This window comes from Meriones unguiculatus, chromosome 2, assembly GCF_030254825.1.
Source record: "Meriones unguiculatus strain TT.TT164.6M chromosome 2, Bangor_MerUng_6.1, whole genome shotgun sequence".
Taxonomy (NCBI): Eukaryota; Metazoa; Chordata; class Mammalia; order Rodentia; family Muridae; genus Meriones; species Meriones unguiculatus.
This window is the reverse complement of record NC_083350.1, coordinates 27,729,761-27,954,571: the sequence shown is the minus strand read 5'-3', so window position 1 is coordinate 27,954,571 and position 224,811 is coordinate 27,729,761. Positions and strand designations below refer to the sequence as shown.

At 46.4% G+C, this 224,811-nt stretch overlaps 3 protein-coding genes and 2 long non-coding RNA genes across 7 annotated transcripts; 2 read left to right on the top strand and 3 right to left on the bottom strand.

Annotated features, from left to right (window-relative positions):
* Positions 1-5,174: 5,174 nt before the first annotated feature.
* On the bottom strand, positions 5,175-16,313 carry Slc26a2 (solute carrier family 26 member 2). Its single transcript, XM_021633713.2, has 3 exons — positions 16,185-16,313; positions 14,107-14,829; positions 5,175-11,701 (listed from the first exon to the last, which is right to left on the bottom strand). Exons 2-3 carry the CDS (start codon positions 14,803-14,805, stop codon positions 10,181-10,183), a joined length of 2,220 nt encoding a protein of 739 aa, XP_021489388.1. The 5' UTR covers positions 14,806-14,829; positions 16,185-16,313; the 3' UTR covers positions 5,175-10,180.
* LOC132652294 (uncharacterized) lies at positions 14,636-22,575 on the top strand. The gene is made up of 3 exons (XR_009589784.1): positions 14,636-14,756; positions 16,249-16,318; positions 22,348-22,575. It is a non-coding gene; the product is annotated as an uncharacterized LOC132652294 (long non-coding RNA).
* An 8,360-nt stretch (positions 22,576-30,935) lies between these two features.
* Pde6a (phosphodiesterase 6A) lies at positions 30,936-93,858 on the top strand. 2 transcript variants are annotated; one of them, XM_021633706.2, is made up of 22 exons: positions 30,936-31,409; positions 39,438-39,590; positions 40,206-40,295; positions 41,361-41,501; positions 44,762-44,836; positions 49,571-49,635; positions 53,761-53,827; positions 56,615-56,662; positions 57,161-57,310; positions 57,743-57,886; positions 60,731-60,796; positions 61,258-61,404; positions 62,278-62,385; positions 66,003-66,112; positions 68,055-68,142; positions 68,303-68,403; positions 68,918-69,025; positions 84,098-84,161; positions 84,402-84,476; positions 86,187-86,270; positions 88,210-88,357; positions 90,282-93,858. In XM_021633706.2, exons 1-22 carry the CDS (start codon positions 30,936-30,938, stop codon positions 90,356-90,358), a joined length of 2,583 nt encoding a protein of 860 aa, XP_021489381.1. In that variant the 3' UTR covers positions 90,359-93,858. The 2 variants fall into 2 exon arrangements, with proteins under 2 accessions (XP_021489381.1, XP_060233194.1); XM_060377211.1 differs by lacking the exons at positions 39,438-39,590; positions 40,206-40,295.
* LOC132652295 (uncharacterized) lies at positions 68,632-84,946 on the bottom strand. Its single transcript, XR_009589785.1, has 3 exons — positions 84,814-84,946; positions 71,291-71,494; positions 68,632-69,148 (listed from the first exon to the last, which is right to left on the bottom strand). It is a non-coding gene; the product is annotated as an uncharacterized LOC132652295 (long non-coding RNA).
* A 153-nt stretch (positions 93,859-94,011) lies between the features above and the next one.
* Ppargc1b (PPARG coactivator 1 beta) lies at positions 94,012-200,221 on the bottom strand. Of its 2 annotated transcripts, none has more exons than XM_060377210.1 (12): positions 199,860-200,221; positions 124,830-125,003; positions 118,631-118,843; positions 115,143-115,259; positions 113,343-114,438; positions 112,529-112,565; positions 111,773-111,834; positions 109,960-110,758; positions 107,151-107,226; positions 105,024-105,145; positions 102,089-102,243; positions 94,012-101,286 (listed from the first exon to the last, which is right to left on the bottom strand). In XM_060377210.1, the coding sequence occupies exons 1-12, from the start codon at positions 199,935-199,937 to the stop codon at positions 101,186-101,188; spliced, it is 3,030 nt and encodes a 1,009-aa protein (XP_060233193.1). In that variant the 5' UTR covers positions 199,938-200,221; the 3' UTR covers positions 94,012-101,185. The 2 variants fall into 2 exon arrangements, with proteins under 2 accessions (XP_060233193.1, XP_021489368.1); XM_021633693.2 differs by having other exon boundaries at positions 105,024-105,148; positions 199,860-200,220.
* Positions 200,222-224,811: the final 24,590 nt, after the last annotated feature.

The following is a 224,811-nucleotide window of genomic DNA, read 5'->3' as shown; positions in this document are numbered from 1 at the left end:
TAAATTTATTTAACTTATTCATTGGTGTGTGTGCCTAGAAGTCAGGGGACAATTTCTGGGACTCAGTTCCCCCCTCCCACCTGTGGGTTGCAGGGGGTGAAACTCAGGTTCCATCAGGCATAAGCAGCAAGTGCTTTATCCTTGAGTTACCTCACTGGCTCTGCTTGTTTTCATTTTTTAATTTTATACATTTATTTATTGTGTGTATCTGAGTACATACATACCATGGCACAGGTGTGGAGGTCAGAGTCAGTTATCTCCTTTCACCATTCCTGTTTCAACAATCCAACTCACGTCATCAGGTTTGATGGCAAATACCTTTACCCACCATCTTGATGGAACAGCTTGATGTAGTGGTTTTTGTTGTTATTTTTTGCCAGTCTGCCGTCTGGGTAATTTTGTGGATTTTTTTTTTGAGACATACAGCAATTATTCTTCTTTCTGCAGTTTGTTAATTGAAACAGATGCACAAAGCAGATTTATTATAAAATTGCTTCCACATTTAATAAAACAAGTTAACAAAAATACAGTAGATGTTTAGTGTTTTTTTTTTTTTTTAACAAGCCAGTATGAAATTTTGGAGTAATAGTACTGAATATTTTGATTTTTGAGACAGGTTCTCGTTCTGTAGTTCATACTAGCCTTGACTATGCCATTTCCCTGCCTCAGCTTTCTGAGATTAGAGATGTGTATGCTAAAGACTGTCTCATATTTTAGGTTCTGAACACTTTGTGGGCAGAAATGTCTCCCAGCTAGCTCCTGTGTCCGGATCTGGCCAGTCAAATGCTTTCCTCGTCCTGCGCCTGGATTATTCCAGAGTCGTTCCTCCACCCACCCTTCTCCAGCAGTCGTTACTGCTTACTCTGCTGGTTCTTTGGGATCTTGCCATTTCCCCTGACCAAGTTTCTATGTTGCTCTCAAATGTCTATAAGAATACAAAATCAGAGCTGAGTCAGGGTGGCACAATCCTAGCACTTGGGAGGCAGAGGCAGGTGGACCTCTGTGAATTTGAGGCCAGAGACAAGCCTGGTCTACATAGCAAGTTCCAGGATGTTACACAAGAAACCCTGTGTCAAAACAAACAAACAAACAAAAATAAGGTCATTCCTTTGAGCTTTTGTACCCTGTAAAGCTGCCTTGAATCTCCATTGCCAACTTGGTTGCTCACCATCACAGCAGTGGTGATGTTTCTTGAACTGGCCCGTGTCATCTCCACCCATAAACACTTCCACTCACCTGTCTTTGCCTCCATGTTTGCTACCAAGCTAGACTCTTCCCACTCTTTAAGACAGCGGTTCTCAACCTTCCTAATGCTTCAACCCTTTAATACAGTTCCTCATGTTGTGCTCACACCCAACCATAACATTTTCATTGCTTCTTTATAACTCTAATTTTGCTATTATTATGAACCATAATGTAAATCTCTGATATGTAAGATATCTGATATGCGACTCCTGTGGACAGTCTTTCAACCCCCGAAGGGGTCATGACCCACAGATTGAGAACTGCTGCTTTCAGAAATAGGTGGAGTCCTTTTACTTCCAGGCTTTCTTGAAGTTTCTGTCACCAGACGGCCCCGTCATCCTGGCCCTTTGTTTTCCCGGTGCTCTGTAACCCTTTTAAAAAATGATTTATTCTTATTTTATGTCCATTGGTGTTTTGCCTGCATTGCATGTGTGCCTGTGTGAGGATGTCAGATCCCCTGGAACTGAAGTTACAGACAGATGTGAGCTGCCATTGGATGCTGGGAATTGAACCTAGGTCCTCTAGAGGAGCAGCCAGTGCTCCTAACTGCTGAGCCATCTCCAGCCCCCACTCCATAACACCTTAGAGTTGCAGCTCCATGAGAACAACCAGCCAGTTTTTAATGATGCCTTGCCTAGGAGGGAGGGGACATAGTTAGAGCTGTGCTCAATTGAAACGAGTTGGCCAAGTATTCTGTATCATGGCTTCCAATCCAAATCAAACCCTATTGTTTGATAATGTGTTCTAATGTAGAGCATTAAACTTGTGTCTTTTCACTAAAATCACCACAGGACACCTATTTATTCAGACAGGACTTTAGTAAGAAAAGCTTCATCTAAGAGCCCTGAACACTAAGGTGGCTCAGTGGGTAATGACATTTGCTATGCAATCCTGAAAGCCTGAGCTCAACCAATCCCAGAACCCACAGGGGAAGGAGAACCATGCCCAAGTGTTGCCTTCTGATCTCCACACATGCATGCATGCACACAGTGGGGTTCAGTGTTCTAGGAATTTTCTTCGCTGAGCTCTTTCATCCAAAGGGAAGAACATTAAGATTTATTAATTGCCTATTGATGTCTAGTACTGTTTGTTACCGTTTAATCTTTCTAGAAAGTCAATGCTAAAGTACAATTTCCAGTTACAGGGCTGTTATGCTATTGTTATACTTAATAGTGTCATTGCATATTACTGCCACCAGAGGACGAAGGTGGGCTTCATAAAGGAGAAAGCTTGATGTACCCATCCAGTTGCTCTGACACAAGAGAGATGTCAGGAAAAGGTAAGCAAATAGACACAGAATAGACTCCGTTCAAATGACTAAATGAAATTAACTGTGCCTGAGACTATCTAACCTACATCATTACATATCTCTTCATTAAATACTTTTTCATTAATACATATCATTAAATACTTTTTCAATCTATGGCTATTACTGGCACAGTAATTGCCTCAAGGTATGTTCCAGAAAAGAATTGAAGGAATTACCACCAAACTTATTCATGCTTGCAATAATAATTTATTTTATCATATGATATCAATACTGTTTACTTTCTGTACTGCCACCCTCAAGAAGCTCAGATATTAGGAGGAATATATGAGAAGCATCATTTTGCTCACTATGCACAGACTATATAGGAGCACAGGAGTTGGAGCCTAAAGGACCCACTGATTAAGAGAAAAGGACATTTATGGAAAATATTGCTAAGATCAAAGGACAGTTGAGACAGGCAGGGGAGGAGGACAGGAAGTCTGTAGAAGAGGTTGAGAGGCCCTTACTCAAGGTAGAACTGGGAAAGGGCCTAGGGAGTATGCTGTTTCATCTGGGCACATGTAAGGCGAGTAGTTGGTGTGTTAGGCAAAGAATGTATGATAGAACAAAGGATAGAGGTGTAAGCAAGGGCAGAGCTAGTTTTCTTTTTTTTCCCTCTCCCTTACGGGGAGATTATTTTTGGGTTTTGCTTTTGAGACAGGATCTTGCTGTGTAACCCAGGCTAACTTCAAGCTAGCACTCCTACTTCACCATGCCAAATGCTGGGGTGACAGGCATGTGCCACCACACCCAGTTAAAGACATAGTTTTTGAGGTCCTGTCAGAACTCTAATTTTGAGCTTATCCTGAAAACACCAAGGAACTACAGAGAAGTTGTAATTTTTTAAGTTAATTAATTCCTAACTAGAGTTGAGCATTGTTGGCTCAACTCTAATCCAAACACTTAGGAATCTGGGAATTTACTGTTATAATGAGGCTACAATCCTTTATAAAAGTGTATAAGATTTCTTTTCAGCTGTGTGTGTGTGTGTGTGTGTGTGTGTGTGTGTGTCTGTGTGTACATGAGTGCACATGTCCAAGTCTAGAAGAGGACATTGGATTTCTTGGTGCTGGAGTCACAGACAGTTGTGAGCTGTGGGTGCTGAGAACCAAACTCAGGTCTTCTGCTCTTAAGCTGAGCCACCTCTCCACCCTCAAGAGAAATCTTTTTAGTACACCACTAGCAGGGAAAGTAGGGTGGCTGAAGCTATAGATGTAACCAACTGGAAAGAGCTTATAGTGTTTAAGACAAGAGGATTCATAAGCCAATGTTTGTTGGGACATGGTCTCATGATATAGTAACCTAGCTGGCCTTGAACTTGCATTCTTCCTGCTTCAGCCTCCTAAGTGCTGGGATCACAAAGCATGCATCACTGTGCCTGACTTGAACCCACCCTACAATTGTGTATGTACCTGAACTTTCTATTAGACCTGGCAATAGACAACTTAAGTAATGGTTCTAAATGGAGAGGGCAAGAACACAAGCACTAAAAGACATACCGGGTAGCAGAGCCCTCTAAGGTGGCTGCATGAGACAACAAAGAATGACAGTGCTCCCCACGAGGTCCAGGAGGCTTGGTGTGGGTGCAGACACCGTGTACAGACTGGTTAGAACAGTTCACTTCTTTACTCTGCTGAATGTGAATGAGGTTGGGGACAATACCCACATGGCCGCAAAAAGACTAGAACTTAACCTTAGCCTTATGCCCACACACAGTCCTTTGAGAAGGTATAAGAACACCTCCTGGGAGAGGCTGCAGAATAGGTACAGAAAGTGGTAGTACCTTCGAGCTAGACCTAACAGTGCATGCCTGTAATGCTGGCACTCAGGAGGCTGAGACCAGAGAATCAGCAGTCTGGACGACATGGCAAGACCCTGTGTCAAGCAAACAAACAAACATCAAAATGTCTAAATGTGTTCCCATTAGGAGTTTCACTAAGTTCTGTCATCCTAAGGTATTTTTGTCTCTTTTCTGATGTGCAGCTTAAAGCCTCTCTTGCTCTAACCATGCAGATTTGAACTTTCTGATTCTGATATTACAGGAGTCATGCATAGTGAGAGCCGAGAGATCTTAAAGAAATCTAATAACCTTCCTGTTAGAGAAACTGAGTCCCCAAAGGAAAAGCATTGAGCTGTTTATTATTAGATACTTGTGTACAGTTGGAAAAACTGAGTGACTCATTCTCCAAATATAATGAGATACTATTTATCTGTTGAGACAACCTTGATCTTCCTATCTCCCTGCCCCTGCCTCTACCTCTTGAGTGCTGGGGAAGCAGGCCTGCACTGCCACATCCACTAAGATAGCACTTTCAAATTTACTGGTAAGTGGGGCTGGAGAGATTGCTTTATGGTTGAAAGCACTGGCTGCTCTTCCAGAGGACCAGGGTTCAAATCCCAGCACCTACATGGTGACTCACAACTGTCTGTAAATCCAGCACCAGGTGATCTGATACCCTCTTCTGGCTTCTCTGGACACTTACATGCACATGGTGCACAGACATGTATACAGGTGAAACATTCCAAGACATAAAAATCAAAAAAATTTTAATCAAGTTCACCAATATCTAAATGTTTTAGTCAGAACACCCAGCATGAAAATAATTTAGACACAGTAATATTTCATTACAGTAACAATTTATTAACAAAAGAAATGGCACACTTAGTTCTTTACACAAAGAGGACCTTACAAAATAAGCGATACAAACAATAATCTTCCAGAAGGAAATGATTAACAACTCCCTCTCCACAACAGGAAACACCTCATCCTTGTCTGAAGAATGGCTGAACACTGACTTATGAGGATCAGCATTGAGGCACTTACTTGAATTAAAAAGCCTATTATAAAATACATCATTAATAATAATCAGCCCTTGTAAAGGGCAGTGACAGTGAAACACTTTTGGTAAGGACTGAGAATTCTAGAACATTTACCTGTCTCCATATTGTCTGCATTTGCACACAGTGCTACAAAGGAGAAAAACCAGGCTATGTGGGTAGACTCACACTGCTAAGAAATAGAAGCATCGGGACTCAGAGCCCAGTTTCCTAAATGATTTGCATTAAAGGGGAGGAAACATCTATTTGGTTCTGTGTTTCTTGCTAGGGATGAGGTACAAAATGCAGGATCGTCCCCAGAATAAATTTATACAAGTTTCAGATTCCTAACCTAGCAGCTATGACAGTCTTAGACTACAGTGTCTCCAATAAAAAGATCTGATGCCCTCATTTTCCAGTCTGCACCCTTCAGCACATTCTTATTTTAAACTAAATCATAAGGTGAAAATACATAATCAAAAATCGAATGAAATGTTTATTTGAATTTCTAATTGTATTTAACAGGTTTATTTTAAAATTTCAGTTACAAAATACTTTTGTTAAAAAATAATTCTTAACATTATAAAAATTACCTTATTAAAAATGCCCCTTTCTACATCTAAAGCCTCCATTTCTAAGTTACTATTTAAAAGAGTAATTCAGTTGTATTTTACTTTATGATATAGTCCATAACAAGTCAGCTGGTGTACTGTTTTGTCCTGTTCCATTATAATTTTCAGGCTTAAATGTAGCACCCAAATTTACTATGATCCATGATTATCTAAAATCTTTATACAAAAAAAGAGTTGGAGGACAAATGGGTCTCCAATAGCTAGCTAGGTTTCTTTTTCCTTCCTTTGGCAATGTCTCACCAATTATCTCAGATCGACCTCAAAACTCAATCCTCTTATTCTGGCCTCCAAGTGCCGCACAAATCATCAAGCCCACTGTGAATCTAACAGCTTTCTAAGTAGCATTCACTCTTCCCACAACCTAATTCAAAGTCCAAGTTCAATTTAAAGCATCACTAGAATTAAGAAAAGTTTCCAGAGGAAGAACACAAAAGAACAACAATTGAGGCAAAAATTTAACTCTTATCAATTGGAGAATTCCACTTTTCTGTATGATCAATCTTGCCTGATATACCAGAGTGGCACTGCCTCCAGCTGAAGCCTCAGTCAGATGTCAGCTCAAATACTCTCCACAAAGCATTTCTAAGTCCCCTCTGGGACACTGATTCCCAGACATTTGGGGATATCTTAAGAAGCATTTATTTCCATGCAGAGTGCCTTCAGCTCACCTCTGTCAGTACCTACAAGAAAAAATGGAGTCTACAGAGCTGGAAACCATCACTGTAAATGAAGAGACTTGACCATGAAGTGACTTGAGGGCAATCCCCAAGTCGGCTGCACTCCTTTTTGTATGTTGCACACTGGGATTAATCCTGGCAATGTGTTCTTAAATGCTCAACTATCAGGAACACCTCCACAAAGGATCACTGTTTTGGCTAGAATGTAGCCCGGAGCATTAGTCTAATGAACTCATCTATCACCTCCATGCAGTCTCCGCTATTAGCTGTGCTGGAAACTTTGTATCCATCGTACCTCTTCCACTGACCCTGCTTAAAATTAACTAGGCACCTGTCAGTCTTACCCTGTCTGAGATGCAGAAGGCACTGCGGCTCACAGAGAAGAACAGCATTCCTGAGTAGGCCCACCCAGACTTGTAGCCACACTTTGGCTACAACCTGAGAATTGTGATTCTTAGCTCTTTGGAGCTTTGGTGAAACTGGGATTCTCCCCTTTTAGAAACAGAGCCTATTTCTGACTTTGCTCTTAGAGGTGTGCTTCTGAATCCTGACTACTCTAGGGTTTGCCTGGACAGGGGCCCTGTCTAGCCACGTCTGTTTCTTTCTGGTCAGATAAGAGTTTTCAGTGATCTACCTTTTTACTCTTAGAGCTGTTCTTTGTATAGCAGGTCTGCATACACACTAGCACACTGCATCTTTACCCACCTGTTACCCTAGCACATGGAGGTGGAGGCAGGAAGACCAATAGCTCACAGTCATTCTCTGCTACTTAACATGCTTGAAGCCAGCCTGTGCTACATAAGGCCTTGTCATAAAATAGAGACATGTCCACTGTGTATTTCAATTAAATGATAGCCATTTAACAACATTTAGGGTTCTACATCTCTGTAAACAGTCAGAAAATATTTTACATGTTCAGAGTGAGCAAGATAACTTTTCTGAACATGTACAAAGCATTAAAAAGCAAGTGAAAATAGCGTTTGTTGTTGTTTTCAGTTGTGATGGTAAATTAGTCTTTGGTTCTAGATTTGATTCCTTCAAATATCAACAATCAAAATCAATTTTAATGTTTGATGTGGGGAAGGTGTCAACCCAAATCAGGCAGAGGCAACAGATTCTAGTGCAATCGTGTTCTTTTAAATGGCTGTTAACAGCAGGGTCCTGACAAACACAAACCACAACATAACTCGAGAATTTGCTAATGCATGTGTAAAACTCCAGAACCGATTAGAGCCACACTGTGAACTTACATGTCAGCAAAGGGCAAACAATTTCTAAATACTGAACTAAAATTCTTTTTCTATGCTGGTGTTGAATAGACTATAGAGTTATCTTAATCATGTGCTTTAAAAAAATGTGCATGCATGTGCTTGTGTGTCTCCCACAGGAGTCCGGAGAAGGTCAGATCCCTTGGAGCTACAGTTACAGGTTGTTGTGAGCTGCCTAATGTGGGTGCTGGGAACTGAACTTGGCTCCAAGAACAGCAAGTACTTCTGACTCCTGAGCGTCTCTCCAGCCACTGCTAAACACGTACCTGCTGGTTTGTCACTAAGTATTAAACACTTGTAACAGTCTTAATTCCAACACGGCTTGAGGAAAGGACAAGAGGGATTTTAAAAATTGACTAGAACAGAGTGATTTTACACTTACTCATAAAGCTAGAGAGAGAAAAGAACAAGCAAGCAGCAGTTAGCATTTCTGAAATTCTAAGACGGAGTTCACGAGGGATGTCAAAATCCTCAGCAATGTGGATTTTATCAATGTAACAACCAGAAATCCACATTTTCAACTAAAACTTTTGTTTTGTTTTTCAAGACATGGTTTCTCTGTGTAGCCTTGGCTGGCCTGGACTCACTTTGTAAAGCAGGCTGGCCTCGAACTCACAGAGACCTACCTGCCTCTACCTCCCTGAGTGCTGGGATTAAGGCATGTGCCACAGCACCCAGCTTACTCTGAAACTTTCATTATGATCATTGAAAGGTATTCCTTCAATAGAAAAACAACAGGGGCAGTTTTTGGAGTGTGTGTGTGTGTGTGTGTGTGTGTGTAAAATCTTTAAAAGCATTCTACTTCATTAGGTTCATTGCATAGAGTTTGCTTCCCATAAATATTTAAAATTGTTTGGCACATAAGAACAGGCTAAAAAATGATTTTATATTTTAGAAATTGTTACTTTAATGACTTGGCCAAATATTTTAATCTCATGAAAGTTAGTCCTGTATCCTTATTTGGAAGAGTCTTTTTCTGAAGAAACTACTCAATTCATAGCCTATGGCCCCCAGTAAAGCTAGGGCTCTATGAAAGTCCCAAGACCTCCTGCATACAAGTTAAAACTGGCCACTGGTATCAGTATCTATTGTATAACAACAGGGTGTGTGGCAATACTTGTTGATGTTTACTTAAGCATCAACACTGTTCTCACAACCATTGCAAAATAATTATGGATGTCCTTTTGGAAGCACTCTATCACCCCTAGTCTTCTACAAACAGCCACTTCTATTTAAGAAAGACTACCAAGCCCCAACAAATCCTTGCTAAAAAACTACTGTGGTAGGTTGGTCATAGTGGTGGCATTTTAAAAGGGGAACTCATTTATTCTTTTTTTATTTTATTTTTTTGCAATATCTTCTTGAATGTGCACCACAAGCCCATTTACAGTGCTGTGAGAAGCTGCCGAATCAATATTATGCTTTCCCTGACACTACTGCCACTGATGTTCAAAAACGCCAACTTAAGACAGATTTCAGGGAAAAGCACCAGAATAAGTCAGTGGTGAAAAGGAGCTTAACAGTAGACAAATTCTCAGAAATAACGATGGAGGTGAAGCAAAGACAAAGACTTCCACTGCCATTCTGATTTTGAAGTCGCTTTTTACCTGCCTGTCCTATAAAAAGGCATGCCTGATACATCTGATGTCTACAGTGAGGGTTCTGTACAATATCAGGCTAGCTGTGAGGGTCAGATTCTCTTATGAGACTATGCCATAGTTCCTGAATGAAGAAGAAGAAAGATGTGACTTCCAGCAATCAGCCAGTGATCTTGCTGCTGTCTGGGCAGAAACACCAATAGAAAAAAAAAAAAAGAAAAAGAAAAAAGAAAAACACCAATAGGGACAGAAATGTCTTGCTAGGCCCTCATGCTTCATGCTTCTCGACTACCAGAGCCAAGCAAAGGCTCCATTGTGTGTAAACCAAACTCCAACTTTACCTCTGCCTGCTGGAGGACAGTTCAGATGTACAGTCTCTAAGGTAAGGTGGTTAAGTTTGGGGTCTGCTTTACAGTTGTTTATTGTACCCCCAAAATGCTTACCTCCATGAAAGCCTGAAGCCACAACATTTTCTTTTTGATTCCACCCAATTATTTTACTGCAGGTGAGAATCTAAAAAAGTTATTAGCTTCAAAGGAGAACTATTTCAAGTGTGCACCACTATCTCTTTTCACAGTAGAAAATGTTGCACACTGAAACTGGCAAGATACTCTTCTTCCTTTTATTACCTTTCTCAGTCACCAGAAAGACTCAGACCATTGAGAACACACACTCCTTTCTGCTTCTGAGAGTCCACTGCAAAAGCCACTGCTTCAGACAAACTGTAGAAGAGAAGATTTTCTTCTTCCTTTTTGCAGTATTCTCCTCTGGTCAAGGAATCCTTCACAGAAGGATTGCATTGAGCCAATAAAACTTGAATACCAACAGCTTCATAATCCCGGCGAACTTCTTTCAGTGTGTTGATCCCTGCTGTATCTAAAAACTCTATTGCACTGCAGTCAATCACAACAGTGTGCAGCTCCAAGGGATCATGGGAAAGCTGCACTGAAACATCATCGGGGATCCCACTGAAAGTCACTGTTTCCTCTTTGAGTCTCCTCTTTGCTGCCTTCTTCCAAGCTGCCTTTACCAAGACTGGGTTTAGAGTTTTTTTGTACAAAGCTGACTTAAAGCATTCTTTGTTTATGTAGTAGAGAGGGGCTATAAAGCGGAAAACCTTGATGCCTGGCTGAGTCTGAAGGTTCTTGTAGGCGGAAATTGATTCAAAGGTTTCAGACTCTTCTTCCACACCAAGCAGTGAAAACTTTGGCTTCTGAGTACGGAGGATCACACAAAACATAGAGAAACAAACCCCAACAAGCAGGCCGATTTCAGTGCTTAGCAGAGCAGAGGACAGCATAGTGACGACCCAGATCACTGTGTCCATTCTGCTGAGCCTCCACATCTTCGGGAGGTCCCTAAACTTAAGAAGGGCACCCCGGAGGTTTACAATAGTGATCACAGCAAGGACACATTTCTGAAGGGAATAGAATAAAGGAGCTATTACCAGAAGAACCAAAAGAAGAACAAGGGCTGTCACTATAGCCGACAGCTGGGTCTGGCAGCCTGTTGACTCTTTAACCAGTGTCTTTGCAAGAGCTGCACTAGTAGTTATGCAGTGGAAGAAGGAAGGTATGATATTGCAAAAGCCAATGGCATACATTTCTTGATTTGCTTTGACTGTGTAGCCATGTTTCTTGGCAAACATCTCAGAAAGTGATACAGTGATAGCAAAACCAATGATAGAAATAGCTATTGCATCTACAGCCACATTAGGAACTAGGCTCCAGTCAGGCGCTTTAGGTGGCATAAACCCAGTGGGAATTTTCCCAGCAATACTGGAATTGTAATTCTCATTTAGTTTTCCAAAATGAGACGCTAATGTGGCTGCCACAACGACAATGAGTTCGATTGGAATTGGTGCCTTGAGCCGGGACTTGAAGTGTTCATTGAGTTCTTTGGTTGGCAGAAGGACCAAGAAACACAAAAGGCTGGTGATAAGATCACAGACATTGGTCTTATGGATGTTTCTGAAGATGTGGATCCAGGTAGTGATGACTGAGCCTACACCATTACTTCGAGGAAGGCTCAGCCCAAGGAGGTACTTGGCCTGAGATGTGAGAATGGTGAAGGAGGCACCAGTGACAAACCCACTCAGCAAGGCGTCTGAGAGGTAGACAGAGACAAAACCCACTTGAAAGAAGCCCATTGCTACCTGGAAGGGAGCATATACAAGTGTTAAGCAGAAATGGGAACGAGCTCCTCAGCTTCATACTACCCCAGCCTTCCTTGCTCAGCTACAAATCAGGAGTTTCACTGAGTGTCGGAGCTAAAAGAAATGCAACCACACATTACAGTTTTCATGTCACTAGACAGGGAAGCTTGCCTAAAGTCATACTCATTAGCCCAACTATAAAGAGGGCTTGGGATTTCTACCTTATTACAATAATTTAATTTAAAACTAGAACACTGTTCAGATCACTTCCAAAAAGAATTGCTTTCAAGGTTCCAAACAAATATATATAAATTCAAATTAGAGCCAGGGAGTAGTGGAACACACCCTTAATTCCAGAACTCAGGAGGCAGAAACAGGTGGATCGCTGTGAGTTCAAGGCCAGCCTGATCTACAGAGCGAGTTCCAGGACAGCCAGGGCTACAGAGAGAAACCTTATCTCGGGGGTCAGGGGGAGGATATATTACCATAAAATCGAAGGCTTTTATTTTTGGAGGCAAGGTCTCATGGTCCCAGGGTATTCTTGAACTTTGCCAAAGATGACTCAAAACTCCTTAACCTCCTGCCTCCATCTCCTAAATGCTAGTATTATAGGCATGCACCACAATAATAACAGAAAGAAATTTTAACTAGTAGAAAAACTAGGTTCACATCAAAACTGAATCCTACTCTGTAATACCTGTGAGTTATCAATAATGCTAGATCCTTCTCTGCCCTCATCCTCAGAATTCTGTTACCTCTTCCTTTCCTTGGTGAGATACGCTAAGAAGAAAGCCAGCGTGGACTCTAGGGAACACAACCCATCACCCCCTTCTCTCTCTCCCAAGTACCAAATAAAGCCAGCTATTCTTCCCCTCCCTTTCCTGGCTCTTAATGCCAGTAATAGAGAACAGGTTAGGTTTAACATTGGTATTGATTTTTAGATGCTAAAAGGCAGGGGCATAATCATATCAGCAGATTAGCAGGTTCTATGAGACTTAAGGTTTTTTTTAGGAGAAAGTGGGAGTGTGCATGGGATGGCGGGAGTATGCGGGCTGCTGAGCCGAGGCCCACGGGGGTGGGGGCTAAACTATAAAGAAGGCCCAGGTAAGAGACACAAATCCACGTGGTATGCCACGCAGAGCCTGCCTGCTTCGGCAGCATCTCCACCTCCCCTTAGCTGAAGGCTGGATGGATTCTGCAGAATTGTTTGTAGCTTAGTTCTCTTCTCTCCCTCTTATTTTCTGTCTTTCAAAAATAAGTCTTTGGAACTTTGAAGAAAAAGGGTCATAAACTACCAGAGTTTACATAGCTAAAATAAATTAGTGTCCAATGCACTGTTCTTAACAAGGACCTAAAAGTTTCCAGCAAGAGGGAAACAATTGTTTGACTTAAAAGGGACAATGACAACTGTAAGATGCTTACAGTCAAGAACAAAGCCCCAAACCACTGTGAATGTGTCAAAATCCAAAGGAATTTTTTCTTTACATGCTAATTTTTAGCTTCATTTTATTAAAATGTCTGCATTTCTTGCATTGACTTGCAAAGAAAACTATCATGCCGTTAATGAATGTCAAGTTGCCACATCTAAGTTCATACATTTTATATTTGAAAATGTGTTCATAGCAAATTAAATTATTTTCTTCCAAAACAAAACTGTATTGAAATAAATATTTCCTCTGTGGAAAAAAAAAAAAGGTTTTAATTTGTAATTGTTTCTCTTCGCTGGTACAGTGATGGTCCTTAAGTTTTTCTCTCCCTCTTTATCAATCCAAGAGAGTGATTAAATTTAGCACAAGTCTCTCACTAAAGTAGCTATTCTTACGGAAAACGAGCTAGCAATAATTCCAACAATTCTGGCATTCCTCTTCTCCCTTCCCTACTCCCTTTCCCATTCTATTTCCCTCTGTCTGACTATTCATGGTGATTTTGCCAATAATCAGCTACACATAATCTTAAGCAAACTTACTGTTTCCAACATAGAAAGTTAAAACTGTTCCTTATGTAAAATTAGACCCTTCTTGGTCTAATTTTTTTTTTTTTTTTTAATAAAAATCTGACTGTCGCTGCTTAAGAGGCAAACTGGGAAGATGCAGGAAAGCCAGCCCTAGTTTACCTGTGACTTGTACAGTTTGGCTTTGGGTTCTACCATTCATCTATTCAGCACACAGTAAGTAGCGCCTTTGTTACAACCCCTAACAACCTTCACACCAGAGATTTTGTGCGTAATGACTGTTAGTTAGGTCGCTGTCCCTCTTTCTCCTTCCTCTTGTGTCTCAGGATTTCACTACATAGTCCTGGAACTTGCTATGAAACCAGGCTGGTCTCAAACTCAGAAGTCCTCCTGGCCCTGCCCCTGCCTCTGTGCTGGACTAACACACCTAGCCTAACCGTTCACCATTTCTTACCTGATAAACTCCAGCCAAGAATGTCACAGTGCTGCCAATTTTAATTGCATAACAACTTCGGTCACAAAGTCCATCTAATGTATGGTTTACTACCACACATCCATTTGAAGCCATGGCTAATGAAGACGATGCAACAGCAATGTCAGGGCAGGCTTTATGTAGTTCTCGGTCAACTACCTCACCAATCATAAGGCACAGTATTCCAAAAATACCCACAGAGATGTGGCGGGAGGTACCAAATAGGAAATAAATGATGCTGGCAAAAAACGATGTATACAGACCATAGACAGGTTCTTGACCAGCCAATAGGGAGTAAGCAATAGACTGGGGCACCAGTAGTATGCCCACAATTAGGCCAGACATCACATCACCTAAAATATTTTTCTTCAGATCATATTTTGGGAGCCACCGCAAAACAGGAAGGAAATCAAAAATCATATTTCTGACTTTGGTTGAGCTACACTGGCAATTCTTCTGCAGCTTTCTGATGACAAACTGTTTGATGTTAATATCTGGTTTCTCATGAGGTTCCATGTGGATCCTACGATAAGGTCTGCATCCATCATTGGTCTCAAGCTGCTTAAAATCAGTGCTTGACTTCCTTTGAGCCTCCAGGGGGACCTCAGATGGAAGATTGTAGGATTCTTCAGGTAAGTCCCTCAGTGAGAGGTCATGTTGCTCGTTATTTTCTGAAGACATTTCTGGAGATAGATGGTTTCCTTCCTACCCCAGAGAAAATATAAATATTAGATTACAAAATAGTTCTCAGTGCTCACATATATTAGCAATCCTACTTATCATTTGTGAGGTTAAAGAATTCCATTTGGGGGTAGGCTTTTTCTTTTGAGACAGGGCTCACTATATAGTATTGGCTGATCTAGAACTTGTTATGAAGACCAAGCTAGCCTCAAACTCACAGAGGTCCACCTGTCTCTGCCTTCTTCATATTAGAATTAAAAGCATGGGCTACTATGCCCAGACTGTGGAAGTAGACTATAAACAGCATTGGTTGGTACAGAACTTCTCAAGAAAGTTAACTATTAAGGATTCTTCTGTGTATCCTGGATGCCCTGAAGATTTTTTTTAAAAAAAAAAAAAAGTATGAGGACCAGGTAGTGGTGGCACATGCCTTTAATCCCAGCACTTGGGAGGCAGAGGTAGGCAAATCTCTGTAAGTTTAAGGCAAGTCTGGTCAGCAGAGCTAGTTCTAGGACAGCCAGAGCTACACAGAGAAACCCTGCCTCAACCCCCGACCCCCAAAGCATGAGGGCAGCCTTTCTCCTTTCCATATGCTACCAGTGGTCTTTACAGGCTTAGTAGTTGTCCAGAACTTATACTTGGAAGATATACAAGTAACCCTACATCTCTGGCCCCTAAACTACAGATCTAGGGCCAAAGAACCTACCTATCACTAGGAACTAGAACAAAACAAAACAAAACAAAAAGATAAAAATAACAAAAAAGACAACAAAGGGTCTTAACAATAAAAGTAAAAGAGCCAGGCTCTGAAAAGAGCAGAGTAACCATATACAGGTCATAAATAGTTTTGCATAAGCTATGAGCTTGGCCTAGCATAACCATCTCTCTGTCAAGGCCTCAATCATTCCATAAAATCCATCTGAAATGGTACCATTACTACACAGCACCAACAAATCCCTTAGTCCAAATGGATTAGTTCTTCCTCTGTGTCCTGTGGAATTCTGTACCTATTAAACCAAGCAGGACCCTCTGCAGCTCCTGCAGGAAAGGGCATGCCATTCTGTCTACCAGTGTGATCACCACCAACTATAACACTGAGATTGCAGGTTTATAGAAATGTTTAAAGAACAAACACATTGTGATTCTGCCAAATACAGACATAATAGAGGAAGAACTCAGTATGGACCCTGTAAGGTTCTATAGACCTAGGTGTCACTAAAGTATGATAATCTAAGAGCCCCTATCCTGTTCAAGAACACAAGATAAAAAAAAAATTATTCATGTTTGTTTACTGGGGTTGAACAAGAGAAAAGTAGTAACTATTTTGATGGGTCTTCAGAAATACAGAAGGGGAAAAGGCAGAACCAGAAGACACTGACCCTGAGCAAGTCAAACAGAGTAGTGGGCTGGTTTTCAACACAGCATCTGTCTTCTTACTTCCAGCTCTCCTGAGCCTGCTGGGTGACTTTCTGTCTGGGACAGCCTTTGGTCAAGAGGCTTTTCTAAACCTAAGGTAAGAAAAAGAAACATTAAAGCACTACAACTAATAATAACCAGATCTAAATTTCACCTCTATGGCTGCTATAGACAAAAAAAAAAAAAAAAAAGAAGAGTAAAAACAAATTAGAAAAAAAGAGCCAAATAAAAGTACTAAAAATGAGAAAAACAATAAAAATGACGCATTCCTTTGACCAGCTCACCAGTAAATTGGATTGTTAAAAAAAGAATCAACGGATTCAAAATATAGCTCACAGAAATTACCCAAACTTAAAACATCTTAACAAAAAAGAAAATGTTATATATTCAAGAGTTTGGCACATCCAAGAGTTTGGTATGTGGCATATCAAAGTATTTAAACATAGAATTTAAACTCCCAAAGAATAAGACATAAGAATAAGAATAAGACAATGGGCAGAGGAAATATCTCAAAGTACAATGGCCAAGAATTGTTCAACACTCATGAAACACTGAAGTAGAGGTCCAAGAATTGTCAGAATACCCAGAAGGACAGAAACACAGGAATTACAGTACATGTCTGGGATTCGATGGAAGCTAGAAGATGATTTCTTTAAAGCAGTAACTTTTAACCCAAAAATCCACACTGAAAAAAATCCTTTAAAAGATGGAGACCCTGAATTTATTACCAGCAGATCAGCATGTGTCTACATGTGCACGAGTGAGAGAGCATGCTTGTACCCTAGGGAGATTTCTTAAAATATCTATTAGGAGGGTGTTTAACTTTAAATATACCAATTTTGGATATAAAATTAAAAAAAAATGACTACGTAGCCTTGGCTGATCTGTTATTTATCATGTAGAACAGGCTGACTTCAAACTCGAGATGCACTTGCCTTTGCCTCCTGAGTTCTGGGATTAATGGTGTGTGCTACCATGCCCAGCTTGATTTTTATTTTATTTCATGTTTATGTGTGCTTTGCCTGCATGTATGATATGCCACATTTGCCTGACTGCATTTTTTTGCAGTCAGTGCCTGTGGAGCCCAGCAGAGGGCATTGGATCCTCTGGAAATGGAGTTACAGAGGCTTGTAAACCATCATGTGGGTGATGGGAATTGAATTTAGGCTCTCAGGAAGAGTAACCAGTGTTCCTGACTGCTAAGCCATCTCTTTTATACCCAATAATCAAGTTCTTACAGCTGTCATTTGTTTAAAAAAAAGAAAAGACTACAGAGCTATATAGCTTTGAGTATATAGCTCAGCGGTGGAACTATAATACTAATCCAACAGTCCATAGGCATCTGCAAAGAAAACCATTGAAGAGTAAAGAAGAGGAGCTAAAGCAATTTACAGAGATGGAGATCACATGAGTATGTATGCCTAGTCTCATAAAACAGCTTTTTACAACTTAACCTTTACCAGGGTCAGTTATTTTCCTCTCATATGCAACAGTTTTTTACTTTTTCCCCCCAAAGTGTAAAAATCATTAAGTCAGAGCATTGCACACATAGACATGCAGCTCAAGCATTACAACACTGTTCGCACTGATAATTAGGTCCTGAATTTTGTGTCCACTAGGACACAAAGATTGTATGGGGACTAGAAGCTTCTAAGACTAGGCCTAGGTTCGCAGACAGAAGCAGCAAGCCTCCAAGATGACAGGGAATAAAATTTACTTGAACAGCGTTGCAAACTGGTCTAGCCACTCTGAAAATCAGCATGGTGAGTTCTTTTTTTTTTTTTTTTTTTTTACAATTCCAGACATGGTGAGTTCTTAAAACCTACAAATTAATCTGCCCTATGACTCAGCTACGTTAATCCTTGGCAAATGCTTGAAGGACTCAACACCCTACTACACAGCTGTTTACTTAACCTGAGCTGGATCTAGTCTGGGCAGGACTACTGGCTGGTTCCCTCCCTTGGCACCTTCTGATATTATGAAAGCTAGTACTCAGGGAGGACTTATTTCCCAGTTATGTTCATTGCTGCTCTATTCACAATAGACAGGGACTGAAAACAACCTCAATTTCCTTCAACATAAGAATGGACAATAAAAATGTGATTCATATACAAAATGGAAGAGTATTCAGCTGTAAAGAAAATGAAATCATGAAATTTTCAGGTAAATGGATGGAATTAGGAAATAGTATGTTTTTCTAATACATGGTAACCCAGGCCCAAAAGACAAACCACGTTCTCTCTCATCTGTGGTTTCTAGCACCAAATCTTCAGGTGTAAATATATAAAACCTGGAGTAACTGTAGAAACTGGCAAATTCAAAAGGGATTCTAGGGGGAGGAGGTGGAGCCCTAGAGAGGGAAATAGCAGGATACAGGTTTCAAATTGTTGGTCAGTGTGATGGTTTGAAGAGATATGGTCCCTATAAACCCATGTGTTTGAATGCTTGGTCCATAGGGAGTGGCACTATTAGGAAGTGTGGCCTTGTTGGAGGAAGTATGTCACTGTGGGAGTGGGTTTTAAAGTCTCCTATGCTCAAGTTACACCCAGTGTGGCACAGTCTCCTTCTGCTGCCTACAGGTCACGATGTAAAGTTCTCAGTTCCTTCTCCAGCACCACATCTGTCTGCATGCGATCATGTTTCCCAACATGATGATAATGGACCAAACCTCTGAAACTGTTTGACAGGCCTACAGTAAATGGTTTCTTTTGTAAGAGTTGCCATGGTCATGGTGTCTCTTCACAGCAATAAAACCATAAGTAAGATAGTCAGGGAGTCCAAGCGTCACCCAAAACAAGACAGGCTACCGCTGCTTCCCTTTGCTGCCTCCCAGTATTGCTGCCAACACTGTGCACTTCAGACACAGGACCCAGAGGATCTGAGCTTTTTCTGACCTGAAACCATCCTCCCTGAGGACTAGCTTCCATGGAACCATGCAAGCTTCCAAATGAGGAAAACAACTAACACTCTTACCCAGCTGTGATTCCTGTGAACCACAATGATCACTATAGCAAGCTATCCCTAAGGATGCAATAATTGCACACATATCTTGGTGGTATCCATCAGCCATCTAATTGGACTTAAGGAGGAATTTATGCCTAACACTGTAAACCTAGCCAACTATGTAGGGCTAGTGAAGTCATGAATCTCAGAGGAGGACCTACTATCACCAGTTTAATCCAGCATAATTCCTAACTGCATTCTAAATACTTACTTATCCTATGCCCACAAATAAGTGTAGCTTTCACTCCTTATAATGAAGCTCCTCTTTGCAGAGGATAAATGCAACTACAGAAAACCATAACAGGTGAAAAATGCAGAGAACAACTGATTGTGGAGTGTCTAGTGCCCAATGGAAACATCTACAACACAACTCCTGCACCTAATGCTCATGAACACTCTGGAAGAAGGGGAAGACTGTCAGAGCCAGAAGACTGGGAAGTCTGCTGTGAGATCGGAAAGGAAGCTTCATTCATGAAACCTCAACAGCTGCCTAAACAAGACCTGAACAAAGATGACACCTTGTTCATAGAACAAGAAAGGAGGAACTCTCACTGAGTCCTATTCCTAGACAAAACTACAGGCAACCAAGGAATTAGTCTTCCCCGGGGATAAGCCTCCAAATGGGTTTCCAATACCAAACCGTCAGCCCTTAAATCATATACATATAAGTAACACTAAACAGACTCAGCATATTGTGTAGGCACTGTACCTATATATTTATGCATCTATAGGCATATGTAACAATAATAATTAAAAAGAGGGCAGAAATTTGAGAGGAAGTGAGGGGGTAATGGGTTTGAAGGGAAGAAATCAAGGGGAGGAAATGATAAATTTCCTTAATTAAATTTTTAAGATTCAAATGTATAGTCGTGTGCATATATGTGCATGCTATAGTGTACATGCCTTTTAATTTAAAAATTTATTACTCTATGGATACATGTATGGTCCTGTGTGTAGGCGCATGAGTGTTTGGGCTGGGGACAACTCTGTGGAATCAGTTCTCTTTCCACCTCCTTCCACCTTTACATGAGTTTTGGGGATTGAACTCAGTAACTCAACTTATACAGCAATTGCCTTTACCCACTAAACCACTTTGATGGCCCTCCACTTTATTTTCTGAAACAGGGTCTCTCACTGAACCTAAAGCTAACAGTGTTAGCAAGGCTGGCTGGCCAGTGAGCTCCTGAGATCCTCCTCTCCACCTCCCATGACACTAGCAGGGATCATGGCCAACTATTACATAGGTGCTGAGGATCTGAACTGATGCCCACCTACTTGCACAGTTAGCACTCTTACCCACTGAGCCATTTCCCCAGCCCTCCATTTCTTATATGTATGCACCACTAAAATATTCTTTCATTTTCTATTAGGAGCAACAATATGAAATTTATTTCTGTGTTATAATCTGAATCTGGTTAACATTAATTAACCTCCCAGATCCACGCTCTGGCTTCCTTCATAGTTTCTTGTTTGTTTTCTTCTAGCTGGAATGTCCTTCCCCAATTATATTCACAATTTGTTCTTTTTGTTTTCCTCAAATGTCACCTTACCAATCAGTTCCTTACTAAACACAGTATGTAACGTAGCACCCTCACTATCTCTATCTGCCTCTAAGAGCCATCCCCTTCTCTTTGGCTTGGTATCATCCCTTGGCCCTTTTGCCAACCCATATTATATATTCACTTTTAAAAGATTCATTTTAATCATGTGTATTTGTGTTTGTGTGCGCACGCACACACACACACATAGGTGAATGAGTACACGTGGCCCTGTAGTGGGGTATGAGATCCTCATCAGTTACAGGTGGTTGCTAGGCGCCCATCATAACTCAAGTCCTCTGCTAGAGCAGTCTATTCTCTTAATCACTGAGCCATCTTTACAGCCCTTTGCCTATTTTGTTTAAGCTGAACCTCAAGTTGCTTGTACTATACCTATTAAGTGCTTTACAAGTATTTGTAAAGTGGATGCATAATAGTGTAAGAGCTTTGTGGGAAGAAAAGGGAAATTATTTCCTTTATTCTCAATCTAACTCGCCAAGTGTGTGCACCTCTTTCCACGATACACTACAACCAAGCCTATATCAAAACCACTACAGTTTGGTAAGCATCTGCTTGGGTTTTTGCTCACTCAAAGTTTATAACGTCTACCTTTTTTGTTGTTGTTGCTTGAGACATGGTTTGTATGTGTAGCCTTGGCTGTCCTGGGTTTGCTTTGTAGACCAGGCTAGTCTCAAACTCAGAGATCTGCCTGCCTCTACCTCTGCCGGAATTACAGGAGTGCACCACTGTGCCCAGCTACAATATCTGTTAGAATACAATAGCTAGAATACAATTTGCAGATCTCCAAAGCCCTGAATATGTTCATCTCTAGCTTTTCCTCTAGGAGGCAGCATGTCACAGTACTGTAGAATGATTTTTCGGAATAGATTGCTGATAGAAATGCAGATTCTTGGGCCTGCCCCTGCCAATCATAGGAAACAGAAGCCTGTTTGTGAGAGCAATGCAGAACTAATGCGCCTGTGACCACGGCTGACAAATCATTCAGATCCTAGCTACTGATCAACAGCTTTATGGTCCTCAGTGAAAACTACTGGACATCATTTCTGACCTGTAAAATGGAGAGATTACCAAGTTTCTCACACAAGTGAGGAGCTCAGAATAGTGCGGTGCACAAGAGAGAAGTAGTTATGCAGTATAGAATAGTTCGTGGCCTCTGTCTCTTGCAATCCTTAACATTCCTAAATGAGCCTCTTTTTTTTTTTTTTTTTTTTTACTGATCTAATTTTCAAAAAATAAGACTTTCTTCTGTATCCAACACACTATATCATATTGGTTCTAGATGTCCCATAATGAATCTTGGGGTTAGAGTTACGAGTATAGTTCAAAAGAATACTTGGGGGAGGACTTAAGTTCAATCCCCAGCACCCGTACAGCTAAAAAGAGCCCTAGGGAAAAGAGGAAAAAACAGCACTAGTATAGTGCCAGAAAGGGAATTTGGACTCCAAATACTTCTAAATCACTGGTGAACCCCAATTTGTGAGAGAAAAGGATGCAGCTGACATCGCACTGGGCAGAGGTGTGGTTCGCTTACTAGCTCTGCCAGGGACTTGTTCTGTCGTTTTAGGTGTCTTCTCGGTGTGTCCGTCCACCTAGCCACTGAAAGAACCCCAACTCCCGCGAGTGTAAAAGGATTTCTGTTACTGACTTTTGCACCTAACTACAAGTGGAAGGTGGAGATGGTCCCTTCGTCCAGCTTGGGCACATCAGGTCCGAGGCGGCTGGGCTAGCACTGGGCCACTGCAGACGCCCCGCAGACCGTGGCGCTCCCCTCCCGCCTCCTTCCTCACCTTAAGGCTCCCGGCTGTCCTACACCGGCTCCCGCGGCGCGTCCACCCGCAAGACTGGGCTGCGGGGACGCCGCCGCATGGGCACAGGCAGCCCGGCCGCGGGCGAGCCTCCCTTTAAACCCCCGGCCACGGTCCCCGCCCATGGCCCAGCCCCGAGGCCCCGGTCACCGGCGGAAAGGTGCGGAAGGAGCCCTGTGAGCGCCGCGGCGTGGCAGTGACGTGACTTGGCGGCGCGGCCGCGGGCCAATCACCTAGGCCGGCCGGCGGACGCCCCGCCCCTCGGCATCTCGCCTTCTCACGATTGGCTGTCCTGGACTCCTTGCCACGCGTCAAAGTCGGTGAATCATCTGTAGTTCCCGCGTTGTACTGCGCGGACTCGCACCGGCCTGGCGGGCGGCGGCAGACCCTGAGAGCACACCCCGAGCCCGGTTTGTTTCTGAAGGTTCTTGCCCCTCTGAAGGCTCATTCTCCACCCTTGAGCTCAATAACCAGAGGGTGCTTTTAAAGTTGTAAATGAAAGTGTGAAGATAAATAGGAAATTTCACCTTGTTAACACCTTCCTGGTTTTCCAAAATCGTTAGGGAAAAAGTCAAATGGTCCCTGTGCTGGCCCGACCCCAATAGTTAGCACACGGAGGAGAGCCCTGTGTTTCTGCACCCCACGTGCTGGGATTAAAGATGTGCACTCACATGGCCCAACACAATACAGTCTTCAAAGCTTGAGGAAATACTGTATTATGATTTTTCTCCCTTTAAAATACTTAATGCTTTAAACGTTTTTCTTTATAACATTTACTTTAGGCTGTGGTAGAGGGTACATGTGTGACGGTCTAATCTGTTCTCTCCTACCATGAGGATCCTGGAATCAGTTTATCAGGCTTGACAGCAAGCACTTTTCCCTACTGAACCATCTCAAGGCCCGGTCTTTTGTTTTTGCTTGCTTGTTTGTTGGTGCTGCTGCTGTTCTTTTTGTTTGCAGCTCAGGCTGTTCTTGAACTCATAGTAATCCTGCTTCGGCTTTCCAAGTGCTGTGATGACAGGCATGAACCACCACACCTGGCTGTGATTCCCTTTGTATGGTGAGGAGATATGACTCAGACAGTTTCACAGGTAGTAAGTGACAGAATTAGTAGAACCCCGACGCATCTGCGTGCAAAGCTCGCTTTTGAAAATCACGTTACTGACTAAGAATCTCTTCTCATTCCTGAATTTAACAGAAGACAGTAAAGACCGGTCAAATTGAGTGAAGCAATTGTCTCTTCTTTTTTTGTCTGTATCAATCTTTGTTACAGATGAAGACATTGAGAGCACAGTGTTCATCAAGATATTATTTGTCAGTATGATACCACCAACAAATAGTGGTGGGACAGAAATGAATTTTGAAGTGGAAGCTATCAGATGCCCAAACCTAAGAACCCTCAGCTATGTCCAAAGCCAGCCATTGTGGCTTTCTCTCCCATTCCAGCATTCCCAGCTATGCTTCCTGTTGCATCTCCCCACTCAAAACATTCCAGGGAACTGGACTTTGGTCTGAATGCCCATCTTCCCTTCACTGATGCTCCAGTGGATCTGAAAAATCAAAGAGTCGGAAGAAGATAACCAGTTTCCTGGCTGCTGAACTGCCCCTTCAACCATGGGTCAGCAGCCTGGCCACTCAGCATCTCTTTCGCCTCAGGGACTCCTGTATTAGTTTTAATGTGTTCTGTCCTAAACATCTCTATCAGAGATTAACTCATGATGGGCATTAGCTGGGGGGCATTGTGAGCAGGTGAAGAATCATATCAGTTAAGGACGACCCTACATAAAAAGAGAGAGAGAGAGAGAATTTAAAGTATGCATACCTGGCACACCTTAAATTGGGCATATCTGGGGGTGGGGGTAGGGGTGGGGTGAGGGTGGGGTGGAGGATGAGAAGCATGTGTGCAGCGGGAAAGTGGAGTAACAGCCGGAAGGCTCTTATGGAGTTGGCCAAGCAGACCTTCACATGAGCATGGGGTGGGGGAGTATTAGTTATAACAATGGGGATTGAATGTCCTGCCAGCACTGTGGAGCGGACACTTGGAACTTATAACATTTGATTTGGAGAAAGAAAAGAAATGTGATTCTCACACCCAGTATGAAGGCGTGCACAGCACTTGTTACAAATATTTAGGCACAGAACAGCAAGCAATCACAAGCTACAGTATCCAGATTGCTTTCAAGGACACAGGCTAAGAACTGTAAGAGATGGACACTCAAAATGAAATGTGATCTTGGCATCAAAATATTTACTTTGGATTATTTGTTTAAACTCTGCCAGACAGCCAAGACAATATCTCTTTTAATTTTTTTTTGGTTTGGCTTTTTTTTTTTTCTGAGACAGGGTTTTTCTGTGTGGCTCTGGCTGTCCTTGACTCACTTTGTAGACCAGGCTGGCCTCAAACTCACAGAGATCCATCTGCCTCTGCCTCCTGAGTGCTGGTTCAAGGTGTGCATACCCAGCAACTTCTTAAAGAATTAGAAATAGAGTTGTTCTCTTTCTGGTCAAGAGTTTCATTAGGAAAAGAAAGGGCAGGTATGGTGGCACACAACTTTAATCCCAGCTCTCAGTAGTAAGGGGTAGGTGGATGTCTGTGTGTTCAAGGCCAGCCTGGTCTACAAAGCAAGTCCAGGAGAGCCAGGGCTATTATACAGAAAACCCTGTCTTGAGAAACAAACAAACAAACAAACAAAGCATTGTACAACCAAGTTTTGTTTAAAAAATTGCATGATTGGGAAAGAAAGATGGGGCTGAGGATGTATCTCAGTTGATAATGAGAAAACTCTGGGTTAATCCCCAGCACTGCATGGTAGTTTATGCGTGTAACCCCAGGACTGGAAGCAGGAAGACCAAAAAATCCTCAGCTACATAGCAAGTCTGAAGTCAGCCAAGGGTAGATGAGACACTTTTAGAAGAAAGAAAAGGGGGCAGAGGAGAAAGAGGCAGAAAGGGAAGGGAAGGAAGGTGTGTCTCTGTATAGTAACTGCTATATTCTTTTTACTTGCCTGTTTCTTTTTCAAATTCCTATGTCATGAAAATGTACCTATATGTGTATTCATGTACTATATATAAAGAGAGAAAATAATAAAATTTAATTTTCACAGAAGGAACCAGGTATCCTAGCTCTAGTCCCAGAATTCAGGAGGCTGAGGTATGTTAGACCCTGTCTCCAAAGAAAGAAGGAAAGGAAAGAAGGGAGGGAGGAAGGATGAAAGAAAAAAGGAAGAAAGAAGGAAAGGAAAGAAAAAAGAAATCAAAGAGAGAGGGGAGGGGAAGAGCGTAGAGAAGGGAGAGAAAAGGTGAGCCAGGACTGATGGCATTTGGAAGACAGACAAGAAATAGCCTGGGCTATCTATGATAAGACCCTACATAAAAGAGAGAGAGAGAGAGAGAGAGAGAGAGAGAGAGAGAGAGAGAGAGAGAGAAAGAGAGAGAGAGAATTTAAGGTGTGTATACCTGGCACACCTTAAATTGGGCATATCTGTCACTGCCTGTCCTCAAATTAAATTTTATTTTCAACTTGATACAATTTAGAGTCAACAGGGAAGAGAGACCCTCAATTAAGAAGTGCTTTGGTCAAACTGGACCATTCCGTGAGAGACTGTGTAGACTGATACTTGATGTGGGAGGGCACAGCCAAACGTGGGCAGCACAATCCCTAGGCAGGTGGGGCTGTGATATAAGAAAACCAGCTAAGCAGGAGCCTGTAAGCAGCGTTCCTCTGTGGTTTCTGCTGCAGTTCCTGCCCAAGCTCCTGTCCCAGTTTTCCTCAATGACTCTGGAACTGGGACTGTGACCTGGAAGTGGAAGCCCCCCCCCATTCCCCTAAGTTGCTTTTGGTCAGAGTTATTTTATCTCTGAAAGAAAGAAAATGAATACTGCCTCATACTTGGCTTACATGATATTTTTTGTTTTGTTTTGGAGACAGAGTTTTTTTTTTTTTTTCTATGTAGCCTTGGCTGTCCTAGAACTCAATTTGTAGACCAGACTGTCCTCGAACTCACAGAGATCTTCCTTCCTCTACCTCCTGAGTGCTGGGATTAAAGGGTAAACCTTGACAAGGCTCACCCATGTTTCCAGGTTACATCCTCAGGATAAAATAGAGATTTTCAAAATCAACAGGAAGCCCATCCAACTGAATGAAATTAGTTACCACATGGCCAGACAGGAATTGACATCAACTCTAAGTCAAGGGAAAGAATAGATGAAATATGAGAATGAGCCAAGATGTGTGTAAAATGAGGGTGGAGACCTGCAGGGTTGTTCAAGAGTTCTAAATGCAGTCATGCTGTCAGGGTAACAAGCTTCTGTGGCTTCCTGGAGGAGATAGGGTTTGGCAAGTTCAGGGGAGAAAGGGCTTCCATTAGGAGATGCAAGCTAAAATATCACTTAATGCCAGTGAAATGTCCTGTCCAGGGACACTGGCTAGTTCCTATAGAATCACAACAACACAGAGAGTACCCAAGATGAGCACTGTTCATCATACTGTCCTCTTCCCATCACTCAGAATGGCTAACACATTTTTTTCTTCTTCCAATAGCCTCCTTATTGTTGTCCTAGCCCCAAAGTCAGCTTCCTGTATAAAAGCTAATCCTTGACATGTTTGAATGTATCCTCTAGGACTGTATGGTTGAATGCTTAGTCATCAGGGAGTGGTGCTATTTGAAAGGATTAGAAGGATTAGGAACCTTATTGGGGGGTAGGTGTGGCCTTGTTGGAGGAAGTGTGTCACAGTGGGCAGGGAGGGCTTTGAGGTTTCAAAAACCCATGCCAGTCTCTCTACTGATCAGGACAGAGCTCTTAGCTACTGTTTCAAAGCCTGTCTGCATGCTGCTGTGCTTGCCATCATGATGGTCATGGACTAAACCTCTGAAACTGTAGGCCAGGCCCAATTCAATGCCTTATTTTTATGAGTTGCCTTGATCATGGTGTCTCTTTTCAACAATAGAAGAGCGACTAAAACAGAAATTGATACCAATGGCATATAGTTTACTACCCATATTGTTTTATAGTCAAAATAATTAGAAATAACTGAATGGCTACTGTCAACCTAACACATTGCCACTTGTATGGAGAAAAAGGAAATTTCTGTCAGTTTCGTATGGTTCAGCTTAAGGTTCACATTTATGGCTTTATGTTATTTATACTAGATCATCTCATTTAATTCCCACAATAGCCATGTAAAATGATCCTAATTTTATAGATAGGCAAAGTGAGATTTGGAAATTTTAAATAATTTACATAGCATTTGACAGGCTCATGGGCTTACTAAGTAGCAATAAACTGGCCTCTACTTTTCATTCCCCTGCCTCCTGGGATAGCAGGCATGAAAAACCATGCCTAGCCACCTTCTGTCTTTTGTTTCTGCCTTTGAGACAGTCTTACTGGATAGCTTGTATTGGCCTCAAAGTCTCCTATGTAGCCCAGACTGGCCTCAAATAATAACCTTTGTTTTTTAGCTCCTTGAGTTCTGGAATTACCACCATGCAAACCACACATATTTTCCTCCATTTTTTTTTTTTTTTTTTTTTTTTGGTAATAACATATATCTTTGTGTTGGTAGATTATCCTGCTTTCTGGAACCGTCCTGAACACGCTGCCGTCCTTCCTACAGGAGTTTGATTCTAGGCACCCATATCAAGTGTTCACAACTGCCTGTAACTCTAGCTCCATGGTATCCAACTCCCTCTCTGTCCTCTGTGGGGCACCAGCACACACATGCACAGACATGCATGCAGATATATACATTAAACAAAAATAAAATAAATATTTTTTTAAGAAGCCAAAATATCTAACTATGGGGACTTATTTGTCTCTCAGGGGCATAGGTGAATATCCTCAGTATTTTTAATTTTCACAATTCAGGGTACTTGTCTGGGATTTAGTAGTTGGAAACTAAAATAGGTATTGTTGGTGTATAGGATGGCCTCCTTCAATGAAGAATTAGGAACTCTTGCTGTTGAGATGCCGCCACAGCACAGAAGAATATTCTGCAGTCATTATAGTAAATGAAAAGTACCTTTGAAAGACATTCATGATACTCAGAAAAGGTAGAAAACAAAACATGTTACAATCTGGTATGAGTAAGAATTCTAAAAACCTTTAAATATGCAAAAAGTTTTAATTTTTATTTTCTCTTTTGTCTTCCCATATTTTCTAAAGTTTAGTAGTCAAGAACATGTAAAACTTATAAATAAAAACTTTTTAAAATGCTGAACATCAAGGATGTGCCAGACGACCCTGGAACAAACCCTGAGAGCTCTTGGCCCTCACCTTCCAGTGCAGTGAAGTCAGAGTCCAGTGGGGAGGACAAGAGAGAGAAACCAAGAGAACTTCTGGAAGGAATAAACACAATAAACGGAACAGAATGGGATGACAGGCAGGAACCGGAGAAAGGCAATGTGGTGCTTCCTTGGGCTAAGATAACAAGACATGGCGAGCGATACTAAAACCCTACAGTCTGCAGACTGGATAAAACTGGGAAAGAGCATTTGAACAGGGTGTTCCAGTGAGTTATGGTGTCTGGTTTGGAGACATTCAGATTGTCATATGGACTGTCAGAGCAGGAAGCACCCTTTTCTTTTCCTCTTTAAAAACATTAATAGATAAGTAAACTGTGGCTTGTTCATCCCATTAATAGAACGCTGAAGAGTAGGGAGAATGAATGAACTACTATCACACGTGACGATACAGATGAAAATCACAAACACGCTGAACCTGTGCAGAAGTCACAGTGTTTACCACTGGGTGGAAAGGAGCACCTTTGTACATAGTACTAAATGGGTGCAATGCCCCCAAGAATTTATTACACTCCTCAACGAAGGAAGTAATCTGCTTTACAATAAAGTCCCTTTACAAAGTTCAAAGGGCCTGCAACTGTTTATAGTCACGCATTTCACAGCGTTTATAAGACACTGTTCACAGCACATGGCTGTCATGGAACCCAAAATGAGGTTCAGCCAGAAAAGGAATGCTTTCTCCTATCGCCGTTCATGCAGGAGAGGCACATTGACAAGAATTCTGGTGTTTCTAGAGTCTCTGGAGTTGATGGCCCACAACTGTGCTCTTCTGATTAACAACCCAAGGAAGCACAGGCTAGAGTTAGAAAACTCACATTAAAGCACTAGGAGAAAGATCAAATTGAACAGAAATAGACTTTTAAAGGTGAGCCTCTCTGGAAAGGGACACAACCACACTGTGAACCACAGGTTACCTCTGAGCAGTTAGGATTACATTGTCCTTTTGCATTATTTCCTACAGGGAGCATGTGCTGTTTTGTTTTTTTTTTTTTTTGTAATAAAAGAATAACTATTGAAGGTGTTTTTTTCTTTTTAATAAATGCCCTTAGTATACTAAAATTAGAACATCATTAAAAATCCAAACCCAAGAAAGACTTGTGTGCAGAAATTATGAAATCAGGGCCAAGAAGTGGTTAGACTATAATATACCTGTGTACATTGATACAAGCAGCCTGGCAACAACCATGGCAACTGAAGCCCCACACTTGGGAGACTTAGGGAAAAGGGGAATGAGTGTGGGGTGGTTAGCTTTATTTGTTAAATCGAAATGATCTAGAGCCACCTGGGAAGACTGTCTCAGTGAGGGATCATCCACACTGGATTGACCTGTGGCATATCTTTTTGGGGAGTTATCTTAATTACAAGAAACGATGTAGAAGACAGCCTACTTAGGCAACACTATTCCCTAGGCAGGGGTCCTGAACTGCAGGAGAACAGATAAATTAAGCCAAGCACAAGCAAGCCAACAATCATTGGTGAATTCATCCTCTCTCTGCTCTGGATTGTGGATGTGATGAGACCGGTTGTCTCAAGCTCCTGCTGCTATAGCCCTCCAACCCCACCACCCCCCGCAAGTGATGTCTTCTGATTGTCCGAGAAGTCAAACAAATCTCCTAAAGAGTGATTATCAGGCATTGATGTCACAGGTCCAAAGAAAGCCACTGAGGGCAGAGAGGACACATTTGCAGGTAGACAGTAGGCTGCCTTGCTGGTGCCTGCTGCATCTCTGTACGGGGGATGTGCAGTGTGGATGTGTGTCCCCTCCACTCTTATCAGACCAGGGTGAAAAGGAGCCACAGCTGCTCTCACAGGCCCCGGTGGCATCTGGAACATGCTGATCCTCATCATTCTTACTCTCGGGAAGCATTAATAACTTAATCCCTCAGCTTGCTCCTGCTCCTGTGTGGCCTCCTCAGTGAGATTTACAGACAGGACCCAGAGAAGTGCAGATTGAGGCGGGACACATCAGACTCAATTTCCTGGGAAACTGCCCTGGAAAGGCTGGAACCTGAGCCCCTCCTTGGGAGAAGTTATAAGGAGTTCCAGCCATGGGTGAGGTGACAGCAGAGGAGGTGGAAAAGTTCCTGGACTCAAATATTGGCTTTGCCAAAAAATACTATAATTTTCACTACCGGGGGAAGGTCATTTCAGAGCTCCTTGGGGCCAAGGAGGCAGCAGTGGACTTTAGCAACTACCACGATGTGAATAGTGTGGAGGAGAGTGAAATCATCTTTGACCTTCTGCGGGACTTCCAGGAGAATTTGCAGGCTGAGAAATGCACATTCAACGTCATGAAGAAGCTCTGCTTCCTCCTGAGGGCTGACCGCATGAGCCTGTTCATGTACAGGGCCCGCAATGGCATCGCGGAGCTAGCCACCAGGCTCTTCAATGTCCACAAGGATGCTGTCCTGGAGGACTGCTTGGTGATGCCTGACTCTGAGATCGTCTTCCCTCTGGACATGGGTGTCGTGGGCCATGTCGCACACTCCAAAAAGCTTGCCAATGTCCCCAACACAGAAGAGGTATGCTCTCCCCGAAAGAGAGATATACGGGGATATATGTGGGAAAAAAGGTGGGGATATAAGGCTTCCTAGGGTCTGGGGTCCACGTGGGTTGGGTTGCTGCTGGCCACTAAGCCTGGGCTGGTCACAGCATGAGACCACTTTCTATTTATCGACAATTCCTAGAACATTTTATTTAGAAAAAAAAAATACTCAAAACTGTCAGGAATTTAAAATACTACAAAAGAAATGTATATCTTTCATTCACATTTGCCAGTTGTTAACATCTTACCTCGTCACATCTCCTTCTCTTTCTATTTTTGTGACCTACTAGAAGGAAGTTGCAGACACACCCTTTTGTCCATGCCTTCTGTCTATATTTCTAGAGCAGGACATTTCTTCCATATCCACAGGAGATGGTGGAATTTGGGGTGCATAACATTCACACAACACAATCACCTTCAGTTCATAATCAGCACTTTCCAGCTGTCTCACGTATACTACTGTAGCCCTGCCTCTTTAGCCCGCTCCCATCAGAGACCATCCCTCAGTCTGTCTTTGTTTTCTGGAAGGCTGGTGTATTTGAAGAAATATTTTATGGCAAGTTAGACAAATCCACAAATATTCTACAGAAATCCTTCCATTTCGGCTTATCTAACCCACCACCACCTTTCTCTCTGTCATATATTTGCCAGAGTGTAGAGTGTTTGTTTGTTAGATCAAATTTACTATTCTCCGTGTGAGGAAGGAGGAAAGGAGACAGAGAGAGAGAAAAGGAGAGAGAGAGACAGAGAGACTCATTTGGCATCCCAGGCTGGCCTAGAAGTCCCTGAGTAGGCCAGGCTGGCCTCAAACTCTTAGCAATCCTCATGTCTCAGCTCCCTGAGTGCTGGGATTATAGGCATGAGCTACCATGCCAGGTTGTCTGACATACCTTCACAATTAGACTGGGTTTCAAGCTAATTGAATAGGGTTAGGGCTATTAGATTGGGTTTTTGCAGAAGCATCACTAAGGCAATGCTATTTTTCTTCATATTTTATACCAGGAAACATGGAGCCAATGTTCCATTACTGAAAATGTTAACATTGATAACTTGTTCATTCTCCGAAAATTCTAACAGGCTAGAGAATCACTGAGAGTTCTAAGCCAGCATGAGCTACGAAGTCAAGTCTCAGGCCAGGCTGGGCTACAGAGTGACCAGCTCTAGGCAGAGAAAAATGAGGTCAATTTCCTTGCGTGTCTACTTGGCAACCAGGACTAAGGCATTTGGGAGGAGTCTTGCTGGATACAGTTTGTCTCTTTTCACTTATCTCCAAGCTTTGGCACGTTCTTCCTCCACACAGTCTTATGCAATATCTCACTTGACCTTGCAGATGAGAACATGGAAACTCTTGCTCAGGGTTACACAGGTGTAAAGTACAGATGGAATTTAAACTCAGGTACTCTGGCCTTGAACCCCTGCCACTTACCCTCTACCACTTCCTGAGAACATACATAGCCATGGCAAATCATTTAGCCTATGCTTCTTAAATGCTTTATAAAATGCTTTATAAAACATTGATAGCACTCTTTTTTTTTTTTTTTTTTTTTTTTTGCCTCCTACATGTTGGAATTACAACCGGGCTATCATACCTCCGCAGCTTTTTAGGTACTGGGACTATTGATTCTGGATCCAGACTTGTACGATAGCTACTTTGCCCTCTGAGCTGTTTCTCCAGCCTCCTGACACAAAGCCTGTATGAGTAGTTTCTGTTCCTTATTGCAACCTCATGGCTGTTAGTAAGGCTCTATTCTAAGTGACAGATCCACACCGCATCTGTGTGGACTATGGAAGAGAATCTAACCTTGCCCATCTGGAGTTTTCCTTTCAGATTCTTTCAGTCCCTGCTAAGCGCTGAGCCCTCGGAGGCCTTGGTGTTGTGGATCTGAGGATTTGAGAAGGCCTTCTGATTCCAGAAGACCTAGGGCTAACAGTGTGATGAGCCTCTGTGCTGACCTGTTATTTTCTGTTCAGCTCTCAAAGTTCATCCTTGCAGCCACACCCATCCTTTCCCAGAAGTCTTTGGGTTTGGGGCAGTGTCCCTGGTATGCGTGACTCAGGCCTGCATGTAAATTCATCCAAGACAAGGAAGTCCTGCTTGATCAGCATTTGCATGTTGCTTGCTGCTATTCTACTTGGGAAATCTTACTCAGTTCTAGGATCTGAGTTAGACATGATCTTTCAAACTAGAAATTCAAACTAGAAGTTAAGTGGAGGAGATGATGGTGTGGACTGGGGTCTGAGTTGTCTCTGGATATCTATAAAGTTACATTTTTGAGACTTCAGTGCCCTAAAAAGTCTGGGAATGCTTACAGTCATTGCATTGTTGGGATGTAATGCTACAGACTCATTTTCCTGGGGCTCACCTGTACTTTTGCACCCCTGGAAAATCCCTGCTCATTCTTGTGCTCTTCATGAAAGACTTGAGATCAGCATTGCCAAGTAAAATGGAAGATGACCGGCTAAGTCTGGATTTTAAATAACAAAGAGTAAAGTTTTAGTATAAGTATGTTCCATGAAATATTGAAGATATGCTTACGACTAAAAATAATTATTTATCATATACCTGAAATTCAGATTTAACTTGACATCCTGTGTCTGTTGTTGATATGTTGTTGTAGTTGATAACCAGCATTAATTTGTAGCAGTCTTATAGCATGCAATTTTAATTTTCTTGTTTCTCCTGAGACTTGTTTTGTGTCCCATTATATGCTCAGTTTTGGAGACAGTTCCATGAGGTGTGAAGAAGAAGATATATTCTTTTTTTAAAAGATTTATTTATTTGTTGTATATACAATGTTCTGTCTGCATGTACACCTGCATGCAAGAAGGCTTCAGATCTCATTATACATAGTTGTGAGCCACCATGTGGTTGCTGGGAATTGAACTCAGGACCTCTGGAGGAGCAGCCAGTACTCTTAACCTCTGAGCCATCTCTCCAGCCCAGAAGGTATATTCTTTTGTGTTTGGGTGAAATGTTTTGTAAATATGTTAGGTCCATTTAGTTCATTGTGTCACTTAGCTCCAGTATTTCTCTGTTTAGTTTTTGCCTAGATGGCTTGTCTGTTGGAAAAAGTTTGGTATTGGAGTTTCCCACCCCATGAGGTGGCTGTCTCCATCTCTTTTCTTTACTGCTTGTCTCTGACACCTCGTCCAGCGCCTGGGGTAGAGTAGAACACTCACCCAATTAATGAGTGAGTGAACAGTGGTCAGCCACTCTTCTTCAGCACCAATTCCATTTCTGAAGGCTGAACCTATGACTTCAGGCCTGAAGAGACCGTCACAGCTGAGAGAAGGGTCCCAGGGAGACTCTCAGGTCTACTCTGCCTCTGTTCTTTCCTTTCTGGAGACTCATACTTGGCCTACTAGACAGGAGAGAAATCTCAAGGAGTACCTAAACCATCACTCTGATTTCACTGCAGGGAAAATCGAGGCAGTACACTAAATAACTACTGAAGCCAATCACAGGCAAGCTTCTCCATCTTGGGGTCCACCCTATGGTCAGGGACTGATTCACATTGTAGTTTGAACTGGGGGTTCATATTTAGCATGATATCCCACCATGCTGTGAGTACCGAGAAAGAGCAACCTCACGTTACTCGTTGTCTTAGTTCCTTTTCCTGTTGCTGTGTAAAAATACCCTGACAAAAGCAACTTAAAGGAGAAAGGGTTTATGCTCTCTCACAGCCAAGGTTACAGTCCATCTTGGTAGGGAAATCAAGGCAGGGAGGAGTTGGAAGCAGCTGGTCACAAAACATTCATAGTCATGAAGCAGAGAATGATAAATGGATGTGTGCTGCTCAATGTTCTTTCTCCACTTACATGGTCCAGAATCCCAGCCAAGGAATAGTGCCACCCACAGTGGACAGGTCTTCCCATCTTAATTAGCGACAAAAATAACTCCCCACAGGTCTTGTCATATCCAGTGCATAACACACAGCCAAGGCTCAATAAATACAAATGAATGAATGAGTCAGCCAAGTAATCAGTGAATAAATCAACAGATAATGAATGGGTAGAACAGCTGTGCTACTCATCAGCAAGGGATTTCCCCATGAATGAGAAGGGACAGCTCTGTTTGGCAGATTTGATAATGCATGTAAGTTGTCTGGCTCCTAGCAGCATTCAGTAAGCAACAGATTCTATAAACAGATCCCGGCATGAGTCCAACAGCCAGCATTCAGTATTAAGTGCTTGAAAGGAGGGACTGAGGAATAGGGAATGAGAAGCAGAATTTCACTTCACTTTAAATCTAGGCATGAGGGTATATACCTGAAATCCCAGCATTCAGGAGGCCCCACTGGGCTATGCAGTAAGTTCTAAGCCAGTTGCATATATGTAGAAACTCTGTTGCACAACAAACCAAGGAATAAATGAATGAATGAAATTCTGAGGCTCATATCTCCAACTTTGTGCCCTCCATTCTTCTCCTCCTTCCCAATACTTTAGATGCACAGATCTTTTCTTCAAGTCTTCTTAGTTAGGGTTTTATTGCCATGAAGAGACACCATGACCACAACAGCTCTTATAAAGGAAAGCATTTAATTGGGGCTGGCTTACAGTTTAGAGGTTTAGTCCATTATCATCATAGCAGGAAACATGGTGGCACACAGGCAGACTTGGTGCTGAAGAAGGAGCTGAGAGTTCTACATCTGGACCTTCAGGCAGAAAGGAAAGACTGAGACACACTTCCCTCAACAATGCCACACCCACTCCAACAGGGCCACACCTCCTGATAGTGCCACTTCCTATGGGACTAAGGGGGCCATTTTTGTTCAAACTACCACATCTTCCAAGCCCATACCCAGCTCTAGGACTTTGTAGTCATTATGCCTCTCCTAGGAATGAATGCACACCCTCTGCCTCAGGCTCCCAGCTCAGAGCTCCAGGCTAGCCTTCCTGGTTCCCATTCAAACCCAAGCAGCTTCAGCCTGCCACCCTCCCCAGCAACTCCCCAATCCCATCCCTACTGGTAGGGTATTCCTGGTTTATTCCTTCAGAGCAGATTATCTCAGGCTGCAGGGAGAGTGCTGAACTGTCTTCTTTTTTCTTTTTCTGTCTCCTCTAACTGTATGTTTTATGACGATAAAAGTCTGTTGTTCTCTGCAATAGCCCCAGGGTTCAGAGCAGCCCCTCACCCAGAAAACATTCTGCCAATCCTTCCTGGATCATTGATGACTTGGGCCTTCCTTATCCATGTCTCTTGTGCCTGAGCTTTAAAATCAATGGTTTGGGGCCAAGGAGATTGCTCAGTAGATCAGACAGCTTGCTGAAAAACATGAAGACTTGAATTCAAATCCCTAGCATTTATACACACACAAAATGGTCAGCTATGGCTATCTGTGCCTACAACCTTAGCACTGGGGGGGACAGAGGACATGCATATCCCTAAGACTCAGTGACCAACCTAGCCAAACTGATTGGCTCCAAGTTCAATGGGAGACCTTGTCTCAAGATGTTCTCTTTTGGCTTCCACTTCAATCCAGCACAGACACACACACACACACACATACACACACACACACACACACACTCATGCTACTTTGGGGGTATTTGTTATGGTATGGATACAGGGATGACAATGCTTGTGTAGACTCCAGTCATTTGGGAGCTGGAGTGTTCATGAGAAGTCCCTTGGCTGAGAACTCTCTCAGTGTGTGCGACAGTTAATAGAATCCACGTGACAGGATCTCAATTCACCTCACAGACAGACCTCTGGGCGTGTCGGTGAGGGAGTATTTTGATCAGATTAACCGAGGTAAGAAGGCCCACCGTAAATGTGGGCAGCGCCATTGCCATGGGCATAGATTTCAGACGGTATAAAAAGGAGAAAGCAAACAGAGCGTTGCCATTTTTTCCTCTCTGCTTGCTGCAGTGTGATCCGCCTCATATTCCTGCCAACGCAACTTCCCCTCAAACTGGGAGCCAAAATAAGCCCTTTCTCCCATTTATCAGGTATTTGAACACAGCAATGAGAAAAGTGACTAATACACTGGAAAAGAGGGTTCCGGTAGATTTAGAGATATGTCTTAGAGCAGGTGGGGCCACAGTACTGGCTTTCCTTGATGAAGGTGAATACTGCAAAGCTGAACTGACTGAAATGAATCTGAGCATGCCTGACGCTGTGCTCAGGAACTCAGCAGTGTCCTCCGAGAATGTCACAGAGAACTCTCCTTGGCTGAGGCTGCCTTCTAGCTTTTTCTAATCCCCAAATGCTAATCCAAGTGGAACACGACTAGCTTATCATAATTCCTTTACCCTTCACCTATTTGAGCCAAGTTCCCTGACCTTACACCGCTGCCTATTTGTCTAACCTTCCTTTATCTGGAGAGAAATCTTGAAAGACAGAGCATCACCCCAGGAATCTGAGCCGAAGGGAAAGTTCTGCCACCTTAGCTCTAGAAAAGTTCAATAAATTGCCTCTGTAGATGAATCATCCTTCTCAGAACAGTACGCACTGTACATGTTTGGGCTGGCTCGCGTCCCATGGGACATAGCAGTCAGGAAATTTACCATGGTACGGGAGACAGAAAGGTGGCTTCTCTCGACTACAAACAATCCAGCCTCTGTCTCCTCCTCCTGACCACATAGTATCAAAGACTCTAAAGATTTGCCAGGCTGCCTTTGGGGTTGGGAGTCAGGATGTGTGGACCTCTGTGTTCTACAGTTTTCAGTTATGCCTTTACGGCCCATGTTACTGTATTAACTTCTTTTATACTACTATAACCAAATACCTGACAAACAACAGAAGGGGGCCCCTGGGATGGTTCAGCGGCAACCCGAGTCTGATCCCCAGAACCCATGTCAAGGTGGAAAGAGAGAAATTATTGCACAAAGCTATCCTCTGACTGCCGCACAAGTACTGGCACACGTCCCTCACCACAAACATCATGCCTCTCCCATAACGATAATAAGTAATATTTTTGACTGGAGAAAAGAAAGATTGCTTTGGCTCATAGTTTGGGGCTAGTAGTACGTTACGGGGAAGGTGTGAAGGGTCAGAGCAGTTTGTATGGCAGTGCTTGAGCAGAGGAAGAGAATGTCCTGGGTTGGCTTTCCCCACTCCTCTGCCTACTCTAGGTGGTCCACCAGCCCGTGGGATGGTGCCACCTACAGCCAGGGCTGTTTTCCCATTTTGGCAATCCTCTTTGGAAAGTTCCTCACAAACAAACCTCACACAGATTTCTTTCACTACTTTCCTAGGTACTTCTCAACCCAATCAATACAATCAAAATTACTGTTAGTGATTCATCAGTGAGAAGCTTGACTCTTAGCCACTTGGTATAGACATATAGTGGAACTGTAGTACAGATTTGTAGGATCAGGATGGCCACTGGAATGGCCATGTAGACGGTAACCAGCTTCTTATAAGGGGTGAAAATATATGCCTGTGATTTCAGCCTTTGTGGAAGGCTGGGGCAGTAGGATTGAGAGTTCAAGGCTGGCATGGACTACATAGCGAGCCTGTGTCTAAATAAATAAATAAATAAATAAATAGATAAATAAATAAATAAATGGGGAGCTGAAAATAGCAAAGCCTTTTGTTCAATGAGTTGAACCACAGTGTAACTTCTCTGAGGCTTATGTGAGCAGGGCAGAGCTGAGGACAGGTTCAAAATGCTCACAAGGCATCTTAACTTTGAGTTGAAGATCCCCTTTCTATGAGATAGGCTATTGGTCCCTCTCTCATAGGTTGTTGGGAGGATGAAGATGAAGGGATGAGGTGCAGTGCCATGTGTGATGACCACTGGCAGTCATCATGGTCATGTCCCTCACCCCCTCCCATTTAAGCTTCCACCTTGGGCTTTACTGACATGATGTGCTGATCCTCTACAGTCCTTGGTGGGGTACCTCTCAGACCTTCTGATGGATGTTGGAGGTTATATGGTCACCCTGCCCTGGCTAGAGGTCTGAGATGCCTTCATCCCCTTGTCAGTGAGGTATCTGAGATGGCCTCCTGTCCTTGTATTCATTTGCCTCTCTCTGCTTGAACTCTTCCTTCTTTCAGGATGAGCATTTCTGTGACTTTGTGGACAATCTCACAGAGTATCAGACCAAGAGCATCCTGGCTTCCCCCATCATGAATGGGAAGGACGTGGTAGCCATAATCATGGCTGTGAATAAAGTAGATGGACCCCACTTCACCAAGAAAGATGAAGAGGTAAGATTGCTTGAGATACTGCTGAGGAGGCTGTGCTAAACCCATTCTTCCAGATCATGGCATTGCCCAACTTTTCTCTTTGGCTTGGCTTTGCACTCCCCATATATAAGGCATCATGGAGGAAAGCATGGCAGCATGAAGGTAGAGAGCCAGTGGCCTGCCTTGAGCTTCTGAAATCTCAAAGCCCAACCCCAGTCACACACTTCCTTCAATAAGACCACACTTACTCCAACAAGGCCACATGCACCATCCTTTCAAATAATGTCACTCCCTATGAGTCTATGAGGGTCATTTTCATTCAAACCACCTCATTTTTTTTTTTTTTTGGAACATGGGGGTGATTTCACAGTGACTTATAATGAACAGGTGACATATCCCAGTGACTTATCACAGAGACATCAAGTTCAATAAATACTAGCTATTTTTATTACACTCTCATTGACAAGTCACCAAGCATTGTGACTTTTCATTCACAATGTTGTAACAAATGAGGTGTCTGCATTCCATGCTGTGCAAGTTGTAATGGCTGGCAGATGTTTGCTGATGCAGAAGTAGCCAGAAGAAGAGTCCTTCCTTCCTTCTCATCTGCTTCCCTCATGCTGTTTGAATCTGTAGATTCTTCTCAAGTACCTCAACTTTGTGAACCTGCTCATGAAGGTATTCCACCTGAGTTACCTGCACAACTGTGAGACCCGGCGTGGCCAGGTAAGTGGCCTGGCTCCAGAGAGGGGACTGAGCATGTCCTCTACTGAAGCTTAGATGGGGTCAGGGAAGCTGGTGTGAAGGTGCTGGGAACCCCTGAGCTGTGCCTGGTGGGAGTCCCTGGTGTTGGGAAGTGATGGGAACTGCTGAGCTGTCCCTGGTATTGGGAAGTGATGAATGCTTGGAAGGTTGTCTCCTGGAATGGTTACAGGGATTTGGACACTGGCTCACTAAGGAGCTTTCAGGCCCTAACCAAGCTGCTCAGCCTCTCTAGCAGTGTGAATATGTAAGATGGGCCTGGTGGTCATTCCAGCACTCAGGAGGTGGAGGCAGGAGGATCAGAAATTCAAGGTCAGCCTCAGTGACATAGCTAATTCAAGGCCAGACTGGGCTACGCAAGACCTGCTCAAAACAGACAGAACAAAACATGAGGATAATTGTACACACATACGTGCATGAATACATACATACATACATCCATACATATATATCAAATGATTGTTATCAAAATAAATAAGTTAAAATATGTAGGGTACTTATGTTCAACTGTTTGTTATTATTCTTTCTCCTTGTTTTTCAAGACAGGGTTTCTCTGTGTAGCCTTGGCTGTCCTAGACTCACTTTGTAGACCAGGCTGGTCTCTAACTCACAGAGATCCACCTGCCTCTGCCTCCCCGAGTGCTGGGATTACAGGCTTGCACCACCACTCCCGGCTTGCTTGTTATTATTTTATTTTATGGTTTGTTTTTTGAAGTGATGGATATGTACATGCAAGGCAAGCACTCTCCTACTGACCTGCATTCCTAAACCCTGTAATTCCTATTTTTTTAATAACATGAGAATAAAATAAATGGAAAGAGTTGTGCCCAATGTAAGCCAGCTGATTACAGCACCTCTCCAAGTCTCAGTTTTTCTACCTATAAAATGGGGGGAAGAATCTGTTCTCTGGGTTATTGTGAGAGTTAAATGGAATGAAGTAGAAAACTTCACAGAATTGTTATTATTTTCTAAGAAACTTCTACTTTGAACTTCAAAAACTCTGATTATTTCTTTTTCCAACGTCTTCAGATATTGCTGTGGTCTGGGAGCAAAGTCTTCGAAGAGCTCACGGATATAGAGAGACAGTTCCACAAAGCCCTATACACAGTCCGAGCTTTTCTTAACTGTGACAGATACTCTGTAGGCCTCTTAGACATGACCAAACAAAAGGTAAGAAAACCTCAAGGGCAGGCCTTTCCAAGAAACACGTGGTGCTTGAGTACAATCTAGTCAAGAGTTCAACTAACAGGATACAGTCTGGGTGAACCTGGATGGCTGTGAAAGGATTTACATAAGGGGTAGGGAAATAGCTCAGTCAGTAACATGATTGCCTCAAAGCCATGAGTTTAACTCTAGAACTGATGTTAAAGGCAAGTGCCAGGCATAGCACAGGTGTAGAGGTCAGAGGACAACTTTTGGAAGTCAGTTATCTTCTACCATAAGCTCTGGGCATTGAACTCAGGTCATCAGGCTCATGCTGCAAGCACTTTTACCCTAATCCATCCTGTTGCCCTTAGGAGAGTTCTTTGTAAGTCTGGACCCAGGTCTTGGGCTATCTCACAAACATTTTCTCTGTACTCTGTACCTCTCTCTCTTTCTCTCTCTCTCTCCCCTAAAGGTGTGTTTTTGGAGCGTGGTGGTGCATGCTTTTAATCCTAGCACTTGGGAAGCAAAGGCAAGCAAATCTCTGTGAGTTCCAGCCCAGTCTGGTCTACAGAGTGAGTTCTAGGACAGCCAGGGCTACACAGAGAAACCCTTTTTCAAAGCAAAAAAAAAAAAAAAAAAAAAAAAGTATTTTGATGAATGTAAATCTGAGTCATAGTGTAATCAAGTCAGTTTTTTTTTTTTTTTATGGATATTGACTTTTGTGCCCCATTTAAGAAGTCTTTTCCAGCTTCTAAGGTCAGAGAGATATTTCCTTATGTCAATTCATATAAGTTTCGTTTTTGTAGATTTTACATGGAGCTCTATGTATACCAAAAATTTTCAATGTGTACTATAATATAAGATAAATATTACTATTCTGCATGGACACCCACCCAACCAATTCTCTCCTCTGGAAAAGACCCACCCTTCCCTGCTGCCCTTTTGAAAGGTCTACATTTCTTCACTGTCCCATTGAAAAGCCTGTCTTTCCTTGGGCTGGTTTCTGGAATCTCTGTTTGGTTGCACTGATTTATTTCTCTGTTATTCTACAATGCCGTGCCTTAATTTCTTTATGTGTATACAATATCCTGACATACTTTTGTGAAGAAAGCTCTAGGTTTCATGGTTCATGTTAGAGATTTTCACCGTGTTTTATGTTTTTTATACTTTTCCCCTGTGTGTTCTACCCTTTCATACTTTGGGGCTTTAGCTTGAATATTTCTTTTTCTCTACCTGCCAGGCCTGGCAGCAGCCAAATTCTTGATCATCTTGTTCATCAAGAAGAAACATCACATTCTTCTCGTGCATATGCGATATCAAATGCACCATCAAAAAATAGCAAATGGGGCATGGGGCTCCAGGTCTCCAGCTTTCCCTTTCACTTAGATCGGAATTTCTTTCGATTGCCACGACTCTAGGGAAAAAAAAAAGTGCCCAGCGGCACAGAAGGCACAGAGGTTGTGGAGTGTGAACTTCCTGTGAACTCCCTTTTGTTGGTCCTCTGGGTGATATTAGCATAAGCAAACCATCAGGATAAAAGTGCTCAAAGGAACAAAGGAGAGGGTAGCATCTCCACACCTCAATTCAGTGCCTACGGGTTACTGTTTGTCCCTAAGTACTAGCAACAGTTCAGTGATCAGCTGGAGGAAGGACTTCTCTGAAGACTGAGGCATTGACCTTACACAACCTTTGCATCCCTGCATGCAAAGAGCACCAGCAGAGAAGCCACAGGCAAAGCCGGGTAGCCCAGTAGCTTCTCCTGAGCCTTCTTTCAGGGCTCTCTTTTCCCCTCCTTTTCCTTTCTTTCTTGAGAAAAGGTTTCCCGGATCAGAGGCTAGTCCTGAACTTGCTATGCATGGATGACCTTGAACTCCTGATCATCCTGTCTCTACCCACTAAGCCCTGGGATTCCAGGCAAGCCCTTTTGGTGTTTTATGTTGGAACTCAGGGCTTTAGCTATGCTAGGCAAGAGCTCTACCAACCGAACTACCACCCAACTGTCCATTATCTATCCTCTGCTTGTGTCTTTGGCCATGGTAAAAAGGAAAACTTAAGATAAAATAAGTTCTGTAAGGAATGACTCACGAATCAGGCGGTGGCCAGACAGGAAGCCATCAAGAGCTCTGCTCTGCAGCGTGGTCAGCCAGCTCTTCTAGGTTGAATGAAATAAAGTATGTGAATAACTTGATTGGCTGCAATTACACATTTGCCTGATTTAGGTGTGACCTGATCAGTGGGCTGTCTGTGGTTGAGTAAAATGTAACTTGCCATAAAAATACGTCTCTTAGATTATGACTCCTGAGCTGGGGAATGGAGCCCAGCAAATGCCATACCCCTGAGCAATAGCTCCAGGCACAGCCCCAGTCCCAGTTCCCGCCTTCGGTGGTTATAGAGGGACATGTGTTGTAGTACAGGAGCCCAAGTACAAAGTCAGGCCCAGGTGCATGCCATGTGTATGGCATGAAATAGCTTTTAGGGTCTTTTGAATTTTTTTCACAACACTCTAACAGTTAAAGGCAGCATTTCTGGAGCTGACAGTGGGATCGTGTAATGTATTTTGGGACCTTATGTTTCTCACCTCTGCTGTTTTCATGACACCCCTTTCTGATTGGCACTGGCCTGGTTGTGCAGCTGCGGCCTCATTGCTCTAATAAGTCTCCTCCAGATGCTTGGATTTTTTTTTTTTTTCCGTAGAGAACGTACTTTAAAAAAAGGTTTGTGTGTGTTAACGTGTGGGTGGGGGTGTGTACATGTCACCCTCTGTGGAGTCAGAGGACATCTTTGGGTGTCAGTCTCAGTCAGGTTGGTTAGACAGGGTCTCTTATGTTTGCTATTGCATGTGACAGGCTAGCTGGCTGGAGAGCTTCCAGGAATCCTTCTGCCTCCACTTCCCCTTTTGCTCTAAGAACACTGAAATTACAAACATGTGCTACTGTGCCCTACTTTACCTGGGATCTAAGGATTTGAACTTGGCTCCTCAGACTTCCAGAGCAAGCACTTTTACCGACTGAGCCATCTCCTCAGCCCCAAGACCTCCTTTCCTGGTCTCCTGTCCTATAACACTGGGGACCCTCTAAGTCCTTACTCATATTTTGGCCTATTAGACGTATCTGTTTTTTCAATATTTAACAAACATGATTATTCTGATTCTGTTCTTCCAATCAAGCTTAGATATCAGTGATCTTTCTACCTTCAAACTTCAGTGGCTGGGAATTCAAGTAGGTTAGACTTCCTTTTTAAAAACATGTAATTCTTGTTATTGATATTATTATTATTACTCCTAGGAATTTTTTGATGTCTGGCCAGTTCTGATGGGTGAGGCTCCAGCCTACTCTGGTCCGAGGACTCCAGATGGAAGGGTAAGTTTCTTGGAGTTTTTTTTTTTTTCACCTACATGGCTGGACAAACTCATCTCAAGAACTTTAATTTATCACGCATATTTATCTTCACTATCTTAGGCTGTTTCTCCTAATGTGGTAATGCTTCACAACTTTCTAACCCTGTCACTTGCAAAATTTAATATCTTGCTGGAATCTCGTAGGGAGCTGGAGGAACAAATGAGGCAGGAATTCCACATTCCATAATCAGGAATATATATATATATATATATATATATATATATATATATATATATATATATATATTGAGCTCACCCCTTAGCCTACGAGGTCCTAAAACTCACAGTGCTCTCTTGCTTCAGCCTCCCAGGCAGCTGGAATTAGAGACCTGTACCAGCAGGCACAGCCATCATTTATTTCATTAATTTCATTCTCCCATTGGACAGACAGTTGAAGAGATTAAGATCTGGAAAGGCCAAATCATTTGTACAAATTTAAAACCAGGACACCTCTCTCTCTCTCCCTGGTGACTGTCATCACAAACATGCCTTCTCATGGTCACTTTTGCCTGCTAATATGACTCATGCTTTATTGGCTGAATTCAAATGCATTTTAAAAATACAGCTTTGGGCTTTAACCGCCCCTCCCTCCATCCTAGGTCTAAAGGCCTCTAACAGCCATTTCTCATTTCATCTCCTTTAGAAAGTAAAATGGCATGTGTGTGTGTTTAAAGTATGAAAAAGTACAGGCTAACTTAGGTGTCATGGGGAAAAAAAAACAAAAAACCAAAGTACACATAGCTTGTCTTCAAACTGCTATATTTCCAGACACCAGAATTTAGCCACCAGAGTACTGGTGGCTCTTTGAAAGACCCTGGTGTCACAGTGGCCACTGTTCAGCTAAAGGTAACAAAGGTGCCCTTGATGGCTCTGGTTTGGTTTTCCAGAGTCTGTGAATTCATACATGAATGTGGCTTTGAAGGCCACACAACAGCTGCAGTGTGCAGGAAAGGCCCTATTTGCCTAAAGCACACTGATTCTATTTTACTGCCTTTTTTTTTTTTCCTGAAAGCAAATTGATTTTCCCGTAGGCTTCAGGTGAAAAAAAAAAACAAAAACAAAAACAAAAAAAACCCAGCACACTCACCGAATCTGTTAGACATGAGAGGAACTTTTCTGAAGGGTACCCTGGCAACTGTGCTTGGCACCCCACTGTCAGCCATGGTGGCAGTAGCAGTGGCCACATTCTCACCTATGGACTCTACAACAGCCTGTGTTGCTCAGCTGGGATGGTTTTTGTTGGTTTGTTTGGCTGGCTGGTTGGTTTGGTTTCCTGGACTCACGGAGATATGCCTCCCTCTGGCTTCCAGAGTGCTGGGATTACCGGCGTGCATCACCATGCCCAGCTACAGCTGGGATATTTGGGGACCTTTTCTTCTCTTGTCTTTTTTTAAGACAAGGTCTTACTCTGTATCCCAGGCTAGTTTTGAACTTAACACGTAGCCCAGGCTGGCCTCAAACTTTTAGTGAGCCTCCTGTCTCCTGACAGCTGAGATCACAGGTGTGGCCACTTACTTAGCTGACTGGAGTCTCCTTATATAGCTCCGGTGGGCCTGGAACCCACAGTCTTCCTGCCTCTGCCTCTGTAGATGCTAGGTTTACAGGCATGAGCCCCTATGCCCAGGTGCTTTACAGTAGTTTAACTTACAATGGGTTTATGGGGATGCAACCCATTGTGTGCAGAGCAGATGTGCAAAATATTTGTTTAGTCACTATCCCAGAGATAACCACGATCAGGTGTGGCCTGCTCAAAGTTCTTCTGTGTTGTAGAAAATAGTTCCTTTCAGGCTGTGACTTGCCCTGAGCGAATCCTTGTTATAAAATAGTGGTGGGCTCCATTTCGAGTGAAAATGCTCATGAAGGATGATTTGGGGTGTCATTTGGGCATGTAAACAGCCACCATCTTCCCAGCACCAACCACGAAGTAGACTGATAACTTATTTATACAAAGAAAGTATGAACCCCCTCCCCAGTGAATCAAGTTAAATAAGGAACATATATATCAAAACTGTAGCAGAGCTCAAACTGCACGTGTCTTTGAGCCCTACACCCTGGAGGCAGAGGCAGATGTGGAGGTCCAGCCTCATCTACATAGTGAATCCCAGGCTAGCCAGAGCTACAAAGTGAGACCCTATTTCAAAAAGCTAAAAAACAAAATTGAATTAGAAAAACCAGGCCTGTGAGTCCACTGAACACATGAAACTAGTGAATAAATGAATGAATGAATGATGCAACTCTGTGCTTGGATCTCATAAAATAAGTGGCATCTAATGCTGGGTTCTGCAGCATTCTCCAGCTCTTTATCAGACCATCCTGCACATGAGTTGTGGGATCAATGGGTACTGAGCTCTTCAACTCTTCTATAACATGTTTTACACACACACACACACACACACACACAATTGTGTGAAGTGTAATAAATAATCTGAGAATTAATATTTGTACCTAAAGTTAGATTAGAAAAAAAAAAAAAAAACAACAACCCCAAAAGCCACAAATGCCAAGTGAAATCAGTAGTAACTGGTGAATTTAAGCGAAGGAAATTGACATAGTTGTGACCTTGTTGCTATTTAACAAATTCTGACATTGTAGAGGGACATAGGTATGTCAATCTATGTTTTTGACATAACTTGCTCATGGCATAGGCGTGGACTTGCTGAAAGGCTTCTTAAAGTAATGTGGCTGAGATTTATGGTCGTGGCAATGATACTCAAGAACATGTCTGTAGGATACACTGCCATATGTGAAAATGCTGAGTCAAAGAATATGTACATTTTGACATCCTGCTAACTCTCCTGCAACTGCAAAACATTGGTAGGATGAGGTAGCCCCAAGGTTGAAATGATAGGTAGGACGGGATATCAATAAGGCTCATGTTGCTGTGACAGATATTAAGAGAAGAGTGAGGTTTGTAGAATGGAGGATCCCCATGCACTCTGGCCTTGGCAAGAGGTCTTTGTAGCTCCATTTCTCTGACAGGTGGACAGTGAGAACCCTCTGTAACTTTGCCTTGGAAGTCAGATTCAAGATCTAGATTCCTAAGCCAGTTGGTGGTGCATGCCTATAATTCTAGCATTTGGGAGGTTGAGGCAGGAGGATCAGAAGCTTAAGGTCAACCTTGGCTGCATATCAAGTTTGAGGCCAGCTAGAAAGGACAACATGAAATCTTGTGTCAAAACAAAACAAACCAAACAAAAAACCCAAACCAAAACCAACCAAACCAAACCAAACCAAACCAAACAACCAAACAAAAAAGAGACAAACAGGGTAGCTCAACACGTAATGGCTCGTGTCACCAAGCTTGATGCCCTGAGTTTGATCCCTGAGTCCCACATCATGGGAAGAAAGAATAAAATCCTACAAGTTGTTCTCTGATCTCCCCATTTTCACTGTGATATGTGCACATGAATGAACACACACATGCCTACCTTCCTATACACACCCACTCTAAATAAACCACACAAACACACACACACACACACACAATTAATTAGCTTGGTGGTTACTTCCTATACAGCTATGATGGGGAGGGTAGGTAGAATGACAACAGGATCCTTTGGGCTTGCCGGTGGGGCCGCCCTTCCTCAAAGGCATATAAAATGGGGAGTGGTGGAACACTGAACACCCTCTTCCGGCTTTCCCACATCCACAAAGGTTCCTGCACCTGCCTGCACAAGTGTGCACACAGCCCACAATCCAAACAAGCAAATTATCCAGCCTTCTGTAGTTCAGTTCATGACACAATGAAAAGAAGGGGTTGGAGAGATGGCTCAGCAGTAAGAAGGGCACTGACTGCTCTTCCAGACCCCCTGGGTTCAATTCCCAGCACCCACATGGCAGCTCACAACTGTCTATAACTCGTGTTCCAAGGATCTGACACCCTCACATAGACATACATGCAGGCAAGCACCAATATACATAAAATAAAAATAAATAAATTTTTAAAAAAATGAAAAGAGGTCTAATAGCTGAGAAAGAGACACGCAAGTATAGAGTCCATGCTTCTTAATAATGCAAGTAAGCAGCTGTTTCAGTAGCAACTAGTTTTCAGGCTGGCAATAGTGGTCATTATCTGAATAGCTGTGTCCCAGATGAGAGAGAGAGAGAGAGAGAGAGAGAGAGAGAGAGAGAGAGACCACAGTTCCATTTTAAGCATCTTCCCTAAGTCACATAGCTGAAGGGTCTCTCCAGCTAGCAATGGCCCAAGCCCTGGTGCTGGCTCATTGTCTCACTGTACAGTAGTCCTTCCTTCTCCTACATGGAGGTTCTCATCCATGAGATGGTTGCTAAGCTGCCCATCCTACTTAGGTATACAGGGGACCTGATAAGATAACGGGCTTTTCCATGGAGAACAAGAGTGGAGCCACCTGCCTGCTGGTTCTATGAAGATCTATGACCTTCTATGACCCTTAGTGAGGGTCAGCTAAGAACAGTGAGCACTGGGAGGCAGCAGAGCCTTGTCCTTAGAGGGAGCTAGGAGCAAGCGTGGCACCTCTGAAAAACAGGGGGCATATGACAGTGAAGAACAAGGTATGAGCACCATGTCTTAGGCGTGGGTAAATTTTGTGTGTTCTTCTCCCTATTAAAAAAAAAAAAAAAAAAAAAGGAAGGAGAAAAAAAGAATCAGTCTAGTTTCATGACACACTTCTGTGGAAGCCCTGCCCTCACCCAGTGTGTAATTTTCCTCTCTTGCCAGGAAATTAACTTTTACAAGGTCATTGACTACATCCTGCATGGCAAAGAAGACATCAAAGTAATCCCGTAAGTTTCATCTCTAGACACACACAAAACTTCGGCATACTTTCAACACCTTCAGTCTGTGGGTGCTATATGAACTCGGATTAAACCCTAAAGGGCTTGGTTGGAGGCAGGCAGATCAGTGAAAAACAAAACAAAACAAAATAAAACAAACAAAAAATGCCACAAACAAACATAAAACGGAGATTTACAAAGTGGTGGAACCAGGTCCCCGGAGGGGAAGAACTTGATCAAAGATACAGCATGCTGGCTTAGGTATCAGGCAGAGTCCCAGTGTTAAGAGACAAGGACCAGGACCCTCTCCCCCACTAAGAAAAGATAATGGTCTCAATTTGAGGCTTTTCAACCACTCTGTGGAGATCTTGGACTCCTGGGGTCCAAGCAAAAGGCAGAACCCTTTCTGAACTGGGCAGGGCAGGATGCTGAGGGTGCCTATAGAAGTCTCTTTTAGAATGGAGAAGTCATAAGTTCCCTTGGGATAGGCTTTGGCTGGTTTGGTCAGCAGAGTGTCCTAGATGTCGGGGCTTGGATGTCTTCTTATCTCCCAGAATCTCCCCTGTACCAAGAGCCACACCCAGAACTGTACCTGGAGACAGTCTCCATTTCTCACCTTAATTGCAGGTTCCTTAACCTGCAATCAAGCTCTGTGAGAGACCACACCTAAAGCTGCTGCCCTCTCCCCACAAAGCCAGAGAGCTGAAGTACAGCCCCAATCCCCAAACAGTAGAGATAACTGGTCAGTCTTGGTCACCAGGTCAAATTCTGAAATTCTCCTCTGTCACTCAGGGAAACAGTCCCCAGGTCTGCCTTTTGCTAGTTGAGGATGAGAAATTGTCCCACACTCCCCTGTTGCTGGGCTCTCTTTTCCTGTGCTTGTATAAAGACTGCTTCTAGGATGATGAGATGGCTCAGTGCTTAAGGGCAATGGCTGCTCTTCCAGAGGACCTGGATTCAGTTTCCAATTTGCATGGAAAGGACGACGCGCACGCGCACACACACACACACACACACACAGTGCACAGGCATACATACATACAGACAAAACACCCACACATATAAAATAAATAAAGTAATTAAAGCAATGGTTCTTTGCCCTTCCCTGCTTTTTCTCTCCCTCTTTTCCTCTTCAAATATGTTGCTTTCTAACTTCCTTTCATTTTCCTTTAAACTTTTCTTTTCTTTCTTTCTCCCCCTTCTCTCCCCCTTTTGAAAACAGGGTCACATGTAGCCCAGGTTGCCCTGACTCTTGGTATGTAGAGGAAACTGGCTTTCAACTTCTCATCCTCCTGCCTCTATCTCCCAAGCACTGGGATTACAGGCACGAGCTGCCATGCCTAGCTTCTTACTCTCTAGCTTCACAGTCATTAAACTCATTGTGTGTCTTTTACATTATCACAGCCACAGCTTTCCTTGTTGGTTTTTAATGCATGTATGTATGGGTACACACCCATACATGTTTGTGGATGTACATGAGTGTGATGTGTAGAGGCTAGAGTTTGATGTCTAACCCAGAGTTTGCCCGCTTGCTCCAGGGATCCCATCTCTACCTACCGCTGCTGTCACACCTGACTGACAGGTTACCATTACCCACTACTTTGCCCACTGAGCCATCTTTTCCAGCCCCTTTCCCGGATCTTATTAATGCGGCACATCTCACCAGGCTCAAATAACCATCATCTGCTCCACTGCTAACTGGGTATGTGGTTGGGAGCATCTTACAAGCATTGTCACCGGGCAGGGCCCCACATTGGTAACACCGTTTTGATTCTTGCAGGATTCACTAATATTGTCAGGGAGAAGATAGATCAACCAGATCAGTCTACTTAGGTAACAAAGATGGCCTGGCTGGATAAGAAGAGACCTGTTCTCTGTGGATGTCTGGACACGTGGCATACACTTAAACAGACAAACATGCACACACATAAATTTCATTTTACATACACATAAATTTCAAAAGTTTAGTCTTGAAAACTAACATATTCAGCTGGGTGGTGGTGATCTAAGCACTCAGGTGGCAGAGGCAGGTGAATCTCTGTGAGTTTTAAGCCAGCCTGATCTACAGAACTAGTTCTAGGACAGCCAAGGCTACACAGAGAAACCCTGTCTGGAAAAACACTACCACCAAAAAAACCATGAATAACACATTCATCTCCTCCACTTTCTACTAATCACACAGGCCAGCCATGATTCATTGTTGGAGAGGACTATCCATCACTCATACCAAATCAAATTGCCAAGCACACCTAGGATCCTGGTTTATTATAAAGTATTTTTTAAAAAGTCATGCTGTAAAGTGAGATATTTATGGCACAGATAACTGCCTCAGATCAAGCCTACAAAGATATCTAAGTCAACGAAAAAGGCACATTACAGCAAAGTAAGAGAAAGACATAAGTAGGAAGTCCCAAAGGCAACCCATACAACAAAGGCAGTGATTCGAGGAAGGCCACAGTGATGGCATTCTCAGACTGTACCAGAGGGCTATAAGTCAGAAGTCTGAACTCAGGGGGTATTGGCAGGGACACGGAACAAAGGGAACTGTAGCATATCACGGATGGTGTGTATATCGGTACAATTACTTTATAAATTAAAAAATATGTACATCTTACCACTCAGCATTTCTGAGACACACACTACAATATGCAGAGCTGAGTCAGCAGTGCTGTTTCACCTAATCTCAAACTGGGAACGGAGGTAGGAGATGACCAGCAACATGGAGATAGATAAATCGTGCTACTGTGGCGAGAAGGAGAACTGTACAACATGAAATAGCAGCCAAACAAAACAATAAGCAAAGGATGATCCCACCTAAGTCAAGTTGGGAAACAGGCCAGTCAGGTTAGAGAGGACAGGGGAGCATAGCCACACGGTAGAATGCTGAAGAAAAGCGATACAGTTATACTAGAATGAGGTTCTTCAGGGTTGGAGAGAAGGCCGGGCTCGAGAAGGTCTGGGCCTTCCAAAGTGCTGACGCCTCTGCTCTTGACTGGTGTGGGATTTCTGAAATGTTCACCTTCAGGTGTGTGTGTGTGTGTGTGTGTGTGTGTGTGTGTGTGTGCACGCGCGTGCACCTTCTAAGACCAGAGAGGGACCCTGAGTGTTCTCTATCACTCTGTCATTGAACCTGGAGCGAGGCTGGAGGCTAGCAAACCCCACTCATTCTCTTGTCTCTATCTCGCACCCCTCAGTGCTATGGTAACAGATGTATGCAGCCCCACTCACCCTCTTACCTGGGTCCTGGGGATCTGAACTCAGGTCCTCATGATCATGCAACAAGCATTCTCATTCTTTGAGCTGGCTTTCCAGCCCAATGTTTACTGTCTAATAACTAATGATGACTGGTTTTTATTTTTTATTTACTTATTTTTGTTGTTGTTGTTTCTGTTTGGTTGGGTTTTTTTGAGACAATCTTGGCTGTCCTAGAACTGGCTTTGTAGACCAGGCTGACCTTGAACTCACAGAGATCCACCTGCCTCTCCCTCCCTTGTGCTGGGATTGAAAGTGTGCATCACCACGCCCAGCTGATGATGATTGTTATGCATTTTTCTGAGTCTAAATTTTTTTTTCTTTACAATAACAAAGCAAAAAGTAATAAAACCATGTGTCTCCTCAAGGAAGGGGACACATTTTGAGAAGCACACTGCCAGGTGGGTTTGTACCGACACACAGTGAGGAGGCTATGATAGTACTGTGTGCATGCATCTTACGGGACCTCTGACATCTATGTGGCCCACTGTTGGATGAAGTGCTGCTATACAGCACATAACAGTAAGCTCGGGAGATGCAGTGTTGCCTCTCCTAGAAATAGTATTGAAGTTATCAGCTTCGAGCTTAGTCCACGGCAGGAACGCCCCACCCCTCTACTTCTTGGGGGAAGATGGGGCCTGTGCTTTGCTCCGCCATCAGGAGTAATCAGTGGAATGACTATTTGGATGGTTTGGCTTCATGGACGATCTTGAAAATGTTTTACTTGTGACCCCTTTTTCATTTCTGAACATACAGTAGACAGCTGGCCTGCCTTTGGGGTTGAGGCAGAAGCCATGTGTGGAAGCAGGGGCTGGGCCAGCGGAGAGAGAGGAGGTCCAGTCCCCTGACTTGAAAGTCACTCTTTATCTTTGGCCTTTACAGGAACCCACCTGCCGACCACTGGGCTCTAGTAAGCGGTCTCCCTACTTACGTGGCTCAAAATGGCCTGGTAAGTGATACAACTTGGAGGGGAGAGAGTGTGAATCAAGCTGACAGCAAGTGTGACTCTTTCAAGAGTCTCTCGTTTTTCTAGTTTACACAGAGGAGAGGAGATCCCTGACCTTTCGGGGAAACGGCAGATGTAGAGAAATAGCTCTTACACGGAAAGGCATACAGTGTTACTGACAATAAAAACTTATGTCAGGGACAATGTCCTGACTAGCTGATCTACCAGGCTTCCCAGATACTAAGAACCAAGCTCTTACATCAGGTGTAATTTCCATTCCCAGTCTCCCCCTCCTACCCACATACACAGCAGAGCACCCGTGTGCTGCTACTGCCATGCCTGTCTGGTTACTCAGACCTTTCCTTGCTGTGACAAAATGCCTGCCGGGGACCTCCGATGACTTTCAGTCACACCTCCAGTGACCCATTTCCCCTAACTAGGCCCCATCTCCCAAAACAACACCACCAGCTGGGGACCAAGCTGTCAACTTAAAACCCTCTATAGGATTTTTTCATATTTAGACCCAAACGACAAAGGCCCACCATTCAGGGTCGAGGGTAGAAAGATGGTGTGCTATCTCCTGTGTCCCAGAGCAGGGTCATGTCTGTTAGCTACACATCACACCTACGTGCTGTTTTGGCCTGTGGCAAAGCAGTGCTTCCTGGTAATCGGGTGTCCAGGAAGCCAAAAACAGACAGGGAAGTGAGGTGTGGCTTCCACTGTTCCCTTCAAGGCCATGCTCCAACAAGTAGGAGAGTACCTGCTAGGCCCACTCACCTCTTAAAAGTTTCTACTGCTTCTCAGCATGGTCTCATTGGTGACCAAAAGTCCCGTGTTACCTGTGAGACTTTGGGGATCCTCCGTATCCAGACTTTATGACATGCAGACCTGGCTGCAGAGGTTGGGAGCAACACACCGTGTGCGCCTAGTGTCACCCGTATTAGGCCTGAGGCAAGAAGACAGATTTCAAGGTGGTCTGATCAGACGGAAGGAGCCCGATCTAGGGGGCCTTGGATTGCATGTAGAAGGCTGGGCCTTTAATCCACAGGTTAGTGGAGGTGAACTGAGAAGGGAACAGCTCAGGGAAGAGGTGAGAACAGTCTCAAAGAAGGGGCAGAGGATGTCACTCAGGGGTAGAGTGCTTGCCAATATGCTTGAGCATTGAACTTCACTAACCCGGGTGTGGGGGTGTGGCAGTCCACTTCTGAAATCCTAGAACCCAAGAGGTGGAGGCAAGAGGACCAGATGCTCAAGGCCAACCTTGGCCTCATAGTGAGGAGTCCAGCCTGAGCTAAATAAGACTCTCAAACAAAGGAACAAACAAACAGAGTTTATAGTAAGAAGGCAAATCTTGGCTAGGATATACAATGATGAGTCACCTTCAGTTACGAAGAAGTAGAGACATTTTTCAGGGGCGTGTCCAGCAGGTGGATGAAGAGACAGTTCTGATACAAAGGGGAGAGTAGTGCAGCGATAGAGATGAGGAGTCTCAGGGTCAGGCAGCACAGGAAACCTGAGGGACGGGGCATTCAGTGCAATACTGGGAGATGCCAGCGTTTCCAGAGCAGCTGGAGGAAGAGGATTCTATGAAGAATGAAGAGAGGTCAAAAATGTTTGAAGACCCAGGAGAGACAGTGCCATGATAACCAACGAAGCAATGTGAAAAACCACATGTATGTAGCACAGTGATTTGGTGAGAAAGAAGCAGGGGGGGTCCCACCACAGTATGAGGTCCTTGGCAGACCTAGTAAAAACAGATTTGTTAGCAAAGTGGAGGCAAAAGCCGGGAAGATGGTGACTGAGGAATGGTGGTCAATGAGCAGGTAGAGAATTCAAGAGAAAGAAGGAGAATGAATGCCTGGATGGTTGCTATGGTGACTGTGTGAGCTGAAAGAAGATTAGCCAAGTTGTGGGAGCATGCCCTCTGAGCTGAGAGCAACAATGAGGAAGGTGTAAGGGCATCTGATGGACATAGGCCGTACAGAGGCTTGGAAAGATGCTACAACATATGGGCAGTGCTCAGAAAAACAAAACAAAACAAAACAAAACAAAAAACAAAACAGGGATAGTTCAACCTCTGAAACCAGGCAGCCTCTCTCTGCAGTGGGCAAGCATGGCTGCTGCCAACTCATGTGCAACTACACAGCTGCATACAGTGGCCCCATTGTCAGTGCTCCAGAGGGATCATATTGATCTAGTCTTCAAGAGAGGAATCTAGCAATACAGAATCAGGTTGAAGCACTCTTTGCTTCTTAATCTTCTTTATAGCCCAAGGAAAGAATCCTTCCTACCAAACAAATAAAACAGGACTCTAATGTAATGGAGCCAGAGATGTTTAGAGTAGCTTCTTAAACCTCAGCTTTTAGGAGGCAGAGGCAGGTTGGTTGCAAATTCCAGGCCACCCAGGGCTATGTAGTGAGACTGAACACCCCACACCCTGCAAAAACAAAAACAAAACAGCACTTACAAATACACAGGAATGCGTGCACCTGAACATCAAAATACTTAACAAAAGAGCCACAAAATGGGATACTATGTAGTTATTAATAGTGACAGCTGTACACTTAGCTTTTTTTAGAAATACCTGGAGAATGTAACAAACAGAGTAAAATCTAGAAGGTGACCTTTTCTATCTGGTAACATCAGTTGATAACCCTGAGCTGTTTTGAATCTGTCCACCTGATGAGCACAGTGGGTCTTGGGCAAGGACTTGTGTTCTGAAGGGTGAGCAGGGTTTTCAGGTTCTTGCTCAGCTCTGACCAGCTGTATTATTCCTCTCTGGGCTTGCAGATCTGCAATATAATGAACGCCCCTGCAGAGGACTTTTTTGCATTCCAGGTAAGCCATGTTTATTTGATTTCTTAGGCATAGGACTCTTTTCTTTCTGTCTTCAGAAAGAGCATTAGAACACAGTAGGACCCACCTGCTTTCTTGGGAAGCAGTCTGAAGAGTAAAAATTTGAACAAAGTTACGTTAAAGGAAAGGGGAGAAGGTGCTAATTGGGTGAATTCCAAGGTCCCTTTCAATTTGAGAATACTTGCCATCCTTCATTTTCTGACCCCAGGACCATTGCTTGGGCTACTCCCTGTCTGGGATGTTTCTGATCCTGGCATCTAACACCCTGGCTGGTACACGCCAGCCCTGACATCTCTCGAGTGGGAACCGTAGCTCCCGGCATAGGGAGTTTACAGCATTTGTACAGCTAAAGCCACACAAGACCCAGGTTCCATTCTCTCGGAGCTGAGCCAGGCCATTTGGGTCACAGCCCCATGTCAATCCCAGTTACCTTTGCAGCATGGCAGTGGTCAAGCCTGCAGTTCTTCTACTCTCTTGTAGAAAGAGCCTCTGGATGAGTCTGGATGGATGATTAAAAATGTGCTTTCCATGCCAATTGTCAACAAAAAGGAAGAGATCGTTGGCGTGGCCACGTTTTATAACCGCAAAGACGGGAAGCCCTTTGACGACATGGACGAGACCCTCATGGAGGTGTGGGATGCTGGGCAGCCGTTCACTGGTGGGGGTCAGCATCCACTAGCTTCAGGCTTGGCCTTCCACAGCTGTGTGTGCAGCTGCTTGACCACTGGGAGGGGTGGGAGGTCACAATCCCAAGGAGCCTTGAGAGCCATTTTTTTCATGTGCCCTCCTCACACACGTGCCCCATGTGATCAACACGCTTTACTTTTTGGAGCAGTTTTAGATTCACACGAGAACTAATGAGAAGGCACAGAGAGCCTATGTACTTCCTGCTTGCTCCACTTCCTTTTGTGACATTATTATTTATAAATACTTTAAAATGCATTTAATCTGTTATTTTATCACAGCCTGCCCACCTCACCCACTTTATAGCCAAGAAAACAGGTCTCAATAGTCTTGCCCTCAGGACCCGGGCTGCCGCCACCTCTAATTCTTTCTTTGCAGTCTTTGACTCAGTTCCTGGGCTGGTCGGTCTTAAATCCTGACACCTACGAGTCCATGAACAAACTTGAAAACAGGAAGGATATCTTCCAGGACATTGTGAAATATCACGTGAAGTGTGATAACGAGGAGATCCAGACGATCTTGGTGGGTAGTGGTCTTCACTTGTTTCTGGTACAGTATGCCATGTTGATGTGCTGGTCTGAGGCCAGGTGTGAAGCCTACCAGGCATGAATGGGTTCAGCCCTGTCTCTCCCACCTAGCACAGAGGTGTGACAGGCCTCAAAGGTGGGTGGATGACAGGTGAGCACCAGAGAGTAGTTAATAATGACTGCCCAACAAACAATAGCTCTTGCAGAATCACCTCTGTCTTGGGGCCTGACCTTGGCTTGATAGCACTATAGACCCCACTTTCCCCTGGGATCAAGACTGACTTGCCACCAGCGACAAGAGCGACCAGTCTCAGCCATTACTCTGGCAGGAAGCTTTATCTGGCAAACCTGTGGATCAGAGGCCATTTCACAGAGCCTCCCTTTTATAGGATCACTCACTTAAAAGACCCACACACGTGGGGAGCAAAGCAGTGGTTCTGAGAGAGCAGGATGCCTTCCCATAATTATGCCACTTTGTAATTTGGAGATGCGGCTGGGTGGTGGAGTGCTTACCCAGCATGCATGAAGCCCTGGCTTTGCTCCCGAGTACTGCACAAACTAAGCATGGCAGAGCGCACCTGTAATCACACACCTGGAAGACGGAGGAGTTCAAAGTCATCTTTGGTGGCATAGTGAGCTTGAAGCTGGCCTGGGCTGCCCAAAATCCTGTCTCAAAACAAAATACAGTTTACACAGCAAATTCCCACTTAGGAATATGTTTGAGGCCTTCCATGCATTCGCTCCGTCAGGTGAGCAGGAAAGGGTTTCTTAGTACAGATATGAAGGAGTTGAGGCCCCAGAGAGAAGGGAATCACTTAGCATGAGAAGCGTTCTCACTTAACCTTTGTCAGGAAAATGAACTACTTCTCTGTGATCTTTCTTACTGGGTGACTCAGGAGGTGGTGAGCACCCCATCAGGACAGTTGTCCAAATAGCAGGTGAGTGCTCATGGATCAGGGGTGCTATCATGAATGGGAAACTGGATATGTGAGGATCAGTGGTTCATTGTTCCTGGGGGAGTGGAGAGGGTGTTAAATAAACCAAGATCCAACAAACAAATTGACTTAGTCAAATGGCTTGGGATATGATATCCAGCTGAGACCCCAAGGCCTCGGCTATACACCTCACATATCAACACATCCCAGGCCAATGTTCTCAGAGGCCTCTCATTCCGTTTCCTCATCTCTGTCTCCTTTTTTTTCAGACGTAAGTAATCCCAGCTGGCCAGGTCTCCTACCTCTGCCTTCCAGCGCTGGGGTTACATGTGTGTTCTATCATGCCCAGCCTCAGGCTTTTCTTTGCTTTGCTTTCCTTACATAAGATCTCACATAGCCCAGACTGGCCTCAGTCTTGTCTGTAATTGAGAACAACCTTGAACTTCCGGTCCTCTTGCCTCTACCTGAGATCACAGGTATGCACAACCATGCCCAGATAAGCCAGAGCACGCTGGGTAAGCTCTCCACCACTAACCTATATCCCCAGCAAAAGACCAGTCCTTAACCAATCCTTAAGCAGATGCCAGAGAAAATCTGATTATTTTTTATCTATTGGTGGTCAGTTCATAGGAGAAACGCCAAGTTTTGATGAAATGCCTCATAACCATAATCCCAGCCAAATGATGGATATGTGGACCAGAAGAACACATAGCCTCCATGAACCAGTTGGAAGTTAACAGATTTCACCCTGGAACAAGAAATCAGAAACAATTAACTCATTCCTCCACCTGGCACATGAAAATAGGCACAGAGAGGAAAGGGCCTTGCCTCAGGTCACGCAGCGCATGAACAAAGACTTAGGGTTTTGTAGCGGAGTACTTTGTGGCCAAGGTATGCTGCAGAGATCACATCTCACAACAGGTCTCATCCAGGAAATTTACTGGGGGACAAAGACAGACAGACAGACAGACAGACAGACAAAGAGTGAGAGTGGTCTGTGACGGTGGGAACTTTTTGAAGGACTGGCAATGGGTGATGACCTTGCTGCTGTGTTGCTGAAGGCAGGCTTAGGGAGCACCTGGTTTCTAATAAGGACTATGGCCAAACCCTCACTATCCTCAGCCATGAGTACCAACAAAAACATGAATAACAATGTTATTTTCTTCATACTACACTGTGACAATAAATTACATACTTATTTTAGTTGTACTTTTGTTCATTCAGAGACAGTTTTACTAGATAGCCTGGGCTGGCCTGGCCTTCTCTATGTAGCTTACATTGCCTTCACGTCTATGACCCGCCCCTCCCCTGCCACAGCCTCTGAGTGCTGGGATTACAGATATGTTCCCACCGTGTTTGGCTAGTTCACATAGTTTGTTTAAAAACAAGGACCAGGCCTGATGGAATGTGCCCGTGATCCCAACACTTGGGAAGCTGAGGTCGGAGGATGGAATGTTCCAGGCCAGCAGATCTCAGCCAGCCAGCCCTACACAGCCAGCACAGTGGGACTCTGTCTCAAAAATAAAATCACTTAACTCAATGCTAAAGTGCTTGCCTAGTATGGGCAAGGCCTGGGTTCCATCTCTAACATTGAAAAAAAAAAAGAAAAAAGGCTGCACAATCAAATGATGATTTTATAGGCTTTTATTGTTGCCATTTAATAGATGAGGGATTGAGATTTGGGCATTCAGTAGCACAGCTGGAAAGTGACAGGCTAAATTTGAAGGTAGGTCTCCATGGCTCCAAAGCCCCAGGACTCATTTGTCAATGAACTCTAAACAGTGGCCTCGGAGTGGGTGCTTCTGCTGGAGGAAGGTGCAAAGCAAAAGTGGGACGGGGAGTCCCCTTGGGTTCTTCAGACAATAACCTGTTGCATTTTTTTCTGCTGTTTTGGGGCCTGGCAGAAAACCAGAGAGGTGTATGGGAAAGAGCCGTGGGAGTGCGAGGAAGAGGAGCTGGCTGAGATCCTGGTGAGCAGCCTAACCCTGACGCAATAGGACTCAGGCATCCCCTTACCCTGCTTGGCTTCCCTCAGCAGACCTAAGGGAGGGTTCCAGGAGCACACCACGCCTCTTGTCTTAGTTAGGGCTTCATTGCTGTGAAGAGACAATATGACCATGGCCACTCTTACAAAGGACAGCATTTAATTGGAGCTGCCTTATAGTTTCAGAGGTTTAGCCATTATTGCCATGGCAACATGTAGGCAGACATGGTGCTGTAGAAGGAGCTGAGAGTTCTACATCTTAATCTAAAGGCAGCCAGGAGGACACTGTTCTGCATACTGGGTGGAACTTGAGCACAGAAGACCTCATCTGCCCCCACAATGACACACTTCCTCTAACAAGGCCACACTTACTCCACACCTCCTCCCTATGGGACAAGCATTCAAACCACCACACCCCCTTAATCGCTGGACTCTACTCCAATACAGCAAGGAGAACTTCCAGATGCGGAGAAATACGAAATCAACAAGTTTCACTTCAGCGACCTGCCCCTCACGGAGCTGGAGCTGGTGAAATGTGGCATCCAGATGTACTACGAGCTCAGAGTGGTGGAAAAGTTCCACATCCCGCAGGAGGTGAGGTCCAGAGCCGCTCGCCCCTTCCTCATTCTGCAGCCCGGTCTAGCCCAGAGTCCCTCGGGCAGTGCAGCTTGGCCTTGAACTCGTGGCTGATGGTCCTGCCTCTACCTCCTGGGTGCTGGGATTCCAGGTCATTGGCCCTTCCTCCCTTCCTCCTTCCTCCCTGGCTTTAGAAGAACTGCTCTGTCTGTAGAGCTTGTGCTCTGCATCTGAGGCTCACAGTATGTGCCTAGGCCCTGTCTGGGTCCTCCTTAGAGAAGACTCTTCTTTTCTGGACCAGGGTCCCCGAAGCTCCTGTGTGGGCAGGAGGTATTAGTTAAGGTCATGGAAACAGTTTTCTTCACTGCGGGGCTCCTTACAAAGATGCACCACAGGAGAGGCCGTGTGGAGGTGCCCAAAACCTCCTAGACTTTGATTAAAGTAGTGGTTTTCAAAGTGTTGCTCCAGACCACATCAGTACAACCCATGACACTGTCAGACGAGCCGTTCGCTTTACGCACCCACACACCCCACAGGCCCAGGTACGTCAGTGCATGACCAACGCTAAGGAATCTGACACTATCAGGACCTCCAGTGATTCTGAAGCGCACTCCGGCTTGAAAACCATGGGATTAAATAGCCCTTTCTCTCAGGACGGTTGCACCCAGGCACATTTAGGAATCACTGATGAAGCTCAATCCGCGGAGGGTGCGGGCGGCTCATGGTCTCCCGGCCTGTCAGTGGGCGTCCCCACTGTCAAGCCGGGGGGTGTTTTCCTGACGCGTCTGCCTCTGTGGCCACTTCCCAGTCTCTGGGTCAGTGATGGGGTGGGAGGACCTCGGGTCTCCCGAGGGCGGGGGCGCGCTGTCTCACCCATGTGTGTGTTCGCAGGCCCTGGTGCGCTTCATGTACTCCCTGAGCAAAGGCTACAGGAGGATCACTTACCACAATTGGCGGCATGGCTTCAACGTGGGGCAGACCATGTTCTCCTTGCTGGTGGTACGGAGGGCTGTAGGGTTGGGGAGACGGGCCCATTTGGCAGCCGTGGCGTGGCCATTTTTATTTACTGACTTTCAAGAGTTGCAAAATTTTGTCTGAGAATGTAGCTGAGTGACAGAGTACTTGCCTAGGGGGTTCAATTCCTAGCACTAATTAAAAAAAAATTACAAAAGTAATATAGGCATAAAAAGAGGTCCATGAACAAGCCGGGCGTGGTGGGGCAAGCCTGTAGTCACAGCACTCAGGAGGCCAGAGCAGCTTAGCCTGTGCCACCTCACAAGGCTCTCTCAAAACACAACAAAAAAGAGCAGAGACGTGTACAAATCCTACCAAGTTTTCTTTTTGTACCACACACAGAGAGAAAGAGAGAGAGACAGAGACAGAGAATACATGCCACTCATTTTTACAACCAATGCAATAATCTATAATGTTTTATTTGAAAATGTATATCATACATTCTATGTTCTTCCATTATATATGCCAATCAGAATTTCCTTCCAAGAAGAATTTCCTTCTTTCTTTCTTTCTTTCCTTCCTTCCTTCCTTCCTTCCTTCCTTCCTTCCTTCCTTCCTTCCTTCCTTCCTTCTTTCTTTCTTTTTTTGAGACAGGGTTTCTTTGTATAGCCTTGGCTGTCTTGGACTCACTTTGTAGACCAGGCTGGCCTCGAACTCACAGAGATCTGCCTGCCTCTGCCTCCTGTCTCCCGCCTCCCAGGCGTGCTGGGATTAAAGGCACGCACCACCACCACCTGGTTTGCTAATCAGATTTCTTAAAAGATTTATTTTAATTTTCTGTGGTTGAGCGCTTTGTCTGCACAGATGCAAGTGCACCATATGTGCACAGTGCCCAAAGGGACCAGAAGAGGGCATCAGATCCCTTGGAACTAGAGTTTTAGACTATTGTGAACCACCATGTGGGTGCTGGGAATTGAATCCAGGTCTCGTAGAAGAGCAGCCAGTGTTTTAACTGCTGAGCCATCTCTACAGCCCCAAGATTCTTTTGCTATATAAACTCTCACACACACAAAGCACATTTTCTACTACATGAAACATAAAAATTTACTGTTGAGGTCATTTTAGGTGTACAGTCCAGTGGTGTTAAGTATATTCACAATGCTAAACCGTTGTTGCCATGATCATCTCTAGAATATTCACCTTCTCAAACAGCAGCCATTCAACAATACTGCCTTTCTCTCCTACCTCCTGGGCAACCCCACTCTATCTTCTCTCTATATGAACTTGATCACTCTAGGTACTGCTGTAAGTGGAGTCATTATTTGTTCTATTTTGTCTGGCTTATTGCATTTATCATAGTGTCTACAAGGTTCATCCATTTATAGTTTTATTGCTGCACAAAACAGTTGTCCTTTGCAATCTGTGTGTGTGTGTGTGTAGAGGGGGATCTTGTTTTAGGTTACCTCCTCATACCAAAGCTTTGTGTATGGTCGTCTCTGATATAAAACAGTGGCGTATTTGCATGTTACCTATGCCCCCTGTGTATTCTTGTATGAGATTGGGTCTTGGTATGTAGCTCAGCTTGACCTTGATTACAGGCATGTATCGTCATACCAGGATCCTCCTGGATACTTTAAATCACGTCTAAGTTACTTATGATATCTCATGTAACGGAAACACTATATGGATATTCTAATGCATTTCTCAGAAAATAACAAGAACATGTTGGCATAAACATAAGTTTTGACAGGATCTCATGTAGCCCAAGCTGGCTTTAAACCCTCCATGTAGGCCACGACCTTAAACTTTCTTTTTTTTTTCTCGAGACAGGGTTTCTCTGTGTAGCATTGGCCTAGACTTGCTTTGTAGACCAGGCTGGGGCTGAACTTACAGATCTGCCTGCCTCTGCCTCCCTGAGTGCTGGTTTTACAGAGTACACCCCCACGTCTGGCTGACCTTAAACTTCTGATTGTCTTGCTTCCACCTCCGGAGTGCTGGGATTAGAAAGGTTTTTACACTATACTTGGTTTATACAGTACTGGGGATGGAACCCAGGGCTTCATATATGCTAGGCAAGTACTCTACTGAGCTACATCCTCAGTCCCCTAGAAAACAATTTCAAAATCTCTCTTGGGTCCACAACTGGTTAGATTCACAGATGTGGAGCCCATATATCCACAGATACAGAGAGGGCTGACTGTAACTTCTGTGCTATAAATTCTTTACCCAAATCCCTATTGTTGGAAGTGAAGGTTGTTTTTTTAATCTTTTACTATGACAAACATTGCTACAATGTCTTTGTGTGGCCTTGGTTTGTTTGCATTAGTGTTTTTGACTCAGAAATTTCAGAGCCCATCATATCTCCTTGAAAGTTTTTCTCCAGATAGCTCATGCCACAGCTCCCTGATGGGCTCACATGATTTGTCTGCATTCCTAAGAGTTCAGGCCAGGTCACCAGAAAGTGACAATGACAGCAATCTTAAATTTGGCTTTTCTTCCTTTCATTTCCCTTCCATCTTCTCTCCTTTATCCCCTGTCTTTTTCGTTCCACCCCCATCCTCTGTGTGTGTGTGTGTGTTTGTGTGTGTATGTATATGTATGTATGTACATGTGTGTGTATTGTGTGTATGTGTATTGAGACAGGGTCTCATGTAGCTCAGGCTGTCCTTAAATTCTCTCTGTAGCTGGAAGGTGATCTAGAACTGCTGCTCTTCCTGTCTCCATCATCATAGGACTGTGGCCATCAGCACGTCTGGCAGTTTGGCTTATTTCATAGAGTCAGTGTCAGCTCTTCAGAGTTCTCCCTACCTTCATTTCAACCTCAGCACAAACAAGAGTGAAATATTCGAGGCATCTCCAGGGAAAGATCCTTCTGGGTGTACCTTGACTGGCAGACCAGGTTTGGAAAGTCAGCTTTACAGGTCTGGCTACGTTCAAAGACTTGATGATGACATCATGGCTGCAAGGTTTTTAATGATCACCGTGCGCAGTCCCCTCCACCTCCAGGGCACAGATACAGAGGTCCAATTAGGATGACAGGAATAGGGTGCTCAGTGTCCCTGTTACCTGGAACTGTCTCAGGGCTGTACTGAAACTCTACAGCCTGAGTAGAGCAAACCATTGGCCACCCCATTGGAGCGGGGAACAGAATGAGGTCAGATTTGGCTGGGATCCCTGGGTTTCATCCCCAGCACTGCATAAACTGGGCATGGTGGCCCGTGCCTATTATTTCAGCACTCAGGAGTGAGGGAAGCAGGAGGACCGGAAACTCAGGGTCATCTTCAGCTCTATAGCGAATTCTAGACCAGGGCCTACAAGATGCTTAGTGGGTAAAGGTGCTTGCTGCTAAGCCTGATGAGTTCTAGCCCCATAAACTATATGGTAGAAGGAGAGAACCAGCTCTCAAAACTTGTCCTTTGTCCATATGGGTGTTGTGACAGAAAGGTGAGGCTGGAGAGAGAAAGAGAGAGAGAGAGAGATACGAAAATAAAAAAAAATGAATTCGAGGCAAGCCTGGGAGATACATGAGACACTGTGTCAAAAGCTAAAACAAACAAGCACACTTACAAGTGTAGGGCCCTGTCTTGCCCTGTCCACCTTTCTCTCTGCCTTGCTTCCATCCTCCTAAGCAGTGATGACTTATACCCCTAATATCCTTCCAGACAGGAAAGCTGAAGCGGTACTTCACTGATCTAGAGGCCTTGGCCATGGTCACTGCTGCCTTCTGTCATGACATCGACCACAGGGGCACGAACAACCTCTACCAGATGAAGTGAGTCAGCTCTTCCACCCATCCCCCACTCCCCGCATTTCTGTCTCTCTTCTCTTCCCCTCACCCTACCAGATTCATTACCCAGATAGGCACAATCCCTAGACTGACTTACCAGGGAAGGATCCCACTGTCCGTAGCCTCCCACTTTCCTTGCATTGAGGATTTAGGCCCAGTCATTCCAAGTCCAGGAGCCTGGGAATGTTGACTGAATCCTAAAAGGGACTTTTCAGTTGTGGTTGAGTCAAGAAGCTTGGGGTATGAACTAGGCTGAGGTGCAGGGCTTCTGCAAGTCCCAAGGTTCCTGGTGAGGAGGAGCCAGGAAGTTAGGAAAAGATAAGATTCTATCTGCTGTCTGTGAAGATGTCAAAAGGGCCTAGAAGCAAGGGATGTAAAAGTGGCGTCTAGGAGATGGGAAAGATACCGAGACAGACACTCCCTTGAAGGGCCTCCAGGAGGAGAGCACCCTGGGACCCACTTTAGCTATCTGAGCTCCAGAGCTGAGTACACTATTGTTTTACACCACTAAGTCAGTGATAGTTTGTTATTGTAGCAGCGGACATTAAAACTTCATACTCTGACTCTCTCCTTCCCTGTCTTATGTGTGGAATTAGTTTGAGTCAACATGTTAATAACTGTAAAAATTCATTCATCCTTGCATTTGTAATGCTCCTGACGCAGGGTTATGAGCTGCATTGCATTAAAAAAAAAAAAAAAGACAGCCCCATTCTAACCGGATTTATATTCCAGTTGGCCTCTGAGGTGTTGTCCTTGAAGCATGGTCTCTTTGAAACCAAGCTTTGAGCTGTGTAGACCATGGGTGTCACTTCAGTGTCTTAATTGGATTTCTGGCGCTATGAAAAATACCATGACAAAAATCAGCTCGGAGGAGAAAAGGGTTTAATTCATCCACAGCTTATAGTCCATCACGGAGGGAAGTCGGGGCAGGAGCTTCAAGGCAGGAACTTGGAGGCAAGAATTGAAGCTGAGGCCATGGAAGGGTGCTGCTTACTGGCTTGCTCCTCAGGCTTTCATTCAGGACAACTTTTCTCATATCTCCCAGGACCACTTGCCTAGGGACGGCACTAGCCCCCTGTGGCTGGGCCCTTCCACAGCAATCATTAATGAAGAAAATGCCCCCACAGGCTTGCCTACAGGCCAATCTAAAAGAAGCATTTTCTCAGTTGTGGTTCCCTCTTCCCAGATAATCCTGGCTTTGTCAAATTGAGTTAAAAATAAAACAACAACAATGAAAAAAAAACTAAGGAGCTCACTCATATTACATGAGAACACTGAGAAGCCAATCAGGCCCATGGCATATGAGACAGTCTGAGCACAGAATTCATGCTTCCCACATCCTCTCACTGGCCTAGGCTGCTGCAAGGATCATGTTACATTTACCGTGGGACTCTGAGCACTAGTCATAGCATTGTAAGTGTTCAACAAATATTTACTGAATTAAAAAAGAAAGAAAGAAAGAACAAACATTTCTTTCTCATGAAAATTCAGTGACTTCCCCTAAAGCTCGGCCATCTCCTGTGTGTGTGTGTATGTGAGTATGTATGTTTGTGGGGTGGGTGTGTATGTGTCTGTTCATCCAGGATAGACAGCTCTCTAAAACAGCGTGGCTTTGCACATGCACATGCCCTTTTCCAGGATAACAATGTCCAAAGAGTCCATGACCCACAAAAGGCTCTCAGTCACTTGTGAAGAAGGGTAAAGCCAAAGTTAGGACATTTGACATTGGCTCCTCATCTTCCACCATTTCATTATTTTGTGCAAGGCCCTTCCCTGCTCCTTCCCCTTCAGCATCTGCCTATAGAATTAGGAGATGGCAGGACTAAATTATAATGTCTTTAGTCTCCATCTTGGCCATTCTATGTTGATATTCATTCTCTCTCTCTCCCCTCCCCCCTTTCTCTCCCTCCCCCCTTTCCCTATTTAGGTCACAGAACCCCCTGGCCAAGCTCCATGGGTCCTCCATCTTGGAAAGGCACCATTTGGAGTTTGGCAAAACACTGCTGAGAGATGAGGTAGGGTGACCCCCATCTCACGGGAAGCCTCCACGAGCACAGGCAGCCTTGCCAGGGGCTGAGGCTGTCATTGTCTGTCATCATTTAAGGTGGCTCGTGGAAGAAGAGTGACTTTGCTGCCAGCAGCACTTCTCAAAACTTGTCTAATTCTTTTCTTTAGAGCTTGAATATCTTTCAGAACCTGAACCGCCGCCAGCACGAGCATGCAATCCACATGATGGACATTGCAATTATTGCCACGGACCTTGCTCTGTATTTCAAGTAGGTATTTCTCCTCACTTTAATATCAGCAGTGAGTACAGTAGTGAAGGCCTCAGTTTCTGTTGATCTTTGTTCTGTGTTAGGTCCAAGACATCATCTCTGCAAGACAGAAGTTCTTACACCCATCCTACAGGGAAACAGATTTGCTAAAATAAAATAGATCAGTGCTCTCTAGTCTAGAACATAGTCTTTATTCCAAGGCCGTAGTTTTTTCCATGTTGTGCAGTTAACTATGTGAATTTAATAACTTCCCCATCTGGAACAGCCCATGTTAGCAGCCCAGCTGTTGCCTCATTCTCTTTTGGGGGGGGGGGGGTGTGTGGAGAGAGGTAGGGGTTTGAGACAGGATTTCTCTGTGTAGCTGTCCTGGCTGTCCTGGAACTCACTCTGTAGACCAGGCTGACCTCAAACTCAGAGGTCTGCCTGCCTCTGCCTCCAAAGTGCTGGATTAAAAGGCATGCGCCACCACACCCGGCTCTGCCGCCTCATTCTCATACTTGATCTACTCTTTCAGGAAAAGGACCATGTTCCAAAAGATTGTGGATCAGTCAAAGACGTATGAGACTGAGCAGGAGTGGACCCAGTACATGATGCTGGAGCAGACACGGAAGGAGATTGTTATGTGAGTGAAGGCAGGGTCAACACTCAGCGGCCTGGGGTCCAGACGGTGGAGGCTTTTGCTGCTCTCAGCAGAGTCCTGGGACACTTGCTGCTTTGCAGGTCTCTCAGATTCGAACGCAGGAAGCTGTGGCACAAGTTGTGACCTATGCTTAACTCTTATTTTAGCACTGAAAACTCAAGACAATATTATTATTATTATTATTTTATATATCTGCTTTCAAAATGCATAATATTTGAAGCATTTCAATGATGAAATCTGGGATTTGAGGAGCAGAGTGATGCAGTGTTCAAGTTTTGAACAAAATATGTACTAATGATAGAGTGCAAGTGCAAGGACCTGAGTTTAATTCCCAGAAACTAGTTTTAAAAAGCCTGACGTAGTGGAGCATCTAGCACGGGGGAGGTGGAGATTGTGGATATCACTGGCCAGCCAGCCTGTCCTTGTTGAGCTCAAGGCCCAATGAGAGACCAAATCTCAAAAAGCAAGGTAGATTGCTCTTGAAAACAGCATTCAAGATTGATCTCTGCCTTCTAGATGTACACAGATGCATGTACACATGTACACATGTGCTATACATGTGCTTCACATACATGAACACACAGATGCACACACATGCATGTACACACATACGCATGTGCTTCACATACATGAACATACATGATCACACAGATGCACACATCTGTAATTTCAGTACTCCTAATGGTAGATGGGAGGCAGGGACAGGAAAGCCTGGACTATGCAGCCAAGAGACACCTTGCTTCAGGAAGGTACAAGGCAAGAGATGATTCCTGAAAGGTATTCTCTGACCTCCACACCGTTGCTGTGCCATACATGTGTCCCCACTCTGTAGGTGTGCTTATTTTAAAACTCCTTTATTTACCTTTCCTTTATCTTTTTCTCTCTCCTACACCCCAATCTCTTCCAACACCCCAACTTAGGTAGGAGAGAGAAAGAGTTAGTGGGGGAAGGGGCACAGTTCTCTTAGATACTTCCTGCTGGTTAGGGTTATCAGGTTCCTTGGAGCCAGTCCAATCCTCATTTCAGGAGATCTCCAACTTCTTGTCTTACAACAGCAACTAGAAGCACCAAGGGGGTGGGGAGAAGGAGCAACCTTGTTCTTTCTCCAAGCCCACACTCTCTGGGCTCCCGCATTTATTCTCTCTACAGAGTCCTCAGATTTAAACTATCTGCAGCTGGCAAAGAGCTCCTTTCAGAGCCCACACGAGGTAGATCATCTGTTGCTTCGGACCCTCTGAATCAGTCCCACATCCCACACCTGGGACCAAAACAAAACCATTATGTAGCCACAACACCACTCTTCCCCTTCACAGATCAGTCAGAAAATTCTGAAACAGGAGGACAATACAGCAGTTCATTCTTAAACATGAGTAGGTGCTGAAATCAATGGGGCAGTTCTACTTTGAAGGACTCCATGTTCTAAAAGGAGATTTGCTATCAGTAGAGAAAGGCAAACATTCATACAGGGCCTTGGGAAGACAGGGTAGCTGCAAAGTTAGACTCCTGTCTCACTCTGATATATAACGCTGTCTTACTTTAATATACATCAAAGTAAATTCCAGATAAGCCACGATTTTTTAAATAATGGGGTGGAGGCAGTAATGGGAAAATTAAAAGGACTAATTTCAGAATAAATTCTACTAAGGGTGACCTGACACTCGGAAGCTATAAAAATGATTGGATAAATTTGACTATTTGAAAATTAAGAATCTCTGCCATTACACACACATGCCCAATAAAGCCAAAGACAATTCAAATGACCCAGCTGAGGGAACGCATTCATAATACTTCTAACAGAAAAGCAGCCAGTTTCCTCAGTAAATGTTAATACAGTTTAGGAAAAAGGCTAAGTCAACAGGAAAAGGACAAAAGGCAAACACACACACACAGAGGCTTGCCAGAAAAAGGAATCACAGTGGGCTATAAATGAAGACAATGGGACACACACATCATAACAAGAGAAGTACGAAACAGAACTGCAACGAGAGGCAAAGATGAAAAGGTTTAGATCACTGTGTTGGCCAAGAGTGAGGGGGGCGCCATCCATTTACCACGCGGGAGGGTAAATAATAGGTGTAATCTTTACGGAGGACAGTGAGGCACCTGTGAAGCTGACCCCAGACTGGAGAGAACACCTTAGCAGTTTTCCGGTTGAGGTAAAACTGGGGCTGCAGTGGAGGGGTGGGGACGTGCAAGGCAGGGCAGAACAGGTGAGGTCTATTCTAGTCCTGAGATGACTCAAGATACCTTTCCTATTGTCTCAGTGAAAAGTGTGGCTTCCGTTTGTTTCTGTTTTCATTGAGGCTTTGTCTGTGATGGCGCCGATCTCTTCAACAACCACATCCTCCTTGTCCACAGGTTTCAGTTCATTCCTTTTCTGGCCAGTTTGCACATTTTCCAGTCCTTTTGTATTTTTTGTTGTTGCTGCTGTTACCAATTCTCACTTTCAACCTGTATAAAAAAAGTGCACAGCAAGGGGCTGGAGAGATGGCTCAGCAGTGAAGAGCACTGACTGCTCTTCCAAAGGACCTAGGTTCAATTCCCAGCACCCACATGGCAGCTTACAACTATCTATAACTCTAGGATCTAACACTCTTACACAGACATATATGCAAACAAAACACCAATGTACATTGAAAAAAAAAAAAGGGTCCAGCAATATCTATGCCATGGGCTGAATACTATGTATGCTCTCTTGAAATTTCCTTCACCAAATTAATTAGACCATTACTTTTAAATCCAACCTCAATCTCAGAACACAAAACATACACAAAGTGTTTGTCAGACAGAATGCCAATGATTTATAATCCAATTTCGAATAGAGTCCTCGCTTGTACCTGAAAGCTTGTGAGACTGCCTGTACCGTCCATGCTTTTATCAGCATTGTGGTCTCCTGAGTAAGCGCTGATTAGAATCACCCACTGTGCTTGGCTGACCTAATCCTAGGCTTGCTATTCTGCTTGTCCAAACTCAAATGTCTCTCAAAAAAACCAGTCTCAGAGGCTTAAGAGTGACATTTTCAGGTACTCACTATAGTCATGCCTTCACTCCTGGTACCAATTTTTCTGTTCTAGTTTTCTCTTGTGAGGCTTTGACCAAAGCCAGCTGAGAGAACAATCTAAAGGCAGGAAGAGTATGGCTTTAATCCCAGACTTGGGAGGCAGAGATGGGATTGTAGCTGGTTCAAGGTCAGTCTGGGCTACTTAATGAATTGAAGCAAGCCTAGCTAGATAGCAAGCACCAAAAAGGAAAGGAGGCGTTCTGCATGAGGTTTCTTGCTCAGCCCCAGGCACTTGGGCAGAACACTATGGCAGTGGGAAGGTGTGACAGAGAGGCTTCTTCATGTCACAGAAGACAGGAAGCAGTGAGAGGGAATGGGCGAGACTCTGAGCATGGCACAGCTCCCAAGGACACAATGACCTTTTTCCTCCACCTCCTAATGTTTCCAGAACTTTCTAAACAGGACCACCAGCTAGGGACCAAGCAGTCACCCCTAAGACCTTATGAGGAACACTTCATATCCAAACCGTGACATTGTCAGAATTGCACCCACCATTGCTCTGGCCCAGCAGCCCCACCTCTGAGATTTCTTCACCAAACATTCTCCCTTGTGTGTGTACCAAAGGGTGTATCAAAGTCATTGTCACGTGATCTCTAGTCATGAAGAAGACAGAAAACAACTTACACTCCCACCATTTAGAACCCAGGTTACAAAGTTAAGGTGCTTTCATACTGACACCCTGTATCAAATAGACTTTGCAAAGAAATGTTGTATCAAAGAAATGTTTAGTTAAACAAGCAAAAATCATGGACAGGACTTTTGTTATTGTAAAAGCCTGGCGGTCTAACAAGCAGGTTCCAGACTGAGCCCTCATCTCCTCCAGAGAACCCAATACGTCCCAAGGCATGTCTGGGCGCGGTGATCAGTGTTCTCTTTCATAATACTAATCTTCCTGAAAACAGCAGAGGCTTAGGAGGCAAGGCATTCCCACCCTTCTCCCAGTTTACAAAGAAAAGGCACATTTTTCCCTTCCTTGATCTGCCTACAGCACTTTGGCTCAGGTGCAAGATTCTCTAGGCCACAGAACAGAGCAATTACTTGAATATGGACGTGTTAGGAACATGTGTCTTCAAAGCCCCTTCTGATTGATGTGTTACACGCCTGAGCAAGGGCTGCAGGTCTTCTGTCCATATATTCTGATGAAAATGTACTTTCGTCTATATTCTCACAAAAGACTGTTGACACGGGGTGTGCACTTTTATTTTTTTCTTTTTCTTTGTGGTTCCCTTGGGCATCCTACAATCCATTCACCACTGAAGTTAGGGTCAAACCCAAAAAATAAGGGCTCATTCCTGTGAGATTTGCTACTTGCTGTCTCTCTCTGTCTGTCTCTGTCTCAGCTTCTCCCTGTGTCTCTCTCTGTCTGTCTCTCACTCTTTGTCTCTCTGCTGCACATGAAACCCGGGTTCTTGGCACATGCAGAGGTGAGTCTTCCACCTCAGAGCTACAAACACCCTTCCCCGTCCCTGCTGCGCACTAACCAATTGCACCACTGGGGCATTCTCCTGCCTTCATTTCTGATGAAAATCACATGCCTAGGCTTCTCATATTTCTCACAAACATGAGTCAGGCATCCACATGACTTCCTCCTCAATTTCTGTGATTTGCATAGTAGCCCATAGAACGCTGGGCAATATCTCACATTTACCAGTTTATGTTACAGGATGGAATGGCTGTAGACAGCCAGATGGTGAGTACATAGGAGCAGTCTGGAGACAGGTACCCCCTTGGCATATGGGTATCTGCTAGCCTGGAACCCATCCTGCAGCTGCTCAAAACGTTTTTTTTTTTTTTTAGTCATTTTTTAATTTATTTATGTATTTATGTATTTGTTTATTTTCAGATACAGAGTCTCACTATGTAGCCCTAGCTAGCCCAGATCTTGCGATTCAGACTAAGCTTGCCATGTTGGAACTTACAGAATCGACCTGCCTCTGCCTCCAGAGAGCTGAGATTAAAGGCATGTAGCACTATGCCTGGCTCAAAAGTTTATAGTTCAATCTCCAGCCAGTCTTGCCCAGAGTCAGTGAACAGGAATGACGTATCGAATCCTGAAATCACTTGGTCCTCCTGGTAATCGGCTCCAAACCAAGGCTATCTAGGTGTCCCATCCTAAGCCACCTCATTGGCATAATTTAAGGTACAATTAAAAGGAGCTCATTGCAAACAAGACATTCCTACTACTTAGACAATTTAAAGGTTTTAGGAGCTGTGTGTAAAGACCCGAGGACAAAGGCCCAATATACTCTTTTTTTTTTTTTTTTCTGAGATAGAATTTCTTTGTGTAGACTTGCCTGTTCTGGACCTGCTTTGTAGACCCGGCTGGCCTTAAACTCTATATTCCCTATTATACAACATTAAATGCAATATTTTAAAAGTAAAACAAAGCATCAGAAATGGAGGGTTTTCTTCTTGGCTGTTTGGCACACAGGTAAAAGGTATGTCCCTTTAACAACTATAACTTTCAGCTGGGCAGTGGTGGTGCATGCCTTTAATCCCAGGACTGGGGAGGCAGAGGCAGTTGTATCTCTGAGTTGGAGGCCAGCTTTGTCTACAGAGAGAGTTCCAGGACAACTGGGCTACCCAGAGAAGCCCTGTCTAAAAAAGCCAAACAAAATACAAAACAAACAAACAAAACAATAAAACAACCCTCCCCCAAGCCAAACAAACAATCATAACTTTCTTCACAGGATGTGTCACTATCTAGGGACCATGTTATTAGAACCAAGGGCATCCTTAGAAAGTACTGAAAGAGACAGAGCCTGGTATATATATTTTTAATTGCTAAAGAGATGAAACCTCATGATGTTACACGACTGCCTAGTTCCCTGCTTGTCTGTCTGTCTCTGTCTTCCTGTCTGTCCACCTTGCCTGTCTGTCATCTATCAGTCTGTCATGTATCTAGTCACCTGCTTATGCTAGACAGTATCCTGTTGTGACGCCTGAAAGAGGGAAGCTCTGCTTTGATTCAGTTCCAGGCCCTTCAGTCTGAGATCACGTGGCCCTGTTGCTTTGGGTCTGTAGCTGTATTCACATCATGATCATACCGTGTGGCATAGGGGGCCTGGTCTGCTCTCTTCATGATGGCCAAGAAGCAAAGAAAGAGGAAAAGGAGGGACCTTGTAAGGGCACACCCCAACTTTTTTCCACCCAACCCCACCTCCTATTTACCACGCTTTGCAAGAGTACTGTAAGTTAGGGACCAAGCCTTCAGCACATGGGCTTTTAGGGAGTATTCAAGATCCAAGCCTTAATACTATTTGTTGGTGTATCCATCCATCCATTCATCCATCCATTTAACTGTCCATCCATCTAGCCTACATACCTGTACATCTATCTATCTCTACTTTTCTTAGAATTAAAAGTAAATGAGAAAAACAAGAGGAAAAATACAAATAAAGGACTAAATAGATGTCACTGAAATACATTATAATGTGCTTACTGAATGAAAACATTACAGCTCAGATTCTGGCTGCTTTAGTTGATGGCACAAGCCTGTTGTTCCCAGTGATGTTATACGGCAAACATTTCCGTAAATTAAACAAGTTAAACCTGAAGCTTCAGAGTTTTGTTGAAGGCAAAATTGAAACTCATTATAAGATAACATCCCCTATTGAAAATATCACGCTGGAAAATATGTATTAGAATTAATAATGTTTTAATATACCTGCCCATTTTCAGTGTCTTGGATTAACACAGTGCACCTGAAAGAATGCCAGAAGTGTAATTAATAGTCTTCTGCAAAGCCTTTGTTCTGTCTTCATGGCACACATCCCAGAAATGGAAGTAAGAAAAAGAATGTAATCGAACTGTCAGCAGATGGATCCCTCAGCGTAGCAAACACAAGATCACTTTTAACAGTTAACTCAGAAAAATCCAAAGAATGACTGATTTGTTGCAATGGAACTCCTTCCACCTCCAGGGAATTTATAACAATGAAAGGTGCACATAAAATAGATGCTGATTTTATCAGTTCTAGCTTTAAGAAACACTCATCCATTATCTAAAAACCCTACTCCATCTCACTGAGACAAAGTCCCAAAATCAATTACTGTTGGTATCAAATAATTGTAAATATAGAGTTAATATGTTTTATCTATATAAATATAGATAATATATTTTGTTCTTTGCACTACTTGTAAGACTTAATCCAAAGGGGGAAATTTAATACTTAGGGGCTTAAGGGTGGTCAGGAACGACTGTAAAGTATGTACATGTTTACACAGATAAAAACATATCCAAGTATATATCACGCATATACAGTGTTAGAATACAGTTCTGCAGAGGTCAAGCGGAAATACAAGTTGAAGGAGAAAAACTTTTTTTTTTTCGTTTTTTGTCATAGATGACGATGGTTGATATGAATGACTACACTCTTTAGATTCCTTTGGATTTTGGAGAGTGAAGGAACAATTTTCTTTTGCTGTCAGTTTTTATAATGCATTATAAACTAGAACCTTGTGGATATCTGAACATCCGATGAAATAGTTTCAACTGTCCAAAAGGTTCACAGTTTTCAAAACTATTTCAGCAAACCTTCTGTGAACAGTCTGAAGACCTAGAAAGCCAGGCTTGACAACTTTAGCACCATAGATGTGGAGGCAATTAGCTCTTGGCTGTGGGACTGTCTTGTACCCTATGGGATGTTGAATGGCATCCCTGGGCTTTCCCCACCCGATGCCAGTAGGGAGCGGGCTTTCCACTCTGGCTGAGACTATCAAAAACGTGGTCAGAAGGAGGTGGTGGCAGGGATGCTGGGGGGCAGGAATCTCTCCGGCCAAGAGGCACTGCTGTGAGGCCATTTCAGTTGTGTCTGCTGGCCTCTCCATAGAGTGGGGCAGTCACACAATTATAGCCTCAGTATCAAGCACTCTGAGTTTGAATCTTGGCTCTCACTTATTGGTGGCACGTCCTTAGCAGGTTACTTGGCTCATCTGTGCCTCAGTTTCTTCCGTAGCTCAGTGGGGAAGATGATAGTGTCTATCTTTCAAATTCTCTCGGAGCTGAGCTGGGGATGAGTGGAATGCTTTACCTCATGGCTTAGGTAGGAGGCGCTTTCCTGGGCACTTCCTGTAATATAATGATGTGTAGATTTGGTCCCTGGTTCCTCACATGGAACCCTTAAGAGCTTTGTGGTTTCCTGAGTGGTAGTGGCATCTTTTGTTCTACTGAGGTCACTCTTGCAAAAGAGCCTCGATAGTTTCAGAATGGGGGCTGTTTCTCAGAGAGACCACATTATAAGAAGCTTGGCACTTTCACCCTCATTTCTAGACTCTAGGGAGGTGGCGAAGGCTTGGATCGAGTTAATTACCAGTGGCTTATGGTTTAATTCACCATGCCTACAAGATGAAGCCTTCATAAAATGGTTTAAACATGGGAGTTTGGAGACCTTCTGGATTGATGGCCACATGGAGGCCCCAGGAGACTACTCTGCCCTCAGAGAACCTCCCGACTGCCAGCCATTGCAGGCTTCTCTTTCATCAGTGTTTCTCGGTTGTGTAATACATGGCAAGTGCAAGCAATGTATCCCTGGAGCTTTGTGAGCTAACCCAGCAAATTAGTGAACCTGAGGGGAGGTTACCGGTGCCCCCACACTTGGTTAAAGCTGATCAAACAGAAGAATGGCTAACGGAGGGCACCATGTCCTCAGCGGGCTTCCGAAGTGAGGGCAGTCTGTGAGAAGGAACTGTGTAGTCAAGGCTAATTTCAGGTGCTAAGTGTTAGCTTGGAGTTGAGCTATGAAGAAGGGAGAATTCTGAGATGACCTAACATTAGTTAGAAGGTGGGGAAGGATGAGAGATGGAGAGGAGAGACGGCAGGATACTATTTAGCTAATAATTTAGGCCAAACCAACAACAACCAAATAGAAAAGCCACACTTCACCTTCATTAAATGTATGGTGAAAACTTGTCTCTAAACCACTAGGCAAAACCACCAATGTGCCATCACAGTCTACTTAGGACCCCAGTTACCCAAGAAGCAACAAGCACATCTCCTATACATAGGATATATAATACACTATCCTCTTATTCCAGACTGCCCCACCCCTCTGCTCTGCAGGCAGGGTTTGCTATTTTGCCTTCTTTCCCAAAAGCTTATGAAAGCTCAGGTGCCGTGGGCATCTTCTAAACTGCTCCCACCCTGCGTCTGCAGCCGCAGCTGCAAGATTTTGCCCCAGGATCTGGCCCTTTCTTTTTCTGGCTAGCATCTATATTGGCTCTGTAAACCCTTATTTCCAAGATCTCTTGGTTTGGGTTCAACGTAAGGAAACTGCCAGCCCTGTGTTCCGGTGCTTCGATTGTCTTGGAGGGTGCTCATGTTGTGAGCTTCCTGTGCTCTGAGAGTCACAGCAAACCCCTTGCTGTGTCCCCAAGCCACATCAGTGTGTCCAACCCCCGCTTAGCTCTGTCTTGTGTTGCCCTACTTATTTAGTCTAAGGCCAGGATGTCCCACCAACATTTAAGCAAGGGTGTGACTTCCCATTCCATATCAAGCCCTTTCTGTCTCCTCTTAATTTCAGTTCTCATACTTGATTGTGGCCAAACTAGGAGTTGGAAGCTCTCAGCATTCTCAGGGCCAGGGAGTAGGGCCTGCTGCCTGATTTCATTGGCCTTATGAGCTAAGAATAGCCAATCACTTTTTTATGGTTTTTATTTTTACTTTTTTATTAATTAATTTATTTACTCACCTTACATCCCAATCATAGGCCCTCCCTCCTCTCCTCCTGTTCCCATCCTTCCTTCCACATCCCTTTCTTCCCCCTGCTCTACTCCTCAGGTAAGGGGAGCCTCCCTCCTACCAACTCAGACCAACACATCCTTGTTTTTGTTGTTTTGAGATGGTCTCTCTACATAGCCCTGGCTATCTTGGAACTCACTATATAGATCAGGCTGGCCTCCAACTCACAGAGATCTGCCTTCCCAAACCTCCCAAGTGCTGAGATTAAAAGTATGTGCCACCATGTCTGGCAATAATACATTTTTGAGTGGTTGGTTGAAATTTTAAAAATATAATTCGCACTAAAGGGAACAAAATAAATGAAAGCTTCCATGCCCATAAATTAAAATTTGATCCTTTTATGGAGAATCACATTCTGACTTTATGGGCTGTGGTTTCTTTTGCCTTTATGGCGCCTTCCTCCATAAAAGTCAATCAATAAGTTAGTTAGCAAATAAATAAAAATTATATCTTATGATTTATTGGTAGAAAGATAATCTTGTAAAATTTGTTATCATTTCCTTTTTTTCTTGTGGTTTTATTGATTTATGAGGCCCTCTCCATGGCCCTGGCTGGCCTGGAAGTCACAGCAATCCTCCTGCCCTAGTCTCTTTAGTGTTGGGATTATAGGCATGAACTACCACATCTGGGTTTCTTCTGTCAAAAGCAATTAAAATTAAGGTATTTTCATAAGCTTCCAAAAATATGTAGATCTTCAGCAGTCGAAGAAATTCAGGGCAGGAATTCAAACAGGGCAGGAATCTAGAGGCAAGAATTGATGCAAAGGCCATGGAAAGGGGTGCTGCTTACTGGCTTGCTCCTCGTGGCTTGCTCAGCCTGCTTTCTTATAGAATCAAGGACCACCAGCCCAGGGATGGCACCACTCATGATGGGCTGGGTCCTTCCCCATTAATCACTCATTAAGAAAATGCCTTACAGCTGGATCTTATAAAGGCGTTTTCTCAATTGAGGTTCCGTCCTTCCAGAAAACTCTAGCTTGTGTTAACGTGACGTAAGACTACCCAACACACCCTACTTTCTTATTTTGTCTAGCTGCTCCTGCATCACAGATAGGGCTGAACAGATACAGTAGAGGCTGCGTCTTCTGCAAGACCTAAAATGTTCATCCACCAGGACCTTTGCCCGAACTTGACCAACTTTTGGTCTAGTGTTTTGCAAAGGAGAAAAGAGAGTACCTGAAAGACAGAAAAGTGACTTATCTGGTGGTACAGGAACAGTGTGGCCCCAGGACTGTGGTCCAAGACAAAAGGCCTGCTCCTGCAGACTCATTCTCATGCTGCTGCAAGACCTCTTAAGGAGTGTTTGAGCCAGCGTCCAGCAGAGCTCTGGAAATTAGAGGCTAGAATGCTTTCTCATGAAAGTCAGCCAGCAGGAAGAAGGAAGAAGCTCCTCCCCCCCCCCAGCTAAGGCCGTGAGGATGGACCAGTTAAAAGGAGTTCAGCTGCGCTCTAGCAAGCTGGACTCTCCAAGCAACTGCCCTCCTAAATGGCAAGCTGATGACAATGGGTGCTCTTACAAAACCTGGCTTTGTGCACAAAACCTTTCAGGAGGAGTATTACGATCACAGGAAATGACTGGATTCCTTTTGGCCCACAAAACCAGAATTTCACAGGCTCAATCTAGTATGGTGGTCTCCTTTTACACACTCAGCTAAAAGAGTTTAGGGCATCTTGTTCTGGCCATTGCAAGTCAAGTGCAGACAGAAGACTCTAGCTGAGTCTGATTCCAAAGCCCTGTGTGGAAGCATTCAACTCCACCTTTTCCCCTAGTGACTTTGGCTTAGGCTGAAGTGTGGGTTCCTGATACCACAAGAGCTTCCTGACTTTTCTTGTACACACACCCTCCTCCACTCTGTTCCATCTCCATGCCTCCCTCTTCCTCAGGTTGAGTTTACTTTTCAACTGCCATTACTCCTTGGACATTTTCTCAATGATTTCTTCCACTTCCTGCCCATTCCCACAATGGTTTCCTTTCTGCGCTCCCTAGTTCAGGGCTCCACAATGATCTGGCTGTGTCTCTCTTCCCTTCAAATCCTCCTGTCTTTTGGGGACGCAGCTCTGCACCTTGCCCCAGTCTCACGTGCTGTCTGGCCTGTACCTACACATCTCTCATAGCCCTGGCTGTCCTGGAACTCCCTCTGTAGATCAGGCTACTTTCAAACTCCGAGATCCGCCTGCCTCTGCCTCTTGAGTGCTGGGATTAATGGTGTGAACCATCATGCCCAGGTTGAGTCGGGCTTCTTTTAGCAGACTCCCAAAGGTTCCCTGAGATCCTCCCTCCTGTGCCCCAGCCTTCTGAATGCATCAGGCTTCCTATTACCAGGACTCTGGTGCTAGGTGTTCCCTCTGCCTTCTTTACCAAGTTAGTGACTGGATCATAGTCTCATCTAACTTTAATTACTTGCTAAAAGGCCCCACTTCCTAATATCATTGCACTGAGGTTAAGGCTTCAACGTATGGATTTAGGGGAACACAAGCATTTGGCCCATATCAGAGAGCTCCTGTGCCCCGCTCTTGGCTCAGCTCTGCTGTTATCCCTTAAATGGCCCAGGCAGGACTAGTTGCTCTCACTTTAGGCACTCCTCTCCCCACCTTGCACTTTACTGTCCTACCCAGCATGTTGCCATATGAGTGCTTTTCTCTGCGTTCCCTCGAGTGACCATATGCTCCACCTGAAAGTCTCTGAATCTCCCCTGCCTCACACAACACCCGGGACCCTGGGACACTTCTGGGGTGATGGTGGGGGACTGTAGTGCCTTGTGTTTAGGGCATGAAGTTTGAATTAGCTATTCTGGGGCTATGTGGCCATCTCCCATGTCTGACTATAAAACACATGGGTGTGTTTCCCTGACCTCCGGGACTGGTTCCATGTGTCCTTCGGCCAAGTAAAGCAAATAACCTGTACTCTCCTGAAGCCACACCTGTGAATTTAACCTGGGGACAATGACAAGTACCAGGAAGGTGGTCACTCTTGGCTGCACAGCTGACCTTTTATTTGCCTGATATGTTTACTAAGAAGCATCACATGTGCACACACCTAACATTAAACATAGGGTACATATTCTGAAGTTACTATAAAGCATTAAGATGTTTCTATGCAACAGGCACTTCTGAAAGCTTATCCACTCAAAACCTACCCACTAAAAATCACACTACGTAATTAAATATTTTATTTAAATTTGTTAATGTTTTATGAGTGACCCACGTGGCCTCCTAGACCAGCTGATAAAAAATGTTCCATAGACAGGTGATTATTTATAAAAATCATCTATGAGGCTAGGGAGATAGCCCAGACAACAGTTAAGTGTTTGTCATGCAAGCATAAAAACCTGAGTTCAGATCCTCAGCACTCACGTAAAAACAAAAACAAAAACAAAAAACAAACAAACAAAAAAAAAACAAAAAACCCCAGGGCTTTCTGGCCAGCCAGCATAGCTGAATTAAGCTCCAGGTTCAGTGAGAGATCCCATCTCAAAAATAATAAAGTGGAGAAGTAACTGGAGAAGACATCTGACCTTGGACTCTGTCCTCCACGTGCACATTTACATGCACCTGCAGAAACCCATTCACGCGTACACACGGACATGTATAAACTCCTACACACAGGTGAAGAAAACATGAAGATAAAATTATCTTTTAAATAAGTCTAAGCAGAAAACTTGGTTCAAAGTCCAGCCTTCCCCTACTTTTCCCCTCCAACCCCTGCCTGTGGGTCTGAGTCAGGTTGACCCCTTCTTCTTGTGCCTCCTCCGTGCCAGGCATGGCTATGGGCAAGCCCTTTTCGCCTCTCTTGTGTGGTTCCTTCCTGTAACACAGCTCTGAGATGATGAGTCCATACTACGCGCGTTTAGTCTCCTTCCCTTACTGATGCCATTTCATGTGCAGCCTTAACATGGAGCTTGATTTCTGCTTTAGCTCGGTTGCTGTGACAAAAGAGCATGAACAAAAAGCAAGCTGGGGAGAAAGAGTTTGTCTGGCTTACACTCCATATGTTTATCATCGAAGGAAGTCAAGACAGGAACTCAAACAGGGCAGGAACCTGGACGCAGGAGCTGATGCAGAGGCCTCGGAGGGGTGCTGCTTACTGGCTTGCTCCCCATGGCTTGCTCAGCCTGCTTTCTTATGGAATCCAGGACCGCCAGCCCAGGGATGGCACCACCCACAAACGGGCCAGGCACTCTCCCATCAACCACTAATTAAGAAAATGCCTTACAGCCTGATCTTATGGAGGCATTTTCTCTTTTGAGGTTCCCTCCTCTCAGATGACTCCAGTTCTGTGTGTCAAGTTGACAGAAGATTCGCCAGCACAACCTCCAAGTCCAGGACAGCTAACTGAAATGTTTTCTCATTCTGTTCCCTCTGTGGCTCCAGTTCCTCCCTGTCCCAATCCTTCTATTGTCTCACGTACCCACTGTGGAGGAATTCATGGCCTGCCTTCCCATCAGTATGGGGCAGGACCACTCACTGAACCCCAAGCTCCCAGTGGGCTATTGGGCTGGCCAGTGAGTCTGAGGGAGCTGCCTTCCCATGCCTCCAGAGTTTGGGTTATAGGGATATCTCTCCATGCCTGGCTTTGTGCTTGGGTTCTGGAAATCAAAATTTAGATCATTTTGATTTCCAGGGAAATCAAAATCAGGGAAATCATTCTAATGGTTGAGCCATCTCTTCAACCTGACATCCTTTTTACTTTTGGGACTAAACTATCAATCTGTACCACATGAATGGCGCTAGACAGTAAGTGCTGTTTGTGGGTCCAGCAAACTACACACACTCATCCTGTCTCTTTAGTAAAATGGAGTCACTGCATGAAAGAATTTTTATATAATATAGAGTAACTTGGAGCAGGGCCCAGCCTGATCTCAGCAGTAATAGACACCCACTATGTTCATTGCACACACACCATGTCTGGGTGCTACAGGCTGACTTTCAAGTTCATTGTCTCATTTAGTCTTGTGTCTGTTCTATGAGGGAAGCATCTCTATCATTACAGACAAGAAAATGGAGGCTTAGAGAGGCGAGCCCAATGGCACACCTCTGATTATAAACAGAGGAAGGTCTCACCCTGTGACTTGAAACTCCAGATACAATGTGGTGGCAAGGGTTGGGGTGGGGGTGGGGAAGGAGAGGAGCCCTTGCTCACAAAATGGTGACGTTACCTACTGGGAAGCGGATAGAGAAAAGTGAAAATCATCGAATTAACCATGTACTGTAGCTTTAAATGGCTTTGGACCGACGGAGAGCATTCTGTTTGCCCAGGGCCATGATGATGACTGCCTGTGATCTCTCAGCCATCACGAAGCCCTGGGAGGTTCAGAGCAAGGTATGGACTCTTCTTGCCCTTGCAGAGTGTGTGTGGGGTGTGGGGTGGGGATGGTCAGTATTGATGACCACAGTCAGTGAGGCTGGCCACTTTTAGCCCAACTCTACTCTCTTGGTCTCTCCAGTGACAAGTGGGAGTACCAGGGAAGGGGTGGGCTGAGTTTTTGAAAACACAAGTAAGGTGGGAGTAGGGCTAGGAGGGTTGGGGCTGTCCATGTGCGATTGGGTCCATCTGTTGCAGGTAGCTCTGCTGGTGGCTGCTGAATTCTGGGAGCAAGGTGACCTGGAGCGCACAGTGCTGCAACAGAATCCCATTGTGAGTAGACAGGGGTCGTCAGTGGGGATGTCAAGAGAATACAATTTCTTGCCGACCCAGAGGTGACGAATGACACAGGGCTGTGTGACCTTACCTCAGGTTGATCTTTTGATAGCAAAATTGGTTCTGAGATGGTACATGGTTCCTAGACCACGCTCAGCCTCATTCCTTGAGAACAGAATGGGGGCCAGAAATACGTGATCTACCGTTACTCACCCCTCTTCAGTGTGAGGGTCTTGCTGTCAACGTGTGGGTTCTTATCTCACTCAGCTAAGTAGAGCTTCACCAATGGATACCAAACTGCTCTTCTATAGACACAAGTACAGAGGCCACTTACCTTGGCTTCCTTCTAACTGGACAGAGACAGCTAGAGGAAGCTTGTCTATCTGGGATCACCGCTCACCACAGAGAGCTGACTTGGCTGGGACAGTCAGCTGGCTTCTGACAGAAACGGTTCCAAAAGGCCTGAGGGTGGATCTAGAAAGAAGGCTTGGGGACAATGAATAAAAAAAGCAAACCACTGATAGGAGACAGGTTGGACTGTGAGTGCTAAGGGTTCAAGGGTCACCACAGTAGCCTTCAGCAGGAGTCCAGGGAGAGCACGGTGAGTGCTAAGGGTTCAAGGGTCACCACTGTAGCCTTCAGCAGGAGTCCAGGGAGAGGGAAAGGCAAGTGGAACAGGCAGAGTATGAGAAGGAACACAGAGAGCCCCAAGGATTTGCACTCTTCTGTCATCCCTCTTCTCTTCTTTTCCCTTGCCTTGCCTTAGGCAGATTTTTAGGACCAGGGCAAAAAGCAGCCACATTCTTTGCCAAAACACATTAAGAATGGTCTCATTGTATCACGATCTACCTTGCTCCCAGCACTGTCTTCTTTGTTCTTTTAACATCTTAAATCATTGACTGAATAGTTATTGATCTCTTAGTACCATTAGCCAGAGTCAACAATTAGCAAAACTTGCCATTCTTGTTTTACGTGTTCTGTCCAGTGCATTTTTCCCCCTTTTGGCTGGAGTACTTTATGTGAATCCCAGATGTGGCTATTTCTTCCTAAACACTATGTGTGTATCTCTAAGAGAGAAGATTTCATTAAGATAAAACCATATCAACTTACAACATCATTAGTAAAACTTTAACAGCATCTCACTCCCAGCCCGTTTATTTTCTCTGACCAAGAAAAAGAATTCTGTCGATTTGTCCAAGTCAGAATCCAGACACAGTGTGGCTCCAGCTCTGAAGTCTCATGCAAGCAGCAACAGGTTGCCCTACTCCTTCCCCTCTTCCTCCCCTCCCCAACTCTTCTCTTCTCTCCCTAGAACCCTCTCTCTCTGACTATCCCTCTTGCTCTCCATGTAATTGTTAAAGCCAGTGGGTGTTTGTTTGGATTGTGTTTCCCACACTCTGGCTTGGTCACTTCCATTCTGCATGCTCTTCAACACGTTCCCCTCTCTCTTCCATACTTTCTCCAAATTGCTAGTCCAATCTGAAAGCTTGGTGAGTGTGGGGTTTTATTTGTCTTATTTTATTTCTGAAACAGAGTCTCACACATTACAGACCTTAGACTCACTGTGTACAGAGGATGACCTTGAACACGTGAAACCCGTGATTCCACCACCCCTCCTAGTCCTCCTTCTCCTTGCAAGAATGTTTCTTAGGTTGGGTGAATCCCTATTATCGCTCCATGTCATTAACTCTTTCTCTCTCATGACAGCCCATGATGGACAGAAACAAGGCAGATGAGCTCCCCAAGCTGCAAGTCGGCTTCATTGACTTTGTGTGCACCTTTGTCTATAAGGTAGGCATGCTCAGAGTCCAGAGGACAGCAGGGATAATGAACCCTGGCAAGCATATGATGCTTTGCAGAACAGGTGTTTTTTTTTTTTTTTTTTTTTTTAAGCTTTAGTCATACTTGGTTCTCAGGACAGCTTTATAGAACGGGGTGGTGGTACTTTCAGCCAAAGCCTGGAGCTTGGTTCCTCCTATTTGCTCAATAAATACTCAGTTAATACAAATGACTAAGCATGCTTTGATGGACACAATATCATTGTGAAAAGGTAAGGCAGAATTTCTCCTGGAGTTCTTGTTCAGGTTAGTCCCCTTCTTGAGAGGCCTCCGCTATCTACCTGCCCCCTCTTCGTTTTTGAGACTTGGTCTGGCTGTGCTGCCCATGCTGACCTCCAATCCATGAGCTTCCTGTCTTAGCCTCCAAAGTGCTGGTATAACATCACTACACCACCACATCTGACTCCACATCCCATTTACTGTTTTTCTGGCCACATTATACATGAGGTCAGAAAGGACAAGTGGCAGGGCCAGCATCTCTGGACCACCTATGGAGCAGGACTGGAGCTGGGGCACCCAATACCCAGGCCAGGACTTTCTACAGTATGGGCTGTAGTTCTTTTCTAGGGAAGAAGAAATGTTCCCAGAGGGGCCAGGAGTATCTCTGTAACCACACAGACAAAGTGGGGCCATCTGACCAACAGTACAGCATGGCTGATGTTCACGCTGCCAGCAGTAGTGTTAGGAATGGGGATGCTGGCCTTCATGTTTACTGGCTTAATCTTGGCCACTCGTGGGTAGGTGCTGTTACTTCCCTACTATCTAGATGAAAGTGGGCTTAGGCAGTGACCATCCCAAAGTCACATAGCTTCTGGGAGAGCCTAGACCACAGCTCAGGCATCTCTGAGCATAGGAGGCCCTGCCTGGCCCTTGCTGCAATAGACCCTCCTCACCTCAGCAAACCTCCTTCACCAGTCTGCACTTCATCCTTTCACTTACAAGTGCAGGAGTGATGAGACAACCCTCATGGAGCAGTGGCAGGTAGGAGAGGGGCTGGGGGGGAGGTGGCTCAAAAGACCCAAGGAGATGAATTATACCACAGATTGAAGTGTGCTGCGCTCAGCTGGGCATGGTGGTGCACACCTGTAATCCCAGCACTTGGAGAGACAAGTGGATCTCTGCGACTTTGAGGCCAGACTGGTCTACAAAGCAAGTCCAGGACAGCCAAGGCTACACAGAGAAGCCCTGCCTCAAAAACAAAACAAAACAAAACAAAAAGTATACTGTGTTCAAGGTGTTATTTAATCCCTAGAGTTTGGGGAGTTCATATGAATAAGCCCAATAACACAGTTTCATTCAGGGAATATTCATGAAGTACGTTCCAGACCAGTGCTAAGCCAGAACCAACTGAGCGGATGAGCTAGCCAATGTGCCTGCCCCTTCCCAGTGTCATCCTCTGGGAGAGGCAGGCAAAGTGAGTCATTATAGGGAAGTGGGGGTTGATCAGAGAGGGTTTTGGGACATTCAATGGAACTCAGTTTACCTAGGGGTCAGAAAAGGTTTCCTAGAGGGAGTGTTAGGGAAGCAGGGACCTCAAGGAAAAGGGGAAGGGTAGAGGGTTCCATCAAAGAGAACAGCTGTAGGAAGTCCACAGATGGAAGAAAACACTCAGGGAGTGAGATGTGGGGTACCTGGGACTTCCAGGGGGTGACTGGAGTGCTATCACTTACATCTCACCCTGAAGGAATGGCCATGCAGGAAGGCTCCAAGCAGGGGAAGGAGGGGCTCCCTAGTGTCAGCTGGCATGAGAGGCAGCCCACTCCAGTGCCAGGCAGAATATACCCCAGGGTCCTTAAGCCAGGGTCCTAGGACAATGCCCCAGCTCTTCATTCTCTCTCTCCCCCTCCTTCCTCCATCCCTCTTCCTGTCCCTCCTCCACTTTGCCTCTCCAGGAATTCTCCCGTTTCCATGAGGAGATTACACCTATGCTAGATGGGATCACCAACAACCGAAAGGAATGGAAGGCCCTGGCTGATGAGCATGAGGCCAAGGTGAAGGCGCTGGAAGAGGAAAAGCAGAAGCAGCAGGCAGCCAAGCAAGGTATGCAGAAGAGTCTGGTTCAGGCACACTTTCAGCATCCAGAGCATCTGGGCCCAAACCGTTGTCTCCGGTCTGTGAGGGAGGGACCCGAGGCTGAGAGAGGTGAAGTATTTCAGCCATGCCAAATAGTCAATAGGTGTCAGAATCTGGCCCTTTGGGAGAGGTTGAGGGATGCTCTAGGGTCGTGTAGTTGAACAAAAGGTAGACACCAATTCTGAGACTGTAGACATTTGTGCCTAGGATTACTAGCTGGAAGGAATTTTAAAAACTGACTTTGTAGCCATTTGTCTATTTGAATCCTAGCTTTACCACCAGGAGGTTTGGCTTGTATACTACTAGGGAAAGAGGCCTGTCTACCCTCCACAGCACCCTCATCCAGTACTGTGGTTCAAGGGAGTAAAGATCTCCCTTGAACTCAAAGTGCACTTGACTTGTGAAACTCTTAGTGGCAGCCTCAGAACAGCCCCACACTGCCCAGGGCTGAGCCCAGCAGGGGACCTGCCCACGTTCACATGGTAAGAACCATGTATAGATGCTAAGGAGATGGCTCAGTGGATAGAGTGCTTGGCAAATGGGCATGAGAAGGTGAATTCAGATCTCCAGAACACACATAAAGTCAGATGCCGTGTGTGTGTGTGTGTGTGTGTGTGTGTGAGAGAGAGAGTAATCACAGGCCAGCTAGCCTCAAAAACACTGCAGTGAACTACAAGAGACCTTACTTCAAATATGATAAGGACTGACATCTGACGTTATCTATTGACCTTCTTATGTGTGTACCATGGCATGCACACATATGAACTCATACACATGGATGTGCACACACACACAAACACACCACATACACACTCATAACACAGGGAGGTTTTGTGGAGCTGAGCATAGGGGACACATGCTTGTAATCCCAGAATTAAGAAAAATTACTTTGAGTTTAAGGCCAGCCTTCTTTTAAAACAAACAAACAAAACACAATAACAAGGGGGTGGGGAGGAAAGAGGGGAAGGCGTGCTAGCAAGATGGCTCAGCTCATGGAAGCACTTGCTGTGCAAATCTAATGACCTGAGTCCACTCCTGGAGCCCGTTGAAAGCCAGGGGGAGTGTCATGTATCTACAACCTCAGCATTTCTGCAGCAGGATGGGGGATAGCCCGGAGACCTGGGGTACACAGAGCAGCAGGCCAGAGGCCTTGCCTCAGAAGGGAGAAGGGGAGAACTGCTTCCTGAAAGGGGTCCTGTGACCTCCACATGTGGTGTGGCAAGTGTGCCCCCCAGCTAATAAATGCGATCAGAGAGAGGGAGGGAGAGAGAGAGAGACAAAGGCATAAACTGTCTTGGGGAAAAGGAGCAGGTGTGCCTAAACATGGAGCCTGCAATTTTCCTTTTTCAAAAGAAGCAGTGCTGGGAATTGAACCCAGAGCCTAACGAATACTAAGCAAAGGCTTTATCCCCGAGCTGTCTCTCTAGCCCAGGAGCTTTTCCTTAAATTGTGAACTTGCTGTCCATATTTTAAAGTTGGGCTACCCCAGCTTTAAAAAAATAAAAAATAAAAACAAACAAACAAAAATCCAGAAACAGACTTTCAGCTTTTCTTTTTTAAAAGTTCAAGATCTGGCCACACTAGCGCTCTGAACGATTAGTGGCTGCAGCTAAATGGTAACCTGGCGCTTGGAGTTCTCCCCGCCTTGTCAGTCACCACAGCTCCCCATGTCTCACAGGCATCGGTTGCCTTTGGCATCCTGTTCTACTTCTCAGTGGGAAAGCACTTCCGGTTCCCCTGCTTCTCCTGAAGAAGGGGAACTACTACTCCCCTCATCCCCACCCCCGGTTTGCTCTTTCTGCACATGCCAAGCCTTGAGCCTGGTCCAAACAGGTCAAAGGAAAGCTTGCTGCAGCCTCTAACCTGCTGTGCGCTTTCCTGTCCTTCACAGCTGCTTCCGGGAACCAGCCAGGAGGGAACCCCAACCCAGGAGGTGCAACTGCATCCAAGTCCTGTTGCATCCAGTAGCTGAAGGCACTGCCAGCAGGTGGCACAGCCCTCAGGAAGGAAGAGGTCACCCAAGCCACTGGAAAGCCACGTATCTTCTTAGACAGTTAAAGACTCAGGAGTTGAGAGCTGGTGGAAAATACACCAGGCATCTATATCATCAAATGGTTTTAGACATTGTTTTTGTTTATTTTATTATTTTTAGATGGGGACTCACTATACAGCTCTGGCTGGCCTGGAACTCTATGTAGACCAGGCCAGTCTCAAACTTACAGAGATCCGCCTGCCTCTGCCTGGGTTAAAGGCATGCACCACCGTGCAGGGTGTAGAGATTGTTTTTAACCTTAAAGAGTCTATTGAGTTTAGCCCAATATTTTAGACTTCGTATACTGACTTAATTATTATTTTTGTTCTTTTAATGCTTATACTTCTTATAATTTAGTGTTTTTTAATGAAGGTATTTGCTAATTTTCAAAAGTAGAAAATAATCTATCAAACACCCACAAATTTACCCCCAGATTTGAACATCAAGCTTTGGTCATATATATTTTTTGTGTTTTCACATTCATTTTCAGTTTCACCCCTCTCCCTTTCCTTCTTTATTTCCTCCTTCCTTTCTTTCTTTCTGGATCCCACCAAATAGCCCAGGCTTGCTTTAGACTCTCAATCCTCCTACCTCTGTGTTGAATGCCAGCCATGACTTCACTGGAATGTTTACACGTAATCCGTGCATATCACGTCAGTCCTCTGTGGTCTTTAGAGGAGTTATGCATCTTTACAGATCACACATACCTGCCATCTTAGCACTAAGGAAAGAGTGGGTGAGCAGAAGGTTAAGAGGCCTTGGTCTACTCAGCAAGACCCTTTCTCAAGGGGAATGTCACACATCTTTAAAGGAGCAGAGCATTTTCTAGCACACATTTTCACATGGACAAGTAAATGTTTCATACCAACATGTGGAAAAAAATATATACATTCTGATGAGCCACAGATGGAGGACTTGGGGCTTCAGCAGACAGCTTCCTTCAGGGCTTTCCTTAGTCACAGGATAATCTGCATTTCTTAAGGAAATCTATCTATTTCTCAGGGGAAACAATGCCTGAGGTGGAAAAAAGTGGCCACATTGCCTAACATGGATCAACTGTGCAAGGCCATTCTAGTTCCAGGTCTCCTGGGCTCTTGCTAGGCTCTGAGACCAACTAGAGCCTGTTTCCTAGGTAATTCAACTGTGATGCAAACTCTGAATCAACATCCCCCTATGGTCACAAAACTCTTTAAGAGACTGTTTGTGGAGGGCTGGAGAGATGGCTCAGAGGTTAAGAGCACTGGTCATTCTTCCAGAGATCCTGAGTTCAATTCCCAGCAACCACATTGTGGCTCACAACCATCTATTGTGAGATCGGTGCCCTCTTCTAGGATGCAGGCACATGCACAGACAGAACTCTGTATACATAATAAATGAATCTTAAAAAATGAAAAAGATTTGTGCTAGGTGTGGTGGCACTTGCCTTTAATCCCAGAGGCAAGAGCATCATCATAAGTTCAAGGCCAGCTTGGTTTACACAGAAAGTTCAGGGCTGGGCTACAGTGTGAGACCTTGTCTCAAATAAAACCAAAGGAGGACAAAAGAGAAAGTTTGGGGTCAGCGTAGTGACTCAGCAGGTAAAGTCTCCTCCCACTAGGTCTGATGATCTGAGCTCTGTCTCAGGACCTACATATACATGTACACACACACACACACATACACACTACATATATAGTAGAAAATAAAGTGTTGCCTAATCCAAATTTCACATATTGAATTTAGTTGTTGTTTCTTCTTGCTTGCTTTCTTTTATTAAGATGCACTTTTTATTCTTGAATTTCCCATTGATTTCAGTTGCAGACTTTCAGTTTAATTAAGAGGCCCTTGGCTTAAAAACAAGACTAAATTTAAGTATGCCATGCCTGGCAGAGTTAGCACCCACGGTATCAAAACTGACGAAATCAACAAAAGAACCCAAAAGTTGTCAATACAGTAACATTCACAAAAGGCTGTCAAAAATATCTCCTACATTTGCTTAATTTTATATGGCTTGTTTCTATTGTTCCCCACCCTGGGCTTTTAAAAGATCTAACAAAGGCCAAATTTAAGGCTCAGAGTGATGCTTTGCTCTCTACCCATATTCTGTTTCAATCAACATCCCCACTGTGTGCAGGCGCAGCTAATGTGGCCCTTGCAATGTGTAAGCCCTCCTTTCTTTTGCCTTAGCCAGTGACCTGCTGCAAAGTCAGGGTCAACTGTGCCCCACATTCTGTTATCTTCCCCATCCCCCACGGTGGCACACAACACCCGCCAGCCTTCCATAAATGGCTATCTCTTAGGCTTGTCTTCCTCCCAACCCAGGGGTTGGTTCTGCAGAAGTTTATATTGAAACAGTTGCCTCATGGAGAGGGACGTGCATCGTTTCCCTCAAACTGTTTGTGGACTACTCAAATGTCCCTTTTAAAATTAAAGCAGGAAACTGAAGGCCAGAGAGGGGAGGAGGCCCCGACCAAGTTACAGCCCAGTTCCCTGGCCTTCTTCCAGAAGACATTCAAGATCAGAGGACACCGAGTGTGGTGCATACGTCCTGTGACTTTTATCGCAGAGCTAGCTGTGCCTCTGCAGCACACGCTCTGCCCTTCTGTTCAGGTTGTGTTACAGCAGGATATGCCTGGACTCCAGGTCTTTTAATCCTGAGCTGTGTTGTCAGCTTTGTTATAAGTGGCACTGAGGACACTGTTTTTCCGAGCAAAGGCGTGTCCCTAAGCACAAGACGTTTAGTGGTTAAGTGGCAAGGAAAAGAAGAAATTCGATTCCACTGGAAGAGAGCTTGCCCTGGAGCACACAGAAGCAGCTCTTCTGGGCGTGGCTTTTGTCACTGTATTTGATAAGGTTGTGGCTGGGGCCCAGTGCGGCTGTGAGTTAACTATACTTCTAGTCACAAGGTTGAGGCAGGAGGATTGTTAAGTCTGAAGCCAATCTGAGCTACATAGTGAGTTCTGAACTAGACTGGGCAACTCAAGTCTTAAGAGGAAAATAAAAAGGTGCAGGGGTATAACTCCATGGTACTAACACACAAGACTTTGGATTCAGTTCCCAGCACTGGACAAATAGAAACCAAACCATACATACACTGGCCAAGACTTTTTCTGAAGCAAGACTGGATCTGGCCCAGGCGGTCCTGCAGAGGCTGTTGCACTAACCAAGGACCATGCATGGAGAGCACCCGAGCCCCCTGCTCAGATGTAGCCCATAGGCAGCTCAGTCTCCATGTAGATCACCTAGTAAGGGGACCAGGGGCTGTCTCTGACATGAACTCTGTTGCCTGTTCTTCAATCACTTTCCCTGATCACTTCCACAGAGGAAGAGGATGCAGGTAGTCCTGAAGAGACTTGATAGTCTGGGGTCAATTGGTAAGGAAGGAGAGTTTCCTCGTTCTTCGAACTAGGAGACAGGGATGGGGGAAAGAGGAAGGGAAGGTGGAACTAGAAGGAGACAATAGAGGGGGATATAATTGGGATGTAAAATGAATAAATTAATAATAATAATAATAATAATAAGACTGGATCTGAACTCTCTCATTTAGTGAACAGAGTGCCCCCCCCATGTGTTCACAGGACCAAGAAAGAAAGACACCTCAGGGCAGGGCTTGGGTGGTATTTTTTTTAATTTCCATAGTGTATTTGTTCAGTTTATTTATAAGCAGATCACTTCACTATTTACAGTACATGAGCATAGAGATTCTACAGTTTTTTGTGATGTAAACAATAGCTCCCCAGTGGGAGCTAAGAAAAGAAGCCAGTTTTGAAGTATTTACAGACGTTAAAATAGAACTTTATACTCACAGAATAATAATACATAGAGCAATTTGGTTAAATTATCTACGAAACTATAGAATCTGACAATGTACAAATACAGGAAAACAGTTTCTCATTTAGAAGGTAAGACGGATAAATCACACCGGAAATAAAATAGGGACAATGACAACCACGATAATTAAGAGCAAAGAAGTCTTCTTCCTCGCCCCTCACGGATAAAGTATTTATATAAATAAGGACACAACCCAACAAAATGGAAAAAATATATAAAAATCTTCTACCAATTAAAAAAAATAGCAAAACTAAAAACTCGATTTTTCAATCATTAGCAGTGTCCTTTAAAAAATTAAAATTTAGCTTCTATTATAAATAATAAAGCAGATGTGTCCCTCTGTATAGGTGAAATTCTTGCACCTTTCTCAAGAAATGCATCAATGTAACACACCCACGCACACACCCAAGCACACATACCCACAAACACAGCCTTATATTCATGCACCTCAGGCTACAGTTACCTTGTTGAGCTCCCTAACACATAATGCCCCCTACAGTAGTACCATGGGTGTGACAGAACTTCTCAAGTTTCGCCATCCCCTGGGTTGACCCTGTCACAGAACCAGGGAAAGCCCTAGTTCCCTATTGCTCAAAATTCTCTAGGCTGCATGGTCACATTAAGAGAGAAGGGGTTTGAGTCCGAGATCTGGAACTTCAGGAAGGGAGCAGAGAAACCACCTTGCCCAGTCAATTAAGGCTAGCTACAGACGGCATCTCTTGAAATCTAGCGGTTAGGGAGCTGGATAATCTTGGTGTCAGTCTCAGCATTGGCTTCTAACAAAAGCATGTGCTTCAGGCCAGTGCTGAGAAGCCAGAGGAGGCCAGGAGGGAGTTGTGACTCTTTGGGGACATCTGCACGGAGTTGGATCCGGATGGTCATGTTCCCCAGCATCCACCTGGCAGCCCATGTGTCCCCCCCACCCTGTCCCAGGCACTCCCCAGACCATGCTTCCCTTGAGATTTCCAACCTGTTTCAATTGGAATCAGAACACCCCTTCAGAAGCCAAGGCGGGAATAGTTTATGACTTATTATTCCTAACACGTACACACGTATACACAAAAACATCTGACAAGATTTTAAAACACAAAACAATAGCAACAACAAAAAATTAAACAAACAAACAAACCACAAAACCTGTTTGGCTATTCAGTGGACCATATCAAAGGTCATGGCCAGGGCCCCTTCTCCCCCAATCCTCAAATGCAGTTTCTCCACTTGTCCCGTATGGAGCACGTGTGCCACCCAGCAGAGGTTCACTTAACAAGGTTGGCAGCGGGGCTGCCGGTATTGCAGTTACAGTAAACCCCTCTGGATGCCCGGGTGCAGGATTCAACCCCTTCTCCTCTACAACAGGATAACTAGTTCATTTTCTGGACTGCACAAGCAGCTATCTAGCTGCTGATTTTCCAAGTTGTTACTGAACATAGGAGACAACTCATTTGTGCCATTGTATTTCACTGCCAGGTTAGCGTTGGCTGACCAAAGGAACTTATTTTGCCTTCCATCTTGGTGGCTGGTGGACACTAGTCTTTGGCCACTAAATTGGCGACCACACATTGATAAGGCAAAGTGCTGGCCAGTCTCCTCCACAAGATACTACCCAAGGCCAGCAAAGGGAGAAAGGACGCTTGTTAAGGCTTCCTTGGAGAATCCTTTGACCAAAAAAAAAAAAAAAAAATGGCACGGAGGGATTGTAGCCACATGAATACCTTTTGAAGGAGACGTTGTAGAGATTGACCACCTAGAAACCGTATGTTGCAGGGGCCTCAAGTCTGGGCAGTTGGATGTCCATGGCATTCCAATGAAATGGCTTTGTGAAAAATTTGTCTCCCCAAATCTCAAAGGCGTGGTCACTGCTGCTATGCCATTAAAGATTAAAAACAAAAACAAAAAACAAAACCCCAAAAGCTGCCCTAAACATATGCAGTGTGATCCATGCCTCTTGCTGTCCCATGGATTTTACAATCATCTGAAAGCAGTGTGTGAAAACTGTCGAAGTTGAGCTGCTTGGGAAAAACAAGTGTATTGCTAGTATCGTCTGCAAGCAAGAGAGAAACGGCCAAGTGATCACAACATTCAGATTAAAAGCTGTTCGGTGGGGATGATGAGAAGGCTAAGGTGAGACTAGAAATCGTCAGCGAGGGTTAGTTAATTCCTTACCACCCCACAAGAAACTATGGCTTGGATCTGTCCTGGGGAGCTAGCCTCTTCATAAAAGGCACCTCAGCCAGGACTGTGTGGATCTCATCCTGCTTGGAGGCTGCTTACCTTGCAGAAAGTGCCCCTCCCCCATATACACACACACCCTGAGCTAGCCAGAGAGTGGAACTCTGGGCTTCCCTGGACAGCCTCATTTGCTAGCTCAGGGGCCTAAGGTCACACAGCAAGTAAGAAACTTGCAGTGAAATGATTGCTCCACAAAGCATTGCAATCGACTAGGCTGTGATTTCAGTTTTTACAACAGTGGGTACCAAGATGTAAACCATCATTCTGTTTCTTGGGCTTCTAGTGAAGAAGGCGACTGAGGGCTGGCTCTCTTTGACTACTGCCTTGAAAGATGCCTCTACTTTCCTTCTTACACTAGCCCCCTTACCCATCCCCAGCCCAGCCTTTAGGACAGCACCTCACACAGATAAAGGATACACATATTTGCCAGAGGAGAGTGTGGAGCAAGGCTGAAGTGTCAGGTTTCTCAAAGTGCTTTCATCCACTAGTGTAAAGTGTTTGCCCAGCTACTTCCTGGGTGTTCCAGTGTTTCGCAGCTAGGCAGGGCACCCAGCCCACACTCCCATCTGTTCTAGGCCTAGGCCATCTCTGTGCATGGAACTTTCTATCCCGGGCTCCTCCTTAACTTACCCTGTATCCCCAGACTCTTCAAACAACCCTGGAGCTCATCTGTGTGCAAAACCCTCAGGGATTTGGAGAGCAGTGTCAACATATTGCACATAAGCACTAGTTAGTTTCCTTCTACCCCATCGAGAAGGGTGAAGGGATCCCTTTTCTTTGGTTAACGAAACCAACAGGTTCACTCTATTTACTATTATACACCCAATCCCTTTCCACTGTCGCGTGTGACACTGGGATATGGCTTTCTCAAGCTGGTAACAACCGCTGGGAATCAGACATTAATTAAGAAAAATACTTTTGACCTCAGTGAATCTCATCAACACACCCTCTAAGGGTGGCTCCGGCTCCTGGAGAAGTGCCCTGCCTCTGTGGCAGCAGGGCCAGCTGAGAGGTGAACTCACCTCAAAGGCTGGGACAGACCCTAGACAGAGCTGGCCATGCAAGAAGAGTGGGATGCCTGAGCTTTCTTTCCATTTACCACCTGCACAGTGGCCATGACAGGCGTATCACCTCTTCCCCAAAACACTGACCTGTAAGACTTGAGGTCACAAAGACACCTTACTGTATGTCTTCCCACATTAGGACTTGAGGGCCAAGTCTTTGTGGCTGGCTCTAGGCACTCCTCCTAGCCCTGGAGGCTTGCTGCTCACCAGATTCTAAAAGATCAACAGATACACACAGGCATAGGACAGGGACTTCTTGACTCAAAGCATTTTTCTAGTTGGGGCCATAATGTATGTCAGGGGGATGGGGAGTAGGGACCTTAGCTGCACTCCATCCACTCATATTCTTAACCTATTTGATGCATTTTCCTTCGGTAACAGAGTCCTCCTGAGAGAGGACTCTGATTCAGCCTTGTGCTGACTGAGGAAGGAGATGAAAGAATTCCACTTGGTGGTTGGGTTGGACATTTCTAGAAAACACCAGCACAGCACAAAGATGACACGATGCCTGCCTCCCTGGGCGGCTGTCAACACAGTCTATAGGAAGCTGTATGTCAATCACACACAAACATCATTGAGACACATGAGGACAGCTACAACGAGATGGTTGCCAATAGCAGCTGCTCCCTCTGGGTGGCTTCTTGACTTGATGGGAAAGAGACCAAGATGGATTCCTAGTCTTGGAGGGGCCTGATAGTCTCCTTGGTAAATTTCGTGCAGCACCGAGTGAATCTTCCAGAGAGAGGTCATCTGCAGAGCTGGTAGCCCATTTTCGTGGAAGGGCGAGTGGAGAATACTAGAAAGTATTGGGGGGCATCAGCTCCCACCAGTGACCCCTGGTTCATTAGGCCCCGGTGCCAGGCTCAAGGTTCTGCTCTGCTCAAGAGCCCACATCTAAGTGATTTTGATGCCAGAGAGTGAAATGACTGGGCAGCTCCAGTTAACCCTGGCTAGGGAGAAAAAGTCTTAGGATTTATTAAGAATTTGTTCTTTCCCCAGAAACCATCATCTGGCCCAGTGTAACTGCAGAAGCAAACAGTAAGAGCCCAGGGTTCCCTGGACAACTCCTACACTCCCAGGCCCAGGAAGAAGGGACTTAGAAGCCACAAAAGCCCCTTGGTGGGGGTCAGAATTCAAATGGCTCCCTAGATTATATCTAGTCCCTTTCCCAGCAGATGATTTCAGTAAACACTAGCTTTCCCCTGTGATAAGAGCCCAAGTTTTAGTGGATGCAACTGAAGAACTTTAATTCTGTTCCATTCCATACCCATTTTCCATGTTCCTACCATCTGCTAGGAAATGAACAACTCTAAAGGAATTCAGAACGATTGGCTCTGTGCCGTGCAAAGTCCCTTTTTGGATCTATCCTTAGAAGCTACACTTTCTACAGTTATGTTCCTGTTTGCTATTCCTCCCCTCCCCTCTCTATACTATTGTATTTTGTAATAGTATTGGGAGTCTTCTGCCAAGTAACGGTTTTAAGGGCACCCTCCCCAACCCCTCACCATGGATCAGGTCATGACAGGGACGAGCCAGCATAAAAACCAGCTAGCATATGGCTCTACAATGGAAGCCTTTCAAAAAGTAGACCAGGATGTCAATTAAATTAAACACTGGCCAATTACTAATGCCTGCCAGAGCACTGTGTCGAGGATTCTAATAGGACAACCAGGCTCAAAAAAAAAAAAAAAAAAAATTAGTGTTATGATCAGTTAATTAATTATGTCTGTATTGGCATTGGTTGTGGGAGTCACAACTGTGGCTAAATACCGCCTAAACAGTTAAGACTTTTGTTAAGACTGAGTTGTGCTCCTCAGTCCATTTCACAGGAAAGGAAACTGGGATTTAGGGAGGTCAACTGGGATTTAGGGAGTATCTGACACACAGATACTCTGGTTCCCTATTCCCACTAAAGCCGGTCTCCTCCAGCCTTATCTATGGGTGGAGAGTTTTATGAACACCAAGCACGAGAGCACGGCCTCACTTTCTCTACTGAGGTATTTGATAATCTTAAAAAAAAAAAAATTTAACCAATTCTCAAAGGAATAAGCCTGGCATTAGCAGCTGATTAATTTAGCCTGGTTAGTTTAATGATGAGTCATTTACTTTCAAACATCCTTATTTGGCAGAACACTGGAGAAAGAAAGGAAGAAAATGTCACAAGACCAAGGAGGAACTGATCTATATGAAGTGTTAGAACGGATGCTCTGCCCAGCTAGTTCTCCACACAAACGACCCCCTGGGAACCCAGGGAATGTCACACTGGATATGGCTTTGACGGTAGTCAAGAACAGTTCAAGGAAGACCCCACTGTGAATGTTCCTTGCGAGTGCCTTGTCCACCCCAACCTGTACAACCCCCTCACTCAACACCTATATATAACTCTACAGAGCAGGGACAGCCATGGACAACAGTAGAATATAGAAGAGGCTGCCAGTTGCCCTCTCTGCCCCAAATGGCTGCTCCTGGGTGACGTCTGCGTGTCACTGGCAGGTGTCTCAGAGCCTGAGGGCTATCCACAGGCAAGGTAAGTCACAGGACACTGAGGACCAAAGCTGAAGGAGACCCGAGCCTGTGCCGAAGCTTACATTTGCCTTCACGCTGGTGAGTCAACTGTTGGCCTAATTCTCAAATGAGCTAATAGGCTTCTAGCCTACTGCTCAATTTAGCTAATTCCACTCTTTAATTCTCTGACCTTTGCATCTTTATGCTAAGTACGGCAGCAGGCCGGGGCCAGGAGTTGGGAGGCATGGTGCGGACTGCAGCTCTGCCTGCTCCCTCGGGCACGACATTTCACCTCTCAGGACATTGTCCTCTTTCCCTGTTGAATGGGTCTAACACGGCTTGCCCCACCTTACAGGCACTCAAGGCTTTGAGCACTAGAGACAGGCACTCTCCAAATGTGAGTCAGACAGGGGAAAGGGATCCTTATTACAACCTGAGTGGCGCTCACTCAAAGGAAGAGACCCTGGTGTTTGATAGAAGATACCTGGACACCTCTCTCTTCTTCACACTTGTGACTGCAAGCCGCTCTTTTCTGGGGACCTAGTGGCCACCCAGCACCTCCAGGACTGCATGGCCAGGGGAGCAGTGCAGCTGAGTAGCAAACACCTCGTGACAGTGCATAGTTAAACAGTCAAGGAAGCAATACGATAATCCCAGGCACAGGATAGCTGAGCCATAAATACATTTGTTTTAAGGATATACTTTTTTTTTCTTCAATTAAAAATGAGTTACTAATCCTGATTCTATTTCACAAGTAACAATTTCATCATCACACACTACAGACAGAAGATGTTATGGCAGACACGGCTCAAGTCTACGAACGGAAGTCAGTCGGGTGGGAGGGGCAGAGGATGACTGACAGCACTTTGAGGTGCACCCAGGACGATCCGCTGGAAGCGAGGACACTAATGTGGCAGTGGAATATCAACACCATGGAAACTCACGGACAGAAGCAGCTTTGTTCAATGTAAACATTGATTTGTTTTTAAAAGGAAACGACAGCAGATTCAAGTCTCTCTCTCTCTCACGTGTGTTCTCTCACGCTCGCTCATTGGCTCGCTCTCCTTCTCATAGACTTACTTCTTTGAAAACGTAAACATATTGGAAGGGCCTTGTCTGAGGTATTGAGGTATTCCTCGAAGGTTAAGGCTGATATCAATGCAGGCTCTGCTGGGCCTCTTTCAGTAAGCTGTCAAAATCCATGGCTTCGTACTTGCTTTTCCCAGATGAGGGAAGGACCTCTTCGGATGTGGGATCTGTGGGCCAGTGAGAGGTAAGATGGTGAGAAACTCAGTCCCAAGCAGCAAACCTGCCACCGAGGGTGGGCCTCATGGAACTGGGATGGCCAGGGTGTCACGGTGCAGGAGTGGGCACTATCACAGCATCAACTGCCATCCTGCTGTGACATTTCTTCCATGCTGACAAGATCTCATGGCTTCAATGGTCCTGTTGTAGAGCAATGGGTCCCAGAACAGGACACTCTACAACTGGTTTCCAGCCAACATCCTAAAAATGGACTTTCCTCAACAGCCTCCCACCAACTATGCCACGTGATACACTATTATAGTCAGTCACAGAAAACAGTGCTAATCAGCCTCTCTCACACAGATGAGGAAACTGAGTCTCACAAAGGCTGCCATGGGCTCTCCTCTACGAACCATTCTTCTCTATGTCACATGTCTTTGTCTTCCACCAACTTGTGCACGAATGGCAAGGATACGATGACAGTGCAGCCACACTGCCATCTATCAATGGCAAAGCTGCTGCCTGCTCACGGGAATGAATGTAAGGAGGCTGGACAGCCACGGTGCTGCTGAGTGGCTGAGAGCACAGAACGCACCTTCCTGTCAGAACAGGAAGGTGACTCTGTGGTTAGAGCCACTCACAGGACCAGAGACCAGAAGAGAAGCAAGAGTTGGCCACAGACAGAACAGCCATGGGATAACAGTGGGCAGGAGTTTGACACGGGGCCATGTCCAGAGGGGCCTTCCATCTAGATGTCATTTAAGGAAATCACTGTTCCTCATGCTACAACCCAGTTAGGCTTTGCTCTCTTACCATAGTCAGTGTATCTGGGCCAGCGGAAGTGCCGGAGCCCTCCGTAGCTCAGGTGGAAGGAGGGCTCATTCCGCTTCCTCAGGGTGGCGCCATTCCTCACAGACAAGGCAGCGTGCTCTGAACACTGGAAGGTGATGAAGCCGTGCTTCTCGCCTCTGGAGGGAGAGGATAGGGTAAGGGAGGATGTTCTAGCCAGCCTGGTGGATGAGTGACGAGCACACACCACAGGATGCACCACGTCACATGCCAGCCTCTTCAGTGTGAAGACAGCAGGCGCAGCTGAACTGCTGGATGGCTGACGGTTGCTGGACACCATGCATGGTGTTCTAGTCAGACCATCCTGTGAGGGAGTGTTGTCATGGCTGCCTCCCCAGGAAAAACAGGCTCTGTGGAGTTCAGGGTTCTAGCGTTCTACCCAATGGCATAGGGCTCAGCAGGGACTCTGACAAGACCTCCTGGTCGTGAAGCTAATGCTCTTAAAGCTTCCCTATTCTCCCTTATCACTCCCTTGGTTCTGCTCTGCTATCCTCTAGAGCAGTGGTTCTCAACCTTCCTAACGCTGTGACTCTTTAATACTGTTGCTCCTGTTGTTGTTACCCCCTCCAACCATAAAATTGTTTTCTTTGCTACTTCATAACTGTAATCTTACTACTGTTACGAATCATAATCAAATACCTGATAGGCAGGATAGCTGATATGTGACCCCTGTGAAAGCGTCATTCGAGCTCAAGGGGTCGCAACCCATAGGTTGAGAACCACTGCTCTAGACCCTTCAAAGATAGCTTCAGCCTCCACTTCCTTGGCTACCAACTTGCCCTTTCCTTTACCCAATCCTGCTGATGTTTCAGACCCATCTTTACCTGCACAAATGTCTAGGCCTCCCCTTTAAGGAGGCTGTTCACCTTTACACTCTTGGCAAACTAAGCCTTTCCTTTAGAGACTGCTTTCTTTCTCCATGTTTGCATGGAATCGTGGTGACTGTATAAAACTTTGCAAACTTCTATTTGTGAAGTGACTCAAAGGATTGTGGTAAAAAACATAACATAAAAGTTACTATTTTCAACTGTATAGCTGAGTAGTGTTAAGTAGACAGACATTGTTGAACACTGAGACTCTAGAAAAATGTTTAGTTTGTTTTGTTTTTTTGAGATAGACCGTTACTATGTAGCCCAGGCGAGGCCTGCTCTGTAAACCAAACTGTTCTTAAATTCTCAGTCCCCATGCTTCCAGCTTTCAAGTGCTGGGATTACAGGTGTGGACTGCCATACCTTATGTGATCTACAGAACATATTCCATCTTCTAAAACACAAACCTATGTCCATTACACCAGCATCTCGCTTTTATCCCTGGGCTTCCAACAGCAATCATTTCCCTTTTTGTTTCTATTAGGTACACAATGCTGTTAGCGTGCGCATACAGCATTGGTCCTCTTGTGACTAGCCCATGCCCTTAGCAAATGTCTTTAAATGATATGCATATAGATTCATCTATGTAAATCATGTATTGCTTCTTTTTTAGGACTGCATAATACTCTATTATGCATTCACACTGCATTTGGATTACTCTCATTTCTCTGCTGTTTTGCGCTATGAGCATGGGTGACTAGTATCTCTTTGTAATCCTGTTTGCAATTCTTTATATTACTATGCACAAAAGTATATGTTACATATTACACACTTTTGAAGGTATTGCTCTTCTATTGTATAGTATTCTATTTTATAGTATTATATAATAATGTACTCTATTTTATAGTATTATATAATAGATAACACAAAAGTTTATGCTTATTTTAAGAAACAGCGTGTTTTCCATATTAATGATATTATTTTATATTCCACTATTCCCTTACTTGGGCTCCATTTTTTTCTACATCTTTACCAGAACTTCTTTATTTTTATTTTATTTTAACAGTAGCTATAATGGTTAGGTTTTTTTGTTTGTTTGTTTGTTTGTTTGTTTGACAACTTGACACAAGTTAGAGTCATGTGGGAAGAGGGAACATCAATTGAGGAACTGCCTCCACCAAACTGGCCTGCAGTCTGTTGGGCATTTTCTCGATCAATGATCGATGTGGGAAGAGTCAGGCCATTGTGGGTGGTGCCATCCCTGGATTGATAATCTTGGACTGTATAAGAAAGCTGGCTGAGTAAGCCATGGGGAACAAGGTAGTGAGAAGTGTTCATTCATGGCCTCTGCTTCAGTTCCTGCTTTGAGTTCCAGTCCTGCCTTCCCTTCAGCTGTAAGCTGAAATAAGCCCTTTGCTCCCTACATGGGTTTTAGTCATAGTGTTTAAAACAGCAATGGAAGCAAAATAGAATGGAAGCCATCTAAATGAATACGAGGTATGGAATGACAGTTACACAAGAGACTACTTTCTGGCTAAAGCTCTTTATTATGGTTATTTCTGTTAAATCAGAATTTAAGGATCCTAATAACTTACTTTTTTTATAGGTATGATAGCAGATAATTTGGAAATGCTCTCAAATCAACAAAGCTATGGCATCTATATTGAACATTCCTATGTAACTTGGACTTTTTGTAAATTCCCTTACAAATAAAAACCTGCTCCCGTAGGGCCATAGTGAGGTCCCGAAACAAGCATCTTCAAGCTGTTAAAGGACATTCCTTGGCATGCATGGTTGTTGGAACAAAGGCCTCAAAGCACACATGGGCACCAGCTCTTCCCTGTTAACTTGTCTGAGACCCCCTCAGAAAGAAAAGCAGCAGAAAGAATAAGAATGGCTGGGTTTTGAACATCAAATGTTTAGCTGACAGAAAGCATGGACACTGCGGTGCTGGGTCACGTGTCAGGAGGGTTCAGGTCTGTCACCAGTTTTAAATCATCACGGTCCTTCTCCTAACCTTCTCCCACTAGCTCCCTGCTCCCTCTCACCTCCCTACCCAACCCCATTTGTAATGGCTGCCCCCAGCTCACCTCTTACTTCTTGTCAGCACCTGGCACTCTACTATCTCGCCAAAGACCTCGAAGCGCTTCTTCAGTTCCCGGGAGCTCATGTCACTGGGGAGATTTCGAATGTATACCGTACGGCCTTCACCCTGCTTATGATGGAGGACAGAGAGGGACCCCACTGTTACTCTCACGGAGTCTCTGTGTAGGCCTGGCTGAGCACCAACTTTGTTGGAGTCAGAGAGGACCATGCGAACCTTTGTACTGAAGGACCTGCCCTTGTTGGAGCAGGGACCACCGAGTACAGGAGAAACAGCCCCCCTGGGGTAAAGACGTGCATGGAGGGGCTGAGCAGAGACTGGGCAGAGAGGAGCTGCATCTTCAGGGAGCTACACGTTCTGCTCAGCACTGTTTTAAGGCTGCAAAACTGCTGAGGACAACATGCTGGGGGGCCTGGTGGTTTGTAGGGGTCAGAGTATTCCGGAAGGGAAGATAATGAGATGGGCATATCAGGGCCATGGGAGCCACCATTTTATCTTTGAATTTACCAGAGAAAGCTGGATGAAGCCACGGCACAGACAAGGCACCCACAGGTCACTTTCAGGAGAGTTTGGCTCTATGCTAGATGCTAGTAGGTTTGCAGATAAGACAGGCAGAGGAAATGGTCAGGGAGGCCAGGCTGCAAGCTCCTGCCTCTCTTTCGAGATTTGTGATTTGATGGACTTGAGGCTGTTGCCTGGATACCTGTGCTCTAGTAGGTTGAGGCAGTGTGTGGCCTAGACAGGCTTTCTCTAGGCACACACACAGCCTGCAACTCTTACACAGCCCATTCACCATCCACAGATGGCAGGAAAGAAACACCAGAACCAGACTCTACAACAGGACCTCACACACGGTCATGAAGTCTGCTTTGACATACCACCAGGATCCATCTAGGTCCATAAAGAAAGGCCCCTACTCCCCCAGACTCCTGGTAACTTTCTGAATTTCTACCCCAACTCCTAGTTCTTGGACCCTGTGTACTTTTGGCTACTCCTTTATCCCCAAGCTCCTTATGGATACAAGTGAACAATGAAAATATATTACCCCAGTGCTTCAAATTCTAGTCAGGACTGTCACTCTCAAGGAGTTATACCAATCCTTAATCCTACCGACCTCCCTTTATTATGAGTCTGTTGTCTTTCTCTCTTTTCTGTCTCAACCACAGGACTAAGGACTTGATTCGTCTTTATAACACTGTCACCTGAAGCCCAGGATTATGCCAGGTTTTTCAAACCACCTAACCCAGTAAGACTGTGTTCACCTTTGGTTTGGTTTGGTTTGAGACAGGGTCTTACCACGTAGCCCTGGCTGGCCTGGAACCCACTATGTAGACCAGGCTGGCTTTGAACTGACAGAGACCCACTTGCCTCTGCCTCCCAAGTGCTGGGATTAAAGGTGTTATGCCACCATGCCTGGCTTCACCTATGGTTTTAAGTGCCTGTTGCATAGGGCTGTGCACACACACACACACACACACACACACCCCTCCCAAAACATGGCACAGTGAGGCTATTTGTCCTTTTGTGTTTCTCTTATAGCTTCCTTCCCTCCTTTTCCAGGGCTATGGCACCGCTGGCTGGCCGAAGCACACTGAAGGCCCCCAGGGACTCCTTTGTGGGCAACCCCAGGGTCTAGCGGCAGGCTCTGGGAGGATGCTCAAGGTGGGTGGAGAGAACAGAACAGGCTTGTTGAGCCTGTTACTCACGAAGCAAAGGCCCAACTCTCCTATGGATAAACTGAGGCTCAGGGAAGCTAGGAATCTTAGGAAAACTTGCCCAAGGTCACACAGAAGACCTCACGACCTGGCCAGCCAAGCCTGTTTCTGCTCAAGTCATGCCATCTTCTATTGATTCTTTCAGAGTTCCTGAGGCTGAATCCTAAACGGCTACCCACTGCATACCACAGCCAATCAAGTGCTGGGTTTGGCATGGTGCTACCTGTAATGGCTTTTGGTTACCCTGGTTACTGTCAAATAAGACAAAGTCCTGTCCTACATGCAGGCTACAGTCCATTATTTCCCAGACAGGGCCTGAAGGCTGGTGGGCTTCGCATTTCCTGATGCCCCTGGCTTGCCCCCATTTATACTAAGCCCAGGGACCCCAGATCACTTACGATGGCTTTTTCCCGTCGCTTCCTGGCATGCCGGGCGCTTGGGGTTCCATCTGAACAGGGCCCTCTGCCCTCACGCCTGTTAGTGAACAAGTAAGGCACAGTGCTCAGTCTCACTCTTGCAGAAGCCCAGCCCTGACTGTGACTGGACACTCTTCAGCTGCCCTCTGCCAGCTCCCAGGCTGAGAAGGCTGGGAATCTCCCATACTAATTCTGGCCCTGACCTCCCCGGCCTCACCTTTCTCTGCTGTTAGGGGTAGAAAGGCCCTTTTACTTCCTTGACTTACTGATTGGATGAGAAGAATCCCAGGAGGTCTTATATATTCCCATTTTTCAAAAGAAAGTCCAAGGCTCAGGTTCCAGCTAGGATTTTCCCAAAACTTAGAAGTAGGAGAAGCTAGATCTGCAGTCCAGCCTACACTAAAGCCACTGCTGCCACTGGCTACTCCAGCTTGGAGCAGTCACGGCCACTGTAGAGTTAGTTCTTCATCCTCTCTTGTCCTCAAGGGATTGCAGCCCCACCCAGGGTCTGCCCTTCCCAAATGAGTCTTTAAAAAAAAAATACAGCTTAGAAGATAAGAACATGAGCTTTTGAGCCACAGAACCTGAACTTAATTAAGCCCTAGTTCTACTATCTCCCTATGAAGGGTGACCTTGGCTCAGTCTACCAATCTGTTCAACTCACTTCTCCATCTGCAAAATAGGTATATACCCAACTGTGCTACCTGCTTGGCCATTGTGAGCAGTAAGTAAAATTTACTTAAATGCTTCAATTTAGTATTGCTCAGTACATGCCTTCTCTCTCTCTCTCTCTCTCTCTCTCTCTCTCTCTCTATCTTCTCTGGTCTCAGCTTCCTCATCTACAAGAATAAAATAAAATAAAATGGAAGTAAGAAACATGTGGCCAGATGATGGTGACACATGCCTTTAATCCCAGCGCTTGGGAGGCAGAGGCAGCCCAGATTGCTGAGTCTGAGGCCAGCCTGGTCTACAGAGTGAGTCCCAGCACAGGCTACACAGAGAAAACCTGTCTTGAAAAAACAAAACAAAAAAGAAGCACGTATCCTCCACCTGCACCTGTGAAGCTCAAACAGGAATACAGAAGGAGATGTACCTCATGACTTCCAAGCACTAGTCAGTCAAGGATTGTCGTTCACTGAGCCCAGAGTTGGTGTGGCTTCCCTTCTGGGTTGCTAGGATGGGAAGCATGGCATTGTTCAACTGCTCTCAGCTGAACAATGGCAAGGAAGGTAGGTCTAGAGAAGGCTGAGGGATGGTTTTTCAGGCTTTCAGGTTTTTCAGATACAGAGCTCTGTGGACAATTGAGCAGGAACTAGTATAACCAAGTCACTCTGTCCAGTGAACAGAAATGGCCAGGCCTACACTGTGCGTACATCCGAGAAGAGAAAATAGGATATCTATAATCTCAGGGAAGGTCTGGCCTCAACTTTCGGGGCCCTGGAATGCAGACCCCTGTTTAAATGCATGAGCTAGGTGGGAAAGGAAGTGCCTACCTAGTGCTGGCCCTGAGGGATGGGCTCCACACTGGGAAAAATTCAGTGGCATTAGAAACAAACCTTTGCAGAGGGAGGTGTCTCCCTGCCAAACTCCTGGGAGAGTATAAAAGAACCAGAAAGTAAGCCTTGAGAGTTCTGTGGGACAGCCGGGCTGATGGCTTCTAAGTGAAACCTCAGGCAAAGTCATTTGTAGTAACAGATAACTTAGTACTTCTTCACACTTGTTTGTGGGGCATTCATGACCTCCCCCCTAAAATTTATGTGTATGTACAGTTTGACAAGCAGAGGGGCCTTTGCTTTCTTGGGATCTTCAAAGAGCTAAGAATAGCATATAAAGCTGACTCTGTCTACAAAAGGGTATTTATAAGATCTGAATTCTGATCTCAGAATGCTTGGAAGCATCTTAGAAATGCAAATTATCCGTGTCCACAGACTCAACCTCTCAGCAGCATCTTCCCAAGTTACCCGGATAACGCCATGGCTCTGCTCCAGGCTGAAGAGTGCCATCTAGTGGCCACTCAAGCAACTTCGAGCACAGGGCGGGGAAACTCCTAAATCTTTCTGGAGCCACCCTAGAACAAAGCTAGAGCCATGAGCTGCTGTGATGAGAGGGAGTAGAAACTGCTCTCACCCCAATCTGCCTCCAGGTTCCTGCCTTGAATTCTTGCCTTGACTTCCCTCGGTAATGGAAGAGTGACCTGAGAGCTGTGAGATGAAATAAACCCTTTTCCTCTGTGAGCTGCTTTTTGTCATGGTGCCCTTTTCCACGTCCAGTGCTCAAAGATGGGATGCTCACACTAGCTCATGATGCACCGTGTCCTTCCTCCCTGGGTTCTTTAAGGGTCTGCTTACAGCAGCAAATAACGCAGGACCAAGCTTAGGAGTAAACGTGAGCACTGCTTGCGCCCGGGTGTTTTTCAGAACATAGAGAGAAATTACATCACTTGACTTTTCTTTTACACATTAACATCATGTTACCTTTCAACTATGTGTGTCTGTTGGCGTAAAAATTTATCCACTGACAAATACAAAGCAGAAAACAAGGGTCAAGTTCATTAGGCTATAAAGTCGCAGGTGGCCAGAAAGTGGGGTTTCTTTCTTTTCAACAGTTTCTGCCAGACTTTTGCTTGCTTTGGATAGCTTCACTCTTGGGGAGCCCATCTCACGGCTTCTGACCAGGGCTGGGGCCACATGCAGAGATGCAATCCCAGTTTCAAAGCAAGTTCTTAGGGCTCCTCCCCTCTAGCACCTAGTGGGTACTCAGATACCCCCCTCCCCAGGGAAACCAAGCATACCTGACGTTCTTCCGGGTGGCTGGTGACCAGGAGCTGCAGGACGAGGAGCCAGAACTGGAGCGGCTGCGGGAACAGAGCTGCCGACTGGCCTTACTGGGTGGGCTCTGGTAGGGGCAGTGGTCAGAGCAGGGAGGGCTGACCCCTGAGTCCTCTCCTTCATCCTCCTCCTCCGCTCCGTCCTCCTCTTCCTCCTCTAGCAGGAAGCTGCTCTCACCACTACTGCTGCTGCTGTCCTCAAATACAGTGTCGTACTCCGGGCTTTTACACGAAGCCAGGTCCTCATCTTCCAGGGCAGTCTCCAGCAGCCCAAAGTGCTTTGTGAGGCTGGCACGGATCTCATGGTCTCTCAGCTGCATGCTGTCCTTAGGGATAGGGTCACAGCCCTGGTCCGCCTCCCTCCTAGGGGCCTTTGTTTCAGTTGGTGGAGTGGCACCCTGCTGGGGCCAGTCCTCAAGGTGAACCCCAATTGGCTCCCAGGACCGAAGCACCTTCCTCTGCAGGGCAGCCTTTGGCCTGAGCACCTGGCAGTAGTCATGATCTCCAAAGGAGCAGGAGAAGGGGCGCTTCTGGCCAGCCTGGGAGACTGGCTGGGCTGTGGCATGCTGCAGGTGGGACAGGAGCTCGCTTCGCTCTGGGTGCCTTTTGGGCAGCTTGTGGGAGGTCCCTTGGGTGGCTGTGAGCTGAAGGCCCTCAGGGGAGAGGCTGGGAGCTGTGTCTTGGCCTGGGCTGTGCTTGGAATCCGGCTTGAAGGGGTCCTCCTCCATGGGCTTATATGGAGGTGTGGTGGGTGGGGTGAGTCCTACCCAGGTAAGAGGAGAAACAGGTGAGGGAAAGGCAGGTCTCCTCAGAGGATATTAAGAGATCCGTTTGAGAGGACATACAAGTGGCTTCATGCCACAACATCCCTATGGGTGGAGGGCAGGCATTACGAACTGGTCACCGCACTGCTGCCTAAGCCTGTATGTAGCCTAAGAACCCTCCTGTTCTTAGGAGCTGGCATGAGACGAGGGGCGATGACCATCCTTTTGGGACTTGGTAATGGCAGCCAATGTGTCCAGGTCAGAGATATCTGATCCCACACTACTGCCAATCCTTTAAAGAGCCCTGCCTCAGGGGTACCCCAGCACAGAGAAGGTAGGTGTCACTGGTAAAACCACCCACTCAGTGTCCCGGATGCTACTTGATTTGACTTTGTGCTCTGTTCTTCCCAAAGCACCAAAGGAACTTGCTAAAATGCTCACCCTTCTCTCTCCATGCCTTCCAAAACCTACAGGATGGGCATCAGGCACCTCTATGTTTTGGTCCTTTTGGATCTGTTCTTCCTTCCTTCATCCCTACTTCTTCCTTTTGGCAGGACCAGGGGCCAGCATCTCAGATGTGCCCTGTACTTCCATTCTGTCCCATCTTTACCAGTTTGGCAGCTAAGCACACCCTTGTCTTCCCAATGCCTGTTGGTCCTTCACCCTCTCGGTGATCCCTGTGCTAAATACTCCACTGTCTGGCCACACTGACCTTACATTAGCTAAGTCTGTGCTCTGCTAATGAGCAGAAATGAGCACACAGCTAACCATGCTCCTGAGGAGTTAGCCCCACCAGACAGCAGTTTCCTCCAGACCTGTGTGTCTTTGCTTTCTGACCTTGGTAGAACCTCAGTTGCTGGTACCAGCAGTGGAAGGATTGGCCCCAGACCTTGGCCCTCCTCCCAGCATGCTCCCCATGCATCTCAATGCTCGGGTAGTTCATGAAGCAGTGTTCCTGCCTAGGGCCTTTCCGGCTCCCCGCAGGCATCCTACCAGCTGAATCCCTAGCTTACCTGCCGTGCCACAAAGCTCCACCGTCAAGGACTCCTCAAAGCTCTTCTTGCCAAGAGGGTGACTGGTAGAGACAGGGAAGACAGAAAGGGAAGAGGCTGGTCAGTAGGCTTCCATGAGCCCAGACTTTTGAAGAGAACAAAGGATAACTAGGATAGACCCCAGGACTGTCATGGAAAGGGGCCCCATCCTGGTTGTTGAACTCAAGTTGCAGTTTTTGGAAGGTTCAGGCAAAGTTTGATGTAGATTCCTTGCTTCATAGAAGGAGCAATTGAGGCCGGAGGGAAGGAATTTGTTCCTAGAACCACAGCATTGGAGGCCTCCAGCCCCACCCCAAGGAACACTCTTCAGACTCTTGGAGATGACAGCTCATGAAATGGTTTGACACCCCCTCTTTCCCCTCAGCTCACATAGGCTACATTTTAAAACACACTCCCTTTGAAGGGAGTCTGAATCCTGAGGGCTTGAATGACAATAAGGTCCTGAGGATGGGGTCAGGCTCAGGCTTGGGGGCTGATGACCTCCCACGCAAATGCACATTTTTTTTTCCCCGAGATAGGGTTTCTCTGTGTAGCCTTGGCTGTCCTGGACTTGCTTTGTAGACCAGGCTGGCCTCAAACTCACAGAGGTCTGCCCGCCCCTGCCTCCCTGAGTGCTGGAATCACAGGCGTGCACCACCGCATCTGGCTTTTCAAAGGCACAAATTCAAGACAAAAAATCTCATGGAATAATATACTGATAATTTCTAAAAAATCTACCTTTGTGACAAGGCCAGCATGAGGCACCTGGGGGAGTCTGAAAAGACAAAAAGGAAAAGAAAGAAAAAGAAAATAAGATTCCCCATACACACCATCACAAACACTCTCCCCTTCAGGGAGCCCTCACATTTCCAGGGGCACCAATCACAGCTGCCCTTTAAGGTGACATATGGCCTTGGCCACCTAAGGGAAGGGTCAGGCACAATTCAAATACAACTCACATTGCTGGTTCTCAGCCAGTGGGTCTCCTTACGCTGCATAAATAACAGATGGACAAGTGACTCCCTGCTGGCCAAACAGTACAGCGCAGTGGCCAGGCATTCTGAGCCCAAGGCTCTAAGCCCAAGCTGGGACTCTAGAAAGTTCTGGTGAAGGGTCCTTCACTAAACTGCTTGGAGCCTCTGGCCTCAGTCTCTTGTTTTTGTTTTAAATTTGAATCAGGTCTCCACATGTAGCCCAGGCTGGCTTCAAACTCTCACTTTCTCTCCCTGCCTCCTGAGCACAGTTACCATGCCTAGCTTTGTTTATTTATTTATTTATTTGCCCCTCTCCTCTATCCAAACATAAGCCCCATGGAGGCAGGCCTCTTGTTCTTTGTTCATTAAGCAATGCTTTGATATGCATGATGAAAGTCTTGAAGATGAGCAGGTGTTTTCCTGATGATCTGCCCCAAAGCCCACTATACAGAAAGGGCAGTAGACAGACAGATGGAACCTCATTCAACATGTAACACTGAGGACTTTGAATGCAGTGCTCCCAGCTCCCGGTGGGAATGCTATGCCCGCCCCACCCTCTCTTGTGGACCATAGACTACCTCTGGAAGGAGGCCGTGGGCAGCTTGGGTCCTCATCTGTGTCCCCACACCCACTCTCACAGGGGCTTTCCAGGGCTGGGATCTGGGATCCCTGGGGGAGCTGCTGGTTTTGACTGCTGTCCGTGGGACTGCCCAGTTCCTCCTCCAGGTCGTGGGTCTCTGTAGCCAGGCACATCGAAGACAGAGCACCTAGGGGCTCATCAGTGAATGTCAGCCAAGGGCCCAGCTCTGGATTCAGTCTCCTGGAACGCCGCACGGGGCACACAGAGCTGTCTGGCTTCCTCCCTAGTTTGGTCCATGGCAGGCCACGGCCTGGTCTCTTCCTGCCCCATTCTTCTTCCTCCTCCTCCTCTTTTTCTTCTTCCTCCTCTTCTTCCTCTTCCTCCTCCTCTTCCTCCTGCTTTTGCCTGGCAGGCTGGCTGATATCCCGCTTGACCTCTAGCCTCAGAGGGCGCAGGCTAGGTCTAGGTCCAGCGCTCTTAGGGGAAACTGTGATCCTCACCTCCTCTGCCATGGCAGAGTGAGCAGGGGAGGCCTGACTGTCTCCGGGGGGCCTGGGCCTGGACTGGGGTGTGAGGGAAGCATAGACAGGTGTGGCCAGGCGGTAGGGCTTGCTGACATCACAGGGGACATCTTGAGCAAGAAGTTCCCTTAGGATGGAGAACTCAGTCCACAAGGCTTTGGGGGGATGCCGGGATCGGGGTGGGGCCTGCCTGGAGGGGCTGCTGCAGGGCTTGGGGGCCAGATTTGGTGCCTGTTGGGGCAGCTTCCTCTGGGGCAGACAATAGGTGTGCATGTAACGAATAAGCTGTACCATGGCCCTCACATCCTCCTGGGGAGCCTGGACAGTGCTGGGGCTGACCCTGTCCTGTCCTAGGGAGTCTTGGGGAGAGGCTGGAGCTGGCCAGGGACTTGGGCAGTCCTCCCCCACCTCCTCGTCCTCCTTGGAGAGGAGCTGAGGACTTGGGTGGGGGGTTGGAGAGCAGGCTTTCACTCTGGGGCAGGGCAGCACGGAGGTGAGGTGCTTATGCAGTTCTGTACAAGGCCGGCTCTGAGACCGCAGCATGGGAGTCTTCTTTTCCTGGTTGCCATCCACCTGGAGAAAGAAACATGCCAGAGCGATCAGGGAGGGCACGCTGCTTCTCCCTCTGCCTGCTCTAGTTGCCAGCAGATCCAGCACCTTTCTCCAGGATTGTGGGAATGGCCTGTTCCTTCCCTTCTTCCCTAGCCTCCAGCAGGGCTGGCACCTGGCAAACTGAGTTGGTGAGGAAGAAAGAGGTAGCTAGACTTTTACAGGGTTCCCAGCCTTAAAGTCTCTGTAGACCCTTCTAGATATCCACCAAAGCTTTCCCTGACCCTACAAAAAACAGGGTCAGGACAGGTATGGGCATCACCTTTTGTGTGCAAGGCTCTAGAGTGGCCAGCAGCTCCTCAGAAAAGAAATCCTGAAACTCTAGTATGATATGGACTGTGGCCTCCACAACCAAGAAGGTTGGTTCCTATCTGCCCCACCCCTGCCCCCGGCTTAGATCCTGAGCGCTGTAGAAGGCCACCCCTTCCTGTTCCTGCTCTAACATGTGTCAAGATCTCACAGCCTGAAACACTCAAGTGTGGGAAAGCATGGGGCTCTTCTAGAACCTCCAACTGTTCTGGTTTCAAGGAGCAGTGCTCAGAATTCTAGCTTAGCCAGGGCTGTGTGAAGACAGAGGTGGGGACTGAGGTAGGCTAAGTCTGCCACTCCTAGCCACAGCTGACCGCCACCTGGGGGCCCAGGTCACTTCTGGGCATGTGCAGAAATACCTTGACACAAGGCCGCTGACTTCTGGACCTGAGGTTGGCCTGGGACCAGGTGGCCCCCTCCTTCAGAGCGTCAGAGCTTGCTGTTGGGGAGGATGTGGCCAGGAGGAGCTTCTGCAGCTGGGAAGAGGCAGAGGGGAGAAGACTAGGGCCATGCACACTCACAGACCACAGGGCACCACATGCCAGCTGGCCATGCCCTGGCCGGAAAACAGATCGCTGTCTACCAAACTCCCAAATACCATTATCCCACTGTTAGCACAGTCAGTGACCCAAAGGGAACAAATCTGGATGATGCCTGCTCGTTCTACTGTTAGAACAGCATCAGTTCACTCTGCACGTGACTGTAACAGGCACATTCGCAATACATACATAGATGCACTGATGGAGAGGCCAGACACCAACATGATGCTCGATCAGGGATTCCAGCTGGCTATGACATTTAAAAATGTACTTCTTAAATTAAGTACATAGTACTCACTAACGTGTGTGTGTGTGTGTGCATGCGTGTGCATGTGTGTGTGTATAGTGTGTGTTTCAAGCAGACTATTAAAAGCAAGTCTCCTGGCTGGGCAGTGGTGGTGTACGCCTTTAATCCCAGCACCAAGAAGGCAGAGGCAGATGGATCTCTGTGAGTTCAAGGGCAGCCTGGTCTACAGAGCGAGCTCCAGGACAGCCAGGGCTACACAGAGAAACTCAGTCTTGAATGCCCCCCCAAAAGATGCAAATCTCCTTTCTTCTCAAGGTCCTTTCTCCTTCCCATATGCAACTCCCACTATTTTTTTGTAAGCCTTCATGAGGTGGGCTTTAATCATACAAGAATATATAATCATACAAGAGTACATAATCATACAAGATATATAATAATACCTCCAACCCAAGAGCAGTATTGTTTCTTCTATACAAGTAAACTAATGATAACCTTTAATTTACCCTTTCTTCACCTATTTTTGTGTATGTGGGGGGAGGAGGGGAGGGTCACATGTAGCTCAGGCTAACCTCAATCTTTATAGGAAAGGATGACTTGAATTCCTGAGCTTCCTGCCTCCACCTCCCAAGTGCTGAGTCTTCAGTCACGCACCATCACACCTCGTTTTATGGGCTTCATAAGGTGCCAGTCAAGCAAGCATTTCACCTATTGAGCTACCCCCCTAGCCCTCGATAACTTTCAAAATAAAGATGATGGAAGCTCCCCTGCTTCAGGTCCCTGCTGGAGGGTGCATAGTTCATCTGCCCTGAGAGCAACGAGGCAGAAGGAAAACATCTTCAGGCTGCATTGCAGCCAAGGGTGAGAACGAGCTGAGAAGTATCCTGGGATTGTACTATGATACAGAGGGTTTCCTGGGGAACATGCCTTCCCAGCACCCCGGCAGAGAGCAGCAAAGGCCCAAGAGCTAGACAAAGGCCACACCCTACATTCTGAGTAAGTGAGGATCCCTGACACCCTACCTAGACTACAAACAACACACAAATACACAGAAATACACACACACACACACACAGACACACACACCCCTCACTCTGGGCTAGAGGGAAGAGATCTGGTTCTAGTCCACCTCAGTCTCATTCCAGGTAACACCTTGAACAATCTATTTCCTTCTCTGACACAAAGATGGGAGTGGGAGGGAGACATCAAAAATCACCAGATCTGAGACTTTTTTTTTTTTAAATCACTTTTGAGCATCTAGCAGACACTACTGATTACAGGATATGCACAGATCTTTTGAGGTCCACAGGCCAGTTCTCTGGAATCTAGGGCAAGGCCTTTGGTCTTTAAGGTTTCTCTCGGCCCCTCCAGAACTATCAGAATGCTGGGAGACTTGACTTCCCATAAGCCTGACTTATTTCGGGGAAAACAGAACCACTCCGGCAACCAGTATGCTGTATAGGCAGAAGCTAAGGCTCAGGGCTGAGACAACTTTTGACCAGCAGGGGTTGCTCTTTCTCTTGACAAGGCCTCCTGCAGCAGCCTGGCGCAGAAATAGCACTGAGAATTTCTACTACTAATGGCCTTGTCAGGGCTCTGAGTCAGCCAACTGTGTCCTAGGTGGGCCTGTGTGCTAGGCAGTGTTCTAAATGTTCCCCAGCTATCACCCACTGTAATCCTCCCAACAGCCTTTGACCCAGGCCCTATAATCTACTCCTATGGATCAGAAAGCTGAGTCATTGAAAGGATAAGAGAGGGTGTGTGCCTGAAGACCTCAAGCTCTCACAGGCAGAACTGGGATTCAAATCTAAAGGGCTTCTTCCAGCCTGGAAGGATGTAGGACCTCACAAGAGGGAGCCATATTGGGAGACTGAACACAATCTGGGCAGGGACACACTAGGCACTTGGTAAATGTCTCCCCAGTGCTCTGAGGCCTCACAGGCAGAAAAGAAACCCCAGGGCACTAGCACACAAGTCAGTACACATGGGGTCTAACTTGGTCGGCATACCAACCTACCTTGAGACTCATCCTCTAGGCCTTAATTTCCCCAAGAGCAGTATTCAATGCTCACCAAGGGCCTTTCTAGGACCTAAGGGTCCTCCCAGCTCTGAAAGGCTAGAGCTCCAAAGAAAGGGAGGAGCCCATGGCAGCTGCACAAAGTTGACCACACGTACCTGGGCCTTGGTATCCTCAGCCAGTGCCCAGGACAAGCATCCTCAGTAACTTGGGAGGTCCAGACCCTTGCAAGGTCAGTCAGAGCCCACCCTTCTACATACACTCTACACACACCCATACGGAAAGCATTTAACTTGCACTCATTGGTGTGAAAACTGGTCCAATCTCTTTGAATCATAATCTAGAAGCATCTATTTGAAATGGAACAAGCATGTATCCACAGACCCAGAAATTTAATTTCTAGTATTTATCTACTTACATGAGGCAACCAGTGACTGTAGTACTGTGTGTGACACGCAACAGTTGACAACGGATGTTCCATCAGCAGGGGAATGGTTAAATGATGGTACATCCTTACCTGAAAGTACTACACGGTTGACAAGGAGGAGACAGAGCTCCATATACTCATCTCAAGAGTTTCCAGGACACATGTGTAACTCAGTGAGGAAGCAAGGTGCAGAACAGTCTAAAGGCAGGATCTGTTGTTTTGTAGGTTTTTGTTTTTTTTTTAAAGGTGAAAAGGAAAGTCATGTAACAGATCAGTAACCATGGTTACCTCTGGGGAAGAAAAAGGCAATTGTGAGAGGGCTCAGGAGGTTTTGCTTTTAACTGTCCACGTTCCTGTTTCCTACTTGGGTTTTTATCCTACGCGTGTTATCATCGTGAAAATGTTTGCGTGTGATTTTTAGGGTTTAAAATAGAAACAGAACAAAGTCTAATGCCATGGTCCAGGCTGGAAGGGTAATAAGGCCCAACTCAGAGGCCTTGCACCCTAAGCTCTCAGCAGAAACCATGCCCTGATGCTTAGGGACCCTGACTGGGCTGGAACTGACAGCTCAGCCCTCATTATTCTACAATCTGACACCAGCCCCAGGCCACGGTCCTCACCAGTGAAAGCTCATCCACTTCAGACACTGGGGACAGAAGCCTCTCCAGGGAGGGGCTGGGGGGCGCAGATAAGGGGGCAGGTGAAGCTAGGGGGCAGGATGCTGTGTCTCCTTCATCCAGTTCCGGGAAGGCAGCCAGCCCCGCATCATCTTCAGGGATGTCATCCAGGGTCTTAGTGAGAGCAGCCAAGAGAGCTTCATTCTCACTGTCAATCTAGATGGAAGAGACAAAGGGGAGGGGGGTAGGAGAGGGCTCGTCACTGTGGGAGACCCCGCTCTCCACAGGAAGGAAGCCTATCTGCACACCCCAATGAATCAGCACTACCTTCTTGCCACCCCAACCTGGGCCCCTTAACCCAACAAATCTGTTCCATATCCCTGGAATAACACATGACAGCTCCAAGAACCACAGAAGTTGATAAGCAGGCTATGGGAAGGGCCTTGCCTGGAGTCTCAGCCTTGGCTCTGATGCTCCTTGAGTCTGGGTAGAGGGCAGCCTACTTGAAGACACCTGCTTCCTCTATCAGAGACTCAAGTTCCTCTCCATCATTGGTAGCAGGGTCCCAGCCTCTTGAACCTTGAGGCCCAGGCAGGGTAGAGACTGATACCTGAGGACTCAACCATGACAGTCATAACTAGAAAGAGGGGGATAACTTGGACTTTCCGTGGGATCCCAGGGCTTGTTCTCTTTGCTCCCTCAGGGAGAGAGAGGCAGCAGTGGGTGCTGTAGCGAAGAGCTTGGGCTCTAGGGTTGTTGACTCACAGAGACCACACTTACCAACTGTGGGTTCTTGGGTGAGTTAGTCCTCACCTGCCAGATGGGGTAACAGTCAGGATTTACTCTAAGAAGCTCTTGTTGAGTATGATTGGGTGGTTGCAGGCAAGGTGCTTAGAAAACAGTGCCTGACACAGAGCAAGCGCTTATGACTTGCTATACTATTCTTACTAACTATACTGCTACCATTTCAGTGACAGTGATGAGAGCCAGTCCCCACCTCCCTGCCTTCCGTCCCTCCCCATCACACACTGTTCTACATCTGGCTCTGTTTTGGATGCTGGCCATCTAGCATACCAAGACCACATAATCTCCTGCCCTCCTAGAGCTTGGCCATGGGTGAAGAGTGGAGCTAGAGGCGACAAACCCCCAGGCCCCAAGCTTGAGGTTGGGAGCACAGACCACACTGCTTTTAGAATAGGCTAAGCACCCCAGTCAGTAACCCTGGTTCCCTAGGTCCCTGCTGGCAGAAGCTCATGGTGTCACAGGGTTCCTTCTGCAGCATGCTTTCCCATCCCAGTTCCAGCTGTTTATCCTTTCTTCAGGAAGTTCATCTGAAATACACATCTCGTGACGGCCTTTGGCTGTACTAAATCTGTTCCAGGCTATATAGCCCTACAGTGAGAGCGGCAGCTGAGTAACTCAAATGGGGACTTGGGGAGAGGAGAATAAGCATGTTTGTAATTTTTAGAACAGAGCTAAGAATAATAATAAAAAAAAGCTAGTGGGTCTGAGCCAGGGCTTTGTGGACTCTGGATCTAGAAAGCGAGATGAAGACTCACGCGGCTGCCCCCACCTGCAAGACTCCCCCAGTCCTCAGGCAAGACTTGCTATGCTCTATTTCTAGAACAACTTGCTAGATTGATGGGGAATTAACATCCTAGAACTTGGGGCCTAGTGATATTTGGGGGATGACCACACAGAGCTGAGCTCTGTCACTACTAGGGTGGTCCTGGGCAAAGCGGAAATACAACAACAGAGCCTCCCTTAGCTTCCAGCCTAGGGTATGGGAAGCAGCAAGATTGCTGAATGAAGGAAACATGAGGAATAGCAGGGAGACTGGCCAACTTCAATATCTTGGGTTCTAGAGAAGTCACTCAGAATGACATCATCAGTGCTGGGTGGAATGAGAATTCCCAGGGTGCCATAAATTATCGCACTTAACAAAACCGTAAGGGCTTTCAGGGTCATCCAGTGGCTAGGGTTGTCAAACAGGTGGCATGCGTGTTCCAGCTCACCTGCGGCATGAATGACGTCATGCCAGACAGAGTCCTGGTGACACAGGGCTCTAGGCAACAACCTCAAACAGTCACAGCTGGTGTTCCTTGGGAAGCCTACTGCCATTCTTTCCACAGGTGGGCTGAGGCCTCAGAACAAAGACCTGTCAAAGGCCACACAGCAAGCCAGGGCAGGGTAAAGGATGGGAGAACTCTACCTTACACAGGCAGGAGATGGGATGAGCACAAAATGGCAGAGACCATGATGAGGCTGGATGTGAACCACAGTGACTAATGGAAGTCCTGTTCCTCCCCCCCATAGGCAGTCCCTGGGCTATAGCTCTGGAACGGCTGGGTGGGGGTAGGGGAAAGGCCACCTTAGCCACACATCACCATGGCTCTCTCCAGGCCTGCTGGCCGCCCTGTGGACACCTTTGGATATCAGTGGAACTGGCCACCTCATCCTGCCTGGGCCCATTAGCTTGTTCCCCCTGCTCGGCTTAGAAATGGAGTGAAAATTAATGGAGAGTTAATAAGCTGAGAAAGGGATATTAATAGACTTGCTCCACCCTCAGTCATCTCCTGCTCATCTTAAGCTGGAAGAAAAAGAGCCCTGGAGAAACCTTAGTGAGATTCTCCATTTGGGGACTGGAGTGGCATGAAGGAATGCCACAGAGCAGTGCCGAGAGCCGGAAGAACACACAGAGGTCCTTGCCTCTCCAAAAGGCCTTTATGACTTTATGAGTCTGGAGGCACTCAGGAAGTCACCCACAGCCCAGCATGCCCTTATTCTGAGAGGGTCTGTGAATTCCCAGCATCTGTAAGGACTGGTAACTTTCTTTCTCCATCCTTAACACACCAAGAAACACTTCCCTCCTCACATGGGGAAACTGAGGCCTTGTAAAAACTACATAGCACAAAATTTCCAAGGCCTCATAGCACAAAACAGCCAAAACATCTGCTTACTCTAGAACACTCACTAAGTACCTGTCATACCCTGGCCCAAAAACTTTGGGGCATACAGATAATAGAAAGCAATGCCCATGTCCCCAGATTTTTTTGTCAACCCTTATAACTATAGCTTGCTCCCCATCTCTTAATTTGTTCCTGTAGCAACAGTGTCATTAGAGTGTCAGAAAAGGCCTCTGACACAGCACAATGCTTCATGGTGTCCACTGGCAGAAGGAAACAAAGTTAATGGCAGAAGGAAGATCAGAACCAGTGGCCCCTGGGCCTCAGCTCAGGTTTTGGAAGATGTCATACATGGCCCTTGACAATTTCTTTGTTAATACCTACTAACTGAGCCCTCACCATATACAAAGGCTTCAGAAACGAGTAAACCACCATATTCAGGGAGAGCACAGACAGAAGATGAGTAGAAGTGACCAGAGCTTCAGGAGGAGAGACCCATGGCTTTATTCATGCGATAACTATTTATTAGGGCTGAACACAAGGCCAGAGAGAGACAGGGGGAAGCCCCGGGGTACAATATGCACAGTGAGGACATAGCCCCAGAGTTCAAGAAGGATGCCACACATACAACGAAGACAATAGACTCTAATCACACCATCACCTGCACAGCAGGTGCACTTGTGTATAATGGCCTGGATTTAGGGGAATTGGGTATGAAGGGGGAAGGTCCTGGTGTAAGAGCTCAGCCCACTGGGAGGGCTGACTGCTCACTGGGCTGGGCGCCTGAGCAGGCTCATTCATCTGTGAACCCATGCACCCATGGCATGACTGCTCCAGATTCTGCTGGTTAGGTGTGGGGCCTGTGCACTAACTGGGGATGGTCTCCAGAAGCACCCTGGCCCCACTTGTATTTCAGCTCTCTGCAATCTGAAAACATTGTCTGAAAAACTGTCCCCCACGAGAGAAGGAACAGCATTGTTTTGGAGCCATGTTTAAGTTTTTGTTTTTGTTTGAGAGGGCTGGTGAGACAGCTGTTAAAGTGGTTGCCTTGTGAGCAAGAGGACTGAGCTTAAGGCTCAGAACTCAAGTTAAAAAGACAAAAACAAGAGTGGCAGCCGTGTACTTACTATGTCAGGGTTAGGGGAGTAGAGACAGGTGAATCCCAGGCCAGTGACAGACTCAGAAAGCAACATGTGCTGGTTGTAATAGTGTCTGTCTTTAATGCCAGCGCTCAGGAGGTGGAGGCGGGTGGGTCTCTGCCAGGGATACACAGTGAGACCCTTTCTCAAAAACAAACACAGAAAGCAAGGTGTATGATGCCTGAGGAATGACAAAGAGGTTCTCCTCTGGCTTCCACATGCATGGAGAGAGAGACACAGAGAGAGAGAGAGAGACAGAGAGAGAGAGAGAGACAGAGACGAGATCCTGGACGGAGTCAAACAGGTCAGGGCCCAGCTCTCACAGGATTGGCAAAGGGGTTCCACATGGCAGTGCAGGTTGTGGGCTCCTAAGTTAGAACCTTTGCCCTGACCCTTCCTAGGTGTGGGACCTTGAGTCAGTCACTTCAGCTCTCTGGCCATTATTTTCCTCACCTACAAAATGAGTGATTACTAATTGTGCAACTAATAGTTTAGAATAGTCTCAAGAAAAACCCATACTATCTATTCTATGCACAAGACTCTATGGTGATTTCCTGCCTCCCTATACCTCTTTCCCTCAGTCTTTCTTCCCAGCACCCCAAATTCCCAGAGGCTGCTCTATGGTCACTGTTTCTGTCCTTCCAAAGCCCCCCACAACTCCCTAAATACAAGAGGCATTTCCTGACACCGGCCTGGCCCCATCCTCTGCCCTGTGCCATGGCAGTCCCTGCTGCTGGCTTCGGGGTTTGCTAATCTAGGGACGTCTCCCTCCAGACTTCCAGACTGCTGATGACCTCTGCTCCTGATACACAGGGAGCTCAAGAGACTCCTCTAGAAGGACAGACAAGCTCCATCTGCAGGACTCTCTGGGTTGGAACGATGGCACGCAAGCTCCACATATGCTGCTGTCTGACGGCAGCAGACGCATACTCAGCATAGGCACCTGTCCCTACGGGGAAGGCGGTTTTGGAAAAAGAACAGTAAATCTGAAGGCTCCATCACCCAGCTTCCACATGGGAGAGTTGTATTTTATCCGTGACCATCCATGAAGCATACCCCACCCCACCCCCAATGCACAAAAGCAAATGCCCGTAGAACTGGCTTGCTTTATTCTGAAGCACACCCCAGAAGTCTCATGCTGTTACTCTACTGAAGAGGCCTTCTTAAAAGGACTGTCAGTCATCATGTGCTTGGGTCTGGGCGCCCACACCACTGGGGCTGAGAGAACTCTGCAGAATGGCTCCGGGCACTGGTTTTGGTGATCCTCTGGGTGCTCTGGGCATAGGCGAACCTCTGGGTGCCCTTTCCAGTCAGAGTTGCTGAGAGAACAGAGCGAGGCAACTCACAACAGGCAGGGATGGCACTGCAGAGGTGCCCTCATCCCAGAGTCCAGGCTCAGGAAGCAGGCTGGATGCAGATTGCTGATATTGTTGCTGAGATTTATTTATTTATTTTTTATAACTGATGTGTCTGTGGTGTCTGCAGAAGGCAGGAGAGGCTGTTGCATCTCCTGGAGATGTCACACGTGGGTGTGAGCTGTCCAACCTGATTGCTGAGAACCCAAACTTGAGTCCTTCCAGAGGACTCAAGAGCAAGTGCTCTTAACGGCTGACCTATCTCCCCAGCTCCCGGTTTTTGTCTTTTGAAATAAAAACTCACTCATGAAAGGAAGCCCAGGCTGGCTTCAAACTCATGGTCATCCTCCTGTCTCAGCAATCCCAGTGCTGGGATTTGCAAGCATAAATCATGATGCCCAGCTCAGAGTCCGTGTCTAGTTCAGCTACTGAAAAAGCGACTTGACCAAGTTTTCCACATCTTAGTCTTCCCATTTATAAAACCCCGACGTAACAGAACCTGACTCACAGGAAATCGGGTGAGGGTTCAACAAGATCATGTGGGCACAGAGGACTCAGAACCTCCTAACCCTCGGAGGGGCTTACTCCCACCTGCAAGGCACAGATGGGCAGCTCATTCCAGATTCTGCCTTCTAGAGGTGGCAAAACAGGCCAGGCAAGAGAGCTAGAGCTAGCCTAAGCCAGGTGCAGATTTGGAGAGGGAAACAGGAACCCCAGAACCTGCGTCGGTGGGCACACGTTGGCTCGAGCAAGCAACGGAACAGAGGGCACGCGGGAGGATGGGTGAAGAGTCAGGGCCCACCTGGAAGAACTCGGAGTCATCAGGACTGTACTCGCTGGGCTCAGTCTCGGCGGTCTCCTGGCACCACTGCGGCTCCCCAAAGCACGTGGCCGAGTCAAAGTCGCTGGCATCCAGCTGGGAGAGGTCGAGCTCCGGCAAGTCAGCACACAGCTGTTCCTCCCCGGAGTCCCCACCCTGAGGACACAGGAAGAAAAGAGGTGATCAGAGCTGAGTGTGGCCATAACTAGCCAGGAAACTAATTATTCATATAGCTGGACACCTGGGCCCTCTACCGAGACCCACGTTTTCCAAATAACCAGTAAATGTAAAGACCTGCCCCATTCCTTGAAACTGCTGAGCCTGTTGGAAGATAAGGTACACCCCATGGCATAAAGACATCCCTCAGGCCCTGCCCACACGGCATGTCTTTCTTCTTCCTAGGACTGCTTGGTTGAAAACTTTATTAGAGCCTGTAAGCAGTTGTCATTTTATATAAGCGTCCCTCACCTGGAAAGCAATGCCTAAAACCTAACGTCCTGTATATTAATCACAGTACAGAACAAGGAGACAATGATGGCTGACACTGAGTGATTCCCAAGCTTTGGTAAAACACCTAAGCCCAAAGGCACGTTGGGAGTTATTTATAAAGTCTAAAGTGTATGGAAGACCACCCAGCAGAGGATAAGGTGGAAATAAAACCGTGACACACCTCTATTACAGAATACCACAGTCCTTTCGAAAAGAATGAGGCAGATCTATGGATCGCCTTGAAGATATGCCAAAGAAAAAACCCGAGATACAGAATAGCTTTATTCAGCAGGTAATCCACAATCCATATGTGTGTGGGGTGGGGGTGGGGGGACGGCAACCATACTGCAAGCTTCTCCATGTAGGAATAGCTATGTAAGCTCCTGAGAAGAGGCCTGCAGAGCCCCTCACCCACTCGCAGTGAGGGGAGGGTGGGAGGAACTTTGAGGCGGACTCTGGTAGAAGCACCGTCCTGACCAGTGGCTCTCAAAGGACCAGGACCAGCTGTATCCTCATCTCCTGGGGACCAGCCCACCTCTGCTGAGTCAGAAGCTGCAGGCTTTCTCATCTGCTACCCAAAGTTACTCATCACCAATTATGGACTTCCCTGAAGACTCAGAAACTGTTGAAGCAGGAAGATGGCATGGTGGCATCACAGATCTGAGGAGGGCAGCTGAGGTCTGGATATCCAGACTCTAATTTTCTACTCATCAGCTATGAGCCTGTTAGGGATGGCCATTCACATGGCCCTCTGATACCCAACTGTCTCACCTGTAAAATGGGTACAGCACCAGTATCTGCTTTATAGGCTCAAGAGCAATTGAGGTGATGTTACAGTCTTGCCTAGTATGCACTCAATAAATGTTGGCTAAGGGTAGTGACCTCAGAGAAAGATGATGGCCATAATGAAAGCAGCAACGTTCCATGGCAGATGGGTGGGATGTGCCTCAGGGAACAAAAATTAGAAAGAAAGAAAGAAAGAAAGAAAGAAAGAAAGAAAGAAAGAAAGAAAGAAAGAAAGAAAGAGGCAACCATGACACTTAAGAGAAATAGTTTTTTTCCAGGGCCCTTTTCTTAATTGTTCCCACTTACTAGGCCTCATAAATTATGAAAAAATGTATATAATTAGCTCAAGTTGAAACAGGAAAAGGGCTTTTACCCAAATTTGGGTCAAATATCTTAATTGGCATTTTTGCAAGAACCCTGCCTATATGGGCAGCATGGGAACCAGGCCTCTCTGGATGTGGCCTTCCCCAGCTGAGTCTTAGGCCAAGCAGCCCTATGCTAGAATGTGCTCCAGGGACATGTCCCCACCAATCCTGCTCTCCATCTTCTCCAATACATGTATATCCAGTAGTCCTAAGTACTGAGCAGCAAGTTACTCAGAATCATGTATCAGAGAATATGCAACAGTCAGAGGCGGAACAGACAAAATCAACCACTGTCCCCTCAGAGGTAGACCTCTAGGACTGAGGGAGGCTGATGTTAGGCAAATCTCACAAAAAAGCATGGTTACAGTCACCTCTTATCCGTACAGAAAATCCCAGAAGTAAGCAATTCTTAAGTTTTAAATTAGGCACCGTTCTGATTAGCATGATGAAATCTTAAGTGGTCAGGCCCAGCCTCTGAATTCTTCATTTGTCCAGTGTATCCACAGGGTATATGCTACCCACCCATTAGGCTCTCCGGAGCCATCCTCACCACCAGACAGACTGCTGTGATAGACATGGCAGTGCTGGGTCCAGCCAACTCTTGTATCACTGGTAAATGCTCCCACAGTTCAAGAGCAGCAATGCTGCTGTCACGACATGCTAGCGCGAAGCCACGAAGCACTTCTCTCAGGGGGAAAGGCAAGCGCTCTGATGAGGAACCGGACTAGTCCTATGGCAAGGTGGTAAAGCTCTAAGAAGCAACCCAAGAATTTCTGAAGAGGAGAAAAAAAAAATTCATGACAGTTTTGCTGTCACACCTCAGATTTTTGCAGTACAGGCTGCATCTTAGTTAAGATGGAGTGGGCTTCACATTCTGTGCGTATGCATAAAAAAACAAACAAACAAACAAAAAAACCCTATAGTATTCAGGTCTGGTATTGACTGTGGCTTTCGGCATCTACTTGGGACCTCAAACGCAAACTTCAAGAATAAGAAGGACCACTGCTTGAACTGTGAAGAGGCCAGCTAGATGCTTCTGGGCCTAGCTCGGAGCCTGAACATGAGGGGTCGCACACATGATGCCTGAACCCTGAGTAACCCAGCCACACCAGCTCTGAGTCATCAGAGCCACTAAAGGGAACTCAGGTGGCTTCTCCCACCTGCCTCTTAGGGCTTCTGTCCCCTGTGTGCCCAGTCAGTCTGTGGCAATGCAGATGGCTTCGGCTTTCGTGGATGACCATTTGCTTTGCTTTTAGGTACGGGCCGTTGTAGGTTGGAACAGTTGTATTTACGTCTGTCCATGGACATATGTCTCTATTTCACTGAGGTAAATATTAGGCCTGGATTTGCTGGGTCATTTGGAGCATGGGAGCTGACTGTTTTAGATGGAGGGGGTAAGGTGGGGACAGACAGAAGCCAGGTTATGGAGTAGGCAGGAGGGCCTTTCCAGGTAGTGGCAGTGGTCAGGGTGAAGACCTCAGTGAGAATGAGCCTAGGACACGCTAACATGGAGCTATGCAAATGTTGAGGTCAGCAAGCTGCAGCTCATTGACAGGGGCTGGGGGCTGGCAGTGGAGAGGCAGGTGGAAGGCGGATCAGGTGGGGATTTTAAGAGATTTGGGTTTCACTCTGAGCAGTGAGGGGGGTAGGGTCACCATAGCAACAGTGTCTGAGTGTGATGGGGGTAGGGTCAGCATAGCAACAGTGTTAGTCTGTTGGAGGCATCCAGGAGACAGGAGGTGGCAGGCGGGAGAGCCATCACTGAGGGCCTGTAGAAAAGGAAGGAGGGCCTGCAGCTGAGAGAGAAGGGTTCTAGACAGCAGAGGCCTGCTGACCAGCAAAGCCTTCTGCTATGTCCTTGGTCTCTTACCCCAATTACTCGGAGAAACTATGTCCGTAGCACCCACTTTTTAGAGACAGCCTTTGAATCAGTCTCAGAACCCCGGTTCAGCTGAGAGCCAGCCATCCTGAAAGGTGGTTCAGGTGGTAGATGATCTGAGAGGTAGAGGCTCCTTCCAGAACTGGATAAAAGGGCTGGAGGGTGTGGCTGGCACAGTGGTGAAGTGCCTGCCTTCAACGTACGCGAAGCTCTAGGTTCAATCCCTGCTACTGCCAAAAGGAAAGAGAAGCATAATGGGAACTTCTTCCCCAAGACACATGTGTGCGCGTAGACTTCACACACAACTCTGAGGCCTTCGCATAGCTGAAAAGCTCCTGAGCTGGCTGCTCTACCTCCTTCACTTCGCAGATGTGGAAACTGAGGCTCAAGGAGGATAGTGGGTCTGCTCAGGGTCATCCAGAGAGTGTTCCTCCTTCACAACCACACCACCTCCTTTGCAAAATGCCCATAAATGCCCACGATGGCTGCACATATTGATTCCCATAGCAGCTCAACATACTCAGAGCATAGCCAGTGTATAAAAATAAAGAACCTCGGTTTTGTAGCCTTGTCAATTAGGCCCAAGACCACTCTCCAGCTAAAAACCATTAGGCACTTCACTAATGGGACATTCTTGGCCTCTTCCACATTCACAGGCTTTTGAAGGGGTACCTAAGGTGACCCAGTTCCCTGGGAAAGGTCTCAGTTGGGGCTTTCTGGCCCTGTCCCAGCTGCCAGCCTTCTTCTGCAAGCTTTCCTGATAAAGCCAAGAGGTCACAGTACAGGACTAATGCCACTGTTATTCTTGAGTGCTTACTAGATGCCAAAAGCATCTAAGTGCCTCATATACACGTTCTCATCAGAGTCCTCAAACAGCCCAGGAGGCTAAATGCCGCCATCCCCACAGTACCCATCAGCAGCCTGGGAGAGAGCTGGGGGCGGGGGCTGGAGAGGGGTGTGTTATCACTTGTATTTATTTCTATGGCTGCATAACAGCATGCTACCTGTGCAGGGCATCAACAACAGAAAATCAGCATCTGCAGGCTGGGAGGCTGGCAGGCTGGCACTAGGCTGCCATCTGGGCTCCTCCAAGTCTTTCAAGGGAAAGAGATGCCCTGTCTCAGTCTCCTCTCTTTGCCTTGGAGGTGATTATCTTCCTTTTCTGCACACATCTCTCCCTTTGATAAGGTCACTAGGCGTGCCACATCAATGCCCGGCTGGTTGACCTCAATTGAACCTGATCTTTTCTGTAAATATCTCATCGCCAAATAGCACCCAAGGTCCCGGCCAGGTGAAGCTAAGTCATACCTAAGTCTTTCCTCTGAAAAGCCTGTCCCTACCATCCATTACTGGTGACTGTACCGGGAACACTGCAGACCATTCATTCCCACTTACAGAGGGGAAGCGTGGCTAAGGATGGGGGTTGGGAATAGCTCTAGTCATGTGGGTGAGCAAGGACAGGTCTGGGACAGCAATGCCGCACGGTGCCCCAGCCTCCCGTGCACAGCTTCTCCCATCTGCTCACCCCCATGGGCTCTCAAGTTGCTGTGCCAGATGCCCCTTCCTCCAGCAATACCATACCCTCTCTTCTGAAAAGGTTGTGGCTTCCTCAAGCAAGCCAGGGAGATAAATGACCCTGGCAGAGGATTTGCACAGCCTCACTCCAGACTCACATAAGTGGCTTCATTGGAAGCTTGTGTATCTTGTTGGAAATCGATCCCCCTGCTTCAGAAAGAATGCATCTTGGGGGGGGGGTGGTGGCTGGGAGGGGTTCAGTACAGTTTTCCTGCCTGCAATCAGCAAATTTCCTAGCTTACTCCGCCCAGAGCAAATTCTCAGAATTCCTGAGTGGAAGGGAGAAAGAGGGATGGCAGGTAGCTGCAGGAGCAACTTGGTTCTATGTGGTGTACACCTTGTGTCTTTCAGTGGAGTCTCAGAACTGGGCAGACCACCGGGCCCCTTACTTAAACCTTTCATACAATTCTTGAACTGATCAGATGTCTCAGAGCCAAGAGCCACGTAAGTTCTGGGGCGGCATTTAGGCCGAACTCAGCATTTAATGAAACGAATACATCAGTGAGTGAGTTAGTAAATGAACTTCCATCATGGAAACGCAAGTACAAAAAGGAGGACCATACTGAGAGGAAGCAGCCAAGCAAAGGTGGACGGCAGGCAGGCCCTGGCCTGGCCGCTGACACCGCCTCTGAAATCAAGACAGTGACTTTTGCTTGTTTTGACAGACAGGGAGGAGAGTTCTTACCTCCCAGGCCTCCTACCTAAATAATGAAGATAGGCTGACTGCCAACTCCACGCCAGGCACTCAGTGAATTCCTCAGGTCACGGCAGACCGAACGTTAGCGACCCCACAAATTCACATGTTGAAATTCTAATCCCCAAGGTGAAAGGTGATAAAGTTAGGAGATGGGATATTTGGGAGGTCACAGGGTAGAGCTCTTATGAGTGAGATTAGTGTCCTCAGAACAGGAAGCTTTAGCAGCTATTACTAATCCATTACAACTGGCTTAGTATACACCATGACCCTGAGCCTCCATGCCTTCCTGGGAAAGGATGGAAGGAAATTCACACAAGGTCCCCACAAAAGCCATTTCCTTTCTCAAATGTTTTGTTTCCTTCTTCTCTGACATCCCTTGTTTGGTCGGCCTCTCACCCATTCCTTCCCCAGTGGGAGAACTCCACTGATTATCCTTGGGAGCCTGCCCCTCCTCTAAAGGCAGGTGATCCAAGTCTGGCCAAGTGGGCAGGATTGGATACAGATTTTGTGAAGCATCTGGTTAAGAGGCTCCGCTATTCTAGACAGGCTGGCAGCCATCTTTGCCAGTGCCTAGGAACAGCAGCCTAGACTGCAGCAAGCTAGGGCAATGCAGAGCCAAGCAGGAGAGGCTGATTCTAGCAAAATAATTTACACACTGCATCCAGCTGGGTCTGAAGGCAGTGACTTCCTGTGCTCTACAGCTGTGCAAGTGAATAAATCCCCTTTCTAAACTGCATGCATGTTGGAGTTTGTATCACCTATCAATGACAAAGTGATAGCTAATTCATCTCCCACATAAAAAAAAAAATCCAATCTTCTGTTGTCTTCCAAATTAATACAAAACTCCTAAGGAGGAGTCTAGAATAATAAGTATAGACAAGTTCTGTTCCCACCCCTTTCCCAAATACTTACAGCAGTGTCAGAAATAACACATAGACACACACACACACACACACACACAAAAGCTCAAATGCAAGGAAGAATAAATAGAAAAATGAAGGAGCTCTAAGCCCAGCCTGGACAATCCAGAACTGCCTGAAGTCAGAGATTCCCCCATTAAATACTGGGCCAGGAAACCATGCAAGTGTCTGGTTCTGGGCCAGCTGAACACAACATGATGCTCAACCCTTTACAGCCTGGCCCCAAGCTGCAGTCAGGGACCATAGCAGAAGATCTGGTGAGAATGGATCCTCCAGCTCTGAGAGCAAGACAGGGTCAGGTACTCAGAACTGGCCATGAGCCTACCCTGGTCAAAGGCAAAGGAGCCAGGGTAGCAGTGTGCTTGGGACAACAGCTCCGCTCCAGGGACAGGGCATCAGAACCACCCTGGAAAGGAACCTCCATGTCCCAACCCAGCTCCACTCAGAACTCCTTGCCAGTTCAGAACCATATTCCTCTACCCAAAGAGGCAAGATGAAGGCAGAGGAAGCATGGCTTTATGATGGCAGGCACAGCATTCCATGACCTATCTGACTTTTTCCTAGGAGTTCCCATCCCCACACAGCCCCTTTCTCCACCACCACCAGAGAAGAGACAACTGATGTTACCTCTACCACCACTGCCCTGGAAACAGCCTCATATCAGTTGAGGAACACCCTAAGGGGTGGGGCTTTGGAATGGACCCTTGCCACACTTTCCCAAACAAATCTCTTATATGAAAGGTGATGAAATTGAGGCTAACAGAAAAGGAGCAGGGGGAGATACCCAAGATCCACACAGCCAGCTCCTAGCACAATCATACAACTAGGATCTCCCTGTATCCCCTGGTCAAGCTCTTTTCAAAATGGCAGGTCACTCCTTCAACAGCTGTGGTCCATGTACCCAAATCTGGGTCAGATTCCTGCCTTTCATGAAGAGGGGAGGGAAATAGAACAGAGGTCCACAGGGCAGGTGCTATCTTGCTTAGTCATCACCTTCCCCACTCCCTGTGGCCTCCAAGCTGTCCCTTATCCCTGTGAGATCTGTGAGCTCAGGTTGCTGAGCAGGGTGGGATTACCTGGCAGGTGGGAGCTCTTGCAGGGCTTGGTGCAAGCCTTTGGAGTCCACGGTCTGGGAGGGTACTCATCTCTCTACCCATGGCAGCATGGATACTGGTCCACGCCGTTAGTACCTCTCAGCGCGCACACGAGTGCCCTGGCCCAGGAAGGCAGTGTTTGTTTTGAAACAATAAAAGGTTAGTGTATGCCGTGACATGGGCTACTGTGCACTTCGCATTTGCCTGTCCTTGCAGTTGATTGTGTGCACTTGAACTCAAGGGCCTCTTGAATTCCCACAAGAGTGGCAGGAAAGATGCTTGTTCAACTGCCAAGTGATGCATGCACGTGCATCCAGAGGCGCAGCTAGCTAGCCCTGGACAAGCCCTGCTATTCACAGGCAGCCACTGTGCTTCGGGACATCTCCAGAGACCCACACGCAGCAGGGAGCATGTGGGTCCCCACCTGGGGCCCTCTGAACTGGCACCCCTCACCTGCTAGTGGCTGTTTCCTCTGTATGAGCTCCAAACCACTTGACCAGGCTGCCCTGACTCTGGCTTTGCCAGCACCCCGCTGAGATACTCTCAGGGAGCACTTGGTTTTCTGGAATAAATTTTACTACTTCCAAGCGTGCAATTTTGTGGCATTGACTGCAGCCACACTTGTGCAACTACCACTACCCACTTCCTGAACTTTCCCCTATTTTACATTTATCTGTTCCTTAACTAGGAGTTCCCTGGCTGTGGGGCCTTGTCCTGCTTTTCCCCTGCCACCTCTGCCCTCCCCCTAGTACACAGCATAATGGTTGGCATGTCGTAAGGTGTTCTATGAAGATGTGTGCAATGAGCGAAACAAGAGCCTTGTGAACTGTGAAGGGCAGTGAGTGAAAGCCAAAGAGCACGTGTTAATGTTTTTCCAGACAACCCATAAACAAAGCTAGATAGCTCTTACGGTCTCAGAGATCACATAATAATTTCACATCTGTCAAACTCTGTGGGGACAAAACTGTCCTGTGCTCCTTTTCTTTTCTGGTTCTAGGTCCCTTTGTGAGGTCAGGAATGAAGATATGTGATCATACAAGCCAGCTGACAACAACACTCACCATTTCAGCACATCACCTCTGCCCAACGCTACATTTATCAGTTGCTGAAGGGCAGGACCAAAAATAAACCGCTAGGATCAAATGCCACTCGGAGCTGTTCTTCTCATACTCAGGAGTGGCTGAAAGGCCTTGGGAGGCCTGGTGATTGGGGAGAGGGGGGCTCTGTCACAATAATGTACAAGAACTGGAAAGCAGAGCCAAAGCTGCCCAAGAGGGTAACTTAGGCATCAAAAAGCCAGGCAGCCAAGGTCATTGTATTTTAAAGACTACATTCAAGAAGGGGAAGGGGGAGGAAGAGGGAGAAGAGGAGAAAAAAGAGCCATGAATGGCAAACAAAATACCAGAACTCTAAATAAGGATGAGTAGGGAGAACCGAGTTTTCCTTTTTGCCTCAGGCTCTGGTATAGCCATCCTGGCACTTCTAGGTTCCTGCCTTTATTTTTAAAATTGGTATCTTTATACAGATTATTATGTTTTTCTTAAACAATGAATTGAAATACAATTTATTTTCATTACTGAATTGTTTGCACAGGAGTCAAATGCCTTCTTGGACTCACCTGGCCCTGCCTTGGCAGGCAGGATGCAGTGAAGGAATTACAATACGTACAGGAGACTAAAATGGAATTATGCCCTAGGCCTTGTCATTGCTGAGCCTTGGGACCTCCATTTCAGCCTCTCTGCAATGGGACCTCTAAGCCTTTGCTGGCTAGGGAATTGTCCTAGCCTGTTTGGTGAAGTATTTTGGGTGGATAAGTGTTTGGGAAAGCTATAAAATACTTTCCATAGAAAACACTGTTAGAATCTTTTCAAAGGAGCAAAAGGGCTAACGAGAATAGTGCACACCATTTGGTTTGGGGCGTGGTTGTTTTGAGACAGGTCCTCAATATGTACCCGAATTGGATTCAAACTCTTGGTCTCCTGCCTCAGCCTGTTGAAAGCTGGCATTTTATATGCATAATACCACACCTGGCTGATGGAAGTTCATGTTCCATTGCTCGGTCTCTGCCTGCCTGCCTGTCCGTCCGTCCGTCCATCTGTCTCTGTCTCTCTCCCTCTCCCCACCCCTCTTGATTCAACCCAGCCTTCTAGAAAATGCATTGAGCTACATCTACATACCAGTAGCCACAGATGCATATGCTTTTATTTATTATTAATGTGTGTATCTTCCACACAGCACACGTGTGGAGATCAGAGAACAACTTGGTGGAGCTGGCTCTCCTTCTCCACTTTTCTTGTGGGTCCCAGGGACTGACCTTGGACATCCTGAATTTTGTGTAGCACTGTCATCTCATCAGCCCCTGTTTGTTTGGTTTTTGAGAAATGGCCTTACTGTGTTCCTCAGGCTGGACTTGAATGTGCTTTATAGTCCAGATGGGCCTTAAATTTTTGATCCTCTTACTTTAGCCTTCTGAACAGGTAGAATTATGGGCCTGCATCCCTGTGCCCAGCTTGCAATTTTGAAGCAAATTATAAAAATGCTCACTCTGTTTATTTGTAAAGAAATGAAGTCTGCCAAATGACTAAAGTTCATTTAAGAAGAGCGAAAAGGCTTGCAAGATGGCTCAGTGGATTAAGAGGCTTGCTGCCGAGCCTGGGACCTGAGTTTGACCTCTGGGACCCACATGGTAGAAAAGAGAGAACTACTAAAAGTTGTTCTCTGACCTCCACATTGGTGCCACACTGGCACACATCCCTCACCCCATCATGAGGGCCCATAAATAAATGGTTAAGTAGATAAATAAATATATTTTTTTAAAGAAAAGAAGAATGATAGATGAGAGAAGATTTCTGGTTTTCCCCCAGATCAAGGCATTTTTCTCACATTCTGACGTATTAAGAAGGAAAACTAGGCATCCCGCTGGGCCAGGAAATCAGGTCTTTTCACTCCTCTGTAGCTGAAAGTAGCAACCACTGGGAACCTCACCATAATCTGCCCAGCTCTTTCCCTCATTCAAGAAGGCTCTCAAAATTTAGAGTATATCTGGTGCATGGCTAGAGCCCCCTGGGCTAGGTGGATGAAAAAGTACCCGGTTTGGGGTGACAAAAACATTCTGGCCAACCGGGCACGGTACCTCACACCTTTAATCTCAGCACTCAAGGGGTAGAGGCATGCAGATCTCTGTGAGTTCTAGGTCAGCCTGGTCTACAAAGTGAGTTCTAGGATAGACACAGCTACATTTTAAGACCCTGCCTCAACACACACACACACCCCATTTTGGAGCTGGAGACTGGGAAGCTTGCACAGAATGGTGAATGTACTTAATGCCACTATTTTGCATACATTAGTGTATATATTTTGCATAGAATAGTATTTTGTTTTACTATAACAGAAGAAAATGAATGTTTAAAAGTTTCAGCGACCTAAGAACTTTAAGAAAAAGAAAAAAGAAAAGCCACACACCCCATCCTGTGGGGTCCTGAAAATCCATTTTCTCTGGTTCTGTTCATGCAGTCTCCTGCCCCAGCTGGCGGGAGAGATGGCCGAGCCTGGCCAGGGCTCATCTGAAAAGCCCTTTGCCTGTTAGCACTATTATAAATAACCAGGAAGAAGCAGAAAGGGGTTCTGGCAGAAGAGTGAAGGTCAGGCAGCCCCATGTAGCATCTGAGGAAATGTCACACTCGACAGGCCAGTGAGGTGCAAGCTCACATTTTTTTTTTTCCATCTGCAAGATGGATGATGCCTTGCTGTGACCTGCCCAACACCAACAGCCCAGAGGTGGCTGGCCCCTAGGGCTCTGAGCGGGGTTGAACCCTTGAGAAGTGACCCCTTTCCTAGCAGGCTAGGGTCTTGGTAGGCTGAGCCAGCCAGGTCTTCACACCAGCCCAGACTTCTTGGCCAGCCTCCTCTCAAGCCACCCAGGGAGCATGACTCAGTCAGTGCTCAGCCCACCAGTGCCCCTGCTGGCCACACAGTGTGGGAGCTGGAGGGCCACATGGCCCATCTGGTCCTGTGGTTCCCATGCTGGGCTCCCTGGGGAACCCCAGCCTGTTCTCTTCCTCCCCCACAGCCCCAGTAAGGCCCCGGGCTTTGAAGAGAAAGGAATTCCGAGGGAGTCAATTAGATTTTCCATTTTTATTAGCCAAGAGCCATACAGTGACAAGCCATCTCACTATTTAACCCTAGTGAATTCAACACAATATGCCTGGCCCCAAAATAAAGTAAAAGAGCCATGTTACTATTTTTCTATACTTGAAAATTAGGGTACGTATTTTGCATTTAGGGTCTAATTGCATGCATACACACACACACACACACACACACACACACAACCCAAACGCACACTTCGATGTTGCTCTAAAGGTTTTTATGAGGTTAATTTGATACAGACTGCAGACTAAGCAACCACTAACCACTCCTAAAGGACTCTCTCCATCACTCTGGGTCCGAGAGGCCCTTCAGAGCCCAGCTAAGTGGGTGTGCTCCATCTTAGGACAGAGGACCTGAGGCTTTGCTGAGCAGGAACATGAGTCCAGACCTAAGTTAGCTCCTTTTTGCCCATTAGGGCTGACCCACCCACCGTTTGCTGTGACTGACACTGCAGAGAAAAGGCCTCCAAGACTCTGGGCTGCTAGACTTTGAAGCACTGGCGAGAGGGCAAGCTCTCAATGCCTGCTGATTCCTTTGAGTCTTTCTGGTTCAGAATCCAGGCAACACCTCAGAGGAGTACCCAGGGAAGGGAGTTCAGGGCTGGCTAGCACTCCAGCAAACCAAGTTGGGAATACTACCCAGCTAAAAACTCTCTCCCTGTACCAAAGTTTCATAGGGTTTCCAACTTGGCTTGTCCAGAGGATTCACCTCTCCCTAACTGTAGAACAGTGGTCTTCCTTGCCCTGGAACACAGCTCTTGAACCTTTGACCTCTGTCATGTCCCAGCCACTGTCCCACCATCACTCTCAGGGAGACCCTGGAGATTCCAAGTCACATACTATGTGAGGCTCATAGCCCTGTATTTTGGCCACAGCACCAACCCACGACCTGGTTGCCTTTACTGTCCATGGTTTGGGACATGGTTTTGTCTTCCCTGGGCTGATTCCCAGGCACCTATAACGATGTTCAATCTTTGTGGGAAGGGTTCTGCAGGAAGGAGCTGAGGTGATAGTTCCTACTTCCCTGGCTAATTTTGATATCTCTGCCTCACATTTCTGTGACAGCCATCAGCTCCCTCCCCCTGAAAGGGGGCTTCTGCATCTATTTATTCCCTATGGAAACATCTTTCCTTTTCAGTATGTCAGATGAGAAATACAGACCTACAGACTCCCAGATAAAGCTGGTGGGAAAAGAAATTCTCTTTGGTCCCCTAGGCTTTTCTTGGTCATGTGGCTAGGGAGGGCCAGCGGCCAGGCAGGCTGCTGTGTTGGGGAGGCTCCAGGGGTTTAGGCATGGAGGTTTTCTTTCATGGTGGAATCTGCCTTCTGCAGAACATCCAGGATGGACCAAGAGATCTTCCACTCAATCACCAGTGTCCACTGCCTTCTTAAGAAGCAGGTGACCCAGGGTGGGGCTGGCACTGCCCACAGAGGCAGTCAAAAGGAGCATGTAATATCCAGGAGTCACTCAAGCCTGAAAAGGGAGGTTGGAAGCCCTCATCTATTCTGCACAACAGTGAGGAAAAGAAAAAAAATTCCTTCGCCCTCCTTGCTAAGACTTGGGATTGCAGAGTTCGTAAGAATTCTTTGAGTTCTAAAGTAGACATTCTCCCCTTTGACCTCCCCAACAAGGCAGACGTTAAACCATTTTTTCCCATAGTGATGCTGAGGTAGCAAGAGGGGAAGTGACATCTGTAAGGCTACAAAGCAAGTCAAAGAGAGGAAGAGGACTCCGTCCTTAGACCTGCAGCTCCTAGCTGAAACAGCAACAGAGAACACCAAGTGGGAAGTCTGGAAACACATTTCCCTGTGCAGTGGCCTGGACCTTGGACTGCTTAGCACTCTGAGCCTTTTTCCTATACACCTATACACTGGCCAGCCTCAGAGACCAGGAGAAGTCATCAGAGCCTTGGTACATGCAAGGTCAACAAGTAACAGTCTGGGTGTAACAGAAAGCCACAGAAGCCCCATAGGGAGCTCTGTGTAGAAGAAGACACGACGGGCATTAATACCGAGGGACCAAATGCCATGGAGTCCATAGTGGGCCAAGCGTAAGAGACCTGGCATGTCTTCGCTTGCTCCTAACTGTGGGGTCCCAGCGGCCACAGCCAGGGTACCCACCTCTCGTGCAGATCCTCAGTAATCAGGCTCTGCATTTAATAAGATCCCCTGATAATATACATGCTCATTCAGGTTTGGGAAGCAAAAGTATTAAAATCAGAAGAGACCCTAGCATGCGAATGAGTGAGACCTCTAAATTCTCCTGGCTGGCAATCTCCACGAAGTGAGAACAGATAACGTAGAGCCCCGTTCTAGGTACGGACCGAGGTGTGGTAAAATCACAGAGGCCGACCACCACACCCAGAGCATGGCAGGCAACAGCTGATCAGTTGGTTTTCCTTCCTTCCTCAGGGGCCAGAGGGAAGGCTGCTTCTGCTTCATTTCCAAGTTCTGCCTGCACATCTGGGAAGTGAGGCCGAGACCCCATGGGCAGCAACAGATGGGGACAGGGTGGGAGCAGAGAGGAAAGAGGAAAGCACAGGAGGTCAACACAACAAATCCCAAGCAGCAGAGACCATCCAATCCCCAGAGACACATAGCTCAGCTCACAGCAAGAGCAGCCGGAAGCCAGCAGGCCTGAGCAAGGATCAAGAACCACAAGACTGTGTCCCCCCAGGCCATACGTGACAATGCTTTTCTAGGCCTGGCTCTGAACCAGTTCTTGTGGCTCGGGTCACTAGAGCAACCAGACTGAAGCCTGGGCCATGGGCCCTGCTCTGAGCACGCTCAAACACATCTATGTAGGTTGTCCAATGGGAGAGGAGGTCCTGCACCTGGCTAATAACCTCTCTTATTCTTTAGAAAACGGGGCATTAGCAATAGTCCTTTGAGGCTCCTTCAGGTCCCAATGAGAGTTTAGTGAGAAGGGCTTTGTATGGTATCTGGTCCAAAGTCGAGTCGGTTCTCAGAAGACAATGGCTGGGCTGGAGCGACGGCCAAGATGGAAAACTGTTAAGGATGTGTACTTTTCTCGCAGAGGCCCAGAGTGTGCAGATAACAACGACAGCTCTAAGAGATCCAGCACCTCTGGCCCTTGTGGGGGCTGCATGCAGCCAGTGCCCATATTCACACACAAACACAGAATTAAAAAATTATTGAAGGTTCAAAAAATAAAAAAATAAATTTTAAAAAAGGTTCTTAGTGAGATGCGGCATGGTGCTGGAGCAGGTGGATCAGCTGCTACTAGGGCTGATGGGCGGCCCTGCCCCTTGCTCACCAGGCATGGCATTAACCTTCATCTCTGAAGCTGGCCTCTTGCCTCCAGTTGGGCTCCTTCCAGCAGTTTAAGGCATTTCCAGGCTGCTGGATAAAGCAGCTACCGCTGTCACCCTGAGATGTAGATCGGAGCCTGCCAAATGCCTCCAGGGACCTCTCAGGGAAAGACCAAACCCTTGCTGGTCTGTAGGTCCTGTGGGGTCTGGCTCGTGTATACCTCTCCTGGGTCATTTTACTATAACATCCTCTGCCTCAGGTCTCAGCCTTGGCCAACTGTTGTCTGTCCCTGACATGTCAGGATCTCTTCCAGTAAGGTTTGTGCACATTTCATTCTCTGTGGGATATCTGTGGAATATACTTCTAGAATGGTAAATCCTGTCTACCTGTCCACTCTTTACTTCCTTAGGGAAGCCATCTTTGAACCTACAGGCCACATCAAGAACCCAACTGTATCCTCTCATAGATCTCCTGGATCCAGAACCTTCTAGAACTTATAATGAGAAAGTAAACATTTATCTGCATGTTATCCATCGTACCTGATACATAGTATGTGCTCAATAAATACCTAGAGCAGTCGAGGGCCACCATACCCACTTATTTCACAGAATTGAGCCTCCTTTCTCATCTTATCCTCTAACACCACCCATGACACAAGCCCAGATGCTGTCTGATCCTTAGTCTACGTCCAGGACCCAAATGCCTCATGCCAGAGGTCCAAACATTTCTAGATCTGATTTTCTTGAAAGCAGCCTGGGCCTGGATCATGGCCAGGGGAGGCGTGTGTTGCTGGCCTCGGCAGTAAACGCTGATGAAGCTGTCTGGCCCGGCTGAGCCAAGATCAGGAAATGCCAAGATTTAAAAGCATCCGAAACCCATTATTTATTGTTGTTCTTGCACTTCCAGGCTATTTTGAGCTGCAGATCGATTGGCTGGCTCTCCTTCTTCCAAATATTGCTCCCGAAACACCCAGAATTCACCTGGCCTCCCTGTCAGGGGGTCAGCTCCCCAGCCCCTAACCATGAATGACAATAACAAAAACAAGGAGGCTGCTCTGGTGTCCCTGGGGAGAGGAGGCACTTCACTAACATGCCCCAGCAACCCCCAAAGGGAAGACTGCTGTAGCAATGTAGAAATGGACTCAGGTAGGCAAAGAAACTTGTCTAGAGGTGGAGAGATGGTTCAGGGGTTAAAAGTACTTGTTCTTCCTGCAGAGGGCCCAGGTTCTAGTCTCAGTACCCACACGGCAGCTCACAGCTCTCTGTAACTTCAATCTCAGGGGATTCACTGCCCTCTTCTGGCTTCCAAGTGCACCAGGCTCACTGGTGCAGACATACGGGCAAATAAAATACTCATGCACATAAAGTAAATAAAATGGAAAGAAAGAAAGAAAGAAAGAGAAAGAGAAAGAAAGAGAGAGAGAGAAAGAAAGAAAGAAAGAAAGAAAGAGAGAAAGAAAGAAAGAGAGAAAGAAAGAAGAGTGAGAGAGAGAGAAAGAGAGAGAGCTGTTCTGAGTCACACAGCTGAGAAATGCTGAAGAAGTGTAGAGCTGGGATTTGACACCAAATCTTCCAATGCCAAAAACCAGTCTCCTTACCACTTTGCAAGGTGGCCTTCCTTGGTCCATCCAACTTCTACCGCACACCGCGGGATTTCTCACATCTCTGAATGCCTGGACACATCCTTCTAGCCTAGTGCAATGATCCTCACCATTCCTGAACAACTGGTCAAAAACCACTCCCTCTTTGGAGCTGGAGAGATGGCCCAGTGGCTAAGGGCCCTTGTTCCTCTTGCAGAGGAGCCAGGTTCTGTTGTTAGCACCCACGTGGCGGCTCACAACTGTTTTGTAACTAACTCCAGTCTCAGTGGATCCACTGCCCTCTTCTGGCCTCCTTTGGCACTAGGCACACATGTGGTGACTAGCTACACATGCAGACAAAACAACCAGACACATAAAAATAAATAAGCAATTTAAAATTATGTTTTTTAAATAAATGTTTCTTTAAAAAACAACAACAACATCCTTTCCATCTGCAAAGCCATTGCCAAGGTGGCTGTGGGACGGGAGGACCGGCTCTGTATGATTCTGCGTGCAGTTTTACATGGATAAACATGTAAATCCCCTTGCACTGCACAGATGACTGTTAGAAGGACACACAGAAACATTACGAGCCTGAGAGAAGGGAAATAAGGGCTTGCTCGGAGGAAGGGGAAGCCAGAGAATATTTTCCCCCTATTTAATGTCCTTTGAAGTTGGAAGGTTTTTGTTTTTAATCACATAGGTGAGTCAGTCTATCCTTTTAAAGGCAGTTCCTGCGCCCCCCACACACAGTTACCCTGACTCCCCAGCTTGGCCCTCCTCTCAGTCTTCCTCTGGTCACTTAGGCTGCCAGGTCTGTCCTCCATTTTGTACACATCTTAGGGCCCTCGCCACTGGGAGTCAGAGACCCAGTAGCTGGGTTAGGACTTGGGTCCAGAGCCTCTGCTGGGTGTGGGGCATGAGGCAGGTGACAGAATCCTAGTGAACAGTCACCAGCTTTCTGTCTCAGCCTGCGGCTTGGCAAAGCCAAATAAGTCAGAAGAGCTAAAATGGAGCCTCGGGAGAGAAGGGGAGGCAGAAAGCAGAGCCTCTGAGGTAAATTCCACTGCTGGAAGCCAGCCCAGTGCTCATCCCCAAGCAATGACTCAAGTGCAGCTTCTGCCAATAGACAGTCTATCTCGGCCCTAAGTCACCAAGACTCATCATGGCCCAGCTTATTTAATAGAGAGTGCATAAAATAGAGCCACCACTACTCATACTGGGACAGGGACGGAGACAGGGATGAAGGACCATCCTCCCTGATGGCTCATCTATGATGCTTGATGCTCCTACTTTCACCAGGAGCTTAACAATTATGCCATCTCATGTAGCAGGGAGGCATCTGTCCTTTCCCTGTGATCTGGGAGAGTTGGCTACCATCTCATCATAACAGCCAATGCCCTTGTAGGACCCCCTGTCACCAAGTGCCTTACAAGGCACCTTACTTTACTGTCTGACAGCCATGTAAAGGCAGATCCAGTGTCCAGATCGCCTTGGGAAACTGAGTTCAGGGAAGCAAGATTGCAGTGCTACCGGGGTCAGGACTGGACTGAGCCAGCAAAGGGCCGGAACTGAGCTTGATGCCTGGAGCTATGAGACTATAGGCTTGGCCAGTAACCCCACCTTCATTTTACTTGTTTGCTTGCTTACAGCTGGCCCAGGCTACTTTCATGTCTCTGTTCACACTCTCAGAAGGGGCTCAAGGTAGGGGCAAGAAATATCCGTTTCCTTTCCCTCTGTGATATCTCAGAACAGAACACAGATCCTTCTTTCCTTCCTTCCTTCTTTCTTTCTCCTTCCTCTCTATCTTTCTCTCTCTCACTATGTAGCCCTGTCTGGCCTAAAACTCACTATGCAGACCAGGCTGGCCTTGAATTTATAGAGATCTGTCTGCATCTGCTCTGGGTTTAAAGGCATGCATCACCATGCCCAGCAGAAAGGAAATATCCTTTTCTTGGTAAGGAAGGAAAGTATTTCTGTATTACAGGAAATGAGGGCATGAAAGGGAATCAGAAGCAAAGCTGCTTTTTCTTTTTATTATTTTTTGTTGCCATGGCTTTGAGGCATGGTCTTGGGTAGCTCAGGCTTCTGTGAATTCACTATAGAGTTAAAGATGGCCTTGAACTCATAATCCTCCTGCCTCTACCTCCCAAGTACAGGGATCAAAGGCATTGTCACCACACCTGGGGGGAGTGTGTGAGTGAGTGCGTGTGCGTGTGTGTGTTCACATGCGCACATGCACACACACATGCTAAAGCACTTACATGCATGTGCAAAGGCCAGGGACAATGTTAGGTGTCATTCTCAGGAATACTGCCTAACTCCTTTGAGACAATGTCTCTTATTGGTCTGGAGCTCACCTATTAGAGATTGTCTTGGTTCCATCCGGCTCCCCACCGTCCTGCTTTTTGGTATGTACCCAGTAACTGATCTTAGCCAAGACACTGAGAAGCAGTATTGTGTGAACTCTGCTCAAAGCCTTTGTAGGTTTGGCTGAAGGGGCTACTTAGGGGCACTGACAGACTGTTAAGAATACTGACTTGGAGACCAGCAAGATGGCTCAGTGGGTTAAGGTGCTTTCCACAAAGCGTGAAGAACTGAGTTCAATCCCAGCCAACAACGTAGCAGAGAGAACCAAGCCCTACTGTTGTCCTTGACTTCCACATGTGTGTGGCATACATTCATGTATGTACAAAGGAGGAGAGGCAGATGGATGGACAGACAGACAGACAGACAGAGGAGAGCACTTTGAACTCAGAAAGAGCTGCATGGCTTTGGGCATAATCCCCCACCAGCTCTGTGCATTTGACCAAGATAAGATCCTCAGCATTTCTGGGCCCAGCAGTTCTCAAACAGTAGGAATGAGAAGGTCATGCTATAAGGGAAAAGGCCTTGATCTTCTCTGAGCCACCCGCCCCTACACAATACAGTGAAGGTTAAAAAGTCCTCAGAATGCCTGCAAATGCATAAAGTAAAAATAAAACACAGGATTATGAAGAAAAGTGGTTAATACCAAAATGCACTTATAAAATATTGAAAGGTAGGGCTGCAGAGATAGCTCAGCGGTCAAGAATATGTGTTACTCCTCTTTTGTTTTGTTTTGTTGTTTTGCAGTGTTTTTCAAGACAGGTTTCTCTGTGTAGCCTTGGCTATCCCGGACTTTGTAGCCCAGGCTGGCTAGAGATCCGCCTGCCTCTCTGAGTGCTGAGATTACAGGTGTGCACCACCATGCCCAGCTGTATGTCTTACTCTAGAAGAACCTGTCAGGTACTGCACAACTGCCTGTAACTCCAGATCCAGGGGAGCTAATGCCTTTGTCTGGCCTGCCTCTGTGGACACCCACATTCACGCACATACAGCCACACATAGATACATACACATCTCATGCAAAATTTAAAACGTTCAAAAATTTTAAAAAATATATTTAAAAGGGTGACTATCTACCCCAATGGTTTTTCCATATTAACACACGAAGTAATGAGAGCTAGTGGCAAGTATAGTAATTATCTACAACTTGTAATTAGCTATAACCCAAATATTTCTAGAAAACGTTGACAACTGCAAAGTGATATGAAAATATCTGTGATTTCCACTGGTGACAAAAATCACAGGCACCACTAATACTTTTTTTGTCACCTATATTCATGTTTAAAGGAAAGGCTAAAAGACAATTTTTTTTTTCCTCATCCAAATTCACATACTTCCTAAGCATGAGGTTGTCCAGCATCTCACAGAGGCTTAAGTTTCCAACTGGGTGTCAACAGAGGTCTCTCAAAGGGAGTAAGGGTACTGCAGAGTAAATGTTCTACATGGCTCTGTGTTCTAGGGGCTCAAGGTAGGATGTGGGTTATATGAAGTGGCACAGTAAGGCGGTGGGGCTCAAAGCTGGTCAAGAAGCTTAGGCCAGAAGAGGGGTAAGCCTCCATCAGACAGACACAGGCTGTCCAAGCACAGAGGAGCTGCATTCTTGAGCTGGGGTGTAGCTCAGGTGGTAGGAGTGCTTGCCTGGCGTGCACGAGGCCCTGGGTTTGATCCACAGTACTACACAAAGTGGGCATGGTTGTACATTCATGCAATCTCAGCAAATAGAAGACGAAGCAAGAAGACAAGAAGCCCAAGGACATTCTTAGCTATGTATTGAGCTACAGAGGACCTTGTCACAGTGCTCATTCCTTTCACCCCAGCACTCAGGAGGCAGAGGAAGGTGGTTCTCTGAGAGTTCCAGGCCAGCTGGTCTACAAAGTGAGACCTCACCATAACAAACAAACAAACAAATGTAAAAAATAAAAATAAAAAGAAAGAAAGAAAAGAAAAGAACAATTTGCACCCTTCCATGCAGCAACCATGCCCTTGCTCACACCTGCAAAGAAGGAAGTATCCTTTTGCATCCTTCTCCCATGACACGGGCCCCTAGAATGGCGGTACCAGCCATCCTGTGCTCTCCATTCTCTGCTGTCACCAGAGGGGCTGTTAACCCTTGTCTCCTGCAGAGTTGGGAAAATAACTAACGGTCTCCCACCATCCTTCCACCCAACATGGTCTTTCCCATGGTCACTAGATTTACCTCTAAAATATTCAAATTAGATAATGTTCCTTCACCCTGCAGGTCAGAGCTGTCCAAAGACCCTCACTATACTTTACACTTAGGACCCCAAACATCTCAGGCTCACAAGGCCCCTGTTGACTTGTCAGCTCTTGAAAATCGAGCTCAACAGCTGGTCACGGCCTTTGCACAAGCCACTTGTTATGTGGCTGGCTCCTTCTTGACTTTCACACCAAATTACATCCATTCTGAGAAGCAGTTGGCTCTGCAGTGGTCACTTGTCCCCACTCTGTCACACTCTGTGGCCCTTGGTTGGGTCTTACTCTCTTCCTGAGGCACACCTCTGTACTCACTGTTAGTATTTTTTTCTGAGCCCACTAGAATAGTGAGGCCCCTCTACTGTCTTGCTTCCCACAGATTCCTACTCAACACATAGTTGACACTCTTCAGATTTTACTGAGTGGGCTGACTGTGTGTGGGAAAGTGAGCTGAGTCCTTATATGCACGGCGTCACTTAATCCCTTAGCTGGCATCATTCCCATTTTATATAGGAGGAAACTGAGTTCCCCCTGCCTGACTTCAAAAACATGTTCTTAGTCACTGTATTATTCTACTTTCAACACACACACACACACACACACACACACACACACACACACACACTAATCCTAAAGAGAAGACAAGGAAGGAAGATCATAAAGAAAAATGCAGGATGGGACAGAGGTGATGGTATCCATCCCACGCCTCCTAGGCTTACAACTGCATCCTGCCCAGACTCCTGAATCCAGTGCCCAGAGGAGGGGCAGGGCTGTTGTACCCACACCTAGATTTAGATTTGCATGTAGAACCCTGGGAATTTCCTACTGCTCCCTGTTCCTCGTCTCCCTTCCCAACCCCCCCCCCCCCAGAACTCTAATCTCCAGGTCAGGTTTCCAGAGCCCCTGAAATGTCCTCTGCTAGGGAAACTGCCCAGCCAAGGCTGCCTGAGAGGCTGGAGGGGTGTGGGGCGGTCTGCATGTATACTTGCATAGCCCCAGTGGAAACTAGTTCAGCCTCTACCCAATGTTTTAACCATGACAGCTGCAGGTGCTGATGGGAGGACCCCATTTATGCCCACTGCACATGTGAGGGTGCCTGAGTCCTAGGGAGGTCCTGGGACCTTCCATTGGAAATACCCAGCGAGGGAGGTGGTTCAACTGCATGAGGAAACCAAGGAAGTCTAACATCCTACACCGTGACATTCACCCTCTCTTCTACAATGGAAACAGAACCCTTCTTGCTTCAGAGCTGTTCCCAGGCATGCCGAGGAGGCAGAATTACCAAATAGCGAGTGAGAGAACCTTTGTCTCAACAGGTCTAACGCAGGTGGTAGGACTTAACTGAGGTCCTGGTGCTTTTTTGTTTTTTGTAATTGGGACTGAACCTAGGGTATCATGCTTGCTAATTAAGTGTTCTACCACTAGGTTATAGCCTCGGCTCTCTCTGTACTTTTTTTGTTTGAAAAAGCACTTAGGGGCTTTCACTAGGTAGCCCAGGCTAGCCTTGAGCTTTCGATCCTCTTGCTTCAGTCTCTTGGAATAACTAGAATTCAAGACCTGTGCCACTATGCCTGGCAGAGAAAGTGGAACGTTTGGCATCCCTTTTGGCTATATTAAGCTATCTTGTATATCCCCATGGTCCTGGACACGAGTCAAGGTATACAGGGGTCATTTATCCTTGGGGCACTGGTCCCCATGATGGACACACTCCAGCAGAGCAGGCCCAATGGCTAGAGCCTGCATTCCAATCTGGTGACAGCAGGGAGGGCAGGTGCTGGGCAGACAGCGTGCCACCGGCAGCCGCCGGGCAGCTGCTATGCAGAAGTTGGCCTCGAGCAGAACTGCCTGTGACCATTTTAGCCATGTTGCCATGGGGCAGCCCTTGCCAGGACAACAACCTCCTTATATAGAGCAGAATGAGAATCTGTGCCCACCCTTCTCCTAGCTCAAAGGCAATAAGCACAGGAGAAACAAAATAAGCAGCTGCCCCTTAGAGGCAAGCATATCTCTGCCATTTTACTGCAGGTTGACTCTCTCTCTCTCTCTCTCTCTCTCCCCCTCCCTCTCTCTCTCCCTCCCTTCCTCCCCCTCTAGTTTGCATGTGCCACATGCATGTGTACAATAAAGTAGCCGTTCAGAATAAAGTGCTCTGAACTGGGTTCTCGGAGACTCAGCTCTGCTAGACCTGCTCCAGGAAAGTCCTGTTGCTTCCATGGGTCTCAGTTTCTCTACGAGAATATGCAAGAGTCAAACTAGGCACACTGCCTATCATCCTTTTGACCTTAATGTCTGTTAATTCGATGGAACAAGACAAGCTTCCCATTCATTAAGGGCTCAACATATGGCTGACAACATTTGTTGTACTGAGAAGGCTCCAAGAAACTTCTCTTGGCCTTCTCTACCAAAGTTAACTGTTAAACCTCCTTTGGTAGCTCATACCAAAAGGTGCTGGCATGTTTTTCTCTTTAGACATTTAAGCCAAAAGGTCTCTTTACAACTATTCCACGTTATGCTGTAAAAGTCTCCACATAAAGAAATGTGCATGGCAGGTTCTAATAAAACTTTATTTACAAACACAGGCTGCTGACCGCAGTTAGCTTACAGTTGCTAACCCTTGGAACCACCACCATCCCAGCTTCTAGACATACAGCAGGTCTTCTCTTTGCCCTGGGGGTTTTTAGAGGGGCAGAGCGTCTAGTCTCCATCTTTCCAGCAAAATTATCTCTCTGAACATACCTCTTTAACCACTGACTTCAGGAAATGCCACAGCTCCCACTTAGGTGCTGTCCCTGGCCTGCAGTGTCTGGCCTACCGCTCCTTCAAGCATAGATTGTATCTAAAATGATAGTCTCTGGGCTTTGACGGAGAATCACTTCGAGGACAGCAACTCGAGGTCTCCTTTGATGGTCCTAATGAAATGGCTCACTAGCTTCAGGAAGACAAGGCTGCTGCATGGGACATGGGGGGAAGCTGGGGTGTGCCTTGCCTTCCCACAAACACTTGTGGCCTGATTGACAAGCAGGGTGGTGCAGGGCACTTCTTTAGGCAGCATTCGGGCTCTTTCAGGAGACAGAGGCTGCCCTAACAAACCAACATCCTTCTGTTTTTCCCCTGGGACTTGATGATCTAACTACTTCTCCCTGCCGGCAAGAAACATCTCCTCTGAGTCAGGGACTCCTCCTGGCAGGCAGAAACACTCCAACCTACGCAGTGCACAGCTGCCTCCACCTGTTCCCAGGAAGGCCGGGAGGAAAAAACAGAAGCCACCCCAGAGGCCAGAGAGCACAAGGGACCCACCAACGGTAGACATAGGGGTCCACAGGGAGAGGAGCTGGAGAAAGCTGAGGATGTCTGGCCCGTCATCGTCACAGTGCAGGGAGAAGAAGCAAACTTCTGTTGTGGGGCCTTAAGGGTGGACCCAAGTCACCAGCACATGAAAGGCACACTTTTTCCTCACAGGAAGGATGTTAAAATTAAGTTGGCCGTTTCCTTTTTGCTGTTATTTATCCACAGGGTGATAGCTGCCAGCTGTGAAGGTGACTGGAGAACAGGCCAATCTAATGAGAAAGTACAAGTAGGCAGAGAGACCCTGCTGTATTCTGCTTTGGTTTGCATCTTTCACAGTCTTACAAGGTGGGAGCTGGCATTAGCCCACCTTACAGATGCAAACACTCAAAAACTCACCTACTGATGTCTGCTCCAACTGACAGGCGGGGACAGAAGTAGAATCTGAGCTTCGGCACTCAGATTCTGCATGAAACCCATCCCAGAGGCTAGGAATATAGTTTGGTCAACAAAGCGCTTGCCTAGCTTGCTTAAAACCTCGAGTTTGATCCCAAGCACCATGTTTATTCCATGTCGGGGCCTGGCTCAGGCAAGGTGGCAAAGAGAGACCCAGCTTCTTCATTTTGTTTAAGGAGTGGGGATTCTGCTTAGATCTGTCATTCATTGCCACCTTGCCTGAGCCAGGCCCCGACATGGAATAAACTGGTTCTGGAAAGAGATCCTTGCTCTTATTTGGCTCCTGTCACCTCTGGGGAGATGCAATGTCGGGAGAGGGTAAGAGATTCTCATCTCTCACCCACCACTCTGCTCCCAAAGGATCACAGCTTTCCCATGCAAGCTCCTGAAGACTCCCAATGCGAAGTCTACTTGCTATTTTCCCATTTTACAGCATCTCCACCCTTGACTCCAAATAGCAGCAGGCTTCATTCCCCCCTCCCCCGCCCACCACACCCTGCCAGGTGATTGCTCTCTGCACTTCCTCCACATCCTCTCTCTTTGACTTGCCTAAGGGCCACCTGTGCCCCATTGGTGCCCACTCCAGGGGCTTCAGCACTAGTTCCCCATAAGGAAGCTTTGGACTCAAGGTGGGGATTTACAATATGTGCCCTGGGCTGAGGAAGGGCTCATTCTTCCTGTATTTACTTAGTGAGCAAAGCCTTCATAAGTGTGTCCTTTCGCATACAAACAGGAAAAGCATGCAGCACTTGGCTATGGCCCTCAATATCTTAATCTATAAAACATTACAAGAAGGCAGGAAGGTCATTGTCTCCTTTGCTCTCAGGACTAGGCTGGCCTTGAAATTGTGATTCTTTCCCTCTTTCTCCTGAGTGCTAGGATTACTATAGGGTGGAAGGAATCACTACACCTGGTCTCCTGTGTGTGTGTGTGTGTGTGTGTGTGTGTGTGTGTGTGTGTGGTGTGTGTGTGTGGTGTGTGTGTGTGTGTGTGTGTGTGTGTGTGTGTACATTTGGTGGTACTAGGGATGGAATTCAGGACTCAGCTGCTAGGCAAGCATACTACTGATGAGCTATATCCCTATCCCCTTTCTGAAAATTTTTTTTTTTTTTCATTTAGAGAAAAGGACTAACTAAACTTCCCAAGCTGGACTTGAACTTGCTCCACAGTCCAGGCAGGCTTTGAATTTGCTACCTTCCTTTCTCACATTCCCAAGTAGCAGGGCTTACTTACAGGCTTGTGCTACAAGATTTGGCTCTGTCAATATCCCTCCAAGTCTGGTCTCTAGTAAATTCACTGCAGAATCTTCCTAGGGAGCAGAGATCCAGAATCATGGACCCCAGTTGCCCAAGAGGTGTTGTATCCATCTCAGGAAATGCCAAGAATCTATACTTTTTCCAAGCCCCCAAACAGTAACCATTACTGTAACTGTGAATATACACATGTACACACCACAACAGCCAGATCCCAAAACACAGCCAGGCTTTCTATGACCTCCAACAGAAAGAATGCACTCAGCATTGAGCCATGGGAGAGAGACCCATGGAGTGTTATCATCTGTCTTTGCTTAATCACAAACACTTTGCATGCTCCTCACATCAGAGCCAGGAGCAGGACCTCAACATGCCCCTTGCCATTATAAGCTTCTAAGCAGAAGAGGCCTCCAGGAAACAAGTGTAGGCTGAAGACCAGCTCATTCTGGATTGGACTGGTTTGGGGTTGTGGAAATAAGACAGGATCCAGGTACCAGCTGCTGACTGCAGAGCAGTCTGACCGGCCAGAGCAGGTGAGGGAATGGGCGATAAGGCAGAAGCAAGCCCCAAAAGGTCAAGCCACCCCAAGGGGTCAGATTTCCCATGGATTAGGAAAATGGTAGTTTCCACCCATCCCCAGCAAAGGAGAAATCTGGTCCCAGCTGATGAGGGCATGCTGTAAATGATGCTGCAGCAAGGTCCTGGTCCCTGTATGGCACATATGATTGCCATTTGAGCTCAGGCAGCAAACATTAAGTAACATGCACAAGGTCACCCAGCTAGGAAGGCAAAGAGCCAATACATGAAGCCAGGCAGTGTGATTGGTGATCATGCAGATCCTTAAATTTGTGCTCTGTCTCCTTTCTTACTGCCCATGAAGTCTGAGAACAGAGTCATTAAGCCCTACAAAGAAGGCACAGATAAAAAGCAAACCCACTTTCAATTTCATGTGTGTCAAATGAATGACCAAATTTATAAGGTCGTTTCCTGGACTAGAAAGGGCAAGGACCTTCCAGAAGCATGGCCTTTGGTTTTGGAGTGAAAAGCACCATGGTGAAGGAATTTGGAACATCAACTCCACAGCCAGGCTGCCTAGACCCAAACCTTGTTCTATGACTGTGTGACTTGACATTTATGTCCAAGTGCCATTTTCTATAAACCAAAGAGAACAATAGTAAATACTTCATAGGGTTATTTTGAGGCTTAACTGGCGATGTAAACAAAACACTTAGAACAGTGGCTAGCGCATAAAACTGCTTGTTGTTATTTTTAAGTATGACAAAATGACTTCACATTTATGAGTTCATTTCATCCTCCTTAACACCCCTGCCTAGTTCCCAGGAAGGAATGGCTTGTTCCAATCTGCCGACAAGGAAAGGGAACAAAGCAAGAAGCATGCCTCCCAACAAAGACGCACACACACCCAGTTAGCAGCTTGGAGTTCTCAAGTCACTCCCCAAATAAACCCCTATCTCACATTTGTCTCTTTTTTGAGCCCTGAGGCAATTCTTAATTCTATTCTATTGATTCATGTCTGCAGTGAAAGATCTGGAAACAATGAATGGTTCCTGGTATATGAATGGTTCCTCTACAACAAGCCTACCACCACTCTTAGCGTCTTTGCCCATTGCAGACATTACTAATCAACAGCAAGCCTCTTTCCTACTGTGCCGGAGCACAGCTTTGATTTTTCCAATTGTTGTTACCTATCAAGCACAAACCCAACCTTTCCGCTCCATAGAATGAATCCCTCCCCCCCCAACCAAACTCAGGATCATTTTATATCAGGCAGCAAACATTAAGTAACACGCACAAGGTCACCCAGCTAAGAAGGCAAAGAGCCAACACATGAAGCCAGGCAGTGTGACTGGTGATCAGGCAGATCCTTAAATTTGTTCTGTGTCGCCTTTCTTAGTACCCATGAAGTCTGAGACAGGGAGATGGTGCACCTAGCCCTGTCCATGTTCTTATATACCTCAGCCTTCCCTATAGAGTCCATCATAAATCATAGTGTCCCAAGTGTAGAATACTATCATAGCAGCATCTACCCTTCTCTAGATCCTGGCCGTTTAACACACCCCACACCCTCATCTTCTTGACTACCAAGTCACAGCAGCAGACGTTCTCAGCATCCTGCATCAGCAAGGCTACTCGTGTGGCTGTGGACACTAGCAGAGTGTGTGCTGAGTAATTCGTTGCTAGTTACGTTTAAATCTTAACTAAGAAGGTGATGGGGTGTTCATTCTAAAGTTGGGGAGTCTCTGTGGTCCTCAGGGTCTTCATCTCTTCATCATCTCTGACCAGAAGCTTCATGTGTCAAGAGAAACTGAACCATGGACACATTCTTGCCTTCGTGGTGGGCTTAGAACCCCGTCCTGAGCAATCAGAGTGCCATCTTTCTCAGCTACCATGACAGGCTCTCGGGGCTTACCATGTTAGCCCTTGAATGAAGGCTGACGCTCTTGGAAAAGTGCTCTCCCATCATCACCAAGCTGACCCACAAGAAACCCCAAGGGAGCGCCCAGTGGTAGCAAAGGCCTGAAACAAGAAGACAGCAAGTTCAAGACCTGCCTGAACTTCAGAGTTCGTGTCTAGCCTGGGCTAAGTTGCATGTTTGAAAGGTGAAACCCTGTCTCAACTTAAAAATTAAAAGAGGGACAGGGGATAGATATCTCTGTATAAGAGTGCTGGCTTAGTATGTGTGAAGCCATGGACTCAATCCTCAGTAACAAAAGTGAAAAAAGAAAAAGAAAAAAATTTTTTTTTCCATTTCTCCTTTCTGGGGGGGGGGAGGGGAGCCAGAGGGGAAAAAAAGGTGACATAAAGGAAGGCCAGGTGATAGTGCTCATGCATCCAAATGATCCACATTTTCAATTATAGAATTCAGTCGATTTCTTTTGGAAGGAGGCGGCTATGAATCAGCTCTGCCACTTAGAACCAAAACAGACCTAACAGCTAAATATGTTGTAATGAGGATGGGAAAGAAACTCAATAGGAGCGCTTTTTCCTGTGGCTTCGCCTCTTGCCCATCACTAGGGCACAGGCCAGCAAGCCTGGCTCTTCAAATCTGTTTTTCCGCTACAATTACTTCTGTGTGTGTCAACTTGCAGGAGTTGGTTCTCCACTTTGGTCATGTGGGTTCCAGAAACTGTGCTCAGGTTGTCAGGCTTGGTGGCAAGTGCCTTTACCTACCGAACCATCTTGCCACCTGAACCCAAAAGAAGCCTGACTCGCTAGCATACACTGGGGTAGAAAAGAAGAGCTGTGGGAATCACTGACCTTGACCTTTTGATTAAGGTTCGCTTTGATGCATTTGTCTACTAGTAACCCTAGACACCTAATAAAACTGGCCAGCCAAGTGGCTTTAGTGCTCAGCTCTCGGCCACAGGGGAGACTTCGGCTTCTATTAGAAAGAGACAGTCACTCATTCCTCAGCATTTGCTGTTGTCTGATGGTCTCCGTCCTTATCCCCTCATCTCTTTGTTGCTACCAAAGACACTCTCAAACCCTCCACCTTCCGTTCTGCAGATAGTCTGCAGCAGGCACATGGCAGGGCTCAGCAGGAGCCTACCCTGCAGTGAGGGTGTCTGGGACAGCAAGTCTACAGATACTCATCTTTGCACAGTGGCTCTTGCCTCAGGCATCTTCCCATGAAGAACAGTGCTAGCTCACACCTTCGGCTTGCCTTTGCTCTGAACCAAGCACGTCGGTATGCCTCGGGCAGCTCACCAGAGATATGGAGAAGGATGAGCAAGCTATTCTACTCTCTGGCCCCAGTAGTGGCCAATCTGGGTTGGATGGAGTACCACCGGTGCCAGACAGGCATACTTCTAGCCCCCAGACGTACCTGAAATACTGCTATGGCACCTTTAAATACAAAAACACTCTTGCCTTTGCATGTGAAGAAGAATGGAGTCTGAGAAACCAGAAAAAAAAAATGGCACAGAGGGATGTTATGAACATCTAGTACCGTAAGATAGAGGATAAGTGCGAAGAATCTTACTAATGAAGACTTAAAAGGTATTTGAGCTGCCTGGTTCCATCATCAGACAGGAAAGGTGTACTATCTTTTTGTGCTTACTAAGTGTCAGGATCGGGTTGTCTCATTTAGTGGTCCTAGCACCTTGAAAAGGAAACCCAACTATTCCATCCCTCTTCACAGATGAAGAAACTGGGTGTCAGAGAGACCCAAGATCAACCAGCCAGCAAGAAACAACAGTAAGATTGCAGCCTGGCTCCAGCAAGCTAGACAAGCCATTTTAGCATCTTTACTTCTTTGCCTTTAGAATTAGTGGGTCCCCCAGAGGGGAGCAGCTGGCCCAGTCCCTGGTACACTAAACGTGGAAGACCAGAGTGAAGCTAACCCAGCTTACCCACCCAAGTCATGACTTCAGCCCATTTGTCTCTCTAGTCCCTTGTAATAATAGTTGTTCAATCCCTTTTACCGGCCACCCACTTTCTTCATGGACAGCCTTCACCAGATGGGCATGAAAATAGGCCTATGATCTCAACACACAGAAGGCTGAGGCAAGAAGAACATAAGTCTATAGCTAGCCTGAGCTACATGGTGTGACCCTTCTTCAAGTGGGGGCGGGGGGGGAGAAAGGAAGGAGGAAGGAAGCAGAAAGTGGGGGAAGTAAAAGGAAAAGAAAAACAAAACAAAACAAAAACCTATACCGCTTTAGCAGAGATTCAACAGAGCAAAACAGGACAAGTGGGCTAGCGGGTCAAAACAGTCTCATTGGTGGCTGCACATCTCAGGAAAGTAAAAAACTGGCCTTTGGGGCGCTGAGTATAGCAAAAAGGGCCAAACATGCACTAAAATGAGGATGGCCTGAAGGAGCCAACGGTTTCTCTTTCTTGTAACCCAGTGTGTCTTCAGCCCTGGGTGGGCCAGCCTGCACCTACCCCAGGGGCTTCAGCCCTGTAGGCTCAGGATCACGGCTGCTACACTGAGACCCTTTTCTCTGTTTCCTTCCCTGTAGTCCCTCCTCTGTCCCAGAGGGCCTCTTGGCCCTTTGGGTTTGGGACTGAGAGAATGCAGAGTTAGTGGGAGTCCAGCTCTGCACTGTGGGTTCACATCAGGGCATCTGCTAATCTGCAGGACACTACCGAGGCCAGTGATCCTGGACAGGCTGCAAGACGAGGCACTCAGCCATGCCAGGACCCAGGGCCACATGACCACAAATCCCAGCTATAAATGTATGAGAACCTGTCAGCTCCTGTCCGTACCAGCTCCCCTCTCTCTCAGCCAAGAATAAAAGGGTGCCCCGCAGTAGCACTGAGGCCTGGATACCAAGTCTGCTCCCTTAGGCCCAAACTTTCTCCCGACCTGGGAGTGATTCCATTCTCTGAAAATGAAGGCATCTATCAGCTGTGCAGGCCCCTTTAGCCCACATCTCTGCTTCTTTCCGCAGTAACTATGCCAGTGTAGCTGCTGTTTCCAGCCCCCACACTTCTGAGCCATTTGGATCTCGCTTTCACAGACTGCCACCTCCACAGCAGTCATTAGCCCAGTGCTTGGGAGAATGAAAGGTACACACACGCGTGCTCATGGCTGCTGCTGCTGCTGCCGGTCTTTGCAAAAAGCAACATCCATAAACCCAGACCTCCCTCCTTTCCCTTCTCAGGTTTGTCCCATGACCACCTCTATCAAGAGGCCACCCCAGACTAATTTAATTCAGCTCCCTGTCAACATGTGAACATTCCCCTTGATGCACCGGCTGAGTCACTTGCTTCATGCTGACAAAGACTGGCATTCATGCTTATTTTCCTTTAGTCAGCAATGGCAAATAGTCTTCCTTATAGGTCAAGTCTTATCAGTAAGTAGTAGCTGTTGCAGGTGAAGGGTATGAGGCCATACAGCTAGCAGGAGACGACAGTGATGCACTGATTAGACACCCACTTATGCCCAGTTTGGCTATGCCTGCTTGCTCATTTGTTTGTTTGTTTACTGTGACATTGTATCAGACCCACGGTCTTGTGTATACTAGGCAGGTGCTCTAGAGTTTCACTCTGTACCTCAGGCTTGCCTTCAGTTGCTCTGTGCCTCAGGTTGGCCTAAAGCTCACTACATATCCCAGACTGGCCTTGACCTCATGATCCTCCTGCCCTGCCCTCCCACGTCCCTGTATTACAGGCATACACCACTATGGCCAGCCCTGCTTTAGTACTTACCCTTTCTATCACTATTCTCAAAACCAAATTTCTGAAAGCAGAAATTTGGCTACCAGATGCCTTAATCTCAGAAATTTAAAAATAAAAACAAACAAACAAAAAACTTCTCTTTCTGCCTACCTCCTAAGAGCCAGTGTGGTGGCATGCAGACAGCCACTTTCCTTGGAGCATAATGAGGATTCTACTGCCATCCCCTCAAGAAGCCACACAAGCAAACAGGCATTCTGTCCCCCTTTTCAGAGGAGGAAACTGAGTCATGACTGTCACAATATTATTTGCCAGGACTGCACCTAAGCTCACAGCTCAACTCACAAAATGGCACACATCCTGAGCCAGCAGAAATCATCTGATCCAAGTGTCCCAGCTGACAAAGAACAGCTGTCGGGTGTCCATCCATCTACCTTCTCATCCCTTTCGCTGGAGAGAAACCCCCTACAATCCCAGACAGGCAGCTCATTCCACCTGGAGCCAGCTCTATGGAAAGCTCCTTCAAGCCTACACTGGAATCTCTACCTAAGATTTCCACGCACCCCTTTCCATGTCAGAGGCTTTTTAAGTGCCTTTCATACCCTCTTCACACAAGTGTCCTTTGGGCTACATGCCTTGAGAGCTAGGGAGCACAGATACTCTGAGAGTATGTCTGCCTTGGTGCTAGAATCCCTCCTAGGACTATGCCCAGGCTTCTGCTAATATAGCCTAATGTTAGTATTGCTCCCTTTTGGAGATTCATTATGATCCCTATACCTTCCCCCTACCAAACCACTCCTCTGGCAAAGAGCTCCAAAATAGAAGAGCAGAAAGAACAAACTGTCAAAGCCAGAAGGGTCTTAGAGACCCTGGTTCAAATCTCTCACTTGTACAAGTGGGGGATGTGGGGCTGGAGAGAGAGTGCAGAGGTTAAGAGCACTGGCTGTTATTTCAGAGGTCCTGAGTTCAATTCTCAGCAACCACATGGTGGCTCATAACCGTCTATAATAGAATCTGATGTCCTCTTCTGGCATACAGGTGTACATGCAGAACATTCATATATAATAATAATAATAATAATAATAATAATAATAATAATAATAATAAAAAAAACAACCAAACAAAAGAGGCTCATATATACTAAAAAACAAGAACAGAACAAACAAAAATTAAACATACACACACAGAACCAACACAAATGGGGAATGTGGGGCTGAGGACTTCGGCCAGTTTCAACGGTGCCACAATGAAGGCAAATCGGATCCCAGACAGCTTCTTTTCTACTTGATTTGACTCTATTCGCCATACACCAGATGATGCTTGACTTGAGGTCTTGCACCCAATTCAAGGTCAGGAGGACTAAGTGTGGTCATCTGAGCCTAGGTGACCAGTGAAGAGAAGAATGTGAACCATCCAGCCTGCGGCCAGGCCTGGGCCACAAGCGGCTCCCACGAGGGAAGAGGTAGAAGCCTTGGGTGCATAGATTCATACAGCTCTGCTTCCCCAAACTCCGCAGTGAGAACTGTTGGCAACATGGGTCTAGGGGTTCATCCCAGGTTCCCTCTCCTCCACTCAGCCTGGGATGGGCACCCTTTCACCCAGATCTCTTTTCAGCCATTCTGGTCGAGAGCAGTGTCTTCTGCCAGGAAGAGAGTGTTAAGAAACACCACCATGGCATGTGAACAATGTGGCTGGGCCAACCTGCATGGAGGGGTTGGGAAAGGCTTCCTTCTGCTCCTTTATTAAGCACCACAGAGCACTGACACCACAGCCTAGGCACAGCCAGGACCTGCTGCAGTACTAGCCCCAACCTTCACAGTCCTTCACCGGGCCAGCCTCTCTCAAATTTCCTCAGGCTTCTCTGATGTTCTGTTTTGCCAAACAGTCTCACTGGTCATTCCTGGAGCAAGCCATTCCTGATGCACCTCCCCGCATTGTTCCTTCCTTCCCTGTCTCTCCATAGTCTGTCACCATCTTCTCATTTGTCTCCTTATCTCTGTCGCCAAAGCTCTGTGGAAAGAGCATCTCAGTGGTCCTCAGAAGACCCTCTTTTTCTGGTATACAGTAGATGTAAAAAAAAAAAAATCTGAAGATACAAATGTTGCAGTAGTGCTTGAGGCAGCCCAGGGATACTGAGGAGTGTGAGAGGTACTAAAACTTGACTTTTAGGACAGGAGAGGTACCCTGTTCCACAACAGAAAAGCTTATAGTTGAACTTGCCAATTACATACTTGTTCAAGTGCACGATCCCTGAAGGATCTGTTCATTCGTTTGTTTTCCAGGTACTAGGAATGGAAGCTGGGGCCTCAAGCATGTTACCAAATGCTCTGTCACACAGCCAGTTAAATGCAGAAGACCTGTTCAGAGAGGTTTGGTCAGGGATCTGTCTGAACTGCTTGCCAAAGCAAGGGCTACACTGAGGAGTGGGCACTGACTAAGTTAAGATGATGTTGGCCTTGAGGACTTTGGATCTGGCCTGGTAGGCCATAGAAACTCCAGGAAGACCCATGAGAGGCTGATGAGGATTCTTCATACTTGTAATGCTCAAAAATCCAGTATTTCTTGAATCAATGGCTCTGAGGGGCACCTATTCTCTAAAAGACTGACTGAGAAATCCTGTCCCCCATCACTGACACTGCCCAAGCCATGGCTCCTATTGAGATAGTTCTAAAACTTTCTAGCTTCTCTGCCTCCTTGAATCCTGGGAACTGAAGGAATGGTTCATGGTCTGATAGTCTGTCAAGCTTTCCCTTTTTCAACACAGAAACTGAGGCCACCTTTACCACAGCCTGACAGTCCTGAGGTAACCAAGAAGCTGGGGTGGGGCAACAAAGGGCTCTGACCAGCAGTACCGAAAGATGAGCCTTGCTCTGTGAAGACCCACCAAACTAAGCTCAGGGCCGTGGGTAGAAGCTGGGATAACAGAACTTCCCAAAGATGGTCACAGGCAGCCTGAGAGGTGAGACTCTGTGATGGGGGAGTGTACAAACATAGGCTCCCTGGGGTAGGCCAGCAGCCTCCACAACATAGCCTTTAGTGTCCCCTACCCCTATCAAAAGCCAAAGAGCCTGGCTTCTGATCTAGGCCTCTCTCCTCATGGTCTCCAGGGTGTTTCTTCTAATCACTGAGGATCTAGACCAAGTCAGGGGAACTCACCAACCTGGCTCCTCAGACAGCCTGAGGCATCAGCCAGGAATCTGGTCCTCCACACTGGGTGCAGGCTGCCTGTCTTCTGCAATTACAAACACAAGTCACCTGCAGGCATCAGCCTAATACTGGTTCAGGCATGTGGGTGGCTGGGAAACACATGCGTGTTTTAAGACGAGTGCTTTAAAAATCTCTACTTCTCACTGTCCCCTCCTGGGAAGCTAGAGGCTCTGGGAGGAGGACAGGGCACTGGGGCTCTCATGGGGAAAGAGGACCAAAGAAGGAAATAAGTCCAGATGCAGGGGGGAGGGGATACTGCGGAGCAGTTTCCTGAGAAGAGCCAGGCTGTAAAAGGAGTGAAGAGGCCTCTGTGATCCACGGGCACAAGGCAGCCACTTAACTCTTCCGGCCCAGCATCCCAAGTGTGGGAGGATAGAGGAATTTCCCAACACATTCCTGGGCTTAAAGCCAGGCGGGCCCCCTCCCACTCCTGGCTGTGAGCATTGCTTAGGCCCCACCTTACTACACAGGGGCAGCTAATGGCCCAGAGGGTGGTGGCTTTTGAAAGTGGTTAGGGGAACAGATTCTGGAGACAGGAAACACTGGCAACCAGATTATCTGTTTCTGGATTTCTCTCTGAAGAGCAGCTTCCACATCTGTAAATTGGGAGTGTGTGTGAGTGTCTGTGTGTGTGTGTGTGTGTGTGTCTGTCTATCTGTCTGTCTCTGTGTGTTTGGCTTAACATAAAATGATTCTAGTGCCAGGGCACATACTAAGTACTTAATGAAACAAACCCCAGACCTGCCTCTGTAACAAGATGCAGGAGACATTCACACTGACTCCGGCCCTCATCTCGGTGCTGTACATAAGTCACGGTCCCTGCCTGAGTCTTAGGCTGCATTTTCGAAATGAACATTACAGTCTCCCGCTTGCGAACTACAATGTTCTGCCGGCCAGGAAATGTCTGCCACTCTTAGCGAAGAGCTGTGGGGGCAGGGCAGGCCTCCAAGGAGGCAGGTGGGGCAATGGAAGAGTACATGCACACATGGGTGCCCTGGAGTTCAGGGGCCTGCCCTGCCTCGCCCAACCTGAAGACACTGCCAAAGGGAAAAGGTTTCTGGGCTACCACCAGCACAGAGCCATACATGCCATCCTGCTCCAACTGTCTGAAGTCCAGAGCAGTCCAGGAGAGAGGCAAAGACGTGAATACAGGGGCTCCTCCGTCACTGTGCAGTGGGGTCTCTCGGCGGATCATGTCATTGCAGGTCTGCATCTCATCTTCAGAACAGCGGCCACCAACGGCACACCCAGCTCTTCCCTAGCCAGCAACCACCTCTTCCATAATCCCAGGGTTGCCAATCACAGGTGGTACCATGGCCAGTAAGCACTGGGTATGTTATTTTGTCCAAAATGTGTGGGAGATGGTCCCACACCATAGAAAACCATCCAACTGGGAACATACTTGTTTCTCCTTTTGGAATATACCTCATTCAGGCGAACTTTTCATAGCATAGACTGAAGAGAAACTGAGGCCCAGGGAGAAAAAGAAATCTGCCCCATCACATGACAACCTAAAAATGGAGATAAAGCTATAGCTCAGCTCCTAGACCAGTGCCTCCACCACCCACAAGCCGATACATGATATTATATATCTATCATATATATATATATATCATATTTACCATACATACATATATATGTATTGTGTATGTAAGTGTGTGTGTGTGTGTGTGTGTGTGTGTGTGTGTAACTGTGCTGTCTATGCCTATTACAGCCAGAGCATGGTACAGAAGGGGTCCAAAAGGAACATAATTGTATGAGGAAGCTAGTGGAAGCAGGCGGCAAGGGCGGCAGCAGATAAGAAGTGTGCATCTTGGCTCTTGACAGCTAACCACCACGGAGCAGTGCTAGCCTCAGACAGCTTGGTTGTGTTGGAACAATGTCAAGAGGCCAGAGAGAAGCCCAAATGGAAGGACTGTATTGAATGTCGGTTTCCGTCTCTCTTGATTTGCTTTCCTTACAGACAGCCCAGTGCACCTCTAGAGTTGCCTGACAGAGAGGTTTGGGGGGAGAGAATGAAACGGAGAAGGTGTTGTGGCATGTGTCCGTAATCCCAGCTCTTTAAAGATGGAGGCAAGTTAGGCGGTCTGCCTCAGCTGCTCAGTGAGTAGATGCTGAGCTGCACAGTAACCTTCAAGGTCATACATAGTGAGTTGGTCAGCCTGGATTACACGAAACAGACCCCAATGTGCAGACAAATACCTGCGATCCAAAGCCCTGAGTACTTCCTGCCTTGAGGAAAAGAAGCGGCTGTCACAACAGGGAAGCCATACCCAGGAGCCTTTCTAGACTCAATATATACTTTCAAGTGCCAGATAATCTCCCTATAAGGAGCCAGGCATGGTGGCATACACCTGTAATCCCAGCACTCAGGGAGGCAGAGGCAGGCAGATCTCTGTGAGTTCGAAGCCAGCCCCTTCTACAAAGTGAAGAGTTCCAGTCAGCCAAGGCTACACAGCGAAACCCTGTCTTAAAAAAACCAAACCAAACAAACAAAAAACCCTCCCTATAAGGAATGTTAGAGCCTTGTGCAGGGGAGGCTGAGGGTGAAAGTTTAGGGGTGAAAGTGAGGGAGCTGATAAACTCTGTCTGCCATGAGTCCTTGTGCTGTCTCAGTCCTGCCTTTACCCCCTAGACCATGAAGGCACCACTGGCCACACCACGCTTCATCCTCTTGAGAGAGCCAGGTGAGTGAGTCCCCTTGAAGGGGAGGAAAGAAGGCAGGAGAGCCCCATGCTGCCGACTGGGACCAGCACCAGATTCCCTGTCTCCTCCGTAACTCAGAAGTGAATTTTTCTAACTCTAGGTAGGGCTTATGCAGTAAACCCAAAGAGGTAAGAGTTCACTACTGGCTGTGTCCTGACCCACCCTACACACCCCTTCCACACCCCTCAGGAGCCTGGCACACACCCACCAAAGGCAAGGAAATGATTCCAGGTAGCATTGAGAACAGTCCCACCGTCTTCACCTGCCAGGACCTATTGCAGCTGTACCCGCTCTCTGACCATGAGGACATGTCCCAGATGAAGACAGCTTCATCCTAGAAAGGGCCAGAACCCAGTCACTGAGCCACTGAGGATTCAGCTCCCAACCAGCAGCTTCATCTGGTCTCCATGACTCCTCTAGCAGGTCCTAGAGAATCCCAGTCACTCTTGCCCAACGGGACCTGGCTACAAATGGAATGTCTGTGGTCAGTACAGGGAAATAGACAGAAGAAGGGGTAAAATGCAGGCCCAGCCCAGCAGCTAGATCACACATGGGGGCAGAAACCCCACTATGCTCATTCCTGAAGCCTTGGAACTCCCAATAGGGCCTGCTATAATATTGTTGTTGTTGTTGTTATTGTTGTTGTTGTTGTTGTTATCATTAGAAGTACGGTCTGCATGCTGAATGCGTGAAGGTCAAAACTAAGGGTTTTCCCTAACTTTCCCATCCTGATAGTTGGGATGCGATAACTCTGTCCAGGTAGTGGGCACAAAAGCAGAACCAAGAAAGCGACTACAACTAGCCAGGCTTTTTACCAGGCCCTTATTGTACACCAGCACCCCAGCTAAAAATGTGGCCTATACTAGTTTACTTCTTTTTCATGGCCCCGGGGTACACAGTATCACTGGCCCTGTTTTCCAGGTAACAGAATGGGGTCTATACACAGTTAAGGCAGACTAACAAGCCCTGTTCCTTTAGCTTTGATGGGCTCTATGACAGTGTCACTCCCAAGGCAGGCACAGGGCTCTACCATACCCCCCACAGCTGCTGTGGGGTGCTACCTATAGACTTCCTATAGCTTTCAGATGCTCACATCACCATGGCCTCTCTCAAAAGAACGTCCAGGCCACCATTGAGAGGAGAACACAAGACAAGTGCCACCTATACTCTTATCTGGGTTACAGTGGCCACAAGAACAAGCACAACCCGGGACACCGAATGTGCTGCCCAACTCCTTCCTTGTTCCTAAAGGGTGTCAGGCTGCCAGTGCCCAGGAAAAAAGAACAGGCGCTGAGTTGGCAAAAGCCAGGCTAGTATGCAACCATGTGGACTAAATGGTGCCTTGCCCTACCCCTGCCCTCTGGCCTGCAAGAGCTGAAAGTGTGTTTTCACCTACTGTAAATGTGGCTGAGAGACAAGGTTAACTTGTGTAGTCATCCCAAGCACCAAGAAGGCATAAACCAGAAACGGGTAGGCTTGCCCATTGCACAGAGTCTTGTAAAAACATCGCTGCACCCCAAACCAGCTGCCCCCTTCAGCCTAGCCAGTCATCACCCCATGAGCCAGTCATACTCACAGCTAAGTGGAGCCATGGGAAGCCACCACACTGAACACGATAACTCCTCCACAAGGTCACACAAAAGGCCTTAAAGCCCTTCCTCAGACACATTGGGGAGGGTCTTCAAAACGGTAGAACAGGTAGGCTGTCCCTGGGTATGACATGCTGTTGCCCTCTTTGAACTGCCAGGAGCCAAGGTTATCTATAAAAGACCTGCACAAGATGGGGACCATTCACTTATCATAAATTGGGAAACACATGCATAAGCCCCACCTCTCTCTGCCATTTATGGGCAGTTGATGAGGAGAGTGAGACCCTTTCTTCGGTGATATAGTTAAGTAACCCGAGTTAAAATCACTGGTCCACCAAGCTAGACTTAGTGAGCCTTGTCTCTTTGGTCTTGTTGTTCTCCTCAGGAAACATTCACACAGCAGTGGCCAGTGTGACTGAAAACTGCTCTAGAACACACAGTAAGATGGCCAAGAGAACAGGAGTTCGCAGAGAGAAGATGCCACCTACAAACAACAAGAGAGGCCTCAGGAAAGCAGTCCCAATGGCTGTCTAGCCTCCAGGAGCACGAAATGATACATTTTCTGTTGTTAGAATCACGGGTACCATGGCAACACAGTGCCACCACCACAATACAACGAAATACTCATTTCTACCCTGAGAGCCTGGCTGCATGGTTCACACAAAACCGCATCCCAGAATATCAACACCATCATCACACCCAACCCACCATTGACATGTCACTGGCACATCCCTGCCAAACGCCTCATAGCAACTTGTCATCTTTGTCAGCACAGTGAGCTCACAGTGGGGGCTTTCGTTACCAACTCCAACGCTGTGGAAACCAAGCATCACCCCAATACCTAGTGTGCTCTTGGGGCTTCCTTATCTGAGGCCGGCATGTCCCTTGTTCTGCTCCCCCGAGGGGAGTGAACAAGCTGCATGACCTGCCTAGTCTGGCTGTCCACTCCACACCCTGTGCTATATAAGGCCCACCCTAACCACACAAAGGCCTTAGCAGAATGACCATGGCCTTGTGTGTGACTCTGCAATATGGCATGTAAGTTATTTACAAGACTGCCTAGGTACCGTAATGAGACTGTGATGCTGGAGAGAGGGGTGTCACGTGAGTAGCAGAAATTAGCCCTGCTGGGACTATCCACAGCGGGGTGTATTCAATGAGGAGCATACACAGGTTAGAGGCCTGGGGACTCCTGCCCTTGGCTCCACAAAGCAACCACCCAATGCCTTCAGGGTTCTAAAACATGCACTTTAGAAATGGAGATGATGGGCCTTCCAACTGTAGAGACTACTCATTTCCAGTGCAGCCCCTTCCATGGACCCTCAGTGAGCCCTGAGGGTAACAGCTGCGCAGCACACCAAACAAACCGAATCCCAGCCTTTGTGCCTCTCAGGAAGTTCTACACCTTCCCGATAAACCTTTCTGTCTTTATAATATTCTCTAGTTCCTCCTCTTAACACAAGAGTCTTAATACATGTTCCCATTTGAAAAATAAAGAAACCTGTTCAAGGCCACTCAAGTGGTTGCCTGGCTGTTAAAAAGCTGCTTAGTGGGTAACATAAATCGATCTCTCCCCACTCCTCAGCTCCTACTCCCCAGTGCCTCAAGCATGCTAAGCCAGGAAGGGCTTTACCACTGTGCTACACCACCTGCCTAAAAGCCACTAAGTTTGTGATGGCTTCATTACAGCAACACCAGAAAGCTAGCACAACCCTAGCTCACTGGGCAAATGACGATATGATGTCCCAGCAAGCAAGAAAATGTGGTGAGGGTCCTTCAGCTAGGGAGAAAGGCCAAAGGGAGGCCAGAGTCATTCCAGCTCCCCGAAGGGAGAAGCTGAAGCAGGGAGGTGCCCAAGGCAGTGTGATAACCACCCTCTCGGAGCTCCAATGCTGAGGGTCACAGCAGCATTCAGAGGCCATGTTGTGGGTGGGAAGAGGCTTTCTTGTATGGGGAACAAGATAGGCCAAGAGAGAGCTGTAAACTCATGATCTCAGAAAGTTCTAGGCTTCTAGAATCCAATTACATTTGGATTAAAGCTTCCTCTTTAATTAAAAACATGACACTTTCATGATTAGAGCCATGCCTGAGAACATATAAGGGCATCCTTGCCACTCTTCCTCAGACCCAGAAGAAACACCAGAAAGACTTCCGCTGGGAGTCCTGAATAAGCTACCACTCCTAAACAATTATTTTCCAATCACCAGGTCTTTCAGAATGCCTCACCCAACATGACATCCTCTAGAGCTGTGGAAAAGACTAGACACAGAGGAACATGTGTGTGGGGTATGGTGCCTTCCCACACAACGCCACACCCCCTCATCCCAGGGCTCACCTCCCATCCCACACCCACCCTTCCCACTGAGCCAGTGTGAGAAGTGGGCCAGGATGGCCAGCTTTTCAGAGAGAGCTGTTGTTCTCCAGTACAAGACAAACTTCCGCCCCCTGGCATCTGAGGACAGCCTTGCCAGGGGCCTGGGAGTTGTGAAGACTGCTCCCTCCTCACTCAGTGAGGGGACCCCCTGTTTTCATCTCACCATGGCCAATCAGGCCAAAGGAACTTGAAAGGAACTCACTGGCTCCGCTTCCGCTCTCTCCTTACCTCTGGGATGTTTCCAGACCCAGGTTCGCTAAGCACAAGCCAGAGCCATGCTTTTCTCAGAGCCACTCAAAAGAATAAACATAAACCGCATTCCCTGCCCCCCCCCCCAGGAAAGGCAATCCAACCAACCCAGGATGCAAGAAATCATGTGGATGACACTAGGGTCAGTAACAGACACAGGCAGGGTTTATAGGGCACAAACTCAGCTGCCCTCCTCTCCCACCCGGTAGCAGAGACCAAGAGCCCAGCTCACTGAACACTTTGAGCCCTAAGGCAGGACAGATGTTTGGCCTGGTCTTGGTGAAAGGTTACTTACTTACTTATTTCCTAAAAAGCTAACCACATCCTCTGGCCCAGGTTCCTGCTCTGTCATACATACAAGTTGTGTATCTTCAGGAAGGTTGTTCGGTTATTTGTAAACCATAGTTTCTTTCTTTCTTTTTTTTTTTTTAAATACAGCACTAGTAATATATTCAAGCCACGTAAAATGGTTTACAAAGAGCAGATTCAATGTGCTAATCAAATTGTCTGGCTTACAGAACATGCCTAATCGGTGATAACTTTGACTATATGGATACTTGATCATTAAAGCTCCACCAGGCCTGGTATTCTGTAGCCTGGGAAAGTGACTCAGCCTGTCTTTCCTGGTTACTTCATAACCACAAAATTTTTAAATTTTCTAATTGATTCCTTATTTCAGGTTACCTCATCCTAGCAAGTAACAATAATGAGCATCATCATCATGAGGTAAGACTTGGGAAAAAAAAAAACCTAGACAGACTTTAATCATTCCAGTTTGAGAGATAGACATGTCAGTTCAGTTCAAGGCCAGCCTGCTCTACATAGTGAGTTCCAGGAGTACCAGATCTACACAGTGAGACCTAGTCTCCAAATAAAAAACAAAACACTAAGCTTGCAATTTGGGTAAACTGCCACCAGGTGGCAGATTGCTTGATGGCAGGCCAAAGCGAATTCCAAGCTTTGCACAGACTCAGATATGCCATCTCTGCTGTGTCATACAAAACTCAGAACGTCAATAAGGAGACACACTACACACACATCTCTATTAAAATAGTAGCCTTAAATAAACTGAGTATATGCAAGGTATTGACAAGGGCTTTAAATACATTGATACATTTAAACCCATTCTAAAGCTTCAGCTGTATTTCCCCCAGTTTAGAAAGAAGGATCTAAAGACTCAGGAGGGTGGACTGAGCCATGCTAGAACCCCTGAGACCTGGCCCATCACATGACAGGCTCCACTGAGCCACCATCTGGTACAGATCAGCAGGGGACAGAGCACAGCCTGCTCCATTTTCTCAGTCTCGTCTATGAGCGGCCTGAAGTTCAGACTGGTCACATGTGTTTGGACTTTGGCTGGAGATGCTGCTCCATTCACGCTGGAGTCTGAGCGAAGTCCCAAGAGAAAGACATCGCTGGAAAAGTGACATCACTTCCTGGGCTCCTCCCATTCTGCCCTGCCCCGTGGAGGAGGCCCACTCCAGGAAGGAGGCAGGAAACAAGAGTGTCTGGGTTGTATCTCTGCCCTAAGAAAAACCACCATAGGAACTTGGGGGACCAGCCAGGGTCAAATTTGTCATAAATCCAGACAGGCCTTTTTTTAAAAAAATATATTTACTGGGGTGAATGTATATGTGTTACTGCTCCAGCCATCAATCCCAGGACTCACACGGTAAAAAGAGAGCCAGTTCCTACAAGTTGCCCTCTGACCGCATACTAAATTAACTAATTTTAAAAGAACTTTCTTTCTTTTACTCATTTCTTCCTCTAAGACTTCTTAGCAATGAGGTACATGTTTCTAGTAGAAGATTCTCCCACGAACACAAAAATAAACATTTAGTATCAAAACAAACTAAGTTGCTTCCACCCCAATACCAAGCATACTCCCCAGACCACACACTGAGGCTTTGATCAAGCCATCTACATATACTGACTCCATTCCAGTCACCTGACCTGGCTGGGCCTCAGTTTCCTCCTCGGTCACACACCAAAGCAGTAGCATGTCTGGAGTCTTTCAGCCCAATGCCGGGTGTCCCTAGGTCTCAGAATTTAGCTGGCCAAAGTTCCTGCCAGGTCATACATGTCCACCATTAATTCTTTATTGAGTCTCTCGGCCCGCCTCAGGCTGCTTTCCACAGCTACCTTCCCATGAATGACTATGAGCACAGGCTGTTTCTAGGATGCAGCTTGTGTGTCTGTGAAAGAAGAAACAACAGCCCTGCCTTTAGGCCCATGGGTGGCTTTTAGGGTCTAAGAAAGCACGTGCAACCTTTCTCAAGTTGACATCCCTTCATGCTGGGCCACATTATCTCTGAATCTCCCTGCAGGGGATCATAACTAAGCTGAGGTAAAGCAGTGGTCTCAGAAGGCCCTTCTGGCAATCCCGTTTCATACATTCCATTCACCACAGCCAGGCAGAGCAGAGCAGATCTCCATGAGAGGCTCAAAATACCTCCCTTTCCCCCTAAACTGCCTTCTGCCTCACCAACATCCGGACGGCAAGAAGAGGGTAATCACACCATTAGCCCATGCCTTTCCCTCAAGGGAAGAGTCAAAATGAGCAGGAACTTCTAAGAGATTGAGTTCACACAGGGTCCCAGGGTCGTAGGTCCACGGAAGGCTGTCACGTAGATTCCATTATGGGACCTGCAGGACCAGGGCAGGGAGAGGATCAGGGAATGTACAGAGGACAGTGGTGCACCTCTCCAGAATACTTCATTGCCAGACACAGAAGCAAAAGACAGGAGCCGGATTTAGGTCTACACACAGACTGTCACACACTCACCAAAAGACCTACTTCCGGAGAGGGCCAGCACACACAGCAATCAGCAGATGGATGATCCAAGCCCACCACAAAGGATGTTGGGTAACAGGTCCTATTTTCCATTCTTGAGCGCCTTGGAAAGACCTCTCAGGACAAAGAGAAGGCTAGGCCTGGGAAGGTGGTGGCCAACCCACCCAGAACCAACATTTTGGCTTTATGAGCCTCCTGTTTCGCCTCTCTGCTGTCACTAGCTTGTGCCTCATACTACTTCTCTCAAATCCACACGTGAACCTGCAAAAAGATCCAGTCAGAGAGGAGGCCATGAGCATCTCAGGCTTCTGGACAGCAGGGCCAGAACTGATCTGGCAGAAACCTGCATGAAAATCTGAGAATCCCTTAGCCACATGGTCTCCCGCAGACTTCCAGTTTACAGACGAGGAGACTGAAGACAGTGGGGACCCATAGTCTGTCAATTTAATATCACAGGCTGTTCAAGTCTGTGCATAAGTGAGACCATGAAGCATGCGTCTGCCTCTGGCTTGTGTCACTGTCATCATTCACGATCGCCAGCAACACCACACTCCGCCGCAAATGACAGGATTTCATTCTTCCTGAATGAAGAACAGTCCTTCTTTGTGTGAGTCAGTTTCTTTGTTCATCTATTGTGCGGGTTCTTCGTGTAGCTAAGGTACGGTAACTGATGGTGCAGAACCACAGGAGTGCAGCCACTTCAAGGGTCTGTTTTATTCCTATTAGCTATAAATCCAGAGATGGGAGAAGCAGAGAGTAGCCAGTTGTACCAAGGTTCAGGGATGAAGAAGCAGGGAAGTACTGGTCAGAGGACACAGTTTCAGTGAGGTGTGGGGACCAAGTTCTAGAGACATAAAGTAAATAATGCGATTATAATAAAAAAAAGATACTGATTCCTGCAAGGGGAGACCCAAATGTTCTAAGGATACACACACACAGCTGTGCTGATGAGGATGTGTTAACTACCTTGAACATGATCATCTCAAAGTGTGTATATGTATCAAACCATTACACAGACCTTAACTTTGTACAGTTAGTACCAGGATGAATAACTTGACTCAGTATATTAAGGTCCTTGCCACCAAGCCTGTTGACCTACCTGAGTTTGATCCCTGGAACTAACATAGTAGAAGAGAAATAACGCCCACAGATTGTCCTCTGACCTCCATAAGCACATGATAGCATGCGTGTGCCCCCCCCCCCCAAGCCAAACTGAGCAGTGGTGGCGCACACCTTTAATCCCAGCACTCAGGAGGCAGAGGCAGGCGGTTCTCCGAGTTGGAGGCCAGCCTGGGCTACAGAGTGAGTTCCAGGTCAGCCAGGGTTACACACAAAGAAACACTGTCTCAAAAAACACACACACAGAAAAACAAACAAACAAACAAAGCCTAAAGAAATCAGGGAAAAGAAATTAGTCAGGAATATACCTCAAATAGACTGTCTTCCACACCCACAAAAACCTGTTCTTTTTACTTGAATGCACAGTGGTTTGGTTCAAATGGGATTCTGCAACACCCTACAGAAAGAAAAAAAAACACCCCCCTCCTCCCCAGGGGCCTTACATATGTCTTACTTGTGTGATAGCTGCATGAAACTGTTAGTAGAATAATGTGTACTAAGTTTCCATAGCATTTGCACTCCACTGGACTCAGTGGACTAGGCGGCCTCAAACTCCCAACAGTGTTGTCAGCTAGTGGACATCTTGCCTACAGCTTCAAGAACAGAGTACTGGCCTTTGTGGTGTGTGCCGAGGAGGTGAGGATGTGGACAGCCTTACTGCTCCCTGGCCCTTGAAGTATCTCCACAGTGCATGGCGTCATTTCCCTCAGCTTCCACAGTTGCATCTGTCTGCAGAGCTCCTTGCACACAATGCACACCCTAGCCACCCTGCAGGCATTAACGTGAAGCATGCAGTGGAAGGTGAGGATGAGGAGGGTGCCTTGTGCAGTACATTAATTCACCCTGCCCAGGGCTCAGATCAATCGTCATTTGTATACTGCTCCATAGCCTCATAGGCAGGTGACTTGGCCTCTGAAGAGGAAATGGCGGTATCTCCATCCTCCCCCTGCTCCTGTTTCTTGGTGGCAACTACAGCAGGTCCACTGCCGGCTCTCACTCCACTCAACACAAGGACAGTTATGGGTTCTGGAGACAAACAAGAACCGGAGGTCAGGAGGAAAACATAAGTAGCTTACAAGAAGGAAAAAGAACCTCAAAACAGAATCTCAAGCCGGGACATGAAGCACTGCCTCTTCCTGCTACCACTGAAACAGTGAATTTAAAACCGTGAGGCCACAATGAGCCCTTGTAAACCATAGTAAAAAGTAGGGACCAAGTGAAGCCAGAATATCCATTAGCTACAATGCTAAGTGGCAAAGTCACAGAGACAATGTGAGCAGATAGCTTCCCAGAGGGAAATGGATTTGGGAAGGAAAATGTGCTCAGGGTGATGCATCTACATAGCAAAACAACAGTGGAGGGGAGCAGACTTCCTTCGGAAAAGTCTATCTGACCATCCTTAATTCTCCTCAATAAAGATTTAATTTCTTTGCAAGAAAATCTAAACTAAGCATTATCTTAATTCAAAACAAACAAGACCAAAGCAGGACACTTGAAAAATAGAGACAAGAGTTCAAGATTACCCTCAGTTACAAAGTCTGAGGCCAGCCTAGAGACCCTGTCTCAAATAAATAAGATAACAGCAAAAATTAAAGGAAAAGAAAGAAAGCAGGAAAAGATATTCATGATGACTGAACATTGTGAATAAATAAAATTGACGGTCAATTCTTGAACTACATGTGATGGTTAATCTCAACTGTCAAATTTGATGAGATCTAGAATCACCTAGGAGACATGTCTCTCTAGGCATGCCTTGCCAGGGATTAATTTAGCTGAGGTGGGAAGACCCATCCAATGCGGGCTATTTCGGTGCTAGAATCCTGGGCTGTATAAAAAGGAGGAAGTGAGCTGAGCCTGGGCTTTATTCACCAGTCTCTGCTTCCTGACTCCGATACGACGTGACCAGCTGTGTTTGAAGCTCCTGCCACGTTAGCTTCTCCACCGTGATAGTCTGTGCCCTCAAACCATGCATCTAAATAAATCTTTCTCCCTTAAATTACTTTTGTCATGGCATTTTGGCACGGCAATAGAAAAAGCAACGACGACGCTATATCTTCCAAAAAATATATTTATATTGGAGACAATATAAAATAATACGCCATCAAAGGGTAGAAATCCAGCATGCTACACAGCCTGGATGGACGGTTCTAGAATGTGAGTGTAGATGCCTACCTAAACCATCTTCAGCCCCTTGGTAGTTAGCTGCTGGGAAACACAACCTAAATGCTGTTTCCCAAAGAGGTCCGAGTGCACCCTAACCACAGCTTACGTCCAGGACACATCTGTGAGGACACGTCTCCCAACAGGAGCTGCTGTTGTGTTGGTGACAAATAAAATTCTAACAGTAGCAAGTGCGCCACTGACAAGGCTTGACTGCCCTCCTCCCTGAGGGCTACGGTCTAAGTTTGAAGGAATGGTCCGTTCTCCACTCAAAAACCCACGGCTCAGCTCGGACTAGGTCAGTAGATGCTCATTAAATAAACAAAGTGTACACCGGCTGCCTCTGTCTGAACGGTGGGTGTGAATGGATAAACCTGTGAGCTCTAATCTGAAACAAGGCGAGTGGCTAGACCCATTCAAAGCTACTCACCACCTAGCCAGCCTGCACCACAGGTTGTCCGAATGAACTCTAGGCCTTATCTCTGTGAACTGTACTCTCACATGGTCATCATGCTATCAGCGACACGTGCTAGCACTAGCCACACATGTGGCATGGACTGGCAAAGGTCATGGTTAAAGAGAAAACAGGAGGAACGTATTCCTACCAGGCTGTGAAGAGGAGAGACTAAGCAGAGCCAGGAGATACTCTAAGCTGTCCACTTAGAGTGGGACAAGGCGTCCCTCTCAGGACAGCAGCCCTTGTCCCCAAGGTGGTGGTGACTTCCTTGGATGAGGACTCCAGCCCAGGCCCTGCCCCCACCCCCCAAGCCTAGCTCCTTGGTCTGGCCATGCTGGTTTCCTTTTGCCTTGAACCTGCCCGGGGCCTGGCTTTTCCAGCTGTAGAAGCCACCGTTTATTAAGCAACCCAATTAGCCCCTCTGACCTCCATTCTCTGTAGCTCTCCAAGCAGCCGGGCGTTAAATAGGAGATCCAAAAGTGGAAATTGACTTTGTGTCAACGGTGGCTGTGGATGCTGACATCATTAGATGGAGGGCCAGTGAGGAAGACTTGGTCCCCATCAGGACAGTCTGCCAGGGTTACTAAATTCAGAAAACCACGATTCTGCAACTTAGAGAGGATGTAAAATGTCCTTACTTTAGTAGAATCTGTAACTCCAGCCATGGGCTAAAGTGCATTGATCTGCACACCTCACCACAGCTGCCGCCCTCTCAGCGAGGCTTTGCAGTAACTACATCGCATCCTGCTCTAGCCAGGGCTCTGTCTTTGAGTGGTCTCCTGAGGTGTGTTTGTGTGTCTGGTATATGTGTGGTTTGTATGTGGTGTGTGTGTGTTCTGTCATGTGTGTGTGAGTGTGTATGTGTATATATGTGTGTGTGTGTATGTGTGGTGTATGTGTATATGTGTGTGTGTGTCTTGTCGTGTATATGTTTGTGTTGAGTGTGTGTATGTGGTATGTATGTGCCTGTGTATGTGGTGTGTGTATGTGTGTTCTGTTGTATGTGTGTGTGCACTTAGACGGGAGTGACAAGGGCTGGAGCTCAAAGCCTTTGGCTGAGACACTTTCCCCAAATTGCTTGCCAACTTTTTGACTACTCAGCCTTCGAATCAGCATCCTCTTAGGTGAGCGTCTTGTAAGAGAGGCCTGGATTGCTCTCTCTGCTGCTGCCACCACACCCTTCACACTCTTGCAGACTGATTTTTTTCTCAGGCTTGTCACTCTCTGAAATCCTCTTATGACTTTCTGCCTTCCTGGGTAGTCCAGTCCAGTGTGAGTTCACAGCTGGATTCCTAGGCTCAAGCCCAGTGGTTGGCACACAGAAAATAGGCAATAACCATGAGCTCGCTTGGTTGAGAAGGGAAGTCCTTTTGGCAGAACAATTTACAGGCTAGAGAAACTCAAGACCACGGTTCCAGAAGCCAGATCTAAACTCCACAGAACATAGAACAAGCCACCAGACAGCCTATTCCAGGAAGTGGTTTCTGCTCTGTCCAGCCAGGTAACCAACCCCCAACCCCATACCGCCATTCCCCTGCCCTTGAAGGCAGAAAGAAAGCCGGATGTGGGGTTTCCTAGGATTATAGAAAAAGAACAGCTCACAGGAAGGAATCTGCAGTCTGTGGAGTAGGAAAACACCCCAAACTTCCTCAGGATGTGTCCTATAGCTTACAGGAACGGAACAGCAGAATCTACATCAGGATGGACACTGGTCCATAGGTCAAGATCCTGCCTCTCCATTAACTAGCTAGCATTTCAGTGAGGATTATTTAAGTAAAATATTCATATGTACCTCCTAGGTAGTGTATGTACCTGTCTATTCAAAGCCTGATTTTGTGTTTGTTCACAATAGAGTCTTTATCTATTTATCCCAGACTGTCCTAGAACACTGTGTAGTCCAGGTTGACCTTAACTGATGGCAGTCCTCCTGTCTCAGCCCCCACCCCCACCCCAAGAGCTGGGATTACAGTCATGAGCTGCAATACCCAGTGATGGATCTTGTTTAAAGATTCTTTAAGCAAGATTCCCATTCTTACCTGACAGGGCAGGGATTGCACCCTAGGATACCCGAGTAGCAGAGGAGAGCTAAGCAAGGCCTTGAACCTAGATCACCACACCCCACCCAAAGCCAGGGCTCTGCCTTTGGCCTTCTCTAGAGTCCTGCAAGCTCCACAGAGAAGGCCATGAGTGAGCCATCCCCTGCCTAACAGCAGAGAAGGAATTCCAAAAAAGACATCTTCAGCTACGAGGGCTCAGCCCCAAGTGAAATGCCATCACGGAGGTGAGACGTTCCCGATGTAACTTGAGGAGCTCTTAAGAAGCTCCACATCGCCATGGCTCCTAGGTGCAAGCCAGGTGGACGTCTGTCGTACCCAGTCTTCCCGTGGATGGCTGCAGAAGGACCTAGACTATCTGTTTAACCACATCATTGGGCTCTTGGGTCTAAAACCTTACCACTCACTCATTTTGAAACCAGGCAGCTCTAAGTGTGATATTATGAGGGATAGTTCCTGAAGCTTGTAAAAATGCTGTTGCAATGATTATCTTACATAAGCCTGCAACGCTACTACAGAACTAACACACTCACATACAGAGCAGGAAAGGATGACTAAGAGAGGTCAAGCGGCTTAGACACACTCAACGCAGCAGCCAGGTGGCAGGAGTAAGTTGGGCGCCCTACTTATCTAGCACAACCAACAGTCCTTCTCCTCTGGTCCAAGCTGCCAGAGGAAAGGGGAGCACAAGGACCCCAGATCCTGATAGGAGATGGGGGGAGTAACAAGCTCACCCACACTGATCAACAAGAACCACAACCCAATGGGCAGTTCACCATAAAAAAAGGTAGGTAAGCATCAATCATGTGAGAAGGACTGAGGTCCCACACCCCTCAGAGACATCAGACATAGAAACAACCTGTCTAGTTCAGGCCAGTGAGATGGCACAGGGTGAAGACAGCAGCCACGAAAACCAGTGAGATGGTACGGAATCAAGACACTTATCCACAAGCCTGAGGACCTAGCCCAGAAACTATGTAAAAGTGGAAAAAGAAAACTGACCCCACAAAATTGCCCTCTGACCTTTAAGTGAATGCCACAGCACACATGCCCACAAACACATATCACACACACACATACCAAATAAACTGTGATTATTTAATTACTCATGAAAACATTCTATTATAACATATAATTAAAAAGAAATCTCTTTAAGAGTTTAATAGCATCAGGTGTTGGTGAAAGTATGAGGAAACAAAAGACTTCATTCAAACAAACTAATAGAATTTAGTGAAGAAGAAAGTGTCAATATTTCCTCAAATGTAAAGCACCCACACTCTTGACCCTGGGAGACTCCCCTCAAGCTACTCAGCTGTGCACATACTTATGTGTGTGCAGAACGACAGTTGTACAGAGATGTTAAAACCAGCCATGGTTTAATGTCAGGAACACCCAACAGAACTACTAAAGCTCTGGTCAAGCCAAAACATGAAGTCGATCTTTGCACACTAACATGAAAGGTTTTTCAAAAACTATTAAGTGGGGAAAAAAGCAAGTTACACAACAGTCTTCTTAGTTTGGTGCTGCTTGTGCCAAAGAGGTCGGGGGCGGGGAGGGGGGGAAGGGAGATGGAGGCAGGAAGTCAGGCCATCTACTGCTGCTGTCTGCTCATTTCTGGAAGGACATTATTAGAAATTGGTGAAAAATTGCGCTGGGGATACAAACACAATAGGAACACAGGATGGCTTCCGTTTAGAACTTTTATAATTTTTAAACCAAGGCCTTTATTAGATTGAACACACACACAGAGAAGTCCATTTGTTTCTTCCTCATGGAACCATGATGAATCATGAAATCTGTGTGGAAGTCAGCTCACCAGGCAGCTGGATGTTCCTGGGGGAGGGGGCCTGCTTCCCTTGACCCTCCCCAGTAGCTTCCCCTTGGGGCTGCTCCAGTTGCAGCCCGAATCACAAGATGGATGGATCAGTTAGCACTTCCAACAGCCTGGCTGAGTAATAGATTCTAAGGCAGGAAGCTTGGGCGTAAATGTCTTTCCTGCCAGTAAGGGTGTTTACCCTGCTCTGTACATATTAACAAATGCATACGTGGGCAAGGTGGACTAACACTGCTTGGGGGTGAGTAAAGCCTGGCAGGATGGTCCTGGGGACTACCTGGAGACAATGGATGTTCCTACCCAAGGCTGAGCTGCTCCTAGTCTATTAAAGCAGGAGACAGCGGCTCAGGCGGTCACATGGTAAACCGTGACTTTCCCTCTCAAGGTCATAGGCACAAGGTGGCCAATAAATGGAGCCTGTAAGGCAAGGCCAAGGTTGTGTGCCCAAGGAGGGAAGTTTGGCAAATGTGGAAGCCGACAACGGGGCTTCTATTTATGTGTGTATTTTTAAGCACTGCTTATAATGGGACATTTTCTTTTTCTTTCTTTTTTTTTTTTTTTTTGGCCTATTTTCATTCTCAATAAGTTAACAACTACCACCTTTATTTTTTGTTTTATGTATGTCAGTATGTATGTACGTGTGTGTATATGTAAGGATGTATGTGTGTGTAGGTATGTATTATGTATTTTCAAGGTTGGTGTACATATGTATTTTCAAGGCTGAGTCTTAGTAAATTATCTAAGCTGGCCTCTTGCCTCTATTTCCCATGAGCTGGGATTGATCAGGCATATCATCACAGCTTACATATCTATGACTTTTAACAAGAAAAAAAAATAGCTGCATGGTGGTGGCACACACCTTTATTCCAAGCACTCGGGAGGCAGAGGCAGGTGGATCTCTGTGAGTTAAAGGCCAGCCTATCTACAGAGTGAGTTCCAGGATGGCCAAGACTACACAAAGAAACCCTTTCTCAAAAATATTATATGTTAAAATATTACATATATATGCATATATATGTTTAGTGGGGAAGGGTGAAGCTTAGTAGTAGAAGGCTTGCTTCAAATGTACAATTTCTTACACACACTTATGCACACATACACACACGAAATCTTACATTAAAATGGGAGAGATAATCACCTGTTTATCGGACAGACATTTAAACACCAAGAATAGCTTCCTACTAAGGAGAAGAAACTGTGGGAATGAATGGTCATCCCCTCCTCATAACTTTTAAATACTGAAAACTTTTAAAATACTACTTTCAAAATGTGTTTAAATGTCAATTTAAAAATATATATATTATAGTTATTAAGCAAGATGATCAAAACACAAAATTTTAAGAGTCTAAATTTAATTTTAAAAGGAGTGCCATGGGGTGCAACACTGGGGAAGACTGAAGTAGGAGAATGAAGAACTAGAGAGGTCCAAGTGAGTCTAGGGAACATTGCATGACAACCCCTTAATAAATTAACTAATTAATGAATTAATTAAAGGAATCTAAGGGAAGAAATGACTTCTCCAAGAAATCTTGGAATCAATGATCAACTGCACAGCCCAATGAAACTAAAGCCTGAGTTTTTGCAATGTAATATTTTTTACAGTTTGAGATTTGTCACCTTTATCTCCTTTTTTACTTGACAAGATGGCTTAGCATTGACTTAGTTTATGAGATTCCAAACTTAACAGTCTCCTTTGGCATAGGCAAATCCAGTCTTCCAGGCTTAAGGTCCAAACCCACAAGGGCCCCCACTGTGCACACTTGGTCCTGTCTATCATTCCTTGGTCACTTAATCCACTGGCTTCACTATCTGATCCGGCAGCTGAAAAGGCTCAGAGGGAATTGGGTGACTCTGGTATTGAGTTGCCTACTGGCCACATGGTATGGTAACTATGGTCACTCTTTTTCCACTTGATGTGAGCTTTCTTTAAATAATTACAGACCTCATGTCAACAGCTGCAACTCTGTGTGAGAGACGCCATAGCCAGCATCCAAGAATGACCATCCAGAGACTCAGAGGCCACCCAGAGTCAAAGGTATTGACCCCAGGATATCCAGGAACTCTCCTGCATTACATCCGTTATTAAGATACTTTTTAGTTAAACTGGATCCCAAAGCTATAAGCAGTTTGTTTGCAGGTTAAAAAGAAAGAGTCAGATAGATAAAATAGTACACAGAGAGAGAGTCAGTCAGTAAAAGATTTTAATGATCTGTTCCTTTTTAAAAAATCTGACCCAAAGTTCCCAATTTCTTGCCACCCCCATTAATGACTTATCCAATGTTCCATAATTCCCTGGGGAGGTTGGAAACAGGGATTCTAGCTTGAAGTTCCTCCTCCGCCTTCTCCTTCTTCCAACCCACTTGCTTAAGGCACATGGTCCCATGACACATTTCTTCCAACTTACAGTTCAAAGAGAAGTCATCCCCTGTCGTCAGGGAGGCAGGGGGCAATCTGGGGAGTTAAGCACCTGCTTTACCCAGTGAGTGTGGGCATGGCACATGCGCCACCCACCTGACACAAGACTGTGCCCTAGCTCCATCTGTTTCCTTCTGTTCTGTCCAATATTTGGTGGTCCTGCTACAAGCAGTATTTGCCAGAGAAGAAAACCCCTCACAATTGATAATCCTAAACTCGTGGCTCTTAAAACAGTCCCATGCAAGGAAGATAATGAGATTTAAGCTGGTAGAAAAAAAGAGAAACTGGAGCACACATACGGCCCAAGAGGCGGCAAGATTGAGTCAAAGTTACACACAGCAGGGAAGGCTCGCTCCCTCCAGACTCAGCGTCCACATTCCCCCTACAACCATCTCTCAAGATTTGTTTTCCCCTTCCCTAACTCACAACTAGAGAGAAAACAAGTTGAGTTCCGCTTTGCTGGGGGAGGCTCTCCACTGCAACTGTTGCAAAATCACACAATAGGTGGATGTTGCAACTTCAAAGAGACTGGGAATCTTTCCTGAGAGGAGAATTGAACACAATCTGGGAACTCAGTCAACAAATCACAGACGAAAAACAAACAAACAAACCTGGCCCCTTTCAAAGAGTATACTTTCTCCTTAGGCAGATTTGGGGGTAGGAGTCAGGAGTCACAAACACCTGCCAAGTTCATGTACCCTGTCCTTACTGAGCAAGTCACTTCCTCAGGAGGGCCCTGGGTTCTCCTGTGCATGATGATGAAAACATCCACAAGAACGTGAATTCTAGATGCAAGATGGAATTTCACAGCAATATCTACTGCCCCTAACAGTAAAAGAGGGGTAATAATTATTACGGCAATAATCATCATCCTTGTTAAATTTATTGCAGGCCTATTTCACAAAGCAACTGCCTCCCCTGTCCATCAGGGACCTGGTAGATCTGGACCATGCGAGGTTACTGCTCTACTGAGCAAGCACTCCAGTCAGGTCTAAGATGAGAACTGTCCCCTAGCAAATCCCTGTGTGCTTCCTCCATCCCTAAGGCCTGAGGATGAGCTGTGCAGACCACAGAGGGTAACATTCATTCCACCGTGCCATGTGGCCCTGGGAAAACCGAGTCACCCAAAATCACCTTCCCTCGGGAAACTCCCCAAAGCCTCTCCAGACAAAAGAAGCCTGTAGCTAGTTGTTCTTGATGGACATCTTGCCATCCCTCCTCCCTGTAGTTCTTCCAGATACTTCTGATTCGGGCAGACATTGTGTTTATCCTGCCTGTTGGAAATTCTCACAGCCAGTCTCAGAGGGCTCAGAGTTTCCACTCATGCCTGCGACCCAGTCACTGGGCATGTATCTGCCACTGTGGTGCTGGCTGCTCCCTCCCTGAGAGGCTTCTCCCGCTATGTCAGCCAACTCTTTCTCCTTCCACAACCCTCTTTCCAAAGCTCCATGAGCCACCTTCCAAGGCCTTCTGTAGGCCTGTTTACAGAGCAAAGAGTGCAGCTTGCTCAAGTCTGGAACCCCAGCCTAGGGTCCACAAAAAGTGACTGCTAATGGACACAGAACAAGATACTAAATAATGGTCCACAGCTCCATAGCAGTTTTGTTGGTTTTCTTCACCAAGCTGTCATCAAACCAGCAAGTCACTGGCAAATGTCCTTGCCAAAGATAACACCCAAACACCATGCAAAACAATTCAGTTGAGATATATAATGTTACTACATCTCACAGATGAGGAAACTGAGACCCAGGCAGAATAAGCAATATGCCCCAAGTTACTGCTAAAAGGCAGATCCTAGACTCACCCTGATCAGGCCTGATCTTAATCAGTTCCAATCTGCCTGCTATGCTGGGTTCCTCCCCAGGAACCGGCTTATACTGCTTCTTTGCTAGTCTGGCTACCTGGTAACCACACTGTTAAAACTATCAACAGATCACCTTGGCACAAGGAGAGCTTTTTTCCCTGTGGACTCCTCTCTAGCTCTCCTTCACCTTCTGCTCCCAGGCTTCCAAGACCAGAGTGAGCATGGAACAGGCTTATATAGGGTCTACTCTGATTCTTAGGAAAGGAAACTCTAGCCCACAACCAACCTTACACACACACACACACACACACACACACACACACGTGGGCGCCCCAAGGAGGCAGAACCACAAGCTATAGGGGGCATTGCTACATTCCTGCTGAGGGGATAGGCCAGGAAGCATGAACCAGGAGGCCTCTCTTACAGCACTAGGACAAAGAGTAAGCCTTAAAGCAGGCTGAAAGCCCAAGGCTCTGCAGAGCAGGTACAGCGGCCACACCCATAGGATAGGGAGGTACTGCCTAACCCCAGGGAGAAAGTGGCCTGAGGTTACTAGGGCACTGGGGCATGGCTTCTAGAGCAGGGCTCTAGCCACGTTTGCCTACTGAGCCTGAGGGCTTAATCAACAAAGGAGCTATAATATCTCAGTGAGACCCTCACCCTAAGACCCAGGCCCTCCTACAGGTTGGTGGTGGGTGGGAAATGGGTTGAGGTATTTATTACTGGGCCTGCCAGGAAGATTGAATGAGCTCTGCAGAGGGAAGGGCCAGTGTAACTTGAGGGAATCATTCATTCAGTTTCCCTCGTTCATTAAAGAACTATTACAAACATGAAAAAGTACCCCCCCATCTTACCCAATACATAGAGATTAGCTCAAAATGAATCAAATTCCTCAAGGTAAAGCTTAAAAATTTTAAATGCATAGGAGAAAAAGACAGAGACAGAAGCTTTGTGACACTGAGTTTAGAGTAACCAAGGTGCCACAGGCAGAAAAGAAACTGACAAATTGCATCTCATGGATTTACTCCAATGGAGGAAAATAGAAGCCCCACGAAAAAAAAAGTAGAAAATATTTGCAAATTAAAGTTCTGACAAGGGATTAATTGTTTTGGTTCTGGTTTGAGACAGTCTCACTATGTAGACCAGGCTGACCTGGAACTCCCAGAGCCCACTGGGACTGAGTCATGCACGACCGTGGCCAGCTCAGGACTAATACTGTGAAAGCAGTCAAGCGCAAGCAATGGACTTCAAACAATCAGATGCAAACACGAGGCAAAGGAATGCAAAAGATTTACACTCATCACCCTAACACTTGGGAGGGAGAATCAGGAGAACCAAAAAGAGTTCTAGGTAAGCCTTGCCTATGGAGTGAGTTTGAATCTAGCCTGGGCTAGACCCTGCTTCTAAAACACAAATGAAGACTTGAATAGCTACTTCTGCAAAGAAGATATTCAAATAAGTACACAAAAGGGGCTGAGTCGGGAGGGAAATACAGTCAAAACTAAGGAGACACTGGCTAGAATGGCTACTATCAAAACCCCAGGAAACAGCCGGTGGGGCAGCGTGTGGAAAAACTGGAACCGTTGCTCACTCACTGACAGTGGGAATGGAAAATGGTGCAGCTGCTGTGAAAAGTGTGGCAGTTACTCAAAAATTAAAAATAGAATGGACACAGGATCCAGCAGTTCCATTTCTGTATATACCCAAAAGAACTGAAAGTGCATTCTCAAAGCAGCTATCTTTATAACCACGCTCATGTCTCCATCACTTATAACAGGCACAGCAGGGAAGGCAATCCAAAGATCTGTCGCCAAATGAATAGGGAAGCAAAATGTGGGCACATACATACAACGGAATATTATTCTGCTTTAAAAAGGACAACTTCTAGCAGGGGCCGGTGGTGCACACCTGTAATCCCATCACTCAGGAAGGCAGAGGCAGGTGGATTTCTGCCATGAGTTCAAGGCCAGTCTGGTCTACAAAGAGAGTCCAGGACAGCTGAACAAGGCTACATAGAAAAAAATCCTGTCTTAGAAAAAGAAAAAAAAAAAAAAAAAAAGGACATATTCTGACACATGTGGGTAAACTTTTGAGGGTGAGATATTGTACTAGTGAAACAATCAGTCCAACAAAAAGGACACATACTATCTGACCCCTGACCCACTTACAAGATGAACCTACAGTGACCAAATCCTAGAGACAGAAAATGATGAAATAGCAGTGAAGGACTGCTGTTGAGTGGGTACAAAGTTTCAGTTTTACAAGATGAAAAGAATTACAGAGATGGACAGACTGGCTACACAAAATAACAAATTCATTTAATGTCACTGAACTGGACACTGAACAAGTAGCTAAGATAGTAAAAGTTTTCTGTAGTTTGCTACAGTAAAAAGAAAGGAGGAGAAAGAGAAAGGAAAGAAAGAATGCTGGCTGAATGTGGGACAAGTATTAAGCTTTAGTCTAGGTCCAAGAGATGCCACAGGTACCGACCACTCTGACAACATTAGTTTTGTTAGACCCTCAGTGCCCAAAGGGGAAACAGGCAAGCTAGAAGGTGCACACCGTAGCTCAGTGTTTTAAGGATCCAAGTTGTATTCCAGCACCCACATGGTGACAACCACCTTGTAACTTCGGTTCCAGAGGATCCCAGACCCTCTTCTGGACTCTGTGGGCGCCAGGCACATAAGTGGTATACAGAGAAGCAACGCACCCATATACATAAAAGAATAAAACTTTGTTTAAAAAAGGAAACATGTCAATAAGCCGGTGTCCCCAAGTGCCACATGCCTTGAAAAGACCAGGTCCTGAGGTAGACAATAGGAAGGAAAGTAGAGTCTGAGACAGCCTGTCTGAGAACGTACCTAGGGGAAGAGAGACTTCAGGGAAGAACATTCAGGCAGAGGGGACAGCAGGCACAAAGGCCCCACTTCAGCTCAGTCCTAACTGGGGCTCCATCATGCCCATGGGCAAAGGCAGTACACAAGGGCTGAGAAGACAGTGCACTAGGCACCAGATGTGAACTCTGGTCCCTTGCTCCCCTAAACTTCTGTATGGCTGGGACCATGACAGCACTCTCTAATCTTTAAGGGTCTTGACAATCAAAGGAACCACAGGCAGAGGGTCTGCAGACAGCATGCATCCCCTCTGGCTTCCTCCTTTCCAGCCCACTCACCTCTTAAAATAATCTTACCATCCATGAGTCGCCCCACATGTGAGTGTGTGGTTGACAATGGAGGAGAGCAGATATGGGGTAAAGATGTGGGGTATTTGGAGGATTGAGTTTTTAATATTTATTTATTTTATGTATACGGGTACTTTGCATGTACATCTGCACACCAGAAGATGGTATCAGACAGTTGTGAGCTGTCATGTGGGTGCTGGGAATTGAACTCAGGACCTTTGGAAGAGCAATAAGTGCTCTTAAAGACTGAACCATCTCTCCAGCCCTATTTTTTTAAAAGATTTATTTTTATGTGTGTATTTTACCTACATGTATGTATGAACCCTGTTCACGTCCGCTGCCTGTGGTGGTCAGAAGTGTGTTTCAGATTCCCTGGAACTGGAATTATAAATAGTTATGTGCCACCATGTAAGTGCTGGAAAGTAAACCCAGGTCCTCTGAAAGAGCAGGCAGTGCTCTTAAACCGCTGAGCCACGTCTCCAAGCACAAAAAGGTGGTATTTGAGTGGGCTTAACTGCAGCATTGTGTCCAGCTCTCCTCTGGCACCCACCCTCCATTTTCCCATCCATAAAATGGTATGGGTGTGAAAAGCAAGAAGTCCGGCTACCTAGGGAAGCCAATCTGCTTAAGCCAGGCTGGACAATGGGTCCTCCGTTTATACCTAGTCATTTGTAAATGAGGTACTAGATACCCAGTGCTCCAAACAGGAGGGAAGACAGAGTAAAGAGGACACCCACAGAGTTAGTGTCAGACACTCTACAAATGGTATCTGACTTTTTAAGATCAAAGTAAGGATATCATCAGAGGTAGCTTTTTAAGACATAGGAGAAAAGGGGGCTAGATATAGAGAAATATAAGCAAGCAAAAAAAAAAAAAGAGACACAGAAACTTGACACACACAGAAACCTGTGTACACAACGGGCCAGTGTATAATTAGAATATTTTCACTGCATAGCTGGTTTTGATATGCATGCAAGGCTGACAGCCACTGATGAGCTCCTGAGCTTGTAAGGTAAATCCCATCTCTTATGTGGGAGCTTGCTAACTAGAGCACAGAGTTGCCATCTAACTCTTAGGTCAGACAGCTAAAAGTCCCAGAGCTAATACTAACCCAGGTCCATGAGGCCCTAAGCTTACACCATGACTTGAGGGCGGTTAGTGATGCCTATCACCCAGCCTATGTTCTCTGCTCTTATCCCCAGAAGCCTCGGAAAGCTGAGAGACAATACCTCATTTTTGGACTGTGTTAATTCTCAAAGAAAGGTTTATAACTGATCTAGCATCTTATCTATCTGGGCAAAGAACAAGTGATGTGTTCAAAAGAAAAGTTATAAGAAGCCTAAAACTTTTGACTAGTTTGGATAGACTTTACCCCTACCCCTACCCCACCCCACACCAACAAGGTTTCACCTTGGCTGTCCTGGAACTCACTCCAAAGACTGGGTTGGCTTCCAAATCACAGAGATCCACCTGTCTCGGCCACCACTACCCAGCTAGACTTCCTATTTTCAAAGGCATTATCAAATTGCTCTATACACAGCTTTGCTTCTCTGACAGAATACACCTTTCTTTAGAGGTACAAGGAGTATAGAAAGTAGACGGGCTCATAGAGGCCTGACCTGGCCTCAAACTTACTGGGCTATCCAGAGAATAGGGACACTTCCCTGAGTCATGAGGGACAGAGGGTTCCCAGGGCTTGTCCCCAGGTGGACCACAGCCGTTCCTTCTAACTGGAAGAATTCCTACCAGGGGCTTAACATTCCATAGGGGCATGCCCTACGAATTTGTGTTCTGATAGAGTTTCAGAGGCTCCAGAAGGAGCTTGCCTTTGAGTCCACTGTGTGCAAGGCCTATCTTCGGTGACGAGGGCATTGTCCCCTTGCAGGGGCTACTGCAGCATCTCTGTGGGTCTCACCCATTTATCACAGCTCAGCTCTAAGCACAAAGGCTGTAGCTGGCGGAGGCCACCTTTTTGCATTTAACAAGGCTGAAGGCAAGATCAAGAGTAGGGACAGGCTGGCAAGTCTCCTTCTGTCTGTTCTCTTGACCCTACCACTGCCTACTCAGATGCCTCTAGCCACCCCATTCTAATGCTTTCTGTGCCCAGTTGGATTAGCCATACTGCAGTTGCCAGGGTCAAGTGCCTTGAAGCAGACACACCTAGTTTCCTAGCCCAGACCTGCCAACCTGTGCCAGAATCAGGTGATCTGAGGAAAGTAGCTGCAATCCCCTATGTCCCATTCTCAGGCATTAGGGTACCAACCTCACTGGCTGCTGGAGGATTAACAAGATAATTCCCCTGAAGGTCCTAGCTTCAGCTCCTGCATATAAAACAGTCTAAGTGGTTACTATTTTATGATTACCATTAATAATGATAATGGTGATAGTGAACCCCTTTCATGACTCTTAAGGCCTACCCAACCAAACTTTTCACGAGGATTAGACAGTCAAAGCTTTCCTAGTTAGTCAGTCCCCTTGTGTGGAATGTTTGAGGGTGGAGGGTGGGGGTCCGGTGTAGCTCAGTGTTAGTGTCTACTTAGCAAGCTTGAGGCCCTCAATTCCATCCCTAGCCCAAAAGCACACAACAAAACAAAAGCTCCTCAGGATGACAAAATACAATGTAAAACCAAGGAATGTAAGTGTACGAGCTAGGAGGGTCACAGCAGAAAGGGTACTGTTGAGTGAGGGGTTAGAGCGGGTAGTGTCTGAGCTGGGTGCTAAAGAATGTAGGTGGAGGTGAGGGCAGTAAAGGGACCAGACCCCTCATGGGAGTATCTCAGAAACAACCAGGAAAGGGGAATTCTAGAACAACACCAGGACAAGAGAATTCCCAGGGCAAGAAAATTCATAAGGCAACTCCAGGACAGCCTCAGTCCATCTGGCTGTGAAAAGGGTCTTGGTAGAGAGTGTTTCATGGAGTTTCTCTGAACTTCAATGATTGTGCAAGGGTAGAATTCAGCACAGGGCCAAGCAATCCCTTGGTAGGGTTAAACAGTAGTTGTTACTTGTCCTCTTCCTCCTTGTTATTGCTTAAGAATAGATAGGGTTGAAGATGAGGCCAGTCTAGAAGCATCAAATGCCAGAGATCACATTCCAAATACCATGTTTTTCTGCAGATCACGGCAGGTCACACATGCAGTAGCTCCTTGACAGGTGAAGACATTAGATGGGCATGTGAGACCTTGAAGGTCACATCCAGAACTCTGTTTCTCCAGATCACGCAGGGTAGACTTCAGGGATTTTGACCGTAAGATGCTGGCCTGAGAGCATCATCAGTATGAAGTCTGGGCCACCTTCAGGGCCAAGGAGCTATAACAGAGTACTTCTCAATGTTCTGGGTACCACATTTCCCCACAAGGATCCTGAGACCAGAAATAAAGGCTCGAGCAGCCACGTTGCCAAGGCTGTTTGCCATGGCAACATCAGGGAGGGACTCGTGGGCCGGCTGCTGCAACTGCTCAGGGCCTGGTTTCTAACGTCTCCTCTCTCCCTCTGCTAAATGACTATGTTCTGCCAGGCAATCACAAGGAAAAAAAAATATGGCTGCAGAGCTGTCGGGGAGCATCCATCTCAGCCAGGCAGGGCTTGCCCGGCTAAATGTCCAGAGTGGGTCCCAGAAAGTGGAGTCCCTGCCATGCAGAGCCAGCCAGCCAGGCAAGAAGACAGCAGTCCAGGGTTCCATCCTGTCCCTGCTGTGTGACCTGGGGGCATCTCATCTGTTCTTAGATTGTTTCCTCACTTTGAGGTTAAAACAAAACCAAAAAAAAAAAAAAAAAACCAAAGAAAAAAAAATTAATCACAGTGATTCCTAAGGCACTCGGAACTCCCCTAAAAACTCAAGATGGCATTTGTATAATTCACATTTCCATCACTGCTGTTGCCATCACTGATGTGACGATCATTTATCAAGCACTTACTATGTCAGTGAGGCAAGCCTTCTGTGTCCTCTGCAGTTGTCATATTTTCCCAAGAAGGCCATACAATTATCCCCTGATCCACATCTGAGGCAATGAGGCTGAGAGAGACCAAACACTTGCTTGAGGTCACAAAGCTAAAAAGTGGGAAAGCCCCGATTTAAAATGTAGGCAGCTAAACTCCAGAGCCTGGAGTTCTGAGCCACTATCACATATTCCTTCATTCATCTCTCTTCAAATGGCATCCAACTGGATTTGGTTTTCTAAGAGCCAGCATGGCAACAGTTGCTAAGGCACAATGGGACACTCCTTTAGATTTAGTACAGGAGAAGAAAAACAATTGTTTTGATAAAGGGACCTCAGCTGAAGCAGGATCAAAAACCTAGAGTTCAGGAGAGGAGGAAAAAAACAAAACAAAACAAAACAAAAAAACCACTAGGGTCTGTACTCTATCTGCCTCTTCATACAGAAGGCTATATACCAAATATGCCTGCACACCTCATAGGCACTGCCTTGGGCCATTTGCACTAAGATCTTAAAGTGCATGACAATATGCTACTATCATCCCCATTTTGTAGATGAAAATTCTGAGACACAAACAAATCCTTTGCCAAGGCCATATAGGGCCTACTACTGTCCACAGAGCCCAGTCCCAGAACTCTAAGCCATTCACTTCTGGATCAATCAGGGCAAAGGTTTATTGCCCTCTTTTAAACATTGTACCAATGGCGGGGCTGTGCAGCTAACTAGCCAGTGATTTTACCTTCCCTCTAGATCAGCCGGAAACTCTGTGTCCTAAGAAAGAGCAGACTAGGGTCCCAGGAGCCCAGCGGCCACCCAAAGTCTGTCGAGCAGAACTCAAGGCAGGGCCCATCTCTGGGAGTTGTGCTGCTGACCTCAACACCTCTTCCTGCTCTCTCTATCTCCCTCACTAGAGGGACCCAGTATCTAGTGAGGGGATCTGTGTTGGTTAACTACAAACAGTGCACGTGTGTGGTCTTGAGGATTTAAGAATGTGAGAACAGGAAGAAAATCCCAGTCCAGGGACCAACAGGTACCCAAAGCCCAGCAGTCCAAGTGTTAGTATTTCTAAGAAAACTTCCTGCCCTCCCTCTGAGCCAAGATACATACCCCCAAGTCCTAGAGCTAGTCAAGACCCAGCTGGAGAGGAAGAGTCTGAACCTCTAGGTACCTCAGGCCCCCTCTTCTGTGAAAGACAGCCTGGGTATAATGTTCTCTTAGGGCCCTCACAAAGCCTGGAGAAAAGGAAGCTGCTCAAAGGTCAAATTCTAGGCCAGCTGTGAAACTGTAATTGACCCAACCTCTCTGTGCCTCGGTTTCATAAAATTCACAAAATGGTGAATACACAACCAACCTCCAGCATCACTACAGGAAGCCCATCCACAGTCAGGACCATCTGCTCACAGACACTGAACCGCTCAAACGGAAGATGTGGTGTGCAGGCTATGCCATGATCCCCCGGTATTGCTGATAATATAGCAAGTGTGTGCTGAGGGCCTGGGGAGCCCACTAAACACTTTACAGGCACTGCCTCAGCTAGTCATCATCATGGGTAGCCAACCTGGTGACCTGTGAGGAAAGCGTTTCTTTCCCACCCTCCCAGAGCCTTCAGTGAAGATGCAAGGAGGAAAGCGTGTCCAGACACCACGGCAGGAGGCAAACTCTGCCTGAATGGACAAGATTCCAAATGGCTTCCCAAAGAGGACAGGCTCCCAGGCAGGGGCTCAAAGCTCAGGTTGGCTGTAAAGATATTCGGATGAGAGCAAGGGCAGAGGACTTTCTCAGGAACTTTAAGACACAGTGAAAACCAATGGGTGCCCTGTTCCCAGGAAAGCATCTTCAGTTGTGGGAGCACTAACCTTTGCTATGCATTGGGAGTGACTATCCTCTTAGGAGAAAATGGTAACTGAAACAGACAAAGCTCCACCCTCATAGTGCTGAGTATCCAGGAACACTTTCCTAAGGGGCATTGCCTGTGGCCCCTATAAGGGGTTTAGCACTGGTCCGTCTGACAAGCAGGTGCCATGAACCCATTCTGCCCTTTGATTTGCATCTACCCTTTATAAAATTGGAAACTGTCTGATGAGGATCTCTATGGTGAGGGCATTATGTCAGTAGGAGTTATTTTATTGCTATGTTCCTTTAACAGAAGAATAGTAGTATGTCCCCCCCACCCAAGGCCTATGAACTATCTAGACTCGGGTTCTTGTACACTTTGGCAGTGTCCAGTAGGCATTCTGTCTCAATCCAATCAATAAGTTACTTGTTACTCCCAAGGCATCTGTGCCACTGTCACACCAGTATATCTTTCAGGCAGGTTGTTGTCATAAGTTGCAGGGTTTGAGGCTGCATGGTATTTTATAACTCCAGTGCTGTGCAGAGTATACATTCCAGCACTATGAATGCTGGTCAGTAGTACTGAAGCTTCTAGTTGGGCACCAGATCAGCTTCTCTATATTCAATGACATAAGTGAATTAACACAGAAAGCCACAACGGGACGATGTGCAGAGTACGAGAAACTTTAAAGCACTCAGTCATAAATGGGATGTTTTCACCAAACCCCTCCCCACTTCAAGGCTCAGGGATCTATGTGGAAAAGGAGATAGATAGAAAGATTGTTAAGAGCCAGAAGTGATGGATGACTCCAAGGAAACTCTCTTCCTGATACAACAGGACTGATGCACACATGAACTCACAGAGACTGTGGCAGCGTGCACAGGACCTATACAGGCTCAAGCCAGATGGGGGGTTCTATCTCCCACGCCTAAACAAGAAGCTATTTGCAATTGATACCTGGTAAAGGGAAAACCAGTTCTCTCCAACGGAGTATCACTGAGTATATCAACCTCACTCCAGGACAGGACCCATGCCCAGGAGTAGTTGGCCAGGATAAAATAAATTCTATTTTGTTTTCTGCATATGTGGGCTTTTGTCTTATTTTTGTTTTGATTTGACATTTTTGTCTAGTTGGCCTTTGTTTTGATTTTTATTGGGGGAACTTTTTTGAGAGAAAGTTAGAAAGAACAAAAGTGGGCAGGAAGGGAGGGAGAGGTGATCTAGGAAGAATTAGGAAGGGAGAAAAATGTGATCAAAATACATTGTATGAAAAATAAATATAAAAAGTAGAAGTTTATGTCACGGTGACTCGCAGGGTAGACAAACCACAGATCAGGATGCAAACCCAGTGGCGATAACTCCAGAGTTCTGCAGGCCCAGCACACTGTAAAGCAGGGCTGGAGCCATTAGGTGTAGAGGTGGGAGAGTCCATGCACAGGAGAGAGGAGCTGGCTCTGGCAGGTAAATAGAAATAGTGGAACAGAGATGAGGACACAGCAAAGGACAGCACGAACCCAGGTCCCACGAGGAGATTTCATAGCGTATTCTGGAGTGAGCCTCAGAATATACTGTTATCCCCAATTTTAGATATGAACCAACTACATTTGGAGAGAGGTAAGACATGTGTTCAAGGTCATGGTGCTTGTTAAGTCCTGACTTAAAACTTGGGAAAGCACAATTCGGGAGAAATCTCGGGGCCTATGTTCTAACCTCAAGCTCTTGATGCCCTTGTACATCAGATATTCAAACTTGGGGGTTAATTTAAAAGTGGTAGGGGCACAGAGACCGCACCACCAACCACAGAGCATGCGTGGGCTGGACCTAGAAGCCCTACACATATGTGGTAGACGTGCAGCTTGGTCTTCATGCGGGTCCCTTAACCATGCAAGTGGGGGCTGTCTCTTGACGCTGTTGCCTGCCTTTGGATCCCTTTCCCCTAGCTGGGCTGCCTGTCTGGCCTCAGTGAGAGAGGATGTGCCTAGTCCTATTGTGACTTGATGTGCCAGGGCATGTTGATACCCTGGAGGTGGTGGTGGTGGGGCATCCCATTCTCTGAAGAGAAGGGGACAGGGGGTGGTGAAGTGTGAGGGTGGGGCTATGAGGAGAGAGGGTTGAGCCAATCAAACTACGAAGAGACATGAAGAAATCTTAAAATCACATTACTACCTGAAAGAAACCCTTTCACACCTACACACTACATGATTGCAGCTACATGAAACTTTGAAAAAGGCAAACCTATGAACACAGTAAAAATTACCAGTGGTTAGCAACAAGGAGAGCATAGGAAAGGAAAGACAGTGCAGAGAGGTCTTAGAATGTGGGAAAGACTGTTCATGCAATGCTGTAGTGTACTGGGGATACATACTTGTCCCAGTCCACAGAACGTGCAAATCTAGGAATGAGCCCTGATGTGAACAGGGGGGCTCTGTACAATGCTGGTGTGTGTGTGTGTGTGTGTGTGTGTGTGTGTGTGTGTGTGTGGTGGGTGGGTAGGGTTCGTCAGCTGTTATAGTCAATCTCTTGTGAGGACACTGATAACTAGGGAGGCTGTCTGTACCTTCCTCTCAATGTTGTGACCAAGACCACGGGCAAATGAGAGAAGGCAGTGTCTACTGTGACAAAAACTGGTAGCAGCTATGAGAATCTAGCTGTGGATGAGACAAGGACCTAGGCCAGAAGTAGGAAAGAGAACAGAAAGGTCAACCTAGTGCAAAGGATTTCACATCTCAGAGGTGTCCACAGGATGGATGTGAGCTGCTCCTCTGCAACTGGGTATGAGTATTCTCAGCACCTTCACAAGGTTCAAATGATGCTTCTCTTTTCTTTTAACATAAGAATGAATGCAAGCCAAACTGGTGGCACAGGCCTATAATCCTGGCTACTCCAGAGGCTGAGGCAGGGGGAATCACAAATTCTAGGATGGCTTGTGCAATTTAATGAGACCCCTAAAGCCACAGGAATACTTTAGATTCTGTCTTCTCTCAGTGTGCCATCATTTGTTTAAGGTGCCAGAGAAGCAACCATGAGCACAAATAGAGAGCAGCCTGTCTTTAAGAAGTGTTAAGAGTCAGGTTGTGTGGGTACCACTATCCCACCAATTCACTTACTCCGAGGCAGTGTAAATGGAGTAGCAAGTCTGAGTTTTTAGAGACCATGAAATCTTTAAATCTGTAAAACAGTACCTGGATTGTACAGATTCCTGTGAGGAGGAAGAAATGTAATAGTGCCAACAGAGGGCTCAGTGAAGAACATGTGACCTCGAGGATGCTCTATAAATGCCGCTGCTTGGGAAGGGAAGGCAGCTGTTCAAACTGCAATGCTCTTGTCATGACCTCACTTCCAAGCCCGGGGCCCCATCTGCAGGGCCGCTTCTGACTCAAGCCAGTGTTCCTTCTAAATGAGAGGGAAGAAAAAGGGTGAGTCATATCACAGCAAAGCAGAGTTCCTGGCTGACCCGCACCAGTTGCGGAGAGGAGGCCACAGGGTCAGGGGGAGACAGGAGCCCCCAGGGGCCCAACCCAACTGCTAGGCTGTTACCTTTTCCTGGGTTTCATGACCAAGCCCATCACCAGCATCAGCCAGAGAGGCCAGAGAAAGTGGAGCTCAGGCCTGTGGGAAGAAGTTACCCTGTCCCCAGCCTCGGGCAGGCCATAGGTGGGCCCGCACACCTGTACTCAGCTGCAACTCTGACTTGGACAGCAGCTGGCCCTAGCTTCCAGGGCAATGGAGGCAGCAGTACCCCAGACTTATCAAGCAGCACCAGGACTTCAACTCATCTCTCCAGTTTTTCATGTGCCCAGGGCCCCTTCTGTGAGCTCAGTTCCAGCCTAACGGTGATGAGGAGACAAAGATCCGACTGCAAAATGGGACAAGTTCACAACCAGGGTACTATATGGAACCAGCGGCAAGTGGTTCCCTGTGGGAAGGGCTTGAGCGTGGGGGGCAGACAGAGGAAACCCTGAGTGAGAGAAGTCCTGAGTGAATGTACATTGTTGGCATGGGCATAACCTCAGACCCAAATAAAAACAGCAAACAGCCCTACCTCCCCCGACCCCAACCCCCAACCAGAGGGGGCAAAGCAAAGCCTTCCTGGGGATTCGAGTGTGAATACTGACAAGTATAGAAAATGTCCATCATAGTCCCCTCCCACCCCCGATATTTACATTCTGGAGACTGTTCCCCTACAGAGATGGCTCCTACCAAAGTTAGCTAAACCTGACTCCATGATACAACAGTACACCATAAACCCTGCCTCCTCATCTACCCCGCCTTCTTGATCCAGCTGTATGCAATAACTCCACCTCACCGTTCAACGGTATGCAATACATGCTCTGAACATCTCAGGGTTTCTCCATCTAAGAGCACAGTACACTGATCCCAGTTGTTTCTGTGTCTCCATGTGTCTGTCTTTTTTTTCTATTCCTGCCCTAGTCATGTCAAGTCCCTGGTGCCATGCAAGAGGGCAACCATTGAACATTAAAGAAATGCACACATTAACAACAAGGGTTAACAAAGTGTATTGTTGACTGAACTGGCAAAAATGAAAATATCATGAATGACTGGGGTAGGGCCAGTCAGGCATTTCCATACAATGCTGATGGGTGTATAAATGAATATAATCTCTCTAGAATTAGTTAGTTATATTTTTACCAAATGTCTGCATGGTTCCTTTGATTCAGCAATTTCACTTCTAGGGATTTAAATGAAGGAAAGAACACACATACACAAATGTATTCGTTTCAGCATTGCTTACAATAGGATAAATGAAAACAACCGAATAACAACAAAGGGTTGATGGATACATGTTGGCTCAGCCCTCCATGAAATACTATACAACCACTAAGATGTTAGGCACAATCTTTATTGATGAGGAAAGATGTTCACAGCATATTGTGAGGAGGAGAAAAAAAGGCAAGTTACAAAACAGTGTGCTTGCAAGTTACAAATTAGTATAACAGAATAACTCCATTTTTCTTTTCTTTTTTTCAAGTAAGTGATCTATATGAACAGGAAAGAAAAACATCTAAAAACACGTGACTTCAGAGCAGCTGTCTTTGAATAATATTACTATTTCTGGACCGGTGAGATGGCTCAGCAGATAAAGGCTGATGAGCTGAGCTCAACCTCCAAGCCCCACTTCATGGAAAAGAACAAACTTCAGCAAGTTGTCCTCTGACCTCCACACACAAACTATAGCACACACATGCAAACACACATACAAAATTAGTTTGAATAATTTAAAAAATATTAAATGTGTCTCCCTTTTCACGATGCTTGGCAGTGTTTTCTAACAGTGTTAAAAAATTATTCTTAAATAAGGGTTGGCCTAGGTGATTTATAATGTCCTGGTCATCTGACACTACAACTGTTACTCCAAGCTCTCAAGTGATTTCAAATAACTCCTTTATTTACTGGGCTTTCCATGTGGCCCTTGGAGTCAAGGCTTTTGCTAGCAGCTGTAGCCCTGTACATTCCTCTCTCCCATACTCACTGCCCAGCTGTCTCCCCTGTCAGCCCAGGAGCTTCTGTTTGGCAAGGCTCAGCTGTACCCCTATTTGTAATCCATGGACCTCGTCAAGAGCTGGGCAAAGGAGCATTGCTCAGCATGCTGACAGGTGCCATGTGGGCACAAAGAGATAAAAGGCTCAACTTAGATCCTACTGGATAGACTCAAACACATAAAGTACTTGGCTTTATCACTGACTATGAAAGTCAGAAAAGAGAGCAGGGCAAGCTGACAGGAAGGCCTAGCAAGGGAGAAAGCCATGCGGGATGGTGGGCAAGGGGTACAGCCTGAGCAAGGGTGAAACCAGCACAGAGTTCTTCAGAACATATTCTTCAAACGTTTCCAAGAAGCTTCCACAATCCTGGTTCTGATAAATGTCTACCATGGCCCAAATGGATAACCGTTAAGTCTCTCAAACAGTTCTCTAATCTATGCCTGGGTTAGTCACCAGAGACAACAAAAAGTCTTTTTGGGACATCGACTATCCACTTTCCCCAACCCTCCTAAGGGGAGAGCTGGGGGAGGGGAGGGTCTGGGAAGGGCTGTGGGAACGGGGAAGCAGGACAACCAGACAGCTCACATGCAAACACGGCTCACCCCACCAGCAGGCCTCTGGCTTCTCCGTCAGTAGCACCACCGGCCCCATTGCACAGATGGAGGAACCCGGCTGGAGAGTTAAAATGGCTTGCTCCAAGATCACCCAGCCAGAGAGCGGGGAAGGCGACTCCACTCAGGCCTTCTGACTCCAAGTCCAGTGCTATTTCGAGGTAACACACAGGACCTGGAGTCAGGAGCCCTGGGTGGCTCTGTCACCCCCTGGCTGAGTGGTCGTGGACAAGCAGCTCACCCCTCACAGCCTCTTCCCCAACTGTAAAATGAGGCGGCGGGCTGCCCCGCCCATTCCCGCTCTGCTCTGAGCCTTCTAGGGGCGGCTGCAAAGCTCCTGGTATCAATTACATTTCCCAAGTTGGCCCGGCAAAAGATCACCCGGAGATCTTCCGCCTGTCACATGATTAACTTAAAGTTGGGCGGAGGCGGGGGGGGGGGGGCGGAAACAAACGTCCCAAATTAACTTTCACTGCACTGCCTCTGCTTACACCTGATCACCCAATTTTCTAGTTTCCTTGGACTAAGCAGCCCTACTGAGTAGGATAGGCTGGCGGCTAAAAGGGCAAACAATTAATTACCGGTGAGCCAAACATCAAAGGTAAAAAGACCAGGGTCCTGTCCAGGGCGGACAGCCCTGGTATGGATGAAGGCGTCTCCCTGGCTATTTTGGGCCTCTTCTGCTAGGTTCTTAAGTGTAGAGATAAAGACATGACTCCAGGCAATAGCGATCTGGGGTGCGGGTCTTCATGGGGGATACCATACCCCCCCCACACACACACACGCACACGCACACACCTCTAGTCCTGGTCCCATGCTATCCATTCCCAGGGTGCTGAGCTAGGGCCGGACTCCGGCAGACACAAACACCAGGCGTGTGACCGTGCCCAGCGACGCTTGCCGGGAGCTCCACCGCAGTTTCGTCAGAGGTAAAGGTACGCGCCCGGCGCGCGCGGCGTGCGCACACGCGCAGGACACAGACACAGACACACACACACACACACACACACAACCCACTCATTAACACCCCCTCCCGACCTGAAGGAACGCGATCACTTGACACTGTCCCCTTTGGGCCTCTGCTGGGAACCCACCCGAGCGCGCCAGTCACACAGCACGCGGCCCCGCAGCTCCCGGACGCCGCGGCGTTTGCGAGAAAGCTGTCGCCCGCCGTCCGCCGCGAGTGGCGGGCTTCCTCTCCGTGACAGCCCGGCTACACGACGCCAGCCTCGAGTAGCCAGCGGGAGCCTCTTCCCCTAGCCGAACGTCTCGGCGGCTGCGTCCCCCCTTCAAGTTGCGTCTCACCGCAAGGAGTCGGCTTGCAAGCCTCTCCCCGCCCACCCGGTCCCATGACAGCTGCTACCGCCCAGCGACTGGTAGATTCTAACCAGAAGCAAAGTTTCCCCTCTCTCCTCCCACCTCCCACCCCCCAGCCTCCGCCTTCCCCTCCCTCTCAGTGTTATGCAAAACCGGCCGGCACAAACGCTTCCACACCAGGTACTCAGGCCGTCCCCGCCGAATCCCGCGGGTTTCCGCCTGGCAGCCCCGCTCGGTGCCCAGGCGTGTCCCCGCCTTCGGGGTCTCCTCCCAGGCTCCACCGCATCTCTAGCCTCTCGGGGACACGCAGCCAGGAGGAGCCGGGAGCAAAAGCCCTAACTCCGGAGCCAAACTTTAGACTTGCAACAGGCAGGGGCCGGGGGGGGCGGAGGGGACGCAGGAGGAGGTGGGGGCGCGCACGGCGCATACACACATTCCCCCCTCCCTGCGACTGCTTGTCCCAGCAGCAAGCCTCGTTTTAGTCTCCGAGCCAGCAGCTTCCTCGTCCTCCCTCCCTAACACCAGAGCACACTCCTGTCATGCGCTCGCAGCCCGTGAGGCTTCCAGTCTCAACCAGAGCCCGGGACGCCGCCTCACCTTCCCATCCCCCTGCATCGTGGAGCGCGCACCGGGGCCGCGCGCCGCAGGGGGACCCAGGCGCCCTCCCCACCAGATAGCCCTTCCGCCCGGATCCTGTCTCGCTCTCGCCTGGAGGGTCTCCTCCGGAGAGTGAAAGCTGGAAGACGCTATCTCCGCCCGCCTGTCCACGTGCCCCGCCGACCCCCCTAATCCCCCTAGCCGGCAACTGACAGGAAACTCTGCGCTGCAGGAGCAGGTGGGGGGCTGCGGGAAAACCAGCAGCAGCGCTCGGGGTGTCCGAAGCTGGAGAACCGGGGGGCTCCAAGGTTGCCGGCCGCCTCCCTTACCCCTGCCACAAGTGCACGTGAAAGTACGGCGGCAAGTGCCGGGCGCCGAGAACGCGCCTACAGCACCCAGAGCCAGCCTTAGGGGTCCCCCGACCCCGGCTGGACTCTACCTGCCCAAGGAATCGCGGCGCCCCTCAACTTTGCCGGTAGGGGACCGGCAGACTCCAGGTGGCCCTGGCCAGCCCTTCCCGGGTGGCTGTGTCCCCCCAATGCTACAGCATGCGCCGGCGACCTGCAGCTCACTACGCCTGTAACGGAGCGCAGCGCAAGGCACGTGGAAGGGGGGGGCTCTGCAGCCTGAACCCCCCGATCGCCCCGGTGCGCCCACCGCTGCGCTCATGCCTCCGCAGCGGCGGCTGCAGCCCCGCAGCTCTGCACCCCGGGGTCCCTAGCCTGCGCTCCTCCCAGTTGGCAGTACCTGCGTGTCAGAGAGATAGTTGAGAAAGAAGGACGAGAGCTCTTCATCCAGCAGCGCGCCGCAGTCGTTCCCCGCCATCTTCCAGCCGCGGCTGCAGCGTGCGGCGGAGTCAGCGCCGAGCCCGCCCGGGGGAGGGAGCGAGCTAGCGAGCGAGGAGGGAGGAGGCAGCCCGGCGGGCGGGTGGAGGGCGGAGCTCGGGCTCCGGGCTGCGGCAGGCGGGCTGGCTGCGGGGGCGGGGCCGCGCGAGCCTGGGGTCGCACCCCCCCCCCCCCCCTTTCCCCGCTCAGAGTCTGTCGCGGCGACCAGGTCTCGCAGCCCCCCGCAGGGGGGAAAAAAAACAAAAAGCACCGGCAGCCAGGTGGCGGTGTCCCGGCTACCAGCCTGGTGCCTGCGCAGCAATGCGGGCACCCCCTCCTTACTGCTAGAGCGAATCACGTTGCGTTAGCGCTGGGCGGGCCCTTGCCAGACAACCTGCTTCTACACAGCTGGGGAAACTGAGGCGCCAAGAGGCTTAGAACCGCGCTGGAGGCCGCAGTGCGCTTCAACAACCAAAGAGAAAGCTTCTGAGGCCTAAGTTCCCTCTCTGCCCAGACTGCAAGGCCAGAGAGGGAGGGAGACACGTGCAAGTCAATGGTGGAGAAATCAGAGAAGGCTCCTCAGCGAGAGTGGCATTCCTATGCTTTCTTTGAAGCATGTTTCTTACCCATTTCCTGTTAAGCCTAACCGTCTCTCTCCCCGAGGGCCACCCAGTAAGCTTCCTTGGGGAAAAAAAAAAAATCAATCATGTCTTTTACTGTAGCCCACAGTATCTAGAATTGGCTAGGCTTCTGTCAGCCTCCGGGGCCTATTGGCCATCTCCCTTTTCTTAGTAGGAAAAGGAACTGCTATGCCAATCAGCCATTCACCAAATAATGGCATATTTAGGGCATCCTTACCCATCAACCTCGTAAGTACCAACCCATTTGTTGCTCTCCTACCTCAAGCCTATGCAACCTTTCTCTTAGAAGTATCTCAGAGGCACTTGTACCTTCGCTTTCCATGAAGACTTGATCTCAGTCTGTCCTTGCTAGAGTCTAAGACGCAAGAAACCAGGCTTAAATCTTGCTTTGGCTATTTCTCCAGTTTACCAGAGGTATTTAATAACTAATGTGTTAATTGAAAAGGCTAGAGAATTTTAACCTCCTCCTCCTCCTCCTCCTCCTCCTCCTCCTCCTCCTCCTCCTCCTCCTCCTCCTCCTCCTCCTCCTCCTCCTCACCACCGCCACCACGGCCACCACGGCCACCACAGCCACCCCCCCACCCCCCCACTCTACAGATGAGGGAACCGAAGGTCGGCAGTGCACACCAGGAGAGTCCTGAACCAGAGCCAGGAAGCAAACCTCCTGACTTCAACCTTGAACCCTCATCACTTCCGTGCTCGCCAGGCAGGCATCTAGGTGTGTGCTAGGGAGGTGTGTGGGGGGGGTGGTGAATAAAGGCTGGGAGGCAGGAAGACCTGTTTATTGGGCACACCTGCCTCCCGCCCTGCTCCCACAGGGCACTGCTGACAAGAGCCGCCCCACCCCGTGGGCCAGCAGGCTCCTTCCAGCAAGAAAAGGAAACAGCCCCAGCACACCTGCTCAGACTTGAGCCACACAGCAACAGCTTCCTTCTTCTCCAGTCTGAGGTTCCCAGAACCGCAGGGTGTGATTTCACTGTTTGGGCTCAAAGCCAGCTCGCTTTTAAGGAACAGTGCTGCCAACAGAGAGAATGTACAGCTAGCTTCAGAGGAGTCCTGGGTTCTGGTCCAGCCCACACTGTCTCATGTTCCACTGCTGGGCAACTCAGTCAGTGTGACTGCCTGGGTTTGAACCCCAGCAGGTCATCTGCTCTCAGGGCTTCGTTTTCTCGTCTATACAAATGGGGATAATAAAATCACTTACTCATAGTGATGTTATGAAGATAAAGAGATAAAATATGTAAAGTGCTTGGCACAAGGCCTGACCTTAGGGGGAGCGCTAAGCTGGCTGAGGAGAAAACAGCTTGGTAGGCACTAGCCATTTTTACTTACCTTCCCTCCAGCACTTAAACTTTGTCCTGCTCCATTCAGGTCTGAACCTGGTGCCAACTTGCTAACTGTGTGCTACTAAAAGTAAACTGTGTGTTACCTAAAAGTAAAAGGAGAATTGGACATGATGAAGCATGCCTATAAGCCTAATGTTTGAAAAGTGGAGGCAGCAGGGTAGGAGTTCAAGGTCATCCTTGGCTAAATAAGGAATATGTGAGATACTGCCTCAAAAAATGATAGATAGATAAATGGATAGATAGATAGATAGATAGATAGATGGGTTGGGGAACATAATTCACTTGGTAGAGCATTTTACCCATCACACATAAAGTTCCGAGTTCCACAGAACAGAATAAAACTGGGAATTGTGGCATATATTATAATGCCAGCAGTGGGGAGATAGAGACAAAAGGATCAGATATTCAAGTTCATCTTTGGCTACACAGCAAGTTTGAGGCCAGCCTGGGCTACAGGAGATCCTGTCTTACAAACTCAAAACAACAACAAAAAGTAAAAGAATCGCTTGCTTATCCTCTCTGAGCCTCAAAATGGGGGCACCAATGTTATTCCACATAGGCTCCTGTAAGGGTCAAATGAAACTGTGTGTAAAATAAATGACTTGGCCCTGGTCCAGCAGGCAGGAAGTGCCCATCACCACCATTACCATCTTCATTATCACCAAGAATTTGAATGTTCTTAAGGCGGCTGCTGCTGCTGCTGGACCAACTCGGAGTCCTATGGGATGGTTTCCAGAACTGTCTGAATTCAGCCTGGCCTTTTGGTGTTGTTCCTTTTATAGTCCAAGGGATACACTGGATCCTTCCCCACCCCCAGCCCGCGGTCTCTGCCTATGGCCTTGCAGAGTGTCTGCACTGTTCAGTGCCTTGCTAGGGACTTGTTCAGAGGTTTTGTTTGTTCTCAAAACCCCAGTGGTGTTGTTGGAAATACTACCCATTGCCCAGCCTTAAGGGCTTTATCCTCTGATTAGGTTGCGGCTGGCAAGACATTTAGGGTAAACCCTCTCCTCCTGAGTTTAGCTTGCTTCATCAGAAGCAATAACTGTCACCCTCTTGCCTCCCTGCAGGAGTGTGGAGTTCTTCCTTGAGAAAGCCCTCAAGCGCACACTGAGCATTCATGCCAGTAAACCCAGCACTCAGGAGGCCGAGGCAGGAAGATTGCAATGCAAGTTTGAGACCACTTGAGGTTACATAGTGAGACCATCTCTCAGAAAAGAAAAGGGGAAAAAAAAAGATTCCTCAAGATTGCAGAACATCTCATGCTGCTTGCTGGTCTTCCAATGCAAAAGCCACTGGACCAAACTGTGCAGAGAGTCCTCTGACCCAGATGGACTTACAGTTCTCGGGCCAAACCTGCCAGCTCTTTCCATGCATCTGCATGAACTGTGTCATCTCTAATCCCTTCAGCAGCCCTCAATAGGCTGAATCACGCTATCCATTATTAATGTCTCAGGGAAACGAAAGCTTGAGAGGGGTTAAAGTTTGGGATCTAGCTCAGTGATGGAACATTCGCCTAGTGCACTCCAGGTCCTAGGCTAAACCCCCAGTACTCACTGCAAAAGGGGCTGAAGTGATTAGCTCCAGACCCAGCCCTAGAGGACCAGCTGAGGTGTGTACCAGGTCAAAGCCACAACCCCCTTCAAGGGAATAGGAAGCAGCTCCCAGCAGCTGGCCACCCCCAAGGAAGCCAGAACGGTGGCACATTTCTTAGTTTATGACTTTCAAGGGAAGGGCAATAATACCGCCAGAGTTGGACCCCTGTGCAGCTCCACTTCTATTTCCTCTGCCTTTTTACTGGCCTTGCCTCCCTTGAAAGCACTGAAAGTGAGCGTGGAGCATACCCACCCCAGCCCCAAGCCCGGAGCACTCCAGGCTCCTGGGATAAGTCAAAGGAACTACTATAGGACCAAACTTCAACATTTCAGTCTCTACCCACAAATGCTCAAAGTAAAAACAGCAGCATTTCTCCTTCTGATAAGAGAGGAATGATCTATTTAGACACTGCAGCTGTGCTTCTCAGGCTCTTGAGGACATGACAGTCACGTGGGCTCTGTCACTAAAGTGGGCCCAGTTTTAACAGGTTTCCCTAGGTGACTATGCTGCCCGTCATTCAACAGATGTTTAATGAGCACCTGCTATGTACCAGCTCCTGCATTTGGTGTACACATAAGCCAGTGTGTAGAACATCTGTCATCCCTGCCCACATACTGGCCAACACAACTGTTAAGCAAACTATTGTTCAATGAGAGAGGGCACGGGTCTTAGCAGGCAGTGAGGTTTGCTGCCAGCCACCACAACTCTGTGAGCCTACAACTGAAGCTAGGGTACCACATTGCCACATGCTGCTCTATTTCCCAGCTTCTGTGCCCAAGGCAGAACTCAGGCCAAGATGAACTTTTTAAAAAGAGCACCTTTGACCACTCATGGAGATAACCTAGAACCTCTGCACAGATGTAGCCCATGGCAGCTCAGTGTCCAAGTAGGTTTCCTAGTAATGGAAACAGGGACTGTCTCTGTCATGCTCTTTGATCACCTCCCCCTGATGGGGGGGGGCGTAGCCTTACCAGACCATAGAAGAAGACAATGCAGCCAGTCCTGATGAGACCTGATAGACTAGGATCAGAGGAAAGGGAAGGAGGTCCTCCCCTATCAGTGGACTTGGGGAGGGGCCTGGGAGGAGATGAGGGAGGGAGGGTAGGATTCGGAGGGGACTAGGGAAGGGCTACAGCTCAGATACAAAGCAAATAAACTGTAATTAATAAAACAATAAATACAAATTTAAAAATAGCACCTTTGTATGGTTCATCCTAAAAGTCACTGTCTTTGTGAGGGTTTCTATTGCTGCGATGAAACAGCATGACCAAAAGCAAGATGGGGAGGAGAGGCTTCATTTGGCTTATTCTTCCACATTGTAGTTCATCACTGAAGAAAGTCAAGACAGGAACTAAAACAGGGCAGGAACCTGGAGGCAGGAGCCGATGCAGAGGCCATGGAGAGGTGCTGCTTATTGCTCCACTCCACAGCTGTTGCTGTTCTTTGTCCCATGCTGGGGTCTCCTGCTACAATTGGGCTGCACTTTCACCAGTAACCTCGCTTGGATTCTGTTCATGGTGCCCATGAAGAAAAACAACAAAAAAAAAAACAACAAAAAAACATGGTTTTCTCTTTCTCCATGACCCCTTCAATCCTGGGGCTTCTACCGTTATTTCAGCTGCACCTTTACCAGTAGTCTTTCCTGGCCTCTCACAGTGCCAAGCCTCAGCTCCCCTCTATGACCGTTTCATGCCTTCAAAGCTAGTACCACCCGGGAGACTCTTACACGGGTCCAAGTTTGGCTGCCAACACAAGATACAACCCTGGCCACCTCTGAACACAGCTTGTATGTGCTGACTCTAAGGAAACACTTCCCAGAAGATCTCACCTCAGTGATGCTGGTCTCTTGTTAATCACCACGGATTTCTCTGCTCCAGCTAACCAGCATCAATTGTCCCAGTAAAGCAAAGTTTTTACTTCAGTGGTTCTGGTATTTTGTTAATCACAGCTGATTCTTCAGACCCAGATAACCAAAACCAACAGATCATTAACTCAAAATAGCAGACAGCCCTGAGAGAGTCATTAAGGGACTCTCAAACTTCCCTTGGAAACTTCATAAGCCAGGCCTCATGGTCTGCACTTCCCTCACCATTTTTATCCTCAAAAGTTCCAACAGACAAGTCATTGAGTTCTAAACACTCAAGGACTCTTCCAGCCCAAAGTTCCAAAGCCTTTCCACAATCCTTCCAAAACCGTGGTCAGATCTGACACATAAATACTCGACTCCTGATACCAATTTCTGTCTTAGTTAGGGTTTCTATTGCTGCTATGGCCAAAAGCAAGTTGGGGAAGAAAGATTTTATTTGGCTTACACTTCCACAGTATAGTCCCTCATTGAAAGAAGCCAGGACAGGAACTGTCCCTCTGCCTTCTACTGAGTGACAGAACTTCAGAACTGTGGAGGGCCACTGGCTTAATTGTGTAGGCAAAGGATGTCACCTGGATCACAAAGCCCTTTGTGGTAGATCCAGAACTAGAAGCCAGGGCTCCAGACATCACCTAGATGATTTCATATGAAGGTCTTAGGGTGGAGGGTGGGAGTGGGAGCCTCTGCCACTTACTTGAAGGCCCAAGGTGATCAAGGCACATTTTCTTTTTGACAGTGCCCTTGTCTTCCAGCAGTGGTACTCTGTGGCTTTGACGATTGTATTTGGAGGAAACAGCAGCTCATGTTCAGGTCTCCTTCATGTGCTACTGATGACTAAAGGGCTTATGAATCAGCATTAAGTTTTTTAAGTGAAAAACAAAACAAACAGCAAACAAACTAACATGGGTTTAGAGAAATTTGGAAGAGATAGAAGCATGTTTTTTCCTTATCTGTTTACAGGGCAAACATCTTCAATAGGATTCTTTTCATGTCCATTTAATAGATGAAGAAAAAAGGGCACAAAATAAAATATATATATATATATATTAGAATGATATGTATATAAATATATAACCTATATTTGTCTATATTAGAATGATCTATGAATATATCAAAACAGCAACATTTAAAGAGACAGTACTTGACATTAAAAGGCAACATAGTTTAACTCAGTTTAATATGTATACATATGTATATACATTCATATATATGAAATAACAAAAAAGATATCTGAGTGCTCTATCATTTGTTGGCTTTGGGGTCTTTGAAAAAAATCACTCCTTGAAGAAGATTATCCTATGTCTCCAACCTGTCCTAAAGTCTTATGCGGACCAAGTTCATGTTAAAAAGACTTTGAAGTCAGTACTTACTGCTTTAAGGAACTAGCAATGCTCCTTTAGGAGAACTTAATTCTGATCCAAAAGACAGGAAAACCACAGCATGATGTTTATATATACTTTAATTCAACAAAATGTATATATCCTGCTGGGTGCCCAGCACTGTGCTACAGGGCCACAAATACTGGCCACTTTCAGTTTTTGTTGTCAGGTATTTCAGGATTTGGGGTTCTGCAATGTGCAGGGGTGAGGCATCACCAGATGATTCAGGATAAGTAATGAGTTCTTCACTGGAAGCCAGGAGGGCTGAGGACCAGTTAAGACAAATCTCTTTTCTCCTTGGAGACTTGACTCTCAGTCTGCTCGATGATGGTCTTGAACTGGACCAGCCATCCCATCTGTCTGCCACCAGCATCTCTCCAGGGCCTCAGCCCCGAAAACGAGATGCTCTAATTCCTGTTTGTGGGAGAAGTCATTTGGGCCGTGCATAGTTTGGCAGCAAAGGCAGCTGGAGTCAGGATGCTGAGAGGAGAATCCAGGTCAGTAGGCCATCCCAGGAGTGTTTTATATGAGGAGGGATCTCCTCAGCTCTAGAGCAGCCAAGAGAATGGCAGGTCCAGAGGAAGAGCATGGTTTCCAGGTATGACACAGCATCATGAGAAGCAAAACGTGGTGGGTCCTCAGTGTGGCAGAAAAACCAAAAACCAAACAAACAAATGAACAACAACAACAACAAAAACTCTAGAAGGGTAGAAATAGTTGAAAATTGAGCAGACATTAGTAAAAATGAGGATAGAAAAAAAAACCAAAAAACTCCCAATTGGCTAAGAAGTAGGACAAAAGACACAACTACTAATTTAACCGAGATCTAAAAGGTTATAGCAATTAGAAAACAAAACACATGATCCCTGCAAAAGCACAACTCACTGAAACTGACTCAAGAAGAAATGGAACCTTTCCATAGACCTGAAACAAGAGCTTTAACTGCTTGTTAAAAAAAAAAAAAAAAAAAAAAAAAAAATCTGCCCACAAAGTACTGGGCATGGTGGTACCTCCTTGTAGTCCTAGCTCTAAAAGGATGAAAAGGCAGGAGGGTCACAAGGACAGGCCAGCTTAACCTACTACTTAACCTACAGCTAGACCTTGTAAAAAAAAAAATCCAACTCCCCCATACTCAAAATACAAGGACTGTGATGTAGCTTATGGTATAACACTTGCCTAGTATGCACACAGACCTCTGAGCCCCACCAAAAAAAAACAAACAAACAAACAAAAAAAAAAAAAAACAAAACTCTATCCAATGAAAAAAAACCCAGGTTCACATAGCTTCACTGGCGAAGTCTACTGAACAGGTAAAGTATGAGCAACAATTCTTCACGACATCTTCCAGAGAAGCAAGAGGAGGGGACACTTGCTACCTCATTCTCATTCTCTGAGGCCAGCCTCACTCTGATATAAAAAGCAAACAAAGACAGAAAGGTAAGTATAAACCAATGTCTCTTACAAAGACATATAAAAATCAGTACTTTTGAAAAATTAACAGGAATTAAATATCATTACAGAAAGATTTATACAAAGATGTCTTTGGTTCCCAAAATATCCCAGTCATCAAAAGCAATAAATGATAATGGAGATACATCAAACCAAATTTAAGCTTTAAGGAGAGTGGGACCATTGGGGGAAAATATGCAAAGATCATACAAAGATTTTTGTTCATAATGTAAGATTAATAATACCTGCATTACGTCCCCAACCTTTCTGTCATTTTGAGGTTCATTTAAGATAAATGAGAGTATTTTCACAACCACTTATAGGATAATTGTAGGACTCTTCACAGTCCGTAGAACGTGCTCTTATCCATGAGCACCATTCTGTTTCCAACATCAAACTGTCTCCTGTCTTGTAGCCTTTGCACTCCAAGTTCCTTTGACCTGGAATGCTCTTCCCTCATCACAACCCCTCAGAGCCTGTTCATATCTGTCATCCTCTGCTGACAGCTCATCTCCCTGGATACCTACCCTGACTATCTGATATAAATTAAATTTTTGAAATGATCATGTTTGCTTATTCAGGGCACCACAGAGGGCCTGCCATGGGGAAGACGATGCCGGATGAAGAGTGAACTGCTTGCCTGTGACATGAGTAGCTCATGGTACTGATGGGGAAGCTGAGGCTCCTCGAAGAAAAATGGCTTGCTGGAGCGTCAGGGAGGGTGATCATACAATTGGAGGGTAACCTGAACAATACTAAATTGGACAGGACACGGGACAGTAGGTAGAGACAGACATAGCAAGGAAAGACAGGCTTTGTGTCAGAGGGTACACTAAACCTTGTGCTCTTTTCATCTCTTCCAAGTCCTGTGAAAAGCCAGACGAGGCAAATTGCTTTCTCCACGTGTCCCTGATACTGCTGACCCTCCTGTCTCTGCTGACTTTGTTGTTATCCAGAAGTCCTGAGCAGGCTCGCCTCAGCAGAGCTGAGGTCTCTCCCGCTAAACCATGTGATACAACAATGGAGAGGACAATTTTAAACCTGGCCTCCTTTGCAAAGAGAAAGCTAAATGTGTGTGTGTGGGGGGGGGAGATTTAAATATGCAAGGTGCTTAGAGGGATGCCACGCAGAAGCAACTTAGCTTAGTGTCCAGTAATCTGCTGCCCTTTGAGCCCCAATTCCTGCTCTTAGGGGGTCCACCCTAAAAGTGTGAGAGAGAAGAGGCTTTCCGGGCACAGCATTCATAGGTTGAGTGTGTGTGTGTGTGTGTGTATAACAGCAGCAGCCCCACCCCATCCAGCCAAGGGCGTGCTATTCCTCCAGGCATCAAAAGTAGAATCTGTTTCTTGCCTCTGTAATTCTGAGCAGGCCTTATGACTTGCTTTGATCAAGAGAATGCAAGAGAAGATATGTTGTGCTCATTCCTGGGCTATGTGTGATTTTGCTCTCTGGGAAGCCAGCCACCAAGGAAAGACCATGTGGAAGATGAGAAATGCGCAGCTACCCTGAGCCATTTCAGCCTTCCCTTGCTGAGACAAAGGCATCCGAATGAGCCCATGCTGGGTCATCCAGCGCAGGACAGACTGCTACCCAGTACCATAGAGACCAGCCACACAGACCCCTGCTTAAAACACACCATGAACAAGTAGGTGGTTAGCATGGCTTGTAAAAATAATCTTTGTTTGTTCGTTCAGCTGGGGTGTCAAATTCAGGCTCTCACACATGCTAGGCTTTACTGCTAAGCTATAACATACCTCCAGCTCTTGGCTTTTAAGCCACTTAAAAACTCAGGAGCAAATTGTGTGTATACATGCACATGTATACATACATGTTGTGTTGTGTGTGGGATTGTGAGTGTGGACATATGTGTGCCAAGGTGTACAAGTGGAGGTCAGAGGACAACCGTGCATGTCCACCTTATTTGAGATGAGGTCTCTTTGCTGTTCATCACTGTGGTCCTCCTGCCAGCTGGATTACAAGCTTCCAATGGTTCTCCTGTCTGCATCTCCCACCTGTAGGAGCCCTGGAATTACCATGTCCAGGTTTACATGGGTTCTGGAGGTTCAAACTCAAGTTCCTGTGTGTTCGTGTTAAGAGCTTTACCCAGGGTACTGTTTTTTAATAAAGCAATATATAACAGAAGCATAGACTGTGTAGGTGTTGGCAAGGTGTTGGGATAAGCTGAGCCTCAGGGCTTCATCTGTAAAACGAGGTAATGGTAGCACTTCATAGGGCTGTGGTGATGTGCAGTCTATAGAGTAAACCTTTAGTGGTTCTGTGGATTGCACAGAATGTCATCTCTCTGGGTTGGTGACACACACCTCTAGTGTCAGCAGTCTGGGAGGAGAGGCAAGCTGATCTATGTGAGCTTAAGGCCAGCCTGATCTACCTATCCAGTTCCAGGAGAGCCAGAGCTACAAAGTGAGATCTTATTTAAAAATAAAAATAAGGAGTTCCCCACCCTAATGTACTCTTAATGTTGTCATGTTCTTAATAAGAAATGGTTTTCATGAAATTCCCAAATGAGGGTGGACTTTTGGATAAAAGGATGGAGAAATAGAGACAGTATATTTAAGGTTATACTTTAGAGATACTGTTCTCTGCTAAGATTTCCATTAGTTTGATCTTCATTATAAAAATATCTTCTATTTAGTGAAATTACTAAGTAGAAAAACCAGCCCCCATGTAATTTGTTCACTCGTACTGTAGACTCAACAGGGAACTAAGAATTTGTATTTCTTCATAATTTAATTCGTAGCAAAATGCAGAGCTCATGGGGAGGGCTTTCTAGACCTTCCCTGGGGCTTGCAGCGGTTTTGTTGTAGTTTGGTGCTGTTACTATTCCTCACTTCACAGATGGGGAAACTGAGCCCTGGGAGATGAGGCTGGGGGCCACACCCTTCTCTTGGAAGCGAGCGACAGAGCTGGGACTTGTGCCCTTGACACGTTGGCCTGAAGAGGTACACACTGCTCCCAAAGCTTGTGAGCTCAATAAATAAACAGGGATTGATCAAACAGTTGAAACACACCCAGAGACAGGGCTCTCACAGCCACACCAGGAAACCTGCGCTGGGGCTCTGACTCACTCTGAGCCTTCTCCACAGAGCCCCGGGGGCAGTTTCCTAGGCCAGAGCAGGGATTCAGTAGATTTCTAGAAAAACCTGTGTAATTATCCAAACCATAATTCCTTGGACTTTAATTTTAACTGGTTAGGGTTAGTTCTTTAATCCTAAAATGGTTCTAAAAATATACCTGTGGTACTGAGACAACTCAGCATAGTAGTTTAACTTGAAGACCCAAGGTTCAGCTTCAGACATCTTCTTTGTGTGCCTTTAGGCTGGATCTTAGCTCCCTGGTTCTCAGGTTTAATGACACTAATCCTGGCCTATGCCATGCATCATGAAGCTTAAGTGAGGTACCCCAAAGGAAAAAAAGACTGTATAAATATATATTTATTTTAAAAATCACAATAAAGTGTCCATGTAAAAATATATAACATTTACAAGTAACAGAAGCCTGTGTAGGTAAAGTAGGTGTCTTTTAATCTTGGCAATTCAATAAGTAGATTTAAAAAATAAAATACAAGTTGCCGAAAGGAAAGGAAGCAAATCCCTCACTTTGTGGGATCCTGTAGGCAGTGGTGATGTGTGTATAACTTAAGGTGGTCCACCAGGAAGCACTGCCTGGTTTGTACAGGATGCTGAGCGAGCATTCAATGAACAAATGCCAGCGTTAAAGTCCCCTGAGCATGCCCCAGCCTCCACTACCCACCATCACCCCTGCCTGGGTAGATGCTTTTCCTTATTCCCCCCCTTCATCTGGCCTTACCTCCTATGTCCAGACACACTGAGAGAAAGCCCTTTAAGTCTCTATTCCAGTCCACCCACCCACCCCCAGCACCCAAGGAAGTGAAAAAAGCAAGGCTAGCACAGCATCGAGGCTTCTCAGATATCACAGGACTGAGGGGCAGAGAAAGTTTGTCGACTGGCATGAACCAATAGACAGAGCTTAGGGATTAATTTTTCTTGTTTACTTCTTTATTTACTATTGTAAGTATAAGGATGGATATACGATGGGGTGGGGTATGTGCTGCATTGCACATGTGGAAACAAGAGGACAACTGGGTGAACCTGCCTCTCTCCTTTCACTTCTTTTTTTTTTTCAAGTGAGTGGCAAGTGCCTTTACTTGCTGAGCCATTCATCTCATTGGCCTATTTATTTATTTTTCAGGCAGTGTCTCATGTAGCCCAGGCTGGCCACTAAGTGCTAGGATTACTACATAAGTATGCTCAGATAGAGCTTGGCAATCTCCTTCCTCCCTTCCTTCGTTTGAGGCAGTGTTTCATGTAGCTTAGGCTGGCATGGAACTTATCATGAAGTCAAGGATTCCCTGTCTCCACCTCCCAAGTGTTGGGATTACACTGTGACTAGCTGAGCTTAGATAGTTCTAACAGAAAAAAACAAACAAACAAACAAAAAAACAACAACAAAAAATAAACTACTATATAACTCTACTTTGGGCTGGGGGCTAGTTCAGTGACAGAGTCCTTTCCCGATTTGTATGAGTGAGGTCCTGTTTGTCAGTCCTTGACCACCACACACATGCACACGTGTATACATAACTGCAGAATATATCTTATATGAATAGCAGAGAAGCAAAAAAAAAAAAAAAAAAAAAAAAGTCCCACTTCATTAGTACACCCGAAAAGCACTGTGGCACTGTCTATATTTCCTGTGGTGAATACAAATATAAGCTGACAGTGCCAATTGTTTGTGATACTGCACAGCAACTTGAACTCTCATGCAATATTTGTAGAAATGAAACATTTTAGAAAATAGTTTGGCTGCTTCTAATAAAATTAAATATGTGTCTGGTATATGACACAGAAATCCCATGCTAGGTAGTTACGGGGGCAAACTAAAACAAGACTCTACAAGATGCACACCTGTGATCCCAGCACTTTGGGAGGCAGAGGCAGTCAGATCTCTGAGAGTTCCAGGCCAGCCTGGTCTACAGCGTGAGTCCAGGACATCCCAGGCTACACGGAGAAACCCTGTCTCAAAAAACAACAACAACAAAGACTACAGAATGGATAAGTCTATTTAAATTAAACTGGAGAAAAACAACATTATGGTAACAAAAAATAAAAGCCAGGTGTGGGGAGAGCAGATTGGCTGCAAAGCCACACGAGGAAACTCTCATATGATGAAAATATTCTATAACTGCATTGTGTGAGTGATATGACTGTCCAGTCTTATCAAACGCCAATGAAATAAAACAGGCATGTCTTATTGGATGCAAATTGAACATCAGTACTACTGATGTCTAAAATATATATGGTATATGTTTGCTGTTTTCTTTTTATATGTGAATTGCTTTTTATTTTTATTACATTTATTTAATTTGCACATATATGTATGTGTATGTTTATGTATGTATGTATATATGTATATGGGGGTTGGGTGAACACATGGTGGTCAAAAGACAGCTTTCAGCAGTTGGTTCTCTCCTTCTGCATGTGGATCTCAGGGATGGAACTCAGGTTGTTAGTCTTGGTTAGAAGTACCTTCACCTGACAAACCATTTCACCAGGACTGAATTCCTCTTTGAGGCAATTCTCCTGTCTCAGGAGAATTCCAAAGATAGTTTAAATTGGTATTTGCCGAGTACATTGTACAGGTGATTCCTGGGTTGAGCAGAAATGAGAATAGAAGCCCTTTAAAAATATTTAGGATTATGGAATTTAGGCTTAAAGTCTGAATTATGTGCAGTAGAAAGAAGTCAAGAGCCATTCATTCATGAATTCATTCATTCACCAAACCCCTGCCACATGCCTGACACTAGACAACAGAGTTGCACATGGGCTGCTTTGAGTTGGGTCTCTATGCAACCGCACCTAAAAGAATCCTGCCAAGTACAAGCCCAAGCTAGGCATTAGACAGATGGCTACTGACTTAATGGCAAAGGAGGAGATGGATGCCGCTCAAGGAAGCCATGGAGGCTACCAACGATGACCTCCACATCTGCGGCTATTGCCTCAGACCAAGCCCACTGCCTCCTCTTGCTTGAATAGTCTCCTCGGTGAGGAAGTACTAACTCCTCTGGTTTTCCTCTACGTGAAGCAGCCAGAAGGTTGCAGCTGCCACATGAATCTAGATCCTTCTCTCTGCGCTCCTACCTCAACATTCTTCCATGGTGTCTCACTCGCAGCTCATATTAAAGTCCAGAGTCTTCAGGATGGCTCAAGGGGCTGGCCCTATGTAACACACCATATTCTAAAAGGTCAGCTAGGGGTGTGTGGTACCCCATGGGCCTGGGTGGGGAGCGAGGGAAGCAGAAAATAGAATGAAGAAACGTTTAGGAAACAAAAGCCCCCTGGGTTCTGGTCCTGCCTGGTTATCACAGGCCTCAGTTTCCCAGGTCATCCAGCACCAATCAGGCAATCTCTAAAGGGCTCTTTCAGTTCCTCCATTGTTATTTGACACCTCTTGCTTGCGTCTCTGTCTCTGCCTCTGTGCCTCTGTGCCTCTGTGCCCCTGTGCAACAGACACCTTTACAAAATTGTTATCTACATACACATGCGTGTCACAGATTATACTGGCTCAATCTGCAGGAGGCCTCTTCTGCTAGGGAGATTCTCTGCCTAGAACAGCCCCTGAGTCATGGTACCAACCTGAGGTGCAAAAGAATCCTGGTGAGCGAGTGAGTGTCCTTTGAAATGGGAGAAGAGGGACAGAACTTGCCAGCCAGGGGCTCTCCCAGGTTGTCTTCTATAAAAAGGAGTGAGGGAGAAGGCAGGGGAGTGACAGCAAGGCCCAGTCTTTCAGATCTCTCCTATTCAGAGGCACTCAACACACTGGCAGAGAGGTGTTTTTTCTCTGGTCAAGTGGAAAGGTCACGGAACTGGCTATAAATCAATGCACCACTCAGGCTTGCCTTGACCTTGACAATGTTGTTTGACCTCTAGCTCAGTTTCTTTAGCAACTGGTCAGATCCAGTAAGTTCAGTTCAAGCTCATCCAGCATCTCACGTCAGTTTTAATATTTCAAGCAGTAGATGCTGATGAAAGAGAAGTATAATGCACAAACAATCACAGAGGCACTCAGTTCACCACTGAGAGACGAGCAGGTGTTTCTCTGCCTTAACTAGCATATGGCCCTCTGTAACAGCCTCTTCTGTGTTCGATTATTTTACTTCACAATATATTGTGACATTCCTTTCGGGTCATTAAATCCCTTCTACATCCTGATACTCAGATGAGCTTGGATGCCCACGGATTTTTCTCTAGTTAAGGCCAGTCTCCATGCTTCAATTCACCCTCCAAAAACATATAGCTAATCTTACATGATGGCAGACACTGTCTAAGCATTGTATTTTTTATTTTGGGTTGTTTGTTGTTGTTTTGAGACATAGTCTCATTGAGTTATCCTAGATAGACTAACCATGCTGGCCTCAAACTCAATATATACAGCTGAGAATTCCCCTGAATTATTTTTTCAGAGTGAGCAAGTAGTCAAGGTTTATTTTTAGCAGACATGGCAGCAAAAGCAAAGTGCAACCTCTAGAGAGGAAGGTAGACCAAGGGAAGAGGCCACAGCCAGCCTTGATCTTCTGATTCTCCTTCCTCTGCTTTTGAATGTTGGGATTACAAGCATGTTAAGAACAAACCTGGGTTTATATGGTATTTGGACTCAGACACGGGGCTCTGTGTATGCTAGGCAACCACTCTATCAATTGAACTGCGTCTTTTGACCCAGCAAATAGTCAATTTTTGTTTTTTTATTTTTGTTTTTGCATTGATATTTTTTCCAGTTTCCCACGTCTCCATGACAGACAACACTCAAGGTGAAAGTTATCTTTGTGGTGTCTACTTGCATTTCATAATTTCCAAAAATCTTTCTCTTGACAGATTTTGATTTTTCTCTTTATAATATTGAAAGATCTTATCTAAAAATGAAAGGCTAAGAAAAATTAGGTAATTTTCTTACAGTTACATCTGTGGCTATTTTACAGTAGATAGAAGCATCTTTTCCAGAGGAAAATGTACCTTTGCCATGCACAGCCAGAGCTGAGCTCACCACATGCCACCGTTTTCTACACATGCCACTCACCAACACCCTCTTCTGCCCACCCCTCCTTCCACAGATGAGCATGTGACAGCATGGTTTGGGGCAAAGATGGTCTGACATGACATCAAAGCCCTCACTTTGCAAAAGTCCCCCATCTTGCTGGTTACTCTGAATGTTGGATTCCAGTATAGAAAACTGGCTTGCAGTATTAAAGACTGCATAGAAGTTCGCTACCACTTTGGACAATAGTAATTAGTCTAAATCGTTTTTTAAATCATTGTAATTAGTCCAAATCATTTCTACCAGGCTACGTTAACAATAAACTTCTATCTTTCTCTGTGACACTTTCACATTTGATTACAATCCTCCCCCTTCCCACCCCCACTCTCACCTCGACAATGATAATAATAATGATAATAATAATAATAATAATGCTTGTCCTTTAAGGCTCAATCAAGCATTGGCTTTTCCACAAAGCCATTTCAAAGTGCCTTCTGGAACCCTTGCTCTCAAAACTGCAGGACACTCTACTATAGCTCCATTAGGCTCTAGTGTCAGTTTCTGGCCTTGTGAGAAAGAACAAGTCTCCCCCACCCCAGCCCCCATAGTGCCTAGCACTGTGTATAGAAACATAACATCTATTTCATGAAAGTTTTCAAGTAAAGAAACACCTTTAGGCAGTGAGGTGGTGGCACACACCTTTATTTCCAGAACTCAGGAGGCAGAGACAGGAGGATCACTGTGAGTTCAAGGCCAGCCTGGTCTACAGAGCTAGTTCCAGGAAAGTCAGGAGGACTACATAGAGAAAGCTGTCATAAAAAAACAATGAAAGAAAGAAAGGAAGGAAGGAAGGAAGGAAGGAAGGAAGGAAGGAAGGAAGGAAGACCTTTAGTCATCCCAGAGATTCCAGATTGAGAAGCAGACTGGAAACCAGGGTCCCTTGCTCCAGTTCACCACAAGACTTTTCTCGATACATTTGCTTTGAGCTCCAGCATTTTAGGTTGTATGAGTCAGTTTGATGTGGATGGGTAGAGAGGAAAGACAGGAAAGGGGGTGGCAAGAAGAGGAGGAAGACAGGGGTGAGGGAGGTAAGTGGATGGATGGAAGTAAGGAATGGGTGGAGGAAAGGGAAGATGAATGGTTCAATGGAAAGAAGGAAGGAACAAATGAAATGGATGAGGTGAAAGAAGGAAGAAATACATGGATGAAGGGAAGGACAGTGATGTGTGGGAAAAGAAAAGAAAGGCAGGAAGAGAAAGGAGGAAACGAAGAGGAAATGATAGACTAAGTGTGGTGGGTCTACCTGTAATCCTAGTACTAAAGATTGCCAGTTCAGGGCTAACCTGGGCTACACAGATGAGCTCTGCCAAAGGAGGTAGGGAGGGACACTGGCTTGGTTGAATGGGAGAGTCAGGTTGACGCATCCACAACCTCTCTAAAGAGTTATATGCCCAGGGAAGTTTAGGCATGGAGCTGTCAGAAACACGGAGGGTCTATTCATATAAGAGGGATCAAATTTGGAAGTCTGGGGAGAGGTGTTCAGTTGAAGTCCTAGTTTGGCTTCTGATGCTGTCATTAAAAAAAAAAAAAAGCAGCTTGGGGACAGAAGGGTTTGTTTCAGTTGACAGAGTATAGTTCATCCTTGTGGGAGGCCAGCACAGGAACTCAAAGCAAGAACCTGGAGTCAGAAACTGAAGCAGAAGCCATGATAGAGTGCTGCTCTGTAGATTGCCACCCCCCATGGTTTGCTCAGCTTGATCTCTCTCTCTCTCTCCCTCTCTTTAGCTTTTTATTGATTCTTTTTGAGTTTCACATCATGCACCCTAATCCCACTCCTCTCCTCATCCCTTCACATCCATCCTCTGCCCTTGCAACCTCCTCCCAAAAGAAAATGTAAGACAAAGCCGAGAAAACATCTCCTCGTGGAAGCTGCAGTGCGGCACAGCGTGTCCCACAGCATACCCTTTGTCCACGTATCTTCACTTGCAAATGTTCATTGCAATGAGTCATTGGTCTGTTTTTGAGGCCTCTGGCTCCTGCTGCACCGTTAATACTGGATCCTCTGTTACCCTGTTGTGGCCCTGTGTCGTGAAGATCCTGCAGATCTACAGGACCAGAACTTTCACATCTCCAGTAGTTCATAGAGGAGGTAGATTTTGGGGTGGCAAACTCAGAGCCCTGGACCTGGCCACAGTGGTAGCTGAGCCGGTCAGCCTGCCAGCTCTCCCACACCCACACCACTAGGGTGAGCTTTTCCAATGTCACAGTCAACAAAAGGTGGGGTCAGCCCTCTGCTCTCACACCCTTGGGTGGGTGGCTCACCCATGCTTTTGCCATCAGGGCCAGCTCTACTGTGTTGCCCAGACAAAGCGCAGGGCCTGTTCTCCCAAGCGCTGCAACCAGGAAAGGGCAGGGCCAGCTCTCCCGCTCATGTCCTCAGGACCAGCTCTCTCAACTGTCTCAGGTATGGAGGGGTAGAAGGGCATCCCTTCCGCAGCTACACCATGTCACAGCAGGCAGGAGGTAGGCTCTGTTCTCCAGCACTGATGCCCTAGGGGCAGCCTCACATACAGCCCTGCCACTAGGCCCAACTCTGCTGTGCTGCCAGAACAAGGTGCTGGGCCCTCTCTCCAAAGTTCAGCTTGATTTTTTTATACAAAAAAAAAAAAAATCACTTTCCCAGGGGGCCCACTTTCCCAGGGGTGGCACTGCCCACAATGGGCAAGGCCCACCCACATCCATTATTAATCAAGAAAACGCCCCACAGGCATGCCCATGGATCAGTCCAGTGGAAACAATTCCTTAACTGAAGTTCCTGCTTCCCAAGTGACCCTGGTTTGTGTCAAGTTGATGAAATAACCACATATGGTAAAGTGCTTGCTTTGTAAGCACAAGGTCCCGAGAGTCCAATCTCAGACCCAAACTTAAAAAGAAAAATCTCAAAAGCAGGGTGTCATGATGCATACCTGTCATTCCAATGCTGTGGAGGCAGAGGCAGGTGTATCATTACTCCTTGCTGGCTGGTGAGCTGCAAGTTCCAGGCCACTGAGACATCCTGGCCCCCCAAAGTGGAGAGGAGTGGACATTGCCTGAGGAACAGCATCCGATGTTGGCCTCCCTCCACTACATACATGTGCACAAGCATGCATGTACAGGCACATATGTGCACCTGCACACATATAAATACACATATATGTTTATACACAGAGAAACAAGAATAAAACTTGGAACCTGGTAAAATGGAGTAGATAGTCCTCCAAAGCTAACCTCTAAATGACAGTGATGTCATCTTTCAAGGAAGCATTTGTTTGCTACCTTATGGGAGAGCTAGAGTTGTAATAAGGTGCAGAAATGCAACAAGGAAACAAGAATCTTAAAGGATGTTGTGAACTAGCTAGACCTCACAAATATCTACAGACCATGCCAGATAGCTATGTAGAGCACAACACACATTCTCTTTAAAATTTCTTTCCTCTTTCTCCTCCTCTTTCTTCTTCATTTTTCTTAGTTTTTTGAGACAGGGTTTCTCTGTGTAGCCCTGGCTGTCCTGGAATTAGTTCTGTGAACCACGCTGGCCTCAAACTCACAGAGATCTGCCTGCCTCTGCCTTTAATCTGCTGGATTAAAGGTATGCACCACCACTGCCCAGCCACATTCCTTTTTGTTTTTGTTTTATGATGGGGTTTCTCTGTGTAGCCCTATCCACCTACCTCTGCTTGATTAACGGCATGTGTTACCACCTGCCCAGCAGAACACACATTCTTGTCTGGAGCACTTGGAATCTTTTGCAGTATACATCATGTTCTAGGCCATAGAGGAAATTTCAATAAATTGAAAGGGTTCAAAGTATATTCTCTGATAACTATGGAGTGAAACTAGAAATGAATGATGGAAGAAAATTTGGAGGATTCACAAATCTGTAGAAATTAAACAATAACACTTCTGGAGTCAGAGCCTTCAAGTTATTAAACCTTAAAAGTCAGGAAGGATTTTTTACAAAAATTAATAGAGTAGCAAAGCAAGGCCTTTAGGTTATTCAGGCACCCATAGCTGCCCAGAATGGCTTCTCTGGGCTGTAAGTGAGAGAGAACTGGGAGGTGGGTCTGCCCGGGTAGGCTGAGGCCTGAACACCACACTGAGAGCTCAGGCTTCCCTCTGCAGGGGCGGGCGGGGGCTGTGGAGACTGTGTTTGAACACAGAAGGAAGCCAAGCAGACAATACTTGGTTAGTAGATCCCCGTGTTCCTTAAGTTAATTTGCTGGATGATACAATCTTCTGAGGACAAAATGCAGATGTCCAGACTCAGGAACAGAGAATTTTGAATCAGCCATTCTGGGAAAGTGCTGGTGGGAGGCTGGGTAGTGACCAGATAGATGGGAACTCCTGTTTTTGATCTGTGTCTTTTATGCCATGGCTGACCAAGGGTCCCTTCATTCTATCTGGGTCTTCTGTTCCCCGTGTGCCAAATCTTACCCATGCCAGTTACAATGCATGGGCATTTTCTGTGGTGGGATGTGTGGGAAGGCTGGGAGGGGGGTGTCTTCTACCCTGATTACCCCAATTCCAGTGAACCCGTTCCTACACTCATGGGACCGGTCACTCCCTCCCGCCCTCCAGCTCACAGGCACTGGAGAGAGGGAGCCTGGCCAACTGGTATGAACTTTGGCCTCATGTTATCATTTTCCTCAGAAACTCAGAAGTGGCCAAGCAATTCAAAGGTCTTTTATGATGAAGAGGACAAAAGTCAGCTCCAGCCATTAGCTATTGATTACTCCTTACCACACCTTGAGCGAGATCCTTGTTCCAGTTTTACAGAGTGAAACTGATATCTCAGGCCTATTCCAGGAGGCCCCAGAAGATGCTAAGAGACCTTTATCTTAATAGGCTTGTCCTAAGAAGGAAGCTTCCTGAATTTATACCTATTGAAGCTGTGTGTGATAGGACTCAATGGCCTATGCCAGAGGACAGAGTGACACTGAAAATCAGGATTCTGCCTTTCCTGGCCAGAACTTGGAAAAGATCCAGACCCTTCGCATCCGACAATCCCACTTCTGGGAACCTCTTATAGGGAATAAATCTTCAGCAGACAAAGCTCCAGACCAAGGGGTAGGGAAAAATGAACTCACCACAGCATGCACTAATCTTGATGTTTACTGCACTAGATTGTTGGCAAAGCATTTTGCTTGCATTATCACACTGACTCCACACAGGGGCCCTGTATGGTAGATATTATCCATACAGGGACAGATATTATCCCCATTTTGCAGCTAAGGAAACAGCCTGAAAAGATTCCTCAAGATATAACAGCTACAGCACATCAGAGCCCGGACTTAAAGCAACATTGCCTCCTGTTGTAAAACAAAGGATAGAATATTGCTGGGTGTGGCTCAGAAGGCTGAGGGAGGGAATCATAATTTTGAGACAAGCCTGGGCTGCCTCATGAGAGGAAGAACAAGAGGAGGAGGAGGAGGAGAAAGAGAAAGAAAGAAAGAAAGAAAGAAAGAGAGAGAGAGGGAGGGAGGGAGGGAGGGAGGGAGGGAGGGAGGGAGGAAGGAAGGAAGGAAGGAAGGAAGGAAGGAAGGAAGGAAGGAAGGAAGGAAGGAAGGAAGGAAGAAAACCACACACGTTTAATCCCAGCACTCAGAAGCAGGAGCATCTCTAGTGTCAAAGCCAGCCTGGTCTACAAAGAGAGCCAGGGAAGCAGCTCAGCTGGTAGAGTGCTTGCCTAGAATACACCAGCACCGCATAAACTGGGTGGCATCACAGCTCCGTAATCCCAGCACCAGAAAGGTAGAAACATGAGCATAGACGTTTGAAGTTGTCCTCAGCAACATAGTGAGTTAGAGGCCAGTCTAGACACTTGAGACTCTGTCTCAAAAAATAAAATAGTCTGGGGAGATGGTTTAATGATGAATGGTTTAAAGAGAATGTACTTCTCTGCCAGAGGACCCAGGTTCCCATCACAGGACCCAACATTAAGTGGTTCATAACCACCTGTAACTCCAACTCTAGAGGACTTGAAGCCTTACACACACACACACACACACACACACACGCACGCACGCACGCACGCACACACAGCTTATAAATAAATAAAGATGATACAAGGAATTATCAAAATAAGGTAAACAGTAATAAAAATTATTCTATTTTTCAAGACCCTCAGTAAAAGATTCTCTAATACTAGGTGTATGGTGATTTTTTAATTTATGATATGAGAACATTTTTTGTTTTGTTTTGTTGCTTTCTGTGGTGTTTTTATTATTCAGAAGAAGCAGGTAACTATTTTTTTTTACCCTGTAGATCTGGCTGGCCTAGAACTCACTATGTAGACCAGAGTGGCCTAGAACTCACAGAGATCTCTCTGCCTGCCTCTGCTTCCTGAGTGGGCTACTGTGGTGATAATTTTGAAATTTTGTTTGTTTGTTTTTTTAAAGCACAGAAATGGTATAAGAATATGTTTTTGACTGAATCCTGGGTGTGGAGATATGGGGCTGCTTCACAGTAGCTGTCTATGATTTGCCTCGTGCTCTAGCAGAGGTGTGTTTTTTCCAGCTGCAGATAGTTTCTGCAATTGTGTGATGTTTGGAATTCAGGGGACTTTTCAGAGAGCATCTAAATTCAAGGATCCCAAAAGGCATAAGAGGTTGCTGGTTGGTTGGTTGGTTGGTTGTTGTTTGCTGTTGGTCATGGTTTGTTAAGTAGTCATGTACAAAGAAGAAACTAGATATTAAAGATCAAACTTGCCCCAAGGAGCTCAATGCTCCTAATCAGTAAGTAATGCCCTAATCAAGAAGTAGTCTAATGCTAACATGGACCCCTTTCTAACTACTGACTTTATTCAGGGATCTCTTTCCTCTCCTCTCTATCCTGTTTTTCTTTGTTAGGGGGTTAAAGGGGAAGAGAAAAAGGTGTAGAGAAGGGTGAAAGGAAGAAAACCCCACAAAATAGCTGAAGCCAGCTAGAAGCCACCATGTCTGGCAAGAAGGTAACCTTATACTTGGTTTTAAACAGGAATGCAGAAGCAATCACACAAAATGGTGGTTCTCAGAGAGAGGGACCCTGGAGGAAGGGGGTCAGCGTGGATCTGGCTGGAGCTGTCCCCAGAAGGTTCAGGAAAGCCTTGACTGGCCACTTCCACCTCACCCAGCACCACCTACAGCGTGTGCAAAGAGAGCAGAGTAGAGAAGCCAAGGTGAGGAAAGGCTAAGAAAATAACCACAAGAGACTTAATACACCCCACTGGCCTTGGATGACAGGGCAGTCAAGGTTGGAGAGGGAGTTCCCAGTGACATGTCTGGAGAAGGGGAAGGTAAGAGGCAGGCACATCTCACGGCAGTCACACCAGCAAGCTGCCTCTGTCAATCCTTTAAAAAAGTTTTTTTTTTATTCAAAATGTTATTTTTCTGCTCTATAGAATATCAAAGCACAAGCGTGGCGTTTGTTGGACAAACAGAACTTCGAAACAGCCTGAGTGCCCTAGGAAGACTGTGAATCTGTCCAAAGGCTCAAACAACTCCACAGGGGCCCCCATGGCTCTGCCAGGCTGGGCAGCTGCAGGAGGGTGACAACTGGGGCCTGCGCCAAGGAGGCTGCAGAGATCAGGGCCAAGAGGGACTAGTGGAGGTCAAGGTCAGCCTGGCGTTGCCCTGCCAGCTGCCGAGAACTTGAGTCTGTTTGAAAACTCAGAAAATTACTGACTTTTCCTGAGACAATAATAGATAGAAATATAGAAAACTTAGGCACGGTGAGAGGACTTTCCCTAATAGCTTAAATTTTTTTCTTTATTTCATATGCATATTTCTTTTTTGTTGTTGTTGTTGTTAATAACATTTGAATTGCCATATTGTATGTGATACTGGGCAAAATATTTTTTGATGAACATATTTTCTCTTTGAAAGTTAGCTAGGAAGAACCTTGTTTTTACTGCAAACATTCCTGGTTGTTTCCACGTGCTCCATGGTGCTTGCTCGTTTCCATGTGTTAAATAATGTCTTACACAAATTTGGCAAATTCAAAAATGGGGCCAGGATAAGAAAAACATTTTTTAAATGGCTTTGATCTTACGATTGAGAAACTTGTTTTATTACATAAAAGCAGGTGCTCTGGCAAAGAATGGGTCCATTTGGAAAGATTAAGTTTGTCTACCAGGTATGCGTGCAGAAGCATCCCCTACCGCACTGTCACAGAGAGGGCCATGGTGCAGCCAGCGCTAGCCTTATCTCTCTATGTTTCCAGTTGCTAGCTTGGTAGGAAACTGCTTTTCGCTTTGTTTTCCTGCTTTTTTTTTTTTTTTTTTTTTTTTTTTTAAGACAGTCTTACTGTGTAGCCTTGGCTGGTCTATAACTTACTCTATAGACCAGGCTGGCCTCAAATTCACAAGTCTGCCTACCTCTGCCCCTTGAGTTCTGCACTTAAAGACTAGTGCTATCACACTTCATGACAACTACTTCTTCCTCCTTCTTCTCTTCTTCACTTCTTCTTCCTCTTCTTCTTCTTCTTCACATTTATTTAGTGAGTGTGTGTGTGT

Excerpts from the sequence above, each read along its gene's own strand:
- Slc26a2 (XM_021633713.2), bottom strand. The coding sequence starts at position 14,805 with ATGTCTTCAGAAAATAACGAGCAACATGACCTCTCACTGAGGGACTTA. Across the intron at positions 11,702-14,106 it reads TCTTGGCTGGAGTTTATCAG|GTAGCAATGGGCTTCTTTCA; the intron begins GTAAGAAATGGT and ends GCTCCCTTCCAG.
- Pde6a (XM_021633706.2), top strand. The coding sequence starts at position 30,936 with ATGGGTGAGGTGACAGCAGAGGAGGTGGAAAAGTTCCTGGACTCAAAT. Across the intron at positions 49,636-53,760 it reads GAAGACATCAAAGTAATCCC|GAACCCACCTGCCGACCACT; the intron begins GTAAGTTTCATC and ends TGGCCTTTACAG. Across the intron at positions 61,405-62,277 it reads AGTTCCACATCCCGCAGGAG|GCCCTGGTGCGCTTCATGTA; the intron begins GTGAGGTCCAGA and ends GTGTGTTCGCAG.
- Ppargc1b (XM_021633693.2), bottom strand. The coding sequence starts at position 199,937 with ATGGCGGGGAACGACTGCGGCGCGCTGCTGGATGAAGAGCTCTCGTCC. Across the intron at positions 107,227-109,959 it reads GCCACCCGGAAGAACGTCAG|GCGTGAGGGCAGAGGGCCCT; the intron begins GTATGCTTGGTT and ends GTTCACTAACAG. Across the intron at positions 101,287-102,088 it reads GCCCAGATACACTGACTATG|ATCCCACATCCGAAGAGGTC; the intron begins GTAAGAGAGCAA and ends ACTGGCCCACAG.